Source organism: Equus asinus, chromosome 12, assembly GCF_041296235.1.
Source record: "Equus asinus isolate D_3611 breed Donkey chromosome 12, EquAss-T2T_v2, whole genome shotgun sequence".
NCBI lineage: Eukaryota > Metazoa > Chordata > Mammalia > Perissodactyla > Equidae > Equus > Equus asinus.
Window position 1 is genome coordinate 582,601 of NC_091801.1, and position 288,358 is coordinate 870,958.

Sequence of the window (288,358 nt, forward strand, 5' to 3'; positions counted from 1 at the left end):
TTTTTTATGTGTGCTCTCCTCTTGTCGTTCCTCTTCTTGAAACCCTTCAGCCATTTCCACAGGCAGGCTCTGAGTCCTCTATGTCTCTACCTGTGACCACTCTCTGAAGCCCACCCCATAACAGAATACTATCAGGATCTCAGACCTCTGGATTACTTCATGATTTGAAATTTTACAGATATTGTGTTCACCTGAAATGTGCTTAGCCCCTGTTATTCTTTAAGACTTGGTTTCAGTATCAAATTATGAAGCTTTTTTAAAATATCCAGGGAAGACCAATGATCCAGTCTTCCTTGGCGTCATTGTAGGCACAGATTTCTCTTGTTATATTTTTCAAATTCATTCACAGTTATTTTTCTATTTGTTCAATCATGTCAACAAATTTGTATGGGGCATCTAATATGTTCACAGCACTGTGCTGAGCACCGAGGTTGTAATTTGTTTGTGTCCCCCATTTGGACTCCACAGGGACACGGTTCACACACGTATTTTGTGTGAGGTCCCCACAGACACTTTGAGGGTACATCATATGATGTTCTAATAATATAGTTTTAGGAGATAGGAGTCTGATAATGCTGAGACTGGGGCAGAATGGACAAATTGGTGACAGATAGTAGAAGGAAAAGAACATCAAAGATGTCTTCAAAATTTGTAGTTTGGTGTATTCATGGAAAAAGTGAAGGTGGAAAATAAAGTATTTTGAGGAAGACGACGAGATTATTTGAAGAATTTGGAGTAAATTCATCTGGAACTGCCCAGTGAAGATGTGAGATGGGCAATGTAAGGGACGGGTCAGATTGGAGAGGTGAATTTACTGAACACACGGTCGTCATGTACTTGGTGTCTTAAGAACACGTGGAGGGAGACGTGTTCCATCATACGCCTGCACGACAGATCGGTCCACATGCAAACCTGAGCTTAAATTCATTATTTTCAGGTTTGATTTAAAAGCTCTTCCTCTTGACTCTGACACACTGTACTGTGGCTTAAATATTTAAGCACAGGCTCTTTTTAAGATTGAGAGGGAAAACAGGCACACGTCAACAGTCCCTAATGTTTAGTTCAGTGAGGGAGCTTTCTCAGACTCTGACGCTCATGTGGAGCCATGTGGAATTCCTTCCAGGTTCTTTCATTTGCAAATCAAAATAGAAATTAGAAAGAAAAAACCCACATAATTCTCGAAATCAGAAATAACTCCTGTCAGAGAGTTCTTTGGTTTCTGACTTGAAAAAATGAATAAATGACAATTGTTTGTTTATTGCTACATGAACACAACATGTTCACATTCCAAAAGGTTTAGACAATTTTTCTTACATCTTATGTGAAGATTTAGAGGACTCATTATTCAAGCCAACTAAGATTTCTGCTAGAATAAGAAAGCAAATTTTTCTTTCTTACTTTGAAAACTGCGGAATACTCTGTAGATTGTGATTCTTAATGGGTAAATAGATAAATACCCCTAAACCCACACGTAAACAATAATGTAAAAAATTAAGTTTTTCTAAAAGAAAGATCCTTGGGAAAGGAAAATAGCCTCAGTATATAAAATCTTCTAACTTTTGATTTTTTTCTTCCTTTTTCATGTTGATTGCCAGAGAGGAGTCTTCCCAGGCCCTCAGACTGAACACATACTGAACACACGCTAAGACATTCCTCACACTTTCTTAAGCCCCAGCCCTGTTTCCTGTCCTTGCACACCCTCATCTATTTTTTCCATCCAGACCTATAATAATTAAAGCTTATGATAATATCTTTCTCTACAACATTCTTTCTAGTCTGTATATTTTCTCATCTCTTCACTTCATCAATGTGCCTGTGATCAGATCTTCTAGAATACTCTTCTGATAACTTTTGGGATGGCTAGCTTTTTTTTCACCTTTCCTACAATAAATACTGCCTCCTCTTATGGCCCTATTCTCACCCTCCAATATAAAGCAACCCCCTCACAGACTAGGCAATTGTATCCTGTGTGTTATTAGCACTTATCACAGGTTATTTGTTGGCCATCTCAGGAACAATTGGCACTGTTTCTAAAAAGTAGTAAATACTCAGTGTAATTAGTACTTTTAAAAAATGTGGGGCCAGCCCCGTGGCTGAGTGGTTAAGTTTGTCCACTCCGCTTCGGTGGCCCAGGGTTTTGCTGGTTTGGATCCTGGGCGTGGACATGGCATCAGGCCATGCTGAGGCGATGTCCCACATAGCACCACCAGAGGTGCTCACACTAGAATCTACGACTGTGTACTGGGGGCTTTGGGAGAAGAAGAAGAAGAAAAAAGAGAGATTGGCACAGATGTTAGCTCAGGTGCCAATCTTGAAAAAAAATTTAAATGTTACAACATTCGTGTGGAAATGCTCAGGGACCATAAGATTGCATGTGTCACTGTGACACTGAGGATGCAATTACCACATAGCTGTTAATGCTTTCCAACAAATTGATTATTAATGGACCTATATATCAGCAATTTTTTGGCAATAACTTGAGGGATAAAAACAGTTTCATTTTTGAGCAATGTGGGCAAGATAAAAATAAGTTAGTATATTAACTAAATTGCCTCTAAACGACTCTCCAACGTGAATAAGTTGGACATTAGATGAGCAGCCCAGCAGTCTAACACACTTCCTGATGTGATTATTTCACACATTGGAAACGGCCAATGGGCTCTGTGTTATAATCTGCTATTTGATCACATTGTATGGAATAGGGAACACAGCAGGGTTTTTGGTTTTGGTTTTGGTTTTGGTTTTTGCTTAGCTAGGACTTAGATGATAAATACTTCTCGTTACAATGTGGCATTTAATTCTGAGTTCTAACCCTCTGCTGTTCACCTGCTAAGAGAATGGTAGCAAAGATTCATTTAATTTCAAAGTAGAGTTTGATAATGACTTAGACATTCTTCTAAAACTTAGGTTATAGGGTTTATGCATTACTCCGTATGAAAATAGAGATGCATTTTTCCTGTTATCTCACTTCTGTATATGAGAGATTTAAGGGGAACAATTCACATTCTAACTTTTTAATTAACTTTTTGGGGATTAATTTTAGACTTGGAGAAAACATGCAAAGATTGCACAAAGAGTTCTTGTAGTCCTTTCCTCCAGTGTCTCTTAACGTTAACATTTTACATAACTCTAGCTTTTTTTGTCAAATTAGTAAATTAACATGTTACAGTACTATTAGCTAAATTCCAGACTTTACTTGGATTTCACTAGTGTCCTTTTTCTCTTCCAAGTTCCAACCCAGGACAACACATTAACTGTAGAAATTCTGTCTCCTTGGTCTCCTCTGGTGCTGGGTGGGGGTCATTCAACCGCAGGATCTTGTTGCCTGGACCAAGGAGAGCGGTGACAAGGTCAAGTCCTTGTAATGTGACTACAGTAACTTAATTTTTTTTCTAGCCCCACTAAGACAGGAAGCTGGGGTTGATTGACAGGGGTTTTCCAGCTTCTGACCATGTATTTGAAATCATTCAAGAATAGTTTTCTTACCAGTTAAGGACTAAGAAACCAGTGTTGGTCATATCAAATTTTTATGTAATATTATCTTTAGTCGAAAAGAAAAGGTGTTTTTTTAAAAATAAACCCTTCAAACCAATATCTCTCCAGGTGGTATGAATCTTTTCTTTACTGCCTTAAAAAAAGGAAGTTGCTAATTAATGTGGGGCTGTGAGGAAAAGGAATTTACCCTGACTTTTAGCAAAGAGTTTCTCGTAAAACCACGTGCCTGTGGTTTCTTCCTTTAAGTGCAGCTGGGCCAGCCAGCTCCGTGTTTCTCCAGTCGCCCCTCCACACTGCTCACTCTCCTTAAACCCAGAACAACAGCCCCTGATCCCCTGCTGGGAGACATCTGACACCTTTTTTCCCCATAGAGTTAAGAGAGAAGAGAGAAGGGAGCTCAGCTTTCGGAGTATTTTACCTCCATCTGCGCCATTCCCTCTCTTCTTTCCTGCAGTCACAGGAGAAAATACCCCTTCTAGCTTATGAGGAGTCTTTATTAAAGACACCACAGGGTGCTCACTCAAAGATTACTAATTCTAGAGTAATGCCTGCACTACTGGCTCCTTCTCATAAATGGTTTGTCTCTTTTATTCCATCTAACAATCACACCAAAAGCCAAAAAGAAAAGAAGAGAAACCTCCCTCAGATCCACAATCTCTTTCCACTGCTTTCTCTGTAAATATCGTGACTCAGCATTTGACAGCTGTTGTCACTGCCTCTGCACCTGTTCTTACAGGGGTTGCTAAGGATGTGCATGTTGCTGATTGTGATGAGCACATTTCAGAGGTGGAAGAGCATCCTGGCTGTGTGCACAGGCTCAGCAACCGGAGGGCTTGCATTTGAATCCTGATTTCACATCTTGATCTGTGAGCTATGCAAACTTGGGCAAATTGTCAACCTCTCTGATGCAGATTGCCTAACTGTAAAATGGGGAAAATTATAGTACCTTTAGTATGGTGTTGCTACAAAGCTGACAGGTATGCAAAGCATTCAGTCCATTGTTTTCCACACTGTGGGCATCATGTGTAAGTTCGAGCAAGTTATTTAAACTTTCCATGTGCCTGCATTTCTAAGATGGAGATGATAATAACAACACCTAGAGTTGTGGTGTCAAGGGAGCTAACATATGTAACTGTGCTTAGAACAGTGCTTGGGCTCAAGTGCTATGTTAGTTTTACCTCTTGCGCTCTCTTGAATCTTCCAAAAGCTTCAAAGTCAGCATAACCCAGATTGCAGTCGTCTAGCTTCCAGCCAGCCCCAACTTCTCCCGTGTCAAGGAATAGCACACTATCTCCCCAGCTGGCCAACCAACATCTAGCTTTTCCCTTTTCCTCAACTTCATATCACGTCACTTGCCAAAAAAGCCACCAATAGTATCACCCTTAGACCAAGAAAACCGGGAGCTCTGCCCTGGGTCCCGTGCTTTAGAAGACCTGCTCTGGGCTCCCTCTAGCTTTGCTCCTCCACACCAGTGAGAGTCCTTAGGGACAGGCAGTTACGCCATCCTGGGGCTGAAGACCTCCGCTCTTCCCCCCCAGGACTTTGTCTGGGTAGCTATCACCCAAGAATTCTCTACCCAAATGGCATCTGACCTGCTCAGTAGAAGTTTCCACCATATTATAAGGTACCTAGCTACATTCTGGTGGGGTGGGGACAAGACAGGAGGAAGAAACAAGAGGTTGGAACATCTTAAAGCTTTGAACAGGGGATTACAAAATTTAATATTTCATCCCTGATATTAGCAATTCATGTCTTTCCTCCTTGTTTGTCAGTCTTGCTACAGGATTGTCAATTTTACTGATTTATTCAAAGAACCAGCTCTTTATTTCATTGTTCTGTTGTTTTTCTGTTTTGAATTTCATTTACTTTTGCTCTCTATCATCACCTTCATTCTACTTGCTTTGGGTTAATTTTGCTTATATTTTTTTAGTTTCTAGGGCTAGGAGCTTAGATCATTGATTTGAGATTTTTCTTCTTTTCTAATGTAAGCATTTAACGCTATAGATTTCCCCATCTCTAATACTTTTGCCATATCCCACATATTCTGATATGTTGTATTTTCATTTCATTCAATTATACGTATGTTTAAAATTCCCTTTGAGACTTCCTCTTTGACCTACAGGTCAGTAAGAAGTGCGTAGTTCTGTTTTCAACTGTTTAGAAAATGTCCTATTATCTTTCAGCTGTTGATTTCTAGCTTGATTCCATTGTGGTCAGAGATCACACACACAAGATTTAAATTTGTTTAAATGTTCAGAGGCTTGCTTTATATTGTCAAATGTGGTCTATCTTGGTGTGTCTTCCGTGTGAGATTAAAAAGAATGTGTATTTTGCTGTTGTTAAGTAGAGTGTTCTATAACTTTCAGATAGGGCTGTTTGGTGGTGTTACTGAGTTGTCCATCCTTGCTGACCTTCAGCCTGCATGCACTGTGGAGAGACCAGTGTTACAGTCTCCAACTACAAGTGTTGATTTCTATATTTCTCCTCCTTTTGTTGTATCAGTTTTTGCATCCCATATTTTGCAATTCTGTTGTTTGGTGGAATACATTTAGAATTGCTGTGTCTTTATGGATTGACCTTTTCAACATTAGATAATGTTCTTCTTTTCTTTGCTCTGGAGTCTATTTCATCTGGTATAAATATAGCCACCCCTGATTTTTCAAAATTAATGTTTCAGAGTATGTCTGTCTCATCCTTTTACTTTCAGCCTAGCTGTGTCATTGAATTTGAAATGTTTCTTGTAAACAGGATATAATTGGTTCATATTTTTATCCATTCTGTCAACCTCTGTCTTTTAACTGGTACACTGAGACCACTAACATTTAATATAATTATTCATATATTAGGGCTTAAATATTCTTTTATTTTTTGTTTTCTGTTTGTTATTTCTATTTTTCATTTTTCTGATACCTTTTTCCTGCCCTTCTTTTGGTTACTCGGACATAGTTTAGAATTCTATTTTGATTATTTGTGGTGTCATGAGTGTTTCTCTTTATGTGAGTTTTCATAGTGGTTGTCTAGGTAATCCATTATATGAACATAACTTACTACAATATATCAGAAGCAGTATTTTACCACTTCAAGTGGAGTTTAGAAAACTTAGCTCCCTTTACGTCCCTTTGTCCTTTCACTTATAATCTACTTGTCTTAAACATTTACTCTGTGTATATTGAGAACCACATCAAATAGTGTTATAATTTTCACTTCAACTGCCAAACACAGTTGATAAAACTCAAGAGGAAAAGCATAGTCTATTGTGTTTATCCATGTGTTTGCTCTTTTTATTTTTCTTCCTTCCTGATGTTCCAAGATTTCCACTTTTATCTCTTCCCTTCTGTTTAGAGGACTTCCTTTAGCTATGATTTTCAGATGGTTATGCAGGTAATAAATTCTGTTAATTTTCCTTCATCAAAGAATGGTTTGATTGCTCCTCCATTTCTGAAGGATAGCTCTGCTCAATATACATATTTGGATTTACATTGCTTTTCTTTCCAAGTGATAATAACTCATTTCTCTCTGGCTGCTTTCACTATGTTTTGTCTTGAAGGTTCGACTATGTTGTGTCTCGGCACTGACATCTTTAGATTGATCCTGTTTTGGAGTCTGTCAGCTTCTTCAATCTCTGGCTTTATGACTTTTGTAAACCTTGGGATATTTTCAGCCACTATGCCTTGAGTACTTTTTCAGCCCTGCCCTGTTATTCCCTGTCCTTTTGGGACGCTGATGAAATGAATGTTAGATCTTCTGTGATAGTATTAGAAGTAATTGAGGTTCTGTTCATTTTTTTTTTTTTTTTGGTCTCTTTCTCTCTGTCTTTTAAGTTGAGTAATCCTATTCTATTTTTAAGTTCACTTATACATTCTTCTGTCCTTTCCATTCTGCTATTGATCCCATTCACTGAACATTTTATTTCATTTATTATATTTTTTAGTTCTAAAATTTCCATTTGGTTCTTCTTTATATCTTCTTTTTTTCTTTCTTTTTCTTTTTTTTTTTTTGGCTGATTCTTTCTATTTCATTGTTGAGAGTCCCCATACTTTCATTTGTTTAAGTGTGTTAGTAGTACTTGCTCTTTGAAACATTTTTATAATGACTACTTTAAAATCCTTGTCAGGTAATTTTAACACTTGTATCTTCTCACTGTTGGCGTCTGTGAATTCACATATTGAAGTCTTAACCCCTAGTATTTCAGAATGTGACTTTATTTAGAAATAGGGTTGTTACAGATGCAGTTGCTTGAGACAAAGCCATTGTGGAATAGGATCCAATATGCCTGCTGTCCTTATAAAAAGGAGACACTCGGGTGGAGGCATTCACCAGGGACAACGTCAGGTGAGGATGAAGGCAGAGATGAGGGAGATGCAACGGAAGCCAGGGAATACCAAAGACATGCAGCAAGTTACCAGCAGTGAGGGGAGAGGCAGGAACAGATCTCTGCTCACAGCCCTCAGAAGGAACAAACCTGGCCGATGGCTTGATCGTGGATCCGTCGTCCGGAATCGTGAGACAATGCATTTCTATTCTTTAAGCCCCCAGGTTGTGGTGCTTTGTTACTGCAGCCCCAGGAAACTAACACAATAGGTTAAAAAATCTCTTTAATTCATATATTCCTATAAGTAATTAATGGAGCTTGCCTTGAAATGTTGCTGTAAATATTTCTTCTATGAATTACCCATTCATGTCATTTCCACTGATGTGTGTCTTGACACTTCAGTGAACTCTGTTCTTAGTTTTAAGAGGTGATCCGAGTCTCTTGAATTTTGAGACAGAGTTGTTGGACTTTTTAGGATAAAAAAATCATTCATTTCCGTTTTTGCCTCCTCCTTTCAAACATGGATACCCCACACTTTCATTCTGGTAGCGCTTGCCACAGTGGTGGTTATCTGTGTCTTGATCCCTCTGTGCATCAGCTTCATGGTGGCAGCAACTGGTCTTTCTTAGTTAGCACTATATTCACAGCACATAACACATTGTGTGACACATGGCAGGTGCTCAAAGATAATTTGTTGAACCTAATATACTAAGAAAGAAACCATTTAATCTCCTATCAGGAGCATCAGCAAATTGCAGAGCAAAGACTTATGTGACTGGAGCCCAGGTTTTACTCTAGTTAGTCCAGAATTTGTAGACTGAAGATGAAGTCTAAAATATATATAACGGCTGACTGAGAATATAAATCTCAACCCTTACTGATAATATTCTTAGTTTTCTGAGTAAATGGAAGAGCAGGAAATGAATCCTCACCTGTATTTTATATAATATTAAACTTCTACCATAAAATATAAAGGGTTACCAAGCAAAAAACACAAAATCCAAATATATCTACTTTTTCTTTTTTAATTAAACATTACAGGTTTATCTTTTGCATTTGCTGCTATTACAATATTCTAAGGGATCGTGAACTAATTGTTTCTCTACCTTAAAAAGGATGTTTGAAAGCAGTGACCTTAGCGTATATTTCCCTTGGGGTAAATAACACGCCGTTCAGAATTAGTTTTGCTCATTCCACAGTGTTTAGCTCAGTGCCATGCCTACCACAGTATTCAATATCACGAGCTAATGGCAAGAGACTGCTGGGAAGTGATACAAAGATCAGATGAAATCACCTAGGAGTGTGACAAAGCATAGCATATGTTACGATTTCCGTTAGCTCATTGAAAATACCAAGAACATGAAGCCAGAGTGAGGTTGCCAGGCCTTCAGTTTTGCCAATTCTTGGAATATAAATTAAGGGTGGGGTGCAGATGAGGAAGAATACTTGTCTATCAAAATAATTATTTCAAAATGACTGCAAAGTCATCATGAGGAAAACAGCAATACTAATGACCCTACCATCTGAAGGCTTCCTTCTCAGACGACGGAAATAGTGCTTTTAATATTTACGGCAGAATATCATCCCCTTTTTGTTTTAAAGTCACGTAGTAAAAGATTATTTTCTTGGGCACAGAGTATTTTTCAGAAAGACTCTCAAAGCGCAGTGATATTTTTGCAGAAGGAAATTACCCTCTGTTTGTCTAATGTCTGTTTTTCACATTTATATTTTGTTATAAAAAGAATACTTCTGCAATGATTTGGTAACAAATAACAGGCATATTGGTGGAGAAAAGATACTCAGGCCCAAGTTTCACCAGATAATTGAAGGGCTGATTATTCTGGAGGATAGGTAATGTTTACGGCCTACAGATGGCTGCTTGCAGCTCATTTTCCATGTGAACATCCTTAATTGTGGCAGAATTTGTCCTGCTGTTGATCTGTCAAATGATTTAAAATAATGCCAGAGAGGTTTTTCTTTTTTTTCAGCCAGAGGATCAAAATGCTCCTCTAAAATGCTTTGAAAGCAATAGGATTTGAATCCAACCCAATATATTCAAATTATGGTAGAATTTTAAGAAAGGAATACGTAAAATAGTCATGTTCACTTACTCAAGTGAGCTGGTATCCATATAATGACACAATGCATTTAGGGAAGAAACAGATGCAAGTAATATTTCTTAGTGGTAACAATATTCTAGTTGGGCCAGATGTAAAAACAAATCCTCCTCTTGGAATCTGATTGTTTTAAATATTGTAGGGAACAACTATTGGTGAAATTATGACTATTCAAAGCAACCATGGTTGTCTGCGGGGTCGCTGTTTCAATCCTGATTTTTCACACACCTTGGAATAGATGGATGGAACATTTAACGATAACCTGGCCTTGGGCCACGTGCAATAAGGATCAAAGCTGCAGGCTGTAGACAGTGCAGAACTTACAGCATGAGTTTTAAGAAGTGAAATCAAAAAAAGAGATGGAACTGTTAATTTTCCTTGCTATCGTTAAAAAGAGCTTCCTAGTATATTAGAGTAATGAGTGAGGTAAATAACCAGTAAAAGTAGGAATACAGGAGTTGACGTGGAAGTGAAAGATAAAACAGAGGGAAAACAACAGTTACTTTTAGCTGCTATATAATGGGTAAAACAAAGGTTATTTTCAAATTCTAAGTAACCTTAAGTAAATGTATTTTGTAAAATCTTTAAAAAGGATGGCAGAAAAAAAAAGCCATATTTCCTCTGCAGAAATGGTGAAGACAGAGTCTATAAAACTGATGGTTATGAATAACTGTGACAGTTTAATGAATGATTTTCTTAAAATCTCTGTAGAAAAGAAAACTAGCAGTTTTAGTGTTATTCATATTCCAAATTCAGGACTATACTTGTTTTATTTGCTTTCACCGAACTTACAAATCAGGAAAGGTAAGGCATGTCTTTGTCTGATATCATTAAGTACATAATATGATAAGATTATATCTTATTAGAAGGGAAATTTTTAAGTGAAAATTAAATTCAGAACAAAAAAAGAAATCAACACAATTTGGTGTAAATCAACTCACAATGCTTTGTGGTACCGTCGCCCATGGTCATTTTTGGATCCCTGCTTCCTTTCCTCAGCGGGCTATGTGGTCATATTGACAATGAGGTCTATATCCATGGATTTCGTGAGGTTTTTAATAAATCCTTAAGTAAGGATGCTACTGTTTTATAAGGGCTAACTAAAGTTTTGGGAGAAACTTCTGAAAGAATATTCATGGAAAATGAAGAGTTTCTTTGGTGACTATAGACATGGTAAATGCATTCTGATACAAGATCAAGACCAAATGAAATGCAACAGCTCCAGTTACTAAGTCCTTCTGAAGGATGTGGGTCAAAACAACTCCGCTGAACATCCGTTGTTGCCATAGTTCCCAGCGGGTAACTGGCAGAGCCCACAAATAGGGCTTTATAGATTTATCTTCCTTAGGGTTTCCAGACTGCTCTCAAGGTCACAGGGATTCTTATTTTTATCAAATACTCAAGAAGGAGGCGTTTGTCTGAGAGTATATAGAAAGATGGTATGAATGAATATTTTTCCTTACAAAGCCTATATTATTCATTTTTTAATTGGATAGATGCATTTTTAATAATAGATGGGCATATACTAGCTTTTCTTTTAATGCAGCTTAATGCTAAGTTCTGTTTGTTGTTATTTAGATGTAATAAAGATTGCTGTTATTTTTATTTATGGTTTGTTTTGTCGGAGAACATAGCAGGTTGAAAGTAAAGAAAATCACAAGTTTTATTTGGAGGAAAATCTTCTTCCTTTCAATTATCATTTCCTTCTATTTTATATTTTTTGTTAATACATAGTGAAGAAACATTTTCTTTTTTGTTTTTTTTTGCTAAGGAAGATTCGTCTGAGCTAAAATCTGTTGCCAATCTTCCTCTATTTTGTATGTGGGATGCCACCACAGCATGGTTTGATGAGTGGCATGTAGGTCCGAGCCTGGGATCCAAATCCGTGAACCCCAGGCAGCCAAAATGGAGCACACGGACTTAACCACTATGCCACTAGGCCAGCCCTGCCTGTTTTTTAAACTTGTAGTCACAAGGCTAGAATCTTAGTAAAACCCTGAACAATATTTTCTAAGTTCTACTTTATCCTATTTTTAATCACGAAATTCCAAAAACATGTGGAAATTTCCTTTGCAAATTGAAAACTTCCATCTAGAATATAGCCTTTCAAAAGCATCATTTTAATCAATTGGTGGGACTGTGTAGTGCAATTATTGTTTTATGCTGAGAAAACAATTACTGATTTAAATAAAATTGAGTCTGTAAAATCATGCCAAAGAATTTTTAAAAGAAATGATGCACAATTAATTCTGTGACTAAAGAAATTGGAAATTGATTCTAACGTTCTCTCTTCAATATAGTGCTTGTCCTATTAATTATGGGGTTAGAGAATCTTGAGGGTTGGACATTTTCTTGTTGACATTTGAAAAGTTATAAATATTAAAATTCTGACAACTTAGTAATCAGAAATGGTAAGTAGTAAAAAGAAAAAGAAAAAAACAAACAAGAAATATTTTCCTCATTAAACAAAGAGCTTTCGTTCTGAATTCAGGTCCTGACCACATGCTCAGAAAACATACTTGAGTTCCTGAAATTGTTTGTGACTTTTTAATAGTTAGTTATCGGGGTGTCTTCGTGCCTTTATGTAACAATAGCTATTATTTATAAGGGACTTACTGTGTCTCAAGTTTGTATGAGGTAAATATTGTTATTTTGGTCTTATGGTAAAAACTAAAACAAAAAACAAAAAAGAGGCTTAGAAACAAGAAAATCTTGTTTTCTTAATTTTCTCTTGGAAAATGTCTAGTGAATTTTAATTAAATTTAATTGGTTATAAGCTTAGGCATTTTAATCTTTTCTATAATCACAAAATTAAAATATATATCAATTTTAAGCATTAATTTAAAAGTACAAGATACCTAATCATTCATAGGGGAAGGGATTTTCCTAAAATTTGACAAATACCGATGTTTCAAATCTTTTATTTCTCACATAGGGTTTTTCTGACACCAACCACCACTCTCCTCCTCCAATCTCCATATTGCAAGGATTTTGTTCCTTTTCTTCTTTCAGTAGAAAGAGAGCTTCACATAGGTGCAAATCTATCTTTAAGACTTTTCTTTTTTGCATAATAGTTAATGACAATCGTAATAATATCACATGCTTACTGAGTACTTAAATTGTGCCAGGTACTGTGCTTTCTGTTTGAAGATGTAAACCCTTATAACCATCGTTCTATGGCTGCTACTAATAATTTCATTTTACGGATGAAGAAAATAAGGCACAAATAAGGTAGGTAACAGCTGTATTTAACCAGCTACTAGTGTGTGCTGGAGCTTGAGGGTAACTTCACTTACAGGAGTGTAACTCTGTAGGCTCTTACCCTACCCCCATTCCCAACCAAGTGCACATTCCACCATCAAGAAAACAGAAATAAGAGGAAACACACACTGGCCTTGCAAACAGGAAGGATATTTGAGGGGTCTTAGTTAAACGCTGTTGTAATATCGATTGGGGCACCAGGATGGAGGAAGTCATGGAAAAATGGCATGTAGCCCACTCCTAAGGAGCGTGTGCTCAGGTATTCCAGGTGAATGACACTGAGGAAGAAGCTGCAAAGAACATATAGGTGCAAACAGCTTTACTAAGAAGTGGGAAACAGGGTCGACTGTCTCTCGCGTTGATGAATGTGTCTGTCTCTCTAATCTTCTAAGCTACTTGATTCCAGAGATGAATCATTGCCGTATTTTTTCCTTTAATCCTTTTATTTGAATGTGAAGTCTCCCTAAGAACTAGTGAAGTTACAAAAGATAAATCTATATTAAATGGTAAACAGTGATAAAACTTTAATCCTGATCAACAGAATATCACAATATATAAATAAAAAAACACTGGACATGTAAGGAGAAATTGGTAGAAATGCAAAGTAGGAAACTTCTACAAATGGTAATAGGTAAATTGCAAATCAACTATGTCTCTAATAATAATTAGGATAAAAAAGTGAAAAATACAGTTTAAAATTAAACAAATAACATCATAGAAATAGAAAGCAAGCATACTCTTTACATTCTAAAAACAAGCAAAAACTAATAAATTTATAAAATTATGAACTAAGAAATACATAATTGAATAATAAATTATGCCTATAATAAAGATCTAAAGTACTACATAAAGCTGAAACTGGACTGCCATTTTCACAAAATAATTATGGAGAAGGCTGATATCCACACCTAACCAACAACAAACAGAACACGAGCTATTTTGAGATGAGAATTAAAAGCACTTTACTAAATCCATGCATAGAACAAACTGGGCATTTAAAACTGTAAAACCAAGAAGTATGAAAGACCTGGATTTACCCTTCCACTTGAAACAACCAAGAAACAAGACAAAGTATATTAACCAATGGCTTTCAAAACACTGGATATTAGGCAACAAAGGACAGTGATCCTTGAAAAGGAAGAAACAAATGCCCCAGATTACTTCATTGAGAGAGTTTCCAGACCAGAGTAAAGGGAGGTGGAGCCTAAGAGAAACTCGCTGGACTTGCCAAGATGAGGAGATGAAGCTCACGGTTCAGGAGGCCAAGGTGACTAAGTTCACAGGACAGAGTGCCAGGAAGTAAGAGCTGCACACAGAGAGAATTGTGGAGATCTGCAGAGGACCTCCCTTGAGTATTCAATGAAATACCAAAAAGTGCATGAACTTAAGGAAATTGTCTGAAGCCAGGGAAAAAGCCCTCCAAAAGAATTAGAGAAAGCAGTATCTGACACTCACACAGGGCAGAGAATACCAACTGCCTCCATCAGCCAGACTGGAAAACCTCAAAATTCATGGGCATGGGGTAGAAAGCGCAGAAGGGTATTATCCCAGTTACCGAGAATAATTAGCCATAGACTAAATGTTTACTCGTGAACCTACTAAAACATCATAAAAGGAAGATCCTAGAAAATAAAAATGTTCCAAGAAACTTGACTTGAATCCCAGAACAAAGTTCTTGAATATTTATAGGAACATAAATTATCTGTCACCCAAAAAGATAAAAATCACAATGTATATCATTCAGTCTGAGATTATCTGGCATGCAAAGAAACAAAAAAACAAGACTTGTAATGAGGCAAAGAACTAAAACTAAATCAGAACAGGTTCAGATGTCAGAATACCAGACAAATATACGTTGAAAAAGTTATGTAGAGACATGGAAGATATAAAATGATTGAAATCAAACTTCTAGAATTTGAAAATGAATATGTTTTAGAAGAGAAATGCACTGGATGTTGAGAACAAGAGAGTAAACATTTCAGAAGAAAATACTAGTGAACTATAAAACATAACAATGGAAAATATCCAAAATGAGACAGAGGAAAAAAAGAGAAAAAACCTTGAGTGAAATTTGTCATAATGTTAAGCAAACAAATAACAGGAGTAATTGAAGTAATAAAACAAGAGAAAAGAGAAAGAGGGACAGAAAAAATATATAATGAAATAATGGCCAAATGTTTTAAATTTGATAAAAATTATAAACTGACAGATCCAACAAGCTTGATGAATCCCATGCAAAAGGAAATGAAGAAAATTATGCCAGAGCAAATTATAATAAAATGGCAAAATTAATTGAACAACTGCAGTAAAAAGAAAATCTAGAAAAGTAGCCAGGGATAAAAAGATGCATTACATACATAGGAATAAATTTAAGAATAGCAACAACTATCTCATGGAAAAGACCCACATAAGTGGACAGCGAAGAAACATCTTCAAACTATTGGAGAAAAACTGTCGATGCAGAATTCTTAAGCAAGAGAAGTATCTTTCAAAAATGTAGCTTGAATACATTTTGAGCATAAGGAACCTGAAAAGATTTGTGACCAGGAGACCTACACTGCAAGAAATGTTGAAAGAGGTCTTTCAGGCGAGGAAAATGAAGCTGGTTGGAAGGTGTTAGATTTTGTCAAATGCTTTTTCTGTGGCTATTGATATGATGATATGGTAGTTTTCATTTGTTGAGCCAAACTTGCATTTCCGGGGTAAACCACACTTGATCATAGTATAAAATTCTTTCTACATATTGCTTGATTTGACTTGCTAGTGTTTTGTAGGGAATATTTCTTATTCTCTACAAAATTGTGGCTATATTCTAAAGGGACATTGGTCTGCAGTTTCTTTTCTTGTGATAATTTTGCCTGGTTTTGATATCAGAGTATTCCGGCCTCATAGAACATGTGAGGAAGTGTTTCCTTCTCTAAGAGTTTTTGGACGAATTTGCAAAGGACTGGTGTTAATTCTTCTTTAAACGTTTTGCAGAATTTATCAGTTAAATCACATGGGCCTGGATTTTTTGTGGGAAGTTGCATTCCTAACTCACTCTCTTTACTTGTAGGTCTATTCGCATGTGCGTGTCTTCGTGAGCCAGTGTATAGTTCGTGTCTTTCTATGAATTTTGTCTGTTTTACCCAGGTTATCTAATATGTTGACACAAAATTTTTCACAGTGTTTCTTTATAATCATTTTTATTTCTATAAATTTGGTAATAATGTCCACTGTTTTCCCATTTTAGTAATTTGGAAATTCTCTTATATATTCTTTAGCTAAAAGTTTATCAATCTTATTGTTTTATTTTCCCAAAGAATTAATTTTTTGTTTCATTTATTTTCTCTATTGGTTTTCTAATCTGTATTTCATTTATTTCTGCTCTAATCTTTATTCTTCCCTTCTACTTGCTTTGTGTCTACTTTGTTCTTTTTCCAGTTTCTTAAAGTTTAAATTACTGATTTGGGATCTGTCTTCTTTTTCAATACAGGTATTTACAACCATAAATTTGCCCTGGCAAATTTGTAGCACTGCTTTCACTGTATCTTATAAATTACGTCACAGTGTGTTTCCATATTTATTAGTCTCACAGTACTTTCTAATTTCCATTTTGATTTCTTCTTTCACTTATTGGTTGTTTAGGAGTATGATGTTTAATTTATACATATTCATAAATTTCCCAGTGTCCTTTTGTTATTGATTTCTAAATTTCATTCCATTGTGGTTAGAGAACATACAACGTATGATTTCACTTTGTTCCTCAAGTTTTCCTCAAGTTTTTTATTTATTTGTTTATTTTTTGGTCAGCTTCTTGTTTGCCCCAATTCTTATCACTGCTTTAGGTAGCTGAGACTTTAAACAGTTGCCAGTTATTGTTTTTGACACCCTTCCCACTTTAGGGAGAAGGCTGTTTTTACTGAGCAAGCCCTGGGTCGGGGCAAGTAAAGACAGTTCCTGTGGGGAGGATTTCTGGGGAACTTCCAGAGAGTCCCAGCAATGGCTGTTCTCTGGGAATGTTTGTTTGGGGAGCACGCCAAACCCTTTTTTTCTCATCCTCTCCAGAGGTTCCCAGACTGATGGTTTTCATCATGATCATGAGGCTTTTTGTTTTCAAGTCTACTGAAAAGCTGGGCAAGGTTGCAGGAAATAAGGGAAGCTAAAATGCCACAGATCTCACCATTATCACCAAATTTCAGCTATTTTTCTTGATACAATAGTCCCCAATTTATTCCAAACCTGTAATTAATTTCCAGAGTTTTGATATTATTGATTTTCACAATGTTTTGCCAGTGTTCTTGTTGCTTCCATGCAGGAGTAGATTTTCAGAGTTCCATAATATCACCATTCCTGGTACATACTATTGTAACATTCTTATGGAATGTGTAAAGTGATATAATAATACTTCGAGGTAAGGAGGTAAGTTGTGATAAGAAAAATTGTGTATTATAAACATTGAAGTAACCACTAACATAACTGAACATAGGGTTCTAGCTAATAAACCAAAAAAGGAGAAAAAAATTAAGCATAGAGTATTCTTAATTAATTGAAAAAGAGCAGAAAATAATAAAAGAGAACAAAGAACAAGCGGCACAAATAGAGGCAAGCAAGAAGATGATTGACTTAATTCCAACCCTATAAATAATCGCATTAAATGCAAATAACCCAGTTAAAAGGCAGAGATTGTTAAATTATATTAAAAAAATGAAGACCCAACTTTATACCACCTACAAGAACTACATTTTAAATAGAAAGACACAAAGAAGTTAAAAGTAAAATGATAGATAAATATATACCATGTAAAAAATATTCAAAGACATTTGGAGTAGTTACATTAATATCAGATAAGTAGAATTCCCGGCCAAGAAATCCTAAGGTTTAATTAAGGTCATTTCTCAATGAGTTATGAGTCATTTCATCTAAAGGATGTAAAAATCCTAAATATTTACTTACTTAATGCTACAACTTCAAATCTGTGAAGTAGATATATTACCTATCAATAGAGAAACATCAAACTAACTAAATAAAAGGCATTTAATATAGTATTTAAATTAAAATTAAATTAAAAATGCATTCAATATATTAGTCAATATAATATTCAATATGTTCAACATAATATTTGACATCTTGTAGTCCAATTGGAAAAAATAAAATAAAATCCTTACAGCATATAAAGAAAAATTTTCATTTATATTAAGATCTAATTATGAAGTTTAAAATTTTAAAACACTTGGAAGGACATGCAGGGGAATATGTACATAATGTTGAAGTAGGGAATACAGTCATAAGCAGGAGAATAAGACTTCAAACCAAAGGGAACAAGACTGATCACTTTCACTATATTTATTCATTTATTTTTTCTTTGTTGGGGGGGAAGATTAGCCCTGAGCTAACATCTGCTACCAATCCTCCTCTTTTTCACTGAGGAAGACTGGCCCTGAACTAACATCCATGCCCATCTTCTTCTACTTTATATGTGGGATGCCTGCCACAGCATGGCTTCACAAGCGGTGCCATGTCCGCACCTGGGATCCAAACAGGTGAATCCTGAGCTGCCGAAGTGGAATGTGCGAACTTGACCACTGCACCAACAGGCCGGCCCCTAATTTTGCTATATTTAAAATGAAAACCTGGTTTACATATAAAGAAAGCATATTTTTTTCAAAAGTTAAATAGTAAATCCCGTATTTAGAGAAGATATTTGTGATGCATATAAATGATAAATCAAATCCAAGATATATAATGGAATATCTATAAAATAATAAAAAATTCAAAATAGAATATAGTCAACATTGGAAAAAATGCTCATCTTGACAGTTTATCTGGGAAATGCAAATTAGGCCAACAATTTATTATCAGTATGCCCACTGGCTTTGTAAAACCTGAGAACAAGTTGTTGTAGACAGTACAGTCTGGACACAGGTGTTCGGTGCAGGTGCAATGACTCCAGCTGCTTCTGCTCCTTCCTGTCGTTCTGGTCGGCCTGTCTGCAGAGTCACCTTGTCCTCGAGCTTGTTAGAACAAGATCACAAGATGACGACACAATGACTACCATTGTCAGACACGTGACTGTGCACTTAGCAGGGCGGGAGAAGGGGCACCCAAATGACCGCACTTCTTTATCAGGAAGTTGGAAAATGTCCAGGAAGCACCACTCAGACAATGTCTGATTCAAGTTTGTTAGTACTAAGGAGGAGGGCTTGGAACATCGAAGAGGCCACCACAGTGCTTTCTCTCTTTTTATTGATTGATCTTGCTGGATACTTTTCTCTTTATCTGACTTATGCATGATTGAAAAATCTTCTGACTTGTAAAGTCTAAATACTTTTCCCTCTTCTTTGCATAGTAACTGTTTATATTTTCAATATTTACTTTTAATCGTATTTATTTATTTGAATAGGTAATGCATGCATATATGAAAAACAAATGCAAAATTTGCCCAAGTTATATAATGCAAGGTATGTTGACAAGGCTTTAGGGCAAGGGAAGCTCTCAGACACATCTGCAGAGAGTGAGTAGTTATATACACATAGTGGGCCGAAGTAGAAATAATTGTTCAATTTAAGGCTTCACATATTTCTCAAGCAATCAGTCCTTTCTAGTCTGAATTAGTCAGTGGAGGCTAATTTGTTAAGGACAGAGCCACATGTATATAGCAGCTTAAACGCAATGAAAGTTCGTTCTCACTCATGCAATTTTTGAAAACAGGTCTTTGTCCTCAGCGGGTCCTTCTCCTCTGCATGGTGATTTGGTGACCCAGGCTCACCATAAAAGGAAACAATTATAATTTCTGGTTTAACATGTATAAAACTTTAAAAAAACATTGTCAAGTGCAAAGAGAACAGATTCGTGGTTACCAGAGGAAAGGGGGGTCTAGGGGTGGGCACAAAGCGTGACATGGTGCACCTACAACACGACTGATAAACAATAATGTACAACTGAAATTTCACAACGTTTACTTAATACGAAGTAAAAAAATAAAGGTTTACTTAATACAAAGTAAAAAAAATACCTCTTCATATAATCTCTTTGTGAGAATGATTAGCTTAGAAGATTAAAGATGAGGAATGGGATTAAAGAGTATTTAGAGATGGCCTTAAGTGTGCATAAAATATATCACTTTGTTAAAATAAAATATGTAAATAAAATGCTAAACATATATTAAAGTCATACTATTTCTTCATATTTTGCGAGCAGTTCATTAGCTGTCCACCAAAAGCCACATGCTCCCTTACAAAAAATAATCACTGAGAAGCAGCTCCCTAGTCAAAAAACTAACTATAATTGCAATCCTCCCTCGAATGTGGATGTGCTGAGAGGGCTGATGAGTTTATACACTGAAGCTGGAGCAGCGGGCTGTCCGCACCTTCCAGAACTGGCTCCACGCCCTGCCCCCTCCGGCTGACTGGAGTGGACACCATCTCCAGTGAGACCTGGGGACGTGCAGACGGCAGATTCCCCATGAATCCACGACCCTCAGAGACGACCTGGGAGAGGCTGGCGTGAGGACATCCTCACTCTACAGCCCTGCCAGGGAAGCAGGATGCTCCCACACTTCTGTGGTGGCTGGGACATCATGCACGCCAGGTCTTTCTGCACCATTACTCTATCCAACACGTGCTACAGTGACTCTCCCAATGACTGAAGTAGATGTTAGAAACACTTGTTGTTTTAGGTAATTTGAAGTGGTTGAAACTTTTTTGAATAATGAATGAATGCCAAATTGTAGTGACAATGTTTTCAAGATAACAATTTCATGAACGTAATTTGAAAAATGCCATGCTACTTTCTGACACGAAAGGCGAGCTGAGGCACAGCTAGGATATTTAAATATTTTTTTACAAAAAGGGACAAAGCTGAAATCTGGAGCACTGCCCCTCACAATGTGCAAAGGAAGAAGACAGACTACGTTTAAGTAGTTTAAATCTAGTGTAAGAACTTACTTTCATGATTATTGCCACTTCTCTCACTTTCTACAATTTGCATTTAGATTAATATTAATCATAAAATTATAAAGTTTTCCATTTGTGATGTTTATATTCATCCTCATTTAAAAAAATTGTGTGGCTTAAGTTTCTGAGCTGCCTTATTTCCAAAGCCATTAGTTCTCAAACTTTTCACACATTTTAGTCTTTTCACTTCCATGTGCTATGTTTTGGAAGCTTTGTGGATATATACATTCACAAACAGATTTAGACTGCCATAATCATCTGACTAATATAACCATATTAAATTTTATATGTTCTAGCCAAAAGTCCAGATGCTTTGTGATGAAATTAGCCTGTCAGGCCTTATCAAGCCTCCTTAAAGTGTTAAAATGATTAAAAGTTTACATGATCATCTTATTAACGGCTAGAAATATAGAAGTCTCTGGTTGGCAAACAAGCCTAGATGTTTGACATCTTGGTGGCAGGCAATACCCTGGTATCTGGTATCTCCATGGTAACCAATTATTTTTCCATTCTCCCTGAAATACGGTTTTGCTACTCAGCCTAGAGTAACGGGACTGACGGCAGAACCACCTGCAGTGTAGAAGCAGGTAGGAAGTTTACTGATGCTTCTGCAGCTCCTCTCCCTCTGCATCGGAGAAAATGAATCTGTTGCTGCAAAATTAGTTTTCTAAATTATATTCTCTAAGAGCTAATCCTACCTAAAAATTGTAACTCAAGCTAGTCTCGTTAAAAGCAATTATTTGTGCTGCACTGAAAGGACTGTTGTCTTCTGCTATAATTTTTCTCTATGTGTGTTTGCAATTAGTTGATTCACTGTACACATAAGCTTCTAGTTTATGACGCATGTTGGCAGACACACACACACAAATGGTTTCCATCTCTGTAAATTAGTTATTCCTTGCTCAGCAAAGGGAACAACACAGGTGTAAGCATACCAAAATATTTATAATTCTTACAGTAAAATCAGATAATTATGGGAACTACCTTAAAATGTAAATTATTAAGCAATTGGTCACATTAATAAAATTTATCAGTTCCCTAGACACTTGTCTTTGGTCATTTTTGCTTTATTTCTAAACAATGTTGCATTGCTTTTTGTCTAATACATCTGTGTTAGCAATATAAATTTGAACTATGGTAAACCCATGTCATAATTTTGTGAAGGATTATTAGGTTAATGGTGTATTATTGTTTAGAAATTATAGGTATACAATTTGTTTAGGACTGCCCATGGTTCAATTTTCTGTCCTTTTGCTTTTAAAGAATTATTGAAACATCCCAGATGTTTCTCAGTTTGTCTTTCACATAAGGAAGTAGTGTGACTTTATTTTTCACCTTGTAGTCCTCAAAATTTTATTTTTAAACTTTACCATCATATTTGGTCCATTTGTTCATTCATTCATCCATCCATCCATTCATTTATTCATTCATGCCTTCCTCAGAAAACTTTAAAGCATTTTTATTCTGTGCCATAAATACTGCTGCTTTCTGATTATACATTCATGAATATGGCAGACAAAGTCCTTGTCTTTTTCAGGTTTTAGGGAATGGAGTGATAAATATAAAGAAAACAAAATAACATTTTTACTTACAGAATGGATACGTGTTTTCAAGACTACCCACTTTACATTAGGAGATCAGCGAAATTCTCTCTCTGATGCTGATACTCAAGCTGAGCCCTAACCTAGGAGATGTGGTAGGCACCATACAGGAACTTATGCTGGCCAGATAATTAGAATATCTTTTAAAGTACTCAGTATAAAAAGCATGGACTTCAGTGAGTTTTTTGGAAGACTCATAAAACCTCAGAGAATGAATGATTTCTTCCCTCCATGTGAAGATGCTAAACTCTTTCTCACTCTCTTCTGTTTATAGCTGTGGCAATATTGAGTAGAGGCTAAAAATCAATGCAGGTAAAAATTCCAGCTCTGTCAATTATGAGCTCAGTGAACTTGGGTGGCTCTGAATCTTTCCGTATCTCTGTTTTTGAAACTGAAACACTGCATCTCTGTTATTTGTTATTTCTTATGAGGTTCGAATGAAGCTCTGCATTCCTCAGTTATTTGTTGTTACCTATAAGGGTTAATATGAGTACAGATATATTACTTACAAATATAAATTACTTAGAAATGACAGATTGTATGAGCTCCATACGTCTTAGCTACTATTAACATTTTACGTATCTACTCTTAACCTTCTTGCCTCTTTGAGTCACGATGATGTTTTTTGAGTTATCTGCATTTTTATATGTGCTCTAAGAAATTCACTGCCATTAACTCTTAAGTGCCCTCATCCGTCACAGCCTGAAATAGTTCTCTTTAATAACTGTGCCATCTTTTCTGATCTTACTCCTGGTGACATTTGACACTAGTAACCATACTACATTTCTTGAAGGTCTATTGCCTTCCATGACGTCATCTTATACTGTTGTCCTTCTAAATTCCTAGCCATTTCTTCTTGGTATTCTTAATGAATTCTTTATTATACACTCTACCACTGATATATGAGTATCATTTAGCATTCTACACAAAGCTTTCTGCTTTCTTTATAATCTGATGGTGGATGTATTTACATCCATGGCTTCATATGATGATTCCCAGGATTTATATCTTTAGTGTGGACTTCTTTCTTCCATGCTCCAGATGGTGTTTCTGATTTCCTGTGGAATAGTCACCATCTGTGTGATTCCTAGTTATGGTTGAAACATATCTTTACTCATCGTAGGATTCTCCTCCTTGTGAATTCCCTATATCTACCCTACCACTTACTCAGTTATCCAAGATGAAAGTTTGTTAGAACACTCCCTCGTCTTCAAACTTTAAGTAATCTGTAACCGAGTCCTAACATTCTATTTCCTCCATGTTCCTCCAGGCCCATTCTCTCTGTGTCTACTGAACCAAGGTTACTCAACCTTAACTCTCACTTTAGCCATCCCATCTGGACTTTTTTCAACTACCTCCTCATTAGGTTCCTTCCCTCCATCCTCGCTGCTCTATAGAGCATTTTCCTGTAATTCATGTTAATCAAGGTTGGAGAGTATAAATGGGGTCTTGGATGCAGTAAACAATATATTTCTAGGTATTTTTGTATCTTCTTGCCATCAAAGGATGTCTAGACTTCAAAATATAAGTGATCCCTAGAAGTGATTCCCATGTGCTATGAATGATTCTCTTGCTCACTTTCAAGTCATTTCTCTTTATTTACTTCTTCCTTTGGATGACTTTTCTGAGGCCGTTCCAGCTGACCGAGAAGCCATGTGTCAGCTTTCCTGCCTTTTTCTGTCTCCCTGTGTCTGCTTGGGACCCAAAGCTGAATTATTTCTATAATCACGTCTTAGAAAATTCTTTCTATCTGCACATCCTTAAGCTACTGCCTGCAGCTTCAATCTCTCTAAGGCTCAGATCTAGTCAAGTTGCCCAGAAATAGAGGCAGACATACCCTTTGCAGGCATCTGAACATACACCACTGTGTTCAAAGATTCTTAACATTCACGCTAGATAATACGTGAACTCAGGGATGATTTGAACCTAGCAGTTCAGCAGACACACCTAATCAATGAATTTCACTTCAGGTTTAGCTGGATACTCAGCTCTAAAAATATGCCACTTAAAATATTACTCCCCACTTTGGAAGTAAGAATACTTAAGCATGGGTATGGATATAACATATAGAAAGGTAAAACAGTGAAGTGAATATAACTTTTATCTGTTTTAGTATTTTTTGTTTCTCTTATGGATGGTACACAGAAGCAATTTGGGCTTGCCATGAATGAGATGGATGTAAGCTCAAAGCTAGTACATAGGAAGGTGATTAAAAATACTGCCCAAGGGGCCGGCCCTATGGCTGAATGGTTAAAGTTCCATGCACTCTGCTTTGGAGGCCCGAGTTTGTGGGTTCAGATCCTGTGCACAGACTCACTGTTCATCAAGCCATGCTGTGGCAGGCGTCCCACATAGAAGAACTAGAAGGACTTATAACGAGGATATACAGCTATGTACTAGGGCTTTGGGGAGAGAAAAAAAGAGGAAGATTGGCAACAGATGTTAGCTCTGGGCCAATCTTCCAAAAACAAAAGAAATAGTGCCTGATTCTCCACAAATATTTGTTGAATCACTAAACAGATGACTAAATGCCAAATGGTGCACTGTGTCAATTGGCCAAGCAAATCCATCTGAAATAGTATTAAAAGGGCAAGGATAATTGCTATTGGCTCAGTAGCGTGTCTTTTCAGACATTTAAAAAAAAAAAAAAACAAAGGGGCAAAGTTATTTCCTGTGGCAACAAGATCCAAGATAACAAAGTCTCTCACTTCAGCAAATGCTCATTAAACCGCTGTTCTCCTTGGTCCCCCATGCACACCTTTATACCTGGTCTTCGCATATTCACGAGGAATTACATTCATTATTTACTGCTTGCCAACGTCTTCCAGGTTAATGAAATCCAACAGTTCTTGATTTGTGTATTAAAAACCAGTTCTATTTTACTTTTTATTTCATGAATAAATGTAATATCCTTTGGTTCCTTCAACCTTTAATGTTACTCTAAGGACCTCAATTTCAGATAGTTTTCAGCCTAACGTTGACTCATATTCAAGTTAATCTAGAAGTTATATCATTGTTCTCCTATAGACCTTATGTTTTCATGTTTACATCCAATTCTAACTGCGTTTTTTCATTATACAGATAATTTACGTCGTGTCTAAAACCATACTTGATACAGGTATTCAGAAAGAGGTAGTTACTTTCTTCTCTCATAAGGTTCTGCTCTGGTCTCATTAATTCTGTTTCTTCCCTCATACTTTGAAATATTTTTACCATTTTTATTTTAAAGCCCCTTTTATATTGCTTTATTATCTACAAATCGTGAGTTTTGGCCAATGTTTTTATTTAATTTAATTTAACCAATTCCCCCATTTGTCAGGGGTGGGAAAGGAGGGCCTGATAAAGTCTTCATTGTGCTTCTTGGTAGACAGATGTTTTAGTTGGTCCGAATGGTCCCCACCTTCTGGTGCCACAGCCTCGTGCAGTCCCGTTCCCTGGAGAGTGGGCAGGATCTAGCTTCTGCTTCTTACGAATGGAATACAGAAAACATGATGGAATATCACAAAGGACTGTGGCTCCTATCATGATGGCTCACTCCTTTTCTTGCCAGCTTTGATGAAGCCGCTGTCACAAGCTGGTATAGACTGAGGACAACCTCCAGCCACCAGCGGGTAGGTAACTGAGACCCTCGGTCCACTCAACAGCCACTGGGAGCTGAGTATTGCCAAAAGCCACACGACTCAGCTTTAAGTCTGACACAGAGCGACTGCAAGATAAAAACCTGTGGTGTTTTAAGCTGCTAAATTTTGAGGTAATTTGTTATGTAACAATAGATAATGAATACATCTTTATCTTAGAAGACTGTTTTTGCTGAATATAGAATTCTAACTTGGCAACCACCACCACTGCCACCCCATAGCTTTGAAGATCTTTGTCCATTGCTCTGGATTCTGTGTTTCTGTTGTTCCTCCTGCATAGATGTAAATAATTGTGGTATTTTTTTTCTGACTGCTCAAGATTTTCTCTTTTACCTTTATTTTGAGTAGAAGGCTTATGAAATTCTTAGGCATGGTTTTCTTTGTATTTATCCAACCCAAAGTCACTGATCTTACTGAATTTGTAGATTGACATCCTGGTTCATATTTTTAAAACTAAACTTTTTTTAATGTCAATAGTTCTCTGTCCCGGTCTCTCTTTCCTCTGGGAAGTGAGTGATGTTAACTTTGCACTTGTTAAAGGATGTCTCACATATCTCTATGCGTCATTCTGTGAGGTATTTTTTTTTTAATGCTTTTATTTCTATCTGTATTTCAGTTTGGATATTTTCTATTGAATTCTTGAATTCACACCCACACACTGAGTTCTGAATTTTGTAATGTATTTTCCAGCACCAGCCCCAATCGCCTATAGGTTAAGTTCAGTGCACTCTGCTTTGGAGGCCTGGGTTCAGTTCCCCGGGCATGGCCCTACACCACTCGTCTGCGGCCATGCTGTGGTGGCAGCTCACATAGAAAAAGAGGAAGATTGGCATGGGTGTTAGCTCAGGGTGAATTTTCCTTGGCAAAATAAGCATATATATATATATGTATGCATTTTCCAATTTTAGACCCTCCATTGGTTTTTCTGACGATTGTATTTATCTTTTTGAAATACTCTAATTTTTATGTCTCCTATTATTTCCTCTAATATATTAATCTTAGTGTTTTTAATTCTTGGTTGCCTAAGTCTAATGTCTAATTCATCTCTGCTTCTACTGCTGCTTATTGTTTTTCTTTCTTAGTTATCAGTCACTTTTTCTTGCTCTTTCGTGTATCTAATACATACTTTAAATTTTATGCTAGAAATGATTAATTAAAAATGTAAATTTCTTCGTTATGTGACTTTTCTCTAAAGGATGCTGCACTTTGATCTGGCAGTTAGTTAAATAGCCTCAGAGTTGTTTCCATTATGTTGGAGTTTATTTATAGGCTTCATTAGGAAGGTTTCTTTCATTATATGTGTTAGTCCCAAATAGGTATGTGACCCTCACAGCTGCGTATGCCTGTCTTGGGGTCTCAAGTGAATGCATGAGTCACTGAAATCTCCCACCTAGGCTGGCCGGGATTCCTGTCTCTCCAGTTCTCTGCTACTTCTGCAATCTCCGTTCTAAGTCTCCAAGAGTCTTGCACTACACGTTTGAATCTTTAGTATTCAGCTAAGATTACAAGGACATTTTATACAGATTTTGTTACTCCTTCTTTGTCATTTACTTCTATGAACCCATGTCACCACATCTGAGTTGTTTTAGAAAACTCAAAACTCTAATATCTAATATTATCTGTCCTATAAGACTGCTCCTTTCTACTTGGACTCTATTTCTTTGCACCATGTTTTCAAAGTGCTCAGAGGGAAATTTCTGTTAATTTTGGTTCACAGTGTGGGCTTATCTTCTCTCAAGAAGAGTAGTTTTCATACTTTGTCCAGATTTTATGGTTCTGTGAGAGAATGAACTCTGAGGACCCTCGAATCCATTGTCCTGGGCAGGACTCAGGTTTCTTCTTAAGGTTGTTGCAGCAGAAGCAGAGGCAAGAACTTACCTTCAAGTGGTGCATGGATAATGGACATCACCAACGAGGCTGGAATGGACCTGAGCACTTTCTGAGACAACTTTAGATAGATGATAGATAGCAACAACATCTTTATATATGATTTTTTTCATTCCAAATATATCAACAAGCTAATGAGGCCTCTGGAAAATACCAGTTACATCATCATTGCTAACAGGCTCTTAAAAGTACTATATTTCATATTCTAACCAAATTTTCCAGTATTTGTCAAATATTACTAGCTAAGCAATTCAAAAGTTACCCCACCAGGACCTAAGAGGCTAGTTATAGATTATAAATAGACACCATTAAATTAATAACACAAATATAGAGAGATAACTAAGAACTACACTGAGTGTGTGTCTTTTCAGGAAAAATAATTCTAAAGCATTTATCTACTGCCTCTGCTTCATATGGCACGTTGGACACTGGAAGAGAAGAGCATTTAGGACCTAGTTTACAAAGTGTTAATGCCTTTTCTTTTTGAAACAGAAACAACGAGACCAGTGCAAATCCTGGTAAAAATGACTGTCAATTCATCTTTCAGTGAATTAAACATTTATAGAATATCTAAGCTTCCACAAACACCAGCTTCCCAGACACTAAAACTGCTAGTATTCTGTAACTATCTTTGAAAAGAAAAAGAGCTGAGTCAACTCTGTGGGGATTAAAACTATGGCTCCAAGGAGTCTGAGTATTTTGAACATAGAGCAGAAGGCTGGGTGGTTCCCAAAGCTTCATTTATGACATTAAACTCTATGCTACACTACGGGTGTGTTTATTTGCATTGACTGTTGTTTGGATCTTGATGACCAGTTAAAAATGTATTTATCATGGGAGGAAAATAAAATTTCAGGTTCCCACAATAAAGGAAATCCAAAACATATAAAATCTTAATCATTTACTTGGATCATTTCAGTTCCTTAAAATTATGTTAATAAAATATCTTTTTCTGCGCATAAGTATTTTTTCCATCCATGTTTAATTCTTTCCTAGAAGGAAGGAGTTATATAAATCTCAGCTTTGAATTTCACCCATAAAATATCTTTCCAGCAGTAAGCAGATGGGTTTTACCTTTGCAAAGTTTTATACAGCAATTGTAAGTATCCCCTTCCTCTTTTTTTCCACATTATTAAGCTTAGATGGGTATGCTATTGTCACAATCCAAAAACGGTCTTACTTGGGATATTTGATTATGCCAAAAAGGAAAGACAAAATGAACTTGTGTCTGTAAAAGGCCCTGGACATGAAATATTAAATACCAAAAATTCTTCAACTGTTTACAAAAGGCACAGCTTAAGAGAGCTAATTAAAGACATTTTGGAAATTTTTTATTCCCATTCTTACCCTTCTCAGATGCATTTGACCCAGCAGATCACACACTGCCTTTGAAAGAATCACTTCTTGTGGCTTTTGTGAAACCCTTCTCCTTTGATGGACTCTTCTCCTCGACCTGACTCCTGGGTGTTAGCATCTCTCAAGGATTGGTCCAGGCCCTGTCATTTCCTTTCTCTCTGTTCTCACCTTAAGCTCTTTCTGATGCTTTGTGTGCCAGCTGCACACTAAAGTTTAGAGAGAGGGTTTAGGAAAGTATTTGCTGGAGAGAAAATATTTACATAAGTCCTAAAGCGTAAGCAGGAGTTAGATAGACTAAGGAAGTAAAAGTGGAATTTGAGAAAAGGAATCAAACATCAGATAGTGACGAGAAAGTGTTAAAGGCCTGCAGGAGAAGGAAAGGCTCAGAAGGTCCTTGGTTGTAGATGCCAGCTGTTCTCTGAATTTCTCAGAGGTAAATATCAAGGTCAGACCACTTGTCTCAGCTCCAGAGTCATTTCTCCGACTTTTCAGTTGACTGTTTCTCTTGAATCTTCATGAGTATCTAAGATTTATCATATCTAACAAATTGAATTTACTCCAGGTCTTCACTTCAGTAAGTGACTCTCCACTCACAGCCAGGACATGGAAGTCACCAAAGGACCTTCCCAGAGCCCGAAAGTCTTGATTAACAATTCTTTGTCTCTCATGTTCTGAATCTGGAAGTACTAGCATGCTTACCTACAAATATACCTAAAGTGATTCCTAAAACAGGAGAAAATCACTTCTCACCTGGAATAAAAGTCTCCAGGGGCCGTCCCCATCCATTTTGCTCCATCCAAATCATTCTTCACACATTTATCACATTAGCATAATAATGAAGGAAACCATATAACCATCTAAATGAATGCTGGAAAAGCATTTAGAAAATTCAACAAGTATTCACAAGAAAATTACCAGAAAAACAGTGATAGAAGAGAATTTCTTCAACGTGTTAAAGAATACCTATGAAAAACCTACAGCCAAAATCATAGTTAACAGAGAAAGACTGAATGCTTTCCTCCTAAAAGTAGAAAAAAGGCAAGGAGGTTTGCATTCACAACTTGTAGTCCGTGGTTAACCGGACTAGGGCAATAAAGCAAAAAGGAAAGAAAGTCAAAGATGGGAAAGAAAAAAATAAAATAAATTTATTTGCAGGTGACATGGTTGTCTACAGATAAAATTCCAAACATCATTAAAATGACACAAAATTGTTAATCTGGTAAGGTTGTAAAGTACAAGGTCAATACATATAAGTCAACTGTATTTCTGTGTACTGGCAGGGAATAACAGAAAAATGAAATTTTTAAATGCCATTTAAAATAGCACTAAAAACATGACGAATTGAGCAAAATATATGCAAGACCAGCATAATGAAAAACACAAAATTCTGCTGTGAAAAATTGAAGAATATGGGAATAAATGGTGAGATATACCAGGTTTATAAATTAGAAAACACAATATTTTTTAAGATTATTCTCAAATTGGTCCAAAGAGTTAACACAATGCCCGTCAAAATCTCCATAGGTTTCTTGGTTTTTTGCTTTAATACGCTTTTTGTAGAAGTTGTCATATTGATTGTAAAGTTTTAGTAAAGAATCTGGAAGAGCCAAATAATTTTGAAAATGAAGAAAAAGGTTTGAGGACTTTATTTCAAGACTGTTGACTCTAAAATAGTGAATAGAATGTGATACTAGTATACGAACAGACATAGGGATCAATCAAATATAAATGCTAAAAATCTATTATTCTTGAAGGAACATGGAGGAAAACCCTCTGCTACTTCTGGATGTTATTAGCTTTGTTGCTGTCGTTGCTTTTTAGACAGGAAGGCCCAAAAGCATGAACCATATAAAAAAATAAAAATAAATAATTTTATCTTTATAAAAATTTTAAAATTTTTCTCTTTGAAAGAGATCCCAAAGAAAATGAAAATTCCCAGGACAAAGTGGGAAAAATGTACACATACATGAAAAAGAACTGGTATTTAGAATAAATAATAAATTCTTACAACTCAGTAATAAAAAGATAATCAACCCAAAAAACACGGACAAAGGATTTAAACAGACATTTCACACAGAAGGTGTCAATACGATCAATAAGCACATAAAAAGATGCTCAATAACAGGAAAGTGCTACAATAATAAGTTTAATAAGCCACAATGAGATACTACTATATAACCAAGAGGATGCCTGAGAATGAAGAGACTGGCAATAGTAAGTGTTGTAAAGAAGGTGCAGCAAGTGGAAATCTCATCCGTTGTGGGTGGGCATGTAAAACTGTAGAGTCACTTCAGAAAACTGGCAGTTTCCTATGAAGTTAAACATACACCTCCCATATGACACGGAAATTCTACTTCTAAGTAGTTGCCAAGGGGAAATGGAAACACTTACACAAAAAGACTTGTGTGAGAATGTCCATAACACCTTTATTTACAATAGCCAAAAACTGGCGGGTGAACGGATAAGGAACCGTGGTGTATGAAAACATGGAAAATCACTCAGCAATAAAAGGAACAAATTACTGATACACAAAATACCATAAATAGATTTCAAAACACACTGAGTGAAAGAAGACAAACAAAAAAAGCACTATTGTATAATTCCATTTGAATGAGATTCTAGAATAGGCAAAACTAAACTATATTTCTTAAAGTCGATCAATGGCTCCCTGAGGCTGAAAAGGAGCAGAAGGGAACTTCAGAGTGATGGAAATGTTCTTTCCTTTTACTGTGGTGATGGGGGTTGCACAGAGGTACACAGTTGTCAAATTCATCCTGCTGTACACTTGAACTGGGGTCTGCGTACATAAGAAAGCAATGTTCCTTTTAAAGTCGAAAGTGAGAAAAACGGAAGACAACTAAGCTTCCTGATGTATAACAAAAATAACTTCCATTTATTAAGTACATAGCATGAGCCAGGCTTCGTCTAAGCACTTTAAATGCACTGTAACACTTAATCTCCACAACGTCCCCAACGGGCAGAGGCTGTCACTGTCCCCGTCTCAGAGGTGAGGGAGGTGACGTTTAGGAAGAAACAGAGCTAAATTTTTTCTTGGGTTTAAGCACTCAAGGATTATTTGCCATTTTCTTAGAGTTTCTAGAAAGCAAAAGAATTTCCTGATTCTACTTTTTAAATTGCTTTCCCTTGGCATTAAGATTTAGTCTAGTTCCTGTGGAGTGAAACCTTGAAAATCAATGCATCTGTTTAGCAGTTTGCAATCTCTGGAATTCTCATTGAGGCTTTCTTCCCATATAAAAAACAGGCCAAAATGATGACTTCAACCATTATCAAATGTAAGATGAAACCAACAAATGGGAAAAGTAGTCTAGTTTTGAATGTAAGTTGTACATAAATGTCTATGCTATTGTGCATGCAGTTTCTTTCAAAATGCTAGGCAATTTTCCCATATTTAAATTTTCTTTCTTAAGGATAAACTGAAAAAAATACTTTTAATGTGTAGATAATATTCTAAAATAATATTTGAAATAGACTTTCTGAGGACAGGAAAGTTAACAAAATTGGCATTAAAGATTATATTTTGCTAAAGGGGTAGCATTTTGATGGCAGGACTATTAGATTTTACACAGATCATATGTTATCAAAAAGGAGCTTTCAGAGTGAATATTTGATCTTCCTTGGGCATACGCCCTGCGTGTGACAGGAGAGAGTCAGAACGTCATTTTTCAGTAGCGCCCTCGGAGTTTTCCAAAGGTTCCTTCCTCTGCGTGCTTTATGTACTCCTTCACAATTATCAGAAGCAGACGTCAAGCATGTAAATGAAAACAGAATTTATTTACTATAACAGGTTACGATAGTACATAATATCTGTAAAAAGAATAATGTGGACCTCGTTTAGGGCTGACCTCACAATCAGAAGTTCTGTGCCCAAATTCAGAACAAAAGAGGTATGCTCATCATGGTTTTTTATCTCTATGGTCTTAGTTTTCTCTCTGCAAAATTAGGGAAACTGTGTTCTAGATACTTTATTCAGAAATAAATAAATAGATATAAATAGATATACACACATATATATACGCCTGTACTTATATTTGATGTTTCGAACAAGATTCTAAATAAGAAAAGTACAGTAGGAGCAATGACCTAGGTTGTCCCCTGAAGTTTATTATAATCATGCCTAACAGGTCCTACCTTGAGAGCTTACTACTTACACAGCGAATGCTGTGTTTCTAAGAAGTAAGGAAGCATTTCATGCAGAGAGTTTTATGAAAATCCAGGGTAGGGGTATACTTTTCATCGTGTGCAATGAGTTTTATACAAAGAATAATTATGAACATTTTGTCCCAGCTGCTCGACTGTAGAAGCTGCCTTCTGATTACACAGTAGCCACAGGTCTGTGTTCAGGCCCACAGCAAACACACTCTCACCAAACAAAACTAAATAAATGGAAGCCCCCAAGATGCTGATGTTTCCACAGCTGGAAGAGAACAGTTGCGACCTTTTGTGCCTAGACATCAAAGAGCCATTTCTCGTAGTCTTCCTTTTCTCTTCAACAAGGGTGACAGCACCAATTCAATATTCATCTGAAGTCCCAAATCCTCTGGTAATCACAGAAAACTAAATTCTACAAGTTTTGCGATTCAGAGGGGGAGAAAAAGCATAATATGGTGAAAGCCACCTTTTTGTGTGTGTGCCTGTGTGTGAAATTCAATAAATTCAATACCATTTATTGAACAAGCGCTGTGTGTGAGGTAAGCAGGGCCTGGGGAGAGAGAATGAGTCCGACCTTGTGCGTGCATTTGGGAAGCCTACAGCCCACGACCCGAAGTGCTGGGTTGTTATTGTCTATTCACAACCACACTTGGTGAGTAACACTGATGATCCGTGCTAACTTCTGGGAGAAGAGTGATGAGTGTCTTCAGGGATGAATAGACGAGTAGACGGTCACAGGGCTCAGCACTGGGATGTGAGCGATGCCTGAGGATGTAGGATAACATAGTATGCCACGAGAGAATGTGAGAAGGGCACCACCACACAATTCCCTGTGGAGGCCACAATCAGCACAAGTTCTTCCGGATTTGTATAAACAGTATTGACCCTCTAGCAAAATAATCCGTCTAGGATAAATTCATGGTAACATGCCTTTAGTAATAGTTTCAACTCAACTAACATGGATAACTAACATGGAGAGTGGGAAGTTCTCTGCCAAGACTCATTAGCACTTTTAACAAATTTTAAGACAACCAGATGCTTCAATTACTAGGTTACACTGTTCAATTTACAGGCAAAGAATCGGAAATCTTTTTTTTTTTTTTCAACACAGACTTGACAGCTAAGTGGCTGTGATTCTGACAGGTCACTTAAACTCTGCTTACATTACCCCAATGTTGAAAAGAGTAACATTTATCTTCCCATCTATTTTACAAAGCATGCACAGTGATGGATGGGGCACATGATCAAGGAGCAACACGGTTAGGTTCCACAGACAAAAATGGCATGTAAGAACAAAACGCTCTAATGCCATCATTTGGCATTACAGAGGGAGAGTAGCAATAAATTTCAGCATTTTTACCTTTCAAAGGACCTTTGGTTTCATTAAGCTGTCAGTGACAACGGAGGAGGCTGTTCCACGGCTATAATGAGGACAGGTGGGAGTAAATTCCCTCCAGTTCCAGATTGGATTTCAACTTTCATTTGGAAAAATGAAAGGACTCTAAACTCTGAGAGATGGTCAGGAAAAAATTTAGCTGATATTCTTCTTACAAGCAGTTACTGAGCATTTTAACCACAGGGAAACTCATTAGTCCAACTCATTACAGCTCAACTCTGCATCAAGCTGGCAACAAATGCACCATTGACAGTGACCTCCCGTGTTCCTTGCACATTCTTGTAAAAGAATATTTTATGATGGCAACTTACTGCCTGTGCTTTAATAACAATTATAGGACCACCAATGAATGTGTATACAAAGGAGTGTGCAACACACACGGAAGGTTCATATTTGCATGATCAAGTGTGAAGTGGTAAGTTAAAAGGAAATACCTTAAGATCATATCAGAAATCCTTGAGTTCCGCTTCGGCGGCCTGGAGTTCACCGGTTTGGATCCTGGGTGCGGACATGACACCACTTGGCAAGCCATGCTGTGGTAGGCGTCCCACATATAAAGTAGAGGAAGATGGGCACGGATGTGAGCTCGGGGCCAGTATTCCTCAGCAGAAAGAGGAGGATTAGCAGCAGTTAGCTCAGGGCTAATCTTCCTCAAAAAAAAAAAAGAAAGAAAGAAAGAAAGAAAGAAATCCTTGAAAGAAAAAGAGGAGAGAGAACATCAAACTACTTCTATAGATATATAAAAGAATGCAGAATTCAGCCCAGCTGGTTTCACGTGTATGTCACAAAAGTAGTTTTGGTCTTTCACAAGAATGGTTCGATGAAATCTAAATTTAATACGTCTGCCAAGCTAAGTAAGCAAATGAGGGTTACCCCTTGGTAAGTGGGCTGCTATTCAGTCTGTGAAAAATCAAACCAGCAGTGGATTTAATAATTAAAAGGCAGTTCTAGCCAAGCCACCTAAGTGTTTACAGACATTGATGCTGATGTTCATTCTGTGGAATTTCACAAAAGCACTGAGAATGAGAGCCAGAGAGAAAGAATGAGGGTTAGACAATTAATATAGATAAAATTAAACGACTTAAACGTTCCCTCCTCACTCTTTTCTACTCATTTCACAACTCTAGCACACATAGGGTGAATTTTTAGACATCCAGTCAACCCGAGTTCTCTCCATCACTTTATCAAAAGCTGCCCCCCCTAAAGCTCTGGAATAATAAATTAGAAAGGACATAATCCACGTGTCACCCGTCCCAGGGGATAAGTGTGTCATCGCAGAAGACTTTGAACCCCATGGGAAGAGTTCTTGGCACCAGATGAGGGAGACTAAGGGGAAAGAAATCAGGGCAGGTACCAGATGTAATTTGTTGCATTTAAAACAGAGAGCGCACCTTCTAGGCATGGCTGGTATGTGGTGTGCAGATTGACTTTATAGTCCGCAAACATCTATAAATCTCATTTAACAGCTATGTTCATAACAGCATCCAGGTGGTTTGGAAAGAATAAGGAGGCAAAGACGTGACCCTTTTCCTTTAAATGTGACTGAGACAATCAAACAGGTACACATAAATATTTTAAACCTCTAAGAAATGCATAACAAGGAATTGTTGATTTATTACTGAATTTCTCTTTTTACCTCACATGTGCAATTTTCCCTGTGATAGAATGTCTACTTTTTTTTAATGTTTATACTTGTAAGATCTTTATACACTATTTTTCTACTTACTATGGTAAAAGTAGAAAACTTCTTGGTGATTAATGGTGATAAGAAAAAGTAATGATTTTATCCAGCAATGATTTTATTCTAGCAACATAATGAAATCCTAATGTGGACAAATAAAAACACAAAAACATGTTTTCCTCTAGTGGAAAATGACAGATTAAACAGTTTATATTATGAAATCACAAGCAGAAACAACCCAACCACTTTTTATTTTGCATCATTGCATGAAAGCTGGTAAGTAAACAAATGCACTAAATTAAGAATCTAAGGAACTAGTTTCTAATTTAACCTTTATGACTTATTAAATATGAACTTTTTGAGCTTTAGCTTCCTGGTTTATGTAATTGGTAAGCATCAGTGCACTTAGGAGCAATTAAGATAATCTATGCTAAACTGCTGCACTTGTTTTCATTTTATTCCAAGTATATGCTTAGGTCCTAGGAATGTATTTGTAACACAAAAAGTCCTTTTGAAAAGAATTTTGTTTGGGCTATGAGATTGTTTTAATATCAACTTTTGGTATATGGTGGATGAAATCAAACCTCCTGGATATTTGGATTTGAATGGAAAAGTAAAGAAACAAAGTTTTATTTTAAATAGGAGTTAAAAATCACCCTCAAAAGCAAATTCTTAGTGGATCTTATCTCTTGAATTCTTCTCCTAAAGCTCTCAGCGTGTCTTCTAGGTTAGAAGGACTGAAGGATGAATGTGACCTAGGAACTCTGCGTATTTTCTATGGCCAAGAATCGTACAAGCTTTGCTGTGGGTGTTGGTGGCGTTGGTAGAGGTTGTATGTAGGCAAGTGTACAAGAAGGAAGAATCTGTAAAGGAGGGGCTTATGGTCCTCAGTTTCCTTTTCTGAATCCTATGATGTCAGAGACTTGTGTGAATGAGTCAAGGATAGAAAATCCTTTTACAAGTAACTACACATTCTATATCCTCAGTGTTCCCCAAAATGCACAACAGTAATTGACTTCCTTTCCAATAATCTTCAAAAACATTTTTCATATGTGTTTCTCTTAGGTAGTAACGATTTATTGCTCCCTTCCTCCCCCTTACCCATTTATTTTCTCCTATTTTCAAAGTATGTGGAAGAGTGAATACAATTTGAATTTCTATCTTGTGCTCCAAGAATTTGTCATCAATCAAAACACAGTACAATTCTAATTAGACTCTAGTGTGCTTCTAACATCTGATTAACCCTCAAAATCTCAGTGTCACATAATATGGAACATTTAAAACTGTGTCAGACTGTTTGAGGAATCCAAAGCTTTCATATTCTTTTCTTTTAGCTAAAACATGGTGGTAGGTTTGCCCCAAAGAGGTTTGCAGCTTCCAAGAAAATACTTGGGGGAGATGGGGAAACCAGTAGGAGCAATTTCCTTGCTGGGCTGACCTCCTGGAATTGCGCATGGCCAAAGGGCTCCAAAAAATCTCATGGATACAAGTCATGGAGGTCCTCAAAGCATCTGGTCTACCCCTCACGGCAGTGAGCTGGAAATCCCCCCAAGGGAGAAAACAAGGACAAGGCTGACATGGGCTGAGGCCTGGATGAGACCACCAGAATTGGTGGGTCCAAGGCACTGAAGGAGGACTTAAAATTTTTCAAGGAAGGCATTCCAAGACATGGGACCAGGGTAGGGGTTCTACTTGTCCATATGTGAGAGTGATACTGCCTGATGGGAAGCCTGCTCAAAATTCAGATGTGTGTCTGTGTTGTCCTGATATGTGAGTATATAAAAAACCTCACACATACAAAAGACATGCAGAGAACAAGAATTCAACAGAGACAGGAAGTCTGAGGAAAAGGAGTCCCTGAAAACTCTAGAGCCCTTCTGGCATTCTTGGAAATCTTTTTTTTTTTGTTTTTTTCTTTAGTACAACAGAGAAAGGGAGGTTCCAGTCTCACTTACTTAGATCTCAAGGGATGGAGTAAACTCTGCTAATGGCCAGACTTCAAGTGTGTCTGCCAGGCCTGCCTTAGCTCCTAATTAGCATTCAAGTTGGATTTGGCATGCAGATTAGGTTTGACAGATAAAACACAGAAATCCCAGTTAAATTTGAATTTCCGAAGTAAAAAATGATTTTTAAATATAAGTATGTCCTGAATAATACATGGAACATACTTATACTAAAAAATATTATTCATTGCTTATCTGAAATTCAAATTTGACTGGGCGTCCTGTATTTTATGTGCTAAATCTGACAACCGTAATATAGATATAATTTTTCTTATTTACTTAAGCTTAATTTTTGCTTGCTCAATTTGTCTCATTAGTAGTGTCATCCATCCCCCAACCGCCTCTGCCAGAATCACTTTCATCCTATCCATCAACTTGATGCTAATATTTCTATGAGTGAACTACATTACTGAATGTCATTTAACATGATAATTAACTTAGAGTTGCCTCCTGTCTCTGATTGACTGAATATATATGGGTTCCTCTTCATCAGGGAATAACTTTTTACCGTAAAATATGATACTGAGATCCAGTGATGAAACTAGACATTCCAATTATTATAGTTATGGTGGATACCATTTTGATTCATCTTTTCATTTAATAAATACACCAAGACCAAGCACTATCCTAGGTAAAGGGAATAAAAAGTAGAAGAATAAGACAAAATTCTTAAAGGTCTCGCATTGCTTTTGGAGAAAAGATGAATAAAAAAGTAATTGCAATATTAATTGCAACAATAGAGGTTTGGACAAGAAGTGGCAGCTAAATGAAGGTATTCCTGCCTAAAGATCAAGGAAGATGTCCTTTCTGAGATTGTGGTATTAAAAGATAATTAGGAGAAGCTCATTAAAAAAAAGAGTTTTCCAGGGAACAGGATGAGCAAGGACAAGAAAATGTGAAAAGGTTTGGCATGTTCTGAGATATGGAAGTAGCTCAATATTTCTAGACCAATAGAATGCATGTCATTAGTAATATAAACTGAGTGATAAATCCTGAAAGAATTTTGTATACATTTCTAAAGATTCTAGGCTTTATTTTGTATAAATTGGCAAGGGTTAAAGTCTCTTGAGGAAGGGTTCACATTATTAGGCACTCCATGTGGGTCAGAGAGAACTCTAGTAGTAAAGTCAGAAGGTAGAGGTTACAGGGCAAAGAAACTGGAGCGAGGGAGCTTTGTGAATGTGCCATTTCCTAGTGTGAGACCAAAGGAAACTAGGGCATAAACTAAGTCAGGAAGAGTAAGTAGAGTTGAGGAATGTGATGGATTGAAGAGATATTTAGTGGGCTGCATTAGTAAAATTTACTGATCAGTTTATGGAATGACAGGGAGAAACTAAGAGGCAGATAAGAGCCTTAAATAATTCCATTGTTTTTTTTTTTTTTTTGTGGTCAATGGTAAATCCATCTAATGAGATTAGAAGGAAGGATGAGCTATCTGGGTAAGAAGACTCATTTAATTGGCTGACTCATTCACAGGGCCAGGGCTGTGGGGAGACAAGTGAGACCCCTCAGGCACAAAATTTAACTGATCTCAAATCTATTTGTCTCTGTTGCTTGGCCTCCATTACGAATAACCAATACAGTATTTCTGACTATTTACTCATAGACTTTTTTCTCAAGTCCATTGACACTCACTTATTACTGGAAAGAAATTTTGTTAAACTGATCTCTGATTTCAACGCAATATTGATCAAATCCCAACAAGATTTTCCTTAGAACTTGACAAACCAACCCTAAAATTGATATAGACATCACTAGCTGAACAATGAGCAATATACTCCCGATGAAAGTGAAGGAGGTAGTAGAAATTGCAGTATTAGATATTAATACTTACTACAATACTATAGTAATATTAGCATTGGTACTTGAACAAACAGATCAATCAAGCTGAATAGAGAGCCAGGAAGCGTAGCCACACATATATGAAATATTGATTCCTACTGAGCGAGCATTAGAGATCAGTGGGGAAAGAATTGATTATTCAGCAAGTAGTGCTGAATCACCTGATTATTCATGTAGAAAACACGAATTGAACACAATACAGAAAAAACAATCAGTTTCAGGTAGAATGAAGACTTATGCATGAAACACAATGCTACAAATCTTTTAGAATACAATAAAGGAGATTATCTTTAATTTTGAAGTAGGTAATATTTCTTAAAGAAGATGCAAGAAAGTTTTTTCACCTGAAGATATTAAACTGAGAGCAAAAAAACAAACCACAAATTAACAAAGCACAAGCCAAACAATTGATACTGGATCAATATTGAGTTACATGAATGAGTCCTACAATCAATAAGAAAAATATTATCAACACCAAAAAAATTGTCAAAAAATGTAAACAATTCAGAGAAGAAGAACGAATAATGGCAAAACTCTATTAAAAGGATACTGAATATCATTATAAACAGATCAATAAAAAAATAATACACAATAAGAAAAAGTTTTATTTCCCTGAAAGGCAAAAATTAAAATGTTTGACAATACCAGGTGTTGTGGGTATGCACATGCTTTATGATTATTCATATCCTGCTTGTTAGAGCATGACTTGGAACAATTTTTGAAAATATTTTGGCAATATGTAGTAAAGTTTCACAGGCACAGACTCTATGATCCAGTAATTCCACTCCAAGACATATCCTCTGAAGAAATCTTACGCTTTAGTCCAAAAAAGCTCAAAGTAGCAACATTTATGATATTATTTTAAGAAAATCCAGAAAAATGTCAATTACCAGTAAGATGAATGGATAAACTGTAGTTTATGCATTTAATCAAACACACAGCAGTGAAAATGAATGAAAGGCAGTTGCACAGATCATCAAAGATGAATCCGAAAATCATATTTAACAAAAAACGTAATGAAAAATGCATACTATTTTACTCCATTAATGGACAGTGCAGAACAGACGAAAATACAACAGTTATCTTGAAAAAGAGATGGATGCAATTAGAGTGAAATCCAGAGAACTTTCAACGTACAGACAATGTTTTATTATTTTTAAACTAAATAATCCACTAGTGAATGTTCATTTAATTTTAAACTGTTCATACGTTACATGTATTGTTTTTAGAATGCTTCTTTGTGTAAATACAATAACTGATGCCTCAGTTGCCATGTCGGTTGTGTCTTGGGTGAACATTTTGGTAGACATCATGATATTCTTCTGGACATTCTGCCTAATTGTTAGCACCCATTTCAGATCCATTTGTTTCTGGCTTCTTTTATGAATGACCCAACAACTCTGTTGGAGACCCTCTTTAGAAATATTGTGAATTGTCTACTAGATGTATTACTTTCTGATTATAGATGTCTCTTGTAGTACTTAGTGTTATCATCGCTGCGTGATTGGCTTCTTTGTAAGTGGCAGGTTAGTTGTTATCTGGGCAAAAAGTTTGTGGTTTGCATTTCTGAGATCATAAAGTTATTATCTTTCCCCACAAGCCGTCAGAACACCCTGGGCTGACATATTTGTTGGTATTTACCTGCAACCAATTGCCCTTTGCCCAGCTTTTACTTTTCCTTCATCAAAATCTCTTCTCTTTCTGCTTGCTTGAAAGCTACGCCAATAGTAGTCATGAAATTCCTTTTGTTTCAGCTCATCTTATTAAAACAATTGGGGTGGTCTGAACCTAGATCATGTTTCCAATCCTTAAAAAGTTTTTGCTTCAAAAATGTCATTCAGTTTCTTACCATAAGCCTAATAATCAAGTTGCTAATGTTCTTTCTCCAACTGAGGCCAGTTTAATGATAACTCAATGCATTTCCTCATTGACCTTTACTGTAGTTCAACACACACAGGTTTTTTTAGGCTAATGAACATTCTTACCTCTTCTAGATAATGGTGGAGATATTCTTCTATCTAACAATAATATTGAAGGCAATCTAGACTTGACCTCTGCAGAGAGCCAGAAGGAAGGGGTTTTGATAATGTAGGTCGAGCAATTTCCTGCCAAGTAAGGGGGCTGTGGGAGCATCTGAGTGAGAGGGGCGGAGTTTCTCCCATTTAGACTTTCACTTCCCAGCAAAAGACGCTCTCATCTTGGCTCTCAAGAGAAGAGCCTGTGGAGCTAGTAGCTTTTACAACCAGATTCTGCAGAGCCCCTGGATCCCAAGGTTCAATCTGTAGTACACTCCCAGCCATCACCCTGTTCCCCCGCAATTGTTCTTCAACGTTTAATTTCTATACTTCATTACTGATAAGGAGAAAATTATGTTCACTAATCATTCCTTGAGGTCTTTTTTTGGATTCGTTGAAAATATGGATGAAACAAACACCAGGTAAATTAATTCCGAAAACAAAAACACACACATACAACCACGTACACACAAGCAAACTATCACTACCACCACAAACATTGCCACTATTGACAACAACCAGTAGTCCTCAAATTAGTGTAATAGGAGGAGAATAAATCCAGAAAGTGGGGGCATTTCCAAAGCTGAATAAAAATGATTAAATATTTGAGAATTAGGTTTCTCTTTCTTCATGTAGCTACCACCAGCAACACTGTCATAATTAGTTGAAACTCTCGAGGAAAAGAAAATATAAAATACTATTTTTTTGTTGTGTATATTTTATAGTCAGTTTGTAAATAAAGAATGTAATAGAATCTCATGCACCAAGCTTTTTTTTTTTTTTAATTTGGCATGCTCAGAATAAATGCTATTTATTGCGGTTAACCAAGCTCACACAAAAGCTCTTTCAATCCAGGGTTTAACAGTGTAAACTCAGAGGCATTACCTTGTGGATTGACCTTACATCCCTGAGTGGAATATATTTGCAGCAGGCTTTGATCAAAACTGAACTGGAGGCAAATCTCCCTCCCCTGCCTAATGAGTATCAGGTTGAACCGGAGCAGAGTGTTGCTAAATCTACAAGGTCCTGACTGAATCTAGGCTTAATGAGATAAAATGTCCACATGATTGCCATTTTTAATTTCAGTGCATGAGCGGCCCATCTCTACTTGTATACCCATGTTATTAAATATTACTATAACATAAAGGTCTGAAGAATTTCTCAAAGCTAAATTATTCAAGAGGGAAAAAAATACTAGAAAGAGCAGTGGCTTGGAATTTAAACAGATTCAGCTTCAAATTCTTCCTACAATTTACCATTTGTGTTATCTGAGGCAAGGTACTCAAATTTTCTGTGTTTATTTCCTAAGCCTTAAAATGAGGACAATGTTAGTTATATTAGTGTTTTGCAAATTTTTCGAAGTATGACACAGGATTAAACTGGAGTCAATGCATATATGTTTCCATGGGGCTTGGCAAAAAATTATATATTATATATTCATTAGAATAATACAGTAAAAGTATTAGATAAGTTACTAATATTAGTTTGCATAAGATTTCCAAATAATTTTAAAAGCAATTTGAACTTGATCTATTAACATAGGGTTTTTTTTTTCCCAAGTCTTTAGCTTAATTAAATTTTTCATGATAATCTCTTCAAAATTATTGTTAGCTGTCAGCAACATTGAACTTTGCACAAATAGGTAAAAAAATGTAAACCCTTTTAGAACCACTTGAAAATGTACAAATGAATTATATTTAAAGAGTTGAACAACTCCTTTTTACTTTTATTGATGAATATATTATGAAATTTTTTGGTACAATGTGAATGTATTTTGGATATTACTGAACTTTTCATATAAATGATTTCAAAATAAGATAAAGCTTTTGTTTGCAGAATTTTCTGCACTTTCTGAGCAATTAATTACTCTGGAGTAAGTTTAGAGAACACCATTAGTTCCAGTTATCCATTGCTACATAACAAGCCACCCTTAAATTTTATGACTTAAGGCAGCACTGTTTAGATTTCTCATGAGTCTGCAATTTGGGCAGGGCTCCACAGGGAGGCCTCATCTTTTCTCCAAGTAGTGTCAGCTGGCATAGGTTGACTGGGGTAGAGGGTCCATTTCCAAGGATGATTCATATGGGCTGATAAGTTGGTGCTGGCTGCTAGGTGGGAGCCCATCCATGTCCTGGGAGCCAGGGGCCTCGGTTTAATTCCACATGGACTTCTTCATAGGGTACCTTGGGCTTCCCATTCCATTGATGACTGGATTCCAAGAGCTAGTGTTTCAAGAGACAGAAACTGGAAGCTGTTAGTCTTTTATTTCCTGGGCTCAGAAACTGGGTATTACTTCTGTTCCAGTCTCTTTATGAAGCAGTTACAGAGCCATCGGGATTCAAGGGGAGGGAGTGTAGACCCCACATCTCAAAAGGAGGAGTGTCAAAGAATTTACAGCTATCCTCAGTCTACCGCGATATCTGAAGAGAGATTTGAAGGTGCCACCCATAGCTGTGTCTGTCCTGAGACAGCTCTCTTGCTCATTCATTCGCCCCACCACGGCTCTTCTTTGGGCTGTCCTCTGTGCTCTATGGGACCCTGAAAGCCAAACCTCTCCAGCAGGGTCACCAGTTCCTTTTGGGCCATTAGCAGTAGTGAATTCTGCATCTAACTGTTGAAGGAGATATCTATGTAATAGAGCGTCTTCTTGGCCATGTTCAGGGCATTAAGCATGGCCAGCAAGTATTTATCTTGCTCACTGTCTGGGAAGATTATGGAGCATCCATTTGCCTGCGCTATGCTCTGCCTTCCATGGAGTACTTCTCACCTACTGAAGACAGGTCCAGTGGTTCTGGCAAATCTAGATGCCTTCAAGTTTGCCTGAGGGTGGAGAGGTTGCATCCTGCTGTTCATCTATAACCAATTGGGGCATATCAGGTGTGAAACTGATTTACCTCCGTAGAAGGATCAGTCATAATTCATAGTAAGCATCTAGTAGATCACAGAAGGTATGTAAATAGTGGTCGAATATATGGGCTCTGTATTCAGACCATCAGAATTCAAATTCAAGATCTATCTTTTTCTAGTTGTGTGATTTCATGAGTACAACAGAGATTAAAATAGATTTTACTTAGGGTTGCTATTAGGAATAGATAGGGTATATAAAGACTGTAGCACCATGCCCAGCATATAGTCCAAGTACAGTAAATATAAGCTTATTAGTCTAATTATAATAAAAATTGTAAATCACATCACACATCTATCTGTATGCCATCTCCAATCCTTCGCTTTTCAGTAGTGCTTACTTTTATATTCTTCTTTAAACAATAGTTTATGGCTTTTTACCCAATTTTATCAGTTTCTTATTTTTACCCATTTTGCTTTACACTTCACATCCCCTAACTCTTTCCTCTCATTTACATAGTCTGAAACACCTTCCACTTCACTATCGCCTGTGGTATATGATAATGTGCTACAAACCTCATATACTAAAATGTCAATGAAGAGGCTAAGGAAAAACCATGGATTTGCTAGATCTGTAAACCAAGGCTTCAAATGCATCATTTTATTTTGTTTATAGTTGTGATGCCAATTTTCAATCTACAGGACTCAATTTTTAGGCAAGATCAAATTTACAAAAAAATTTAGGAAGCTCTATGGTAACAGAGAATTAAATTTCACAATTCAAAATTTCATGCAATCCAATTCTAATTGTGTAAGTTAAGCTTGCCTAAGGGAAAGGTTTTAATTCAAATAACGGAGGGAATCGATAAAGATAGAGCCCTCCCCTGCTCTTCCCCCCATAGACTTCTGCTAAGATTGGCATCCAGCAAAGGACCAGCATGAGATCAGTGTGTAGTGACATCACCCTCTTGGTGTGCTGAGTGTCACTGAGGGACAGAGCCAAGTGGAGCAGGGAGGGAAAAGGAGCCGACTCAGGAAATTGGGGCAGAGCAATGTCCTCAGGAGGGCACTAAGCATGAGTCCAAACAGGGACATAGATACATCCAACCCACTTGAGTGAAGTCAGGTTTAAGAAACAAAGGGCATCTGTTCTGGTGTAAGCAGAATAGATTGCACATCTACAGAGGTCACAGCATCATTGGAGAGGCATAAAAATCCAGTCATTTCAGGAACTTTGCCAAGGAAGACAATGGAGACAGAAGAAAAGGTCAGTTCCCCTGGAAATGGGGGTTGGCAGGAAAAGAGAATAAATGGGCCAGATGGCTGGGGTCCTTGGCAGTATTGCATTCTCACAGTATCAGTAATCTGGAGGGGGTTATCAAACCAACCCCACTTCATCAAGGGCCCACGTCAGAGGTGAATCTAAGAGACACTCTGAGATCTGACCAGAGAATTCAGAGAGTAAGCCATCTCAAGGGTTCACTGAGACTCTTTGGATGCATCTCCTACTTGAGGAGGAGTGACAGTTTGTGAATGGTGATTGTAGTGAGTCAGTATTTACCACCCCGATTAGTCTCCAAGCTAAAAACCTTAATTCCTCTTAAATATGACAGGGAAGGACTGAGGCTCTGACTCTTGCTTCTGTAGAAGGAGCCCTGCACTACCTCTAACAAATCTTCATTGGAATATAGGAAGGTAATTCCCAGAAGGGACATTTGGGCACCATTACAAAGGGCATTGGATGAAAGGCAGCCAAAATATACCAGCATCTACCATGCTGCTACCTAAAACCTTTCATCAAGGTTTGATACTTAGGTATTTAGTATTTGATATTTCTTCCTGGTTCTTCCATCTTTCAAGAGGATTGCCCACTTAAATACTCTTTTCAAAGAGAGAGCTTTTGTTTTTATTGATAGGTTAGAGTTTTGGATTTTTCTTGTGTTGAAGAATATGTAATATTTAGATCTTCGATATCCTTACCTATCCTCCTTGTGGTTTCCATTAATACCTGGAAGGTCTGTGAACACTCTTCAAGTTAATTAAGGATGTATCAGTTTTTCCTTACATATTTCAAAGTTATGTTGTATTTATCTTGGATTAGTTTCAAAGCTTTGTGCACAACTCTGAAGGCCGGCCTTCATTGTATTCTCGTATCTAGTCTCACAGCTGGTGATTCCTCGTTCCTTAGAGCAAGTGGGCACATTTCCCCACGAAGAGTCAGATGAGATAGCAAACGTGTAGGGCTGGCAGATTGGGTGGTCTTGGTCGCTGCTGCTCGACTCCATCTTTGCAGTGTGAAGGCAGCCGTGGGCAATGTGTGGATGAGTGGGTGTGCCTGCTCCCAGTGAAGCTTAATTTTCAAAAACAGGCAGCCTAGGGGCCACCATTGTAGTTGGCTGCCTGTTGGCTTTAGGCTATAAACTCTCCTGTTCCTCCTGAAAGAATCCAGGATTGTTGTTTGTTTGTTTTGCAGTTACAGCAGGATAAGTCCACAGGAACCATTCTGTTTTCTTTCATTAATCCAGAATGTCCCTCGAGGAGACTTTTCAATGCAAAGACTTGAGCTTTCTTTCTGGAAAATTTTCTATCATTAGACTGGATGGGTTTCTCCATCCATTCTCTCAGTTTTGTTCTTTTGTTATGCCAACAAAGAGTAGTTGGAATTCTTGAGGCTATCCATTATATTGTATAACTTTTCTGTTTTCTACTTATTTTTTCTTCTGTGATCAGAAAAAACAACTGAGTCCTTTCTTCCATCTCACTAATTTTTTATTTAGCTGGGTCAAATCTGCTCTTCACTCCTTTATTTATTTATTTATTTTACTTAAGATTTGTTGGCATTTCTTTTTCACAGTAACATGTTAAAAATAGTTCTATTTTCTCCATTTTTGTCTCTTTGAGTACATTTCTGTTTCTTGTGTTTGGTGTCTCACGTTCTTTGTGATGGTTCTACTAAAATGCTTATTCTTAATTTTCTGTCTGTAAATTATTGTATAGGCAGAACAGTATTTGTGGCTGGAGGGTACGACTGAGATCAGACAGAGGGGGAATCCCTACCCGCCAGGCAGCACAGTTCCGCTGTTCAGGACAGAGGACTCGCTCTGAGGGCTCTGATGGTGGGGGAGGCGTGTGCACCTGGGGCAAGGTCTGCAGGCAGTTTTCCTTCTGGGCGATGGGGATTCCTTCCCCTCTTGGCAGTCCTAAATTACTTGGTGTTCTATCACGTGCCCCTCTCGCAACGCACCAGTCAGGGTGTATCTTGTGTCAGAATTCTCACTTCAGAGAACTATACCTGTGGTTTAATTTCAAATCACATCAAAATATCAGGAGCAACACTAACACCATACTTACCACATTCCTAGTAGCATTCCAAGCACTTTACGCACATTATCACCTGCAAAACTCACAATAGCTCTATAAGAACAATTATCCCTGATACAGCAAAGGGGACATTGAAATTTGCAGAGGTTACAAAACTTGCCCAAGTTTACCAGTGGAAGAGTTGGTACTAATCCCACATTTTGGCTACAGAGCCAGTGTTCTTCCCACCATCACGCCCTTCCTGTTTACTGGCTGACCAATACCAGAGTCATCCTCTTACATTAATTCTGGTTGGCCTCATTCCATCTACCACAAATGGCCCACTCTTTCTCTAATACTTGATCTTGAAATTCCAGAGTTCTGGAAAATTGTAATTGTTTTAGATGTCTGTTCTATTGCCAATACAGGATTAATTCCTCAGTTCCAATGAGTTTCACTGTCAATTCGTATGACTCATATTTAGCAGAAATTCCTCAGTATTCCCTTCTCCTTCTGGCTTCCTTTTACTTTTCCAATGTTTCAATGTTTTTATGCTTCTTTTTTAGTACTTACTCTCTTATTTTAGTGAGATTTGGGATAAAAGGAGAAGTGAATGAGTTTAAGCAGTCATCTTGAACCAGAAAACTCCAGCTGAGCTTTACAACAATATGAAGTTCCAAAAGAGTTGCTTTGGATTAATTATGCATTAATTAATTGTCACTAATCATATATTTACTAGGGATCTATGACACTCTCACAAAATTTTTCTTTAAAGAAATGTGTGCATGTGTGTGTGCATGTGCATATCTGTCTGGATATCCAATTTTTTATATTCTTTTATGAAATTTAAATAAATTTCTGATTTATTTTTTAAAGAAGCAGCATGACATTTTACTTCTAAATATACATATATTTAGGTCTTTGTTGTTTTGCAACCTGCTCAGGAGCTTCCTGGGTGTTATCTAGAAGCACCTCCCATATTTGGAGGCCAAGGAGGCAGAAGTCTCCAGATTGGTAGGTGGCAGGTTTAGTAAGCGAGGGAACTGACAGACGAGGCTTGTCTTGGGTGGCCAGAATCACAAAAATTTATATAGAGGCCTTACCTGGCTTCCACCACGTACACAGTCCAGATGATCTTATGATCACTTTGCTCTCCTGAGGCTGTATCCTTGGGGCAGCTTCTGGGAGTGGGGAAGGCAACTGGAATGCACATTCCAAGGGCAGGAAGGGGCAGAGCCTCCAGCTGTCTTGGTCCAGCTCACGGGTCAAACCTGCGGTTGCGTTGTCTTGACCTTCCCCAACAGTCTTTCATTAAACAAATATTGCACACCTGCTAAGTTCAAGATTTTCTGCGTGCTGGACACACAGCAGTGAAAATGAAAGAAGGAACTCACTGCCATTATGTAGCTCACTTCTAGTGGGGAAATTCCACAACCCAAATTCATAAAAAAGAAAAGAAATTTTTGAATATGTAGATTAAGCAATTAATGCATCTTGTCCTTTAAAAATCTTTGACAAGTAAAATGTTTCCTCATTATTTAAAAATAAACTCCAGATTAGCCCTTTCCAGGTCTATGTAACCTTAATATTTTCTTGCGTGCTTGGAGAGTGGGGATTTCTTGTAAGTATTCTGGTAAATAGTTAGCAGGTGAATTCAAATCAGCAACTATTTACTGCTTAACAATGACATAGTCAGCACCAGGACACAGAACCACCATGCTAGTGGATGCATTAACGAGCAGACAAGGAATATAAAGACTTAGACCAGTTATCAAGACCAGAGTATAAGTAATTAAGATGCAAATGTAACGTATGGATAAGAACTCCTACAATAGTTCAGAAATTACATAAAGTTGTACATTAAATATAATTATCATTAGCATTACACTGAAACAAATCTAATTTTCATTTAGCAACTCAATAGGAAATTCAGCATATTTCCTCTTCCTCAAGATCATATTATGAACATCAAAATATGGCATAGTGCATGGAAGGATAAATAAAGGTATTTTTAATTCAATGTGTGTAGAATAAGCTAAAGTTTAAATAGAACACTTTTTTAACAATAACAGTTATATCTTCTCTTGTTTACTTATCCAAATATTTGATGTCTTTTTCTACTTTAACATAAAGTTTATAGGATATTTTATTCTACTTTGCAAAATGTCATGTTTTGTTAAAATAATGAAATTTACAATTCTTGTATTTTAAAGCTTATAATGCCTACATGATGTCTTCCTTCGTCGTCTATGATGATCTTTAGAAGATGGTATGGCTTTCTAAATGGGAAGATTTTGGAAACACATACATACATAGTTAGAGCATGGTATCTATACACAGCTTATGTAGTCTTGAGCTATCTTATTAGCATCATTTTATGCCATTCAGTGTTAGCAAAACATAAAGATAGTCTTATGTTGAACTTCCAAGGCCTGGAAAACTGTCCCTTAGATATTAAGAAAATGAATGTGCCTCAAATTAAAGTGTTACTATGAAATTATAGATTGTGTTACTATCAGGCTATTTTATGAGTTTTTCCCACCAAAGTTAGTAATAGGGGTGATCCTGGATAATTGACAGGAAAATTACTAATTTAAGTGTGAGTGACTTTTGTGAAACTATTTTCTGACAGTATAAGAAAATTTAGCTTTGGGCACAATATGTAGTTAAATATCTTTTCTTTCAGTGTCAGAGGTTTTGATCAGACGTGACAAAGATAAAGATCCTATAGGGCAATACACCCAAGATAGATTGTCATCCAATTAAAGATTTGATGGGGAAAGGTAGTCAAAATAGGAATGAGCTCAATAGTCTGAGACACAAATGAATTTCCCTCTGCCACCTCCTACTTACAACCGTCTTCTCAAAAGTAGGGAACTGAAGTAGGAAAAGACGCAGAGACTGATTGCACAGCAGAGAAGGCGAATCTGTTGTTAACTGGGTTGAGGAAAGAAACTCAAGCCAAATTTTGCTTGTGTATAATTATTTTCCCCATTGGACTGGAGGCTTCCTGAAGGCAAGGATAAAGTGGAAGGAAACCTTGATGCTATCTGAGTTCCATAGTCAGTGAGAGGTGAGCTCCCCAAATTGTTTTCTCACAGATTTATGCAGCGGTGACGTATTTTTTATTGTGGTAAAGTATACATAACATGATACTTATAATTTTAGCCATTTGTTAAGTATACAATTCAATGGTATTCAATATGTTTACAGTGTTGTATACCCATCACCATTGTCTGTATCCAAAACCTTTGCATCATCCCCAGCATAAATTCTGTACGTATTAAACAGTAACTTCTCCTCCCCTCCCTTCTGTCTCCAGTTTAGCCCCTGGTAACCTCTGTCCTACTTTCTGTCCTTGTGAAATTGCCTGTTAGAGACACCTCATATACATGGACTCCACAGTATTCATCCTCTGTGCCCAGCTTATTTCACACAATGATTTTAAGGTCCGTCCGTATTGTAGAATATATAAAAATTTCATTCTTTTTTCTGGCTGATTAGTATTCCATTGTATATATATCACATTTTGTTTATCCATTTATCTGTTGATGGACATTTGGGTTGTTTCAACCTTACAGCTATTATGAATAATGCTGCTATGATCATTGGTGCATAGATGTCTGTTTCCTGTTCTGTTTAGTAGTGGAATTTCTGGATCATATGATAGTTCTATGTTTAACTTCTTGAGAAACCACCAACCTGTTTTCCACAGTGACTGCATCATTTTCCATTTCCCCAGCAATGCACAAGGGTTCCAAATTCTCCACATCCTTACCAATATTTATTTTGTTTTGTTTTGTCTCATTTTTATAATCGCCTTTCCAGTAAGTGTGGAGTTTTATCTCACCATGGTTTTGATTTGCATTCCCTAATAGCTAGTGATGCTGAGCATCTTTCTAAGTGCTTATTGGCTATTTGTTTATCTTCACTGGAAAAATGTTTGTTCAACTCTTTTGCTCATTTTTGAATTCTTTTGTTGTAGATGTTCCGTATATATTCTAAATATTAATCTATTAGTTATATGATTTAAAAATAATTTTCTTGCTCTGTAGGTTGTCTTTTTACTTTCTTGATAGTGTCCTTTGATGTGCAAAACCTCTTAATTTTGTTGAAGTTCACTCTATTTTTTTTTTCTTGCCTGTACTTTTGGTGTCAGATCCATGATATCTTCACCAAAATCAATAGCATGGAGATTTTCCCCTATGTTTTCCTTTCAGACTTTTATAGTTTTGGCCCTTAAGTTTAGGTCTTTGATCAATTTTGAGTTAATTTTCCTGTATGGTATAAAGTAAGGATCCAATTTCATTCTTTTGCGTGTGGAGATCCAGTTTTTCCCATCCCATTTGTTGGAAAGACTGCCCTTTCCCCCATTGAATAGTGTTAGCATCCTTGTAGAAAATCAGTTGGCTGTATATGTGAGAGCTTATTTCTGGGCTTTCTATTCTATTCCATTGGTCTATATATCAGTCCTTATGCCAGTACCATACTATTTTAAGTATTATAGCCTTGTGGTAAGTTGCAAAGTCAGGAAATGTGAGTCCACCAACTTTATTCTTCTTTTGCAAGATTGTTGGCTATTTGGGGCCCCTTAAAATTCCCTTTGAATTTTAGAATTTGTTTTCTATTTCTGTGAAAAAAAAGCTGTTGGAATTTTCATAGAAATGGTAATAAATCTGTAGATCACTTTGGGTGATATTGACATCTTAACAATGTTAAGTCTTGCTATCCATGAACACGAATGTCTTTCGATTTATTTAGAACTTCTTTATTTTATTTCAGCAATATTTGTAGTTTTCAGCACACAAGTCTTTCACTTACTTAGATTTATTCCTAAGTATTTAATTATTTTAGATGCTATTTTAAATGAAACTTCTTTCTTAATTTGCTTTGGATTCTTTATGGTGATGCATAGGAATGATTTACTTTTCCTTGTTATTTTATGCTGCAACTTTTCTGAATTCTTTATTAGCTCTGGTAGCTTCCTTCTGGATTCTTTGGAATTTTCTATGTACAGGATCATAACATCTGTGAAGAGAAATGGTTTTGCCTTTCTGATCTGCATGCATTTTATTTACTGATTCATTTTTGAAGCTCTGACTTGAACTTCCAGGACCATGTTGAACAACAGTGGTGAGAATAGGCATTCTTGTTGTGTGCCTTCTCTTACGGGAAAATCTTTCAGTCTTTCACCATTAAGCACAATGTTTGCTGTGAATTTTTCATAAATACGCTTTATCATGTTGAGGAATTTTCCATCACTTTCTAGTTTTCTGAAAGTTTTTGTCAAGAAGGTTGTTGGATTTGGTAAAATGCCTTTTCAGCATCAGTCAAGATGTTCCTGTGTTTTTTTCACTCTTTGTTCTATTAATGTGATGTATTTCATGAATTTATTTTCTCATAGTGAACTAGTCTTGTATTCTTGGAATAAATCCACTTGGTCATACTGAATAATCTTTTAATATGTTATTGGATTTGATTTGCTAACATTTTATTGAGAATTTTTGCATTTATGTTCACAAGACATATTGATCTGCAATTTTCTTTTCTCATGATGTTATTTTCTGGCTTTGATATCATAGAATGAGTTAGAAAGTGTTCCTTCCTCTTCTATTTTTTGGAAGAATTTGAGAAGGATTTGTGTTAATTCTTCTTCAAATGCTTGATAGAATTCACTTGTGAAGACATGTGGTCCAGGACCTTTCTTTCTTGGGAGGTTCTTGTTATAGGTCTATTGAGATTTTCCATTTCTCCTTGAGTCAGTTTAGATCATTTATGTGTTTCAAGAAATATGTCTATTTATTCTGTATTATCTAATTTGTTGGTATTTGTTGACATGTACTTGTTCAATAACAAGAGTTGGCATACAATTATTCGTTTAATCCTTTTCATTTCTGTAAAGTTGGTAGTAATGTCCCCAATTTCATTTATGATTTTGGTTATTTGTATCTTTTTTCTTTTGTTCTTTGTCAGTCTAGCTAACAATTTATTAATGTTGTTGATTTTTTTCAAAGAACTGACTTTTGGTTTCATTGATTTTTCTCCATTGTGTTTCTATTCTCCATTTTGTTTATCTCCACACTAGTTTATTATTTCTTTCCTTTTGCTGGCTTTGGGTCTATTTTACTCTTCTTTTTCTAGTTCGTGAAGGTATAAATTTAGGTTATTGTTTTGAGATTTTTTTTAATGTAGGCAGAAACAGCTAAGTCAATCTTCTTTGAGTAGGCTATGATAGCAGAAATAAAACAAAATAAGATTTCAAAAATTTTAAAGGAAAATCCTTTGGAGAGATTCCTCAAAGAAGACTGTGTAATATCAATCTATTTGTTATAAGATATTTAGAAAAGTTGCTTTCCTGCTTGAATTTTCTATAAATACGTAAGTTGAATGCACTTTCATGATTATTGAACTATGGTTGACATACTCATTGTATTCATTTCAGATGCGCAACATGGTGATTTGACATTTCTTTACATGACAAAATCATCACACTGATGAGACTAATAACCATCTTTCATCATACACAGTTATTGCAATATTGTTGTCCATATTCCCTGTGCTGTACATTACGTCCCCATGACTTATTTATTTCGTGACTGGACATTTGCACCTCTTATCTCCTTCACCTATTTCACGTTCCCTGCAACCCCTCCTCCTCCAGCAACTGCCGCTTTGTTCTCTGTATCTATAAGTCTGTTTCTGTTTTGTTTCATTTATTCATTGGTTTTGTTTTTTTGGTTCTATGTATCCAAAAAATTATTGCTAAGACTTGTGTCAATGGGTTTACTACCTATGTTTTCTTCATAAAACTGGGGTTTTGTGGTTTCAGGTCGTACATTTAAGTCTTTAATCCATTTTGAGTTAATTTTTGGTATGGTGTAAGAAAGTGGTCCAGTTTCCTTCTTTTGCACGTGGCTGTCAAGTTTTCTCAACACCACTTGTTGATGAGATTGTCTTTTCCCCATTGTGTACTCTTGCCTCCTTTGTTGTAGATGAATGGAGCATTTAGGTGTGGATTTATTTTTCCAGTCTCTATTCTGTTCTGTTGATCTATGTGTCTGTTTTTATGCTAGTACCATACTGTTTTGATTACTACAGCTTTGCAGCACAGTTTGAAATCAGGGAGTGTGATACATCCAGCTTTGTCCTTCTTAATATTGCTTTGGTTATTTGGAGTCTTTTGTGGTTCCCTACAAATTTGGGGATTATTTGTTCTCATTCTGTGAAAAATGCCATTGGTATTTTAATAGGGACTGCATTGAATCTGTAGATTCCATTGAGTAGTGTGGATATTTTAACTATTTTCATTCTTTCAATCCATGAATGCAGTTTATCTTTCCATTTATGTTTCTTTCATCAGTGTCTTATAGTTCTCAGAGTACAGGCCTTTCGCTTCCTTTGTTAAATTTATTCCTAGGTATTTTATGGTTTTTGATATAAATGTAAATGGGATTGTCTTAATTTTCTTTCTGATAGTTCATTGGTAGTGTACAGAAACACAACTTATTTCTGTATATTTATTTTGTCTGTAACTTTATTGAATTTGTTTGTTCTCATAGTTTTTTGGTGGAGTTTTTAGGGTTTTCTATATATAGTATATTGTCTGCAAACAGTGACAGGTGACAATTTCACTCTTCCTTCTTCTTTTACAATTTGGATGACTTTTATTTTTTTAATTTTTCTTGTCTGAAACTATGTATGAATAAGAGTGGTAAGAGGGGCATCCTTGTCTTGTTCCTGATCTTAGAGGAAAAACTTTCAGCTTTTCATCATTGAGTATGAGTATTCATCATTGAGTATTTTTATCCTTTGTTTTGTTAATGTGGTGTATCACATTGATTTATTTGCCAATGTTGAACCATTCTTGCATCCCCAGAATAAATCCCAATTGATCACAGTGTATGATCCTTTTGATGTGTCATTGAATTCAGTTTGTTAATATTTTGTTGAGAACTTTTGCATCTATCTTCAACAGAGACATTGACTTGTAACTATCTTTTTTTTGATGTCTTTGGTTTTGGTATCAGGGTAATGCTGGCCTTGTGGAATAAGTTTGAGAGCGATCCTTCCTCTTCAATTTTTCAGGAGAGTTTAAGAAGGATCAGTATTAACTCTCCTTTAAATGTTTGTGGAATTCAGCAGTGAAGATGTCTGCTCCTGGAGTTTTGTTAATTGGGAATTTTTTGATTACTGATTCAATTTCATTACTAGTAAACAGTGTGTTCAGATATTTTACTTTTTCCTGATTCAGTCTTGGAAGATGTGCGACTCTAGGAATTTATCTACTTGTTCTAGGTTGTTCAATTTGTTGGCTTATAACTGTTTCTAATAATCTCTTATACTACTGTGTATTTCTGTGGTGTCATTTTTAACTTCTCCTCTTTCATTTCTGATTTTATTTATTTGAGCCCTCTCCCTTGTTTTCCAGATAAGTCTGGCTAATGGTTTATCAACTTTTTTTATCTCTTCAAAGAAGAAGCTCTTAGTTTCATTGATCTTTTCTATTGTTGTTTTCTCGTTTCTATTTCATTTATTTCTGCTGTGATCTTTATTATCTTTTTCCTTCTGCTAAGTTTGGGCTTGGTTTGTTCTTTTTCTGGTTTCTTTTGGTGTACATTTAAATTATTTAATTGAGATTTGTCTGATTCTTTGAGATAGGCCTGTATTGCTATAAACTTCCCTCTTAGTATTGCTTTTGCTGCATCCCATAGATTTTGGACCATTATGTTTATCATTTTCATTTTTCTCAAGGTATTTTTTGATTTGTTACAAGGTTGAGTGGTGTGCAACTGCTGCAAGCTCTCTAGAGGATGAAGAAGGCTCCCAGTGTGGCTGATTGCAAGGCCCATGGTGTATGCCACTTGTGAGCTCACTGGTGGACTGGGAAGGCCCCTGGTGTGGATGGTTGTGCTACCTAGTGGCTGCTACCTTGTGACATGTGACTGCTGCTGGCTTACTAGTGGGCAGGGAAGGCCCCTGGTGCAGCTGGCCATGTGGCCTGGCTGTGCATGAGTGCTGGCTTAGTGACTGGTGGGGCAGTTCCCAGGCTGGCTGGCCATGCAGCCTGGCAGTGCACAACTGCTGCTGGCTCACTGGTGGGTGGCGCAGACTCCTGGTGTGGCTGTTCCAAGTCCTGGAGGCACACGACTTCTGTGGGCTTGCTTGTGGGCAGAGCAGGACCCAGATACAGGTTGGCTGTGCAACCTGGCTGTGCAGAACAGCTGCAGGTGTGCTGGTGGGCAAGGTGGACCCCCAGCTTGGGCAGCCTGTGCTGCCCTGCTGTGCATGACTGCCTTGGGTGTGCCAATGGGTGGGGAAGGCTCCCACACTAATAGCCTCGAGGAGGATTCCAGAATGCTGCCTGCCAGTGCTGGTGTCAGCACCGCTGCCTGAGGTCACAAAAATGACTGCCACAAGTGTCTCAGTCCCTGGGGGCCCCAGCTGCCTCCTTTATCTCCACTCCAAGCTTTGTAAGTGAGTCTCTTGCCTACGGACTATGCCCTCTTCCGTCTGGTCTGTTTCACTGGTTCCGGGCCCAGTGAGTCTGAGCAAGATCCCTTCAAGAGCAGGTGTTCCTTACCCTATAGTTTTGTATTTTCCCTCGGTGTAAAAGTCCACTGATTTTCACAGCCAGGTGTTTTGAGGTCTCGTCCTCCACCGCTGGATTTCAGGGTCAGGTGCCTAACGTGGAGCTCCATTTCCTCACTCCTCCGGGAAAAGCCCGGAACCTTTGAGAACACCCCTGGCCCTCAAGCACCCCGCTAGTTTGGGGTGTTCTCCTCAGTGGGACCGTGTGTCTCACTCTCCCCCATCTCAGTGTTCTTCCTTGTTGTAGAGGAGTTTTTCATCCCGTTTCCAGATCTCTCTCAGAGGAAATTATTCCACATGTAATTACAGATTTGTTGTGTCCATGGGAGGAAGCGAGCTCTGAATCATACACCACCACCTTCCCCTCTCTCTCTCTTGTGAAGTTATTTGGAAAATAAAAATTTAGATCATTCTTAAAGAAAACTGAGGAATATATAATTATTCTTATCATTGTCATTATCTTTATCCATTTAGTCAATGTATCAAAAGATGCACCCACTTTGGCCTGGGCCTGCTGTAGAAACTTATCAAAGAGAGTCAATGAAAATTAAGTTACAGATGTGCAAATCACGGAAGTTAGAGTCTGAATGGGTTGAACTGTCACTGTGTGGTGGCATCGAGAAAAAACACTGATGACAGGCTTAGATTCAGTTGTTGAAGAATGCCAAGTTAGGGACTGACTAATAGACCCATATTCTAGCATGTCATCTCAAGATAAACTTGAATATATTTATATTTAGAACTAAAATTGGTTCCTTAAACTATTTGCCTGTGTTGAAAGGGTTCATGCTCTACTGAGGCTCTGATGCCATATTGCAAAAAGGCTTTGGGGCCCTGTCAGAGATTGGCCATTTGACCCCAAACGAAAAGTAAATCCAGAAATTAATTAATGCCAAGTTGTTCTCCTCTATCACTGCAGTCACTCATCTCACCTGTGTTTTCTTTTTCTTTGTCAGTGATTACACCTTTTGCAAATCATTTTATGAGTCAGTCATAAGTGGTTTATGACACAGTGAAAAAGTCAGCTATTCTTAGCTATAATCACTGTTCAAAGAACTTTTACCTAAGTTTTCAAGATTAATGGCATGATGCCCAGTTATGATTGCCTAGGTTAGACAGGATGTGTCATCACCAAGAATTCTGATGTCTGGTAGGCATGCTAAGTCAGAGAAGCCATCAGCATTATCCTATTACCTTCCTCATCCATGGCTACGCAGTGACCTCTGGTACTGGAGAGTCAATGTCAAAAATCACTACTCATTCTTTCCACTTGCCAAGTGCCTGTCTACAAAAGCTGGTCATTTGTAAGCTAGTCATCTGTTTGTGATTTTCTTACTCAATATGGCAAAGTGCCATGCTGACTCAGAGCCAATTCAGTAGCTAAGCTTGAGAGAGCCACTTGACATGAGAACACATTCAAATCTTCTCATCTTTGAAAACTCTACATTTTAGGGAGCAACTTTGTATACTCCTGCTACTTTGTGACCTTCAAGCAATCACATGATTAATTGTTCCTCAGTTCCCTCGTCTTTAAAATGAAGGGTTCAGACTGTATAGCATGCCAGACCCCTTTAGGCCCTATATGTTGATGGTTCTTCTCTTTTCCAGTTTTACTGAAGTTTTATTGTTGGCTTTGTCATCGAAGGAAACCCATTAGGGATCTGGGCAGTTACCATAGTTGGTCATGTTCACTGAACAAACCAGTTTCCATAGGTACGTTTAGTATAGTTTAGACTTCTGCCTTTCCAATGTTGGTTGAAAAATATTGTATACTTAGATGTAATATCTTCCCAAGGCATCAAACTTACTGATCATGATTCTTTCTTGTTGCCAAAATAAGTGTTACATGGTTATTTAAAAAGAAAATGCTATGTAATATTATTTAGACCCTAATTTTAGGAGAAATAAAAATACTACTTTTAATTAGAAGACTAGCAATTCAACCATGTCATTGACAGAGAACAGAAGCATGGCCTATTGGAATGAGTGGGGATTTAGATTTAATACTGAATCTGAAACTCATCTTTGCCTCTCAACAGCTATATTGTTGTTGGTGGTGCCGTTGAGGTCAACTTAATTCCAACTTGTAGGAACCTTGTGTACAGCAAAGCAAAACCCTGCCTTGTCTTTTCTCCACTGCCATTCATAGGGTTTTCATGGCCAATTTCTTGAAAGTGGGTAGCCTGGTCCTTCTTTCATGTCTGTCTTGTCTGGAAGCTCCGCTGACACCTATCCACCAAGGGAGAACCTGCTAGTATTTGAAATACTGATGGCATAGCTTTCAGCATCACAGCAACACACAGCTGCCACAGTATGACAACTGACAGATGGGTGACATAGTTCCCTGACCAGGAGATGAACCCAGGCTGTGGGAGTGACAGTATCTAATCTTAACCACTAGACCACCAAGGCTGGATAACAACTATATAACCTTGAAATTTTTTTTTATTTACCCTCTCTAAGCCTCAGATAAGTCATCTGTAAAAATATATGTAACAATAGATAGCTCATGATGTCACACAGTTTAAATCAAATAATGTATGTTTATCCATGAGTCTTTGGTGCAAAGTCCCAAACAACTTAGGCTTAGAAAAAGAGATATATCTTGCTCACGTTACATGAAGGATGCAGATCAACTGTGGGTCCTCTGGGCGTTGCTGGGCTTCATATGTCTCCTCAATCCTGGCCCCAGACTGAATGAGTAATCACTGACTGGGGCTTGTTTTTCTCATGGTGAGGGCAGAAGCGAGGGAAATGGAGTCAACCACATGCACTCCTGCTGGAAGCTGGCATACATCCTAACTGCTCACATTTATTGGCCAAAGTGAGTTCCATGGCCAAGCTCAATGGAGAAGGGAGGAGTGAGTCCACCTTCAGAGAAGCACGGCAAAGGTAGGGAAGGATTTATTAACAAATAGTAAATTCTACTACAGGCTACACTTTTGTTTGCAGATATTGACTTCCCTCCTACACACACACAAATATATTCACCCTCTTCACAAGACACCTCAAAAGTGTTATCCAACCACTGCTTCAGCCTCAAAGTCTAGAATCTTGATCTAAACAATATTCATAAGATTCAGATCCTTTTAGTTTATGGTGCCCTATACACCCAACATGCAATAGTACAACAGTGATGTAAAAAACAGCAAGCACTCTTACTTGCAAGGGTAAGTAATTATTGGTCCTCAGGCATTCCGAAATCCTACAGCACTGGTTAAAATGACTCCAAACCTTGGGGTAAGGAGTGATCCTTGATTACCCCTTTGAGAATAATGCCCCAGTTCATTGTTCTCTATGGATCTTGTCCTTTCTCTGGGACATCCTTCCTTTTCCACTAGCCTCTGTGTCTACTTACTTTTGAAGAGATCTCTGGAGAATATGCCCTCCCCAGACACTGCATGGATGGACTTCTCCAGCCTGCTTCCTGCCCTCAAAAAGTTGGATGTTCAAAGGTTATTTTGAATCTCAGTCACCATCTCTTCACATCCAGGCTGGCAGCACTTAGGCACTTTTGTGATTTTAACCTCTTTAATTCCAGTCACCCCCAGGTGCCAATAGCCACACCAATAGTTTCTGAGTCACGTTTGTCTTTCTGGATTAAGGTATACGCCTTTGAAACTTGCCAAGCTTCCATGAGACAGCAGTATTATTCTTTTCTACCATGAGCCACTTTTTTTCAATTAAAATTATTTTCTGGAGCCACATGAATTCAATTACAGGCCTTAATAAAGGGTTTGGAGGTCACAGCCGTGCTTGAATCTTTGTCCTCCACACATGCCCATGGTTTCGATTTTGTCCTGAGACTATATTACTGAATATTTTTGCTAATTGTATAGGCAAAATAGAAGCATCTTTCAAGTCTGAAAAGCCCCATAAATTCTAGATTTTCCTTTTGTGCTTCTATTCCTGCTTGTAAAGAAGCCAATTCTTTTCTTACTAATCTCTTGTAGAAGCATATCAAATGCAGTTAATGATAACTAACTCATTCCAACATTTTTTTTCAAGAAAACTCTATTTCCAAGGCTTCAATTTTATTAGGTATATTTTCTATCTTTCCAGCTATTAGAATTTTATCAGCCTTGTACAACATTTACCTCAAAGTTCAGACCAAATCTAGAGACACATATTTTAGATATTTTTGTTACATCATCATCCAACTTCCAGTGTAAATTTCTGTTATTTAGCTTTTCCTGGAGCAACAATCAATCCAAATACCAGAGACTTAAAATAACAAATATTTATTTCTGGGTCAGTTTAGATGAGGGCTATAACTCAGCTGGACTCCATTCATCTTCTTCCTTGGAACCCAGGCTTAATGAATAGTCACCATCTGGGACATAATGTTCTCATGGTGGAGAGCAGGAGTGAGAGAGCTGAAGAAAAACAACACAAATGCATTTAATGCTTCTGCTGGGACATGGCATATTGACATGTCTGCACACATTCAATTAGCCAAAGCAGGTCACATGGCCAAGCCCAAATCAGCGGGTCAGAAGGTAGACTTCACCTACAGGAAAGCGTACCAACAAAGGAAAGGGATTAATAATTGTAAGCAACCAAAACAATCTATGACAAGGTGCATTGTAAACCATTTCATTGAAGGGCACAGACTAAGTGTCTAATAAAGGTAGCTATTAGTACGTTGTTTTGTTTATTGGTGCAGACGTGGTTTGTATACCAAATTCTCAAAAATTGCATGGTAGTCTTCAGTCTATTATGTAGAAATAATTAGTAAAATAATTTGGCATTTAGTAAAATATGATTTGGAATGGCTTATTTATCAGTCTTAAGTACCATACTTTTCTGTAAATGAATTAATCTTTAAAGGTGTGGAGCATAAGAAGTAATACCTGCACTTTCTAATTTAAAGACAAGCACTCTGGTAATGGTTGGTAATACTTTATTTAGAGAGAATGCTATATAAAGAAGACAGTAATAACTATAGAGTTTTACATAAGGAATTGGCACCTCTTTCCTCAAATGCATCAGTGGTCCCCAAGTTATATTTGTGTTTGAGTGATAAGCCAAATGCCATTACTCTGACCTATAGTGGTTTGTATTTTTAGAAAAGATGAAATAACCAACACTCGCATTTTTGCATCTGTGATATGAACCAATAACCCCATGAAATTGGATGAGCACTAACCTTCTGTAAAAAACGATTAGTCCCATGTTCTAAGATAAAAAAATAGCAAAATATGAAAATATTTGAAGGAAAATATTTCCTTCTTCTAAGCTGTGAAATACATTTCTTTGAGAAAATGTTGAATGCCACACATTTCCACGGAAGATGAAAAACTAAGTTGTACTATTTATTGTTTAGAACTTAGTAAAGAGAGTGCTAAAAAATATTACAGATTTCCCCCTAAAAACAATTTACTCCCTAGCAGGTTATCCCAACCCCTTTCATTTCTATGCACAAAGAGCTACGGTGCAGAGGCTGTGTGCCAATGGTGATGTCAGCCTCACGGGAATGAAGCTCCCAGGCTGATTTAGAAGTGTAGCCGGCAAACAGGTCAATGCATTCTAAGGATTGTTGAAGCCCAAATCAAATCTGATTTTTCTGAAGCGATGTGTTCCTTTGCTTGAGGCACCAAACACATTACAGTATCATGCTATTTTCCAAAAAGAGTATTTGGAGAAAAATATTCTTGAACTTCAATAATGAATGTATGCTCAGAAATTTTAATATAAAATTTCTAATCCTCTTTTGTCACTATATGTAGATATACTTCATAATTTAGATTTTTCATTATCATCAGAAATACTAATGAATGCTATGATAACTCATGTTTACTAAGTTAATTATGTATTGAAAAATATGAGACATATGTTCATTAAAAATCAAAGAAATTTGTTTACCTATGCAATCCTACCTCCTCTGTTCTACAGTAGTAACTGATAATTACAATGACAATGAGGAATGATGCAATAGCCATTAAAATTTTAGAAAGTCTCATTTCTAGAATTTATTTGGCCTCTTGGCTCATGCAGAAAAATTACTGAAAAGAATGTAAAGAAACAAAACTGCAAATGAAGATTATGTAAATTACCCCTAGACTCAATAAACTCAGTAACTGTTTAATAAAATTGTGAATAATACAGCAATGTGTTTTATATATTGGCTTTTTCTTAAGAGCCAAAGTATAATTTAGACAAATTATAGTTTAGTGAAACATTTTAAATTTCCAATTAAATAGACTAAATACATTTACTTTATTTATCATGATATAACTATATGCTTAAATGACAAGGATGCTTCTTGAGGAGCCAGCAAAGTAATTTAAGTCTATCAACTCCAAAATATTGGTCTAGTGAGAGCTTAGGGCTTTATTTTCTCTGCTTTACATCAGCTCAAAGGTATTGTTGAAGGCTGAGGCCAGTATTTGATCAGAGGGTTGGGAATGAGTCATTTGTATGAGGAGCAAAGAGATCAAAAGCTGTTGTGTTTGTGGGGTGGCCCTTCACAAGGCTTGCCGCCATGGATTGTATCTTCATGTTGAAGTTTCCGTGTGATTATTGGCACAGATCTTGTCATGTGCTTTCACTTGGTTGGACACTGTGTTCTGGGAAAACCAAAGAGGAACCAGAATGGAGCCAAGAGAAAGGAGGTCTTGAGGGCATCTTTAGCATGTTGCTCTAAAATTTGTGAAGAAAATGCATTTTCGCTTGGTGTATTTCTTCTTCTTTGCCCCTGAAATCATAAGATGATAAGAGCCCACAGAAAGGAGTTGAGGAAGCCAACAGAAATTCTCTAATTTCACGTGGTTCAAACAGATTCACCCAAGTAGGAGACTGCACAGGGCTTTGTGGGTGGATGCTGAAGAATGCCTTGCAGTTCCTCTGGAAGCTAACATCCTCCCAAATGCTGTTCTTCTAGTGACTTCATGTTTCTTTCAGGCAAAAGGTGAAGAATGATAATACAGATTAAGTCCAAGGATGCTGCAGGGCCTCAGAGCTAGGAGTAGAGCTGTAGGCATAGAGTTTTAAAAAGTTGAGGACTGGTTATGAGAGGAGAGCTCTATTTTTGGATTGTCTTCTTTGCGTCATCTTCACTCTGTATGTAACACAGTGTGGAAAGAATATATGAGATCTTAGGGAGAAATCTGGTCTTCCGGGCCCACACTGGAGCTTTCCTTCTTATCTATAGCTGACAGGTGGAGTCAGGTGACACAGCTTTATCATCTACATTGAATTGCTCCTTATTTGAATTACTTTTCTAAGGTTTTGTTCTCTCGGTTGTCTTAATTAATTTTTTTAAGCACTCCTGCTGTTTTTCTTCTATTCTTTTTGTTTTTAAGTCTTCCTCATTTTATATTTTTTTAAATAATTGATTTTAGTTTTTAGAGCAGTTTTAAGTTGACAGCAAAATTGAGCGGAAAGTACAGAAAGTTTTCATACGTCTCCCACCCCTGGAATGCACAGCCTCCCCTGCTATCAATGTCCCACACTAGAGTGACACATTTGCTACAATCGATGAACCTACACTGACAGGTCATCATCACCCAAAGTCCATAGTTTACATTAGGGTTCACTCTGGGTGTTGTACATTCTATGGGTTTTGACATATGTCAAATGTTACTTTTTGTAGTAACCTAACCACACTGCATCATATGATGTAGGTATATTAATATTCAAAGTATGACCTTGAAGGTGGTGAGGACAAAAATCATGGCATATTACGGTAACTTGACATGCTCTTCGTGGAGAGCCTCCCCTCTTGTCCTTTTTGAGGGGCTATTCCCAGGATGAGGCATAAGGGAAAGAACTGGGTAGATTCTAGCAAAGATAATACAAACTTTCTGTGAAAATTTCCTTTTCTGAGTCAGGCTTCAACTGTGGCATTGTCTGGCCCCACAGCCCTATCACTGTGGTGGGTACCACGTAACATATAGAAAGTCTAAGATGATGTTGTAAACCAAAGACTTTTGAATCCTTGGTTTGGTGACACACCCTGTCTTATATTCCCTCCCTACCTTTGCTTTATTCTCCTAAAATATTTCTATTTACTTTACAAAGTTCAGCACATACATCACCCTGCTGAGGAAGCCTCCTCTTATTACTGCACCACGACAGAGTTAATCCCTCCTTGTTCTCTGCTTTATACATAGTTCTATGAGAGCACCGCATAGATATTTCTTTGTTTATCTGTGCATCTCTTGTAATAGATTTCCTTAGTGGAAAGCAGGAGGTCTCATTCATCTCTGTATTACAACACCAAGCACAATGTCCTATCTACTGTATGTACTCAGTAAATAATTTTTTATTTGAATTAACTAATTGTTCCACCACAGCTTGCTTTTTCATTTCCTTTAGTTGAGACTTATCTTTATTTCCCCATATGGTTTTTCTATTAGAGTGAATTGAATTACAAAATCATTCACTGTTCAAATATACAAAGAAAATATGGCTTTTTAATTTTTATATAATTGATCTAATATTTATCATAAGTACTCAACCAACTGGATAACTCAAGAAAATTACATCTGGCCCAACTCAGTCATCTTAGTCCAATTCATTAATTTAATCAGTTTATTTTGATAACCCAGAACTATTTCCATGGCTTCACCAAATGTTAAGTCTTTGAGATTTTTACTAAGTGCTTATTTTCAAGATAGCATTTGGTAGGGATGTCTGGTGGGGCTTGGGCTCTCAAGATATCATGTTAATATGACCCCACTAGTTTCTGCTGCAAATGCAATAATCGGGCCTTCTCCTTAGACTAGTGACCAGTCTAAGCTAGTCCTATCAGGGTTTTGGGGAGAAAATGAGATAGAATCCACAAACCTAATCTCTATTTCTAACCATTGGTCCCCATCCTTGAATTCTTCACTCATTTAAGCCTCATCAGTGTGGTCTAAGCCCTTTGTCAGTAAAATAAAAATATAATTTTCAATGAGTTAAAAATGATGATTCTCCAAAACACACCACAAATATACCTTAAACGTGTTCAAAATGTCTTTAAGATACTAAATGAAAGAAACAGCAGAATAGTAAACACTGTTGAAAGGATAATTCAAGGAATGAAAATTTATATAGACATTCACTAAAAAAATGCTGAAATAGATTTTCTAATAGATAAAAATTGTTCAACATCCTTCCAAAAAGTGACGTTATTGCCTTTGAGATCATCTTTTCTACTGATGAGTAATCTACAATTGAACATATGACTTTGCAGAGCCTGGATCCTGATTAAGATTAAATAATGTAACAAAAATGCTAACACCCTTAGAGAATTAAGTAATCTTTGGGTGGGAATGTTAAACAATACTTCAGTATTACATGGAAAGTTATACAGTCATCCTCTTGACTTATTTCCAAATTTCAGATCATTTTTCTGAATACTGCTCAAGCCCTCTAAGCACTTTTGATTCTATTCACCGGATCACAACTGATTTTTTCTGGATTTTCACCATGCCGTGTGTAGGATACAGGAAATAAGAAGGTATACAAGAAACATTTTCCCAAACTCATCTAAAAGCTCCCTGACGTGACTGCTACTGCTCCGTTGCTTCTTAATGTATTAAAAGTGGTTGTTTGCAGGATTTGTCTGAAAAGATTATAGCCTTCCTCTTTTAGATCTTATGGAGGATACCGTTAATCTCATTGGGATCTCTGACTCCCACTATATCTACCTGAATGTTTCTACCGTGCCTCTTTGTGATAAAAACTTGATTGATTGAGGGAAAGATGAGAAAGAAAACTCATTTAAGTAGTCTCTCCATTTTTCTTTATCCTGAGGCCAAGATGATATAGCTTTCATGTTCCTCTTTGTTTCTGGATAGGATGTTCTCTATGTGAAATCTATGATCGTGTTCACCAAGCTTGGCTATTGGTATATCAGTGTGGGAGATTTAGAAATTATTATCCCTTAATTCTCATTCTCTTCCCAAACTCTGACTTCCAAAAATTTAGTCTCATTAAATAGAACAGAAAACAGCCGTGAGTCCTAAATATTTCCTTGTTTGATGTATCCACAGTCTATAAAACTTTAAACCATTAACCATATTTTTTGATGCCTCTGAAATTCCCAGCTTCTTATTTAGACAAACAAAAAGGATATGTCATACTCTGGTCTCTCTCTAGACTCATCTCTTACCACTTTTTTCATCATATTCTATTTTCTAATCAAAATGAGTTCTTTCATTTCTCTCTATGTGCTTCTGAGTTTAGCATGCCAATCTTTTTGCCTGAAACACTCTTCCCCAGTCCTTGTGGCCAAATCTTAGTGATCTTTCTTGTCTCTGCTTAAGAATGCTCCCGGAATGCCTCTTGTATGACTCTATAGCACTGTGTGCTTTATGCAGTATAGCCATAGTCCATTCTTCTGATTGTCTATTTCTATGTAACAAATCACCTTCACATTGAGTGTCTTAAAAGAACAAAAGTTACATATATGGCTCATGAGTCTGCAATTTGCACAGAGCTTTGTGAAATTGGTTGGATTTGCTGACCTGGGGCTAAAGTATCCACTTCTAAGAAGGCTCAGTTATGTGCCCAGTGAGTTGATCCTGGCTGTTGCCTGGGAGCTGAGCCTGGCTCATTGTCTGGGGGCTTTAGTTCCTCTCTACATGCGTCTTGTCATGAGGCTGCTTGAGCTTCCTCCCATAGTGCAGCTGGATTCTAAGGGGGATATTCCAAGAGAAAGTAAATGGAAGCTTCTTGTTGTTTAATATCTGGACCCAGACACTGGCAAAGCATGACTTCTACCTGGAAAAGGTAGAATTGAATAAATTGATCAGGCAGTCACATAGCTCACCAAGATTCAGGAGGAAGGACATAGACCCCACCTCTTGATGGGAGGAATATGAAGAATTTGTAGTTATCTCTAATCAACCACAACCATATTATGTCACTTGCCTATTTACTTCTTTTGTATCTTCCACCAGAATATACTGTTTTAGAGCTCTTTGTTTTTTAGATTGGAAAGTTTCTGTTGATCTGTCTTGAAGCTCACTGACTTTTTCCTGGTCCACGTTCAGTCCACTCATGAGCCCATCAGAGGCATTCTGCATTTCTGCTACAGTGATTTTGATTGCTAGCATTTCTTTTTGATTCTTTCTTAGAGTTTTTATCTCTTTTTTTATATTGCCCATCTGTTTTTGCATGTTGCCTACTTTTACCGTTAGAACCCTTATTACGTTAATCATAGTTATTTAAAATTCTCTAATAATTCTAACATCTGATGCTTGTTCTGATGCTTGCTGTGTCTCTTAGGTTCTGATCTTGCTAGTCCTGAGCCTTGCTTTGTCTCTTCAGACTATGCTTGTTCCTGCTCCTTAGTGAGCCTTGTAATTTTGTTGTTGTTGAAAGCTAGACATGACGTATCAGGTAATAGAACTGAAGGAAAATAATGCCTTAGGCATGAGGATATATATTCATTTGGCTAGTAGTTGAATTGTATTTCATTTTTTCTGATGTCAGGGTCTTGAAATTTCTGTAGTGCCATTTCTGTTACCTCCCTTGACTTTGGACTTTTCTAAGTCCACCTCTTCAGAGAAAGTCTGTGTCTTTGAGCCCTTTTGCTGTAATCCACTCTCATTTTACTGGAACCCTGTAGGTGTGGTGAGAAGGTATGAGGAGAAGGGACATTCTACAGTCTCCCTATTAAATCTCAGTCTTTTACTGGGCCAAGTTCTTTGGCCAGTGAGTTTCCCAACTGTTCCTTCTTGTATAGAATCATTTCTTGAGTAAAGGCTAGAAGAAACAGGAAGGCTAGAAAGGGCTGGAGTAAGAGGAAGGCCCTTTCCTCACAGCTCTGAGACAAGGCTCTGGTGGTCTCCTTCCCTGAACATTCGGCTGTTGTTATGGCGAATGCTGTGTGTGTTTTGTAAGGATTACCCGTGTCCTCCCCAAGGCAGAGGTCAAAGAGCTCTTTCCTGGATCTTCACCTTGAGGATCTGTTAGCGATTCCTGGAGGTGAAGGACATGAAACTGTGCCTCCCTCAAGACTGCAGTGTCCAGGAGTTTCTCTCTCACACGAGCCCAACCTAACACCCAGCAACGCATCAAAATTATGGTAAAAGTGTTCCTGCGAGTTATGGCCACCGTGGCTTCTGCTCCAGGAAAGCAGACCTTTGCTGTGATTCTCTGGACTCATTTGTCCCTTCAGATTTTGAGATGCTGGTTTGCCCTGCAAACCCAGTTCTCTGAGGCATCCAAGAAAAATCATTGCCTTTTCTTTTTGTAAGGATGGAAGTGCCGATGTCTCAGCTCTTTACATATCAGAACTGAAACCAGGAGTCAGCTCAAAATGTCATTTTGAAAATTAAAAATAACACTTTATTTGTTTTTAGTAATACACATGTCTCAAATAACGCCGGAAGAACAATTGAAGAATATACATTAACTGCACTATGGTGCACACAATTGGGGTGAGGAAAACAGATTTGAACTACTTAGTAGGAAGAGGAACAATAATAAAATATGTTAAACTTTTTTTCAACTATGGGTTTTAAATAGAAAAATTATTATTAGCTTACCAGGATACCTTCGGGTTTGTTGCTACACAAATTTCAATGAAGTTGTTAAAGACTTGGCATCTTTAGTTCTCTCTTCTCTGCCATACATAGTTCTGGCTTCATACAAAGGCTGGTTTGATCACTTTATTTACATACAATTTTGCCATTATCAGTCAACACAACACATTTTCTTGGAAACATCAGAAAACTTCCCATTGGTTTTATTGGCCAGCTTTGGATCCTGTGGAAATACGTGATATTAAGTGATGCAGGAAGGAAAAAGAAATTTTGCATCGACTATTCATCATAATTAACCTCAATAATTCCCTTAGCATGTACCAAACAAAATAAATGCATACATAAAAACCCAGGGAATTTATGTATCATGTGCTTACCTGCATGCTCCCCTATAAAGTCAAAGTCAGCCTGTCAAGTCTGAGCTCATCATCTGATTCATTAACATGGCCCCATGACCAGTATCTATTTCTGGCACTAGTACTACCTATTTTACAATCTTTCATATTATAGAGTTGGGTCATTCTCTACTGTTTCCACTTTTTCTCATCTCCTATACCCAAAATATATATATTTTTAATGTTTCTCTCAGAGTTTTTTCCTGCTTTCCCCTTCTCATTGTCTTCACTCCCGATCACGTCTGCTTTATCTCAGTCACAGACAACCATCACAATCTTCTAGTAGGTCTTGCTTTAAATACATTTTATCCTACAATTTCCTCTCACCCTATCATTTCCTCTTTAATTTATCATTCCCTTCTCAAGAGCCTAAAACAACTTCTGATTGTCCCAGTAACTGGCACGAGGTCCTTTCCTAGCTTTCAAACTAACTTTCCACCTTTTTCAACATGCTGGAGCTCCATTCACGTGACTCCTCCCACTGCACCTGAAGACAACTTGCTCATTTCTACATTCTGTTCTAGGGTCTTCTTGAATGCTTCATCCTCAGAGCTGGAATAGTCGTGTTTTCCCTTTCAACAAAAGCCTAGTTGTGTTGCAAGAAAAATCTAAATCTTACCTGTTGATAAAGATATTTTTGATAGTTGGTTTTCCTTGTCTGCATTCCTATATTCTCTTTGTTTAAATTTGATTGTACTTACTTATTGTCAGAGTGAAGGACTGAGGGGGAGGGGACCAATTTTTACGGATTGCAGTGCTAGAATTTACATGTTATCTTAGTTTGTCTTAAAAATAGCCTTATGTAATACTATGATTATTTTTTATATGAACAAACTATAGCAAGTAAATAGCAGAGCCAGAATTCAAATCACAGTCTGTCAGGTTCTAAGATTTTTCCCTTTCCTCAGAAAAAGTCACCTCTCAGCATATCTTTCTCTCAATGAAACATGGTTTCACTCTTAAGTGGTCTCAGATCGTTTCTTTGTGTTTTATTTCCTCAATTAGGCTGAGAGGAAGGGCAGGAAGAGCAGCCTTGTGCATATGTGATCAACCTTCACCCCTCTATCTGACAACTAGTTACTCAAAAGTCTGCCTCTTCTTGATGGTGATTCCCTTCAGATGATGAACCATAAATGACTATTTTTGTTGTGTGAATGTGTGGATGTAGTAATCAAATAATTAATTAAAGGATATATTCTTAGCAAAGCAGGTGGCTTTAGAAATGTGATATTGACCCCATATTAGTCAATACATATCAGTTGATAATGACTTGGTAAACAAAAAGGTACAAGTAAAATTAGATCATCTAAGCTAGATGTATTTTTTTTAGACTTCAAAGAGGGGCAGTAACATTTTGAGACAAAATTCCCATTTTTAATGTGTCTGTGCATTTACTTCATTCACTTTTCTAACTCCTTTTGAATTTTGCTCTGGGAGAATATCTGCCTGATGAACAAAAAATAAATCATTTGATATATCTGATGTCTTAAAGCTGTACTGAATTTATCAGCATCTCCCTTAAGAATAGGAGCTGATCTTTATCACTGCCTACACATAAAGTAACAGGTGTGAGTACTCAGTGCTTTTAAGCCAGGTCTCACAAAGGTAGCCCTGAGCTCATCAGCTGATAAAGGTGTAACATAATATTTCTCACCCAAACATCTAGAAATAAAACCTTATGTCTCCCTGATTTTGTTTTCAGAGAAAGTGGCAGCCTAAAATTATGGTAAACTCCTCTCAGCCTTGGGATTTTGTTTTTAAATTCTATATTTAATGAATGGCTAAGGTGAGTTTTAGAGGATGTTTCTCTGTATGAGTCAAATCTGTCAGGGAAATATGGTGTTGCAAAATTTTAAGACTATACAGAAAAAGATTAATTCTCTAAAATGAATGTACTTTCATTACTAACAGTAATGTAATAAAACAAGGTTTATTGCAATATCATTGATATAATTGCATACCAAGGAAAATTAAAAACTAATTTACAAAATGTTTTGTTTTTATTAACATAAAGAAGATCTCAAGTTGTTCTTGACTTTAAGTACCACTTATGAAGCTGAGTGATAAAATAGTGAAATTATAAATGTATATGATCCTATTACGTCTTCTTGAGGCTTAAGGTGACTGCCAACCAGCTGTAATTTTGAAAGGAAGAGACAAACTACTACACAATAAAAACAAAAACATGGACTTTGCTTCATGTTGGAGGACGTATCTAAGCTGCCTTTTGTGGAGACGGAATTAAGGAAACAAAATGTACTGTGCGTATAATATCTAAAGGCCAAAATAAATTTTATCATGTACCCTAGAGATACAAAACTATGTGTTTTCAGTCTTATAAAGTCAACTTTCTTTTGGATTTGGGTAACTTGCAAAATGAGAAAATATTCTTGAATCCTTAATGTTGCTTGTTGACATTTAAAGAGTTGATATTAGTGAAGATGATAAGGTATATGTATATGTTAAAGGGAGAATGTGACTCCAGGTAGCATCTTAGCATCTTATCAGTATTAGAAAATAAAAAGTAAAAATTAACCTGTGTGAGACTTCTGGCATTCCACTCTTTCCAAGGAAAGAGCATTGTTCTGACCTAATAAGGAAAATAGCAAATATCCTACAAAAGTAGATCTTTTCCTGAACCCATTACAGGGCAAGAAACTGGAATTTTGACCAAAAAGTTTTCAAGTAAATGTGACAATATTTGTCAAACTGGGAAGTAGGAACATGAATATCTGTTCAAATATTTGCTGTTCTTTTTGTATGTTTAAACTTTTTTGTGAATAGAATAAAAGTCCTGGGGAGAGAGAACACTAGACCCAGAGTTGGGAGGTTTGGTCTAGAGTCTGCTATGGGGTGACCTTCGGCATCCTACTTCATTTGTACCAGCTTTAAAGCATTTCTCTGTGTTTTTAGGCAAGTTTCCCATGCTTTCTCTAACTATTCCCATTGTTTTAAGACACCTTTATCAGAAGTAATATTACCCTGGAATTTAGTTTTTACCTTCTTTTTGTACATGTCAATAGAATCCTAATTGATGCTTGCATCTGGGTGCAATATATTCCAATTTGAGTAATTCTTGAATAAAAGGGTTTGGATTTTGTAACATTGTGTTGTATTTGTAGCTTATTTAGAAAAACGGACAGCTATCTATCTTTGTTCAAGTCACATTGACTGCATACCATATGACAAGGATATCACAGTCAGTATTTAACCTGGTAAGATCAACCACATATGGATATACATTTTAGCTTATTCTTGTGATGACTCCTTACTGATTTTCACAAAACACTGTACATTTAGAATGTCCCATTGCGTGCAATTTTTAAAAGGATGCAAAGGAAAAAAGGAATGTGAGTAAAAGTATTGAGCACTTCCTCATGAGGAGCAAGAAAATAGCAATCTGATTAGAAACTATGATGTGGTAACAGCTGCTGGGTAATCTGACTGCCTTAGACTACTTTGAAAGCTCTCGTGAACATTCCTATAATTGAGACACTAGTTTTAGCAACCTAAATATTTCTTAAAGTGTGCAGGCAGTTTTCATCAATAGGCAAAAATTTCAACAATCCTATTTTCCTAAATTCTGGGCTTGCTTCGTACAAATGGCATTTCTTCAAAACTTGTTTCCTTCTAATAGCTACAAAATATTTGTAGCATTTCAAAGTTCATTCTCTATTTGTTCAATGGCATTAACCAAAAAGAAGGGAAGTGAAACAAGTGCAGACCCTAAAGGCTGTTTTTATGTCTGTGGCCGACATTTGGAATGCTACTGAAAATCGCAATTCTAACAAACAGAGTTTTTTAAGAATAATTCTGCACACCACTGGGACAATTGCTGCTTTTATATAGGGTAAATGGGTAGTAACTCTAGTTATTTGGGAGTTTTCATATTAGAAAATAGGACAGAGGCTGAAATTATTCCAAAAGGTAACTTCTACAAAAAGTTGATAAAACCCTGTACTTTTCCGTGTTCTTCCAGCCAGTCAGCTATTTCCTGAAGAAAGAATATTCTATAAAAGCTTGGTCAAATGTTCAGTCAGTTCCCAGTTGTTTCATATTTCAAATATTGCCAAATTGGTGGACTGTTGAGAACTCTGAAAATCACCTTTGCCCCCACCAACAGTTTGACTTTTTAGCCATTATTTTCCTCAGAGATTTTATATGCAATTGGGTTCGTTTGTTTCTATGTGTAAAATATATTGTAATAGGAAAGATTTCTAAAACAAAACCCAAAAAGCACAAATTATAAAAAAAATCCTTGAAAAAAATCAGAATTTTTGGTATAATAATAAAGCCACGTTGAAGGAGAACACACTTGCAATACGTGTAAGTGGCAGGTCATTCATCTGTTTTAGAATTTCATGCCAAGCCTCACCCCTCCCTTTCCAGCATTTTCATAGACGGCTTTGTCTGGCACCTCAGCCCACCCACTGCAGCATCTCCGTGGTAAAGCCTGGTCTGAAACCAGCAATTCACAGCCCCTTTCCCGTGCTTATATTAAGGCATCACATTCTCACGCCCATAACTGGCTTAGCCCCTTCCTGGCTTCAAAGATGCGTTTGGTCCTTGCAACCCATGACTGTCGATCATTGGGAACAGCTTTTAGACCCACCCAAGCTCCCAGGTGGCAGCATGGAGCCTGGTTCCAGCCCCCTGCTTTGAGAGGGGTGTGTCAGTGTCTGGTCTGTGTGTGTGGATCAGTCAGGTCAATTTTAATTCCCATTACCTCTACAGAAGTTGAACTCCACGGTGAGATTAGACTCCACAGTGTTCAACTTTTGATGGAGATACTTATCTAGTTGTTGAGTGTGGTTATGTCACTTACTTTTTAACTTTCACTTTTTAATATTTTACCTGTCATTTCTATACGTCTTCACTATAACTTTCTCAAAGCATGAATTTACCACTTACGTCGTCTTTACTAAAAGTTCAGCCCTCAGCTTTTTCCCAAACCATTTCGCGTCTTACAAAAAAATCCTGTCACTACTATTTAAAACATAAAAGATTTTAGTAAAGAGACTAACGCTTAATTACAATATTCAATCTAATATTGAAATAGAAAATTTCGATAGTTTTATGCTCCTTCATTGCCTTCCTTTTTTGAATATGCAATAATGGTGCTCAGCAAGAGCTGGTATTTAACGCAAATGATTATACCGGATGTTATGATTCTACTGCTATTTAAAGTAAATGAGTCTTTGCAATTTCGGTGACAGTTGTGTTAATGGAATGCATGGGGCCAGAATCCCGTTTGATATTTCTAGCAGGAGGCTCTATAAGAAATTTAACATAAAATAATGGAGTAGTTTCAAAAACAAAACAGGTTTAAGAAACAAAAAGATGTGGGCTTATTGAATCAGCCTTTTCTCCCGTTATACTGTACCAGTAATTATCATAATTGTATATTTGACTTTGTAGCATTTACAGGAAAAATATTTTAAAATATGCTCATATTCATCGCTATTTGGAATCAATGTCATCTTTCGATAGTCCTACTACTAATTTCTGCAGGTGCATTGGAAAGTTTAGTTCCTACCAATAGAGGATGTGACATTAAGCTCCCTATACATAGTGTCATAGGCAACATAACACACTGGGGAAAACTCAGCGTCCAAATCCTGCCTCTGTCAACGAGCAGCAAATAATGAGTCTCCCAAGAACTGTGAGAGGAGCATGTGTGAGAGAGGAATGTAAAGCACTAGAAATGCATCTTGCACATTGTAGCTGCTTTACGGATAATAGCCATGATCTTTATGGGGATTAATCTTTTTTATCTCTAAATCCACGCATGATCTATTGCACTCCCTTACATGTTATAGTTGCTGACTAGATTTTATCTCGTTATTTAGCTGTTTGCTAACAGACTTTACAACCTTAGAAATTTTCATTTTTTCATTCTCAAGAGTATTTCAAATGCACACTGATGTAAGCCACATTAATCATTAAAGTGATATAATACAAAGGACACGAGTTGTGTTGGCAGAGTCTCTCTTTAAAGATGATGATCTGGCTGTGACATGAGGTGTATAAGCAACAATGGTTACAACATCCGAAGTGCGAGCTGCAAACCTCTCTTTTGCGTTGTATGCATAGGAAACTTCTGGTGGTGTTGATTCTGAAACAAATTGAGGGATTTCTTTGTTGGTTTGCTTGTTTCTAAGACTCAATATTAGCTGAGATGAGTCTTTTTTTTTTTTTTGCAAGGAAGTATTGCCCCTGAGCTCACATCTGTTGCCCATCTTCCCCTTTTTTCTCCCCAGAGCCATAGTGCATGGTTGTGTATCATAGTTGTAAGTCCTTCCAGTTCTTCTCTGTGAGCTGCTGTCACAGCACGGCTACTGACAGATGGGGGGTGTTGTCCATGCCCGGGAAGCGAACTCTGGCTGCTTTAGTGGATGGTGCCAAACCTTAACCAGTAGGCTCTTTTTTGTTCTAAGTAGTGAAATAAGATGAATGTGTCTATTCAGTTCACTCTTTAAGGAAATCATTCAGCTTCAGAACAGGACACAGAGGAACAGAGAGTTTGGGTGACTTGACAGCCAGCCCACTGTGTTGTCTTCTGAACATTACTGCCCCTGTTCCCCGGTGTGAATGCAGAAATGTCCAATCTCTCTGCAGAAGAAAATGGTTTCTGTTTAACATAAATAGATGAAAGAGCCCAAGAACAGTGGAATCAGTGTCTCTACTTTGCTCTTGCTTATTTACTTCACTTGAAATTTCAACATTTTAAAAGGACGTTAACTGAGATCTTTTATTTTCCTGTGTTCCTTATTATCCTTTGTGTAGCTATTCTCAGTGACAACTCATTACTTCTTAAAATCAGCTTGATTCCTTGGGAGTTAACTTACTCCCATCTCTCGGGGAGTGATTTTCCAGAGAGTACACAGTCATGGTGATTTTAAAGATCAGCCTTCCAAATACCCACTGACTGTGTGCATTCCTTCCTGAAACCATTCCCTCCAAAAATGCACCTGCAGTCTGTTTACTTTGAACGCCTCCGTTCTTCATCGCCTTCCTTTACCTCACTTTACCAAAGCAGTGTATGTCTCCCCCCCTGAAACCTGAGGATAGCCTACTCTTCTGTTCAGTATGTACAGTTCAGTGGCACCAACCAAAGGCACAGACAGAGAATGTGTCGTTGCTGAGAGAGTACAACAGAGACTCCAAAAGGACAGCTTCATCCTGAAACAATAATATCCATCTGAGGCTAGTCTCTAATCCATCCATTTATCTGTCTGTCTGTATTTCTATTGATGTATCTCAGTGCATCTGTTAGAATTAGACTTCAGAAGTGAGATATTTATCATGGTGACTCATAAGCATGCTTATTTGAATAAAAAATAGTAAGTAAGCCTGATTTTCCTGAATATTCTGACAATAATAAATAACCTTGCCTATTGGCAATGTGGTTGCCTTTTCTTTGAATAGAATGAGTTAAATCCAGTTACAAGGTCCTAAGGAATATATATTAAAATGTACATACATATATATTTGCATATAGTTTATCACTTATATGTTGATATATATTTATTTCAATCCTTTTAAGGTGCTATATATTAGAAAAATATATTTATTCCTTCACTTATTTATAGTCATTTAAGCTGTTTCTTTTTTTCTTTTTTCTGAGACTATAAAAAAGACACAGTAAGCATGCTGCATATATCTCCTGTGCACAAATTGAACACAGGGCGCACACTCAGAATTGTGCTTCCTCATAGTGTTTGCACTTTTCCGACTTTACGCTGGTTACTTCAACATGGTACACAAGCGTTGTTATTATTAACTTATACTGCCATTCCGGTAGGATTTCAGAGTTTCCATTTATCCTCATCCTGTCCAATAATTGTTATCAGCATGGTGTTCGTTTTTTCCCATGTGATGTTCAGTAATGCTGGTGGTCTCTTAGCTCCAAATCCGCCTTGTGATGCTGTGGCTGAGACTGCATTTCTGCTTTGTTTGATGGAGCTCTGCTAGGCCATGCTAATGGAAGACGCCAGAAGTGAATGCAAGGATGGAGGAGACAGGGATCTTGCTCCTTGAGTGCTGCTGGTTTCCATCAGCATCAGGAAACTGTTTGCCCTGGTGGCAGTAGTTGGTTCCCATTTAATGTTTGTATCGCAGCCCCCAAACCCGCCACATCCCACTCCCTCAGTAATAACAGTGCAACAGGGGGCCTAGTCCCGGCTGCACGGAGCTCCCCTCTGAGTTCCTGAGGTCCAGCCTCAGCCAGCTCCTCCCCAGGAGCACAGAGACCCGCTCTGAGGTCCAGCACCAGACAGGAGGCGAGCCCTCCTCAGAGATTATCCCCAGTTGTCTGAAGCTGCCTGCTTCAAATATCCAGGTTCTAATACCCAAAGTGTGCTGTCTGTTTCTCCAGCCCTGGCACAGCAACCGCTTCCAGAAGTCGCTACCTCTATGAAAACCCAATGTTTCCCTCTTGCCTTTACGTCCTCCAACTCTTTTAAACTGTCTCTGTTAGAAATAACCAATGCATTTTTCTGGATTTATGACTGGACTGACTGATAGAAATGATGTATTAAAAAGTACACTAATTTGGTTTTTAATTGTACCTGTTAAATAATGTGGTTGAAGAACTTTTCATATGAGAATTGCCTAATCTAGTTTCCTTTTCTATGAATCTCTTGACTATTGATTTGTTGATCATCTTTATTTGTTGGATTCTTTATATCGTGTGAATCCTAATTCTTTTTCTTTTAGAAGTGCTTCAACTGCTGCTTGTGTTTTGAGCATTGTGGAAGGGGGAATTCTCTGTTTTACTTTTGATGTATTCAAATTATTTCTTTCCTTTACAATTTCTGCTTCTTCTTACGTCTTTCAATCTCCTTCCTGAAAATAAACGGTTCCAGTGAGACGGCAGACCAAGACAATGTGAAAATTCTGGTAGTATAAACATACGGGTGCTGAATAATATATAACAAAAATTACTTTAATGCCTAGCTGAGTCCACAAGAAAGGAAGAAAAACCTCCAAGAGGCAGAAACATAAAAGGAACAGAAGGCAGAGAGCTAAGCGTATGAGTTGAAGCTTTGTCTTAAATTAGGCAGTGGTGGTTGAGCCCGAAGAGACTGTTTTTATATTTCCTTTACAAAACTTTATAAAATATTTAAATATGCTAGAAGTAGAAAGAAGAACAAAATTAATCCCTATGTTTCTCTCCTATAGATGAAGAATTATTAAGTTTTTGCCATCTTTATTTAATCTTTTCTCTTTTTCTTTCATAGCAAGCCCCAAGACATAATATCACTTCACCCCTCATTTCTTCAGTAATACATCTCCAAAAACCAGGACAAACTTCTTGGCAGCAAGAGCAGAGGAAACACAATGGAACAATACTTTGCAATTCCTGAGAGAATGTAATTATCAGTCTAGAATTTTATGATCAGATTAGCAATTATTCAAGAAAGAGAGAAAAATAAAGACATTTCTCAGACAGATTTAACACTAAACTACTAACAGATCCTCACTAAAAGAAGCCCTATTAAATAACATGCTTTGGGAAGGAAATAGAGAGGTTTCTTGTTATTGGTGGTAGTTATATCCTATAAAGTTAGCAGGATCTCTGAATTGGTGAACACTGAGCTCTTGCTCCAGAGGGAAAGGCAGACTTAGGTTCCCATGAGCCTCTGGGCACATTGTTTTCATGAATCAAAGCACGTATCTATTATGAGGGTTTGTTAGTCAACGTCCTTGTAAAACAAGCACGTCATTAGCGTTGGAAACCTACTCTTCCACAGAACCCTTTTCTATAGAACGTTTTGCAAGTATTTTTAAAATTCTTCTGCAGCCTCTTGATCTGTAGAACCTGACTTGACTTGCCTGCAAGCTTAACATTTTTTATGCTTTACCACCTTTTGAAACAAGAAAGGTTTAACGTTTTTTGACCCTGTGTAACGTGACTATAAGCTTCTTTGTCTGTTTGAGCCTCATAGCAGTGCTGTGTGCATTGTGCTTTTTCTACCAGTTATCATCTCATGAAACCACACATTGAGTTGCTTTTGCATCTTTTCAGGAGCTTTATCATGCACCATAGAGGTTACTCCAGTGGCCTCACATACAGGCATCATAGAGGTTACACCAGCACTTTCCACAGTGGCCTCACATGCAGATGAGCAAATGCCCTCTTCTTTTTTCTGGATGGACAGTATTGCTGATTCATTAACATGGAACTCACAGCCAACAGCATGATAACTCACGCCTGGAGGAAGCTCACCTAACACAAGTTTTTTACCCATAAGCACATCACAACCTTCTGATGCTTAGGAACATCATATAGCACATCAGCACTACTCTTAGGGGCTGTTTCAGAGAGCGAAATCACCAAAATAATTGTAAGAAAAGGCAAAAAGTAGACCACAAAAAGGACAGTATGAGAGCAGAACCCAAAGGCAGACGTTGCCTTGTTCAGCTTCAGCTGGGGGCGTGTGTGCTGAGTGACTCAATATTCTTTTACACTCTGTGTAAGTCCGTGAATGGATGGGAAAATGCGGTGGGTATTAATTTTGGTATTACAACTAAATTTTAAAAAGTGATCAAGTTGTCAGAAGGAAGAAGGGAGATACAAAACAATGGTAACAGAAATGTCTTGGGTAAGTCTACCAAAGCATTGCCTGTATTAAACCCTAGCAATTGGGGGTAGTTTTATATTAAAAAGAAAAACAATTGTAATTAAAATACTGCACAATAGCATATACATGTAATGAGGAAATCAAAATTAATATTTAATATGTATGCCAGTAGGGTAGTGACATTTAAATCAAATAAAAATGTTGAAATATTAATTGTAATTACTAAAAGATACAGAAGACAAAAAGCATAGTAAAAAGAATTCATAAATAAAAGGAAAAAATAAATGTAAACATAAATATGTCAAAAATACAAATCTAATATCATATGATAAAAGACAGTTGTAAAAATCTACCTATGTGGTATTTATAAATATAATAACATTTGTTTCTCACAGTTCTGGAGACTAGGAGTCTGAGGTCAGGGTGCCAGCATGGCAACGTGAGAGCCATCTTCTGGATGTCGACTTCTCATTGGATCCACACATGGCAGAAGGGGCTCGGGAGTTCTGTGGGATTTCTGAGAGCACAAATCCCATTCATGAAGGCTCCAACATCATGATTTAAGTGCCTCCCAAAGTCCCACACCCTAACATCATCATATTAGGATTAGGATGGATTTCAAAATGTGGAGTGAAGGGGGGGACACAAACATTCATAAGATAGTAGTAGTTCTATTTTTAATTTTCTGAGGAGCCTCCATACCGTCTCCCATAACGCCTGTACCAATTCACGTTCCCACCAACTGTGTACAAGGATTCCCTTTTCTCCACATCCTTGCCAACATTTGTCATCTGTTGCCTTTTTGATAAGTCATCATAATTGTGTGTCAGATGATATCTCATTGTGGTTTTGATTTGCATTTCCCTGATGATTAATGATGTTGAGCACCTTTTCGTGTACCTGTTGACCATTTGTGCGTCTTCTTTAGAAAAATGTCTATTTAGGTTCTCTGACAATTTTTTAATCAGATTATTTTTTTCTTGCTATTGTGTTGTATGAGTTGCTTATATATTTTGGGTAATAAACCCTTATCAGATACGTGGTTTGAAAATATTTTCTCCCACTACATAGGTGGCCTTTACACTCTGTTGATTGTTTCCTTTGCTGTGCAGAAGTTTCTTAGTTTTATGTAGTCCCACTTGTCTATTTTTGCTTTTGTTGCCCCTCTTTTGGGTTTCATATTCAGAATATCACTGTGAAACAAACATCAATGAGTTTTTTTTCCTCTATGTCTTCCTCTAGTGGCTTTATGGTTTCAGGTCTTACATGTAAGCCTTTAATCCATTTTGAGTTAATTTTTGTGAATGGTGTCAAGACAGGGGTCCAGGTTCACTGTTTTGCATGTGGATATCTAATTTTCCCAACACCACTTATTGAAGAGACTATCCTTTCTCCAGTGTGTGTTCTTTACACTCTTTTTTTCCCCCGTCTCTTTTTTTTTCCACTGCAGTAACATTGGTTTATAAACTTGTATAAATTTCAGGTATACATCATTATATTTCGATTTCTGCATAGATTACATCATGCTCACCACCCAAAGATCAATTACCATCCATCACCACACACAATGTCCCTAACCACCCCTTTCACCTTCCTCTCCCTGCCCTCCCTTGTAACCACCAATCCAATTTCTGTTTCTATGTGTTTGTTTGTTGTTTTTGCCTTCTATTTATGAGTGAGATCATATGGTATTTGACTTTCTCCCTCAGACTTATTTCACTCAGCATAATACCCTCAAGGTCCATCCATGTTGTTCCAAATGGCCAGATTTCATCCTTCTTTATGGCTCAGTAGTATTCCATTGTGTGTATATTCCACGTCATTTTATACATTCGTCCCTTGATGGGCATCTACGTTGCTTCCAAGTTTTGGCTATTGTGAATAATGCTGTGATGAACATAAGGACATGAGTATCTTTATGCATTCATGGTTTCACATTCTTTGGATAAATACCCAGCAGTGGAATAGCTGGATCAAACAGTAGTTCTATTCTTAATTTTTTGAGGAATTTCCATAGTGATGGCACCGGTTTGTGCTCCCACCAGGCGTATACAAGGATCCCCTTCTCTCCACATCCTCTCCAACACATAGACACAAAGCTGATAGCTTTATGGAGTTTCCTTTGTGTGTAACTTGTTGCCTTTCTCTTGCAGCTTTTAGGATTCTCTCTTTAATTCTTGACATTTTAATTATAATGTGTCTTGTTGTGGGCCTCTTTGGGTTTATCTTGTTTGGTGTTCTCTGTGCTTTCTGTCCCTGGATGTCTGTTTCCTTCCTTAGGTTAAGAAATAGGTTTCACCTGTTACTTCTTCAGACAAATTTTCTGCCCCTTTCTCTCTCTCTTCTCCTTCTGGGACACCTATAATATGAATGTTAGTGCACTTGTTACCCCAGAGGTTCCTTAGACTGTTCTTGTTCTTTTTAATTATTTTCTCTTTTATCTCTTCAGCTTGAGTGACTTCCTCTTGTCTTTTTCCCAGGTAGCTGATCTGTTATTCTGTATCATCTGCTCTGCTATTGAGTACCTCTAGTGAATTCTTCATTTCCAGTATTGTATTATTCATTTGTGATTTTTTTTTTTATGTTTTCCAATTCTTTGTTGAACTTCTTGCTGGGTTCATCCATTCTTCTCCCAAGATCAGTGAGCATCTTTATGATTGTTAGTTGGTACTTTTTGTCAGGTAGCTTGTTTATCTCTCTTTTGTTTAGTTCTTTTTCTGAGGTTTTGTCCTGTTCCCTTACATGGAACGTTTTCCTTTGTCTCCTCTTTTTGCCTCTTTCTCTTTGCTTATACCTATGTATTAGGTGGGTCAGCTACATCTCCCCATCTTGGAGAGGTGGTCTTAGGTAAGAGATGCCTTATGAGGCCCAGCAGTGTGCTTCCCTCTCATCACCAGTCCAAACATCCTAGGAGCGACCCCTGTGTGGGCTACATGTGTCCTTCTCTTGTGGTAGAGTTGCTCTTGCTGTAGGTTCTTGGAGAGGTAGGCTGTCCCCTGGCCAGCTGGTTGTAATGCTCAACTTTATGTGGCAGCTATGGACCCTTCACTCACTGTATTGGGTGTGGGGAGCCCCAGCACAGTTGGCTGCAAGGTCTAATAGCACATTCCTATTGCAGTTTTCCTATTAAGTGGGTAGGGCCCCAGTGTGGCTGGTTGCCAGGTTCAGGGGCTTACAATTGCTGAAGGCCTCTGGCCTGCAAGGCTATTGTCAGCTCTTTCAGGATTGAAACTGAGTGGGGCCAGCCCCAGGCATGGCAGCACCCAGTTGTTTCAGGCTTTGTAAGGTGGGGCTGATCCCCTATGCTACAGCTGACAAGCCCCACCATCTGCAGGGCCACACACCCTGTCAACACAGTCCTGCCCTGTGCATACTCCCAACCCACTGAAGTGAACCTAGTCACCCCACAGCAGAGACCCCACAATCCACAAATGAAGGCTCACCCCTCATGCATGCCCTGCCCTGCAGAGGTGGGCCCCGTCACCCAGTTGCAAGGTCCCAGGCACTCTGCCTATGCAGGCACAAGTTGCCAAAGGGCTTACTGGTGGGTGGGGCCAGTGCCTATGGTGGGCTGCCTGCCCTGGCTGAGGTGGATTAAATCAGTGGTCTAGTGGGTGGGGCAGACCCTGGGCTAACAGGCCAGGGAAAGAACTCCAATGTCATCTTCCAGCATCATTGTTGGCACACCTGTACTCAGTCATAGTAATGGCTGCCACCAATGTCTCCATCCTTGGGGTGTTCTCACCTCTCACCAAGATGCACCCAGAGCCTATCAGTGGGTCTCTTTTCACCAAAGGACTATGCACCTTTCTTTCTGGTGATTTTAGGTTGCTTTCAAAGCAGTGCATTTGTGTGTGGGCCCTTTAAGAACAGGCTTTTTCCCCCTTATGACCAATAGCTTTTATGGGGGTGTTCCCCTTGTTGTTAGTAGCCAGCAAAGCCAGATATTATGAGATTCGTTTTGGTTGTGCTGAGTCCAAAGGATGCTCATAGCAGTAACGCTCCCCTGCTCATGTACCCCGCTCCTCCAGGGAAGGCTGCGTACCTTAGGATTGCTTCCACCTGGCTGTGAGGCACCATGGCTGGAAGGCAGCTATTGTTCTTTCCAGAAAGGAACTTCTGCCTCTTCTGCTTCAGTCGGCACTGTCCCTTCTTGTGGGGGTTCTTTTCATCCAGTTTTCAATTCCTTCTCAGGGGTCATTGTTCCAAGAGTAGTTGTGAATTCATTGTGTCCATGGGAGGAGGTGAGTTCAGAGTCTGCCTAGGCTACCATCTTGACACTTGTTCTTGACACTCTTGTCAAAGAATGGTTCACCACATATGCATGGCTTTATTCTGGGCTCTCTGTTCTGTTTTATTGATCTACATGTTTCTTTTCATGCCAGTACCATACTGTTATGATTGATTACTAGAGTTATGTAGCACAATTTGAAATCAGGGAGCATCATACCTCCAGCTTTGTTCTTCTTTCTCAAGATTGCTTTGGATATTTAGGGTCTTTTTATTGAGGAAACATTGGTTTAAAACATTATATAAATTTCAAGTGTACATCATTAGATTTCAGTTTCTGTATACACAACATTGTATTCACCACTGAAAGTCTAGTTTCTATTCATCACTGTACAAATGTCCTCCTCTGCCCCTTTTGCTCTCACCCCCTCCTTCCCCTCTGGTAACCACCAGTCTGCTCTCCATATCTATGTGTTTGTTTGTTGCTGTTGTTTGTTTTTTTTCTATCTTTCACACATGAGCAAAACCATATGGTATTTGATTTTCTCCTTCTGAACTATTTCACTTAACATGATATCCTGAAGACCCTTCCATGTTGTGCAAATGGCAAAGTTTCATCTTTTTTATGTCTAAGTAGTATTCCATTGCATATATACATATATACTACATCTTCTTTATCTAGTCATCTGTTGATGGGCACTTAGGTTGTTTCCATGTTTTGGCTATCATAAATAATGCTGCAGTAAAAACATATGTGTGTGGATATCTTTTCAAATTAGTGTTTTAATGTTCTTTGGGTAATACCCAGAAGTAATACCTGAATCATATGGTAGTTCTATTTTTAATTTTTTGAAGAATTCCATAGTGTTTTCCATAGTGACTCCATCATATTTTCTTGGCTCCTTTGTCAAAAATTAACTCCATATATGTTTGAGTTTATTTCTGGGCTCTCAATTCTGTTCCATTGATAGACGTATCTGTATTTCTGCCAGTACCATGGTGTTTTGATTACTATAGGTTTGAAGTAAATTTTAAAATCAGGGAATGTGATACCTCCAGCTTTGTTCTTTTTTCTCAGGATTACATTGTCTATTTGAAGCCATTTGTTGCTACATTTAAATTTTAGGATTCTTTGTTTTATTTATGTGAAAAATGTTGTTGGGATTTTGATAGGGATTGCATTGAATCTGTCAGTTGCTTTGGGTAGTATGGACATTTTAACAATATTACTTCTTCCAGTCCATGAGCACAGTTATATTTTGATTTATTTGTGTCCTCGTCAATTTCTTTCCTCAATGTCTTTTAGTTTTCAGTACACAGATCTTTTATCTACTTGGTTAAATTTATCCCTAGGTATTTTAATCTTTTTGATGGAATTATAAATGGGATTGTTTTCTTAATTTCTCTGTTAGTTCATTATTTGTATACAGGAATGCAATCAATTGCTGTACATTAATTTTGTATCCTGAAACTTTATTGAATTCATTTCTTAGTTCTACTAGTTTTTTTTATTTTGGTGGAGTCTTAAGGGTTTTCTATATGTAGTACTATGTCATCAGCAAATGATGACAGTTTTAGTCCTTCCTTTACAATTTTTATTTCTTTTTCTTTCCTCATTCCTCTTCCTAGGACTTCTAATACTATGTTGATAAAAATGGCAAGAGTGGACATCCCTGTCTTGTTCCCAATCTTATAGGAAAAGCTTTCTGCTTTTCACCATTGAGTATTATTTTAGGTGTGGACTTGTCACGTAAGGCCTATATTATGTTGAGGTATATTCCTTCCATACCCACTTTGTTGATAGTTTTTATCATAAATGGATTTTGAATTTTGTCAAATGCTTTTTCTGCATATATTGAGATGATCATATGATTTTTAAGCCTTGTTTCACAATGTGGTTTATGACATTGATTGATCTGTGGATGCTGAACTATCCCTGCATCTCTGGAAAAAATCCCACTTGATCGTGGTGTATAATCCTTTTAATTTATTGTTGGAATTGATTTGCTAATATTTTGTTGAGAATTTTTGCATCTATATTCCTCAGGGCTACTGACACGTAACTTTCATATTTTCAGGTATCTTTGTCTGGTTTTGGTATCAGGGTAATGCCAGCCTTGTAAAATGAATTTAGAAGTGCTCCTCCTTCTTCAATTTTTTTTGGACTAAATTGAGGGTAGGTATTAACTGTTCTTTAAATGTTTTGTAGAATTCACCTGTGAAGCCATCTGGTACTAGACTTTGAGAGTTTTTAAATTACTGATTAAATTTTATTACTTGCAATTGATCTATTCGGATATTCTATTTCTTCATGAGTCAGTTTTCAAAGGTTTTGTGTCCTAGGAACTTACCCATTGTTGGTGTATAATTGCTTGTAATAGTCTCTTACAATCCTTTGTATTTTTCTGGTGTCCATTGTAATTTCTCCTTTTTCATGTCTGTGTTTATTTACTTGAGCTCTCTTTTTTTCTTCATGAGTCTGACTAAAGTTTATTGATTCTGCTTGTTTTCAAAGAATCAGCTTTTATTTTCATTGATATTTCTATTTTTTTAATGTCTATTTCATTATTTCCACTTTGTTGTTTATTATTTCCCATCTTCTACTAACTTTGGGCTTTGCTTGCTCTTCTTTTTCTAGTTTCTTTAGGTGTAAAGTTAGATTGTTTGAGATTTTTCTTGTTTCTTGTGGGAGGCCTGTTATTGCTTTGAACTTTCCTATTAGAAGTTTTTTTGCTGCATCCCATAGATTTTGGACCATTGTGTTTCCATTTTCGTTTGTCTCAGGTATTTTTTAATTTCTTCTTTGATTTCTTCATTGACCCATTGGCTGTTTAGTAGTATGTTGTTTAGTCTCCATATGTTTGCGTTTTTTTCAGTTTTCTTCTTGTAGTTGATTTCTAGTTTCATACCATTGTGATGAGAAAAGAAGCTTGATATGATTTCAATCTTTTTAAATTCATTGAGACTATTTGTGGCCTAACATGTGATCTGTCTTGAAGAATGTTCCACGTGCAGTTGAAAAGAATGTGTATTCTGCAGTTTTTGGATGGAATGTTCTGTATATACTATATACCATCTGGTCTATTATGTCATTTAAGACCAATATTTCCTCAGTGATTTTCTGTCTGGATGATCTATCCATTGATGTAAGTGGAGCATTACAATTCATTATTATTTTTTACTGTCAATTTCTCAAATTATGTCTGTTAATATTTGCTTTGTATATTTAGATGCTCCTATATTGGGTGCATAAATATTTAAAAATGTTATATCCTCTTGGATGTTTCCCTTTATCATTATGTAATGCCCTTCTTTGTCTTTTGTCACAGTCTTTGTTATAAAGTCTATTCTGTCAGATATGAGCATTTCTACCCAGCTTTCTTTTGGTTTTCACTTGCATGGAGTATCATTTTCCATCCCTTCCCTTTCAGTGTGTGTGTATTTAGATCTGGTGTGTCTTTTGTAGGCAGCATATATGTGGGTCTTGTGTTTTAATCCACTAAGTCACCTTAATAAATAGACTGTTTGTTAGTCTATTTATTAAAGTAACTATGAATAGCTATGTACTTATTGCCATTTTGCTCATTCTTTTCTGGTTGTCCTATTAGTGTTTCTTGTAAAACCCTTCTACTGATTGTGAACTCTCTCAGCTTTTGTTTGTCTGGAAGCGTTTCTCTCTCCTTCATTTCTGAAGGACAGCTTTGCAGTCAATTATTCTTGGTGGGCAGGGTTTTTTTTCAGCACTTTGAATATTTCATCTCACTCTCTCCTGGCCTGCAAGGTTTCTGCTGAGAAATCCACTTATAACCTGAGGAGGGTTCTCTCACATGAGATGAACTTCTTTTCCCTTGTTGCTTTCAAAATTTTCTCATTGATTTTGGCAGTTTTATTATAACGTGTCTTAGAGAAATTCTCTTGTATTGAATGTGTTTGGAGACTTATGAACTTCATAGACCTGGATGACCATAATTTCTCCCCAGATTTGAAAGGTTTTAAGCCGTTATTTCTTCAAATAACCTTTCTGCCCCTTTCTCTTTCTCTTCTCCTTTTGGAACTCCCATAATGCACATATTATATCGTTTGAGCTGACCCATAATCCACCTAGGCTTTCTTTGCTCATTTTTATTTTTTCTCCTTTGACTGGATAATTTCAAATGGCTTATCTTTGAGTTTATAAATTCTTTTTTACTGCTTGATCAAGTCTGTTGTTGATGCTTTCTATTGCATTTTTAATTTTATTCATTGCATTCTTCAGCTCCAGAATTCCTTTTGGATTATTTTTTATGATTTCTCTCTGTTGAGCCTCTGTTTGGTTCATATTCTCCTGATTTCATTGAGTTTCCTGTGTTCTCTTGTAGTTTGCTGAGCTTCGTTATAACAATCATTTTTTTTTTTTTTTTTTGAATTCTTTGTCAGGCAATTCATAGCTCTCCAATTTGGGGGCTAGTTACTAAAAAAATATTGTGTTGCCCTGGTGGTATTGTTTCTTTGATTTTTCTTGTTCCTTAAAGTCTTGCATTGCCATATTTACATTTGAACAAACTGTCACTGCCTCCAATCTTTACTGACCAGGTTTGAGAGAAATAACTTCACCAATCAGTTTCACTAGGTATTTTTCTATGGATACTTTTCAGACCTTTTCTATGGATACACTCACTCTGTTTGTGTTCCCTGGTGTTGTGCCCTGAAACATTCAAATTTGTGAGCTTTCTCTTAAAACGTTCAAGTTTGTGAGGTTTATATTGATTTTGCAGATTCAGGACAGTTTTCTGCTCATGCTCACTAGCCATTTGCAAAGGCTTTCTCTTGCTATTCGAAGAATTGGCTGGGGGTGGCGATCGATGCACATGGAATATTAGGTGGGCCCAAGGGCCAGGTGAGGGGTCCAGAGGCAAGTATCCCCAGCAGTTTGTGGGCAGGCTTCCTGATGGAGTCCATGAAGCAGTTAGTAATATGAACTGCAAAGCACTTAGTAGCATCCTTTTGATGAATTCTGAGACTTGGCTACTGTGTTCCCAACTTCTGCCAACCCCTCACCCAGGCATAGAACCTTGCTATCCTGGGTAGGGCAAGAAAGAAGTGGACGCCTTGCACAGCATCCCACATAGCTCAGGAATTGGGATACTCACTCACATGCTCTTTTCCTCTGTGGGAGACATTGTGGGCCTCGGGAGTCTCTCTTAGTACAGAGCCGTGCTGCTTTGAGGGAGGAACGACACAGATAAAGTGACACTGTTCTTCCTCCCCTCTTTAATGCAGCTATTCTCAGAAGTTTTGCTCCAATGCTGTGCTAGAATTCTCAGCTGAACTCTCAGACTCCTGTAAAAGTAATCTCATTCATGGTTGATGGTCAAAATTCATATTCTGTGGGAGATGGTGGTGGAAAACTTGTATTTTAGCATCTTGCTGACATTACTTACAGTTTAGTTCTGACAAATCATCAAAATCCCTATCATAAAAAAAATCTATATAAAAGAAAGCTCTCTAACTTATTTTGTGAGGCAGATAAGTTAAAGAAGAAAAGGATAGTAAAAATAATATTAGCTATTGAAGGAGATGCACAAATTGGAGAATTCACACTAGCTAACTTCAAGACTTCATATATAGAGAGCTAGTTTTTGACAAGGAAGCCAAGAACATACAATGGAGAAGGAAAAGTCTCTTCAATAAATGGTGTTGGAAAAACTGGACAGCCACACGCAAAAGAATGAAAGTAGACCATTATCTTACACGATGCACAAAAACTAACTCAGAATGGATTAAAGACTTGAATGTAAGACCTGCAACCATTAAACTTCTAGAAGAAAACATAGGCAGTACCCTCTTTGACATCGGTCTTAGCAGCATATTTTCAAGTACTGTGTCTGAACAGGCAAGGGAAACAATAGAAAACATAAACAAATGGGACTACATCAAACTAAACACTTTCTGCACAGCAAAGGAAACCATCAACAAAATGAAAAGAAAACCTAAAAATTTGGAGAAGATATTTGCAAACCATATATCTGATAAGGTGTTAAGATCCAAAATATAGAAAGAATTCATACATCTCAACACCAAAAATCTAATCACCCAATTGAAAAAATGGGCAAAAAAATAAAAATAAATCTAGACACAGACCTTACACCTTTCATAAAAAGTAACTCAAATTTGATCATAGACCTAGATTTAAAAAGGAAAATTGTAAAACTTCTAGAAGATAACAGGAGAAAACTTAGATGATGGGTATTGGTGATCACTTTTTACGTGTAGTACCAAAGGCACAATCCATGAAAGAAAGAATTGATAAACTGGACTTCATTAAAATTAAAAATTTTTGCTCTGTAAAAGACAATGACAAGAGAATGAGAAGACAAACCACCGACTGGGAGAAAATACTTTCAAAAGACACCTGATAAAAGACTGTTATCCAAAATATGCAAAAACTCTTAAAACTCAATGATAAAAAAAATGAACAATCAAAAATGAGTCAAAGACTTTGATACCACCCAAGAAGATATACAGATGGTAAATATGCATGTGAAAAGATGTTCCACTGAAATGCACATTAAAACAACGAGATACCAGAATGGCCAGAATCTGGAACCCTGACAGCATCAAATACTTGTGGACCAACAGGGACTCCAATTCATTTCTGGTGGGAATGCAAAGTGGAACAGCCACTTTGGAAGACAATTCAGCAGTTTCTTACAAAACTAAACGTACTCTTACCATACAATACTCTTGATATTTACTCAAAGAAGTTAAAAATTTTTTCCACACAAAAACCTGCATATATGTATTTATAGCAGCTTTATTCTTAATGGCTAAAAGTTGGAAGCAATCAAGATGTAGGTGAATGGATAAATAAGCTATTGTATATCCAGACTGTGGAATATTATTCAGCATTACAACAAATAAACTGTCAAACCATGAAAGCTACGGAAAAATCTTACATGCATATTATTAAGACAAAGAAGTCAATCTGAAAAGGCCGCACACTGTATGATTCCACTAGATGACATTCTGGAAAAGGCAAAACTATGGAGATAGTGCAAAGACTAGTGGTTGCCAGGGGTTGGTGAGGGAAGAAAACATGTCACTTTTCATTTCTCCAAACCCTAGAATTACAACACGTAAACTATGGACTTTGAGTGTTTATAATGTTTCAAAGTAGGTTCATCAATCATAACAAATGTACCTCTCTAGTGGGAGACGTTGATAATGTGGGAGGCTATGCACATGTGGGGTCAGGGGGTATATGGGAAATCTCTGTACCTTTCTCTTAAAACTCCTCTGAAAAAAATAGTCTTTAAAAAATACTATCAAACCAAATTTGGTTTTGAGTTCGTGTATATATATGCACACATATACACATGTACCTCTGCATATAGACATGCACACGTATTGTGTGCCAGAACTATTCATGTGTGTGTTGTGTATGTGTAAGTTTCTTCCAAGAATCCAAAGACGTTTTTATATGGGATGTCCCTTTCAAAAATTTCTCTATAGTAACGATTTAAAAGAGAAATATTTTCATCTCAGGAAAGGCATTTGATAAAACTAGACACACCATTGTTTGAAAAGAAAAGTCTCATAGGCAACAAGACATAGAAGATTGTACTGGTAACTTGATAGGGTGTCCTTTACAACAACATAATGCCATATTAATGACAAAAAGTAGGGAACATTCTCTAAATTTCAGGAATAACATGTGAATGCATGTTTTTCCTGATTTTATTCATCATTGGACAAGGTAACAAATTCAGTAGAGAAATAAAATTATATAAGTTGGAAAATATAAGCAAAAACTGCCATCATTTTAATATATGATTTTCCATAAAGAATAGTCCAAAGATCTGTGGAAAACTGTAAAACCAACAGAAAATTTCAAGTGGTTCTAAAATAATACTTACCTTATATTTTAACAAGATAAGGACAAGGATACCCTTTACAGCACCAAAAAAATAGACACAACAAAGATCCGAAGAAATATAAAATACAAGGTAATCTAACTTTTCAATATATTAACAATGGAAATTATTTTCCATTTAATCAGTAAAATGTTAGGGCAATTCCTATTAAATCTCAATCGGAATTTTCATTGAACTTGATGAAGTTAAATTGAATGAAATGTAACAAGGAAGTGCAACAGGCCAAGGAATGCTGGGACATTTATACTATTTTTATTCCTTTATCTTTTATAATTTCTAAGGGTTCACCCATTTCACTAGTTCCTAAAAACGTGGTCAAATTTATCAGCGTACCGTTGTTTATGATAGTCTCTTATTTTCCTTTTAAGGCAGGTAGAATGCTCAGGGATGTCCCCTCTTTTGTTCCTGATGTGAATCCTTTGTGTCTTCTCCATTTTTGTTTTTTTGTTTTCCCCTTGATCAGACTCTCTAGAGGCTTATTTATTTTCTTGATCTTTGAAAGAAGTTGGCTTTGGTTTAGTTAATTTTCTCTACTGTTTTTCTGTTTCTCTTTCATTGGTTCCTGGTCTTTATTTCTTCTTCCTTCTGGTTACTTTGGGTTAACTTTCTCTTCTTTCTCTAATTTCTAAAGTTGGAAACCTGAATATTGCTTTTGTATCTCTTTTTTTCTACTGTAAGCACTGATTTGGCAGTATTCCACAAAACTCTTACAGGTTAGATTTTTATTGTTGGTCAGTTTGAACTATTTTCCAATTTCTCTTGCGATTTCTTCTGTGATCTGTGAATTATTTATATCATTTAATTTACAACTGTACTGAGTTTTTCTAGTCACTTCAGCATTTTTTTGCTTCCCTAGGGCATGGCATAGTGGTTTTGTAGGGTTGCCGAAACAAAACACCACAGACCCGGGGCTTAAGCAACAAACATTTCTTTACCACAGCTCTTGAGTCTGGACATCCAAGACTAAGCCATAGGCAGGGGTGATTTCCTCCAAGCCCTCCCTCCTGGGCTTGCAGGTGGCCGCTCTCTTACCTCCTCTCCTCTCGGTCTTTACTCCTGCATTTCCCTGAAGTCTCTTCCTCTTCTTATAAGGACACTCATCACACTGGATTAAGGCCCTACCCTAACAACCTCATTTTAATTTAATCGCCACTCTATAGACCTTGTCTCCAAATAGGGTTACAGTTGAGGTGCTGAAAGTTAGAACTTTAATACAGGAACTTGAAGGGGATACGACTGAGTGATAACACATTGTATACTTTTCCTGTACATTTACTTTGAACCTAACTATGTCTATATATTAAGGGCATCTCTTACAAGCAGCACATACTTTTGTCTTGTTTGTTTTTAATCCACTCTTTTTTTTTTTTTTTTTTTTGGTGAGGAAGATTCACCCTGAGTTAACATCTGTGCCCAATCTTCCTCTATTTTCTATGTAGGTCACCACCACAGCGTGGCTGATGAGTGGAGTAGGTCCACACCCAGGATCCAAACCGCAAACCCAGGCCACTGAAGTGGAATGTACCAAACTTAACCACTATGCCACAGGGCCAGCCCCAAATCCACTCTATTTTTGTCTTTTAATTTAAGTGTTTGCTTTATTCTCAATTAACGTAGTCAATGATGGTTGGATTTGTCTCCAATTTTATTATGGTTTTCCACTTGTTTCCTCTATTATTTGATCCTCTATTTCATCATTTCTGCTCCCTTTTGTATTATTTCTAGAATTCTAGTTTTAATTTTCCTATTTTACATTATTATGTTGTTTTTTGTTTGTTTAGTGATTGTCTTTGGGAATACAATATACATCTTTAACTTTTAAGAATTTATTTGTGATTCATATTGTATTGCTTCACATGAATTATAGAAATCTCACAAAAGTTTAAGTATAGGTTCATATCTTCCTTATAAAGTAATGAGGAGAAAAAAATGAAAAATAGTCTTTTACATTAACTGGACATTTACTATTTCTGATGTTCTTTACTATTTTGAGAGAATCCAAGTTTCCATTTTTGTCATTTCCCTAAGCCTGAAGAATCATCATTCTTGTTACATGTGTAGGTCTAATCACGAGGAATTCTCCTAGTTTTCTTTTACCTGAAAATGTCTTTATTACACTTTCATTTTTGAAGGATACTTTTGCTGGATATCAAACTCTGGTTTGACAGTTTTGTGTTTTCTTTCAACACTGGAAGGATGACAAATTTTTTTGTGGTCTCTGGTTTCTGGTGAAAATTCCAGACATTAATTCGATCACTGTTTTCCTGTCTGTAATATTTCACTTTCTCTTGCAGCTCCAAGATAAGCTCATAATGTTCAGCTTTCAATAATTTGACTTGATGCAAGATATTTTTTGTTTTTATTCTTCCTGTGTTCATTAAATATCTAGTATCTGTAAGTTTCTATTTTTCATCAAATTTAGATTTTTCAAGTGTTATGACTTCAAATATTTTCTTTCCTGTTCTTTCTATGACTCCTAGGATCCAATTACATGTGTGTTGGACCATGTGATATTATCTAACAGATCCATGAGTCTCTGTTCACTTTCTAAAAATCGTTTTCTCTCTTTTCTCCACCTTGGATTACTGCTACTGATCATTGTTCAAGGTCACCAACTCTTCTTCTATTTTGCAGTTAAGCTAAAACAGTTCACTTTTCATTATTTTAGTGAATATGTATTCTGGTTCTAATATTCAATGTAGATCTTTTTACTTGTTTACAACTCTACTGAAATTTCCTATATTTTCGTTTACTGTGAGTGTATTTTTAGCTAACTTTATTAAAGGAGTTGTGATAGTCTCTGGAATGTCCTCTTCTTGAGGGCCGTAATCTAACTGATATCAGCGTTGATTCCATTGATTTTCTGTTTATTTACTTTTGAGAATGTGAGCCATTCAGAATATTCCAATGTTGTGTATATGTGGATTAAGTCCTGGACATTATAAATATTAAGTGTGGATAGTTGAATTGTTACTTTCTTTAATTTTAAGTTGGCTGAGTTTGAATTGCAAAACTGCTTCATTGACAGCAATTCTGTTCTCAGATCAGACCCTTCATCTTCAGCTGTGTTTCTCTGCATCTGTTTGGCTTGTGCCTGGTTCAGAGGTGAATCAGAGATGTAGACAGACATAATCCAGAGATGTCCTCTCTGTCTCCATCACTCCTGGACTACTACTTCTCTCTTCAGCAGGCATGGTTTCCCTGGCTTCAGTTTTCTGGTTGCCCAGAAGGGAAAGATGAGCATTTACCTACCACCATTACCAACATGTTTCTCATCAACACCACCGCTGTCACTGTCCTGCCACACCAACTAGGAGTAGCTCAGGCCAAAATCTCCCAAGATGAGAACTTGTTTCTCCTTCCTCCAATAGTCCGCACTTCCCACCAGAATCTGTTTCTATTAACTCCCTGGTACCTTCATATTTATATTATATTTAAGTCTTATAGTTTTTTGTGCAGGCTGAATGGTTACTTTTAAGGTCTGAGTCCATCATGCTCAAGAGTAGATGGGCTTATCTTATTTTGATCTTGTTTTTCTTTTTACCATGCTTTTTGTTAGGCTCTTGGTTATTTTCCATTCTCCTTTCTTATTTCTCCCTTATTCTCCTCTTTTAATTAGAAGGTACAAATTATTATTTGTATTTTTTTAGTGGTAATGAAATATATATATATATTTAAACATATAGTTTTCTAATAGTTATTATCTGTATTCTGCTCCTGAATATGACAAGAATCTTTGGATGTTTTAATCATTTACTGAACTACAGAATCACACATTCCTGATTACTGATGTCTAGAATTTTAGTTTCATGGTTTAAAAATAGATTTTATTATTATTTGATAGGTATTGAGATTTACCAAAACTTTTACTCTCTTTTTTTGTTGTTGTTGTCTTATTCTCTTTTCACCTGTGTTCATTTTCTCCTAGTGGAAGTGTATTCTTTAGGGATTATTTCATTGAGGTGGTAAATTCCCTTAGCTTTTGTTTATTTGTTTTATTTCCTCATAAATACATACATAATATTGATGATAGTTTAAGTGACTATAGAAGTCTAGAGTGAGAAGTATTTCCCATAAGCTCTTCAATGATGTCAGACACTTTTTGGACTCTCTTAATTGGAAGGAGTTGAATACCTATTTCTGAATTTATACCATGTTTCAGCCCCTGCTCAGGACTGTAAGTTTTGATTTCCAGAGTATCTGTTTCATATAGATATTTATTTTATTTTCAGTAGAGCTCTACTGAAAATATCTTAAAACTGAGAACGGAGTTTGAAGCATGACTCCATAGTGCCTTCTTGACTCAAAATGATCTGTGCAAATCTGCTTCAATCACAGCATGCAGGATGACCATCTCCAAGTTTATTGAATTTACTTTCTTTCAATGGTTTTCAGCTCCTCTATCTCAGGAATGCCCTAACATTGTGGTCACTTGGTTTCTTAATGGATCTTCTCTGGTCCAGTAGATAATAAATTGTCTCCGCACTCTCCTGCCCTTATTATGCCCGTTACCCAGCATGACCCATGGGACAGGGTGGGGAATGATATGGAGAAAAGAAGGAACATACATATTCATGGGCCCTCTCCTAAGCCCCAAAATAGCTAATTGGCAGGGCTTTCACCCACAGCTCCCAAACAAGATTATTCAATCCTGCAGGCCCAAGAGTCACCATCCAAGAAGTAAATTCCTTTAGCTCTAATATGTAATGTGTCCTCAGCTGAAATGAGATGACATAGCTATAATGGCCTGATACATTTTATAAAATCAAATAGATGCTTTTTGAAGTATAAACAATTAAACTTAAGATATTAGCACAGTTGTAAATGCTATATTCCACACAATCAAAAAGTCCTTTATCACCCAACATTTACAGAACAATATTATTACATGGAGCAAGTTTAAATTACTGTACTTAACAAAGACACTTTAATGAAGGTTAATAATCAGTAATATTTCTTATTTGTAATTATAGTATCTATTATTTTATGAACAATATCTTCCTATGATGTGATAGAAATATCCACAGAAAAAGGAAACGTTGTGTCTCTTATTTTACCATGAAGAGCGACACCCACGTCGTACTCAACGTGTACATTAACACCTGCATTGGCAAAAGCCTAAAAAATAAAATATTTGCTTAGCAAAGAAACATATTTGCAAGAGTCTTACTTTCCCAAATATTATTTTATTTGAAGACACTTGTTTTGGTGTCTAACTCCACCTAAATTAAAATGTTTATTTCAATCATTATGACAAAACAAATGTTTGTTTTTGGCCCCGTCTAAATGCACAAATGTTCTTGCAAATGTTCCACAGGCCAGCTGCTACTCATACTCCTTTATAAACTTTCTCCACCAGGAATTTTGTTTCTATTGGTTGCCTATTTGAAGACATTTGTAAAATGTTTATCAGGTAGAATATAATACCTGGATTTCAAATGTATAATATTATTTATATTATATTTTGATTTATATGCATAAAAACATTTTTATATGTATGATTCCTGTTTATTAGTTCCTGTTTATTAGTGGGTGAAATTAAAAGTAAAATGCAAGGAAGATATCATGCTTACCAGTTCCTTAAAAAGGAATGAAAATGAAACAATAAAATTATTTACTTGCTAGAGAACAGTAAGATGGCTGGCATTTAAAATCATATCATTTTCTGTAGTAGTTGGTAATCTAAATAGCTCTATCAGAATTTATTTACATATATGAGAAACTACTAAACACAACATAAGAGGAAAGAGATTTAATATACACAGTCAGATTCCTACCCTTTGGAACAGCTGGGGATGAAGCCTCCAGACTAAGCTTCCTGGACAGACGCCCAGAATAACACCACAGAACTAACCTAAGGAAAAGTCCATCTCTGCTTCAACTCAAAAGCCAGGAATACAGATGCTGTGACACCAGCTACTCATTCCAGCTCTACCAGGATCCAGGGATTAGAAAATCCAATGATAGGGCCACACCTGGTTGCCTAGTGGTTAAAGTTCGTCACTCTCACCACTTCAGTGGCCCAGGTTCAATGCCTGGTCGCGGAACCACACCACTCATCTGTCAGTAGCCATGCTGTGGTGGTGGCTCACATAGAAGAACTAGAAGGACTTACAACTAGGATATTTAACCATGCACTGGGGGACTTTGGGGAGAAAAAAAGGAGGAAGATAGATTGGCAACAAATGTTAGCTCAGGGTGAATCTTTCCCTGCAAAAAAAGAAAAAAGAGAAACCCCAACCGTAGTTTACTCAGGATCCCAATATCTCAGTCTTGGTATTGCCAATAAAATTTACATATGATGCCCACTAATCTAGGGATTGAACACTGGATCCCCCATTCCCACAGCCAGTGAAATATTGCATGCACCCATGACAATGCTTGAAAGTGGAAACAATGAAAGCTCCGTCTCACTTCCACCCTTTACATCTCAAGGACTATCAGCCTGCAAGAGCTTGGATACACACAGAACATGAACTGTAAGGAGGTCCAGGAATTTCAGTTTGTAGTCTCTAGAATGTTGTAAGCTCCAAAATTAAGGGGTTGGAATTGAGTTGATTGATTGAGAGGATTCATATTTTGTTGTTAAGTGCAAATCTATCAGTTAATGAGAAAATGTAAATTTTGAATCACCAAGTGAGACTGCCCAAAAATTCCAGCAAAATACATTAGTGAGCCACTTTACCACGTTGACTTCAATGGTCTTTCCTCCAATGAGAACAACTTAAGTTGTTGCCTTTGCACTAGATCATCTTTAATTATTTTAATAAATACTTGATTTGGTGTTAATTATAAAATTTTGCAAGAATGTAAATTCAGTCAGGAAGCATGCACCACTGTAACTACGATTCTTTACGTGGGTTCTACTGGAATAGAGTTATACTGCTTCTGCTACCTGGTATATTACTAAGAAACTGGCCAGAAACTGGTTGTTTATTTATTTTTTACCTTTATAAAAATTAGCTGCATACATTATTTCACCTGACCACTTTGAATTAGGGTCACATAAATTCTTCAGCTGTGTGTCAAACAACAGCCCCCTGATTCACAGCAGTGATTACCCCATGCAGATATCCTTGTACAGCAGGAAATGGTAGATACCCTACACAGTATGAAGTGTGCATACCAGAGTGGGGCCATGAGACTCACAGCATCAGGGGTGCTCCCTCACTGAAGTGTTTCGGGATTCCAGCTGCCTGGAGCATGCTGTGTATTCTCTTCAAAGTGAAAAGCCAGTTGTTGTCACTCATAGCCACTTCCAGTAAAGCACAGCTAATTCGCAGGAGGCCTTGTATATTTGGTGTGTTGATGAGGTCTGTTTATTTATTATTTATCATCTATCATCTTTGAGTCTGACCCAGAGCCTGAGATTTTTTACCTGGTTCAGCCCGCTATGCAAAAAGTTCTGTCTCTGCCTTTAAGACCCAGGTGATGGAATGGTACTTGTTGAGTCTGTGGCAGATCAGGATGCTCTATGGAGCTTGTTTAAGGGCCTATAGAAGAATCACAACTTTGCTACTTTAAAGCAAAAAATTGTCCTTTCTGGCAAATTTCTCATGTTAAAAACTATTCCTGGTTTGCTACTGGGTAGTGATAGAACCTGAAAAACCCACCCAGTATTCCATGTGACCAAAATCCCTGAGCTTCTACTTAAAAAATGAATTCTAGGGACCAGCCTGGTTGAGTTCGCATGCTCTGCTTTGGTAGCCTGGGGGTCATGGGTTCAGATCCCAGGTGTGCACTTGGCACCACTCATCAAGCCATGCTGTATCGTCATCCCACATACAAAATAGAGATTGGCACAGATGTCAGCTCAGCAAAAATCTTCCTCAAGCAAAAAGGGGAAGATTGGCAACAGATGTTAGCTCAGAGCCAATCTTCCTCACCAAAAAAAAAAAAAAAAAACACCACCCCAAAGTCTGATCTATCCATGTTTATTTTTGGGTGTACCAGCAGGATTTCAGCATCTAGTGGAAGAATATATATGAGATGGATTAGAGTAGCTACAGCAGGCTCAATTAAGTTGCTAAAGCTACTGGCTCACGCTCCCGATGCACCTAAGTCTGCTGCCTGCCACCTCTTCTTCAGCCATCCTTCCTAGGAAATCCTTATGGACCAGTTAAGGCAGATTTATACATCTTCCTATATGATTGGCTCACACCTGTCATAAATGGTACTGTTGTGTCATTTAAAATGACTTACTCATTTGAGGCCCTGAGGTCATCAGGGAATAAGAAACCTCCAACTTTCAAATTTTGTATCCAATCGTCTACTTTGCCGGAAAGGACAAAGGCAGTAAGCCGTGAATCAATTGGCATCCATGAGCAGAGGCTAATAGCTCAGCCAGTAGTGAGAGCCTTTGAAGGAAAAGTTCAGAAAACTGGTACCAAGAAGGTTTGGGGCAGTTACGTGAATGAACCTCTAAAGTCCCGAATGTGAGAATACTATGTGCCACATGAATAATCACCAGAGGGCCCCACCGTGGAGGAGTTCCTCTACAGTAAGGCGGGCAAGACGTCTCAGCCACTAGCATTTGCTCAATGAGCTAATGGACAAGATTAACTTCTTTTCATCTGAGTGGCATGCAGCCAGAAAACTGAGTGTGATCAATAAAACTCTCATCAGACATCAGATGGTGGTAACTCCAGATCAGTTTCCCTATCTGGCATTAAATTATACTTTGAACTGACAATCATTTATATTGATACACACTATACAATTTTATAGCCTCCAAGGACAATGTATTGCACAAAAGAAACATTTACTAATATTGAATAGTAATAAATACTACTTAGTAAATTCTCTACATTTTAAGGATCTAAAATTATTATAAATTCTGACCTTGGCTTAAGACAATTGAAACTACAAAAATAAGGATAAAAAAATGACTTGTGAGGGGGCCAGTTAAAGATGGTCACATAGGTAGACCCTAAACTCACTTCCTCCAGCAGGCACACAGATCTCCAGCTACATTTGAAACAATTTCCTCTTAAAAAAAAAACCCAAAAAGTGGGCTGGACAATTCCTACATATTGGGTGAAAGAGTAAACGCAACATCAATGCAGGTGGGAGAGGCCAAGACACAATCTCCCTGTGAACCACAATAGGGAGGGGACCCTGAAGCCAGTACCAGAGGATTACTGTAAATACTTAATAAGAACATGATTACCCTTTGACCTTGTTCCCAACTCAGACTCAGATGAAAAGAAGTTCATCTTGTCAATTTGCTGTTTTCTTGTTTAATGTGAGGGGTGACTCAAGGGTCACAAGGATTTACGAGCTTGTTTTGCAGAAGAAAAGAATGCCTTTAAGGAAGTTAGATTAACCAGATAACCCACCCCCTGCTGCCATTGATGCCCAGAAGTCTGGTTGCCTGAGGACTTATCGGGGTGAAAGAAACAGGATTCCCCTTTGTTTCTCTGAAAATCCTCCTGTCAAGCCCCCAGCTCTATAAAATCCCCTGCTTTCTGCTCTTGTTAAGGTGGATTTGAGAGAACCCATCCTTCCGCCTCCTTGTTTTGGCCAATTTGAATAAAACTTTCTCCATCCCCAAGCACCCATGTCTCAGTGATCAGCTTATTGGACATCAGACACACGAACTTTAGATTAAGAGATTTTGTATCAACACAAAACTCCGAGTTTCTCCCTAAGGATAGAAGGGTTTTATCTCCACATTGGGCTCTCCAACTTTTAAGATCTGCAATGGAGAGAGGAGCCCTCAGAACATCTAGCTTGTAAAGCCAAAGGGGTTCATGTCCATGAGACCCACAAGACTACAGCAAACTGAGAAAGGGATCATAAACAGCCCTGTGCTCACCCTCATCCACCCGAGGGCCCAGTGCAGGGCGGCTGCTTGGAAAACATCCAGACTCTCTGTGAAAGAGGCGTGTCTGCTCATCTTAGAGCATCAGCCGGAGGGACAGGATCTAATGTAACACACACCCAGCAGCCTGCTGAGGTGATCTCAGGGAATGAGGATGGTGGATGCTGTCTTCGAGCTCTCCCGCCGCCTCACTATTGCTCACTGTTATCTCTCAGAAAGGAGCTGGTACCCTCATCTGGAGCCCTGGGTTTCTTGACTGTTTCCCAGGGACACTTAGTGGCCAGTGGGGCATATGGGTCCCACAGGACTGTATATATTTGCATAATTTAAAACCTGCTGCCTGAGGGTCTGGCTTCCAATCAGACTGAACCTAGGAGCTGACTGAGCTCTTCCCTCTGGGGACGCTGACAGGTCTTGGCACATGCTCAACTCCTGGGAGCCACCAAGAGTAAAGTAGGTGCTTGGACAATCACAAAAGTTTGAGAGACAACCAAGAGCTAGGGCAAGGTTGAACAATAGGGTTCATCTCCTACACAAGGCCACCCTTTCAGGGCTGGTAGAGGTGGCTGTTTTATGTTATGCATAGAAACCAACACCACAGCAAAGCACATCAGAATTAAAGTGTCAAAAGTTAAAGAAAAGGAGCAGCAAGAGAAAAGCAACTTATTTTGTGCTAGGAAAACCCCATAAGACTATCACCAGATTTTTCAGCAGAAACTTTTCAAGCCAGATGGGAATGGGATGAAAGGAAGAAATAAAACTGTCACTGTTTGCAGGTGACATGATATGATACCTAAAAACCTAAAGACTCCACTAAAAAGCAGAACTAATCAATGAATTAAGTAAATTTGCAGGATACAAAATCAATATGCAAAAATCTATTGTGTTTCTATACACTAATAATGGACTACCAGAAAGAGAAATTAAGAGAGCAATCTCATTTGCATTTGCATCAAAAAGAATAAGATGCCCAGAAATAAACCAAGGAGGTGAAAGACCTGTGCATTGAAATCCATAAGACCTTCATGAAAGAAATTGAAGATACAAATAAATGGAAAGATTGTCCATGATTGTGTATTGGAAGAAATAATATTGTCAAATTGTGCATAATACCCAGAGCAGTCTACAGATTCAATGCCATCTGTATCAAAATTCCAATGGGATTTTCTGCAGAAATAGAAACAACAACCCTCAAATTTCTATGGAACCACAAAAGATCCTGAATAGCCAAAGCAACATTGAGACAGAAGAACAAAGCTAGGGGCATCATGTTCCCTGACTTCAAACTATATCACAAAGCTATGCAATCAAAACTGTATCGTATTGGAATAAAAACAGGCATATGCAGTCAATTAACTTATAAATGGTGGTAGGAAAACTGGACAGCCACATGCAAAAGAATGAAACTGGACCACTACCTTACACCACACACAGAAATCAATTCAAAATGGATTAAAGACTTGAATGTAAGACCTGAAACCATAAAATTCCCAGAGGAAACATAGTGGTAAGCTCCTTGACATCAGTCTTGGTGATGAGTTTTTGGATTGACACTGAAAGCAAAGGCAAAACTAAACAAGTGGGACTTCATCAAACTAAAAATCTTCTGCAATAGAAAAGGAAACCATCAATAAAATGAAAAGGCAACCTACCGAATAGAATATTTACAAATAATATATCTGTTAAGGGGTTAATATCCAAAATATACAGAGAACTTATACAACTCAATAGCAAATAACATACAAACAAATAATCCAATTAAAGAATAGATGAAGGAACTAAACAGACATTTTTCCAAAGAAGACACACAGATGGCCAACAGGTACATAGAAAGGTGCTCAACATCACTAACCATCAGGGAAATGCAAATCAAAACCACAATGAGACATCACCTCACAGTTATCAGAATGGCTATTACCAAAAAGACAAATGATAACAAATGTTGGCAAGGATGTGAGAGAAGGGAACACTTGTGCACTGTTGGTGGGAATGTAAACTGGTGCAGCTGCTATGGGAAAAATTATGGAGGTTCCTCAAATAATTAGAAATAGAACTACCATACGATCTAGCAATTTCACTCCTGGACATTTATCTGAAGAAAACAAAAAAACCCAGCTCAAATAGACGTAGGCACCCTTATGTTCACTGCAGAATTATTTTTTACAATAGCCAACATATGGAAGCAACCTGTGAGTCCATTGATAGAAGAATGGATCAAGAAGACATGGTATATATACAATGGAATACTGCTCAGCCATAAAAATGATGAACTCTTGTCATTTGCAATAACATGGATGGGCCTCGTGGGTATTACACCAAGTAAAAAGTCAGAGAGAGACAAGTACAGTATGACCTCACTTGTATGTGGAATCTAAAAAATAATAACAGCAACAACAAAAAACAAGCTCATGGACACAGAAAACTGATTAGTGGTGTCCAGAGGCAGGCGTGCGGGGTTGGGGGTGGAGTGGGCAAAATGGATGAAGGGAGTAAAGAAGTACAAACTTCCAGCTGTAAGATAATAAGTCATGGGGATGCAACATCCTGCATGGTGACTGTCGTTGGCAGCACTGTATTGTTTATTTGAAAGCTGGTTAGAGGATAGATCTTAAAAGTTCTCATCACAGGGAAAAAAATGTTTTGTAACTATACACGGTGATGGATGTTAAATAGACTTATTGTGATCATTTAGAATATATACAAAAATCACATCATGATGCCGAACACTTGAAACTAATATGGCAATTATATCTCAATAAAAAAATGAATTGTGTGTTTGCCTACTGCTCTAAAATGTGCCTTTGTCATCGTGTGTATTATTACTGAGAGGCATTTAATCCACGTTAAATGAATGCAGTTTGCGATGGCTGAGGTCCGAGCACTGGGTTTGAGTTTGGATTTGTTGCAGTTTATTCTTGGGCAGAGAAACCTCAGTTTCATCCTCATATAACGGAGATAACAGTAGCTGTCTCAGATTTTTTTAGAGGGTTATCCAGATAGAAAAGTTTCTAAAGTGTTTCCTTCCACATGGTAGTCCTCGATAAGGGAGAATTTCTTCTAACTGTATGAGTGATTCTTTCCGGCTTACCATAGTTTAACCTCGTTTGGAAATAAAAGGTTATATTTAGGGCATTGGGAGGACTGCAGGGCTCCTGGATCTGCTCTGTAGGCTCCTCACATGAGCTTTCCAACAACCTCCACCAGCAGCGTCACCCCTCTGTGCTGCGGGCTCCCTTCTTCATGTAGCAAACGGCTTCCCACCAACTACAGGTTGGCAGCTGCCTCTAAGAACTATCCAGTTTAAATTTCACTTCAATCCCCAACCACTGTGAAAAAAAATACTTAGAGGGTGTGCCCAGTTTCCTAACCTTCTGATGCATTGTTACCCACATTTGAATTATGTTCAAAAGGCTGTCACACCTCGCTATTTTTCTTGAACAATTTTACATTTCTCTTTTTGCTGGGGAACAATTTCAGTCAATTAAACTTGCCAGCAACTCTAGCTCAGACTTTCCTGTGACTGTCATAAATGAGAAATGTTTTAAAAAATGGATAGACGTGAGGATTGAGTCTTCTGATGGGAGCTGTCTATGACCTGCCTGACATTTGTGGAGACCTGCTTAACTACCCCAGTTCATCTGAGACGACTAAGCAGAAAGCCCTGAGCTGTTTTTTTCACTTACTAAATGAACTTAAGTCACTCTATGACTGGGTCCTAATCACATACGGCATTTCTGAGTTTGTTGCAAATGACTCAAAAGTGTCTTGAAAGTGGCAATATCCGTGACATGAATTGAAAAGCAGCCTTTAATAATTTTTCTAGTGTCCTGGGAATTAGATGCAACTTTTATTTTCACACTTTAAGTGTGAAGTAGGCCACATCAATGGATTATTTCTCCTCTCTGTTTTTTCATTTCCCTAATCCCTAAAGTATTTGCCTCACATTTCACAAAGTTCTAGAATAGTTTTTATAGCTAGGAATATAAGGTTTTTTAAAATAACTTTGACAACACGTCTGTGGTGAGGTTATAAAACTTATCCTATAGAAACTTGCATGCAGAATTACTTATAAACAGGAGTATTCAAAAAAGCAGATTGATAATATCGGAATATTAAAAATGAGCTAAATTTATAGCAGTAAGGCATGGACTCAGTAACTTACTCTGTATGTATTTAGTGGAGTATTAGAGAGCAGATAAAAGTAATATATTTCTATGAAATGCTGTCCAAATCTATCAAGTACAAAAAGTATACTATAAAAGACTGTATCTAGATGTCCTGGTACAGGGATGTACATATCTTTTATTCCTATTACCCCTACCCTGCTGTATCTACACACATTCTTAGAGTAGGTTTTTGTACTTAATATTCTCAACATATAAATACTCCCTTTACCTATTAACTTATTAATATTTTTGTAGTATTATATTCTTATAAGTGCACTCTGACGATACATAAAGACTTCATCTCTAGTTTGCTTCTGTGAAGAAGAACTGAGTGACTTTGGAGCAGATGCCAGAGCAGTCTGGTTGAAACAGGAAGCTAACAAACTTGCCTAGTTCACTATTTTTACTTAATCATTCACTAATTCAGGGTATGGACTGAAATACGTTACAGGATGTTAAAAGTCCTTTGTCAAGCTTTCCCTTGATGCTTTGAACGTGGCAGAGGTATTTTTATTTTGTTCCCCTCCCTTAGTACTCACTGATAACAACCCAAAACAACAAAAATAGAGAAGAAAACACCATCAACTGCTAATTCCAGTCAATAAACAATATCTGCCAAATAAAATAAAATTTGTGTCAAAATCAGGATGTTTATAGAGAACTGATACATGCCTTCCTGGCCTCAGGCAGGAGGCAGAGTTTTCTAAGCTCAGGCTTGAAAGGCTCAGCATACATACCTTTGATCCAAATGCTATGAAAAAAGCCAGGCAAGAACACCCTTCTACGGCCTCCATTCAACACAGCAAGAAGTGAAGGAGAGCAAGGGAGACCTGCCACCTGCTCGTCAGTGCCGACCAGAGACAGCCGAGAAGCACAGAGAACAAGTCTGCACGTGTAGATTAAGGACAGGCTGCCCGTGAGCCACACCAATCTCTTACTGCCCCACTGGGGCTGAGTCTGGACAATGGAGGATTTGACACACCTGTGGCGGTGTTGTCAGAGAAAAGAGCTGCCAACTAAAGCTTCCAACTCGTGCCTCAGCCTGCATCCCATTCTCAAATCTTCTGCAAAGCGTTGGCTTGGACGGACCTGCCCATTAAAGAGAAATGATGGCCCGCAAGGGACCAGCATTACTCCAACCCCAAAATACGTCTCAACTGATTTATAAACATTAGTAGTGGATTTAACTCTCCAAAATCTTCAGACATATAGTTCTCCATACGCTCAAAGAAATTAATGAGAACAGATTTGTGAAAAAATCTCTTTTCAAAGTCACAGTGCAGGATATTAAAGAGGAAATGATAAAATAAGAATATTAGCTGTGATCTGACAGAGAAAATAACTAGAAAGAAAACTAAAATCATCAGTAAAGTCAAGATAAAAGCAATATCACCAAAGGCATTCAGACAGTCTTTTAAAAAGTTCGACAAAACAGAATGGAATTTAAGCAAGAGATAAAGGGGATGAGAAAAATGATGTTAGATATAGGACAAAAAGGAGATCCAAATAAGTATAGTTTATATTCTTGAGAAACAAAAACAAAGCAACCAAAAACAAATAGAAAGATGAAAAATATCATTTAAACACATATATAAACACATGTAAATAAATAACTGATGCTACAGATTAAAAGCACTGGTGTCTCAAGAAAAACTGAAGCAAAATGATTCACTACTACCCATATCTTGAAACAGCTACCAAACCTCACATGTAATTAAGGAATCCTGTGAAAAGCTAAGTCACCTACTCAGAGGGAAAAAATCAGTTCAAAGTCAGACTTTTCAGTATCCAAAATTCAATGTCAAAAATAAAGTCAATCCTTGTACAAAAATTTCTGAATGTCACGGCGTGTGATCAACAAAATTGTCACTCATATATAAAAAAAACCAGACAGGTAATCTCAAATATGAAAGAATTGAGATAAAATATGAGATGACTCTATGTCTGTTTGCCAAGACCCATTTATGCCTGTCGTTTGACATTGGCATTAAGAGATGCATTTCTCAGTTTTAGATACATCCTGATTAGGACAATAAATTTTATAGCCATACTAATAATAAACAAATAAAGAATTCAGAAATGGCAACACAGAGCTTCAGTCTCAGCTCTGACGTGTAAAGAGCTTGGGAGTCATCACTTGTGTCCTAAGAAGATAAAAGCTGGGCAAACTGGAAACCAGTGACTTTTCTTGGACCCGTCGGAGAACTGTGGTGACAAGGCAGGTGAAGGCAGTGAGTCAAGCTCAGCAGCTGATCTGGGGCAGAAGCTGCCGGAGCTGTAAACAGGTGCCACGTTCACATAATTAACTTGGACGAATTGCTCGAGGCCACGTGTGGATCAGCCCAAGAGGGAGAAATTGTGGGGGCTGCAGTTTTAGGGGGCCCCCTTGCTTTCACAGGATTTGCCTCCAGGAAAGCCCACCAGGTTCCCAATGTGGAAAGTCAAGAGAAATCCTCTTGTTTTGGAAGAGGGAGGGGAAAAGTAATTTTTTACAAATAATCCCAGAATGTGCTCCAAAACGAAGGCCTACTCAGAGGAGAAGACCTTAACACGGCTCTATCCAAAACAGGGAAGGGAAATCATCCAACTTGGTTTCTCTCTCCCCTTTCTGTCTCATCTAAGAGAGGAAGAAAAGCTAAGAAGCTGTCTCGAAGGTCGCAGTCCAGGGACAGGGCCGCTGAAGGACTGAAATTCAATCATGGAATCAGAGATCTCGTCCACCTGTCACAACATCACGGCCTCCAGCATGACAGTGGGTTACAGCTGACAGGCTTGCAAGTGCACTTCCACTTAAGAAGGAGCTTTTAGGGAAACTTAAAGACAAGAGGGGAGAAAAATCTAAGGACACGAGAGAAAATTGAGGACTGAATCTCCAGCAAACACTACGCAGGCCCAGCGCCTGGTCAGATTAATGTAAAACTACACACTGAAGGCCTGTTTGCCACATTTCCTATTACCTGATATATCATGCCCAGCTTTCAACAAAAAAATCGCAAGGCATGCTAAAAGGCAAAATAACCCACAATCCGAAGAGGTAAAGTAAGCATTAGAATGAGACACAGATATGGAATTATCAGGGAATTTTAAATAACTATGACTACATTTTTAAGAACTCTGACTGAAAAAGTAAGAAACACGCAAGAACAAATGGGGAATATAAGCAAAGAGATGGAAATTCTAAGAAACAATGAAAAAGAAATGCTAAATCTAAAGCTATCAGAAATGAAGAATGGCATTGATGGGCTCATCAGTAAACCAGACACAGCTGAGGAAAAAAACAGCTTGAAGATAGGTCAACAAAACTTAAATGGAAATGAAAATTGAAAAAAGAATGTAAAAAACAAAACAGAATATAAAAGACCCGTGTTATAATTTCAAAGAGGTGTAACATACACAGAATTGAAATATCAGAACGAGAAGACTACAGAAGGGAGTAGAAGAAATATTTCAAGTAATAATGGCTGAGAATTTTTCAAAATTCATGACAGACACCAAACCACAAACCCACAAAGCTCAGTGAACACAGAAGATACATATCAAAATATCTTCACTGAGGCATATCCTACTCAAAATGAAGAAAATAAAAGACAAGAAGAAAATCTTGAAAGAAGCTGGAGAAAAATAATCACTTTATGTACAGAGGAAAAAGGATTTCTTATCATCAATCATGCAAGCAAGAAGAGAATAGAGTAAAATAATTAAAATGATGAAAGAAAGCCGATCTAGAATTCTATATCCAGTAAATTATCCTTCAAAAGTGAAAGAAAATACGGACTTTCTCAAAGAAACAAAAAATGAGGGAATTCCTTGCCAATAGACCCGACTTGAAAGAAATGTTAAAAGAAGTTCCTCAGGGAGAAGAAAAATAATATAGATCAGAAACTCAGATCTGCAGAAACACGCGTGTCAAAGAAGGAATAAATGGAGGTAAAATAAAATCATTTTTTTCTTAATTGACCTAACAGATAATGTCCAAATAATGATAATACTAACACTGTATTGGGTGATTAAAGTAAATGCATAAAGGAATGGATGGCAGCCATCTTATAAGAAATGCGAGAGAGGAACTGGGACGTGTTACATGCTCGCTGTACGCCCCGTGAAGCAGCACAGAGTTATCTGCAAGTGGATTAGCTGTAAATGTATGTTGTAAAATCTAAAGCAATGACTAAATTTTTAAAAGCATAATTGATATCCTAAGATAGGAGATAAAGTTGAATCATATAAAATGCTCCATTAAGATGCACAAAGAGAGTACAAGAACAGAAGAAAAAAGAAGGAAAGAAATCCTAACATAACGACACAAGCCTGTCAGACAGGTCCTAGATTTGTCTCCCACAAGACGGAAGTCTACTTTCTCTTTCATACTTAGTGGGAAATTATTTGAAAAAGAAAACCCAGTCCAGCTACATGAGGTGAATAACAACGTCCATAATTTCAAATTCAGTGATGGTGATTGTGGTGTGACCTTACTATTTGTTGTCCACTTTTTCCAACCCATGAAAAGTGACTTGATTTCATGGAATTAAGAATACACATAAACAGTGATATTCTAGGGATATATAATGAAACAAATGGAAATGAACCACCATATTCAGACTGCCCTGAGAATTTCTATTTTGCATAGTTTATATCTTCTCAAAAAAGACAAATATTTTTTCCATTGCAAAAAAATCACATATTTTCACTTATACATGATTAATTCTGATCATCTAGAAACCATTCATTACTGAATCAACGTATTTCATAAATTTTTGAGGTATCTAAATGCACTAAACCTAGCAATTTGTGTATACATAAAATCTCTTTATATATTATTTATAATAAATCTTTTGTACACTTTATAAATAGATGAACAAGAATAAGAATTAGTGGGTTTCTCATCAGAAATCATATATGCTATATCTCTATATCTATGGAGAGAGATTGATTTGTTATAAAAATTGGCTCACACATGATTACAGAGGCTAGAAAGTCCACGATTTTCAGAGCAAATGTTCCAGTTTGAATCTAAAGGTCAGCCAGCCACTGTAGAGGCAGGAAGTTCAAAGGCCATTAGGAAGGGGAATTCTCCCTTATTTGGGGGAGGATTAGCCTTTTGTTCCAGTCAGGCCTTCAACTGATTAGATGAGGCCCTTCTGAATCATGGAGGGCAATCTGCTTTATTCAGCCTACCAATTTAAATCTTATCCAGAGCAGCCTCACAGAAATACCCAGAATAATGTATGAACAAATATCTGGGCAACAGGTGGTCCAGTCAAGTCGACATGTAAAATTAACCATCACACATAAATACCATTTCTCCAAAGAATTTTGTTAATAATATTGAGTTAATAGCTAAATGATTTGTGCTACTCTGGAAAGATTTTCATACCATTTGTAGGATTATTATTGCATATCCCTCAGGATTTAGCTACATGTGTGACTCATGAAGCACATTATCACTCTACTGAAAAAGTTCCTAAGCCACTTAAACGTCAAAATTAAGCTGTCTATACAGAGTTAGATATAGAACTCCTTCAAATGTTTCAATCAAGGTAAGACAGTTTGTTATGTGTGGATTTTATTTTCTTATCTATATCAGAAGCCAATATGTGGTATATATCACAAAAGGAAAGAAAAGAGTTTGACATTCCCTATGGAAATTTGATAACCATTAGCAAGATTTACAATAATAAATAAATAATGTTTTTTTCAAATTTAGTCCTTCTGTTATCTCCGATAAGGCTGTCACATTTTATACACTGTAAACTAATTATAAGGACAACAATGGAGATAACACGAAACAAAGCATTCTGGAAAAAATGTCAGAAGAATTCATACACTTTCTTGTAGCCGTGCTTCCTATAGGACACAGCAAAATAAAGAATCAGAAATAAATGCCTAGGAGAGTGATTATTCATTTTTCATGCTATCACAAAACAGTTAACAGACGCTTGAATATGGAAGTGATATGTGGTCCTCTCTATAAGGTAATGCCCATTGAGTGCCAATGGATGTCACACTGTTTAATCTTCCTAGAAACTTTCTGAGGTAGTTATCCCTGGTTCTATTTACTGATGAGGAAACAGGCTAGAGAAAGGACATGCCACAGCTACCACCAGCAGGAGATGCAGCCAGAACTTAATACATGGGTGTCCGTTTTTGAAGCCTCTTATTCCCAGTTGACAATAATCCTCCTCTCATAAGAAGAGCTCTACTAGGAAAGAAATAAATAAATAAAAGTGAATCACATCGGTTCATCTGCAATTGGCATCAAATATATTTTGTAAGAGATTACACTAAAAATCTCGACGTCAGTGTTCCTGAAGTTCAAAGTTGGGCTTTATAGGTAATGCTCCCATAAAATTAGCTAAATTTACATTGAACTTACTCAATTTTCAACTAAATATCCCAGGTTTCTTAACATATATTGGATATCAAATCTCATTAGATCTCTTCTTAGAATTAGTTTGGAAGTATAAAGCTTGTTCGTTTCTACTCTTTGAAGACTATTCGTTCACAGCAGCAGCATGGGTGTGTTGATACAATATCTGCTGATACTCCTTTGGAAGGAAATAAAACCCTGAACCAGTCCCGGCTCAAAGTACCACGGAATTGTGTTGTGTGCTATTATATATTTTATCTCAGCAGAATTTGACATCACACGCCACAGAGAGTCATCCTGTAGCCGCCTCTGCCAAGGATTAGCCATGAGAACCCAGCACCAGAGGTCTGTGAGGTGTCCCTGCCTGTCTGAGTGTAGACGATGATCTCATTTTATGCACTATTCTAGTACCTTTGTTTTCTTGTTGTTCAGCAGTGAAGACTGTGGAGAACTGGAAAGCAGTGTTGTCTCCTGCAGTTCACCATCTGTGGACCAAGCTTTTGTTTTTCCCTGTGATGCAACGCAACGCCTACGATACCCTACCGCAGCCTGCACCCTGCACCAAGTGTTTTGTTTCATCTTTAATCTGTAATTTGTTCAGTATACAGGTGCAGACAAATGCAAATTTAATTCACAAATGTGCAGAAAGTCATAAGAATATCAAATGTATGCTAAAGTTGTTCAGCTGCTGAAGTAAAACGATCATAAGGCTTTCGTCTGTGGGTCAAAGTGTGGAACAACAATGGAGACAACAGGGTACACGATAGAGATTCACATGGGCGTTTAGCAGCATGTAGGAATATCACGTGAGTTGTTATTTCATATTCACATTGAGAGAGTGCCAGTCAAAAGATCTAAAGTGACCAAAAGGGACTTAAAAAAATAAACAAACACAGAACAGGAAAGGCCAAAGCAAGAATTGGTTTTGTCACCTGAAGCCACCTGGGGAACAGCATTTCGGTGCATGTCACATGGCTGCACACGCTGTGCCAAGAAGGACTTCATGTCAGAAGCTGTCTGTCCAGAGTAGAGCATGCGGCTGGCCCTGGGAGCCACTGTGGGTTTTATAGTATGCCAACCTGTGCGTTTACCTTGTAGCACTTATCCATGTTATATCATTTGCAAAAAATGCCCCATGTTGCAAAATCCTGTCTGATTCTGGGACCATACAGAAAAGGTTAAAAACTTTGCTGCCTATATACAGAAAGAGTACTTGGCGGAATTAATATTTAATGAGTCGTTTTCATATCACATGTACAACTGATGCTCAGCTTTGTCAACACCCAGACTCCATTTGCTGTAAATTTCCAAGCACATTTTATAACCTATTTACACGAAACCCGAGTCAGGGGAATATGATGCCATACTAACTCTTAATGTCGATAAGTGCTCACTTAAATTAGAACAAATAGTTGTACTAAAAATCCACAAACTTTAAAATACATTTTGAAACTCTGCTATATTTTACTTAATGAATGTGAGTTTACATGACATTTTTTTGATCCATGGAAATTTCCTTTAAAGTAAGCAGCTCTAATTTTATTTAACAAAACAAAAACTTGAATTGCCTTATTTAACCTGCTAGGAGTTCCCTGTGCAATTAGCCTGCATGGAACATAGAATGACCTTAGTGAATGAGCAAATAAACCTATGAATCTATAAAGAAAAAGAAAAAGTGTCAAAACTTGCTGTTTTGACAAGTATTGAAAAAAGTAGGAAAGTTCTAAGATACATATAACATGTTTCATGTGGATATTTAGATTCTTACTAATTAAAGTTTACACATGTGAATACAGATATATACATACACAAATCATTGAGATGGAAAAAAACACGACTAAATTGAATATATGTAAGCCAAAGCTAATTTTTATCTTAGATTTCATCAGAAAATGTTATTTCCACTCCAAAGCATGTTGCTAAAAAAGTCCGCCGGGGTAAAATACCTCAAATGCTGGATGTCGTAGAGGATCAGTGTATACACACAAGTGAGCTCGTGCAAAGGAGAAATCCTTGAGAAGAGAAGGTGGGACCACAGAGGTATGATGAGGCTGAGGCTGCAGGTAAACCTGAGTCTTCGCAGATCTTGGTAACCAAGGACCATGCACATGAAAAGAGATTCAGGGAGGGAGAGTCCATCTTTGAGGCTCCCTTGAATTTGTCCCAATGACAGTCCAGGGAAACCTCAAATTGGGAAACGGACCTGGCTTGACCCTCTTCCACAGACCCTGACAGAGTGAAAGGGTATCAACACAGAAGGGTGTTCACCCTGGAGCCAGGTGCCTCTGAACGACTTTGGAAAAAGCTCTACCAATCATAAGTTCACGATTCAAAATTACACGGAGAATAAGGCCTCATAAAAGACAACAAGGGAAAAAGCCACAGAACTAAACTTTCCATTGACTTCAGTCGTGTAGAACTCTTCTAGCATGGAACACAAAATAACCATGTTTGTAATGTTTAAAGGATAAAAGAGGCTATTTAGAAGTCATAGAAGAAAGATTATGTTGTAAAAACAAGAGAACAAGCAAATTTGAAAGACAACCAAACAGACATACTCTAGGTATAAACACTGAAATTAAGATCTCAATGTCAAATAATGCACAGATAAATTAGAAAACTGAAGATGAAGCTCAGGATGTGTCACAGAGCTGGAAAATATGTTGGAGAAGCTAAGAAGGATGGGATGGAAATAAAAGACTTACCGTATATTTCACTTGATTTTCAGACTGAAGAAAATAAAGGAGGTAGAATATTAGAAAAAGAAATGGCTGAGAAATTTCTAGACTTGAGGAAATACATGAACCTTAGACTTAGGAATAACAGCAAATCCTAAGAAGAATCGATTAAACAAAAAGAAAAGAAAAGGAAAAGTAAGCATGTTATTGATATCAAAACTCCAAAACATGGGTGGTTTAAACAAGCCCAAATCTGCTTCTGCACAAAGGTCTTTGTATCTTGTTTGACCTCCCCACGGTGACACCCTCATTCGTCTACATGACTTACAATGACTCAGTTGTCTACATCCCAACCCGTTACAAAGAGGGAAAGGAAAGAAGAAGAAAGAATACACCCTCCTTTAAAGGGCGCTATCTGGAAGTTGAATACATTGGGTTTTTTTGATTTGTTTTTTGTTTTTACATCTTTTTAGCAAATCTTACTCCACTTGGCCACAGCCAAACCTAGCACAAGGGTATCTTAAAATAGTAGTCTTGAGGCCGGCCCAGTGCTGCAGTGGTTAAATGCACATGTTCTGCTTTGGCAGCCCGGCATTCACCAGTTTGGATCCCAGGTGCGGACATGGCACTACTTGGCACACCATGCTGTGGTAGGCATCCCACATATAAAGTGGAGGAAGATGGGCACGGATGTTAGCTCAGGGCCAGTCTTCCTCAACAAAAAGAGGAGGATTGGCAGCAGTTAGCTCAGGGCTAATCTTCCTCAAAAAAACAAAAAAATAGTAGTCTTTCACTGAGTAACCATGTGCCCAGTTAAAAAAAAATCCATTACTATAAAACTGTGCTAATACTATAGCCACTAGTCACATTTAATTAAAATTAAATAAAATTAAACATTCCCCTTAGCCACACTCCAAGTGTTCAATGGCCACGTGTGGTCAGCGTTGGAAAGCACAGCTTAAGAATTTTGTCATGACTCCAGGCACAACACCTACTCAGGTCTAGAGTGAGGGCAGAACAGGATGGAAGAAGTTTGGCATCCGTATCATCAGCTTCTCCTTCTGCCACACAGATACTAATGCGGACCCTTCCTCCCACACTTGAAACGCATTCTCCCTTCAAGAAGACAGTCCCCAGCTCATGGTCTTTGGGTGCAGTCCCCTCCAACAGCCTCAGATGTGACAATTTATTCTAGAGATCTAATAATAAAAGCTCATTTCTCTACGACCATTCCATATACAGTGGTAAAGCAGGAACAGAACAACTACATCCAAAGGACATACTCACGTAAGTGAGGGGAGGAAGGGACACACACAGCAGGCCCCAAAATCACCAGATTCCCTGACAGGAGCTGTGAGAGACTCAAGCTGGATTCAGCATTGCTGAGCCCATCAGCAGTCCTGATTCTGCTTTCTGGGATTAACTCCCTCGTCCACGGTTGTCGTTGCTGATCTGGAAGTGTCTTCCTTTGGGGCCACTTCTGAAGTGAGCATTGGAGAATGCCCATCCTGAGGATTCTGGTGAAAATTTGTGGATTCCTTTAGAAGTTGAAGAGTCCCAAGCTTTTGCATTCCTTAAGGTCATATGAAATAAAGATTTTGCATGGGAAGACGTGATTCTTAATTCCTTGCCACTGGGCTGATTCCTAGTTCTCTGGCCTAAAACTTTTAACAGTAAATACTTGAGAATTACATGGTACCAGAGTTGAATCTCCTGCTAAGGCCGCCTCTTCCAAGATACTTGCTAAAATTGCTTCTATTGGGGCACAGAAATGAGTGGATTTGTAAAAACTCTCTATCAACTTATACTGCAGGCCACAGGCATAGAGGGCTGGACTTTTTAATTACCGTTTCACAATAGCAATATTCAAAATGTTTTGCATGGTCCTCCTCTAACCTTGCTAGCCAGCACATATTTAGGAAATGGCAGGCATTAGGAAAACAAAAGCAATGGGAGATGGATGAACAGAAGTCCAGGATATTTTCTGTGGTGCGATGTGTAAGTGAGAGTTGGGTCTGTTTAGAAAATTTGAGGAGACACTCTCCGTTCGTGTCCTCTGGCGTTTCTGTCAGGTTTGATTGAACTTGCGCAAACAGCTTTAATACTGTCAAGCGAAGGGCACATTTAGAGGTAGACTGAGTGATTTATAGCAGAAAGACTTTCACTATCTAGACTATTAATCACTCGCTTCTCTTGAAAAAGTTTCAGCTAAGTTTCTCAAACGAAATGACAGACAGCAGCTTGTGGGTGTGACCCAGCCCGTGCTGCCCTAGTTTGTTGCTTTCTTTGCCGTGTCGGGTCACACTCGTGTTTCTTAGCGGTAAGACAGCGCGTGTATTTCAGCTCTGTTGTGTGGAATTAAGCCGACGACACGGCTTATGTGACGTGCTTTGAGCTGGGAAATCTACAAGTAATATTGAATTCTGTTTCTCAAGGCCGGGAAGAATGATTTCGTTCAAGGCGATGGAGGAAAGCCTAGCCAAGGGCACCCAGGCGAGAACTAAGAACAGAAAGGGTCTCACAGCGAGAATAAGGGACTCCGACTGCCTCGTTTGTTTCTCTAGATGTAAAGATAACCGTGGCAGCATTTCGATATCCCACCCTCAGTGTGGGCTTTATAACCCAGGCTGTTTTGTGTTAAACAATCTGAAGCACCCTCAGCAGAAGCTTTACCTCGAAACTTTCCTCCAAGTGCACGTCCGAAGGGCATAAATGACAAGAGCAGAGGATGCTTCCTCTGCCTTTTCAAGGTTTATGAAAAGCTCTTTAAAAGTGAAGACTTTTAATTGTATACAGAGCTGCACACTTAAAAGTGTTTAAAATGGTGAGTTTTATGTTATGTACGTGTTGTTATAATTTTTTAAACAGGAAATTCGCCATATTTCCCTTCTCAGAGAGGACGCTTGGAGAATGAGATGGAAAGTAGCGTTTCTTGTGAGTACCTCCTTTAAGTCAGGGGCTTCCTATTTGTGGTCACAGTTACTTTTCACAAGAGCTCTCACAGCTACGGTTCACGTTCACAAATGAGCAACTGAAGCTCAGAAAGAGCAAGGAGTTGGGCCAGCTCAGCGGCACAGTGGTTAAGTTCGCGCACTCTGCCTCAGTAGCCTGGGGATCATGGGCTCGGATCCTGGGTGCAGACCCACAGACCGCTCATCAAGTTATGTTGTGGAGCTATCCCACATACGAAATAGAGGAAGATGGGCACAGATGTTAGCTTGGGGCCAATCTTCCTTACCTAAAGAAAAAAAGAAGAAAGCACATACACTGGGGTTGTAATAATAGTAAGTGGAAGGATTCAAACCCATTCCGTTGGCCTGCAAAATCAGGGTGAAGGAATCTGTCTTTGGAAGCAGAAGCAAAAGAGAGTGAGGTGGAGAAAGTTCCTGGATTCCATGGACTGTGGAAAAAATGAATAGAATGTCGCTGACGGTTTCCAGCCACCCTGAGGGCGTTACTGTGTTTCTTGCCTGAGCAATTTCACGAGTGAGCATCAGGACGGTAAGCCCGGATCCAGCAACCAATGCAAGTGAAGGGAATATAAATCCCTGATTATTTATTTGTGTAATGCCAGTGAGCGCCTCATGCCCCCCAGAGGGGTAACATTTTTGTTTAGCATTGGATATGACATCCTCTCCAAAATGTGTTTTGAACTGGATCTCTCCCGATTTTTCTCTCAGGGAGAAGTAACTTTAAAAATGAAATTTCAGGGGCCGACCCAGTGGCACAGCAGTTAAGTTCGCATGTTCTGCTTCAGTGGCCCAGGATTTGCCGGTTCGGATCCTGGGTGTGGACATGGCACCGCTTGTCAAGCCATGCTGTGGTAGCCATCCCACGTATAAAGTAGAGGAAGATGGGCACGGATGTTAGCTCAGGGCCAGTCTTCCTCAGCAAGAGGAGGAGGATTGGCAGCAGATGTTAGCTCAGGGCTAATCTTCCTCAAAAAAAACAAAATGAAATTTCAAACTTGTATTTCATCAGAGATGTAGCTTTCATTCCAACAATCATTGAAAAACAAACCAAAAACATACTGCCAGTACAAAAGGGTAAAGACTGAAGATAAGTTATAAAAATAGTTCCAAATACATAGGGAAAAGGTATTTTTAAAAGTAGATGCGACCAGTGAATGGTTTCCCTGTTCTTTGCAGTCCTCCCCTCGGTTCACTGTCTCTCAACTTCGTAGTCAGCAGCACACAGGAAACAGGAACTCTGAGAACCTTAATCTTGAAACCAGATTAGCTGAAACCCTGAAAATAAATCAGCAGCGAAAGTCTGTCTGTGGCACTGACTGCTTTTTATAGGAACAGTAAAAACTATTCATCACGTATGATGAAGCTCCTTTGACACTTAGGTTTAGAGCTGAAGTCTCATCTATGATCTTTTTTTTTTGTCAACAGAAGCTCCTGAGAAGCTAGTACCGTTTTCCTAACTTTAGTGGGATCCAGAGGAAGAGGAAAAGAATGGACCACGATAGCCTTTGAGTGGCTATAGTTTTGCTAATAAAATTGAGAACTACACTTCTCACCTCCTTCGAGGAAGGGCACCATGAACTCATCAGAGGAGTATTTTGTTTGTTTTTTGAAACAATGCTAATCATCTTCCAAGAAGAATTCATAAATAGATTGATAAATAAATGAAGGTATCCAGGTCACTAAACAACTAACAATTCTGTTTTGCCATAGTCTGCTGCGGAAGTTCCCCACTTCGAGTTAGAGGAGCTGCCCCTCAAGAGATCCCGGGCCACACAAGACACCCCCACGTTTGACACTGACTGCAAGTTCAAGGGTTTCTCTAAACTACCCTAGTATTGATACTTTTCTGGAAGGACTCACAGAACATACTGAAAGCTATTACTGTCACGGTTATGTTTCACTGCAGGGAACGGATACAGAATAAAATCAGCCACAAGAAAAACGCACAGTGCAGAGTCCAGGGACGTGCCAAATACGGAGCGCTCCTGCTCCTCTCCCTGCAGAGTCAGGACACATCTCTCTCCTGACATCAATATGTGACAGCACCCATGGAGTATGGCCAGGTAGGGAAGCTCACTCGAGCCCTAGAGTCCAGGGTTTTTAATGGGACACTGTCACACAAGTGTGACTGACGAATTGATTGTCCATGTGGTTAGTCTCCAGGTCAGCTGATATGCGTGACTCCAAGTGCCCTGCTAAATCCTGTCATGTGTCTTTCTGGTGTGGCCAGCCCCACCCTAAATCATGTGTTACCTCCCAGAAGAGATTATCTCAGAAGCCTAGGGAAACAACAGAAATTTATTTCCTCACAGTTCTGGAGGCTGAAGTCCAGGATGAAGGTGCCAGCAGGGGGATTCCCAGAGACCTCGTGCTCTGGTTGCAAAGGGCTGCCTTCTTGCTGCCTTTACGCTATGTGTGCCTCTCCCTGGGGTCTCTTCTTATGTCCTCATCTCCTCTTTTTATAAAAGCCCTAGTCAGATTAGGTTAGGGCTCTCCCTCATGGCCTCATTTTAGCTTACTCACCTCTTTAAAGGCCCTATCTCCAAATACAGTCACATTCTTAGTTACTGGGGTGAGGCCTTCAACAAGAACTTTGGAGGGACGCCATCTGGTCCATGACATCACCTAAACTCTGAGGCAAGGTCAATAGCTCTTATCTTATCTTCTTCCATCACTTAGTTATTGAATGCATGGCTTATATTATTCTAAGTCACCAAGGGATACTTAATTCACTGATTAAAATCATTCTGTTTTCCTGGCGTTCACATTTCACTTAAGTAAGTAGGGGAAAGTTTCTGTGTTTACTCGTTTGAGTCGGCATCTGAGTTTCAGTGTTTTTGTTCCCACGCCAAACAGACAGAATCGGGTACTGAGACAAACCTGGAAGTGAATGATAACCTTGAGCCTCTCTATTCCTGCATCCATGAATTTAGTGTGTAAATACTTGACCTGGGGTGAAGAGAATTTTGTTGAGGTTATAAGAGAAACTGTGAAGGTGAGACCCAGCACGCTGTGTATTCAGTACACTGAAATAGAGTGTCCAGTGAAACAGATTTCCGGGGTGCTGGTTTTGGAAAGCCATCTTGTGTCCTTCTGTGTGTTACTGCCTCTAACACTCAGTGTTGTAATTCAAGTGGCTTCCTACATTTTAAAGCATAATTTCAAGAATATTCGTGTGATGCATGTGAAAGAAAGTTTAGCGTCGTTATCAGTCCCCAGTTTTTAAAAATAGATTTTACTTTTTAGTACTGCTTTCGATTTAGATAAAAATGGAAAAGATGTTACAGAGAGTTCCTATATACCTGACAGCCAGTTCCCCATGTTGGTAACATCTTATATTAGTATGGCACATTTGTTATAACCAATGAACAGATATTGATACATTATTATTAACTAAAACCAGTAGTTTATTCAGATATTTTTTGTTTTTTACCTAAAGTCCTTTTTCTGTTCCAGGATCCCATCCAGTGTACCACACACATAAAGATGCCATGTTTCCTCAGGCTCCTCTTCACTGTGACAGTTTCTCAGACTTTCCATGCTTTCGATGACCTTGACAGTCTGAGGAGCCAGGAATTCACAGGGCGCCCACCCACTGGAATCCGTCTCAGGTTTTTCCCAATAACACGGGCGTTATGGATTTGGGGAGGAAGATCACACGGGTAAAGCACTATTTCATCATGGCATATCAAAGGTACATACTATCAATATCGTTCGTGACTGTCAATGTTGATTTTAATCACCTGGCTGAGGTGTGTTTTTCAGGTTTGTCCAACGTAAAGTCACTCTTGTTTCCCCTCTTTTGGTGCTGGAGTCTTCAGAAAGAAGTTACTATGCACAGCCCACAGTTAAGACACGGAAAGTTATATTGCCCCTACTGGGTGGCAGAGTATCTACATAAATTATATCAAATTCGTCTGTACATAACATTTGTCTCTTCTCTCCTATTTATTAATTTATTCAGTCATTTATTTATATTAGTATGACTCATTAATATTTATTTAGGCGTTATAAATTAACACTGCTTTATTTTGTTGCTTGTATTATTCCAGCTTTGGCATTGAGAACTCCTTTGGTTGAGTTCGATGCTCCTTTAAGTGACTCCATTTTTAAGACACATGTGAAATGGCATAATGAATCCCCCCATATAAAATAATGAACCCAAGAAAATGCTAGAGATTGTCTTCAAAGAGCAATATAGATCTCCCTGTGCTCTCCTTCTCTGGCTGTGTGTTTTCTTATTTTCTTTATAACCATTACTTCTCTCGTTGTCGGGCTCATGACCAAATAACCCAACAAGAACAAAAGAACTTCAATATAATATAAAACGTTGTCTCTCCACCTGGTCTCAGCGGTCCCCTCCGACTCTGCCTGTCACTCGGCTGGGGAGATCATTGTGGCATAACTAAGCTTTCTAATTCCATGCCAGGGGCAAACGGAAAACACTAAAGAGAAAAGACGTCTTCTACCTGCTCTGCTATAAGGACAAATAATGATGTCAGCTTCTATTTAGCTCCATACAGTGATCTGAGTAAACTCTTCTGTCTTGCTGGAACTTGTAAACATTTTGGCACAAGCACTCTGTAAGCTGGGGTCGGCTGCCATGGGGCTAGCGAGCGTTTAGTGAAGTTGGCAGATGGTCCAGTGGGAAAATCAACAGTAAATGTGACGTTGGCATCTCAGACTCGTGTTTCCCTTGAGTCCTGAGAGTATACATCGTTTCTGAAGAAAAATATTTGAATGATGTACAGAGTATTACGAGGGAATTTAGAATAAGTACACAGATAGGATCCGCATTGGCAAAGAACTGCCCTTATAAACCTCAACCTCGTTTTAAATGTTAGCAGTTCAATCACATACTGCTCAGCCTTTGAAAACGAATAAACAAGCATAATTTCAGATATCTTGTTGTTAAAATAAAAAGGATGAAACTTAAAAGTAAGATTTTTTTGCTTCTATGTAACAGAAGACGTAAATCAGTGACCTCTCCGTTTTGTGCTCTATGTCAGCCTCAGTCTGGAGTATTTTCTATTTTCCCTGATTTCCCCAATTTGTTTAGTCAGAGTTCAGTGATGTTTTATCAGTCGGTAGTTGCACATTCTGTTACTTTATGCTAGCCAGGAAAGAAAGATTAATTGCAGATATCCTTAAAGACATTTCTTTAGTTAATGATAACATAATATGTAGCATTTTAGTAGGACCTAATTCTTATTAATATTTTAATTAATTTTATTTATTCGTATGTTTAAATTCATGTAAGTTACCAATCCAACTGCATTTCTCCAATGTACTTAGCTCATATCTCACCTCTCTTGTAGAGCCAATCTAATTATAGGTGTTTCCACATTGACTATAGTTCCTTGTTGATTGACAACCAGTACTTACACCTGACATGTCCTCTGGTATCTCACTCGCCATTTCCAAGTTTTTCTCTCTCTCTTATGTCTGTTGGATGCAGAGGAGGTTCTTTCTGCCTCTTCTGTTTGGTCACTCTAAAGTCTCTTCTACCACTTCTTAAAGTTCCAATAGTTCAGCCATATTTATATTTTTAGAAACTTTTAAACATGATCAAAAACACACATTTTTTTATTGAGCACTAAAAACATTTATAATTCTCATAAAAGCTCTTATGAACTATTAAAATGTATCATAATAGCTATTATCTCAGAAACATAAGCAACTCTTATACCCAACATTTACCTTTATTTTGGGTCAATATTTAGAAATTCAAATTTATTGCTTTCTTCCAGTAACTACTGATCAATCCAGAATCTTTCAGGATTTCAGAAAGTGATCAAGTGATGACTACGTCTTTGTGAACCCTGAGGTATGACACTTGGAAGTGATAAAAAAAAACCCAGAAATAATAAAAGAAATTTCTGCCTCTCCTGTATTTCATTGCCTGGTCCTTTCTTCAACTGCACAGCAGTAAGTTCAACTCACTGCCTTCAGAAAAGTTATATAAGTAAAAATGTAAACACAAGGAAAACAATTTCTTTAAACCAAGTTAGGAAACAGCATTTCAAAATAGATTTTTGGAAGATGCAATTGGCTTGAGAGTGAGAGAGAATGAAAAAAAATATTTTGGAGAAGATGGTGTTACAATCTCAAAATTAGAGACTTGATGGTCTCTGACTCCCAACTTTATATATAAACAACAGATTTGAAAAAAATAGAAAAGCGAGACTAATCAAGCTCTTGCTCCCATGATTGGAGGAGGGGAGAGTAACTGTTGTGAAATACGCCCAGAGCCTTCTCTATAATCAAGTCCTACTCTCGGGAGGGGTTAGGGAAAACTTGGCAGTAGCCTTATCCCACCAGCCAGGGGAGGGGCCTTCCTCCCACTCCAGCCCCCTCTATTCTTCCTGTGTCTCTTGAGGAGAAAAACAAGTACAAAGTCAACAGGGATCAGGCCTTCCAGGAACTAGACTGGGAACACTGCAGGTGGGGAAGGTTGTAAGAGGCACAAGGTAGGAGGAGTACTCACACCAATGGAGAAACATTTGTGAAAGTCATCGTCCCAAGACACAGGCCATGAAAACCCTGGAATTTAATGGGAATGTTAGAGACTGGTCCTCTCCCTCGCATCTTGCCGCCACACCACCATGACTCTAGTATAGCGACAGAGGATTACAGCTGAGAGAGCTGCGAGACACAGACCCTGCTGAGGAGGAGCACTCAGGGAAGCCCAAAGCTAAGAGTGGAGACAGGATGTCTCTAGAAGAAGGTAAAGTCCTGAACACCTACAGCAAACACTGAACACAGCGCAATTTCTAGCCATAATAATTTAAATCTGTGCACTAAATGTCTATCTACTTCAATCTTTATAATCCCATTCATGTCCTGCATTCAATAAAAGATACAAGCATTCCAAAAATCTGAAGAAAAAAAGCAGTCCTACAACTAGGCTCAGATATGACAGGTGTTGGATGAAACAGACAGGGAATTTAAAATAACTGTGATTAGTATGTTAAAGGTTCTAATGACAAGTTAAATAATATGCAAGATAAGATAGGCCATTTCATCAGAGAAATGAAAAATAGGCCATAATAGCAGGCCTCACCTGTCCAAAGACAGTGCCAGCAGACACATCCAGAAACCCAAAATGAGTTGACTGGTAAAGAGCTCTCTGTCAAAGCAAACCCACAGAGCCCTGGAGAGGAGGCCGCTTACTCGGATGTGCAGATAACAATGTAAGGAAGCAAGGATCTTGACAAATCAGGTGAATATGACCCACCAAAGGAAACTAAAATAAACTAAACTAAACTTAAGCCCCAATAACTGACCCTAAATAAATGGAGAGCTATGAACTGTTAGACAAAGAACTCAGAAAACTCTTCTTAAGGAAGTTTAGTGAACTACAAGGAAACACAGACAACTAAATAAAATTAGAAAAATAATGCATGAACGAAATGAGAAGTTCTACAAGGAAATTGCAGTTGTCAAAAAAAAAACCCCAAACCCAGAAATCCTAAAGTTGAAAAATATAATAACCAAAATGAAGAATTCAATAGAGAATTTCAAAAGTAGACTCAACCAGGCAGAATAAAGAAATCAGTGGCCTGAAGGATAAGACATTGGAAATGACACAGTCGGAGGAAGAAAAAGAATAAAAAAGAGTGAAGAAAGCCCATGGGAATAAGGAGACACAATGAAAAGAAAGAATATTTGCATTTTGAAAATTCCAGAACAAGAAGAGAAAGTGAAAGGGATAGAAAATACATTTAAAGCAGTGATGGCTGAAAACATACCAAACCTAGGGAGAAAAATGGACATCCAGATCCATGAGGCCCAAAAGAGCCCAAATAAGTTGAACTCAAGAAAGGCTACACTGAGCCACATTATAATTAAGTTGTCAAAAGTCAAAGACAAGGAATTTTAAGAGCAGCAAGAGAAAAGAGAAAAGTTACATACAAGGGAACCCTTATAAGACTATCAGCAGATTTCTTAGCAGAAACTTTTCAGCCAGGGAAGGAGTGGGATGACATACTCAAAACGCTAAAAGAAAATAACTTAACCATGAATTCTGTAACTGGCAAAGCTGTTCTTCAGAAACGAAGGGAGGATGAAAAGACTTTCCCAAACAAAAGCTGAGGGAGTTCGTTGCCACCAGACCTGCCTTACAAGAAATGCTAAAGGACATTCTTTGAGGGGAAGTGAAAGAATGCTAATTAACATCATGAAAACACAAAAAGGCAGTGTAAATCTCACTGGTAATGATAAAGGCATAGTTGTAGTTAGATTCTGCAATACGGTAATAGTGGTGCATAACTTGCAGCTCTTGTTTAAAACATAAAAAGATAAAAAGACAAGTGTAGCAAAAGTAATCATAGATACAATAATCTACTAGTACACAATAAAAATATGTAAATTGTAATAGCAATAATCTAAAAATGAGAGGAGACTCAAATAAATAAAATCATAAGTAAAAGAGGAGACATTACAATGGACAACTCAGAAATAAAAAATGATTGTAAGGAAGTATTATGAACATTTATATGCCCCAAAAACCAGATAACCTAGAAGAAACGGTTAAATTCATAAAAAACACACAACCTACAAAACAATGAATGAATTAAGAATAAATAAAAAGCCTGAAAAGACCAATAACAAATGAGGAGATTAAATCATTGATTAAAAACCTCTGGGCGGAATTTGACCTGAGGATTTAACAAGTAAATTTTACCAAACAAATGTTTGGTAAACTAATACCAGTTCTTCTTAAACTCTTTGCAAAAATTTAAGGAGAGGAAACGCTTCCAAACTCACTCTTATGAAGCCAGCATTGTCCCAATACCAAGACCAGACAAGGACACTACAAGGAAAGAAAACTGTAGGCCAATATCCCTGATAAACGTAGATGCAAAAATCTTCAATAAAATACTAGCAAACCAAATCCAACAGCACATTAAAAGGATCATAAACCATGATCAAGTGGGATTTATCCCAGGGATGCAAGGATGGTTCAACATGCAAATCAATCAATGCCGGACAATACATTAACAAAATAAAAGAAACAAACCCACATGATCATCCCAATAGATGCAGAAAAAGCATCTAAGGTCAACATCCATTCATGACTAAAACTCTCAACAAAATAGAATAGATATACAAGGAACTTGACCTCAATACAATAAAAGTCATATATGGCGAGCCCACAGCTAACATAATCGATGGGGAAAATGGAAAGTGCTCTCTCTAAGACCCAGTACAAGGCAAGGATGTCCACTCTGGCCTCATCTTCTCAATATAGTACTGAAAGACTTGGGGCAATTAAACAAGAAAAAGAAATAAAAGGCACCCAAATCCAAAAGGAAAAAGTAAAATTACCTCTATTAGCAAGGGATGTGATCACGTATGTTAAAAACCCTAAAGATTCCTCAAAATAACTGTTAGAACTAATAAGCAAATTTAGTAAAGTTGCAGGATACCACATCAACAGACAAAAACCTGTTGTGTTTTTATACATGAATAATGAACTATCTGAAAAGGAAATTTTTAAAAAATCCCATTCAAAATACCAAAAAAATGAATAAAATCCTTAGGAGTAAACTTAACCAAAGAGTTGAAAGACTTGTACACTAAAAATTATAAAATATTGATGAAAGAAATTTAAAAAGATCAATGGAAAGACATACCATGTTTATGAATTGTGTGAATGAATATGCTGAAATGCCGATACTACCCAACGTGGTCTACAGAGTCAATACACTCTCCTTCAAAGTCTCAATGGCATTCTTTACAGAAGTATTTTTTAAAATCCTAAAATTCATATGAAACCACTATACAACCTGAATAGCCAAAGGAATTGATCAAGAAGAATGAAGCTAGAGGCATCACACTTCTTGATTTCAAAATATATTACAAAGCTATAGTAATCAAAACAGCATGGTACTGACATAAAAACAAGCATATAGACCAATAGAACAGAATAGAAAGCCCAGAAATAAACCAATACATTTACAATCAACTGATCTTCCGCAACAATGACAAAACACACAATGGGAAAGAAAAGCTTCTTCAACAAACGGCACTGGGAAAACTGGATCTCTACAGGCAAAAGAAAGAAACAGGACTCCTATCTTACACCACTCACAAAAATTAGCTTGAAGTATATTAAATAAAACCATAGATTTTAAATCATAATCTCTGAAACCATAAACTAATAGAAGAAAATAGGGAAAAGTTTCCTTAACATTTTTGTGGGCAATGATTTGTTTGATATAGCACCAAAACTATGGGCAACAAAACCAAAAACAGACAAGTGAGACTACATCAAACTAAAAAGCTTCTGGATAGCAAAGGAAACAATCAAGAGTGTAAAGGCAACCTACAGAATGGAAGAAAATGTTTTCAAACCATATATCTGATAAGAGGTTAATATCAAAAAAAATATATGAACTCAAATAACCCAATAGCAAAAAAAAAAAAAATCCCCATTAAAAAATCTGAAGACACCTCAAAAGAAGAAACACAAATGGCCAACAGGCACATGCAAATGTGCTCACCATCACTCATCATCAGGGAAATGCAAATCAAAACCACAATAAAATATTTCACACCTCTTAGAATGACTATTATCAGAAAGACGAAAGATAACAAGTGTTAGGGCCGGCCCTGTGGGCTAGTGGTTAAGTTCGATGTGCTCCACATTGATGGCCCAGGTTCCGTTCCCAAGCATGGACCTACACCACTTGTCACAAGCCATGCTGTTGCAGTGACCCACATACAAAATAGAGGAAGATTGGCACAGATGTTGGCTTAGGGTGAATGTTCCTCAGCAAAAAGAAATAAATAAAAATAAAAGATAAGTGTGGGCAAGGTTGTGGTGAAATTGGAACCCTTATATACAGTTAGTGTGAATCTTAATTGGTACAGCCATTATGGAAAACAGTATGGAGGTTTCCCAAAAAATTAAAAATAGAACTACGAATACACTAACAATGAACTAACAGAAAAAGAACTCAAGAACTCAATCCCATTCACAATCGCAATGAAAAGAATAAAATAACTTAGGATAAACTTAACCAAGGGAGTGAAGGATCTATACAATGAAAACTACAAGACTTTCTTGAAAGAAATTGACGATGACATAAAGAGATGGAAAGACATTCCATGCACATGGATTGGAAGAATAAGCATAGTTAAAATGTCCATACTACCTAAAGCAATCTACAGATTCAATGCTATCCCAATCAGAATCCCAAGAACATTCTTCACAGAAATTGAACAAAGAATCCTAAAATTCATATAGGGCAACAAAAGACTGCGAATTGCTAAAGCAATCCTGAGCAAGAAAAACAAAGCCGGCGGAATCACAATCCCCAATTTCAAAACATACTACAAAGCTACAGTGATCAAAACAGCATGGTACTGGTACAAAAACAGGTCCACAGATCAATGGAACAGAATTGAAAGCCCAGAGATAAAACCACACATCTATGGACAGCTAATCTTCGACAAAGGAGCAGAGGGCCTACAATGGAGAAAAGAAAGTCTCTTCAACAAATGGTGCTGGGAAAAATGGACAGCCACATGCAAAAGATTGAAAATTGACCATTCTTTTTCACCACACACCAAAATAAACTCAAAATGGATCAAAGACCTAAAGATTAGGCCTGAAACAATAAGTCTTCTAGAAGAGAATATAGGCAGTACACTCTTTGACATCAGTTTCAAAAGAATCTTTTCGGACCCTATAACTCCTCAGGTGAGGGAAACAATAGAAAGAATAAACAAATAGGAGTTCATCAGACTAAAGAGCTTCTTCAAGGCAAGGGAAAACAGGATTGAAACAAAATAACAGCTCACTAATTGGGAAAAAATATTTACAAGCCACTTATCTGACAAAGGGTTAATCTCCATAATATACAAAGAACTCACACGGCTTAACAACAAAAAAACAAACAACCTGATCAAAAAATGGGCAGAGGACATGAACAGACATTTCTCAAAAGAAGATATAAATATGGCCAATAGACACATGAAAAGATGTTCATCATCGCTAATCATCAGGGAAATGCAAATCAAAACTACACTAAGATATCACCTTACACCCGTTAGATTGGCAAAAACATCCAAAACCAAGAGCGACAAATGTTGGAGAGGTTGTGGAGAAAAAGGAACCTTCATACACTGTTGGTGGGAATGCAAACTGGTACAGCCACTATGGAAAACAGTATGGAGATTTATCAAAAAGTTAAAAATAGAAATGCCCTATGACCCAGCCATCCCATTACTGAGTATCTATCTTAAGAACCTGAAATCAGAAATCCCAAGAGTGCCTTGCACCCCTATTTTCATCGCAGCATTATTTACACTAGCCGAGACGTGGAACCAATCTACATGCCCAGAAACTGATGATTGGATAAAGAAGATATGGTATATATACACAATGGAATACTACTCAGCCATAAAAAAGACAAAATTGGCCCATTTGCAGCAACGTGGATGGACCTCGAGGGTATTATGTTAAGCGAAATAAGCCAGTCAGAGAAAGACGAACTCTATATGACTCCACTCATAGGTGGAAGTTAACATATTGACAAGGAGATCTGTTTGGTGCTTACCAGGGAAAAGGGGGGGTGGGGGAAGGGCACAAAGGGGGAAGAGGTGTACCCACAACATGACGAACAATAATGTACAACTGAAATCTCACAAGGTTGTAATCTATCATAACATTAATAAAAAATAAAAATAAATAAAATAAAACCTCAGAAATTAAAAAAAAAAATAGAACTACGATATGATCCAGCAGTCCCACTTGTGGGTATATAGCTGAAGGAAACAAAATCAGTATCCTGAAGAGATATCTTCACTCCTGTGTTCATTTCAGGATTATTCACAGTAGCCAAACATGAAAATAACCTAAATGCCCATCATTGGATGAATGGATAATGAAAATGAGGTATATACACACATACATGTACAAACAGAGAATGAAATATTATTCAGTCTCTAAAAAGGAGGGAAATTCTGCCATTTGTGACAATATACAGGAAGCTGGAGGATATTACCTTATGTGAAATAAGGTAGATGCAGAAAGACAAAAGTTTACTCAAAAAATGTAATTTGGTTTGTGCTCCTTATGACCAAGAGCTATCAGACACATACACTGCTGTTTTAGTGTGAAATCAAAGGATAATGTATGAAAGAATAAATATACAGTCATGTGTTGCTTACGACAGGAATATGATCTGAGAAATGTGTTGTCCGGCAATTTCATCACTGTTGGAACATCATAGAATGTGCTTACACAAACACACCTATGCTATATGGTAGTATTCTTATGGGACCACCATCGTATATGCAGTCCATTGTTGACCAAAACATTATTCTGTGGCGCATGACTTTAGTTATAAGGGAAATGAGGATATTTGCAATATTTATTAGGAAAGTAGAAGAAAGAAGTTGGGATGTTGAGACAGGATGTGGAGTAAAATAAAACAGAATTTAAAGTTTTTGTCTTATGACATTGGAAGAGAAGAGAGGCACGATCAACAGAAATATTTTTAAAATCCAGGAAGAGGAATAAATTTGAGAATATATCTGAGTGCTCCAGTTTCGTAAATGTCAAGTTTGACTTCTGCTCCTGGACATCCAAGTACAAAGGTCAACGAAGCCATTATTAGGACATAACAGTCAGAAGATATGTTGGGTCTGAGATAAAGATCTTGTACTAACACACAGAAAGACAGTAGCTAAAATCCTAACTGTAAAATGCCACGGTAGAGTTTTTTGAAAAAAGCTAAGCTAATGAAAGAGAATGAGAAAAGATAGAGAGGAAGTAAGGGAGTTCTAAAAGACAGACGTTTCTGAAAAATCTGCATTAAGAGTTCAGGAAGTGCTTCTAAAATGAAAAACAGAAACAGTAAAAGCAATGTCTGATTAAATAAAAAGAAGAGAGGATGGCTGGAATCAGACCTGTTCAGTAGGGTCCAGTACTAAAGAGACAGACATCTATGTTAGCGGGATGGACACCATAAGGTTTGGACACACTGAGAAGTGATTGATTATCCAAGGAGATTGGTCTCAATAGATCAGCAGGGAACAAAAGTGGAAGTGGTAGAAGATGATACGTTGTGTTCAATTTCATGACATGAATAGGGTAAAAAATTACAAAATGAAAGCAGAAGTGGAAGATTGGGGTTTTGTTTGAAGACCTAGATAAATTTCTATATTCGAACAATTATAAGCTCCTTGAATCAGGTAAGTCACTTAAGCTACTTTGTTATCCAAACTTCACGTGTTAAATGCATATACAACATTTGTAATACCTCACAGGGAAATCATTGTTTGATTTTTGTCAGATTTTTTTGTTACATAGAATTGTATCTATAACTAAAGATGATATCTCATAGAATTGGTTTGAAAAATAATGTACTTGGGAGCTTTGTAACTGAGGAATGTTACATCAACCTAGAGTTAGTAAAGGCAAGGAAAAAATGTAACATAGCTTGAGTGAGGAAAGGATCTTTTTTCTTGAATGCAAGAAACAGTACATGTTTTTTAAAAGCAAGGAAAAAATAATGGGGAAGATGCAAAAAAATGAAAAGGATTGATGAAACAACAAAATGGCAAGTGATGAGTTAAATGCTATTGAAAGAAGAAAGGAGGAATTCTACCATTCAACAAATATCTGAGCATTTATTATGAAACAGGCATTGATCACATAGTGGGAATAAAGTGGTAAAAATGTACAGGTTTCCTGATTTGGGGTAGTTACATTCTTGATGGTTCACAGGTTTGTTTCTTTGGCACTTTAAATATGTCATCCCTTGCCTTCTGGCCTCCATGTTTTCTCATGGGAAAAATGCTATTAATCTTATAGAAGATCTCTTGTGTATGAGAATTTTATTGTCTCTTTGTCTTTGTTTTTTGATGGTTTGATCACAATGTGTCTCTGTATCTCATGAGTTTATCCTATTTGGAGGATGTGCAGCTTCCTGGATGTGTAAATTCAAGTGTTTTATTAAACTTGGCGAGTGATCAATTATTATTCCTTCAAATATTCCTCCTGCCCTTTCTCTTTCTCCTCTAAATGGGACTCCCACAGTGCATTTGTTGGTGTGTGTGATGATGCTCCACAGGTTGCTTAAACTGTGTCAATTTTTCTTCATTCTTTTTTCCTTCTGCTTCTCAGACTGAATAATTTCAATCACATCTTCAAGTAGCTGATTCTTCTACAGGCTCAAATCTGCTGTTGAATTTATCTGGTGAATTTTTCATTCAGCTATTTAATCTTTAGCTCCAGAATTTCTATTTGGGTTTGTAATGTCTATCCTTTTTTTAATATTCTCTATTTTTTTGGACATTACTCTCCTAGTTTTCTTTAGTCCTATGTTCATAATTCCCTTTAGCTCTTTGAGAATACTTAAGATGGTTGATTTAAAGTCCTTTTTTAGTAAATCCAATGTCTGGTCTTCCTCAGGGATGGTTTCTGTCAATTTCTTTTTATCTGGTGAATAGGCCATGCTTTTCTGTTTATTTACATGCCATGTAATTTTTTATTGAGAACTAAACATTTAGATTATTATAATGTGGTAACTATGGACATGAAATTCTCCACCTTCCCCAGGGTTTGCTCTTGTTGTTGGTTAGTGCTGAAGTCATCTATTTGTTAACTGACTTTTCCAAATTACTTTTGCAATGATTGTATTCCTTGTTTCATGTAATTATTGGCATTTCTATTCCATTATCTAAGTGGTCAGCCAGTAACCTGACAGAGATTTCCTTCAATGCTAAAATTTAACATCCTTTCTTCATTAAACACTTCTTTGATTGTTGTTAGCATTTTTTGTGTTTTTTCTAATTTATTTTTTCTGAGAAAGATTAGCCCTGAGCTAACATCTGTGCCCATCTTCCTCCACTTTATGTGTTGATCACCACCACAGCATGGCATTGCCCCTGTGCCACCTGGCCAGCCCCTGTTAGTTTTTGATGTGATTCTGGAGTTCTGAACTGTTGATTCTGACAGTGTTTGCCAGATTTATGGATGATTTGGTGGAAGGATGGATCTTTCAAGCTCCCTAGTCCTCCACTGTCAGTGACATCACTCTTATTTTTCTAAGAGAAAGTCACGTCTCTCTCTCCTCTAAGGGGATTACTCCAGCTGACTACCCCACACCTTTGAAGAGCTCAGAGATAAATGTCAGCTCAATGTGTATTCTTTTTTATGCTGTGGCAAATTGATTTTATTGCAACAAGAGGGGATGTAATTACTTAGCCCTGAAAACTGAAATCTAAAAATCAACCATGGAGCCAAGGCTACAATTACATTTAATAATTGTATTCATGGAATGGTCAGTTAATGAGCAAATACTGTACTGCTGCACACTGAGTAGCTGGGAAGATACAATAGTAAATGAACTGCACTAGACTTCTTCAAAGATAGCAAAATCTAATTAGTGGGATATTTATGACACAGTTAAACATCATTTCTGAGGCAACAACTTAGAAATTGAAACCAAGGGTCTCAATCTAGCTGTCAGCAGACAAAAGGCAGCCCCAAAGCATGCTGTCATCCTGGCCATCACGTTGGCTTTTGTTTCATTTGCTTGTGGTCTGGTTTTCGTGTTATTTGACTACTTTTGGTTGAGGCATGCACTCTCCATGTCAGCATATTTGCTACGATTCTTTAGTATCTCACATCCAGCTCATACATTTGTTGTCCTTTACTGGCCCTTGAAGGTGGCTCAGTTCGTGACGCTTTCTTCATATTATATGCTACGATTTTGTATAACCAAGGGAGGGAGCAATCTTAGCTCTTATCGTCAAGAGATTAAACATTATGAACATTTTTAAGTGGAACTGTGTAGCACTGATTTACTCTAGATTCCGCCATTTCTCTTTTGCTGGATTAGTGTGCAAAATCTCACTTTAGAAATCCCAGTTGGGCTCTCTGCCTTCTTTGGATTTAGAAAGAGACAGACAGAAATGCAATAGAAATTTATTATGCTGAATCTATATGCATGGACAAAAGTTCTAACAGCCTGGATAACAATGCAACGATCTTTATACCTGGATTTACAAATATGGAGATTTGGAAGCAAAACCATTGATAGACAATTTTCAAAATAGCTCTAGGCTCATTATCAACCTGCATTTATGTGTCTTACAAGTAAAAGCAAACCGTGAAATTTGGAAATTGGTCAATCACTGTTTATTGAGTGCTTCCTCTGTGCTCTGTTCTGTTCACGTGGCTTACAGCTGTAGCTTCATTGACTGAAGTGAGTCACTGCACGATCAATATGGCTGGGGCAATTTTATCAGTCATAAAATCTGACTGGGACAAAGAAATAGACATTTGTGTTTATCCTGCAGTTCATGTTACCAATTACATCACTTCTATATGGGCTGTTTAAATAATTAAGAAACAGATAACAGTTCTCCTAATAACTCAGATTGTTTAGATAAAGCCCCAAAAGCTATCCTTTCTGCCGTATCCATTGTGTGTAAACACAACTTTATCAGGATGTTCCTAAATATTTCTATGTAAATCAATTTCATTTTAAAAACCTCTTTTCCATCTTATATTAATTTCATTTTTTATTTTAATATTTTCTAATATAAACAAGGATAGCACATCTTTAAGTTACTGAAAATAGATGTCAACAGAATAGAGAATGGCAAGAGACCTGGGAAATATTTTGAAGGAACAAAATAAAATCATTCTTCCACTTAATCTTTGATTAATGGCACAAGAAAGAAGACTGAAAATTGGCTTTCTGAAGAGTCTCACAGAACTCCGAACTCCCACCAACCACGCTTGACCTCAACCTGATATTATTTAGTTCCGTAGGTGGGATGGAGGAGAGAGGATGAGAGACCAGAGGGCTCGCAGGAGTTGCTGTTGCTCTAACAGCACAGAACCAGCATTGACAAAACCCTTCCCAGGAAGCTTTTGCCAGAGGTCACACTTCAGCTGTTTGATGGTTTCTTTCTTCTTTGTACGGAGCAAGCAAAGGAGAGCAAAGATCTTGACAGAAGCATAACCGGCTGTTCACACTGTTCTCTCACTCCCTTCTCCTTGACATTATAAGGTAGCTAGAAACATGAAAAGCTCATGGATTAAGAAAAATCCTCCTCTTCAAAGAGAGAGTATAGAATAAATTTGCCTTCTTGTCAAACATTTGGTAGAAAATACATAACATGCATTTTGTTTTCAGTCTAAGTGTTTTAAATACACAAATAAAAGAGGATCCAGAAATAGTCTAACATTCCAAAGACATGTTTTATTTGTTTGTTTTTCTTTTTGGAATATTTATTTGAAAACAGTCTTTGTTCCATTTCCAAAGTTTTAATATAGAGAATTGGAATATTTTAACGAAGGCTGAGGTTATTATTTGATAAGTATGATTGCTTGTTCATATGTATTGGGGGTAATGTCCTATATTAATTATGTAATTTCATTTTAGCAATGGCTTTTTTCCTTAAAGCCCAGAATACTTCTTTAAGGGGAATCCCAAATGAGCATAAACTGACATTCAGAGTCTATTTCCAAAAAGCTGGGTATAGACAGCCCCCCGGGGGTTTAGTGGCCAAGGTACAGGTGTGGGTATTTTCAGGGAGTTGAGAAAACCTGTTAAAAAAGAACATTTATGGGCACAGGCCTGGTGCCATAGTGGTTAAGTTTGTGTGCTCTGCTTCAGCGGCCCGGGGTTCATGGGTTTAGATCCTGGGCACAGACCTAAGCACCAATCATCAAGCCATGCTTTGGCAGCATCCCACATACGAAAAATAGAGGAAGATTGCCACAAATATTAGCTCAGCAACAATCTTCCTCAAGCAAAAAAGAGGAAGATTGGCAACTGATGTTAGCTCAGGGCCAGTCTTCCTCACCAAAAAAACAGAAAGAAAGAAAAAACAGCTATGAAATTCCATGAGTGAATAAAGATTAAGGAAAAATAAGGTAATCAACAGGATGAGGAATAATGATGACAGCATGACTATCCCCAGTCTGACCTCATGAAAAGGAAACGCTATTTTTAATATTCTCCAATTTTTTTTAAGACTTCCTACCAGGTAGCACTTCATGAATACAAATATTCTGTTAATAGGCTTTCTGCACCCACAGAAACAGTGGTAAATTATCAACTGTTTTTTTTTTTTTTTTTTTTTTAAAGATTTTATTTTTTCCTTTTTCTCCCCAAAGCCCCCCAGTACATAGTTGTATATTTCTTGTTGTGAGTTCCTCCAGTTGTGGTATGTGGGACGCTGCCTCAGCGTGGCTTGATGAGCAGTGCCATGTCCACGCCCAGGATTCGAACCAACGAAACACTGGGCCGCCTGCAGCGGAGCACGCGAACTTAACCACTCGGCCACGGGGCCAGCCCCAATTATCAACTGTTTTTCAGCAGACATGGCAAGGTAGGACCTGGCAGGAAGTCAGTATGGACTGGAGCAATAAGAACTGTGTAGGATTCTAGCTTTGGAGCCTCAGAACTACTTTAGGAACTCTGCAGGAAGCTAACATCCTACATAAGGAAAGAGTTCCATGCCAGTTGAATTTAAGGATTAAAGTTAAAATGACCTCCTGTTATTTACACTGAAAGCAGTGCTGAGAAGCTTTGGGTCCTTCCTTTTAAAGGTATAGAAGACCTTGCAGTGGTGTGGCTCCCGCCTACTCTGAAGAACTCCAGAATCAGCCCCTGAGGAGACACGAGAGGGTCCTCAGACTCACGTCGTTCTTCATGTGGCATGCAACATAGTCTCCAAACCGTCTCAGTTCCATTTCCTCCTCATTGTGCAATGCCCCAATTTACCTTTATCTGGGGAAATTATTCCTTGTCCCTATATTTTGAAGCGTTTATGGCTTTAACATTATCAAATGCTATCTTACCTACACTGGATATTATCTGTGCAGCAATGTCTATTAAAGTTTCTTTTAATTGTAGTAAAATATACATGACATAAAATTTATGATTTTAACAATTTTCAGGCATACAGTTCAATGGCATTAAGTGCATTCACATCACTGTGAAATCATCACCACCATCAGCCTCCAGAACTTTTTCGTCTTCTCAAACTGAAACTTTTTTCCCATTAAACAAGAGCTCGTCATCTACCCCTGTGCCCAGCCCCTGGCAACCACCATTCTACTTCTGATTCCTATAAATTTGACGATTCTAGGTCCCAAGTGTAAGTGGAATCATAGCAGTAATCATCCTTTGGAGTCTGGCTTATTTCACTTAGCGCAATGTCTTCACAGTTCATTCTTTTTAAGGTTGAATAATATTCCATTGTATGTATGTACCACATTTTGCTTACCATGGATGCACATTTGGGTTGTTTCTACCATGTGACTATTGTGAGTAATGCTGCTATAGGCATTGATACACAAATTTCTGTTGGACCCTCTACTTTCAATTCTTTTGTGAATATGCCCAGAAGTGGAATTGTTGAATTAAGTGGCAATTTTGGGGCTAATTTTTTGAGGAATCTCCGTAAAGTTTTTCACAGTGGCTATACCATTTTAGATTCCCAACAGTAATGCAGAAGGGTTGCAATTTCTCTACATCCTTATCGAGAATTATTTTTCATTATTTGTTTTCGTGTTTTTTTATAATAGCCAACTTAAAGAGTGTGAAATGATATCTCATTGTGGATTTTATTTGCATTTCCATAATGATTAGTAACATTGAGTATCTTTTCATATACCTGTCAGCCGTTGTAAGTCTCCTTTGAAGAAATGTCTGTACAAGTCCTGCCTGACTAGCAATGATAAAAGCAGTTCTTCAGGGTTAAACAAGAAGATTCTAAAAGCAACATGAAAACGTACAAACATATGAGACTCATTAGTAAAGGTACATATATAGACAAATACAGGATACTGTAATACCATAATGGGCTTTATAAGTCACTTTTCAGTCTAACATAAAAATTAAAAACAATAGTATATAGAATAACTATCAATTTAAAAATTGTTAATGGATGCACAATATAAAAGATACAAAGTGTGACATCGATAATACACGATGTAGGGGAAAGGCGAAAATGTAGTTTTTGTATGTGATTGAGATTAAGTGGTTATCAGCTTAAAATAGAGAGTTATAACTTTAACCTGTTTTATGTAAGCACAGTGGTGAACAAAAAGAAAATACATGCAGTAGATACACAAAATTAAAATATGAAGTGGTCAAAGTATATAAATTAAATATAAATATAAATAAACTATAAAAGAAATCAAATCACATAGGAAGATGCTAAAAGAGGCACTTAAGAATCAAAAGAACCACAATCAGACAGAAAACAATGAACAAAATGACAATAGTAAGTCCTTACCTACTAATAATTACTTTATACATGAAGGATTAAATTGCCAATCAAAAGACATAGAGTGGCTGAATGGATTAAAAAAACAAGATCCACAAAATTTACTGTCTACAAAATACTCATTTTAAAATTAAAGAAACATAGGCTGAAAGTGAAGGGATAAAAAAAAAAATATTCCATACAAAGGATAAACTAAAGAGAGAAGGGTTGTCTGTACTCACGTCAGACAAAATAGACCTTAAGTGAAAAATTATTACAAGAGACAAAGAAGGTCCTTATATAGTGATAGAAGGATCAATTCATCAGGAAGATAGAGCAATTATAAATAAATATGAACCCAACATCCAAACATACAAATATAAATTAAATATTTAAAGATTTGAAGGGAGAAATGGATATTAATAAAATAATATTAGGAGACTTCAATACTCCACTTTCATCAGTGGATAGATCATCCAGATGAAAATTAATAAGGAAACAGCAGACTTGACTAACAATATAGACAAAATGGACTGAACAGACATATACGAAACATTCCATCCAAAAGTAAGAGAATACAGGCACACCTCAGAGGTGTGGTGAGTTTCATTCCAGACCACTGCAATAAAGTGAATATTGCAATAAAGTGAGTCACATGAATTTTTTGGTTTCCCAGTGCACATAAAAGTTATGTTTACACTATTCTGTAGTCTATCAAGTGTGCAATAGCATTGTGTCTAAAAATCAATGTACATACCTCAATTAAAAAATACTTTATTGCTCAAGTCTGCTAAACATCATCTGAGCCTTCAATGGGTCATAATCTTTTTGCTGGTGGAAGGTCGTCTTGTAAAAGTAGCAATATATCCAAAATACAATAAAGCAAAGTGCTACAAAACAGGGTATGCCAGTACATATTCTTCTCAAGCACACATGGAACATTCTCTAGAATAAATCATAGATTGGGCCACAAAATAAATCTCAACAAATTTAAGAAGACTGAAACAATATCACGTATCTTTTCTGAATATAATAGTAAACAACTAGAAAGCAATAACAGAAAAAAAATGGGAAAATTCACAAACGTGTAGAAATGAAACAACACACTCCTGAACCACCAATGGGTCAAAGAAGAAATCAAAAGGGAAAGTAGAAAATACTTTTAGCCAAAGAAAAATGAAAATATGCCTACCAAAAATTATGGGATGCAGCAAAAGAGAGAAAGTTAGAGAAAAGTTTATATTGATAAATGCCCACATTAAAAATAAGAAAGATCTCAAATAAAAAAGCTAATTTTACATCTCAAGAAAGGAGAAAAAGGACAAACTAAACCCATAGTTAACAAGAGGAAGAAAATAAAGATTAGAGTAGAAATAAATGAAATAGAGAATTGAAAACAATGGGGAAAACAATCAAGAAAATTGAGTTGGTTTTTTGAAAAGATAAATAAATCAACCAATACTTAGTTAGACTTATTTTTTAAAAAAAGAGAGGACTCAAATAAATAACATTGAAAATGAAGAGGAGACATTATCACTGATACCACAGAAATAAAAAGGATGGTGAAACTATTATGAACAGTTATACACCAATAAATTGGATAACCTAGGAGAAAATGGATAAATTCCTAGAAACATATAAGCTACCAATACTGAATCATGAAGAAATACAAAACTTGACCAGACTAATAACAAAGAAGAAGATTAAATTAGTTATCAAAAATCTCCCAACAAAGAATAGCTCAGGACCAGATTGTCTTCACTGGTGAATTCTATCAAACATTTAAAGAAGAGTTAATGACAATCCCCCTTAAACTCCTTCAAAAAGTGAAGAAAAAGGAGTACTTCCAAACTCACTTTATGGGGCCAGTATTTCTCTGATACTAAAGTCAGACAAAGATATTACAAGGAAAGAAAACTACAGGCCAATAAAATATGCCCGGAATGCGAGGACAGTTCAACATATGCATATCAGTTAGTGAGATATACCACATTAAAAAAGGATAATAATCATGATTAGCTGAATAGATGCAGAAAAAGCACTTGACAAAATTCAATACACTATCATGATAAAAGCTCAACAAATTAGGGGTAGAAAGAATGTATCTCAACATAATAAAAGACATATATAACAAACCCACAACTCACATCACACTCAACAGTGAGAAACTAAACACTTTCTCTAAGCCCAGTAATAAGACAAGAATGCCCACTCTTGCCACTTCTATTCAGCATTGTATTGGAAGTCATAGCCAGAGCAACTAGGCAAGAAAAAGAAAGGAAAGGCATCCAATTTGGGAAGGAAGTACAATTACCTACGTTTGCATGTGACGTGATCTTATATGTACAAAATCCTAAAGACGCCATTAAAAAAAAAAACTATTAGAACTAGTAAACGAATTCAGTAAAGTTGCAGGATACAAAATCAACACAAAAAATTGACTGTGTTTGTATAAATTAATAATGAACTATCCAAAAAGGAAATTAAGGAACACACATTTACAACAGCGTCAAAAAGAATAAAATACTTAGGAATAAACTTAACCAATGAGGTGAAATTCTCCCCAGAGACCAAGACAGACCACAGCAGATGGGTAAGAGGAGTGACTACGTGCTGGCCACATTGCTTCTCCTTCAAGCCAGTGCAGAACCACAAAGAGAGAGCTCCCCTGAGTCTACATTTCCACCAGTGGGAAAAGAGAGCCCAGGGCATATTCAGCTCCCCCAGCACTGTGGGTCGCTTCTTGCGAGGACCCACTCCAGCCTTGCCCCAGAGGGACTGCAGAGCAGTCTGCAAGGTTTGACCACCGGGAATCTGGTTGTGATGGAGAAGGGGGAGGACATTGCAACAACCAGCACCTAGATCTAGGCAGATTGAGTTTATACTTGCAGAGCCCAAGGGGTAGTCTCAACTAGCAGCTTCGCACATCTGCAGAGCCAAGTCGATGATGCAGTCTGACCAGGGAACAATAGCCCGGCCCACTGCTAAATGCAACCCCATGACTCCATCTGACCAGCAAGGCTGGCAACAACATCTGAAAGTTGCATGACACCTGGAAGTTGCATAGCCAAGCTATGCTCTAACAGAGAGGCTGGCAGGCAGAGCTGATCACCCACAGAGCAATTCCAGTACTGGGAATGGAGTTTCCCCTGCTCCACCAAGGGGAGTTAAGTCATAGCTCCAGCCACTGGTGAGTGTAGTTCCTGGCCCCTTCTGACCAGAAAACCTGATAGATAAATTGGGGAAGAGGCTTGGAGCTGGCCCTCACCTCCTGCCCAGGCAGGATTGCTGAGTCATAGGCCCGCCCACTGCTGATTGAAACTCCCAGCGATGCCCAAACGGAAACGTTGGCTAGATCACCTGGAAAGCCATGTAGCCCGGCAACCTTTGAGCAGAGGCTCCAGTAGGCGCAGCAGATAGTTTTCTGAACCAAGCCAGCATCCTGTTTGGCCAGGGAACATGGGGCACAGGTCAGCATGGTGAAGAACATGAAGAGTCTTACTCTGGGGCTCATTCTTGCGTTGAACCTGGGCAGGGAAACTAATCTGTAGCCCCACTCATTGCCGACTACAGTCTTAAGCCCATCCAGCCAGGGAAGCTGACCAAAGCACATGGGAAGCCGAGTAGCACAGCCAATGGCTCTGATTACAGTGGCATTTGTAACAAGAGTACAGCTCATGGATTTCCTTATCTGCAGAGCAAAATTGTTGTCCTGGCAATTCAGTTGGCCAGACAATTCAGTGCACACACTTGCCTGATTCAGTTCCTCAGATATGAGCTGCGCAGCCCCTGGGGCCTGAACTCCTGCCCTACCAGGGCAGGAAATGAATTCTGAACTCCATTTCGGCTGAGCACAATACCCAGTTCCAACCATCTAAGAAGCCTGGCCAGAGAACCCAGGCAAATGTGGAGCCTCCCTCACAGTCTTGCCAGGGCAGGGAACCAAGCCTGCAGTTGGCACTCACCCCCACACCCTCAGAGCTCAGGCAGTGGCTTCATCCAAAAACAGACTCTGATAGCAAGGTATACCTGCCCAAAGATGTCCAGAAAATGTCAAACACATCCAGAAACCCAAACTGAGCTGACTGGTGAAGAACTGTCTCTGCCAAGGTGAATTTGTACAGCCCAGAATAGGGGACCGCCTACTCAAATGTGCAGATACCCATGCAAGGAATCAAAGGTCATGACAAGGAAGGTACATGTGACACTACCAAAGGAAACTAATGAAGCTCCAATAACTGACCCCAAAGAAATGGAGATCTACAAACTGCCAGACGAGGAATTCAGAATAGTCTTCTTAAAGAAGTTTAGTGAACTGAAAGAACACACAGATGGACAACTAAACAAATTTAGAAAACAACACACGAACAAAATGAAGAGTTCAACAAAGAAATAGAAAACAAAAAAACCCCCAGAAATCCTGGAGCTGAAAAATACAATTATAGGTCTGAAGAATTCAATAGTGAGCTTCAAAAACAGACTCAACCATGCAGAAGAAAAAAGCAGTGATCTAGAAGACAGGACATTTGAAAATATCCAGTCAGAGGGAGGAAAAAAAAGAAAGAAAAAGAGTGAAAAAATCCCAAGGTTCTTATGGGAAACATTCAAAAGAAAGAATATCCACATTATGGAAATTCCAGAAGAGAAAGAGAAGGAGCAGAAAATATATTTAAAACAATACAGGCTGAAAACTTCCCAAAGCTGTAGAGAGAAATTGACATCCAGATGCATGAGGCCCAAAGAACCTCAAATAGGTTGAACTTGAATAGGGCTACTCTGAGACACATCATCATTAAATTGGCAAAATCAAAGACAAAGTAAGAATTTTGAAAGCACCAAGAGAAAAAAGAGAAGTTACATACAAGTGAAGCCCATAAGATTGTTGGTGGAGTTCTCAACAGAAACTGTTCAGGCCAGGACAGAATGGAATGGTATACTCAAAATATTGAAAGAAAAAACTGTCAACCAAGAATTCTATATCGAAAAAAGCTGTCCTTGAGAAAGGAAGGAGGGATAAAGACTTTCCTGAACAAACAAAAGCTAGAGAGTTCATCATCACTAGAGCTGTCTTAGAAGACATGCTAAAGGGAGTTCTTAGAGTGGAAGTGAAAGAACATTAATTAACATCATAAAAGCATAGGAAAGGAGCATAAAACTCACTGATAATAGTAAACAAATACTCAAAGTTATATAATAAGGTAATAGTGGTACATAATTCACTTACAACTCTAGTTTAAAGGTTGAAAAACAAATGTACTAAAAATAACCATAACTACAATAATCTGTTATTAGTAACACAAAATGAAAAAAAATTTAATCTGTAACATCAATAACCCAAATTTTGAGGGGGAGGATAAGTAAAAGTGTAAAGTTTAGGCATTCTGACAACGTTAAGTTGTTATCAGTTTAAAATAGTGTGTTATAATTTTAAGATATCTTATGTGAGCCTCATGGTAACCACACGGGAAAAACTTGCAGAAATTACACAAAAGAACATGATAAAGAAGTCAAAGCATACTGACACGAAAAAGACATCAAAACACAAAGAAAAACAGCAGGACAGAACAAAGGAACAATGGATCTACAAAAAAGCCAGAAAACAATTAACAAAATGGCAATAGTAAGTCTTTACCTATCAATAATTACTTCAAACATAAATGGATTACATTCTCCAATCAAAGGCAGAATTGCTGAATGTATAAAAAAGCAACATCCAATGATATGTTGCCTACAAGAGAGTCACTTTAGCCTTGAAGACACTCAGAGACCAAGAATGAAAGCATGGAATGAGATATTTAAGCAAATTGCAAACAAAAAAAAGCAAGAATAGCTATACTTATATCAGAAAAAATAGACTTTAAACTAAAAATGGTAAAAAGAGAAAAAGAAGATCATTATATAAAGATAAAGTGTCCAATCCATCAAGAAGATATACAATTGTAAATATTTATGCACCCAACAGCAGAGCAGTTAAATATATGAAGCAAAGACTAAGAGAGCTAAAAGGAGAAATAAATAGCAATACAATAATAGTTCGGGACATTAATACCCCACTTTCAACAAGGGATAGATCATCCAGACGGAGAATCAATAAGGAAACACTGTATTTGAACAACACTATAGACTAAATGGACCTAACAGACATATAAAGAACATTCTATCTGACAACAGCAGAGTACATTTTTCTCAAGTGCACATGGAACATTTTCTAGGACAGACCCTATGTTAGGCCACAAAACAAGACTTAAATTCAAGAAGATCAAAGTCATACCAAATATCTTCTCTGACCAAAATGATATGAAACTAGAAATCAAAGCAAGAGGAAAATTTGAAAATGCACAGATGTGTTGAAATTAAACAACACTCTCCCCAACAACAAATAGATCAAAGAAGAAAATAAATGAGAAATAAAAAAGTATCTTGAAATGAACAAAAATGGAAATACAACATGCCAAAACTTAGGGGATGCAGCAAAAGCAGTTATAATCGGGATGTTGATACCAATAAACCCCTACATAAAGAAGCAAAAAAAAATCTCAAATAAGCAGCCTAACTCTATACCTTAAGGAACTGGAAAAAGAAGAAAAAACTGAACCCAAAGTTAACACAAGGAAAATAATAATTAAGATTTGAGCAGAAATAAATGAAATAGAGAATTGTTTTCAAACTAAGAGTTCATTCTTCAAAAAGATAAACAAAATTAACAAACCTTTAGCTGGACTAACAAAGGAAGAAAGAGGACTCAAATCAACAAAATTATAAATGAAAAAGGAAACCTTGCAACTGACACCACAGAAATACAAAGGATCGTAAGAGGCTACTACAAACAACTATATGCCAACAAACTGGGCAACCAAGAAGTGGAAAAATTCTGACAAACATACAATCTGCCAAGACTGAATCAGGATGAAAGAGAAAATCTGAAATGCCTAAGTCCTAGTAAGGAGATGGAATCTATAATCAGAAATCTCCCAATGAAGAAAAGCCCAGGTCCAGAGAACTTCACTGGTGAATTTTCCCAAACATTCAAAAAAAAATTAATACTAATTCTTCTCAAACTCTTTCAAAAAATTGAAGGGGGAACACTACCAGACTCATTTTACAGGGCCAGCATTACTCTGATACCAAAGCCTGAAAAGGACACTATCAAAAAATAAAACTACGGGACAATATCCCTAATGAATATAAAGACAAAAATTCTCAGTAAAATACTAGCAAAACAAATTCAGCAGTACAATGAAATGTTCATTCACCATGACCAACTGGGATATATGACTGGTATGCAAAGTTGGTTCAATATAGGCAAATCAATCAATGTGACACATCACATTAATAGAATTAAAGAAAAGATTATATGATCATCTTAATAGGTGCAAAAAAGTATTTAACAAAATTCAATATCTGTTCATGATAAAATCTCTTAAGAAATTAGGTTTAGAAGGAATGAACCTCAACATAATAGAGGCCATATATGATAAGCCAACAGCTGACTTGATAATGGTGAAAGATTGAAAACTTTTCCGTTCAATCTAATACTGGCAGTCTTAGAACAATCAGGAAAGGAAAAAATAAATGGATCATAATTGGAAGAAAGAAGTAAAATTGTCTTTATATGCAGATGACATAATTTCATACACAGAAAATCTTAAGGACTCCATCAAAAACCTGTTAGATCTAATCAACAAATTCAGTAGAGTTGCAGGATACAAAATTAACATACAAAAATCAGTAATGTTTCTTTACAACAACAATGAACTACCTAAAAAAGAAATTTTTAAAAATCCTATTTAAAATAGTATCAAAAACAATAAAATACTTAGGAATATACTTCACCCAGGAGGTGAAAGATCTCTACTCTGAAAACTACAAGACATTGATGAAAGAAATAGAAAAAGACACAAATAAATGGAAAAGTATCCTGTATGCATGGATTAGAAGAATCGATATCGTTAAAATGTCAATACCAGCGAAAACTATCTATAGACTCAAATTTCTATCAAGATTCTAATGCTATTTTTTTACAGAAGTGGTCCTAAAATTTATATGGAACCATGAAAGACACCAAGTAGCCAAAGCAATCCTAGAAAGAATAAAGCGGGAGGTAGGCCACTTCCTGATTTCAAGCCATATTATAAAGTGATAGTAATTCGAACATGGTACTATCATAAAAACAGATGCATAGAATTGACAGCCCAGAAATATTTGAGAAGGGAGCCAAGAATACTCAATGGAGAAGAGACAGTCTCTTCAATAAATGGTGCTGAGAACATTGGATATTCACATATAATAGAATGAAACCAGACTTTTATCTTACAGCACTCAAAAAAATTAATTTGAAATGGATTAAAGATTAAATATAAGACCTGAAACCATAAATGTCCTAGAAGAAAATATAGAAAAGAACTCCTTGGCATGGGTCTTGGCAACAATTTTTTGGATATGGCATGTAAAGCACAAGCAACAAAATAGAAAATAAACAAGTAGGACTACATCAAACTGAAAAGCTTCTGTATAGCAAAAGAAAAAATCAACAAAATAAAAAAAACCCTATGGAATGGGGAAAAAATAGTTGTAAACCATGTATTTCATAAAGGACTAATATCCAAAATATACAGGAAACCCATACAGCTCAATAGAAAAAAAGAACAAATAACTCAGCTGAAAAATGGGCAAAGGACCTGAACAGACAATTTTCCAAAGATATACAAATGGCCAACATGTACATGAAAAGATGCTCAACGTCACAAATCATCAGGAAAATGTAAATCAAACCCACAAATCACCTTATACCTCTCAGAATGGCTACGTCAAAAAGATAAGAGATAATAAATGCTGGCAAGGACATGGAGAAAAGGAAACCCTTGTGCACTGTTGGTGGTAATGCAAACTGGTGCAGCCACTATGGAAAACAGTATGAAGTTTCCTCAAAAAATTAAAAATAGAACTACCATATGATCCAGCTGAAGGAAACAAAAACACTGTGAAGAAATATCTGCACCCCGTGTTCACGGCAGCATTATTTACAACAGCCAAGACACAGAAACAACCTTAATGTCTATCAGTGGATAAGTGGATAAAGCTGTAGTATATGTGTACAATGCAGTATTATTCAGCCATAATAAAGAAGGTAATTCTGCCACTTGTGACAACATGGATGGTCCTTGAGGGCATTATGCTAACTGAAATAAGTCAGACAGAGGAAGATAAATACCATATGGTCTCACTTATATGTGGAATCTGAAAAAAAAAAAAAAATTGAAAGAGATCAGATTTGTGGTTACCAGAGGCAGGAGGTGAAGGGAGGTAGAATTCTATGGAAGTAGTCACAAGGCACAAACTCCTAGTTATAAGATAAATAGTTATACTAGGGATGTAATGTACAACATGAAGATTACAGTTAACACTGCTTCAAGACATATATGAAAGTTGTTAAGAGTGTAAATCCTAAGGGTTCTTATTACTAGGAAAAAAATGGTATGCAAATATACAGATTTTTGTATCTGTATGAGATGATGAATGTTGAACCTATGGTAATCATTTCACAATATATGTAAGTCCATTTAGTATGCTGTACACCCTAAGCTTATACAATGCTGTACGTCAATTATACATCAATAACACTGGGAAAATGCAAAAACATGAGTTTATCATATTTATTTGTGATAATTTTAACAATTCTTAAATTAGCTATCTCAACATTTATTACAAAATGGTAACAATAATGCCTTTAAATTCATATATGTCAAATTTAATTAAGAATCTAAGAATATGATACAACATATACAACTCTTTCCTACGAAGCTTATAATACCTGAGATTCTCAAGATAATAGAATGAAAAAATGCTTTTGAGAAAATCGCATAATCTTCTAGTGTCTCTACGGAGTCTATGTAAAGCGTTCCAGCATATTCTGATTGGTTTTGTTACTTTTAAACCTCTCTTGGCAAGGAGGTTTCACAAATTTCTTTAGTAATCTTGTCTAGTGTCTACTTAGCTGTTGGGTCCGAAATTTCCTTACGATTCCTAATTCTAATCTGTAAGCATTCTTCTGTAGCTTTTGCTGTGTTCCTCCACGTAATTGATTGAAAATGTCAACCTGTGAAGTGAACAAATAATTGATGATATTACAGGATCTCCAATAGAAGATTCTTTGGCCTGTAATAAATGCAGATTTGCTGCATTTTTAAAGAGTATTACCTGCTTGTGGAAATAAATCATCTTTTTAAGATGGGTTAACTGGAGATTAAGCACTTCCTATTCATTATTCCTCTCCACAGTTCAAACTTCAACTATATCGTTAAAAAGTATGAAGACTTTACGTTGAAATATACATGAGTTTGAGCCTAGGTTCTGTTTACCAGTTTAGTTAAGCTTGACTGCAATACGTATAAAACAGAGTTACACCTATCTCCCAAGACAGTTATAAATGAGTTGATCCTAGAAAAAGTGCCCAGGATATTACCCGATACATAATAAATGCTCAGGACATTTAATTTTTCTTCCTTCTTGAACTGTCAGAAGTGGGATAGAGACAGTCATATCAAAATCAGGCACCCTTCTCAGCTAGAATTACTCCTTTTTCAAAGAAAAATGACATTGATTCAATTGCCCAGCTCTTCCTTTTGGGTGCCCCAGAGTGTGATTGTTAGCCTGCCTGCTGTCTGACCTGAGCACACACACACATCTTCCAGGTAGGCCCAGCTCATGTAGCACACACCACAGGACTCCCATGCTGCTGTCACCATCGATTGTGAAGTGGCTCTGTGAGCCCCCTGACAGGACCCAGAAAGTGCATCCGCACGCTCTCCTCCCTCAGGGAAATTCTCGGTTGGAGACTCCCAAGTGCTCACCCTTGTTTTGTAACACACAGGCCTCTTGCCCTCAGTCATCTGGACACTGCAGGCTGCCTGTGAAGAACAGCTTGATGTAAAATGCAGCTCAAGTGTTTTGGCAAATGTCTTTTCTTTCTCAGTGAACTTCCTCATGGAGAAGAAAAGGAGAAACTTAAAGCGAATAATTCTACTAGTAACCATGTCTGTGAGTTCGACTGGTCTAGAGTAATTCTAGAATAAATATCACATCTTAAAGGCATAGTTGGTATTTTATTGCTCTTTATTTGGAATTTTTAAACTACGGTTCTCTTTGAACTTGATTATATTTTACTTTACTATGATATGACATGCTTTCGAGGGCGGCTTTGAATCTTCCTCAACTTTGTGTCCTTGGAATCCATTGAGACTTTGGGTGATTGAACAAATTTTTTTTTTTTTTTTTAAAGATTGGCACTTGGGCTAACAACTGTTGCCAATCTTTTTTTTTTTTCTGCTTTATCTCCCCAAACGCCCCTGGTACATAGTTGTATATCTTAGTTGCAGGTTCTTCTAGTTGTGGGATGTGGGATACCGCCTCAACGTGGCCTGACGAGTGGTGCCATGTCCACGCCCAGGAGCCAAACCCTGGGCCGCCACAGCCGAACACGTGAACTTAGCCAATCGGCCACAGAGCTGGCCCTGAATGAATTATTGAAGCATAGAATCCAGAAGAATTAAGATCAAATAAATTCAGATATGAATGTTCTTATTTCTCACTCAACTGTATCCTTAACAATAGTCTACAATCTTGAACCGCTTTTGAATTTTCTTTTAGTTCATTCAAGCTGAAGTTTATATAATGTTTCCACAGCCTACCTTTCCTGAGACACAGGTGCATAAATAGTAAAATGGCTCTAGAAGAACTAGATAATTGAAAAAGAAAACCAAGAACACAATTCACGATAACACCAACCTTTGTGGGGTGGGTAACAGGGAAGAAGCCAGCATCGACTAACAAGGAGAGGCAAGGGAAATCAAAGGAGACGCAGCATAGATTGGAGGAAAGGAGCTAAGGAAGGATCAATGGCTCTGACTTAAAGGTCAGATTCCAAACAAAGATGGGAAGAGACCCTTGAGGCCCATTTCACTGACGTTCTTTGGTGTTTCACTGACCATATTGTTGCTAAGAGATGAATGTGAAGATATAACCGGAGACAATAGAATGAGCGCTGGCTTAGGAATCAACAAATTACAACCAGCTGTTTCACTTGAAACAATCATTTTAACTTCTCTCATCCTTAATTTCCTCATCTGTAACAGTAGGATGATAATCATTCCTCTCATCAGTCTTATCAGGGTAAAAGTCAGATAAAATATGCTGATATACTCTGTAAGTGAAAAAGGACTATAGATTCCAAGATCTTAATGATGTCACAAATAAAAGTGTAATCGATGTTAAAATAAAATGCTACATATCCCAAGACATTTTTTAGTGTACCTTTAATTCATAACTGAGAACAAATGTCATCAGTTGGTCCAATTCAGACTATTTTGCTAACTCTCTCTTCTCGCCCTGGCCCTGGGATAGGTCTGTACCCATGCTTGCTCTTTGTGTTATGCTGACGCAACATATTAAGAGTAGTTGAGGAGCCAGTTGCTTTGAATAGGTGATCCAAGAATCATTTAAAAATTCCCAAAAGATGGTTTATAAAATTTGAATCTAAACACAAATATTTAGACCAAATAGGGTGGGGGAAAAAAAGCATTTATTTTCACACACACTTTAGAATCACTTTTCAAGTTCCAGAACATTTCATTAGGAATTTTAGAGGAATTAAATCAAACCATCGATTAACTGGCATATGGACAATATTTAGTCTTGCCATTCAGGAATATCTTCTATCTCACACATTATTTTCATCTTCTCTTTATTTCTTAATCTAGTTTCAAATTTTCTTCTCAATAGTTTTAGTACTTTTATGAAAGAAGTCTTGTTTCCATCAGATTTCCAAATGATTACTGTTGATATATAGAAAGCTATTGATTTTTCTGTATCCATATGGTATACAAACATATTTATGAGCTCTTTTTTTTTTCAAATGAATTTTCGTTTTATTCCCTGAGTTTTCTGTTTGGGTCATCACAACATCCTCAAGTAAAGATGACTGTTTTCTTGTCACCAAAGTTTTAATTCTCATAAATATTTCTTGACTTACTGCAATAGCTAAAACTTCTAGGACAATATGAAGTAATTATGATGATAATAGTCATGTTATTTTCTTAACTTTAACAGGATCAAAATATGTCAGCTTCTGAATTTGAAACTGTTAAGGATTTATAGCAAATTAATAACAGCCACGTATAAGATTATTTCAATGTAAATGATAATTCGAAAGTGGAATTAAGTGTGCAAGCTTTGATCCAGAATATTTAATAGTGTCTTCCAAATTGCAAGGTTAATATAAAAATCGTCATATTTTTGGTGGCTGTGTCACCTGGGAAGCCCCAAATGACAGTTAACCTAAATGATATACGAATTCACAGCTCTCTGAGGTAGCCTGAGCTTCCGCACTGTGGAGCTGACAGGGCCGCTCCTTCCTCCAGGCCGAGCGGACCGCCCTACTCCACAGGCCCGAGGTGGATTTCCGCTGTGGACCATGATGTAGAAAAAGGAGCAGGAGGAGAGCATCCCTTCCTCTTAAGCACTTGACCTGGCAAGGGAATTTATCATTTTGTACACCTCACACAATTGACGGAACTTAATTCCGTGGTCAGCTGGGCTGAAAAAGGGCTGGAAAATGTATTATTTAGCTAGGCAGCCAGACTCCCAGCTTAAAATTCTACCAAATTCTGTCACAATACGGAAGTGGGGGAGAATGGGTATCGAGGCTCCTGGAAGCCAGCTGACGGTCTCTGCCACCATCCGACAGTGTTCTGAGATACTAACCCGCGCTGATCTCCTCTCACGTTTTCTTGTACATTGGCTCTCCACAAACTTCGCCCCCAATTTAGTCTGTGGCAATCACTGCCTCGGAGAAGAGGTGATACTGCCCAAGGCAGGAGAAAATTCATGAGCTTGATTTTTGAATTTTAAAACTTAAACATTGAACGACACCGTGCATAAAGCTTTCTCCATAAATAACATGTGTAGCGTGCATAAATATTTATGAAACTAAGGGCGGAAGTCAAGAGAGGTGAGGGAGAAAATAACACTGCTCCCTAACTGACCGCTCGAGGTGGGGGTACAGGAGCGGGCAGGTTGACAGATGTTCATGTCGCCTGCTTCTCCCAAAGTCTGGAGGAAAAGGCATAGACTCCGTGGCTGTTCCAGTCAACTGCTGGCACAGCACAGAAATGTTTACAGGTCTGAAAAGTCTAGTCATGCCTGATATCAAATCTCCAGCTTCACATTGTGAACAAAGCCTGCCTCCCCCACCCCAGCTTCCTTCTAATTCAGCTTCGGAATCCACAAGTGGGGAAGCCGAGTGCGTTTGGTTTCTGTCCTCCCCACTTTCTCTCTGACTCCTCCTGCGTTAACTCCACTGCCTCCGGTCACTGCGCGGCTGGAGTCAGGGAAACAGAAGAGCAAAGGCAGAAAAGATCCCATGAGACTGGAATCAATACTCCCATGTTGCAACACATGCCCATGTGCTGACATCACCTCTTAGGGGCTTGTTTGTTGTGTTCCTCCAAGTTCCTCCCTTGGCTCCTGGATTCCAGTGGGATCTTCTCCACTGGACCTGGTGATTTTCTTTCAAGATAATCTACATCCAGCTCCCTTCCTGGGGGTCCAACTCTGGAACGTGAGAAATATGCCCTTTGCCTCTGATTGGCAGGAGTGAAGCTTAAACCCCTAGTGGCTCTCTCCTGACTCCAGCCAGCAGATCTATGGGGCGCCTTCCTGGTGTGACCCCTTCTTCACATCCAGTGGACGCGTGTTGAGCTGGATTTGTGTTCTTTTAGGAGATTCTCCTGTTGCCTAGGGCGGGAGGACCACTCACGGGGAGAAAAGCAGAAATGCTCAGAGGATCGAGCTCTGCTGTTTCCATCACACGAGCCTGCCCTCATAAGGCCTAGACGTGACAGCGAGAGGACCCCAAACCAGAACTGCGATTTCTTCACAGGCCCTGCTGAGCTGACGCGGCTCTCCTTGGCCTCTGGGATCACTACATAATCTGAAACCACGGAGAAAGTTCCATTTGATACTCTGTCACAGCAATAAGGATTAGATTATATAAGGCTTCGAGTACCAGCAGGAGCTGGACCATGCGCCTTGGACAATAATAAATTTTTTAAATTTCAAATAGAGCAGAGTCATGAGAAAGCTTGAGAAAAATGTCTCGATTAGCAGAAAATAGGAAAAACTAGCAAATGGGAGTTCAACAAGATGAAAAACTAGGGAGTTAGAGGCTGTATCAATAAATGACCCTCTTACATATCTCACTTTATACTTAACTTGAGCAAAGAAGAAAAATGAAGCAACAAACCAGCCAAAGCTCTCAGGTTTATCTGTACCATCTTGAAATTGTGTTGAGCAAAAATTTTGAAAAGCTAGCTCTGGCACTTATACTGGAAAATAGTTATTTAGGGTTTAGTAAAGTGTAAGCTACTGCAGATAGGTATTGGGATGGCTTGGAGGGGCAAAAAAGGAAAAATAACTAACTTGAAAGTATGAAGTCTCATTTACCAGAATGACAAATAGAAATGGCAAGCAATAGGATCTATTGGAGTAGATGAGGAAGCCATTTGGTATAAACCTAATTTGGCCTGACTGTTTTTTCCAAAAAGGCCTGACCATGGCCATTGTATTTGGGCTTTAAACATTTCCTATGGCAAAAACAAATGGCTTTAAGATAAAGGTGCAACTTCTCCCCACATTGGCATTTCCTTAAGGATAAGCATCTTTCCTTAGGCTAGGAACTGATTGCTGCACTAACCTTTGACCAGCCAGCTCACCTGTGATCACCCACCTCCAGACAACAGACCTGCCACCCTGCTGTGGTCACTGAGACAGCAGACCTCCCTGCTGTGTCCATCAATCACTGTGCCGACAGAGCAGTCTCACGACTATTGTAAAAGGGACATTTCAATCATATGTGAAACACCCTGTTTGGGGGTATATAACCACTCTGTTCGGGAAGAAAGGCCCCGGGCCATGGTCGTCAGATTACAGCTCAGAATAAACTCTCCCAAATTTTCATTTATAGATGGTTATGGATTATTTTCGTCAACAAGAGAGAAAACACAACCACAACAAAACTTCACAAGTTGCCCACAAAGTGTGTGATGATGGCAGAGGCTAACACTGTTCAGGGTAAGTAAAACCAGAATCGTCGCCCCATGCATGCTAATCCACTGTTCTTTTTGCCTTAGCTAATTTCTTATTTATGACAAAATCTGTATTGCCTTGGCAGTTACTTAAAAGCTCATTATAGTGAATACTTGGATGTTTTAGAAACAAAATAGGAGCGTTAACCATAAATATTGATTGCAGCCCTAAGTGAATGTGTGTGAACTCCTTTGCCTTATAAAAAAAGAAAAAGGGAGAGAGAAAAAGATCTACTCCAACAGGTCAGATAGGAATTACACAGGTGTGAAAGGTGTTTATTTGGCATTGGATTAGAGTGGTATGACATTATTTGTTTATCATTCTTCATCTAGTTCCAACGCAAATTTTAATATGTATCTAAGGGCCAGTCATTTTTCAGTCACGCTTTGTTAGGAATTACAGTTGCTAATATACCATTCCTTTAAGCGGTCTATGATTTCAAGCATTTTTTTCTGCATATATTGTTGAATGTTAAAGAGAAAAATCACTCACACAATTAGAACAAAGCTCGTTCAGAAGATCGCATTGTATGTAACATTGCACCTTGTTGTCAAGTCTCTTAGAAACTATGATACACTGTAAAAAATAAACTTTATTTTATCATAATTTATTTGCTAAAGTTTGGTCAACTATTAAGAAAAATACTTTGTGAAAATAAATCGTCAGGTGAACCTGCAGGAGTGCTGTTGAGTTCATCGTATCCGTCTACCACAGCAGAGTGTATGTCACAGGACCAGTAAAGACACCTCTTTTGTTTCATTTTATTTTATTCACGTTATTTTTTTCGTCTCTTTCTTCCCTGAACCCCACTCCCAGACTACTTCCCCATAGGTATCCATGCTAATACATTTAATATATATTCTCACGTATGAATATATAATATATATAGTGTTTGGGGGAAAAGGAAATATGGTTTTAAATTTACATAAATGTTAATGTTTTATAAATGTTTCTGTTACCTGCTTTTCTCACTCAATAGCATTTCAGAGATTTATGCTGCTCCACGAATAATTAGATTTTTGCTCCCTACTGCGGCTAAGTGTTCATTATTACAGCTTCTCAGTACCTGACTGATCCTTACTGTAGAGTTGATGCCTGGTGGTGTTCCCAACTCCCAGACAATGCTACTGTGGACATGCGTGTCCATGCCACTCTACAGCGTTTGTGGGGACGTTTCTGAACTAAACGCCCAGGAGTGGAGCTCTGGGCGTCAGAGGACACAAAATACATGATCTCATGAGTTCAGTCAGACGGACTCAGAAAAGTCTCAACTGTTCGCGTTGCTCGTCTAGAAGTCCCCATCCACCTACCACCACAGGAGCACCTGACATCATTAACCTTTCCAATACTTACCAGATTGTGAAGTAATGTTCACGTTGTTGAATTTGTTTACTCTGCGTTTCTCTCATTTCACTTTGCACTTCTCTGAGGAGAAAAAGCGGTTCTTGATACTAGCCCGTTAGACTCCCCTGTCCCCTTCCTCTGAACTCTGATTCACCTGCTTTGCCCATTTTCTCTTGGATCTCCACCCTTTTTGATGGTGAGTCAGAGATCTGTTCATGGTCTCACATATTAATACCTTGTCAGTTTCAGATACGGCAAATGTCTTCTCTCTCAATCTGTCAAATCTGTCTATGGAATTCTTTGTTCAATAGATATCATTGGTATTGATGATAGTCAAATCCATCCATTTTTAGCCTTATAAACTTGTACTTTTAAATCTTGTTTTAGAAGTCTCTCCCCACGTTTAGGCATCAAGATTATTTTCTCATACCTAAGAGAACATATTTTGCAAAGAGTCCAAGGTGACCATGTGGCAGTTTAAGTCTGTTTTCGGTTTCCATTTATTTATATTATAAAGGTAAGTTCACAATATTTATAAATACAATTTAAATTGTATTCATAAAATAATGCAATTAACTAGGTAGTACAAAATAACTCAATGAGAATAGCCATTAACATATATGAAATAAAGAACATGATTTTGTTTAGCTTCAATGGTAGTTACAGAAAGAAAAGGATGGGGAGAGACGAAAGTCCAGCAGTAATTGCTGAGCACTCCCCCACGTACTTTGAAGCATTTGAGTCGTACCTTATGAGTTCAAAATTAGCATAAAACCTAAAATGAACAATTGGAATACAAGGAAATACTATGAGGGATATTTCAGACCCTTTTCATGAGTAGGTTGAAGAAAGAGTAGGAGACATTCATTTGTAAAGAGAACATACTCTTTCTGTCTTTGCCAGTTGCCAAAATGTCTTCTTTTAAGATGTTGTGTACTTGTATGCAAATACACAAAACTACTATCAACATATAGTGCTAGTTACCTTCCTACACGGCTGTTTTCTGTCTTTAGGTTGAGATTAAGCTCTTATTATTTAGAGCTTCTTGTTTTGAGATTTGTGAACAAAACTTGTTCCTGCATTTTTCCCGTTCTCATTCCATACACTCTCCTCGATGAGCTCACCCACGCCCACCACATCAGCAATCTTCTAAGCCCAGTTTCCCAGTTGTTTAAATTCTTCAGAATCACACATCCAACGTAGGTGCTATTTCTCTTGAAAAATCTTTTTAAATCTCTCTTACTTTCATTCTTGCTCTTTCTCTAACCTACACACACACATGCACACTTCTTCCTTTCCTCTTTTGCCCTAACCACAAACTCATCATAGTCTAGCTGCAAAGCCCCTTATAACCCATCATTTACTTCAAGAAAAATACTTAGGAAAGTGAATTTGTAAGAGTTTTCTCCCTCAAATCCTAAATAGGCATTAAAAATATCACACAGATACTAGATACATTTTGACAGTCAAGGATTTTTTGTGTCAGTTGGAAGACTGAGATAGGAAGCGATACAAAGGGATATGAAGAGACAGAGAGGAATGTAAGAAAATTCCAGATTTTCAACTTTGTCTATTACACCAGAAGCGACATAACTTAACCCCAAGTTTATTAATAATACATTATTAAAAATCTGTAGTATTTTGAAAGATTGTATCCTTTCAAATACAAATTTTCATCAGAAGCCTTATTTAGTGCCTAAAGATTTTTTAAACTTAATTTTCTTAACCTACAGTATTCAAATTTGGGGGAAAAGAAGAAAGACAAAAGAAGGAAAAAAGGCCCCAAATTATGATGCTGTATTTCTTGATACTTTTCTCAATTTTTCTTGCGTGATAGTGATTAATGGTCCCTGACTTTGGCTGTCTCTTATCAAGTTCCTTCAGGTCCCGATTTAGAAAATGAAGCTTAACCTTTCTGCTGTTGATCAAGGGTATGGGGAGCCTTCTGGATAATGACAGACTACAAATGAGGACTCCTTTAACTGGAAAGATAAAGGCTGAGAAGTGAAATAAAGACTTTCAAAACCATGAAGTTTATGGATAGGGTAGACATGAACTTATTCCCAAGATTTTAGTCTGCTAAAATCCGAAGGACTTCTTCAGAAGTACTTTAAAATAACATTAGAACTGTTAAATTGAAAATCATCTATTTATATGGAGCAATAAATAGGCATTCATGCATGTAAATAAATTCAAGCCATTTTAGCTATATTCATAGATGATTAGTCTATATTCAATTATCAAGGTAAATGAGAATATTTAGAAATATATGTCTAATGTAAAGATTAATAAAGGAATTTTTACTTTGTCTATATAAAATATCTGACTCTACAGAACATTTTGTTGATCCTAAAAGCATACATTTTATAAAAGATATCTTCTATAAAATGATTATCTGTGTGCTCTGGATGTTCCACTGAGACCTAGAGATCTGAATGCTCTAGACTTTTCCATCAGGCCTTCACACATCCGCAGCGGAACCCTGACTGTTCCTGGCAAGACCCCCTCCCCACCCCAACATCCTCCATCCCCTCCCCACTTCCACCTACAACACTCGCCATGTCACCACCAGCAATTGCTCTGTGACCCCCAGGATTTATCTCATGAGGCTCCTATCAAAAAATAAACACAAGTCTTAGAGCTATCAAAATATAAAAAGAAAGGGTCCAGCCTGGTGGGCTAGTGGTAAAGTTCACACACTCTGCTTCCGTAGCCAGGGATTCATGGGTTCGGATCCCTGGTGCGGATCTACACATGCTCATCAAGCCATGCTGCGGTGTCCCACATACAAGATAGAGGAAGATGGGCACAGATGTTAGCTCAGGGACAATCTTCCTCACCAAAAATAAATGAATAAATCAAAAGACAAAGCTGAGTTTACTTGCTTATTGGTCAAGTGAACACATGCTTAGAGGAAGAAATGCCCTGAATAATTCTCCCGGGGGGAAAATGTGAGGTTTTGAGTGCCAGAATAGTGGGGAGTCCATGGTAGTTTGCTTATTAAGGAATTGAAACCAGCACTCTGGCCAGGAACGGGGGTTAAAGATCTACACACAGTAGGATTCCACAACATTTGTTACTTGTCATGAGAAGTCTTCATCTAGGTCCACTAAGAGTCTGATTCCATTTGTCTGGTCCTGTAATGATTTTATCCGGTAAAACCAATTACGGCAAAAACAATATCCCATTTTGATTATCTCCTCAGCAAGGCTACTGTAAGTGAAAACCTTCCATTTTACACATTTGTCCCTTTTTTGTTGCTCTCCAGAATAACCCCCAAACTCCCTTATCACTTGGCCTTTAATCTCCTAATCTGATCTCTTTCTCAACTCCTGAATCCCTCAGGAAATCAGTGTCATTCCTTATCGAAATTACCTTTTCCCTCAATTTCCTCTTGTCCACCAGTTTGGAAACTTCCCTTTTCCTTCTTGCTCATAGTAGAACCTGACTCTCCCCTATGACGCTGTAGTGCCGTAGCCCCATTAGAGGGTAGCTGTTTTTCTCTCATACAACCTTAGGCCATTGGGCTTCTGGGTGTCCTCTGTGCTCACATGGTCTCTTTTAGTCCATTCTGCTTGTCCTCCCTAAGAGCCCCCAGCTCTGAATCTCGTGTCAACAGACTATGCAGTAAATTGAGTAGTCCACCCTCACATTGGCTCTGGGTTTGCCCAGGTGACTTGCTTTAGCCCATAGGAGAATCGCAAACAAGATGCCAGCAGAGACTTGCAAATTGCCTGCACACAGGACTTGCTCTATCTTGCTGCTTAGGGGAATCCCACTACCACTCATACGTGTGGGAGCCTAAGGCAGTCATGTTGCAAAACGAAAGACCCTTGGGCAAGTCATGCCCATTGCCACATGCCTCTCTCCAACTTCTAGACACGTGATCGAGTTCCCCTTAGATCAGCTGCCCCTGGCCAAGCCATACAGACCAGAAGAGTCTCCTGGCCACCCCACAGAATCCATGAGAATTGTAACTGCTTATTGTCTTGAAACACTAATTGTGGTGTGGTTTGGCATATGATGAAATCTAACTGATATAGGTATATATCTCCCAATCTCAATGCTAGACTGTAAACTCCACGTTGATAGATTTTTTTCAGATTTTAGATTTTTCGATTTTAGATTTTCAATAATTTCTTCTTGAATACATAAAAATGTTAAATGTATTTTTAAATATATATTGCTCTGAATTAAATATAAGGAGGAAACATGTTTTTCATTTATAGTTCACAGTTCCTGGGAATTTTAATATGTATATTGTTTAGACAATCATTTTGATAAACCTATGAGAAACATAATTTTTTAAGTCTATTTTTAAATTAAGGTAGTGAAATGATGATGATATGGTAATGGTTAATGATAAATATCATAGTATTAGCATAATGTAATAATATTTATTTTTATTGAAAAACTCTTTATTCCTGGCATTGTGCCATTTAATCTTCAAGTGAAACATAAGATAGACAATGTTATTACTCTTATTTTATTAAGCAGAAGACCTGATATTTAATGAAATTGGCCATTGATCCAAAGTCTTACAGATAGTGATAAATTTTATATTCAATTCTAGAGCTGTCTTATTCTAGGACGTTAGTTATATTCCTTCTCTAATGTCAATCTTCTTTATATGCCTATATTTAAAGGAGTTTCTAAGATTGGAGGAAACTTAGGATGTACCTGATTCAATTTCTTACTTCGTAGGTGAGGAAACGGAGGGCAAAGAGGTCAACTAATGTATCTAAGAGAACATAGAGAATAATTCATTCAGTAAATGTACCAGGAACTTAGAGACTAGAAGTAAGTAGATTCACAAGTGGAAGGAGAAAAGGTATTTTCATTTCCTGAGAGTCTATCATCCACTGGGCACTGAGTAGGAACAGGCATAGACATAACCTGGCTTATTCCTCATAGGACACCAGGAAGGCAAGTAGATCATTTCTACCGGTAAGGAACCTGGGGTTCACATTTGACTTGTAGCTAAATGACTTGTCTGAAATCTAAACTCACTTCTGTCTGAATTCAAATAGCATGCTTTGTCAATAAATACACAGTGATTTTAGGTTACATTCTCCTAAAGGACTTTTTAACAGTGACTTAGGAAGAAAGGCTATTTATCTGAGAAAGAACGTAGTCTCTATTAAAAAAGAAATCTCCGTGTAAGAAAAATAGTATTCTCTAATATTTTGAGTCAAACTGATGGACAAGAGGAACAGTATTTAGGGTAAATTTCCATCAGAGGGGAAACATGTTCTTTTAAAAAAAAGGATTCAAAACACAAGTTTTGTTTCCAAAATAGAGGATCAGTGAGCTTTACTCAGCTGATGAATATATAAATACTATGATACAGCTCACTCTTTTTCCTTTTGCAATTAAAATTACCACAAATTAATAACCTGAAAATTAAATCAAGATTCTGTTTATGTAGTACCAATAAAATACTTACGAATGTCTTGTGGGACATCAGGAGGCACTTGTCCTTAGGAGTGTACGGTAAGGGATGGTTCATTTAATAAACCTGGCTTCACAGGCCAGGCCACCCCTCCGTGCAAGTGGAGGTCAGTTCACAGAGAAGGCAGCCGTGGGAGCAGCAATTTCTTCAGAAGGTGATTACAGTATTTTATTTGTCCACTTGTCCACCTCCTGACCCAGAATTGAATTCTTTAAGTGATAATAATTAATGATGGATGAATGAATGAATGAGGCCAGAGACGGCATAAAGTTACCAGATAGAAAGTTCAGCCAACTGGAAAGATATGACATAACTTGGTCAGAGATAGATCAGAAAGATACATTGCAGATAAAACTTGCAAAACTGCATCAATATGTAACATTAAAATACATATTTCACACCCAGTGAATCTTTGTTCTAGGTACTACAAAGGAGATCATAGATTATTTTAAACTTTTTATGTATTAAGATATTATTAAAAATATTATCAAAGTTCAGACTTTCTCCTATTTATATGGATTTAGATTAGTGAAATGTTAAAACTCATTTTAACACACGGATTAAAACAGCCCCAAACTAGACGAGAGTTACCGTTTTACATTAACATAATGTCAATATAATTTTAATTTAAATATATTTCCTATCTTTTGATCAAAATCTTGTTAACATTCAAGTTCATTACCTCTTACTAAAGACTCACTTTATTTAGAGGTCATATGAATATGCTGGTTGTTAAGCATGCTTACAACAGTTGAAATTTCTTAATTAAACTTTTTAATTGAAATATAAAATGCACAATGTGCCAGTGGGCAAACCAAGCCAGTTACAATTCATGTGTGTGTCTTTGGAGACTACTGTCTGTCTTCCGATTACACTTCAGAACCTAGGAAGACAAGTTAATATCCTCTTCAGTTCAATTTCATTTACTTCTACAATTGTAAATGATATTTGGAAATGCTACCTTACCTGGGCTCAGATCTAAAAACCTCTTCTCTGCACCCAAGAAGCTTATCTTCCACGCTGAGAAATAGTAAGTGTTTTAATGGGGCCCCCCTCCTAATTCTTGGAAGTGATTTCCTGCACTGCTTGGCTGTTATGAATCAGTATTCATGTCATGAAAAACATTTATTAAGCTCTTTTGGGGGAAATAACTCTATGATTTAGGTTACTAACTGTATGCAATTAATGGCATATACCAAGTATCCAGGAGTTTAAAACTTTATCTTTTGGGGCATACTGACAGGTAGTCAGGAAAAAATTTTCCAGTTAGAATGTGACCACAAATACTGTCTTATTGACGGACAGTTCCATTATGAATTTAAGCCCAGGATATAAAAACAGTCAATTGAGCTACACATCTATCACCACCTGCAGTTGTGGATGAGAAGGGAAGAGCTTGTTAACATGGGTAGGTTGAGGTTATAGTTTCCAGGAGTTATTGATCTAGTTCTGTCTGCAAGTCAATTACAATTGAGGTGTGCGGAGGAGAGGGAGTTTGGGAAACTAAGACAAAAACTAAATGTAGGTGATTCTTAAAAATATAGAAAGTTATGGGCTAAATATATGGCATTTGGGAGCCTAGATTTAGTCCAAAGTGGAGCTACAAAGACCTAGAGCTGGTGTTAACACTAACAGACATGTGACCAGTGACAAGAAATTTAAATGCCTAAGCTTCAATTTCTTCATCTGGAAAAAGTGAGGGGTTTTTAATGGTTTTAGTAACAGCATAAGTCAACACTCTTGGTGCAAACCTAAGGGCTTTAATATAACACCTTGGCAAAATTGTGTTTGACATAGGAAAGCATCAGTGTCATTGTCATTGATTCTGGCAATTAATAACAGAATAGTGGTGCCCCCGAACTGCACTGGAAGATGTATTAGTTTTCACGAGCACCAGGAGCATTTTCAGAGAGTATGATACTATCAGAAGCCTTTTTTTGTGGTGGTAACAGCAGGAGACCTCACTAAAGAGGGCCAAAGAAATGGAAGAAAAAACATTACCACTACCAGGATCATTTCCATCCACCCACCATTTCTAATACCGCATCTTCTTTGGAGACCTAACCTGACTAGAATCCTGAGCTAATGAAGAGAGAACAGAGAACACCATGGCTCTCAGATTATAAGGAAAATTCACTGACCCTTATTATAGTAACAGATGATACGGTGTCTCAAATCCAATGCAAAAAGGTAAACCTTGATAACACTTTATATAAGTGATGTCTTTTTTCCATTTGCCCTAAGCCTTTGCTATTCAACTTCCTCTTTCAATATCCACAACTGTCCATATTTTGTAAGTAGCACGTTATTAGATGAGGCGGGAAAAATAATCAGGAAAATGCAAACGTTACCTCCAGTGTAGAAATGTGGGTCCCTTCCAGGGTCTTAGTTGGTAGACTCATTTTCTTGTGGGCTTTTACTATCTCATAATACAAAGCTCCCACCCTTGAAAAAGCCCTAGGTTGAATCTGGACGTGAACGACATCTTTGAATAATATACATATCTTAGAAATGACATCAATAAATAAGATTCAAAACCTATATAATTAACACATATCAAATAGAGAATAAAATCTCACTGTTGAAAATCATGGCTCAAAATTCAGTCAGAAAATGGAATGTAGGATACAAAAAAATCATTGGATGAGGATCCAATCTATTGCTGATAAAATGTAAATGAGAAAAGTTTAAGTTTTCAGATCTTCCAAAGACACAATAGGAAAAGGAATATGTGCTAATACAGGCTCTCTCCCCTGCCCTTTAGGCTTAGTGAATATCATTCAGCACAGTTCCATTTAGGTAGGCTTCTTAAACCCCAACAGGAAGTAGAAACTGCCGAGAGATATTCATCAGAATTATATCATGAGAGGAAAGTGACATCACCAAGATGGCAACATAGGTCATTTCTGACTTTGCTCCCCCTCATGAGGGGAACAATTAACTATTCATGGACAAGCACCACTGAGAGAATTCTAGAACACAAGGGAGAGGCTGAAACACTCTCCTGCACCACAGAGACCAACACAGACCACACCAGATGGGTAAGAGAGGCAACCACATGCTGACCACATTATCCCTCTCCCAGGCCAGCCCAGCACCATGCTAAGGGGTCTCCTCTGAGCCCACAGTACATCCAGTGGGAAAAGAGAGACCAGGGTAGACATCCAGCTCCTCCATCATTGTGGGTCACTTCCTGCAAGCCTCTACTCCAGTCTCCCCTGCACTGGGATTGTGGAGAACTCTACAGGGCTTGACCACTGGTAATCTGATTGTGGCAGAGAAGGGAGGAGTGTCTTGCAACAACCACCCGTTGGACATTGGCAGATTGAGTTACAACCTGCAGCACCCAAGGAGTAGTCCCAAACAGTGGCTTTATTCATCTGCAAAGCCAAGACAGTGGTAAGTCTCACTAAGGAACTCAGCAGGGTACAGGTCTGCCTGACTCAGGTTTTCAAACAAAGCGCTTTGCCATCCCTGCAACCAGGCGTGCCCTGCCCAGGGAGGGGAACTGAGTCATTGCCTGACACACTGCAGAGTGTAGCTCCTGGACCCTTCTGACCAGAAAGCCTGATATGGATCAGCTGTGGATGGTTGGAGCTGGTCCTACAGTCTCTCCCAAGCAGGAGAGCTGAGTAATAGCCTAATCCACTGCTGAGGGTATCTGTCAGCCCCATCTGACCAGAAAGGCTGACCAGAATGCCTGGATGCTGTGTTGCCCAACAACACTCAAGTAGAGTGTGACAGGCAGAGCTCATCATCTGCAGAGCACAGTCAGTGGCCCTGTTTGGCTAGGAAACTTGAGGGTATGGGTCAGCTTGAGTTAATACCTCAAACAAAGAGCCTTGCTGGATTTGGCCTGGTTCTCCCACTTTGGCTTGGCAGGAAACTAATTCATAGCCCTGCCCCTTGCCCTTTCCCATTCCTTGGCCATTTGACCAGGGATCCTAACAAGCGCACATGGGAAGCTGTGTAGCCCACCTAACAGCCCTGCTCACAGCGGCACTTGAACAGAAAGCACAGCCTTGTGGCTCTCTGTCTGCAGAGCAAAACCAGTGGCCTCATCTGGTGAAGGAATTCGGTGCACAGTCTTGCCTAATTCAGGTTCCCAAACAGTGAGCTCTGCAGCCCATGCTGAGCCTGTGCTGCTGCCTCACCAGGGCAGGGAAACTAATTTACAGAGCCATCTACTGCTGAATATAGTAATATTCCCAGCTCTCCAGGAATCCTGACCAGAGAAGTCAGGCAAATGCAGAGCCCATTCTCCAGCCTTACTTAGACAGGGAACCAAGTCAACATCCAACTGTTGCTAGCCAGCGGCACCCTCCCCCTGACCTCAGAGCTCAGGCAGTGGCCTTTTCCCAAAACAGACCCTGATAGCAAGTGCCACCTGCTCAAGGAAGTTACCAGCAGACATGTCCAGAAACCCAAATTGAGCTGATTGGTTATGAACTGTCTCTGCCAAAGTGAACCTGCAAAGTCTGGAAGGGGAGACAGCTTATTCTAATGTACAGAAGTCAATATAAGGAGTCAAGGATCATGAAAGTCAGGTAAACATGACACCACTAAAGGAAATTAATAGAGCTGTAATAACAGATTCTAGAGAAAGCAAAATCCATGAATGGTCAGACAAAAAGTTCAGAATAGTCCTCATAAGGAAGTTTAGTGAACCAGAAGGACACGCAGATGACTAAACAAAATTAGGAAAACAATGTGTGAACAAAATGAGAAGTTCAACAAAGAAATATAAAGCATCAAAACAAACAAACAAGCAGAAATCCTAGAGCTGAAAAATACAATGACTGACCTGAAGAATTCAACAAAGAGCTTCAAAAGGAGACTTGACAATTCAGGAGAAAGAATCAGTGATCTAGAAGGCAGGATATTTGAAATTATTCGGTCAGAGAGGCAAAAATAAAAAGCGTAAGATGTCTCAGAGACACATAACATACAATCAAAAGAAACAGCATCCACATTGTGGGAAGTCCAGAAGGAGAAGAGAAAGAGAAGGACACAGAAAGAAAATTTAAAGCAATGATAGCTGAAACTTTCAGAAACCTGTGGGTAGAAATGGACATCCAGATGAATGAGGTCCAAAGGACCCAGAATACGTTGAGCCTAAACAGAGCGACACTGAGACACATTCTAATTAAAGTCTCAAAAGTCGAAGACAAAGAAAGATTTCTGAAGGTAGCAAGAGAAAAGAGAGAAGTTACATACAAAGGAACCCCCGTAACATTATTGAGAGATTTCACAAAGAAATTTTCCAGGCCAGGAGAGAATAGGATGACATATTCAAAATATTTACAGAAAAAACTGTCAACGAAGAATTCTATATCCAGCAAAGCTGTCCTTCAGAAATGAAGAAGAGCTAAAGACTTTCCCAAACAATGAGAGCTGAGGGAGTTTATCACCATTAGACTGTCTTATAAGAAATGCTAAAGGGAGTTCTTTGAGTGGAAGTAAAAGTTTTTAAAGTTTATAAATTATAAAAATTTTTATAATTAACATTATACAAACATAAGAAAGTAGCATAAAACTCACTGGTATGGTAAATATATAGTCAAAATTACATTCTGTAATACAGTAATGGAGGTGAATAATTTATATACAATCCTAGTTGAAAAGATCAAAAACAAATACGGTAAAAATAACCATAGCTACAATAATCTGTAATTGATTACACCATATAAAAACGTATGTAAACTGTAATGTCAATAACATAAATTATGAGGGGGAGGATAAGTAAAAGTGTAGAATTTAGAATGCTATCAAATTTAAGTTGCTATCAGCATAAAATAGGACATTATAATTTAAGATACTTTATGTGAGCCTCATGGTAACAGGGGAAAAACCTGTAGTAATTACAAAAAAGAATGTGATGAAGTCAAAGCACACTGATATCAAAAGACATCAAAGCACAAAAAAGACAGAAAGGTAAGAAACAAAGAACAATGGGTCTACAAAACAGCCAGAAAATAATGAACAAAATGACAATAGTAAGTCCTTACCTATCAATAATTCCCTTAAATGTAAAAGGATTAAATTTTGCAATAAAAAAATGTGGAATGGGTGTATGGATCATAAAATAAGACCCAATGATATGCTGCCTACAAGAGACTCACTTTGACCTTAGAGACACATAGACTGAGAGTGAAGGGACAGAAAAAAGTATTTCAAGGAAATGATAACCAAAATAACAGGGATAGCTATATTTATATCAGAAAAAAATCGACTTTAAACTAAAATTGTAAAAAGAGATAAACACTATCATTATATAATGGTAAAGGTGTCAATCCATCAAGAAGTAATAACAATTGTAAATATTTATACACCCAATATTGGAACACCTAAATATGTAAAGCAAAAATTAACAGAGCTAAAGGAGAAATAAACAGCAAAATAATAATATTTGGGGACTTTGATATCCTCCTCTTAACAATGAATAGATCATCCAGATGGAGAATCAATAAGGAAATAGCAAAACTGAACTATACTATAGACCAAATGGACCTAAGACACATAAAGAGCATTCTATCTGTCAAAAGCAAAATACACATGCTTCTCAAGTGCACGTGGAACATTTTCTAGGGTAGACCATACGTTATGTTAGGCCACAAAATAAGTCTTAACAAATTCAAGAAGATTAAAATCATATCAAGCATCTTCTCTGATCACAATGGCAGGAAACTAGAAATGAATAAGAGGAGGAAAACTGAAAAATTCATGAATACATAAAACTTAACACTGTCAACAAAAACTGATGGATCAAAGAAACTAATGGAGAAATAAAAAAGTATCTTGAGACAAACAAAAATGGAAATATAACATACCAAAACTTATGGGATGTAGCACAAGAAGTTTTAAAAGGGAAGTTCAAAGAAATAATGTGTAACGTTAAGAAACAAGAAAAATCTCAAATAAACAACCTACCTTTATGTTCTAAGGAACTAGAAAAAGAACAAACTGAGCCCAAAGTTAGCAGAAGGAAAGAAATACTAAGTATTACAGCAGAAATAAATGCATAGAAAGCAGAAAAACAATAGAAGAGATTAACAAAACTAAGAGTTGGTTCTTTGAAAAGATAAATGAAATTGACAAATCTTTAGTTACACTAACCAATGGAAAAAGAGAAAGGACCCAAATCAACAAAATTATAAATGAGAAAAAAAAATCCATTACAGGTGATACCACAGAAATGCATAAGATTCCCAATGAAGAAAATTCCAGGACCAGATGGGTTCCTGGCAAATTTTACCAAATATTTAAAGAAGAATTAATGTCAATCATTCTCAAACTCTTCCAAAAAATTGGAAATGAGGCAACACTCTGGAACTCGTTTTATGAGGCCAGCATTGCTCTGATACCAAAGCCAGAAAAGGACACAATCAGAAAATAAAACTACAAGCCAATACCCCTTATAAATATAGATGCAAAAATTCTCAATAAAATACTAGCAGACCCAATCCAGCAGCACATTAATGAGATCATTCACCATAATGTAGTGGGATTTATCCCTGGAATGCAAGGATGGTTCAATATATGCAAATAAATGTGATACATCACTTTCATAGAATGAAAGAAAAAATTATATGATTATCTCAGTGGAGGCAGAAAAAACATTTGACAAAATTCAACATCTTTTAATGATAAAACACTTAAGAAATTTGGTACAGAAGGAACAGAATGATAAAGGCCATGTATGATAAGCCCAGAGCTAACATCAGACTCAAAGGTGAAAGGATGAAACTTTTCCTTCCAATATCAGAAGTAAGACAAGGGTGCTCACTCTCACCAATCCTTTCAACATAGTACTGGAAGTCCCAGCCAAAGCAGTTAGGCAGAAAAACAGAAATAAACGGGATCGTAATTGAAAAAAAGAAATAAAATTGTCGCTATTTGTACATAACGTGATTTTATATACATAAGATCTTAAAGACTCCATCAAAAACCTGTTAGATCTTGATCAACAAATTCAGTAAAGTTGCAGGATACAAAATTAACATACAAAAATCAGTAGTGTTTCTATACACCAACAATGGATTACCTGAAAAGAAATTTTTAAAAATCCCATTTACAGTAGTATCAAAACAATAAAATAATTGGGAATAAACTTAACCTAGAAGGTGAAAGATCTCTACTGTGAAAACTACAAGGCATTAATGAAAGAAATCCAAGAAGACCCAAATAAATGGAAAGGTATCCTGAGTTCATGGATTGGAATAATTAATGTGGTAAAAATGTCAATACTACCAAAAACCATCTGTATATTCAACGTTACATCCATCAAGATTCCAATGGCAGTTTTTACAGAAGTAGAAAAAAATAATCCTAAAATTTATATGGAAGGTCAAAAGATCTCAAATATCAAAACAATCCTGAGAAACAAGATAAAAACTGGAGGCATCACACTTCCTGATTTCAAGCTATACTGCAAAGCTATAGTCATCACAACAGTGTGGTACGGGCATAAAAAGAAACACACATGGACCAACGATACAGATTCAAGAGCCCAGAAATAAAGCCAAGCATATATGGCCAACTAACATTTGACAAGAGAGCTAAGAATATTCAAGGAAGAAAAGACAATCTCTTTAACAAACGGTGCTGGGAAAATTTGAAATCCACATGTGAAACAATGAAACTAGATCCCTGTCTTACACCTCTTACAAAACTTAAAATGGATTAAAGACTTAAATGTAAGACCTGAAACCATAAACCTCCTAGAAGAAAACAGAGGAAAAACCTCCTTGACATTGGTCTTGGCAATGATTTTTTGGATATGACACCTAAGTCACAAGCAACAAAATAAAGATAAACACATGGGACTACTTCAAACTGAAAAGCTTTTGCACAGAAAAAGAAGCAATCAAGAAAATGAAAAGACGACCTATGGAATGGAAAAAAAATATTTGCAAACCATATATCTGAAAAGGGGTTAATATTCAAAATATACAGGGAACTCGTACAACTCAATAGCAAAAAACTAAATAATCCAATTAAAAAATTGACACAGTCCTAGATATACATTTGTCCAAAGAAGATATACGAATGGCCAACAGGTACATGAAAAGGTGTTCAAGATCACCAGTCATCAGGGAAACGCAAGTCAAAACTGCAGTGAGATATTGCCTCATGCTCGTTAGAATGGCTAGCACCAAAAAGACAAGCGATGGCAAACAAGAATATGGAGAAAAGGGAACCGCTGTGCACTGTTGGTGAGAGTGTAAAACGGTGCAGCCACTATGGAAAACAGTATGGAGTTTCCTCAAAAAGTTAAAAATAGAAATGCCATATGACCCAGGAATCTCACTTCTGGAAATACATCAAAAGGAAACAAAAACAGTATGTTGACGAGACATGTGGACCCCCTGATCCTGGCAGCATTATTTACAACAGCCAAGATGTGGAGACAACCTATGTCCAACAGTGGGTGAATGGATAAAGAAGTTGTGGGATATGTATGTATATATATATTTAACATATATATACATTTACACACACACACAATGGAACATTTTTCAGCCATAAAAAACAAAGAAATTCTGCCGTTTGTGACAACATGGATGGACTTTGAAGGCATTATGCTAAGTGAAGTGTCAGACACAGATCTCACTTTTATGAAAAATATTTTAAAAATCCCAAAAACTCATAGAAAACGAGATTATATTTGTGGTTAACAGAGGCAGGAGTTGGGTCGGGGGAGGAGGAATTGGATGAAAGAGGTCAAGGGTACAAACATCCAGTTTAAGATAACTAAGTAAATAGGGACGTAACGTACAGCATGATGACTGCACTTAGTACTGCCGTGCGATATGGAGGAGAGTTGTTAAGAGAGTAGACCCCAAGAGTGCTAATTACAAGGAAAAGCATAATTTTTTTCTTTTATTTTGTGTCTATATGAGATGACAGATATTAACTAAAGTTATTGTGGCAATCATTTCACAATAGAGGTAAGTCAAATCATTATACTACACACGCTAAACTTATATAGTGTTGTATGTCAATTACATCTCAGTAAAATTGGGGAAAAAAAGAATTACATCATGAAACACATATAATACCTTACATATTTTCCAGAATTCTCTAGAAAAAATTAATTGGAATTCCAAGTGTTGTGCTTTTATTCTTGCCATTGTTACTTGATATTAGTTATACTATGAATACACGGCCTGCGGACCACCTGTTATAACTACAAGACACGAAAGAATAGCATATATTATCCCCTCTTTCTTTTTTCACTTTTTTAATTAATCACATTATTCGCTACATTGTTTATAAGCCCAAAATCAGAAAACAAGAGAAGAGTCAGGATGGAAGTGTAGGACAGATGAAAGGAAAGGGGAGCAAAGGACAAAAATTGTCCTCTATAAAGCCTGGACAACTGATGAAGTAAAACTTGTGCCAGATGTGTCATGTGATTATCTCATTTTTTTTATCATCAAAAAAGTCAAATAACATGACTGTTAGCAGGGGAGAAAAAAAATTCATCTTTAGGAGTTCACAAAGAGAGAAAAGACATGTTTGTACTAAACTATCTGATTGATTATTTTTCAAGGACTTGAGCTTGTGGAGTGAAATGAAAACTGATTCTATTCATCCAAAAAAAGGTTATTTTGAGATAGTGTGGAGCATAGGAAAGTTAAGTGGTGTGTTTTAAAGGCTTACAAACATTTTGTCCCTTAAGTGAACAATAACAAATAAAATCACCATTTTTATTAGGATGGCCAACTCTTAAAACACAAAATAATCTCCAAGATAATATTCCAAATTTTCAGAGGGACTTTTTTATGAGTATGGATATGATATGATATACATATAAGGAGGTGCTGCAATTTTGTTCTGGACTTGCCTAAAGAAATTATATTTGGGCCAAGGAGTTCATGGTACAAGTTTCTACTGAGCCCCAAGGTTGTACACCTTAGTAGCAAGAAATAGGCAGCTATATAGAAATTGCAGGCACTAAGACCAACCAACAGTGTGACGTCTGCTGTCCTGTCTAGGGATAATATTGAAAGTTCCCAAGACACTGGGAAAGTTATATCTATATCAAAGTTAAAAACATATTTTTGTCAAATCCTTCACGCTTAGTGTCATATTTAGGCTTATATTTATTGTCATATTTAGTTGGCTTCATTACAAAACTTTCCAAATCCTGGAAAATTGTGGTACAGGATAAACCCCATTACATCAGGCAAAGCGCTTGTGAATTCTAGCCCCCAAATTTGCTTGCTTTGTGACCGTAGGTAAATCATTTAACCTCTCTGAGTCTCATTTTAATTATCTGCAAAACTAGAATAATGATAGTCCCTCCCTTGTGGGTTGATGTAAAATAACAACTCTTCAGCATCCCGTGGCTCACTAAGGATGCTAAAGTTCCTCAAAAGACTCATGATTTAGGTATCAGATGAGTGTTAGGAAAAGCCTAACAATCAGGGGGTTTTTTTACTTCTTTAAATAAAACCTAAGCTTGTAGTCTTAACAGACACAACGTATTAGTCAGACTCGATAGCTGCTGGGGGGCCATGAAACAGTGTAGTGTTGCCATTAACAGTATAACTGTGATCGGGCTGACCTGGGTTCAGATTAAACTTCATTTTTCTTGTCCTCAAAATGGAAATAATAATAGTGCCTACTCCATAAAGTTGTTATAAGTACTAGATTCTGCTAATAAAATTCTAAACAAAGGGTGTGATCTATAATAAGGAATTATAGTAAAGTTGTTTCTAACTATTTTTGGAGGGAACATATGAAGACATCAAAGCACAACCCTGAAACCCCTCGGTGCTGACATTTCCTCCTGTTTTTGAGTACCAGCTTCCCAACTGATTTTAATAAGTCTTCTAGCCTCCAGCAAAGCTAGCTCACACCATTTGGTTGAGCACGATAGTCATGCTGATAGAAAAAGGCATACTGAGAATGTTTTTGACTTTATTCCGTTTACAAGACTGGTGATTTACCAACCATGGATACAGTAACATAACTGTGTATTTGTATTTTGGAAATATTTACTCCTCTATATTACAAAGAAGGCTCATTTTATATTAAAATTATTAGTCATGGGTGATGCTTCAAAAGAACAAAAGATCTAAATTTATTTTCTTGATACTTAGAAATGTAATTTAAAGTTCTTTGATACATTATTTTTTTCTCTCATTTATATCCAAAATGCCTGCGAGCAACTTAGACAATCATGATAAAATATTTTGGATTTATATCAGCATGGTAGCAAGCAAGACTGCCTTCTTACCACGATGGATTTCTTCCACCTGGGTATGTCTCGTAAAATGACTATTACTTTCTCGTCCTTATGTTAATATTTTTCTGCATATATAATTCTCTCCCTTTGGTAGATTTTATGCAACATTTTCAACTCATGCTTTAAGTAAAGGTGACCTTTAAAATACATAAGTTTCCGTAATAGGAAATGCAATCTTAACAGAGAACATCTGCATGAACTAAAATTTCCCAAGGACATGCAGATCGCTGCACTTCACTTGTGTAGGGCATTTTGAAATACAGCGAAGTAGAAATGTGAATTAATTAAACACCATTTCTTATGCTGTGCTCACATAAATAATTAAACTAACCAATACAACTGTTCTTAAACTGTAGTAACCTGATTAACTATCCCTGTAACTGTTGCACATCCTTTGCACAATGCTATAAATTTCCATCATGCATTATTTATAATTTTTGACTTCACCCTTGTTTAAATGCTAACCTTTAAAATGAACAGATGAAACAATGAAAAAACAACAACCATACATTGTCCTTAAAGGAATATAGGGGGTCTGGATTGTTAATTTATTAATGTGGGGTTTAATACTTAATGAACTTTTAAATATCAACCACTATATTTTTAATAATGCAAAAAACATGTCAACCACCTCAGCCACAATTGCGATACAGAACGTCATCTATTTCAAAGTCCAGTTTGATATCAAGTTTTGATCTCACTCTTTGTTCATATTTCTATAAAGTTCATTGATGCAATCACTTTTTTTAATAATAAATGTGCATAGTGATAATTGATGCTTGAGAATATCTTATACAAAGTTCTAAGCTACTTGGTAGCAACTTTCCACTTACAGAAGAACTTCAACTGCCTCCATCCTGTAATACAACTGTCTGAACATGCCTTCCATGGTCCTGACATGATGGGGAGATTGTAGGAGGCACAAGAGCTTTTAATCGACTTGGCTGGAAGTGACCCACGTTACATCTGGTCACGGATTGTTAGCCAAAACTAGGCACTGTGCCCCATCCTACCCGCAAGGGAGTCTGAGAAATGTTACAACATGATGAGCACTGGCCCCCGTCACTATTATTAACAACTTGCTACGACGTACCGTGATGCATAGTAGAAACTCAGAGCACTTAAATTTCACCCAGGAGATGACATTTAATGTGGACTGTAAAGCCTGAGGAGGATTTGGCTGGGTGGAGAAGTGATGGAAGGACGTTTTAAGTAGAAAGAGTACTGTGTGCTCTGACTCAGTTCAAAGCAAGTTCTTGTAACAGGAGTCAATCCAGCTGCCTGGATTTTGGCAACCTGCTGGAAATACTGGAGATGAATGTGGTCACAGAGGCAAAAGGGCTTGAAGTCATTTCAGTGTACCTTTATCAATATCAATTACTACATGCCAAACAATGGGGATGTAATAACTCACAATCAAGTGGCATGTAAATCAATAATTGTAACAAGATGGGACAAATATACTCATAAAAACTTAAAAGACTGGGGGAAGAAAGAAGAATAACTATGTTGTGAATAAGAAGGGAAATAGGAATTTTAAAAAAAAAATTGCAGTAAAAGTCATCCCAAATAGGCAAACAAGTCAAGGTGGCCAGACAGAGGGAGCCTCAGGTGCAAATACACGGACAGGAAATCAGGCTACACTCAGAGAATGACAAATAGTTTGGTAATGCTGGAGCTGGAAAGGAACAGAGTCCATGAAGTCACAGTTTTAGGAACAATCCCTCTGGCAGCAGGTGGAGAGTGGATGGGAGAGGAAAGTGGACAAGATGAGAAGCTTTGCTCTATAGTCTCAGAGAGAGACTCTGAGAGAGTCTCAGCCCCTCCTGAGGCTACTGCAGGAGGAGTGGGTTTTGGGGAGGTGGTTTCAGCGAGTTTTGGTAATTGATACCTTGAGGGGAGGGAGGAAGAGGGTAGAGTCTAGGATTACTCCTAGATTTCTGAACTGAACACCCAAATGAAAGGAATGCTGACAAATCACAATTTCACTCACGGACTCACTCCTCCTTCCCCAACAAGCTTTCAGAGCTCTGATCTTGTCCACCTTTGTTAAGAAGCTACCTCTGCCAAGACCTCCACGTGTGAGGTTGGAGTAGATGAATTTGGCCCGTTCTCTCAGATTGTTTACCTCCTTTCTGATAAGGATGTTATGACTACAAAGCTAAGAGAGAAAAAAAGCTTTTAAGAAAGAGGGAGTATCCATGCAGATACATTTTTAAGTAAAGTAGGAAAATTTTCCACTGAGAGTGGCAGTTCAAAACTCTGCAAGATATTTTAAGAAAAGTTTTAGTGAAATCATTAGGAAATGGAAAATGAAAGAGCATAGAAAATCACCTAAAAGTTGATGCCCTAGTCCTGTACCATGACCCACAAACACCCACGAGGCCGTGATTCCTTTCTCCTATTAGTCTTCTCAATTCTTGATGTACCAGAAGTACTGCCCTGCTTGTAATTCTCTGCACTCGACATGTTGCAGTCGTCCTTTTGTTTTTATCAATGCCGTGCCATTCAACCAGAACATCCTCACCCTTCTCCTTGGCTGGATAACTCTGACTTATTACTTACAGCCCAGCTCATTGACCACCACTTCCAGTTCCCCACCTGCGGGATTCCTTTGTCATTCTCCTGACTGCCCCCTAGCGCTCCAATTCATACCATCCACTTCTCTATATTTTGCTGAACACACTGTTATTTTTGCACCTCTTCATGAAGGCTGTTTTCCTCTTTCCAAGGCTACTTGGACCATCTAGATAACAGCAATTCTTTCCTTTGTCTTGGCAGAATAAAGGATTACAGGTGACTTGTACACTAGACTTTCAGATATTGACTGGTTAATCAAGCAATGTAAACGGCATCTGTATGTCCTTCATCACATCTCTTATTTCCTATATTCCTCCTCAAACATGCACAGCTGAATCGCCTGCTTTGCTGTCTCAAGGCTTTTTCCAAATGATTAGAAGGCAACTTAACTCACGTACAGTGCTACCTAGAAATGCAGGAGTGGTTAGCTTCTCTCCACCCCAAGGAAATCCTCAACCAAGAAGGGACAGAGTTGATGAGTAAACACCACAGTCTCTTTTCTGTTAGGGACAAATTCAGATGCACAATCTGTGTGTTTCCTCCCAGGGTGCCCAGTGGGAGTGAGCCCACTGTTCCAGGCTGACACTGTGTAGTAGAAATTCTCAACATTCTGCCTAGGATAGCATCCCACATGCAATAACCTCAGAATGATCGAAGAATTTGAGCTGGTATTTGGAATTGATCTCACCCACATCCCTGATCTATAGAGATGAAAAGTGGATCACACAGCAACTAAATGATTCATTAAAGACTAGTGGCAGATTTCCGGACCAAGCAGGAGTTATTTTCATTATAAGAAACAGAAATGTTTAGAAAAAAATAATAAAAATCAAACACAAAATAGTTGCATTGGGCAGGCGATCATCGACTTTATAATGGAATTCTTCTTTTAAAATACAAGAAATACTCATCTACCCAAATTTACATTATAAAGGAACATACATGTCTTTTGCTCATTGATCCAATATTGGTATTTCCCTCATCTTTCTGGCAAGAAATTATAATCAAATACACAAAAGTGTATATTTATTATAATCACCTGTTAGAGTGGGTATTATCAAAAAGACTAGCAATAACAAATGTTGGCGAGGATGTGGAGGACAGGGAACTCTCAAGCACTGTTGGTAGGGATCTAAATTGATGTAGCCACTAGAAAAAACAATGTGGACTTCCCTCAAAAAATTAAAAATAGAACTACGTTATGATCCAGCAATTTTAGTTCTGGGTATTTATCTGAAAAAAATGAAAACACTAATTTCAAAATATATATGCACCCCTATATTCATTTCAGCAGTATTTACAATAGCCAACGTGGAAACTACCTAAGTGTCCATTGATGGATGAATGGATAAAGAAATTGTGGCATATATATTTATATATATATATAATTTTTACACACATGCTGGAGTATTACTCAGCTGTAAAAAGAATGAAATCTTGCCAATTGTGACAACATGGATGGACCCTGAGGGCATTATGCTAAGCGAAATAAGTCAGAAAAAGACAAATACTGTACGGTCTCTCTCAAATGTGGAATCTGAAATATAAATAAAGAAAGAAAAACGAAGCACAAAAAATATATACAATTTTGGCATTATGTGGTTAATGTAGTAGCTGCATTTAGTCCTACTGAAACAAGGTGGTTTGTAAGAAATTCACAGAGAGTAAAGATCTTGTGAAGATCATGCTTATGCATGATAATCGAAGAGAGAAGACAGTGAAGGGGTACGTAGGTGGTCCCTGATTTGGGACCAGTCAGTTGAGGGGGGGAGGGTGTTGTGAAAACTCTGTTAAAACAAACTTGTAAGGCTTATGAAAATTTGAGATTTTGTTTTAACCTGTATGTGAAGAGTTTAATAAAAGACAGCAAGTTTGTAAATATGTTTATTTTTACAAAATATGCTTAGACTTTTTTTATTAAGATTTGGTGACAGAAAAACATTTCTAAGCCATTCCAGGTGATTCATCTCTGTCTCACCAACAATTTTTAAGGAGAAATTTTATAGTACTGGGTAAACGTTAGATACTCAAGAACTGCTTGTACAGTAAGTAGCAATATTCATTCTCCAAAGGAGTAAATAAAATAATCATATATTCATTTTAACTCATCTGTTACGTATTTATTCTCTAATCACCCACTAAACTACTTTAAAATGTGTTTTTGGATGCAGGCATTGAAAGAAATGTGTGACCTTTCAAATAGAAATAAATGGACTTTGATTTACTCAATTGTAGTAAACAGCATTGTACACTTAAGAACAAAGTTCATGCAGTTTTCCACAGGCCTATTAACATTATGAAAATAATAAAGGAATGTATTTTATTATCAAGTTCTAGGCTGGGGTCAAACTCATCTGTGGCTCCAGAAAGTCAGAACTTCCAGTGGACCCCTCTGACCAGCTCCCACAGCCCTGAAAGTCACAGCACCCTTATTAAGAAAACCAGCTTTCAGAAGATGAGGTCTTCCCTTCCAACACAGTGATGGAAATCTCATATGGGGTGAAAACTCCCTGGCTGTTTACAGAGTTTTGCAAAGATAAAAGGTGGAAAATCACTTTCATAAAACTAAAGTATTTAGGAGCAAGGCCTGAGCTGACAGAGTAAGCCGAAGGCTTAAGAATGAAAGTTCTCAGATGAGCCGTAGCTCCAGCAGAGCGATCTCCTCCCCAGGTCACAGAAGACTCTGGGTGACACTATTTCTGAGACAGTAGGACAGAATCTTCCATCTCCTTGCCTGAGCGGCTTAATTCTGTCATCTTCTGGGAAAAGTGTCTATCCAGAACAGGGGCGCTCCAGTCTCCCTCAGAATCATCCGGTTAAGTCTGCTTAATTCAGATACTCTTTCAATGCTATTTTAGAGATTCTGGATACAGACATAAATAAAAGAGTGATGACTTCCCTTGAGGCCTTTGGGCAAGTTGAGGGAACAGATATGATTTCAAATAAGTCTCACACGATGGAAAATACACAGGGGCCAGACCTAAAAGGATTGATGGAGGGGACATCGTGTCACCTCTCACAGCAAGTCTGCTCTCACCAACTTCTGCCGACGCTCTGCTTTAACCTATGCATAGCCCCGATGCTACAGTCCTTGTTTCCTGCCCAACGCCGGAACACAGTGCTTTGGATAAGTCAGAAATGCTTATTCTCACATAGAGAGATTCTTTAAAATGTTAAGTCAGAGAAACTTGGCAAAACTGTATTTTATGATTCCAACCCGTTCAATCTCTTTAGTAAGCCTGAGACTTCACATAAATACTTAATGGAAATGAGAAAAAATGAAGTACCATAAGCCAAATATGGGAAGTCACCTAAGACACAGAACACTGCATATTGATTTGCATTGACTTTCTGCTGCAGGTCACGAGTATATCATCACAGAATCATCTAGTTTCCTGGAATAAAGAACAATCTTTCTACTTAATCATTTTATTCAATAGTTGGTACCTTTTGCTCCTAGTTCTAGAACTTCTGCGGACAATTATTTCTCTTAAGGCTTCTCTCACTTTCGGTTTGAAATGTCATTAATTTTCTGCAAGGGAATCTGGGCAAAATTAGTAAATATTCTTCATTCCTCCTCTGTATTTGAACAAACCATGTTCCACTTGTATCATTTCACACTGGATTTAATTCAGGCTTTTAAAAAATATTTGTTGAACAATTCATCTAAGTGCATATAACAATGTTTCTATCCACACTCATCTTTCCTGTACTTATTATTATCTTCTCCTATTTTAACCCCATAATCACAGTTTGATCTTTCTTGACATTTCACTACATATAATTTCTATAATAGTCTTTTTTGAGATTTCCAAACCAATACGTATCTTTTCCTTACAGCTAGCACAACTTTCTCTTCTATATATTGTATGTTTTCTTTTGTTACTTTATATATAACTAGCAATTTATTTTCCTTTTGAATTATTTGATTCTTGTAGTAAAACTTATACCCTCAACTATGTTATTTTTTCAGGTGCTAAAAGCTTTTGATTCCACCACATTGCACAGCTGCGGGTGGAAAGATGCCGGCAGAAGTTGTGCAAGGCGGCTATGCTGCTGTTAATAGTAAAGTTTTTCCAGTTAGATCTCTTATTTTTGGTCTTTTTAGGAGACACTATTTTTGAATGTTCTTATTTTTCATTTTTTGTAAATATTCAAGTTTTACATAATCCATTTTTAAAAAATAATTTATTAATACAATTTTTTAAAGCAGTTTCCAGTTCACAACAAAACTGAAGGGGAGGCAGAGAGATTTCCCGCATACCCCCTGCCCTGACACATGCATAGCCTCTGCCACTGTTAATATCTCCCTCCAGAGTGGTACACTTGTTACCATTGATGAACATACATAGAAACATAATAATCACCCAAAGTCCATAGTTTACATTACATTTCACTCTTGGTGTTGTACATTCTAGGGGCTTGGACAAATATAATGACATGTATCCACCATCTCCACTGACCTAAAAATCCTCTGTACTCTGCCTATTCATGACTCTCCCACCCTCAACTGCTGGTACCACACTTTTTTTATTGTCTCCATGCTTTTACCTTTTCCAAAATATCATATAGTTGAAATCATATGGTAGGTAGCCTTTTGAGATTGGCTTCTTTCACTTAATAATACACATTTTTCTCCACGTCTTTTCATGGCTTGACAGCTCATTTGTTTTTAGTGCTGAATAATATTCCGTTGTCTGGATGTACAATAGTTTACTTATCCATTCACATACAAGACATCTTGGTTTCTCCCAAGTTTTGACAATTAGGAATAAAGCTGCTATAAACACTGTATGTAGGTTTTTGTGTAGAGAAACTTTCAACTCCCTTGAGTAAATACCAAGGAGTATGACTGCGGAATTGTACGGCAAGAATACATGTAGTTTCGTAAAAAGCCACCAAACTGTCTTGCAAGTAGCTGCACCGTTTGGCATCTCCACCAGCAATGAATAAAAGTTCTGTTGTTTCCCATCCTCACCAGCATTTGCTGTTGTCAATGTTCCAGATTCAGGCCATTCTCATAGGAATATAGTAGTAGCTCATTGTTTTAATTTGCATTTCTCTGATGACATGTGATGCAGAGCATCTTTTCGTCTGCTTATTTGCCATCTGTATATCTTTGACAAGGTGTCTGTTCAGATCTTTGGCCCATTGTTTAATTAAGTTGTCTCATTATTGTAAAATTTTAAAAGTTCTTTGTATATTTTAGATTACAGTCCTTTATCACACGTATATTTTGCAGATATTTTCTCCCAATCTATGGTTCGTCTTCTCATTCTTTTGACCTTGTCCTTCACAGAGAGAGCAGAAGTTTTTAATCTCAATGAAGTTCAGCTTGTCACTGATTTCTTTCATGCATCGTGCCTTTGGTGTTGTATCTCAAAATCGTTGCCATACCCTAGGCTTACTCCTGTTGTCTTCTAGGAGTTTGGTAGTTCTGCATTTTACATTTAGGTCTGTGATCCACTTTGAGTTAATTTTTACAAAGGGTGTAGGTTTTTGTCTACATTCATTTTATTGCATGTGGATGTCCAGTTGTTCTGGCACCACTGGATGAAAATACTCTCTTTCCTCCCATATTGTCTTTGCATCTTTGTCAAGGATCAGTTGTCTATATTTATTTTGTCTATTTCTGGGTTCCTTATTCTGTTCCACTCATCTATTTGTCTGCTCTTTGCTGGTACTACACTGTCTTAATTACTGTAGTTTTATATTGGATCTTGAAGTTGGGTAGCACCAGTCTTCCAACTTTGTCCTTCTCCTTCAATATTGAGTTGGATATTCTGGATATTTTGCCTGTCCATATAAACTTTAGAAGAAGTTTGCCTATATTCATGAAATAAGTTGCTGGGGTTTTTGTTGGGGTTGCATTGAATCTATAGACTGAGTTGGCAAGAACTGACATCTTGATAATATTGGGTCATCCTATACATGAACATGGAACATCTCTCCGTTTATTTATTTCTTCTTTGATTTTGTTCATCAGAGTTTTGTAGTTTTACTCAAATAGAGCTTGTACATATTTTGTTAAATCTATATCTAAGTATTTCATTTTTGGGATGCTAACATAAATAGTATTGGGGTTTTAATTTCAAATTTCACTTGTTCCTTATTGGTATGTAAGAACATAGCCCGTTTTTTTCCACAAAGATTCTTCCTAATTTTTTGCCATCTCTATATATTATATATACAGATGCTTATGCCTGCCCCTCAGTCTGTCTTAAACTTTTCCTTTATCTTCCCTGGCATGTATCAATTGCCTTTCTCATTGCTGGTTTCTTTTTCATCTCAAGCATTTTTCCTAGTTTCTATAAAAAGCCTCTGATTTTTGTTGTATTCTGGAATATGATTTTATATTCAGAAAATGGATTTCATGATTCTCACTGCAAAACTTTTGTTTAGATACAGGAATTGCTTCAACATGGAAGAAAGGCATTTAGGTTTTTTTTTAATCTCGCAATATTATATATTTTCTATCTAAGATTAACCCAGATCTTTCATCTTTCACATCTTCTTAACTATACTTGTTCTAGAGTCAGATTGCCTCGGTTTAAGTTTAAATTTATGAGCTGTGCAACTTTAATCACCTAGCCTAACCTTCTGAGCTACAGTTCCAACAACTTTAGAGTGGAATCGTAAGAGAATTTATGATATAAAATGAGTATGAGCATTTATCGATATTTTATTTTAAAAGTACTTGGCATAGTCCCTGGCACATAATGTATACTCAGCAAATTAGAGCTGTTTATATTCTAGAATTATCACACTTTACATGACAAATATATGAAAATGAATACATATATAAACATTTACCATATTGACTGAAGTGTTGTAAACAATACATTCTGTGAATACATGATTTGGGACAAAATCGTGTTGTTCTAAAGGCAAGTTAGTGACCCAGTAAATTTGAGCAACTTTACATAAAATAAAATAAATTTCTTCACTGTAAGCCTTCTCACACTCTAAGATGTGAGAGACTATATAGAGACGTGGAAATACAGCCTAAGTAATTAAATATAAAACCCAGAAATGTTCCCAAAAGTATATAGTTTAAAGATCAAACAAATGAGATAACTTACCACCAAGTGATATATTCCATTTAAATTTATTTAAAAATATGGTTCGAATTATATTTTGAAAACTATTTCTATTATCTGTAGGTTGTACGAACATGTTCACCAGGTCCTAACAGTATCTGGCACTTTGTGGCTGTTCAAATACCTATTTATTGAATGAAAGAATAAACGAAGCACACATAAAACTAGAGAATATTAGCTTTGTCTCAAGATATATCAAGCCCACAGCTAGCATCATACTGAACAGTTAAAAGTTGAAAGTATTTCCTCCAAGATCAGAAACAGGACAAGGATACCCACTCTCACCACTTCTATTCAACACAATATTGGAAGTCCTAGAAATATAGGAATCTAACTTGGAAAGGAAGAAGCAAAATTTTCTCTGCAGGTGGCATGATCTTATATTTAAAAACTCTAAAGACTCCACACACACACACACAAAAAAACCCTATAGAACTGATAAATTCAGTAAAGTTGCAAGATGTAAAATCAAAATACAAAATCAATTGTTTCTGTACACTAACAAAGAACAATTTAAAAAAGAAACTAAGAAAACAGTGTCATTTACAATGTCACCAAGAAGAATAAAATACTTAAGAATAAACCTAACAAAGGACTTCAAAGACTTGAACAAAACAGTGATGAAAGAAATTAAAGGAGACACAAATAAATGGAAAGAAACCCCTATGTTTATAGAGTAGAAGACTTAATTTTGTTAAAATGTCCATATTACCCCAAAGTAATCTACAATTCAATTTAATTCCCATAAAAATCTCAATGGATTTTTTGCAGGAATAGAGAAACATCCTAAAATTCATAGGAAACCACAAAAGACCCAGAATAGCCCAAGCAATCTTGAAGAACAAAGCTGGAAGTATCACACTTTCTAAATATTTCCTAAAGCTACAGTATCTAAAATAGCATGGTACTGGCATGAAGACAGACAAAGAGATGAATGGAACAGAATGGAGAGCCTATAATTAAACCCACACATATATGGTTAACTGATCTTTGACAAGGGTGCCAAGAATCTACCGGGGGGAAGGATCATCTCTTCAAGAAATTGTGTTGGCAAAACTGGATATTCAGATGCAAAAAGGGGAAACTAGACTCTTACCTTATATGAACACAAAAATCTACTCAAAATGGATTAAAGCCTTAAACATAAGACCCAAAACTACAAAACTCCTTGAAGAAAACATAAGGAAAATTTTCTTAACATTGGTCCTAGCAATAATTTCTTTGATATGACGCAAAAGGCACGGGCAATGAAAGCAAAAATCGACAAGTGGGACTACAACAAACTAAAAAGCTTATGCACAGCAAAGGAAACAATCAACAGAAGGAAGAGGCAACCTACAGAATGGGAGAAAATATTTTCAAACCATATATCTGATAAGGGGTTAATTTCCACAAAATATAAGGAACTCTCCAAAAAAAGAACAAACCACCTGATTAAATTTGAGCAAAGGACTTGAACAGACATTTCCCCAAAAACATTCACATTGTCAATAGGTATATGAAAAGATGCTCAACATCACTAATTATCAAGGTAATGCAAATCAAAATTACAATGAGATATCACCTCACATTGTTAGGATGGCTTTTATTAAAAAATAAAAATAAAAGTAAGTGTTAGAGAGGAGGTGGAGAAATTGAAACCTTCATATACTTTTGGTGGGACTGTAAATTGGTACAGCCACTATGGAAAACGTGGATGTTCCTCAAAAAATTAAGAATAGAACTACTAAATGATCCAGCAATCCCACTCCTGGAATATATCTAAAATAATTGAATCAGGATCTTGAAGAGATGTCTGTACTCCCGTGTTCATTGCAGCATTATTCACAACAGTCAAGATCTGGAAGCAACCCAAGTATCCATCAATGGACGAACAGATAAAGAAAATGTGGTATATCCATACAAAGAAATATTATTCTGCCATAAAGAAGAGTGATATCCTACCTTTTGCAACAACATGGATGGAACTCAAGGACATTGTGCTAAATGAAATGTCACAGTGAGAAAGACAAACACTGTATGTTCTCACTTAAATGTGTAACCTAAAAGAGGAGCACTCATAGAATAGAAAGTAAAATGGTGGTTGACAGGGGCTGGGGGTTGGGGAAAACGGGGTGATGCTGGTCAAAGCACACAAACTTCCAGCTACAAGATTAATAAAGTCAGGGAATCTGATGTACAGCATGCTGACTATAATTAACAGTGCTATGTTATATACTTGAAAGTTGTTAAGAGACTGGATCTTAAATGTTATCACCACAGAAAAATGGAAATTATGTGAAGGGATGGAAGTGTTGGCTAACCTTGTTGTGAAATCATTTCACAATGTACACACTTATCAAATCATCATGTTCTATGCCTTAAGCTTACATATATGTCAATAATATCTCAATAACGCTGGGGAAAAAAGTTCTATATCATTGTCATCAGCCATCAGGGAAATGTAAATTAAAACCAAAATGAGACATCAATACATACTTATCAGAATGGCTAAAATAAAAAGCTTGAGACAACTCCAAATGCTGGCAAAGCAGAAAAAGTTGATCACTCATACATTGCTGGTGAGAGTGTAAAGTGGTACAGCCCCTCTGGAAAGTAGTTTGTCAGTTTATTTTAAAACAAAAATGATCCTAACATAAGACCCAGCAGCTACACTCTTGGGCATTTATCCTAGAAAAATGAAACTTAGGCCCACGCAGAAACTTGTAGATGAATGTTCCTATGTGTAATAGCCCAAATTGGAAAAAACTCAGATGTCCATGAGTGGTTATATAAATTGCAGTTCATCCGAATTGTGGAATACTACTCAGCAATAAAAAGAGCTGCAGTGGGAGCCCTGACAGTAGCTTTTCTTTTTTGTAATCTAAGTGCCTGACTTCAACTTTGATTGTATAGGCATCCATTTCAAAGACAGCTAATCCCAAAAAAACACAAGGACAGCCACAGGGTGGATAAGGAGCTAGACCCCCAGCTCCTTCAGGCTCCTGTGTTTTAGAGATAGTGGATGACAATGAGAACCACAAGGGCCAGAGCAGCCACAACACTAGTTATCCACAGACTGAGGCTGGCACACAACAAGAATAGACTCTTGATACGTAAAGCTACTTGGATGAACCTGAAGGCGGTCATGCTGAGCGGGAAAAGCCAGTGCCGAGTGGCTGCACACTGTATGACTCCATTTATATAGTTTTCTTGAACTGACAAAATTATAGAAATGGAAAACAGGCTGGTGGTCCCAGGGTGAGGATGCGGGTCAATGGAGCAGCTGTTATCGGGTAGAGCAAAGGAAGCTTGTGGCTATGGCACAGTCTATGTCTTGATTAGGGCAGTGGTTATGATGAGCTACATATGTGACAAAATTTCAAAGAAATATACACATTGTCTATGTCCATTTTGGCTGCTATAACAAAAACACCATAGATTGGGTGGCTTAAACAACACAAATTTATTTGTCACATCTCTGGAGGCTAGGAAGTCCAAGATCCAGGCACCTGCAGATTCGGTGTCTAGTGAGAGTGTGTTTCGTGGTTCACAGACACTCTCTTTTTGCCCCTTCAGCAGAAGGGGCAAGAGGGTTCTTTGGGGTCTCTACCAACCAGTTCTATTCCTAATCATCTAATCACCTACCAAAGGCCATACCTCCAACCACCACCACCTTGGAGATTAGGTTTCAACATATGAATTTTGAGGGGTCACAATCCTTCAGTCTATGGCATACACAGACTCAGGTTAATCAGTGTATGCCTAGCCTGTGAAATATGAAGTTCTGTGGACTGTACCAATGTCAGTTTTCTGGTCCTGATGTTGTCCCGTGGTTATGCAAGACGTTAACATTGGGGAAGGCTGGTGAAGGATGCCTGGAACCTCTCTGTATGTTTCCTTGTAGCTTCCTGTGACTCTCTATTTCCAGATGAAAAGTTAAAAAAATTCACTCAAGAGAATATAAGCCAGGCATTCTTTATAGGACAGCAACATCGTCTGTTGTCTGAAGCGCTCAGTGCCCAGTATATATAGGCACTCAAGAAATAGTTCTTGAATTAATTACAAAAAGTCCATCAACATTAAAAGCAAATAATATATCTTTAAGTTTTTTTCTGACAATTAATATATATCTAACATGTTCGGGATGGTGTTCATATTTATTGTCCATCTCTAACTTGAAATAGAGATGCAATCAATGCTCCTTGCAGTTTGGCAAATGGGTTTCAAGCCATTAATACGACAGACGCATTGAAGTCTTAATTCTTAGAGTACCAAAGTACAACATATGGTAAGGATATAAAAGTGAATTTCATTTGTATCAAAGTGCAGCAGCAGAAGAAAGTCTTGATTACATTAACACAGAGGAAAAGACTCAAATCCCTCATGTTGCCCCAATTTTCAAGCTTAGATGTGATATTGATTTTTGTACCTTGTTAAACTAAAACTTACTGTCAGAGACCATTTTTTTATTTTGGGAGACCTTTTAAGATAAGAAAATTGGGCTTCATTTTATCTTAATTCACCTGACGAAAGCTTTCTCATTCTCTTTCTCGTTTTACTCCCTCCCCACCACCTCTTTACTCTTCAATAGACAAGGTTTCACTTCAGGCACAGAAGAATCAATACAAAACTAAATACAGTGTGTGGCCACCCATCAAGGACTAAATGAAGAAGTATACGAAAAGTCTACTTTGAGTAAAATCAGTAAAACCTGCCCTTTCGTTACTTAACCTTTTAGCTAGTCAAAGGCTCAAATATCAGAAATAAAAGAGGATAGTATTGGATACACTTTCTCAGATGCTGACTCAGTTATAAAAGTAATAAAGACTCCCCAAAACAGTGGCTTAAATATGACTAGAATTTCTTTCCTTTTGACGTGAAAGAAGTCTGAAGTAAGCTTTGCAGACTGTCTTGGTATTTCCATGAAGACATCAGGAAGCAGGCTGCCTTCTAGTTCATCTCTCTGTAAACTCTAGACTGTGGCTTTGACTCATGTGGCATAAGGAGGCTGCCAGAGTTCCAACTATCTCAATTGCATTCCAGGCAGGGTGGAGGAGGGTATACCACATCATGTGACTTCCCCTAGAAGTCACACATGGTATTTTCGTTCATATCTTAATGAGATGTTAGTCAAGTAGTTATTGCCAGGGAAGCTGGAAATGTTTCTTTTTGGAAGGAAGGTATGTGCCCATTAAAAGTTGTAGTTTTCTGAATTTCAGAGAAGAAAACATAGAATGGCTCTTAGGAAGCAAATAAACAGCACTGCCATAGTTGCCGTGGGTTTATGTTGGCTTGTGAATTCCTTACTGAATAGGGGGTGTATTGAGCATCAATTAAAAAAATAATTATTATACATCTGTTGTATGCTTATTGTCAAATGCTTGGGGCACCTACAAATTTGGAGAAAATATTTGCAAATCAAATATTGGATAAGGGACTTATATCCAAAATATATAAAGAACTGTTACAACTCAACAATAAAATGACAACACAATTTAAAAATAGGCAAAGGATATGAATAGACATTTCTCTGAAGAAGATATACAAATGGCCAATAAACACATGAAAAGATGTTCAAAAATTTTAGTCATTAGGGGAATGGAAATTAAAACCACAGTGTGATCCCACCTCATACTGACCAGGACGACTATAATCCAGACAGACAGCAGTAAGTGTTGGTGAGAATGTGGAGAAATTGGAGCTCTCATACATTGCCGGAGGGATTGTAAAATGGTGCGACCATTTTGGAAACCAGTCTGACAGTTCCTCAAAATGTTAAACATAGAATTACTATATGACTCAGCAATTCCACTCCTAGGTATTATACCAAAGAGAAATTAAAACATATATCCGCAGAAAAATTTGTACATGAATATTCATGCCAGTGTTATTCATGATAGCTGAAAAGTTGAAACAACCCACATGTGCATCAACTGAAGAATGGATAAACAAAATATGGTATATCTATATAATGGAATATTATTTGGCCATAAAAGGGAATGAAATACTAATATGTGCTACAACATCGATAAACCTTGAAAGCATTATGCTAAGTGAAAGAAGCAAGTCACAAAAAAGCCCACGTCATATTATTCCAGTTATATGAAATGACCAGAATAGGCAAATCTACAGATACAGAAAGTAGATTGGTGGTTGCCAGAAGCTGAGGGGAGAAGGAAGAAGGGAGTGGCTGCTAAAGGGTATGCGGTTTGTTTCTGGGATGATGAAAATATTCTGGAATCAGAGAGTGATGATAGTTGCACAACACTGTGAATACGCTGAATTATACAATTTAAATGGTTGGGTTTTCTGGTATGTAAATTATACCTTACTAAATCTGGACTAAAAAATAATAAAATGCTCAGCATTTTATTAAATAAAAGCAGTAAAACAAACCATCATACCCTGTCCTCAAGAATATTGTAATTCAATGTGAACTACATAGAGAAGTAAATAAATAACTATGTTTTATGCTCTAAAACTATTACTGCAAGTATTATGGAACCATAATATCACACGAAAACATGCTGAAGAAACATATGAGACTAAGGTATTGCCACATGTAGCCGTCAGGAGCTCACGCATATTGGAACACACTAACAGAAAGAGCTCCCATTAGTCACACAGTCAGAGAGAAGATGTGGGTCTTTGTCCTTTCCTGTCGCCCTGACCTCAGGCAGGTACCACAGGGTCCATTTTAATACCTGGGAAATCGTCTAATCTCGAATATTTTCCTGCACTCTCCAGCACGGTATTCATCAGGTACTTTAGTCCAACCTACACTTTATGGCATTCTGAGACGATGGAGAACATTTGTTTACTGCTCTTCACAAAAGAACTTTTTATACACAAAAAGGGGACAGAGTCCACCTTATATTTCTGTTTTTACATAGAAAGTCGACCTGCCTCTATTGCTAAGTTTAGATTCCTGGAGAAAACAAAAAGAAGGAAAGAAATTAAAGACTGATGATTTCAGAGCTTATTTTTTTTTAAGAAACAAAACAAAAACTTTAAGGAGAGTAAGACCCAAAGTCAACCTGTCAAGACATTTATGAACATCTTCCATTCATTGAAATGAAATAGCCTAAAGAATATTATTGTTATTTTTATTATTATTAATCCTTTCTAACATCTGACACTTTGCTAAATTCTTTGGGTAGATTATGTCATTAAACCAGGTAAATACTAATATTTATTGTTTCCATTTTGCAGGTGAGGGATATAAGATTAACAGGCATCAAGTAATTTGTCCAAAGTTACAGGCAGGATTCAGAGCTCAGGGAGTCAGAATCCTAGCTTGTAAACATTACCTATTCCATTTTCTACTGAAGCATATATACTGTATTATATTTACTTTATTACACCACTCGAAAAAAACTAAAAAAGTAAAAGTTTCTTTCTTTTCGTTATTTGTTTTAAATCTACGTAGTAACAGACAGGGCCAATAAGTTTACAGCATCATTTAATTGAACTGAATAAGGAGAATGTCATATTTAATACGACTTAGATTAATATTAATGCCTGTTGTAAAATTAAATCCTATTACTAATGACGGCATCATGATGATGATAATAAAGTTGAAGGAAAAGGATGTGTCCATATGGGAGGAGGACTTGAGGTCTGATTCCAAAAGTTCAACTGCTAAGTTAAGGACTTAGTAGGGAGCTTACTGTCTGTCAAGCACGTTTTAATGGAAATACAGCACAGGGTCTTCCTCCAACTGTTTGAAGAAAGACACAGTGCAGGCTGAGTGGCCTTTTTGAAAAGGTTTCTTTTCACCAGTTTACATCTTGTGGAAAATCATTTAAGCCTTGTCTGAAGATAGAGCTTTATTCGAAGAAGAGATCAATTTCCATTTCTCCCAGGTTATCAGAGAGGTTTAAGAATAGATTAAGAAATCACTCAAGTATTTTAAGTCATTTTCATTGTAGGCCCTATGTTCTCCTGTTTCTCTTTGTCATGACTTAAGTTAATAATTGGATATTTAAGATTCATTTCAGATACCTCATTAAGGTGAAACCCTCTAATGACTTGACTTTGGTCAACAATATTGGGTTCTATTCTCAACTGTCTTACAGACGTTACAATTTTGTTTGTTTATTCGTTTCTTTGTCTAATTTCTTTGCTTATACATACTAAGACAATTACCTGTGGTTTCATTCTGTAGTTCGTTCCATGTTGCATATCATTAATTGACATTTTTTACAGTTCAATCATGAGCAAAGATAAGTGTTTCTATACTTCATTTAATGCAACCGTAGAAATGATTTGATAGATTTTGCAATATGATGGGACATGCAACTGGTGTAATTGCTCTTGAGAGTTTTGATTATATTTGAATCATGTTGGTAAGTAAATGAAGTAAATAAAGCTTGGAGTGGGAGAAGGGGATTGAGACTAACATTACAATAAGCACAGATTAATTGCACCAAGTGATCTGTTTGGTTGAGATATTCTCTTCTTACTAAATATTATTCAACTTCATAGGTAATATATTATAAAGGGAAGTAGCCATCACCCCGTGTATTCTTTTATAGTCAGAACCAAGAAAGAGCGTCATGGGAGAAATAGATGAGAATAAGGGGCCTTTCTCCTTTGAGAGTATGAAGGTTTAAAACGCCATAGTCTATCGGGGATTTCTCCATGAAGTCGTCTGTATTGGTTCAGTGACTTCCTTATAGAAAGAACGGCAACTCAGCTCAAACTGGCTTACACAAAGAAGTAAACATTTGGTTTATATTTTCTAATTTCAGGCATGGCTAGATCTTGCTGCTTATACTATGTCAGCCCATAAATCGAATCTCATAAATTCTGAATCTCGTAATGCTATCTTCCACCCATGTTTGATCCAATAACAATGGCTAAAAGAATGAAATATTCTAATTAGCCAGGCCTGGATCCTGCAATGGTCCCTGCAACCAATGTCACCTGAACCTCATGGACCAACAGTGGATGAGATCTGGATCCTCAAGAAAGACTGGAGTGCCCTTACTAGCAGGAAGATGAATGAATGCTGGACAGACGAAATAACAGATGTCTACTAAACTATATGAAAAATAAGAGCACTAATTTATTTTAAGCTTTCTTAAATATTACACCTTTTTTGTCATTGATAGAGAGAGTGGGCAAGACATGCTACTGCAAATCCAGCTAGTGCCATTTTAGTTAAAAATGTACTCAGGTGAATAAACCTCTTTTTGCTAGCTTCTAAGATGCTCAGTAACAGCAACATGTCTGGATGACCCTTCTTTCCTGACACGTATCACATTGCACAGTGCTCTTTATTTCATCAATTGATCAAACTATTTTTTGATCTTACTGTCACAAAATAATTTTGTTAACTATCACATATTAAAATAACCTGGCTAATTTATTGCTTTTCTGTCAGTTTTATTTTCTTTCATTTCTTTACATGAAGCAATACACTTTGAAAGCAGAAAAGGAACAAAACGATTGTGCTGAAACACGTGGTTCTAATACAGTGTTTCCTAATTCTTTTATGTAGTCAATTATTTTCATTTCAAATGGAATACAATTTAAAAGTTGCTTTGAGAAGCCTTATTAAAAGGAATTACTAAATAGCAGTGCAGGCCTTGGTAACAGAGCATTAACAAAAGGAGAAATAATTAAGCATTAAAAAAAGGTATTCATGAAGCCCTGTTCCAAAGCACAGAAGCTTTCATGTTCACCTGCTCTGCTACCATTTAACAGTTGAAAAATCACTCCCTAATCCCTTTCTATTCAAAGTCCCATCAACACCCTGCTGGCAGGAGCCCTGTGCTAACATTCAGCTTGTAATCTCCTCTCAGCCTCTCATTTTCTTAATTTGTTCCATTTACAAAGTAAGTCTGCAAACTGACCTTTAAAATGAATAACTACTCTGAAATGCCTTCAGATAATATAACTGCTAAATTACCTCCCTTTTTTCCTTCCCTTTCTCTTTGTAAACTGATAAATTTTTGTCCTGACATCCCCCAATGTTCCCTGTTACTAAAATGCCCATGCTGTTAATTCAATATTCTTTGCATCTGTATAAATTTACTTTACTCATAAGGATAGCTGGAAGTCCAAAAGGATAATATTTATCTTTGTGAAGGGTGTGTATGGTGAAAACATCAAGTCGAAATGTGCTGTATTCACATCCAACCTCTTCTGCTGCCAGATGGTCCCACGTAAATCATACTCCAGTCATGCATGACTCTTGTCATGACTTCCTGCCTACCATATCCTTTGGGCACAGGCCAGAATTTCCTCAGGTGAGCATTCCTTGAATTCTGGTGGGATCCCTTTTCTAAAGCTTCTCACTTTAGAAAACTGAATAATTTTTACTCTTGAAAGTATCAGTGTTTCTCATACAGTCTTATGCCAGGGCATGCTAAGGCGAGAAGTAGGACAGTTGAGTAGAGCAATGGAGAATTTGACAAGGTTTGGAATAAATACTTTGGAGAGTGAGAGAGGAAGCTAGCCAAAACTTCAGAAAATATTTGATTACCCAGAGTCAGGGACAGTGATGGCTAAAGTAGATTTGAGATGACGAATTGGTGTTGTCACCACTTTATAAGCTGTTATTGTTTCCTCAAGCAGTATTCAGCTGCATATGATTTGATAAGTCAGCTGGAGAAATGCATCTATTTTTGATTTTAGAGATTAAGAGAGAAAAAATGGAAGAGTCCCTGGTGCTCCTGAGTTCCAAGGTATGTCTATGAAGTAGACTGTTGAAATAGAGTCTGGGGCTAGCCTTGAGCTTGAGTAGGCCTTCACAGCTCTGACGGTGGACGTTCCCCACATGGATGAACAGTTTCCCTGATGACAGTATGAATCGGCATCAGGGAGTTTGTAAGTGAAGACTCAGTTCCCTCTCCAGTACATGGAAAAATGAGAATCAGGAGACTAGACATGACAGGAAAAGAAGTTTTAGAATTCACTAAAGCTGTATTTCATGAATCTCAATAAAGGGGTACTCTTCAAATTAGGAAGAAAAACGATGTTGATTTAATGCCAGCAATACCAGTAATTCTCCATGGCCCTGTGGTATATTAGAGTGGGAGACTGACTCATTTCCACTCTAGAAGGCAGAGCTAGTGGTACTCATGAGAGAGAACTGCATCTTGGTTAAGGCAAAGGATGAAGGAAATTGTTTAGATCCCAAAGATATAGAAGAGTTTGTTCAAAATAGAAGGGTTTTGGAGTATAGTAGGTGAGAAAATCCAGGTGGGAAGTACAGGTAGGGAAATGGTGAGCAAGCCTGAATGGGTACTTGTTACATTAGTTTGCATGGATCAGAGATGACAGAGGTGGAAAATATTGACAGCCTGATAAGGAAAATAGTTTTTGCTCATTTTCAAAGTGTTTATTGCTAAGATTTTTTTCTGAAGAGATTTCTCTGAAGGAATCTCTTCCAAAAAGTTAGTTGGGGAGACTTGTTAGATTCCAATACACCCACCTTCTGAAAGAAAACATTAGTTGAAATTCCTAGAAGGACCCAGGCTTCAGAAGATGGTGAAAATGAAGACCACTTTGGTGGATTGATCGGAAACATCTTTGATCAGAATTTCCCAGGTGATTTCCATATTCATACCCTCGCTTCCTGATGAAAATGCAGTATCTCTCTGTGGCTGTGAAGATTCAGCATTACTGGAAAAGCTGTGTGGCCACTGAGGAAATGGCCCTCAGTTGGAATTCTCCCCAGGGCAAGTGGAAGCAACTAGATGGTTGTCCAATATGTCTACTGCCAAGAGAATCACAGCCAGTGGCATTTGACCCTTACCGGGTAGTTCATTTCATTTTCTCACCATGTATATATCATTAATTCAGTCATCTCCTAATTTTTAATTTTTTTTTATTGCATTTTTCAATGTCTGGTATAGCATGCCCCTTTATAAAAATATTTTCCACATTCAAGACTTCTATACTCAGTGCATTTATCTTACTAGAAATAAGATGACTAAGAAAGCACACTTGAGTAAGAATATGATGGGTTGAAAAAATATCTCCTATCGTAGTACAGTCTTTTACTTTTATGGTTCTGTGTGTTCTTTTTTTTATTCAAAGTGAATTCCATTTGTGTACTGGGAACAGTATCTGGCATTTTCCATTTTTGGTATCAGTGAGTTGACTGCCCTTCAGATAGATCATTTGACTTTCTGTATGCAGATAAATAAAAATAATTGCAATAGGAAAACAGATGGGATGGTAAGAGGAACACATGTTCTAGTGCCACTATGCTAATGACTCCAAGACTGTTCCATATATGGCTGGTATGAGGCTCCCGTGAATTATAGACTCAAAGGATCTGACTGATGGAAGGCACCTGAGAGGTCATCCTGGCTGGTCTCCTTCCCTATAGAGGAGTGTTTTCTACTAGATTCCTGACACATAGCCATCTGTTTAAACATTTCTAGTGAAGAGATTACTATTATTTTTGTTCTTTCTTTCTAAATTATTTTACTACTTAAGGCTATAGATTTCCCTTCAAAAAAGTATTAGTAATGCCCATCATAACCTATTAAGAATTTTATATTTACTGTCATCATTTAATACAGCTATTATTCTTTGAGTTAAGCACACATTTGTTAAACACGTCTTCTACATCCCCTTCCCTTCAGGGTATCTATTTAGCAAATCACTCTGGTACAGCTGCAAAACCAGCTACATACACCCCTAACTTTATTTTTATTAAGCCCAGATTTGCCCAGCTAATTCAGCTCTGACAAACTGTCAACTGAAGTATATAAAAAGAGGCTGCAATATATTCAAAACTTTTGTGTAATATCAGATAAGTATGGCAGAAGATAATTTAATTGCTCAGGTAAATAGATCACCAAAGTCAAGGAAGTTCATTAATCAATGCCAAGGGCAGGCATGCCAGCAGACTGGTAGATTCAGACAGCAATGGGGCCATATTTAGCAGTTTTAACAATTATATCTAAATTAGCAAGGTATCTAAAATACCAATTGTATCTAAATGGAACAATTTAGCTATATATATCTAAACTCTGGAAGAAAGTTTTAGGAACCAGAATTCAGGGGAAGGAGTCCTTCACCCATGAAGGCCTAGCAAGAAGAAAGTTTTGGAATTTAGTGACAGGTATCAGAACCCAGCAGAAAATTTGCCAGAGGATAGATTCACTACAAATATTGATTGAAATGATTTAGTAAAAATAGGGAAACTAACTTAACTGGAGTTTAAGGTCAGAGCCAAACCAGGAATAAAGATATAGTTATGCTAAATTGTTATATTGCTGAATTTGCTAGGTTGTTTTGTTTTTCACTCCTTTTGTAAGAAATGATATTGAATCCATAGCCGGGGCCAAATCTGTCTGCCTTCATTTAGGGCTTAATTTGATGGAGTCTGAATGAGGAATCAGATACATCATTATACCGGAATTTAATTTACTGACTTTGAAGAACTAGTTTATAAGATGTTTCTTTGGATCGCTGAAGAGTTTACCTACAGTAAAATTTTACTTTTAATTACCTCTCTATACTAGTCCATAAAACAGCAGGTCAAAATAGGCCCTTCATTTAATACTTAACAGTGTAGAATTCTGGTTCTCCAACTCCAGTGTTGCAAAGGAGTGCTCCTTTATTTTCTGCGTCAAGAATAACAACTGCCCAATAATTCCAAAAATGCTGGCTAGTTATATTTCACATTTAAATCTATTACATTCTGCACTTGAGTCTTGTGATTAAGTGAACTATACTGTGAGCTCCAAACACTGATTTTGAAATCTGAGTTTGCCAAGAAGTAGCTTAAAGACATAATTCACATCATAGTCTCTCTGAGTCCCAGTTCTCTGTTAAAAGGAAGTTACAGTCACTGGCCCACCCGCTTCCTATAACCTTGTAAGAATTACGATACATGACTTATGTGAAAATGAAGCGTGCATGACCCAAGAGACTTTGTTCAGTCTCTAGTCAATGTCAAACATTAGTAACTGAGCAGCAGGCACCAGGAGCACAATGTTTGTGATTATAAATATTATTTGGATCCATCCAGTTCAGAAATTCCTCCTAAACAGTAGCTGGTAATTTGCTTTTTATTTCCCATCATTTTACAAGGACAATATAACTTATTAGTTGAGAAGAATATAACTTCTACTTGGAATTAACTATATACAGAATAGTAAATATGTAGCCTGAGTATAAAAATAGTTATAAAAATGAGGATGACAAGGGCACTTACTAATTTTAAAGTGAAATACTTATTGTCCATTAAACACTGTGATAGAACACTAGTATAGATTCTTTATGAAGTTATTTTCTACAACGCTGTGCTTGAGGTATTCCAACCACCATTTTACTGATGCAGAACAAAACAAAACAGGAAACCCTGTAGTTCAGAAAAGCTAAGTAGCACCCTCAAAATGAAAGAATTGGGAGTTGGATTCATGCTAACTTGTCTTTACACCATTAATAGCTACCATGTGTTAGACCAAATACATGGGAGTGAGATGACTAGATAGGCATATTTCTGCATAAACTATCATAATCATATAGAGCTTCAAAACTAGTGGTAAGAGTTATGAGCTATTCGTACCTGAATCACTTGGCTCACAGCTTGGTACATTGCTAAATCTTGTTTCAGTATCAAAGATTACTCTCTCTTCAAGAAGATCTTTATTAGGTAATCCCCAGACAGAAATGGCTAAAACAATGCCTTTGTGCTAGCCTTATACGAACCTTAGCAATTCATAAAACAGTTTAAATGCTTATCTTTTTCCTAGATACTATTCAATAAAATGAGCATATAACTAAGAATAATGCTTTCTGTACTTCAGAAGAGCTAAATTTTTCCCACTCCCATTTAATGTATTATTTTTGTACTACCATGTTTTTTATTGTGCTTTTTTCTTTATCTGTACTCCTTCTACAACATCTATCCATATAATGCCAGTATAAGTTTTGTGCTGATTGACGTTTATTCAAATAAAACTATTCATCCAGAATTCAAGGATTCTTAAAAATGATACTTGCACTGGAACAGATCTTTGTGCTCCTTCTCAAATTCCCTTAATTGCCTTCTTCTCTATATCTCTTGGTTGAAGCTCCACTTTTGCTGCATTGCCTCATCACTTCTAGGCTTGGAAGAAATGCCAGGGAAAATACCCTGTGCTCATGGATTGTAACAATTAATACTGCTAAAATGTCCATACTACCTAAGGCAATCTATAGATTCAATGTAATCCTTTTCAAAATTCCAGTGGCATTTTCCACAGATGTAGAACAAACAATCCTAAAGTTTATATGGAACCACAAAAGACCCCAAATAGCGAAAACAATGTTGAGAAAGAAGAATAAAGCTGAAGGCATCACACTCTTTCATTTAAAACAATAGTAATCAAAATAGTATGGTATTGGCATAAAAACTTCACGTAGATCAATGGAACAGAAAAGAGAGCACACAAATAAACCCACACATAAATGGTCAATTAATTTATCACATAGGAGCCAAGAATACACAATGGGGAAAGGACAGTCTCTTGAATAAAAGGTTTTGGGAAAACTGGACAGCCACATGCAAAAGAATGAAAGTAGACCACTATCTTACAACAAAATGAATACACAAAAATGAACTCAAAATGGATTAAAAACTTGAACGTGTGACCTGAAATCATAAAACTCCTAGAATAAAACATAGGTGGTAAATTCCTTGACATCAATCTTGGTGATGACTTTTTTGGATCTGACACCAAAGCAAAGTCAACAAAAACAAAATAAACAAGTGGGACCCCCATCAAACTAAGAAGCTTCTGCATAGCAAAGGAAACCGTCAACAAAATGAAAAGGCAACCTACTGAATGGGAGAAAATATTTGCAAATCATATATCTGATAAAGTGTTAATATCCAAAATATATAAAGAACTCATACTCAATAGCAAATAATATAATAATAATTCAATTGAAAAATGGGCAGAGGATCTTAAGAGACATTTTTCCCAAAGAAGACACACATTTGGCCAACAGTACATGGAGAGGTGCCCAACATCAACTTCACTAATCAACAGAGAAATACAAATCAAAACCACATTGAGATATCACCTCACATCTGTTAGACTGGCAATTATCAAAAAGACAAGAAATAATTGTTGGTGAGGATATGGTGAAAACGGAACCCTTGTGCACTGTTGGTGGGAATGTAAATTGGTGCAGCCACTATGGGACACATTATCGAACTTCATCAACAAATTAAGAATTGAACTACCATATGATCCAGCAATTTCATTTCTGTGTATTTACCCAAAGAAAATGAAAACACTAATTCAAAAAGATATATGCACCCTCATGTTCATTCATTGCAGCACTATTCACAATAGCCAAGACATGGAAACAACCCAAATGCCATCAATGAGTGAATGGATAAAGAAATGTCACATAGATTTACAAGGGAATATTATTCAGCCATATAAAGAAGGAAATCTTGCCCTTTGTGACAAGATGAATGGATGTTGTGGGCATTATCCTAAGTGAATAAGTCAGACAGGAAAAGATAAATACCATATGAACTCATTCTAAAAACAAAAACAAAACAAAATGAGCTCACAGATATAGAGAACAGATTGGTGGTTGCCTGAGGTGGGGGTGGATGAAATGGGTAAAGGGGGCCAAAGGTGTAAATGTCCAGCTATAAAATGAATAAGTCGTGGGGATGTAATGTACAGCATAGTGACTATAGTTAATGATACTGTATTGCATATTGCATAGAAGAGTGGATATTTAAAGTTCTTATCATGAGAAAAAAAATTTGTAATTATGTAGGATGATGGAAAATAACTGGATTAATTGTGGTGATCATTTTGCAATATATAGTCATCCCTCAATATCCACAGGGGATTGGTTCCCGGACCCCCACAGATACCAAAACCTGCAGATGCTTGAATCCCTTATATAAAATGGTGTAGTATTTGCATATAACCTACCCACATCCTCTAATACACTTTAAATCACCTATAGGTAACCTATAACACCTAATACAATGTAAATGCTATGTAAATAGTTGTTATACTATAATATTTAGGGAATAATGGCAGGGAAAAAATGCCCGTACATGTTCAGTACAGACACCTGTTGATCTGTGATTGTTGAATCCACAGATGCAGAACCCAAGAACACAGAGGGTCAACTGTATATAACTTTCCAGTCATTATATTGTACACCTGAAACTAATGTAATATTACATCAATCATCGTTCAATTAAAAAATGCCCACTGTGGGCATGGGTACCACGTTTCTGAGTGGTCACCAAGGGACCACATGGTGCAACCTGGAGGTACAGTGAGTAAGCTCCCTGTGGGATGAAAGTTAATAAATAAAATACATGTGAAGGGAGAGAGAGAGCAGGTGAATTCTCACACCTTTTGCTCTTCCGCATATCTTCCAGGATCAAAGCAAACAAATGGTAACCCCCTCAGGGACCTGCTGTGTCTCTTTGTGGCTCCTTGTGAAGCAAGAGTCACAATTCTCGTTCTTTTGCATCTTTCCTAGTTTCGCTTTCCTTTTATTTCCCTCAACATTCTCCCTAATAAAGCTTCAGAGTGTTCATCTTTGCCTGAGCTTTGCTTTCTAGAAAGCTACAACAATTCTTTGAATTACTTAAGAATTTGTTAATTTTATTTCTATTGCCCTTAGGTCCGTGGCTTTCAAAACTGTGCGTTTTAGTCTAGGAATTATTTCTTCAAATATATTTTAAGGAGGAAACCAACATACTTAGATCTGCCAAGTTTGAAGTAGAGAGGTGTGTGTGTGAGAGAGAGAGAGAGAGAGACCTGGAAATATACCCTTTTGTCTCCCTTTCCCTGGGGAAATGCTGAAGCATATCTCATGAACCCTTCGAGCTTACTTTGCAGAAGATGATTTGGAAATAAGTGCTCCATTTTGTTGTTCCTTGTTACTTCACACCACCGTTACAATGCAGAGACCTCTGAAGTGCAGTTCTCCTCTAACGTACCCTCAGGAATGCTTGTTAAGGTCAATCGAAACGGGAACACTGTCTCCTCTTTGCTATTGTAAGATCTCTCTCCTTCTCTCCCTGAGATTTTCCAGATATTCGTCAGGAAGAGAGCAAGTTATATTCTGAGTACTCCCTGAAAAACAATATTCCTCCCTTTCTTAGATGATTTCTACTTGCTGTTTCCTTCCCCGGTCACATCGCACATCACTCACCCTAGCGTTAGCAGCTCTTTTTTTGTTTTTTAGTGGACTCTTGCATTTGCACATACATATTTCTTATAGAAGTATTTTTAAACTATCAAGGGGTAATCAAATGTAAGTTTCATAAGAATTGTAAGAGCTCTACTTGTTTTTGAAACTGAACTCCCTGAATACAGTTACACAAAAGCTTTACTGGAACTTGCATTTCTTGAATATCTAAAATTCATCCCCATCAGCATTTATAGAGATCATACTGTATTGAAGATCCTTTACTAAGAAATAGAGTCACACAAACAGAAATATGATATCAGAGTCTACTGGAAAATACAAATATACAGGAATGGCAGGATTCAGGTTGGATGCCCGACATTAACAAATAAAAACAAAGTGCTGTGGAGTACAGAGGTGGTAAATGATTAATATCAACTGAGAGGATCCTGGAAGGCTTCCTGGAGTAGAGGACATTTGAGCTGAAACTTAACACTATTTAAACAGCCTAAGAAGGTATAAGGTACAGAGAAAGGAGCATGGGCAAAGATGTGGAGACGGGATATGCTTGGATCACAGCAAGTATTCTGAGAACTGAGGAGCCCAGTTTTCACTTGTAACGCAGTTACCACCAGCAGTCCAAACATTTTGGGAGGCAGAATGCTCTAGTATAAAGCAGGCTGGCGTGCCACTCCACACTTGCAGAGTTTTTAAGTGCTTAACACATGTTCGGTACACTTTGCACTTATAAACATTGTGCGATATCCAACATAGCTTATAGGGTGTCTTGGCTAAGATCTGGAGGAGGAGTGTGAATGAAGTCCAGTGTCTGATTTGTGCCCCAGACATTTCAATTTTCCAACCAAAAAACACCATTCCTACTGTGCAAATAATTCTAGGATCCAAAAATATCAAGTGAAAACAGCTAGAGCATCGCAGGAATGTTAGGAGCGTGTCTATCGCAGCTATGGGAACAAAGTGGGCCCTAATTACTTTGTACCTTTAGGACGTCTTGGATCATTGAGAGTCCACAGACCCTTCCCAAGGCCTCCACCTCCCATCAGTGCTGAAGGGAGAATGTGCAAAGGAGGCCAGCTGCTTCCTGCCAGCCTCTGGTCCCTTACCACATCTCCAGCCTCCTCCCAGCAGTGTCAGTTCTGTTCAGAATCTGGGTCTGTTTAGACTCAGAGTCTCTGCTTCTGTGCTACCCTGAAAGTCAAAGGAGAGATTTCCCAATTAGACCAGAACATGTGCAGCTCTGCTTGCAAATGTGTCACATTAGCTTGGATTCAAGTGTAAGTCAGAAAACCTGTAGTCAACCTCCTACTTACATCTGTGCATAAGCACACAAGCAACCGCAGGGTTGTTCGGGCTAAACAGATGGATGGTCCTGTCAGGAACAGATTGCGCCAGAGCTGGGATGTAGGATGTAATGCCAACCCCTCTGAACCGAGAAGCACATTCAGTAGCAGAAAAGACGTCCTTTTTAATGTAGATATTCTTTTTTAATTCTCTACATTCAACTGTTTCTAAGGAAAGGTTAAATCCTTTTGTCCCCCATAAGTTTTTCTATTAGTTTTATTTATTTCATTCTGTTGGATTCAACTCATATTATAACCACTTAATAATCACCGTTATTCATGCCTTAACGCTGTGCAAACATCAAACATCATTAGCTTAGTTGATTAACAGAAAGATTGTCCATAGAACATACAATATATTTTACATTGAACAAACCAAGCAAATGACACTATATTCTGATACTGTCATAAATAACCTGAAAACTACTTTTACTTAAAATGTATTTACTTTGTATATCTGAAATATCTAAAATACTATTCTTTTATGTGAACACATGCATAACATTTTCAAATAAATAAAGTCTTAATAGTAAATATAAAATTATAATCCAGGATTGTGCATAAAATTAGCGTTAATGTATTGCAAAGATATTGTATTACTGAAAATGAAAGCTTTATGATAGTTCATTTTAATAATTTTGTCTTTCTACTTTGAGGTAAAGAAAATTTATTTTAAATGAAGACTGTATTTAAAACTCCATCTCTAACAGTTGTACATATCAAATGAGTTGATAGGAAGGAAAATTTTTAAATGCAACAAAAATCTGATTGCATTATTTGCTGTTAGGTAGGTATGTGCTAAATTATCTTACATGTCTCATAAGCTATTAATTTTGTTGAGTCACGTGGCTCCTCTGTCCAGATAGTCAGCAGTTCAGTGGCTTAAAGAATTTTGGAAGAGATTTATGTTTATATGATTTTTTTCCTTAGCACTCAAGTTAATAAATATCAACATTAGTCTTTCTGAACAGTTATGACTTTTACATATAAAACATATATTACATGCAAAAATTTAGTGCTAGTGTTTTAGAAGTTATATCGTTAAAAATGGCACAATTACCTTTAACAAGATGACTTCGTTCTACATGTTATATAGAAATCATCATCTGAGGGATAAAAGAGTCTCAGAGAATTGTTACAAAGAAAGTTTTATTTTATAGTGAAAAAAAGGATAATTCAACTGACCAAAGCTGCTTCATTGTCTACTTTTCCTATTCTGTTTTGAATATTGAAATTCTTTTTAAAATGATGTTAAAAAAAGAATAACCCTATTTAGAAATCCATCATTTAATGTGGAGGCAGCACAATATGGTTGTATAGATCTAAAGGTTTGTTTAAAGTGAATATGTAGCATTTTCAAGGAAAGGAATTTCAATTTTCACACACATTTACATCAGTTGAATAAAACAATTATATAGACTGTTTTGATTGTAACTTCAAGTTCATCATATTTATAATTACCTCTCCAATTAGAGAGATCATGCTTAAAACTACCCACAATTGAAACATTTGCCTATTATTATAGCCAATGAGAGAATGGAAGTGGAGAAGAGGTTGTTGAATAAATTATTTGCATTCGTTTAACAAGTGTTTATTAAAGAGGGTTCTATTAAAAGTGTTTATTAAGCAATGATATGTGCTGGAAACACAAAGATTTCTGGGACTTGTCTGTTCACAGGGAGCTCACAGTCTAATGGGAGATGTAAACGTAGAAACATAGTGAGTGCTAGAGGTGAGGAAATTTCCAAGAAAAGTGTTGAAGGTGCAGCCTGGTTTCTTCTTACTGCTTAAAACAAAATGTGAAAGGAGAAAGATAAGATGAGGGAATAATTATCAAACAAAAAGAAAACAAGATGAAAACTTAGGAAGTTTTCAGCCTATCCAGAAGGCCAAAGACTCTAAAATTAAGAGATTCACTATCTGGAAAGCGTACCTTAGAGAAAAACTTGAGAGTGTGGCTATACAACCTTTTACTAGTGCCTCGAAAGATCAGAGTATTCAGCAACAGAAAAGTTTCTTTGAAGAGACTGAAGGTGTGACTCAGATCTCTTCAATCAAATAAGAGAGTGTCTTGGAAGCTTAAAATTTGTCTCTCAGAGATCTCAGAGAAAGCCAAAAATAGGAAGGGAATTATCTGGGAAAGATCTGTGGACCAATCTCTTGGCCAGTGGAGTGAATACACGGGATATACACAGGAAATCCACTAAGTTCTTGAAACTGTTACATCAGCAGAAGTGCACCTGGAGTGGACTGAGACAGAGAGAATTTAAAGAAAAAAGAGTGTCAGAATCCCAGAATTCTACAAACAGGAGACAGGCTGATAACTAACTCACTGAAAATACATGGTACCTGTCATGATAAAGGAAGGATAGCTAAGAGGGTGGATCTGTGAGCCCAAAGGGCAGACCCAGAAACCATAGAAAATTATCCCCACGGCTTGTTACCCAGTGGAGTTTGCTTGAATGTATTTTGGAATTGCTTGGGACTATAACTCCTTTCTTCTTTCCATTTTCTCCCTTTTTGAACCGGGATGTCCATAAATGTTATCCTATGCCTGTCTCATCACTGGGAGTGAATACCTGGTTTCTTTAGTTTCACAGGGCCACAGATGAAGATTAATTGTGCTCCAATTAGAACCAGAGCTTCACCAAACTAAATTTGTATGATATACACGATGAGGTTTGGAATTTTTGAGCTAATATGACTTAGAGGAGATTTTGGACCTTGAGTTGGTGATATCATGGGTTAAGACCTTAGGTGACTTCAGGATGAGGTAAATATATTTGAGGTGGGTATAAAGCTTTGGGAACTAGAGGGCAGACTACGGTAGGCAGAATAATGGACCCCCCCAAAGATGTCCTTGCCCTAACTCCTGGCATCTGTGACTACGTTCCTTCACATGGGAAAAGAGAACTTCCAAAGGTGACTAAGGGTAGAACCTCAAGGATCAGGAGATTTTCCTTGCTTGTCAGGGTGAGCCCAATCTGATCACTCTAATGAGTCGTTTGGAGTGAAGAACCTTTCTGGGCTGAGTCAGAGAGATGATAGGATGAGATAGATTTGATGCCTCATTGCTGTTTCTAAGATGTAGGGGCTACAAACATGGACTAGACAGAGGTCTCTGGGAGCTACAAGCAGACCTCAGATGACAGCCAACAAGGAAATTGAGAACTCACTTCCATGACTGCATGGGAATGAATTCTACCAACAACTCAAATGAGCAAGAAAACAGGTCTTTCCCAGAGCCTCCAGAAAGAAACGCAGCCACCAACGCCTTGACGTTAGCCCGGGGAGACCAGTGTCAGATTTCTGACCGACAGAACTGTTAGATGGTAAATTCTTGTTATTTAAGCCACTAACTTTGTAGTAATTTGTTATGGTAGTTATAGAATCTTAATACAGGTGCCATGAAACAGGTGAAAGTTAAGCAAAGTCTTAAAGGAAATGAGTAAAAGTCTGCCGTGAAAGAGCAAGATAAAGATGCTTAAATGGCATGGTTTCCCATGTGGAACTGTAGGTGTCATCAGACAGAAACACGGGAGACAGATGCTGCTATGAGCGTAATAAGTAAAACAACTTCCAGGTAATAATTTCTTATAGTGCATCAAGCACAGTGCTAAGTAGAGTTTTCTCTTTTCATGTGGAAGGTGGAATAGTATAATACTTAAGAAAGAAATATATAAAGGTATTATAAACATTTGAAGTGCATAGGTATATCCAGATTCAGATACCTAAAGTAGGTTGGATAAATGAATTTTTATCACAAAAAATATTTGAGAATAATCACATATATATTTAGATGATATCATGGATACAAATAAATGTATCCAAGGACACTAAGTGAGAAGAGAGTTAAGGATGGTAACAAGGAAATATTGTGTCTTAAGAGTTGACTGAGGAAGAGAAGCTGGTGATGTAATCTAATGAGACATTTCAAAAATATGAGCATTACACTTATGTTGACCAAGAAAGTAAAAGAGGAATTTCAAGAACAGATTTCTCAACAGTCAAATGCAGCAGAGATGTCAAGTAGACAAAAACTGAAAAGTAACCAGTGGCTTCAGCAAGTAGAAGATAATAGCAACCTTAGAAACAGCCGTTCGCATTAAGAGGTAAAGTTAGAAGCCAAATTCTCCACACAGTAAAAGGCTCATGGGAGGCAAGGAAGTGGAAAGAATAAAGTGATCTACAATTTCAAGATGCTTAGCTAAGAAGGCAAGAAGGGAAGAGTCAATGGTGATGTGGGATGGAACGAGAGTTGTTTTCTATGCAATTTAATATGGCAGAAAAGAAAAACATGGCAGGGAGGGAGATTTTTGAATATGACTGAAGAAGGAGGGAAATTGAAAAAAATACGATCATGAGGAAGGGAATGAGTTCAAGGGACAGGCTGAAGACATAATCTTGATTGAGGAAGAGCCTTACCATTTCCTATGAGATCAGAGGTAAAAATGAGCAATGATGCAGTGGAGTTTATTAGGGAGTAGAGTGGAAGAGAAGTCAAGGTCATCTGTACCTGAGAGCTTCTGCAATATCTGTATAATGACACATGTTTGTCTACTGGGAGGAGCATGAGGACAGAGTGAGGACTATTGAGCAAATTGAGAATAAGGCTATAATGCCTTCTACAAGGAATGAGAGAGGCGCTGACCAGGAAGACTTTAAAGACCCAAGAATCAAGCAATGATTTGATTGTGCTAATGAGAGTGAAAGTGAAGCTAAAACCATAAGATCCAGAACATTTAATAAAGACAGGGAAGCCAGCAGAAAGCTAATACAGCTTGAAAAAAAGTGAAGGGTCAAAGACTACATTTGGAAAATTGTCATTGTTATTATAAAACATGTAATTCCTAAGAATACACGGACTATCAAAGGAATCGTGTCAATAACCCATCTGATTTAACTCCTGCTTCTAAATTTTGTAGTCTCAGTGATCTGGTGCTCTAAATTAGCAGAATTGTATAGGGTACAGCAGGGGTTTTAAAGCATTATTTCCTGGAACCCAGTTCTATTTGTGTAATCATTAAATACATAGGTTGCTCATTATATAAGCATATAAAATATGCTTATATAATGAGCAGATGTGACAAGTAGCATAATTAATCTATGTTTCAGTTTCCTGTGTAAGATAGCTATAAAATATGTAAATAATAATGCATACTTCACAAATAGGATTTTTGTGAAGATTGATGAAATACGTATACTAGAATTTAGAGCAGTGCCAAGCACATACTAAGTGCTTAATAAATTTTACCTATAATTATTGTTGCTGATGTACTGTCAGTAGTACAGTGTTAGGGTTTTGTCAAACATTAGATGAGGTGTCTTATTGCCAAGTGAGGGATGATAGCAGGAACAGTGCTGGTCTTTCAAAATGGAAAGTGGGATGTTGGGAGGAAAGAAAGGATGCTGCGAGTCTAAGAGTGATGGGGTTGGGGACATTTTCATTAACTCTCTACTTGAGTTATAGATCATATGTCTTGTTTGCATAATGGAGGCAATGAAATTTCACAATTGCTTAAGTTAGCAGCTGTTCCTTGAAATAATCTCTGACTAAACTTATTTCCTCCATCACCTACCGTAGCCCCTGAAATTGCGTCATTGGGCTTACTCCTTAAGGACTAGGTGCAGACATGTGAGGTCTACTTTGCTTACAGTGGTCTATTATGTATCACATCAGGATAGTTTAGTTCATGTGATTATGTTATCATTCTAGTTAGCAGGAGATAGTATATTCCCTGTCACAGAATATGATAAGATAGAAGGACTTTCCTAGAGAAGAAGTGGAAGAAGATATTGCAAGCAAGAGCTGCCTCGATAGGGTCCCACAGAGGATGGAGAAGAGCTTGAGGACTACTAAAAGACGGCAACAAATATGTAGAAACTGTTCAGAGTCAATGGGCTTCCGGATGAGACCTACCTACAGACATTCTGCTGAGGGACAGGATTGAAAGCATATCATGTGGAAATCCTTTAAAAAGAAATGAGATGATGAGAGATATAACTTAAAAGAAAGTGACTTAGATGATATTAATTATGACAAGTGCTGATCCAATATGTGATCCTGAACACAGTGAACACACTGGATATTTCTAACAATTGCAGCCGCCTGATGGCTAATCCAGAAACCTGTCTACTTAGTGAGTACTTATTCAATGATCACTGTATGTCAGTCACTTTGTCGTGCACTTTTTAGGAAGACAAAATATGTACCCCCCAAAGTTTACAAACTCATTTTGATCTTATGATTAGAAGGGTCTCACAGAGGTTGGAGTAAGTCATCCCGTGGGCAGCAAGTTGAGCAGGAAAGTATTTAACTCTGTTCAACTCTAGAAATGTTATTTGCTAAATTAGAGACAATGAAAGGAGCCACACGGATTGTCATTTCCTCAAGGACTTTAAAGTTTAATACAAAGGAGAGATATTGCAGAGCTGTGAACTTGGGAAAAAAGTATGCTCATCACACCAGTTGCAACAGAAAGGGGTGCTAACAAAATTTGTTGGGTAAAATCACGGTGTTTTAAGAGAAAAAGCAAAAGGAAATTGTTCCATCTTCTCTCCTGGGGAAGATCCATGTTACATCTATGCTGGTTCTTTCTTTCTTTTACCTAGGGTTTTTGTCATTAGCCATGTTACATTGAAAATACTCATAACATTTTTCATTCAATAGTTAGTATTGAAATAAAAAATAATTGGCATTTTACTAAGCCTTCTAACTCTAAAAGTATGTTTTATAGTGTATACATAGTATTCATGTAGAAAGAGAAATGTTAATTACCATTCCATTATCGTCTCAATTCTGTGATATTACACATCAACACTTACTAATTTTCTGTTTTGATTATTCTCTTTTCCTACACAGAAAAAAAATTAATAAAGAAAGAAGACAGATAACCTCAGAAATATTTAATATGTAATACTTTTGCTTTTCCTTGATAAAAATTTGGGCCAATATGTTAATCTTATGTAGCAGGAAAAGAATGTCAAACCTGAAGGTTCAAGACATGCTGGTATATAAAGAGACAAGGATATATTTTAGCTTTGAGCTGTCCATATATGCATTTAGCTCTCTTTCTATAAAATTTTGTTCTCTAAACCTACCTCTTAGAACAAATCCTTAGGGGCAAGGAAATGACCAATACATAAACTCACAAGAGCTCAGGAAAACATGAGGTCAGTAGATGACGTAGTCTCCAAAATGAATCTAATAACTTTTTCTACTGTGTCATCCAGATAGCTGACTAGAAACTTTAAATACACAAAGCTTAATAACATCTATCATTTTCTAGAAATGAGCACCAAACTAAAATATTACAACAAGCATTTCTTTTTTTCTTTTTTTACATTCTAATTCTTTTTACTTTTACATATGAATATAGGCAGAAAAAAAGACTATGGATTTATAAGCTGAGTTTATCTGCTACTCTAACAAAATTCCCAATATTTTCCTGATATACTACCTGTATGGATCAGAGTTACGTGGAAAAAAATAGCTTACACAGAAAAGTGAAAATATCAACTTTCACTTCTGGTTATTTTCTTAGCATTCTGGAGAAAAACAGACTGTGGGTTATTTCAGTACCATATTTTTGAAATAATTTATGCACAGAAAAATAATGCTTTCTTCCAAAAAACTCAAAAATATTATATCTTTATAAAACCACTTGCTAGAATTTTTTTTATTTTAGGCTTTTCTCCTTCTGACATACTTTCTCTTGATCTTTAGCATTTTCCAAAGATCATATTTGAAACCAAATAAATCAAGATGAAATGGGGAACTTCAGTAAGTCACAACTATTTCAGGACTCTAAGGAAAAATCAAACACTGAAGATCTAATGTTTGAGGCAAACAACTATTAAATAGGCACAGCTCAGACTCTGAAAAAGTGAAGCACAAGAAACATGAGAAAATTGGAAAGAAAAAGTTGATGAACATATTATGACTTCGAATTGAAGATAATGTCACACTCATTCACTGGTTTTGAAGGCAATTCTTAAAACTTTCAAAAAAATGACAGAAAATGTACTCTTTTTTTTTTTTTATCTTACTGCTAGACAATATGACTATGATGTTAATTTTGCAGACAATAGTTTTCTCGTTGCTCTTGATCTTTTCATGGATCCCCTGGGAATATCAATGACTTCTAGATGTGGTGTAACTAATTCTCATTAAGAAAATGACACTCGTCATATTATTTGCATTTTTGAAATGCCATAATATTTTTCTATTATTATGAGTTATAGTAAGTTGACAAACTAATCATAGCAAATGTCAGTTTTTGGATGAAAACTTGTATATATCCCAATGATATGCATGTCACATAAAACCTCAGTGTCTTGCACTAATAGTGTGCCAGATGGTACCATCTTGCTGTTAGAAAACCATGGATCTGGTGTTATATTTCAAATTAGAATAGGTTGATCTTATTATAGACTGTGAAATAGCACTAAAGTTCAGAGATGCTACTGCAATTTAGTTCGCTTACGATATTACAAAATGAAAATTTATGAGATATCTCAGAAAACTTCTGAGGCTGAAGAGGATACTTTAAGATCTCCATGGAGTTAGAGAGTAATTCAAACTCCAACAAGCACAAGGAAGGGTAGGGCTCAGAAGTTTAAGCCATAGATATGACAACCTAAGCAGAAAAATTTCAGAGGTAAGATAAGAAAAATAGAGCATGAAGAAGTGGGGGACAAGTCATCAACAGGATTTTGTAGATTCTTAGGTCTGGAAATGGTCAATGAATAAGCAGCAAAAAATGTATAGCAGGTTTTATTCTTAAAAAGAAGTAGGCTAGGATGCTTTAAGCATCAAGACACAAGGGTATTACAAAGGGCAAAACAGTTGCACAATCCTGAGACTCCTCCTGAAGGAGGAAAGGAGAGAAGTGGAGCCTGCACCCAGGTTGCCAGAACTCCAGTGCCCTCCCCCAAGGAAAAGGGGTAAGCAGCCCTCAGCAGTCATGCTGACACTGTGGCACTGAGAGGAGGCACACAATGCTGAGGCTCCTCCTTCAGTGGGGAGGGGGAGAAGTGGAGCTTGTATCCAATGTCCTGGGATTTCAGTGTACTGTCCTAGGGAAAAGGGGCAGGTGGCTCTCAGAAGGTGGCACAGATCTGTGGAATAGGAAGAAGGCATAAAACACAGTACCTTCTCCTTCAAGAGGAAAGGAGAGAAATGTAACTTGCCCTCCATGTCCCACATTTATGTCCGCTGCTCTAGAGAAAAGGGGTGGGAGGTTTAAGGCAGCCTCCATGGCTCTGTGGGATTGGGAAAGTGCACACGACCTTGAAACTCCTCCTGCAGCAAGGAGATGGATTGTGCACACCCACAGAAAATGTGTGAGAGGTTCCCAGAATCTCTAGCTGGGCTGATTGGTGAAAGTCTTTCCCAATCAAAACCAGTCCAAAAAGACTTGAAGAAGTGGCTGCTTCTTCAAATGTGCGGACCAATGCAAAACCACAAGGGACATGAAGAATCTGGGAAATATGATACTACAAAAGGGACAAAATAAATCTTCAGCAAACAACCCTAAATAAATTCACTGAAAAAGAATTCAAAATAATCATCTAAAAGAAGCTCAGTAAGCTACAAGAGAACACACATAGACAACTCAACAAAATCAAGAAATGATACATGTGGAAAATGGGAATATCAACAGAGAGAGAGAGAAACTGTGAAAAAGAAACAAACAGAAATTCTGGAGCGGAAGAGTACAACAACTGAACTAAAAAGTTCAATAGAGAGCTTGAACAATAGATTTAGTAAAGAAGAAGAGAGAAATCAGTGAACTCCAGCAAAATGAAAGAAGTGAAGAGAGCCTGCAGGCTTATGGAATATAAATAAATGAACTAATATATGCCTCTTGGGACTCCCAGAAGCAGAAAAGAGAGAAAGAGGCAGAAAAATTATTTAAAGAAATAACGGCTGAAAATATCTCAAATCTGGGAAGGGAAATGGACATCCATATTTATAAAGCCAAAAGAAACCTAATATGATGGATCCAAAGAAGTCTACACCAAGGCACAGTATGATTAAACTGTCAAAATTGAAAGACAAAGGGAGAATTTTGAAAGCAACAAGAAAAAGGTGACTCATCGCATCCAAAGAGGCTTTATAACCATCAGTGGGTTTTCTAAGCAAACACTTACATGTCAGAAGGGAATGGAATGCTCTCTTCAAAGTGCTGAAAGAAAAAAAACTACCAACCAGGAATGCTATCTCCCACAAAACCATTCCTCGTAAATGAAGTAGAGGTAAATTCTCCTCCAGACAAACAAAAGCAGAAGGAGTTTGTTACCACAGGACCTGCATTACAAGAAATGCCAAAGGGAGGCCTTCAAGTTGAAACGAAAGGACACAAACCAGCAAGACGAAAGGACGTGAAATCATAAAACTCACTGGTAAAGGTAATATACAAATAAGTACAGAATACTGTAACGGTGGGGTGTAAATCACTTTTAATTTTAGTATAAAAATTAAAAGACAAAAATATTGAAACTAACTAAAAAACTCACTAATAAGTTTCCAAAAGGCAATGATACAAATTGTGACAAAAATAACAAGTATGAGGGACTAGAAGTATAAGTGCGGAGTTTTTGTATGTTATCAGTTTAAAATGGATGGTAAAAAATATGATACTTATGGAAGCTTCATGGTAACCACAAAACAATACATACAGAAGGTCCTCAAAAGAAAAAGAGAAAGGAATCAAAGATTATCACAACAAAAAATCAACAAAAGACAAAAGTAAACAGCTAGGGAGGAAAATTTGAACAAAAGAACTAAAAACCAGACAAAAACCAATGAACAAAATGACAATAGTGTTTCCCTATGAATAATTATTTTAAATGTAAATGAATTAAAGAACGCCAATCAAAAGACATGGAGTAAATGAATGGATAGTGGATGGAGACCCAACTACATGCTGCCCACAGGAGGCCACTTTAGTTTAGTCACACACATGGGTTGAAAGTGAAGGATAAAAGAAGATATTCCATGCAAAGGGTAAACAGAAGAGAGCAGGGTAGCTATACTTATATCAGGAAAAATAGAATTTAGGTAAAAACTTATCACATGGGACAATGAAGAAAATTAGGTAACAATTAAAGGATCCGTTCATAAGGAAAAAATAACAATTATAAACATATATGTATCCAACTTAAGAGTGGTTAGATACACAAAATCATTATTAACAGAACTGAAGACAGAAATAGCAATATGAGAATGGTAGGAGGCTTCATAATCCACTTTCAACAGTGGATGGAACACCTAGATTGAAAATCAATGAGGAAGCAGGACATAAACAACACAATAGACAAAACGGATGTAACAAACATGCAAATCATTTCGCCCAATAACAAAATGTACATTTTTCTCAAGCACACAGAATAGTCTCCAGGATAGATCATATCAGGTCACAAAACAGGTCTTAACAAATTTAAGAACATTGAAATCATACAAAGTATCTCTTCCTACCACAATGTTATGAAACTAGAAATCAATAAGAATAAAACTAGGAAAATTTAAAAATATGTGGAAATTAAATAATACACTCCTAAATAACAAATGTGTCAATTGAAAATTAATATGGACCATAGAAAAATTTGGGGATGCAACAAAAGCAGTACTAAGAGGGAGGTTTGTAGCAATAAACCCCTATAATAAAAGGAAGAAAGATCTCGAAAAAGCAATGCAATTTTATACATCAAAGAACTAGCAAAATAAGGACAAGATAAGCTCAAAAATATCAGAAAGAAGGAAATAATAAAGATTAGAGCAGGGATAAATAAAATAGAGACTAGGAAAACAAACAGAAAAAAATCAACAAAACCGAGAGTTGGTTATTTTGAAAATATCAACAAACTGATAAATGTCTACCTAGACTAAGAAAAAAAAGAGAAAACTCAATAAAATCAGAAAAGAAAAATTAGACATTAGAACTGATGCCACAAAAATGAAAAGTATCGTATGAGACTTTTACGAGCAATTATACACCAAAAAAATTGAAAAGCCTAGAAGAAATTGACAAGTTCCTAAAACATATAATCTACAAAGACTGAATCAGGAAGAAATAGAAAATTTGAACAGACTAGAGATTGAATCAGTAATGAAAAACATCTCAACAAATAAACACCCAGGGCAAGTTGGTTGTGCTGGTGAATTCCACCAAACAAAGCAGAATTAATGCCAATTCTTTTCAAATTCTTCCAAAAGACTGAAGAGGAGGGAACATCCCCAAACTTATTTTATGAGGTCAATGTTATTCTGATATTAAAGGAAGACAAGGACACTACAAGAAAAGAAAATTACAGGCCAATATCTTTGATGAACATAGATGCAAAAATCCTCAAAAAAAAAATACTAGTAAACCAAATTCAACAGCACATTAAAAGAATCATACACTATTACATAGTGGGATCTAGCTCTGAGAGGCAACAATTGTTCAACATAAGCAAGTCAGTAAACGTGATATACCACACTAACAGGATGAAGGACAAAAGTCATATGACCATCTCAATGCATTCAGAAAGAGCATTTGGCAATATTCAACACAGTTTCCTGATAAAAACACTCAAAAAACTAGTTACAGAAGGAATGAAACTCATAATAATAAATGCAGTATATGAAAACCCACAGCTAACATCATACTCAACAGTGAAAAATTGAAAGCTTTCCTCTAAGATAAGGGACAAGACAAGGATGCCAAGTCTTATCACATCTATTGTACATAGTGCTGGAAGTCTTAGCCAAGTAAATTACATAAGAATAAGAAAAGAAATCAAAATCAGAAAGGATGCAGTAAAATTATCTGTTTGCAAATGATAGGATCTTCTTTGTAGAAATCCTAAACAGTCCACAAAAAACCTGTTAAAACTAATAAATGATTTAGCGAAGTTGCAGAACACAAAATCAACATACAAAATTCAGTTGTATTTCTATACGCAAACAAAGATACAACTGTAAAGGAAATTAAGAAAGCAGTCCAACTTACAATAGCATCAAAATTAATGAAATACTTAGGAATAAACTTACTCAATGAGGTGAAAGCCTTTTACAGACATGCATTGCTTAACGATGGGGATATATTCTGAGAAACGTGTCGTTAGGCGATTGTTCCTCGTGTGAACGTCATAGAGTGACTTGCACAAACCTAGATGGCATAGCCTGCTGCACACCCAGGCTGTATGATATAGCCTCTTGCTCCTGGGCTACAAACCTGTACAGTATGTTACTGTCTGAATACTGTAGGCAATTGTATTGACGTATCTAAACATATCTAAACATAGAACAGGTACAGTAAAAATACGGTATAAAAGATAAAAAGTAGTACACTTGTATAGGGCACTTACCATGAATGGAGCCTAAAGGACTGGAAGTTGCTCTGGGTGAGTCAGTGAGTGAGTAGTGAGTGAACCTGAAGGCCTAGGACATCACTGTATCTAACTGTTGACTTTATAAACACTGTACACTTTGGCTACACTAAATTTATTTTAAAAGTATTTTCCTTTCTTCAATAATAAATTAAACTTAGCTTACTATAACTTTTTTACTTTATAAAGTTTTTAATTTTTTTAAACTTTTTGACACTTTCGTAACAACGCCACCTAGCTTAAAATACAAACACATGGGGCCGGCCCCATGGCCACGTGGTTAAGTTTGTGCGCTCCGCTTTGGCGCTGCAGGTTACTCTGGTTCAGATCCTGGGCGCAGACATGGCACTGCACATGAGGCCATGCTGAGGCAGCCTCCCACATAGCACAACCAGAAGCACTCACAACTAGAATATACAACTATGTACCAGAGGGCTTTGAGAAGAAGAAGAAAAGAAAAAAAAAGAAGATCAGCAACAGATGTTAGCCCAGGTGCCAATCTTTAAAAAAAAAAAAAATAATAAACTACAGCTCTGCTTTAAAAAAAAAGAAAAAAAACACACATTGTACAGCTGTACAAAAATATTTTCTTTCTCTATATCCTTATTCTATAAGCTTTCTCTATTTTAAAATTTTAATTTTTTTTTTTTTGCTTCTTACATTTTTTTTTGTTAAAAACTAAGCCACAAACACACATTAACCTGGACCTACACGGAGTCAGGATAATCAATACCACTGTCTTCCACCTCCACATCTGTCCCACTGGGAGGTCTTCAGGGAAATAAGATGCATGGAGCCTTCATCGCCTATGATAACAGTGCCTTCTTCTGGAACACGTCCTGAGGGACCTGCCTGAGGCTCTTCTTGAGAAGGGGTCACTCTTTTCAGAAATATGTCCATGGTGGTTTGCTTGGTTTGCTTCTTTTTTCCATCATAGATTTGCTTGTAAGCACACAATGCACCATGAACATTCCTCTCTATTAAGGAAAACCTTTTGGTGTTGGGGTCCATGTTTTCAAACTTTTTAAGGAGCTTGTTGGGGCCTGCAAAAGATTCTTCTAAAGCTTCACTGTGAATTTTCTTGGGGTTCTTCTTTTTCTTTTCCTGCCGTTTCCTTCTCTCTTGCCTCTTCTTCAGCCATGTGTTCCTGCTTTGGTTCCAACAACTCCTCATCAGTCAACTCCTCAGGAACCACCTGCAGGAGCTCCTCACCAGCGTCCTTATCCACACCCAGGTGAAAGTTGTTTGCCATCTCAGCCACAGCCTTGTTTATTTTTGCAGCCTCCTCAACCTTGGCAAATCCTTTAGAGTCATGGACAAACCTCTTGAGTGTCTTCTTCCAGATGTGATTCATATGCTCCTTGGTGACATCACCCCAAACCCAAGCAAGGTTGTGATGCAGTCACAGATGTTGTAATCCTTCCAGAATTACATCAGTGTCTTCTCGGTTGCAGCAATAGCGTGGGAAAGACTCAGGTCGTAGGCCTTAAAAGCTGCTATAACTCCTTCAACCAATGGTTGGATCAAACAGGGGATGTTTGCAGGGAGAAACACCACTTTGCTATTGGGATGAAGGTCACCAATAATGAAGAATGTCTGGGAGCATTATCAACAATAAGCAAAATCTCAAAAGGTCTTATTCTCTAAAGAGTACTTCTCCATTTTGCTGGCGTGGCAATTCGGGTGGGCATCCTGGAAGAGGAGCTGAGTCATCCATGATGCAACTTATTGCTCCTGTAGTGCACTGGCAGTGTGTGCTCATTGATATGCTTGAAAGTCCTGGGGTTCTCACTGTAGCAAATCACAAAGGGCTTCCATTTTGTTTGTGTCTACAGCATTGTCCCCAAACGAGACTGTTATCCTATCCTTAAAAGACTTGAAACCTGGCATTGATGTGGCCTCCTTATGGATGAAAGTCCTTTCAGGCATCTGTTTCCAGAATAGGGAGGTTTCATTCATACTGAATATTTGCTCTGGCAAGTAATTTTCCTCCACAATCAGCTTATCTAGAGTTTCCAAAAATTCTTAAGCTGCCTTCACATCAACACCCACAGCCTCACCCCTCACTTTCACATTATGTAATGAATAAAGATTCTTGAATCTTTTAAACCACCCAGAGCGAGCAGTAAATTCAACGTCGGAGTTGGGTCCAGCCTTTTCCGTCATCATCACAAACAAAGTCTTGCTTTGGCCTTGATCATCATGGTGCTGAGACGGATGTGCTTCTGTTTCTTGTCTTCAGTCCAGGTCACTAGAAGTTTCTGCATGTCTGACATAGGCTCTTCTTGAATTTTTGTTAGTCTCACTGCCTACGATGAAGCAGATGCTTTAACAGCTTCCATCACTTTGTTCTTGTTTTTCAAGAGCATATGTGTGGTGGAATGGGACATGCCTGACTGGCGAGCAATAACCATCACTGATTTTCCACCTTCATAGTCTTTAATCACTTTTTGTTTTGTTTCCAGTTCAATCACTTGATGTGACTCTCACTGGCAACATTAGCAGTGGATTTTGGATGCTTAGGGGCCATAATAAACAAAATAACACAAGATTAAATCAAGCACAAGAGAGAATGATGCAATCAAGAGATGGTAAACACAAGGTGTGTGAGGCTGCTGTCAGTGTAACATGGCACACTGCTTTACGGTAAACTTTTTCTATATAAGTGTAAAGAGTACACCCTAAAATAACAATAAAAAGTATCACATAGTGAATACATAAGCCAGTAACATAGTCATTTACTTTCATTACCAAGTACTATGTACATAATTTTATGTGCTATACTTGTTTTTTTTCTTGAGGAAGATTAGCCCTGAACTAACATCTGCTGCCAATCATCCTCTTTTTGTTGAGGAAGACTTGCCATGAGCTAACATCTGTGCCCATCTTCCTCCACTTTATATGTTGGACGCCTGCCACAGCTTGGCTTGATAAGCAGTGGATGGGTCCCCACCAAGGATCCGAACCTGTGAACTTCAGGCTGCCAAAGTGAAACACATGAACTTAACTGCTGTGCCACCTTGCCAGACCCCGTGCTATACTTTTATACAACTGGCCACACTGTAGGTTTATTTACACCAGCATCACACAAACACGTGAGTAATGCATCGCACTATGACGTTACAGTGGCTATGGCGTCACTAGGCGATAGGAATTTTTCAACTCCATTATAATCTTATGGTCCCACCATCGTATATGCAGTCTGTCATTGACCAAAACATAATTATGTTGTATTTTGCTGTACTCTGAAAACTCCAAAACGTTGATGAAAGAAACTAAAGGAGACAAATAAATAGAGAGCCATGTTGTGTTAATGGATCAGAAGATTTAGTATTGTTAAAATGTCCATACTACACAAAGTGATCTACAGATCCGATGCAGTCCCCATGAAAATCTTCATGGCATTTTTTACAAAGGTTGATAAAACATCCTTAAATGTGTATGGAGCCACAAAAGATCTAGTGTAACCAAAGTGATTTTTAGAAACAAGAACAAAACTGGAGGCATCACATTTTCTGGTTTAAAAACATATTATACAGCTACAGTCATTAAAACAGTATGGTACTATGTACTAGCGTAAAGACAGATATATAGACAAATGGCACAGAATAGTGAGCCAAAAAGTAAATCCACACATACACATTTTTTTGACAAGGGTTCCAAGAATGTACAATAGGGAAAGATAATCTCTTCAACAAATGGTGCTGTGTAAACTGGGTGACCACGTGCCAAAGAATGAAATTGGACCTCTATCTCACTCCATACACAAAAACCAACTCAAAATGGATTAAAGACTTAAACATGAGACCTGGAACTGGAAAAATCCTCAAAGAAAACATTGGGGAAAATCTTCTTTATATTAGCCTTGGCAATGATTTCTTGGATGAAAACCTAAAAGCATAGGCAACAAAAGCAAAAACAGACAAGTGGGATTGCATCAAACTAAAAAGCTGCACAGCAAAGGAAACAATTAACAGAGTGAGAAGGCAACCTATGAAAAAAAGAGAAAATATTTGCAAAGTGTATATCCGATAAGGATTTATTTTCCAAAATATATAAGGAGCTCCTACAACTCAATGGCAAGAAAAAAAAAACCTGATTAAAAAAATAGACAAGTTGAACAGACATTTTCTCCAAAGACATTCAAATGACCAACAGGTATATTAAAAGATGTTCAACATCACTAGTTATCAGGGAAATGCAAATCAAAACCACAATGAGACATCGCCTCCTGTTGTTAGGATAGCTTTGCACCCCCCCCCCCAAAAAAGATAACAAGTATTAGAAAGGATTTAGAGAAATTGGAACTTTTATATACTGTTGATGGGAATATAAAATGATGTAGCCACTGTGGGAAACAGAACGAAGGTCCCACAAAAAATTAAAAATAGAACTACCCTATGACCCAGCAATCCCACTTTTGGTATATATACAAAATAATTTAAATTCAGACCTCGAAGAGATAGCTGTACTCCCATGTTCATTGCAGCATTGTTCACAATAGTCAAGATAAGAGAACAACCCAAGTCTTCATAGACAGTTGATGGATAGAGAAAAGGTAGTGTGTATACACATACATATATATATATATATATAAAATGGAATTTTATTCATCTTTAAAGAAAAAGGAAATTCCACCTTTTGTGCCAACGTGGATGCACCGGGAGGACATTATGCTGAGTGAAATAAGCCAGTCACAGAAGGACAATTGCTGCACAATTCCACTTATATGAGGTATCTAAAGTAGTCAAACTCATGGAAGCAGAGAATACAATGGTGGTGGCCAGGGGCCTGGTTTGGGGAAACATGGCATTGTTTTTCAATGGGTATAAAGTTTCTGTTATGCTGAGTGAGTAAATTCTAGAGATCTGCTGTACAACATGGGCCTTATAGTTAACATACAGCATTGTGCACTTCGAAATTTGTTAAGAGGGTAGATGTCAGGTTAAGTATTCTTTTTTTTTTTTTTCTGGAGAGGAAGATTGGCTCTGAGCTAATATCTGTTGCTAATCTTCCTCTTTCTTTGCTTGAGGAAGATTGTCCCTGAGCTAACATCTGTTCCAATCTTCCTCTATTTCAAATGTGGGTCACCACCACAGTGTGGCTGACAAGTGGCATAGGTCTGTGCCTGGGATCCAAATCCATGGACCCCGGGCCAACAAAGCAGAACACACTGGACTTAACCACTACGCCAGGGGGCTGGTCCCTCAAGTTAAGTGTTCTTACCACAAAAAAACAAAAACAAAGGAACACAAGGAAACTTTGGGAGTGTTGGTTTTGCCTGTTGCCTTTATTGTGGTGATGGTGTCATGGGTGCATGCATTTGTCTAAAATAATCAAACTGCACAGGTTAAACATGTGTATTTCTTTGTGTGTTGATTGTACCTCAATGTTGGTGTTAAAAGAAATGCATACCAACCGACTTTCCAACTCACTTGCAATAAAATCCAAAGTCCATACCAGCTTGTTAGCCTCTGCCTGTCTGGCTCCTCATCATCTTTCTGATCACCTCTCTACCCAGCCAGGTCTCCACGACGCAGGCGCACAGCCTCTGTGATCTTACGCCAACCTCCCATACGTGCTCATCTACCAGGGCTGCTGTAACTAATTGCCAGAAACTTGGTGGCTTAAAACACAAAACTCCATTCTTTCAGAGCTCTGGAGACGGGAAGCCTGAGACCACAGTGTGGGCAGCAGGTGCCCCTCCAAAGGCTCAGGACAGACCCCTTTCTTACCCATCCAACTCTAGGTGTCTCCAGGTTTACGGGTTTGTGGCTGCGAGGTCCAATCTCTGCCTCCCCCTCCACATGACCTTCCCCTCTGTCTTTGTTTCATTGGATTTAAGCTCCACTGGATAATTCAATACTATCTCAGCTCAAGTTCCTTAACTGAATCACAGCTACAAAGAAGCTTTTTCCAAATAAGGTCCGAGTCATAGGTCCTGGGGATTAGGACGTGGACAGATTTTTTCTGGGGCCACCAGTCACCCCCCACCTCCCCATCACACGTGCTTTCACCTCACGGAGAACATTGCTCTCGGCTTCCTCTGCCTGAAGCACTTTGTTCCCTCTCCTTGTGCAAGTCTTTGCTCTCATTTCCCCTTCCCTGGGAAAAACGTCCTGTAACATCTTGTTTAGAATTGCAATATTCTCCCCCAATTGCTGATGCACGAGAGCCTCCCTCTTGGTTATTTTTTCTGTGTATCACTTACTACCACTTACTACCAGGTAACATGATAATTTCACTATTTCTGTCTATATTTGCGAAAATGTAAGTTCCACAAGAGCAAAGATTGTTATCAGTTGTTCAATATTTTATTTCCAGCACCCAGAAGAGTGACTAGACTGGAACATAGATGGCACTTGATAATTAGTTTTTGAATGAGTTAAAAAACATGAGCATTGATTATGTAAACAATGGTTGAAAGTGTGATGGCATCAGAGTGTAAGAGAGATGTCGGCTATGTCCAACGCGGGGAGTAAATGGTGGCCTTTCCAACAAATCACATCTAGTACATCAGATATCCAGTTAGATTTTCAAAAAATGAGTCTTGACTCCTAACTCACACTATACACAAATATCAATTCCAGATGAGCTGCAGATCTAAATGAGAAAGTTGTAACAATAAAGCTTTTGGAAGAAAATACAGGAAACTATCTCCTTAAACTTCAGACAGGCAAAGATTTCTTAAAATGCGCTATGCCATAAAGGGAAAATTTGATAAAGAAGACTACAGTTAAGAACTTTTAATATTCATTAAATCTTCCTTAAAAAGACATTGTTAATGGAGTTCAAAGGCAAGCTATGGACTTAAAGTTATTTGCAACTCTTATTTCCAACAAATGACTGTATCCAGAATATATGAGTGCATACAAATCAATAACAAAGCAAGAGAGCCCCAGCGGATAAAACTAAATTTGCAAAGGCACATCACAAAAAATATTTTCAAATGCCAGTAGAGTTATGAAAAGATGTTCATCTTTATAAGTTATCAAAATTGTAAAAATAAAACCACAATGTGATACCAATACATAACTCACTAGAAAAACCAACATGAAAAAGATAAGCAATAATACATTTTTTCAAGAACATGGAACAGGAACCATAATACAGTGCTATTTGGAATGTAAATTCAGACAAACACTTCGGAAAACTGGCAGTATTTACAAAAGATGATCATATGCATGCTCAGTAACTCCAATACTATATTCTATACCCAACAGAAATGTGTAAATATTCTCACTAAAGACATGTACAATAGCGTTCGTAATAGAACTATTTGTAATATTAGCCATAAATTGGGAACAACTCAAATGCCCATGAGTAGAATACTATAAAGCAATAAGAATAAACAAATCCTAATACATGTAACAACACTGAGGAATTTCACAAATATAACTTGAGGTGAAAAAGCCAGACACTAAGTACATTCTATACGAACTCATGTATCTAAAGTTCAGAAACAGGCAAAGCCAGCATATGCTGTTAGAAGTCAGGATAATGGTTCACTTTGGAAGTGAAATGACTAAAAGGACCCTGGAGGGCATTTCTGGATAATGTTCAACTTCTTTATTTGGTTTCAAGATAAGCAAGCACCTTAACTTCATGACATTCATCAAGCAGTACCCTAATAGATTTTAAACTTTTCTGATTAATATTGTTATACCTTATTTAAAAGTTTTTTTAAAATGCCCACCAATCTTGACACTACTATTCCAGAAGTCCTTTATCTGTGCCCCCATCATGTGTGTGATAGAGTCCTTCTCTCTGGAAATGCCACATGTTCTCGAAGGGGTTAGGAGGGAAAATTCAGGAATTCAGAGAAGCCATGAATCAGGCTAGGTTTTGCCAAAGTTTTTGCCGCATGTCTAGCAGTGTTCCAGCTGTCTACACGCATCTCTCTGTACCCTGCACATGGGGAAACGAAGGGATTTAATACTGTTTCAAAACTGAAGCTGCTGAGGAGCACCTGTCCCATGAGCTGGAAGTGTATGTTGAGAGGCCAAACTGGTGATCGATACCTTGTTATCTGTATATTTCCCACAGTGCCCTTCTGTGCAAAATGAGCCACAAGTCTGAAATACTCCAAATTTAAGCTCTCGTGTTTCTCCTATAATTAGGTTTCTCTTCCCACATTGTCAGTGGATTGCCAATCTCCCTTTCCAGAGCTATCTCTTCTGTCAATTACCTTTTCCATTCTTGAGACCATTATCTGTTTGCTGTTCTCATTACTATCTATCATTTCCCTGAGCAGGAGATGCCTCAGGACGATGCAGGGGTCAGCCTGATCTGCAGCTTCCTTCCATGCTCACCTGCCGGTGTAGTGTACCAGGCAGGACAGTGTTGAATGAGACTCTTCTTCTGGTGTTAATGGGTCTGAGGAGGACATTAAAATCCCCCTTATTTCTCTCTTATCTTTTTTGTCCAAAAAAGAATCTTGATATTCATGAAACTGAACATTAACTCAATTTTCAGTAAGTGGTGGGTACTCGCTGTTGAGGAGTCTTTGATTATCATTAATCTGCTTGATTTATAAGGGTTTTGAGACCAGAAATCATGACTCAAGTAAAAGCCATAATCCCAGAAAAAGAGCTTAAAAGTTCTGAGTCATTTTTATTTTTTCAGAAATTACTGATAAGAATAAATTCCAGAGCATGCCTTGAACTATCATCAAAGTAAGAATGGACAATAATGATAGTGATGGTGGCAATAATAATAATACATTAGTTAATTTCTTTATATTATTAGCACTTTGATGCTCATTCATGAATAAGCCCTATGAAGTAGGCACTACAGTCTGAGTGCTTGTGTCCTCCTGAAATTTATGTGTTAAAATCCTTATGCCCAAGGTGATGGAGCTAGGAGGTGGGGCCTTGGGAGGTGCTTAGTCATGAGGTTGGAGCTCTCATGAGCAGAATTAGCATTCCTATAAAAGAGACCCCACAGAGATCCCTCACTCCTTCCACCACATAAGGATCCAGAGAAAAGATGGTGTCTGTGAACACGCAAGAGTGCCCTCACTAGAATACGACTGTGCTGTGGCCTTGATCCTGGGCTCCCAACCTCCAGAACTGAGAAATAAGTGTCTGTGTTTACAAGCCACCCAGTCTTTGGTATTTTGTTATAGCAGCTCAAAAGGACTAAGACAGTAGGTATTATTATTAGCCTTATTCTCTTGTAAAGAAAACTGAGGCACAGTGGCCAGACCGGTGGTATAGTGGTTAAGTTCTCATGTTCTGCTTCAGTGGCCTGCGGTTCACCAGTTTGGATCCCAGGTGCAGACATGGCACGGCTTGTCAAACCATGCCATGGTAGGTGTCCCACATATAAAGTAGAGGAAGATGGGCATGCATGTTAGCTCAGGGCCAGTCTTCCTCAGCAAAAAGAGGAGGATTGGTGGCAGATGTTAGCTCAGGTCTAATCTTCCTCAAAAGAAAAAAAGAAAAGAAAACTGAGGCACAGAGATTTCAAGTAACTACCCATAAGGTCACACAGCTAGCAAATGTTGGAGCTAATACTTAACCAAATGCTGGCGTGAATCTTAACATCCAGGATGTTTAAAGAAAGCAGGCAGCTGTCCAGGAAAGCAAATTTCAATTGAAATCCATAGTATGAAATGTAGTTAAAAACCCTACAATAATACTGAATTTTATCTTCAAAATGGCAGATGTATTTTCAAGGAAATAGCAGCATATAACATTACAAGACTTTTATGAGAATTCTGTGAAACAATGGAAAATAATTTGATACTAAAGGATTTATTTTATTCTGCTCTTAAAAATATATCATAATGACCATTGAAATTAGTGTTAAACATCCACATAAATAGCAGAGTTTGTGATATTAAGAGAAAGATCCAAATATGAACATGAAAAGAAACATGATTGATTCTTTGTGTTCTGTAGTGGATAAAACCTAGGCCCTAATGACCTAACCCTAACCAGATTTGGTAAGAATTTAAAGACCTGTCTAGGTAATCTCAGGACAAGAGCTTCCATTCAAGATGACTAAGAAGATGACTCAGGAGCTACTGACAAGGATATTGGAAAATGAAGACGCACCAGTGGCTGGCACTGACTGACCAACACAGCTTTAAGGTTGGAACTATGTCAGCAGCCTGCATAATGCATGAGTCACAACAGTGTCTGAGAAGGACTGAAGATGTTGGAGTTCTGTGTCACAAGACATATTACTAGGTATTTCAACGTGCAAAAGGAATATTTTGTAGGCTCAGGTTTCAGCCAAGCATTTGAACAAATTGGAAAATATATGCATACATTCTGTAAAGTAAGCAAAAGAAAAAATTTTAACAATACCTCATAATAGTTCCAAAGTCATTGACAATTCCTGTTGGATTGCCTTTCCTAACAACACCAAAAACGAAAACAAAAACCCTCTACAGTTTATAAGGTTATTCCCCATGTACCTTATTTGATACTGTCAAAATTCTTTTAAGACTTAGTATTATTTTTTTTTTTAAGTAAAGACACTGAAGCTCCCAGGCTCAGATCATACAGGAACAGCTGCTGAATTGGTTGCTCCACTATCATCACATTTGAACCTTTAGCAGGTGTACGCAGTTCCTTTGAGTTTCCTGGGCTGGTACCTTGATTGCAGAACTCCTTGTCCACTGGAGCAATGTTCCCAGTGACTGAGGTGCCTGTGTTTGGCCAGATGAGAACCTAGAAACTCCTCTCCTGATGTTGCAAGTTTCCAAGTTCCCACAGCAAATTATCTTGTACTTATTTTAAGTTCATCAGAAAGTTTATCCATGTGAGGTTTCTTCCTGTTGTTAAGAGCCTAATGCATCTCATTTGGCCTCCAAAATTGTTGCCTAGTTTATTTCTCAGTGGGTACAAGTCACCTAATGGCAAATAGCCTAAAAATACAGTTTCTGCTACACTGTTCATGTATATAAAATATCTTCACAACACACTTGAATATTGTCAGTCCTGCAACTGTGGCAGTAAAGACTAGAATACTAAACTATTAGAGCAGAGATGATTAATTTTATTCAACAAAATTTTAGTCAGCATCTACTGTGCATTAGGCACTATGTCAGACTCACTCATCTAAAACTCACAGACTAGTAAGTGAGCCAACAACCACAATTTAACGCAACTAAATCCACAGTAGAATATGCAAGTATTCCCTTCGTCCAGCCCATTGTCCATTACTTCCTCTTTAATGTGAACCAAACTCTTATTCCATATGTGGTGTTTCTTAGCTAGGAAACCAATCTGATTGGATGAATCCATCGGCAAGTAGTTGGCTCTCATTGCCAGCCCCTCCCAGGTATATCCGTTAACATAAAGCAATTCAAAATTTATAAAATTTAAAGCAGTGCAAAGGTTGCATTTGGGGCAAAAAGCACTCTTCTTTCACACACAAAAGAGAGTTATAAATAGTGTCAAGTGTGAGGAGAGGCCAAGCAGAATTATAAATGAGAATAGATTTTTTTTTTTTAGATTAAAACAATCAGTAATTCAGTTTATCAAGTCAACTTAAGAGGAAATAGGATGAAGGTAAGGTAATCAAATAATAGCATATTATGATTCAGTTACTATTTTCTCATGAAAGAGATAATAATAAAATGTATACTCACTATGATAATGTGATAAAGAATGATTTTTATAATATTCTTGTTGAGGATATTTATAATATCTAGGGTAAAATATCCTTTGTATATGAGATGAAAAATATCTTGTTTTTAAATTACAAACTAGCTTTTTCTTAGCTAGTTTAAATGAGATAAATGTAATTTAGTTTACAGGTTAAGAAAACATGAAGCCAACAAGACATTATCAACAGAGTTTTTGGTAAATACTGATAGGCGGTTAACTGCACGTGTTTCAAGTCTGTGAATTTTGTTCAAAAGTTTAAAGGAGCTAAAAGGAGTTAAATTTTCTTTATAGCTGAGTAATGCTTTTGGAAGGTATTAAATACTAAGAATTGTGATCAGGATAATTAACAAAAAAATACAAGTTACATGAAAATCTCATTTTAATAAATAGTATCCCAATGTCTGTTTTAATATAATAAGGTTGTTTTCTCAACTGAAAGCTTGTATTACCTCAAATAGTTACAGTAAGCTCTAACAGAATCTTATTTAACAGGCAGGAGTAACAACAGGAATGATATTTTGTTTGTATACTATTTTATGACTAAGATTTTGCATATGCCTGGTCTCATTGTCTTGGCCTGACATTTCTCTAATGAGGAAGGCATTATGCATGGTTGCAGTTTTGGAAATGAGAATTCAATTATCCTAGCTTGTCCAGGTTACCCAAGTATCTGGTCATCCAGATGAGCTAGATCAAGATTTGACAAGAAGAATATTCATTCATTCAACCATTTAAAAAATCTGTGTCTAATTCCCAGTTGTCTTCTAGGTGCAGCTGATAAATGATGAAAAAGACAGTCCTCTTGACCTTAGAGAGCTTAAAATAAAATTAGTAATTTTTTTTTTTTACTATTTCTCCTTTTAAGCTATAAATTGTCTATAAAAGAGCAATGCCAATAACATTTATTTACATATACCTAGAATCTAAAACAGCACCTGACACATCATTGATGCTCAAACATTATACTCATTTCTTCAAAAATATGTATTGAGTGTCTATAATGCGTGAGACACTCTTTGAGGCAACATCACACCAACAAACCAAATGGGCAAAACCACCGTCATCATTAAATGTGTGTTGGGAAAAAGATGAGTAATAATTTAACAAATAAGTAAATATTTATAGTATGTTAAATGGTTGCAAGTGTTAAGGAGACAAAAAATAAAGCTTATAAGAGTTCAGAAATATTTGTGATTTTTAATAGAATGGTCACAAAAGGCCTCTGTGAGAATGTCACATTGAGAAACAGCCTGTAGGATGGAGAGAATAAATGATGTGGTTATTTGGCAAAAGTATATTTGTTTCTCCAGGAAAAGGAAAAGAATTACAAAGGGCCAGAAGTGCTGCAGCCTCCCCTGTTGAAGGAACAGCAAGGAGGCCAGTGTGGTTGGAAAAGAGTGAGCAAGAAGAGGAGCCAGCAGAGAAGTCAGCAAGTGTGACAACTGCTTTGACACGGGCAGAGTGGAGGGTCTTCGGAACAGAGAACAGCCCTGGATGATACACTCCAGCAAAACTGGGGCAGGACTCTGTCATTAATCTTTCTATTCCAGTGACAGAGAACCCAATTCCAACATATTAAAGCAAAAAGAAATACGTTAGCTCATGTACATGGAATATCTACAGAAGAGGCATGAATCATTTATAGTCGACTCTGGGCTTAGCTGCACATGACCATCCCAGGTCTTCAGGCTTGCTGCATCACATGGAGCCCAGCTGAAGTCAGACAGCTCCAGCAGAGCGTGCCATATGCTCTGATTGGACTGGCTTGGGTCCTCTGTTCATCATAAACAATCATGAGGGCCAGGGTAGTGAGATATTCTGGATGACCCAGGGCTGAGTCATGGGCCTCACCCCAAAAATAGCACATGAACTGAGAGGGAGGAATATTTCAGTCCTGTCAAGGATGGTAAAATGGATGCTGAGAAGCCGATAAACAATAAACACCCAGAACAGGCTCCCAAGGGGAATACTATCTAAGCTGGAACCCTACAGAGATGATACTGGACATGAGATGGAGCCAGGGAATAAAGGAAGGGCTTTGTAAACCTGTAAGCCACAATGAGGAGTTTTAACTTGATTAAAAAGGCAATAGGGAGCCACTGAAGACTTTTAAAAGGAAAACAATATAGATACATTTCAGTTTTTGGAAAAGGTCACTCAGCAGCGTTAAGAATGGACTGGAGTGGGGCCCTGGTAGACATGGAAAGACCAGGTTTTAGGCTCCTGATACAGTGGATTGAAACAGATGATTGAAACCTGGAGTGAGAAGTAGCAGTGGGGATGAAGAAGTGGTCAGACTGTGGGACATTTGGAAGCCGAAATCAACAGGCTCGAAGCTCAGCAAGAAAGTGAGGGGAGAGAGAGGGTGGGATTGTGGAGGGTCATACAAGGGGCTTCAAAATTTTTGGTGATGTTACATTTCTTAAAGTGGATGGAGGGAAAATGAGCAATCATTTATTACTCCTAATGGCTTCTAAACGTATCCTACAATGTTTTATTTTATTATGTTACATCATATAATACAGTATGTGTGGCGCTGAGGCTCAGGCCCCCGTTGTGGTCCCCAGGGAGACCACCTTTCATCCTAAAGCTCTAGATTAATCTGAATTTGCCTCAAAGGCAGTACCATCTTCTCCTCATGGGCTTGTTTCAATGGTTTCAGATGAATCTTTGTTTTTGTTTGATTTGAGGGGATGGGTGGATCTTGAGGGTAATGCTTTCTTTCTTGAATTCTCAGAAGTTTTTAAAAATATGCTTATTATGAGGCCAGCCTGGTGGTGCAGCAGTTAAGTTCGCACATTCCCCTTTGGTCGCTTGGGGTTCGCTGGTTCAGATCCCGGGTGCTGACATGGCACCACTTGTCAAGCTATACTGTGGCGGGTGTGCCACATATACAATAGAGGAATATGGGCATGGATGTTAGCTCAGGGCTAATCTTTCTCAAAAAAAATAAAATTAAAATTAAAAAATTAAAAAATATGCTTATTATGATTTAATCCACATCTTCTGAATGATTCAGAATTTGTAGCTCAATTTTCTTCTAGAAATCCATTGCTATACCTACTTTACAAAGACAGTAGTGACAAGGGTTTTGACAGCATGGTTAATTGTTCAGCATCCATGGTGTTAGTGGTGCCTGTGGTTTTATCTGAGCCAGCTGAAGTAACATTTGTCTTCACAGGACTGGGTCTACAGCATGACTTTGAACATTTCTTACGGCCAAGAATTAAGGTCTTCCTGGAGATTAAGTGATCCACTCAATATCCTTTAGTGTATTCCTGTACTGTTTCAGTCACTCAGAGCTGGGTTCCGGTATTTTCAACTAGGAACCCAATTGACATGAACACCAATGCACATTTCATAATTTTCCTCAGTTCTGCTCAACAACTCAAGCCTAGGAATGGAGAAAGCTACCTTGATCTTGGGTTAATGCAGGGTTAGGCACACTAAAATGATGATGAACATAGATAGAAGGAGATGAGGAGAGAGAAAGGAGAGGTGTCTAGACAGATAAAGTGGAAAAATTTAAAGAGGGATTAGGCAAGATAGGATGTTTTCCTGAGATAAGAAATCATCTGACTTCAGAGACAAAGTAATGCTGATGATGACAAGGCTCAGAATGTTGTCAGGAAAGACACTCCAAGAAAGCAAAAGGGAGGTCTCTGAAAACGTGAACACTAAGATCTGAGAGTCCAGTAAGTTAAACAAATGGTGCTCATATTGAGTCAAAAGGAGGATGAGGTAGAGAGTCTGGTGCCAAAGTTCCCAACGAGTGTAGGTAAGAAACCAGGATTCCTATGATGTTGAGGATGGAGAGCAGACTGTAGCTGAATGATGTGGGCATCAATGTAAGTGGGTTTTTAGTAGAAGAGTGGAGGAGCACTGGTCTGGGAACGGCAGTAGAGAGAGTGCTGCCACCGTGTCTGACCCTGCAGACAGGTCTGGATATCCTCCTAGCCACTCCCAGCTTTCTGCATAACACGCTCTGAATTACTGTCTACAACACCAGAGGGCACAGTTAGCATTGCTGAGTACAACCAGAAAGAGCCAAAATCAGCAAGGTACTGAAATCTCTGGATATATGGCAACAAAAAGCTTCCATTTTAACTAGGATGCAGAAATGTTGGTTTTTTTTAAGTTAACAAGAATAGTATTCTGCCTAATTTTTATTTTGGCAAACAATTTTGGCAAGACATTTAAAAATATCACTTACTTCCTGGTAAAACTGTAAAATATAAGCCATATTACAGTAGACTGCTTTAGGGGTTTCACATACTCATTGAAAGGAACATAATTCAGGGATTGGTGAAGGCATTGTCATCCTTGAAGATAAGCTCTCAACCATTTAGTACGTTATTTTTGCAATGTCATTCAGAGGGGAGAGAGCTGTACATGCTTAGGGGGAAAGCATCTTGAGTTCACATTGGAATCCCCTTATGAAAGAAAAGAAGGAGAACAATCAAGTGAGCAAGGCCACAGCATTGCTATATTATGCGAATTTCTTTCATTTCTAAGGAGGTTAAACATTATTGTCCAAATATTTCATGGAAAATTATATTTTATTTAAAATGAAAATCAATTGCCCATTTGCGTCCTTTGACCATTTTTCTGTGTTCGGTGTTCAGCATAGTTGACCTTTTATCTCTCATGTATATTCCAGTTGTTTTCATTGGTATTTATTTTCCTACTTTCTTTCATTTATGCTATCTGATAAATGCTAGCAGCGTCTAAGTTTCCCTGTAATGTTTTGTTTTTAAAATTTTTTATTGTACAATTTAAAAGGCTTCGTCTACTATGAGATTAGATATTTATTTTTATATATTTCTGTTGATTTTTAAAATTTATTTTATTTTGTGTGTGTGTGAGGAAGATCGTCCCTGAGCTAACATTTGTGCCCATCTTCCTCCATTTTATGTGGGATGCTGCCATAGTGTGGCTTGGTGAGTGGTGCTGGTTCTGCGCCCAGGATCTGAACCTATGAACCCCAGGCCATGGCAGCAGAGCATGTGAACTTCACCACTGCACCACCAGGCAGGCCCCTATTGCTGTTGTTTTTAAGATGCAATTTGTTACAAGTATTTCTAAATCTAGAAATTATGTTGGTCTATGGTGTGAGATGCTGTTCTAAACTCTATTTCCAAGTACTTGTCATAACACTAACAGATTAGCACATCATTTCTTGCACCGATTTGAAATGATGTTTTCAGATAAACTAAAGTTTTTATATGTCTTGCAGTTGTTTGCTAGACTCCTCACTCTGTTCCAAGCACCTATTTCTGTGCCAGTACCACAATGTTTTATTCTTTTAGTTTTATATTAGTTTTGATATTTGGAGGAAAATGTTTATGACTTAGCTATTCTCATTTCTATTTCATTCTAAAAGAACATTTTTGAATCACTTGCTGAGTAAAATGTGGTTTTACTTTGATTGCAATTGCATTAAAAATAAAAACCAGATAGGAGTTGACTTCTTAGAATTATTGAATCTTCCCTTCGAGAACTATAAAGGCAGAAAGATGCCAAGTCCTCATTTATGCCAGTCATTTCAATTTTTAGATCTACATAGACACTGAACAGTTCTTTTTAAGATATTATATGCAATCGTGTTTGTCCATCATATTTTCTAAATTGTTCTGGGTGGTATTAGGGGAAGCTATTGAATTCTTTATATCGTTCATTTTACCCAGTACTTTTAGTAGTCCTAGTATTTTCCAAAGATTCTCTACTTTTAAACACATGGAGTTGAAATCATTTTAATTTTTGTTTACGATATTTGCCCCTCTTCCTTGTGTGTGCGTTACATTAGAGAATGTTTCCAGAGCAAAGTCAATCACTGTGCAGAATGTAAATGTCCTTGTGTATTCTCAGTCATAATGGTGGTATGCCTAGTGTTTCACTAGTAATTAAGGTATTAATGTGGGGAAAGAAAAGATCTCTTCCTCAACCCATCGTAGTTCTCCAAGGACCCTGTGAACTAGACAGGGGAAAGACAGATAACAAGAGAAAAACAGCAAGTCATGAGCATGTGCATCACTGTTATACACAGAAGTACCCAGAGATGAGGAACTCAAAGGGATGCTTGAAACTTGGGTTTCTATATAATCCTAGGCTAAAACAAAGGAAAAGTGTGTGGGGGCTCCTGGGGGGCAAGCAAGTTGTGGGAAGATGACTGGAGACAGGAACAGTGTGATAAATAAGAGTTGTGTATTAAGGTCTGCTGTGCAGACTTTGGTCTGTGCCCTCTCCATTGGTAAGAGATGTTGAGTCCTCTTTTCCTGGTACTGAAGAGGGAGAGACCTTCCACAAATGTAAATTTCCCTATAAATTTTCTTTACAAAAGGGAAACTTGTGCCCTCCTTTTAGAGCTTTTCCTGCTGGTTTTCAATGGCCTTTTGTTCAAAATAATCCATAAACCAAAGAGGCACATTTTGGGGTGGCATATTCTGGTCACCTTACTAGCTATTGTTTTGAAATGAATCTCTCTAACTATACTAAGGAAGCGACTTTTTTACTATTTCACTTAGATTTTTGGTTTTAATTTAGAAGCAATATTGTACTTACCAAATGTCTTCTTGGCATCTATTGATATAACCTTGATTTCACTCTGAATTTATTGATGTGATGAAATATGCTGATGTCTCTCTTGATATTAAGCCTTCCTTGCATGCAGGATCCTACCTAATCCCTGTATTTTATGCCTTATCTGATCCTATACATTCTTCTAGTTCACATTAACATGAGGAATCTGTGAAACATAGCCTTTATCTTTCAGTCAGATTTTCTATGAAACTCCAAACCAGTTTTAAAGAATTGCTTTGAATTTATGCATTTTCTGTCTTTTTCTTTTGTTTTAATGAAAACCTACACCATTTGCCTTTAAACTTAGAGAACTGCCTCTGAATTTTCAAATTAAACCTAGAATTATAAGGACAATTTAGGATATACAGCATTTTTTTTTTTTTTGGTGCTGAGGGGAGCTTATTCACCATATAATACCTCAAGACTCAAGTATATATTCTGTTTTTCCACAATTAATGAGAAAAAAGGATGAGCAGTGAGCTCTAAGAATGCCAACAAAACCAAAAAGAAAGTGGGTTCTTTTGAATGACCTTGTTGAATATCTCAGTGACATGAGACTCACAAGCAATGGTGAATATGCCTATTCTCATAAGAAATGCTGCTTCAATAAATGAATTTAACATTGAAACACGTTGACTTTGTGGAGACTGACTGTATGTGTCAAGGACATTGATGAAAAGAGACTTGTCAGATGTGCTGATAGATTCTAAATGCCAGATCTCTCATTATTTCCCAAGTAATGTTATTCATATGGTAACCTTTATTTAGCAGTTGTTATTACTCCATCACCCACTAATTATAATATTCTTCCTTTTTTTCCTTCATAACCAGTGTGTGATCAACTCCTCAAATACAGTCATGAGCATCCACATGTTTTATGAGGAAGTCCGTTATCTCACTCTTGAGGTTTTTCCACCATTTTTAATATCCAGGAGCCCCAACCCGAGGGGCTTAGTTCTCACGTGGCTGCACCATAAACTATTCAGTCAAATATAGACGCTCTTCCCTCTGCCACACGGAATTCCTCCTGAAGACTCATCCTCACAAGTCTGACATGTCTCACACTTGTGCTCTGATTTATCACTCTTTCAGCTCTTCTTCAGTCAAGTCAATCACTTTTCCCCAAAGAGCATACTCTGTACCAAAGTGGAACAGTCACTTGGAGTGAGGAAAGAAGCTCACGACCACCACACCATCTCCCTTGACCCCCTCCCCCACTCACAGGTTCTTAGACTCCTTCCTGGATCTCTGAGTCTTATTTTATTTCCAGGGAATCACTGTCATTCGATTCCACTCTGATCGACCTCAAAAGACCTCTCAAGCAGAAGAGGGAAGAGGATTGGTCCCTCTCAGATGTGTGCGCAGCCTCCCCTGTGATCACAAGACAGGGTGAGGAAGCTTGTGCCGAGCGACTAAAAAATACACGTGTGCACATACACATGTGTATGTTATTGTACTCCTACCCTGAGAAAATGAGTGTTTTTCAACTTACTTTTGCATAATTAAGAGAGACCATTCAAGTGACCACTCTAAACAAGTAGGTCTATTCCAGTTTGCCATTGATTTGCACACTTGGGGGTCTCCAGACTTAGTCAAAAGGGAGATTTCTATTTAATCTCTACCAAGACAGGAATCTTGATATAAGTGATTCCAAATTATTCTTCTTAGTTATACATACATAACTAAGCACGCATACACATACTTATATATTCTTGTCACTATTTGTGATGAGGTAAAAAATGCAGTTAAATACGTTTTCTCACAATGGAAAGCTTTCCTCCTGTTTTTCAAAATTTGTCAATCACAGCCTATTAGTGCAATGTGAACATTTCATTTTTCCTGATTCCTGTATTAGCTCTCTTTCCTAAATCAACAGGGCAATTTTATTCTAGATCACACCCCTGATAAAAGAACAGAGGAATAGCCTTGTAAGTATTGATGATAAGATAGTATTTTCTTTATATTTGAAATATTTCATACTTAAAACCATTAAAACTGATGTAAAAAGGCTTTTTATGTGTAATAAAGATTGCTTGTGTCTGATGGATGGTTAACATATCATATGTACTATATAAAATGTCCTTTTTGTATCCACTATGACCTAAAGACAATAAACACTAGACAAAAACAAAATCAACTACAACAGTATTGCTGGTTTAATGTTACCTACTTAAAGAATGTCAAGTTAAGCAATAGGAAGCGACTATTCTTTACTGATGAAAATTCTGGCACAGTGACAACCAGGTAAGAAACTTACTCAGAATTACAATTCTAAGGATAGCCTCTCTACGATAGTTTCCACATATTTAGGTCAAAACCTATACAAATACCTTTGTTCCCATCAGAGAATTTCCTTGTACCTTGTCCAATTAATAACGAGATAGCTCAAGGATTCTTATCACAGCAAGATAGTTTACCAACTTGAATTTTAAGGGGCACAACTCCAAGTTTACAAGAAGTATTTTCACACCTAGGACTATTTAGAAAGAGAGAAAGGTAATTAAGTGGTAGAAAGGAATTGCTTTTTGGAATGGTATATTTTTCTGCCATACGTATACCACAATGCTTTTTCCAATTATTTATATTTGTCAATTAGAAATAACGTTGAAATCTAATTAAAAACAACTCTTTGCTCTGCATTGCAGGTAACAAAGCACAGGAAGGGAGGGAGGGAGGGAGGGAGGGAGGGAGGGAGGAAGGAAGGAAGGAAAGAAAAGAAAATGAAAATGATTTTACTTAAATACCAAAAAACACATTGATATTTCTTTCTAAAAGGTCACCTTACATTTATCAGGGTAGGTTGTACCAAATAACCTTTGTATAAAATACCATAAATCATTTACCCTTAAAATTTTAACCACGTTTATCATTTTTTTATTGGGAATCCAGGCCTACCTTAATAACATTCTTTGCTAGCGAGAGTGCAGACATACAAACATTCTAGGGTGAAATTGAGGAGGTATACCAAAAGTCATAAAACTCTTGCATAGCTTTTAACCTGATGATTCCACTTTAAGAAAAATATTTTAAGATAGTATTTGTAAATCTATACTAAATGATGTATATCGAAGAAATATTTATAATAGTGAAGCAATGGGAACAATCTGAGTTTCAAATGAAATATAAATATCTAAATAAATCAAGACACATCCATGCAATGGGAGTTAATGGAGCCACTAAAAATTATGTGCTAAATGAAAATTGATTGACATAGAAAGATACTCATGCTAAATAGCAAAGTATGTCTTAAAGAGACATGATGATATTTTTATTTAGTGATGGCGGTATTTTTATTTAAAATATATATAAACAGGGGCCAGCCCGGTGGTGCATTGGTTAAGTTCTCACGTTCTGATTCTCAGGGGCCCGGGGTTCGCTGGTTCGGATCCCTGGTGCGGACATGGCACTGCTTGGCAAAAGCCATGCTGTGGTAGGGGTCCCACGTATAAAGTAGAAGAAGATAGGCATGGATGTTAGCTCAGGGCCAGTCTTCCTCAAAAAAAAAAATAAACAAAAATATCTTCTATAAAAAGTGGGTTTAGAAAATATATTCATTGTTTTCAGGAAATAAATAATAGGAAATATATGAAATATTTTTTATGAAGCACACACATAATAAAAAAATTGTATATTTGTGTAAATATCAAAAAATATGGAAGGATTGATATGAAGGATTTAACCCTTGTCTCTGTGTTGTAAGATTAGCCTATCAGCAGTTTGCTAAAATTTCAACAAAGAATAAATATCACCTTGCAAAAGAAAAATACACTACTCTAATTTAAAAAATTAAAAACAGAAATTCTACAGAGAGAGAATCTGCAGCGCAACCTTTAATAACACATGAGAAAGCATCTCTAAAGATCTTAACACACTCCCAATAGTCATATTCATGGCTGGGAACTTGTGCTTGCCATGGTGATTTCAATGCACTTGTTCTGATTAGCAAAATGAAAACAGGGATGGAACTAAACATGCCCAGAAATAGTAAATGCAGTGGCGAGCTCTGCTCAGGTGGCGTTTGCTGGTACCAATTATTCAATCAACACATTTTGTGTCTTCCAAAAAGACAGCATTTATAGATGTAAAAGTGAAGTAGGGTGGCTTTCCATGGGTTTCAAACTTTTTTCTCTTTAACAGCACAACACTGTTTCCAAAAGAATTCTTATATGGAGTATAAAACATAGAAGAAGTATTTAAACTTATAAAATAGATCAAAACAGAACTGCTTTCTCTGGATGAGGGCTAGAGGACGTGAAGTACCAGCTGTGATGGTCCCCTGCCATCCTCAGCTCCCTCTCCCCAGCGCCCACCCATGGGCACCTCCACAGACCCCTCAGGCTCTGGAGAACTAAGTCGGAAATTGCTGATTTGCAGCCTCGTTCAAAATAAATTCTGGAACTATGTCTACACTTCTGCAGCAAGATATGAACAAATATTATACAGAATCATCCCACAATGGTACCAAACTCACAACAGGCATGTAGCTAAAAAATCATTAAATGACATTTAGTCCATATAGGTGGGTAACATGACAGGATCATAAGCCTGAGATGAAAACACCCATCATGCTGGTGCTCAAATCTTAGTGTGTAAAGAATCATTTGTGTTTCTTATTGAAAATGAAGATTCCTGGGCCCACAAAGTTTCCAGTTTCAAGTGATTCTGATCCATGTGGACCTTTCGAAAAAAAAACAGCTACCTTGGTCTCACCTGCAGATCTAGACCAAAATCTAAATCACTATACTGAAATGGGACTTTCTCACTTGGTTCAAGAGAAGTTTATTATGAGGTGGCTCTCTTCTACTGGTTATTAAAGAAGAAGAGATAAAATAAGGCAGAACCCTAAGAAAAGGGAAGAGAATAAATGACTCAGAGAGTCACTGGAGGAGTGAATATGTGTAAATGTGTACATGACGTCTGTCTATATATAGTTGGAAATCAAGCAAATAGCACTTAGTAAGAATTTAGTACTTTTGCGATCTGAGCATAGAGAGCAATGGTATTGTGGCATAGACTGTCATTAAAATAAGTCAGAATACAAAGCATAAATCCATTAAACTTAATATTAAAACTGAATTAGTATGACTGAATTTATGTTAACGACCGCTGTTCAGAGAATGATGTCCTATCATGTAATTTAAGCCAAAAAGTAAACAATTTCAGACTTTGATATTGCAGGTATAAAACACTTCCATCTTGATATATTTTTCCTATAGTAAAAACACTGAATGAATCAAGTAATCAAAACTGATAGATAAAATTGAAGAAACACTCACAGAAGCAATGTAGGTGAACATATGAATAGGAACTGGAATTGAGAAACGTGCTATAGGGTTTAACTTGAAAATAACTCAGAGGATAAACAAAAACTGATGACTTTTGATCTAAACTTGAAAAGAAAATACTTATTTTGGAAAATAAGTAAAAATTCCCCTAGTTTTTCTATAAATAGAATAGTTGAACACATCAAGAAATCAAGCAGAGATGGTTTATAAGCAACACAGAGTCATATAAATTCTACTGCCTCTCTGCAATTACGTGGCCTATTGCTTGAAAATAGCACCCAGATCTTGGCATGCCTTTCTAGAAGAACAATGGTAACGCTCTGCCAATTTCTTGTTTTATTGGGGCAAGAAAAATATGTTTCCAGGTCGCTTACCAGGTGGCCTCAGATCCCTCAAAGGAAAAGTTCTTAGTAGTTTGCAATATCCAGGTGTTCACCATAGCTTTTTTCATAATAGTTAAAAATTGGAAACATTCTGAATTTTCAAAAATAAGGAATTGAAACAGCTAGATAGTATAAATAGAATAGAGCACAGATACTTATGTAATTATAAAAATATATCTATTGTCTTTGGAAATTATTCACTCACTTCTGGTTGCAGAAATCTGTATGGAAGGCTGACAAAACCTGAAGACCTTCTCCTAGTGGCACCTAGAAAGTCTGGATGAAATACACGTTTTTTTCAAATATTTTAAGGACGGAATCAAGTTCACAAGAAGAAAGATTTGTGCTCCAAAATTAAGGAGGTTACTTAAAACCAGAGCAATTAACATATGGGCTGATATTTTATGTGCCTGAGAAGGGGGTTTATTGATCTGGATACCTGAGGGCCTGGGTGTTATCACTGACTGAGTACAGGGATGCGAAAAGAAATAAATGAAATAACTATATATCTTACAATCACTTTCAGTTTGTTTTCGTTTTCTTTTTTAGACAGTGACTCAAGTAGCACGCTCTGTACTGAGTCAGTCTCCCATACGGCATGGATTTCAGCTGTCTGTCAACAACCCCCCAGCCGCGCTGAAGCATTTCCTCTCTTCTTTCTGCACTTCACACTATATTCTTGCCCTGGCGTTGTCTCTGTAATAATCAAATGAATTCTCCTTCCTCAACTCTCGAAAGTCTGTTTCTACAGCCCACTGTTGGCTATTACAGCCCTGCACAAAAATGCTCCCAATATGTGGTTTATAGTTCTTATGAAGAGAGATAACCTTTCACTCACAATATTCTAAGCTGATTAAGAAACCTCAAACTCTTCAAAATCGTCCCAAACTGCAACAAGGAGGAAGCACATTTAAATTTCTTTCACAGCCTTCACTACTATTCTATTCTTCCATATTGAATACTCCCAACAAGTTGTCGCTACTTATGGGGTCTAAGAAAGGCTTCTCATCTCGCCTTTGCACATTTTTTTCCTTACGACAAAATACATAATAAGATTGACCTGACTTACAAAAATGGACTAATTAATGATTAATTTGGAAATGTTCACAAAGCATTAAATATCCGCTAATTATCAAGATGAAAGGGCCTAATAGCTTCAAATTATGATTTGTCCTTATAAAACTCCTATAATCATAGGCTTTCAACCAGCTTCTCTTTGTTTTTGCCAAAAGCTAGAGCACAGAATTACAGAGCAATTCTAACAGGATAAAGTATGTTTTCCTCCATTCAAGTTAGACTCCATTAAAGATAGGGAAATAAATATGTGTTTTACTAGTTATGATTTTAAATGAAATATCATGTATCATTCAACCTAATAATAATTGACGGAAATTTCCTAACCAGAAAATATTCAGAGACTTCAAATATATTAGCTGAAATTTAAATGTGTAGTAGATATATGGAAAAATAAAATTGTTTCGATAACAATTATTTCTATTCTTGTCTTTGCTCTTTTGTTAGTTTAATTGGGATAATGATTATGTATACAGAATTTCCTGGAGTTCATAATAGACTAGTTAAAAATATCGATGGATTGATAAACCAATGGCCGTGTCACCCATTACAAATATCTTCCTGCTGTCTCTATGTCCACTCTGTTTCACATGAGGTTCATTTGCTTTATCTACCTTCTCATCTCCCAGCCTCCTACAGTTTCCACCTTTATCCCCATTCCCTAAGTCCCACTATATTGAAATTTTTCTTGATAGGTTGGTAAGTTCAATGGATACTTTGTGGTCCCTTTGTTAGTCTGTCTTCTCTGTAGCCTTTGATACTTTTGATCCTTTGTCATTAAATTACTTACCTCTCCCTGACTTGGTGACCCTCTCTTGATTTTTCTCATGTTCAAAGTCTCTTTATCTCAGTCATCATGAAAACTTTTCCACTGTCATAGCTTCTTCTGTGCTAGTGTCTCTCTAGAATTCTTTCTTTTGCTTTCTTCTTTTATCTCTCTGTATATTTTCCCTAAGAAATCTCAATCTACTGTTATGGTTTCAAATGCCAACTGCCTGCCAAAAACTTCAAAACCTAAACCTGCCCTCTCTTTATCTCCAGAAACCGACATCCAACTGTTTTGCAATACTTACAGCAAAGAAAAAAGGCAACTTTCAGTATTAGCTTAGATTGTTACAAAAATATATATTTAAGAAATTAGTAGTTACATATAAATTTCTAAAAAAATTTAAAAATATATATGAGGAGTGAAAATTAAAAATAAAACATGCTGCAATTTAACAATGGGTGTCTACGAGGTTGCACAGCAGTTTTTAAATTTACTTCCTTAAGCTTTCAGAAGTTTTCTAAATTTTCTACAATGGACATTACTACAAAGCCTTGCTTGATATCACTTTTATTTATTGAATAAGATGCAGTGTTCATGTAAAAGCATAAAATTCACAGAGCATGAATTTAAGAAATACGATTAGGCTGAGAACCTGTACCATCATCCTTCTTATGAAGTAGCTTACATCTTTGACAGACACTTACCATTGAGAGAACCTATTCTCTCTGTTTGATTCTTCTTTCATGTCAGCCAAGGTCATCATTTTAAACCATTCCTTATCTGTTATACTATTTACATAACCTCTCTCTCTACCACTTCCCAGCTATGTGACCTTGACATATTTCTTAGGCTTTTTCTGCCTCAGTTGCCTCATTTATAAAATGGGAATTAAAATATCACCTGCCTCATGGAGTCATGGGGAACATTAAACATATTATTTGCTACAAACATTATTTCTAGCATTATTATTGTTATTATTACTATCATTATATCTTAAGAAGATGTACCAGTTTTGTTAATATATTATCTACAAATATATATACTTACACAAATATATGTAGTCTATCCAATCCAATGCTTATATTATCTATCTAAAAATTGAGCATTATATTTATATAGTCCCCATCAATGCAAATAATAGAGGTGGCACCACAAAAGCACACGAATACAGCAGAAAAATGTGTTAAGCAAAATACAATACCAAAAGGAAGAGATCTTTGTTTCCTATACTTGCTCACTGTTTTTTTTCTAATTAGATTAAATTTTTCAAAATAACTATTTAAAGTTGTTTTTGCTTTTAAATTTCAGTGCCTTGGGGCAAAACTATGAGCATCCTGCTCTAGAATTATTGTCCCTTGGCTTTAAAGATATATACTCATTATCTTGTCTTCAGTCATCAAGATTCAATGTTTGTCAGCATTCACAGTAAAGGCAGGAATATCATTTCTATTATATATTCTTCATTTGATATCATGTAATACATGATCAACTAATCTGAAGATTTGATTTGCTATGTGAAGTAAGGAGAAATTTCTGAAGAGGAAAGAAATATGTGTGGTCATTCTTTGAACAATTTAACATAGAAACAGAATGGTATTTTCTGGGAAAGTACATGTGAACTTCTTATGAACATGAAAATTTTCAATTATTTGAACTCAGTTATCATAAAGAAAACAATTATGAAACTTTGTCACAATAATGAATTTAAAATTTAGTAATTAACCAGATAATTTGCAAAATATCATGGTAATAAACACAAAGTTTCTATTCTAAGAATTTTATTATTTTTATTTCCTGAGAGGAAAATGAATAACGTCACTGCTCCACCTTGCCTTGATTGACATTTACCCCAAGCAACAATCCTCATCAAAACAGACACTATCAGTGTTAAAGGAGGGGAATGCAGGTAAAATTTAACTCTTAATTGTAATGATTAAGTCATGGGTTTCACCTTCCAAAAACGTGTTTCAGTATTGGGCATTTGACAACTTGATATTTAACTTCAGAGAGAAGCATATTTCATGCTTCTTTAACAGAGAGAAGTTCTTGTTGTGCTCAAAGTATTGCCTTTAATTTTCTGCAAATTAGGTGTTGGTGAAATGCAAGTACAGCACTAATTTCTGGTAACTGTTAAAAATCTAGAAGTTTTACAACTTGTATTCAGCAAGACTCACTTCTTGAGAGCTATTTTCTATTTCACCTAATTAAATTAGGATGGGAAATAAAATTTAATTTATTTTATACAGAGACTAAATGTGCTCTAATAATGAAAAAGGGAGAACATCATTTTAATGCAGCAATAAAATAATTGTCTTCTCTTACCACATCATCACAATACAGCCGAAACAGCAGAAAATGCTCTAAAAGTACTTACTCAACTTTATTGTTTGAATCCTTCACTTAAATAACAAATCCTTTTTTTCTAAGTGAACATCTTTAATGAGTTTTTTTAATTGAGGTAACATTGGTTTATAGCATTATATTTATTTCAGGTGTACATCATTATACAACCATATCTATCGCCCATTACGTTGTATTCCACAAATAAACTAGTTTTCTAGTAAGGTGTAAATGGAATTCACAATCTAGAAAACTGAAATACTATTTCAAACTATATAAAGTTGGCTTTAGAATTCTCATGAGTATACTTTCTGAACTCATTAATGGTATAAAATTATCTTTCTAAAACAGAGTGCTTTTGTGTTTAGTAAAGTTCCTACTGTGAGGGGAATTTATTAGTTTTTAAATTATTTGTGGTCATACCCTGGCTACTCTTTCAGGGGTGCTTTTTAAGCATCATAATATCGTCCTGATTACTGTCTTATGACATGTGTGTCTGGTGTATAATTGAAAAGTTGATCTCATAAGATCTCATATGTCAAAAATCAAGAAACTTAACTTTACAATTATTTTGATGTTTTTAGCAGTTATAATGGAATTGTCAAAAAATCTGATAATAATCTAGCAGCATAATTATCTCATTCAGTAAGGCTGCATTTTCATTTTCTTCATCTTAAATAAAAGAAATTTGGTTTGCTGATAGATGAGCTCAGCTACCTGCCTGCATCTGATTTTGTTCAATTTCTTCACCATCACTACATTTATGTCTTGAATTTAATTGTGTGTGTCACTTTTTTCAGACCTTTCTTTTTCACCTCATTGTTGTTTTGTTCCATGGCAGAGCCAATTATCTCTCCTTTAGAAATAGCTATAAAAATCGTAACAAGTTGTTACATCAAAGATGGAAACTAAGTTCTCAAATTCTTCTATTGGGCATTTTTCTTATTAAATAAAAGAATGTATAGTGTTTTCTAACAAGAGTGATTAAAACTTATCCAAATTTTTAAATGATATAATACGTTTAAAATCACTGACACTCTTAAGCTAAATAAAAACACATTTAAATGATAGGAAATCTATCAAAATAAGGAAAACAAGCTACTGGAAGGATTTATACACCTCACTATCTTTAAGTCCTGTCTATTTCATGCAAGCGCATCCAAGAACATATTTGGACCATAGTGATTTTATTAAATTCTTTTGTCTCTTCATGATTCATAGTTAAATATTATAAGGAAGCATTTCTTCCAAAAATTATATGACAGAGAGAACAACCCTTTGTGAGAGCAGAGTTCTTGGATCACCCAATAATTAAACCACTATGAGGTTATCACAAACCATAATTACATCCTTATTATTGTGTGGGGCTGGGGAAGAACAGAGATACCTAACGTGTCCCCATACCACCAATTTTATAATTGTGATCAAATAAGTTTTAACGGACTGACAGAGTCAAACAGAGTACAGACAAGTATGGTAGCTCGTGTGATGAAGTACTCTAGATGGAAAGCTCTTCACCAGGTATGTACTAGCCTAACATAAATATAGCAAAAAATATGACTCAGACAAAACTAGTTTTGCAGTCAAAGATTTCTACCTATATTCATGAGCTCTAACAGGACAGCATGAATCTTAATTTAGGGTTATGAGTATGTGTGCAATTTTTCCAACTCTAAATTGGAGTTGCTTTTTCTCCTTCTTTAAGTATTATCATTCAGAATATCTCATTCAGAATATGTACACCTCATCTACGTATGAGAGACTGAATCAAAATTACAGAATTGACCTGAGTTCTGTCTTATCACCACATTTTTATACTAAAGTTATCTTATTCTTTGACTTTCATGTCTGCTCCAAGAAGCTTAAAATATATTTATTTGTAAAGATGTAGAACTGACTTCTCACCAGTCCTTTTGAAACTTCACTTAATATTCCATCAAAGTAGAGAAATATTTACTGACTAATATTGTCCTTTAAACCTGACACTTTAGGCATTTTTATAATAAAGTTACTAGACGTTCTGAGGAAGTATACCACATTTTGTGCTCTTGACGCGAAAAGCCTTGAACTACGACATGGATGAAGGCGTGGCAAATTCAGAACTCCTTCCTTTTTCCTAAGGGAACTAACGGGCAAATTACCTACAGCATGACAATCTGGGGAAGACTGTTGCAGAGCAAACCGGAAACGACAGAGTATGCTCCCAGGATTTGCAATTTTATGTACCCATTCATTCTGAGATTACACTAGTACCTGCAAAAATTGTGTCTGAATTGAGTCCTTACCAATAAGCTCTATGATTAGAAGGATTAACATTTGCCACAATATGCCATGCAGAAGTTTATCCCTCTGTGTGTTATTTTATACTGGTGTGAGCTTCATAATTCTCATTATAATAAAACATTTATTGAACACAATTCCACCTACGGTACTATATAGAACAATATAATAATTCATTTCAGAGCAATAGACTGAATTCATAGCAAATGCTCAGGATTTTGTTCTACCAGAAAAAGGAACGTTATTTGTATTACACCACTTAAAATTCTCACCAGTGTTGACACTGTAGTTCTCTTTATCAATTGGTAGACTATGTTGCTACAGCAAATTTATCCAATTAAAATCTGTAAAGACAAGGCAATAGTTTTACCTACTTATGTGGCTGGCTTTTTCTGATGGTCAGTAAACATAAATCTTGGGCAGGAGAGAATAAATTTGAGATACATCTCCAACCAACAGCATTATTCTTTTGAAGGACCCAGTAACAGGGGATCACTGCCTTCCCACTGAGAGAAAATGCATTTTATTGTATCACTCATTTTCATTTGTTCCAAACATGGGTGATAAAGCAGAATCTTGTTCAATTTCCTCATTTCTTTAAGTAATGATACAGAAGGGTAATTTCATAGAACACAGAATGTTCTGTGGCATGTCAAGGAGCCACTGTCCATAAAAGGAATTTTTGGCAAAAACCCACAACAATCACCCTAAAGCTTGCAGACGTCCTTTTCCAGATGGTATACCTGAAAACTGCAAATTATTTACTTAAAATATAATGTACACACAAGATTTTAACATTTCAACACATTATGTTAACAGGATGTTATATTGTATGAAAAAGTTAAGCAAGAGTAGAGCTTTCTTTTTAAGGAAGAGCATTGGAGAACTGCTGAAAATGCCCGGTGAGCACATTCTTTCATTCTTTTGGATACCATATGAAACGCTTTAACATTCTGAATACAGCCTTAGCTTTGTCTTATTAAGAAAGTACAAAGATTGACATAGTATAGACATCATTTCTTTTTCATCTACTGATAATATTCTTTTTAAATTGTTTTTATTTTTAAATATAATAATGAATACTTCTTGAAAAAGATTTAGAAAATTCAAAAATATGCATTGATATCATTCTTCCATGATTTTAAGTACAAAACTAACAAAAATATAACTTTTCTGAGAATATTTATTCCCTACTTGTTTTTACTAGTACTCTCTTTTTCTTAAATAAGTCCTTTTTTGCTAAAATGAAAAAATATAGGTTATATATCACATATATAGTCTACTCCAACATGAATTGATAAAACTAATGGAATTTTAGATTCTTCAGTTTATGAATGAAATTATTTTCATGAAAGGCATATTTTGCAAACTTGTACTGTACACATGCCAATTTAAAGCAAAGATTCAGAGTTCATTTTTCTAAGAGAAATTTTAACGACTCTTTGAACTAAAGTTCATTGAAAAGAATGTGTCTTTTTAATTATTCTTTTTGGAAACATGAAAGATTACCATATATGCAAACATAAGTAGCAAGAATTAGGAAATAGATTCTTCATTGTTACTTTAGAACAGACAATGAAGGTAAAAGAAATGACTTTATTTGAATCTTAAAAACTTCCATGTTCCCCAAATTGGAACATCAAACTTAGTTATCTTACCTGTGTACTTGCCAGGCAACCAACAAAGTAATCTTTAAACCTAGCATAAGTAGTAATTTTAGCCAAATACTGAATAGCTGGGTATGAAAATCAATAACACTTGATGGAAGGAAAGACTAAATTCTACTTATGGAATAAAGCTAACATAAGAATAAACCTGAAATCTTCTGCAGACAATTATTATAATTTATTAACTAAAATATTTTAATGGCCAAGTTTTAGAGGTATGAACTTATATTGTAGAAACAACAGTTTCTTTGCACTGTCAGCTGCTAGTTTGTTCCTGAATTTACAATAGGACACAACACATGTACATAATAAAAATACATTTTCAGCTATGATTGGTCCAGGAACAATTTATTTTCTGGGTACTTAATTTTTCTTTAACTCTCTTTGCCACTCTCCATAAATCTTTACATTTTCATTAGGATGTAATGAATCAAAGATGGATTCACATGCTGGATCAAAGATGATTTATCGTGGAAATCATTTAACATGGTTTTGAAGTTTTTCATTTTCAAGAAATTGATATTGTACTTTTAATTTAACTACATTGGAAGAAAGGAATTTAAAATTACAAATTTATTTTTTTTTAAATTCTAGTGGCCTAAATGGAATTACACAACTAAAATAGAATTCTTAAAGTTTATTTTATTTAACATTACAATTAGCCGACACTACGTAATTCTACAATTATTAAACTATGATATAACCTAATATTATTATTCTCTCATTAAAATTTTTCTAAGCATTTGTATATTTTAAAAGATGTATTTTTCTAAAGCTCTAACACATGTTCTTAATGTTTGCATTAACTCTCAATCTATTTTCCTATTTAGTTAATTATTTTAAGCTTCTTCACAATTGTTAAGAATTATTTTAACATTTTTTTTCTTGTAAAACCAAATTAGATTAATAAATTTCAACATATAAAACACCTAACAAGGTAAGGTTCTTTTTCACTTGGAGTTACAACTAAAATACTTGCTTTTGATAGTGAATATCCAGATATTAGCAATAAACCCAAATATCACACAATATCTATAACACTAACATTGTAATGGTGATTGATAAAATGGCCACACACTCATCGATAAGCATTACCCTAAGTTCTGAAACAGCAGAGATGTACTTAAACAGACATACAATTACTCATCCTTCTAAAGGTCACATCTGTAGCTAACACCAAAGAAGATTTGGGCAAAATTCAAGGGTCAAGGATGGGCTTTAGAATATCTCTAGTACGTATTCTTATTGCTTTATTACAGACGGAGAAATTGAAGTTGAGTGAATGTAAGCCCTAGAGTAAAATTAAGGAATTTTTCTTTACTCTACATAAATCTAATGAGCATGGATAATTTTACCCTGCCCAAAATCCCTTTTCCTCTATGTAGTTAGGCAGTGAGGTCTGAACTTCTCACCTTCAATTCTTTCAGGGCAAAATATCTCATGTCGTTCTTTCATTCAGTAAAATTTGTTGCACATCTTTTTCAGATCAGCCACTATTTATGGTACTAGGAATCCTGCAGTGAACAATGTGCCCACTTTCAGGAAACATATATTTTGTTGAGTGACAAGCAATAAGAAATGAGCCAATAAATATGTAATATAAAATGGGTTAAGAAAAGAGTATAAAACAATGGGTCACAGGGTGAGAAAGAGCACTATTTTCAATTAATGGTCACAAAATTCTCTTTGATAAAGTGACGTATGAACAGAGACCTCAATGAAACAAGGGATAATTTTTAAATCTTTAATGCAAAGGTGGTCTGTAAAGGTGAAAATGGAATATATTCATCAGAGTTCTTCAGCTTTACCCATGAGGTTCATACTTCCATATGTTTCCATGTTACTAATTAGCGTCCTTTCATTTCAGCTTAAATAACTCCCTTGAAGATTTCTTGTGAGGCCTGTCCAGTGGTGATGGACTCCAGTTCTTGCTTGTCAGGGAAACTCTTCATCTCTCCTTCAGTGCTGAAGAACAACTTTGCCAGGTAGAACATTCTTGTTTGGAAGTTTTCTTCCTTTTGGCACTTTGAATATATCATGCCTCTCCCTTCTGGTTTGCAAGGTTTCTGCTGAAAAATTGGCTGACGTCTGAAGGGAGCTCCCTTGTATGTAGCAAGTTTCTTTTCTCTTGCTGCTTCTGACGGTCTCTCTTTGTCTGCAACTTTTGACAATGTAATTATAATGTATCTTGGTGTGGGACTTTTTAGATCCTTCCTATTTGGTGCTTTTTGGGCTTACTGGATCTGGATGTCTGTTTCTGTCCCCAGGTTAGGGAAGTTTTCAGCCATTATTTCTTCACATAAGCTTTCTGCCCCTTTCTCTCTTCTCCTTCTGGGGCCCCTATAATGTGTATACTGGTCCACTTGATGGTGTCCCTTAGTCCCTTAAGCTATCTTCACTCTTTATACTTTTTCCTTTTTGCTCCTTAGTGGAAGACTTCCACTGCCCTGTCTGAGCTTGCTGATCTTTTCTTCCACTTCATCTAGTCTGCTGTTAAAGCCCTCAATCGAATTTTTCAGTTCAATTACTGTATTCTTCAGCTCTATAATTTCTGTTTGGCACTTCTTTTTATATTTTCTGTCTCTTTGGTGAAATGTTTCGTTCATGCATTGTTCTCCTGACCTCAGTGAGCATCTTTATAACCATTATTTTGAACTCTCTAGCAGGTAACTTACTTATCTCTGTTTCATTAAGGCTTGTTTCTAGAGACTTATCTTGTCCTTTTGTTTGGAACATATGCCTTTGTTTCTTAATTTCCTTGACTCTCTGTGCTGGTTTCTGAGCACTGGGCAAAACAGCCACCTCTCCCAGTGGTAACAGACTGGCCTCGCGGAGGAGATGAACCTTGTCAACAAGCCTAGCCCAAGCTCCTGATTGCCTCTTGAACCTTCATGATTGTCTAAGCCTCGATGTTTGTTCTTAGTCCAATATATAGAAACGTGATAATGCAACGACTGAAAAAGTGAGAGAGATTGTAACAGGGCTAGAGTAGCCCAGAGAGGAGACTTTTTAACTCTCCATGGAGGAGGATTTCCAGAGGAGCTCATACTTAAATTAAGCCTTGAGGATTACTTTAGGTAGATAAAAATAGGAGTGGAGACAGTAGCAGAGAGAAGATTGCCCAGGTATGGAGACAAGAAAGAGTACTTCAACTGAAGGTGACTGTGTATGCAGAGTAATAGCCGGCCAGAGCCAAAGGCAAACTGATTTGCCTACCATATTTGAATTTTATCCTAAAAGTGATGGGAAGATATTTAAGTATTTTAAGCAACTAAAGTATCATGCTGGCACATCCTTGTCTACACTTGGTAATGTCAGTCATTTTTTTTTAAGAGCTTTAGCCTTTCTAATGGATGTATAGTGGTATTTAATTATGGTCTCCATTTGTATTTCTCTAGTGACAGATTTTAAGCAATTTTTCGTGTGTGCATTGACATATCACTTTCTTTTGTGAATTTTCTATTTTGAAAATTTGTTTGTCATCTTCTTATTAAGTTACAGGAATTCTTTATAAATTCTAGACACAAGTTCCATGTATGTTACATATGTTACAAAAATTTTCTCCCCACTGGTGCCTTTTCTTTTTTGCAACAGTGTTGTTCTTAGGGCAAATGTTTTTGATTCTGATAAAGCCCAATTTACCAATATCTTATGGTTTGTGCTTTCTGCATGCAATTTAAGAAATGTTTCCATACCTCAATGTGACAGAGATTGTTTTTCTGTTTCCTCCTAGAAGTTTCACAGTTTGGGATTTTCCATTCAAGACTATTATCCATTTTGGGTAGCTTTGGTCTGAGGTAAGTTTCAATGTGCAGATCCATACAGATATCAACTTGTTTCAGCATCATTTGTTGCAAAGACTTTTTTTTCCAATTGAATGAGATTGGCACTTTTGTGAAAAATCAAGTGGCTAAATGTATATGGGACTATTTCTGGACTCCTTATTCTGTTCCCTGATCTGTTTCAGATGTCTATCTTTTTGTCAATTCCAAATGATCTTGATTATTCTACATTTTAAAAAATTGTTCTCCTTACTCAAAGTCTCTGGAATTTCATAAAAATTTAAGAATCACCATGTTGATTTCTACTAAAAAGACTGCTAGAATGTTATTAATATCTATAGATTAATTTGAAGATAATTGGATCTTCCAATCCGTGAACATAGTTAATTGCTCCATTTCTCTAGATTTTTAATTTCTGTGAGCAGTGATTTGCAATTTTCAGTGTAGAGGTCTTAGATACCTCTTATTAAATTTCTTATTAGTAGTATATGATTTGGGGTGACATTGTAGATGAAACTGGTTTTATAATTTGTTTTTTTTCTTTTTTTTTTGCAGATTAGCCCTGAGCTAACTACTGCCAATCCTCCTCTTTTTGCTGATGAAGACTGGCCCTGAGCTAACACCCATGCCCATCTTCCTCTACTTTATACATGGGATGCCTGCCACAGCATGGCTTTTCCCAAACAGTGCCATGTCCACACCCGAGATCCGAACCAGCGAACCCCGGGCCACCCAGAAGAGGAACGTGCGAACTTAACCACCGCGCCACCAGGCCGGCCCCTCATTTTTTATTATTAGTAAATAAGAGTGCAATTGATTTTTGCATACTGACCTTACATCCTCAACTTCCATAAATTGACATATTAGTTACAGTCATTTTTTTGTGGATTTTTTTGATTTGCTAAGTAGAAAATATTATCTGAAATCAAATTACAGTTTTACTTCTCCTTTTCCAATCTGTACACATTTTGTCTGTTTGCCTTGCCATAATGGCAAAGATCTTCAGTTCAATGTTCAAAGGATGTTTGAAAGGAAGCATCCTTGCCTGTAATTGACCTTTCATTCTGAAGAAATTCTTTTACAATTTATTATAGAGGAGGTCATATGGTAACAAATTTTCTTCATTTTTATTACCTAAATATATTTTTTTAACTTTTACTTTATTCCTTAAACATATATTTGCTGTATATATTGGCAGAGTTTTATTTTTCCAAGCTTTCTAAAAATCTGCCATCATCTTTTTTGAGGTTTCTGATGAGAAATATGTAGACTTTCAATAATCATTTCTGTATTATGTAATGCGCCATTTTTCTTTGCTTCAAAGATTTTTTCTTTATCTCTGGTTTTCAGCGGCTCAATTATGCTGTATCCATATGTGGTTTTATTTTAATTATATCCTTTCCTGGGTTTGCTGAACTTCTTAAATTTGTATATTTATGTCTTTGACAAAATATGGGAAGTTTTTGACCGTTATTTCTTCAATTATTTCTCATGTCCTATTGTTTCCCTCATCTCCATTGTAAAATTACTATTTTTTCCCATGTAGTTAATAAGTATGTTGCAGGAATATATTTTGAGACTACTTAAATATCTTGCGTCTCCCCATACTTCATTAATTTTAGCACCTCTTAATGATTCTTGCTTGCAATAGATATTAGTGAATTGTCAGCCAAATGGTGATTTTCTTTTTCCATTATTTTCCCACAGTTATTAATTGGACTTTTATTATAAAGAGGAACTTTTCTTTCTCTCGAACTGTTCATTTTTTAGTTACATATACATTGACATGTACTCATAGATATTTATTTTATTCTGTGTATTTTAATCCATTACTATCTCAGATGTGGCCATTGGGAGCTCCTTCTAATTGAGTCCTGTATCCTTCTGACATGTCTCTATCATTTAATTTTTCAGCTCTTCCATTCCTTCTGGCACCATAAGATGGTTCAGTTTCATCTTGGTCTTTCTCTTCCCCAACAGTGAAATAGTCATTTCTCCAAGTAGCATTGATTCCTTTTACTGGAGAATGAGATTTAGAAACCAAGGTCTTGGCACTGAGTATTCTCCTGGATACTGAGGGGTCCTGGTTTCCAGGCCCCCGTCAGTATACAGTATCTATATCTGTTTCTGTCACTTTCCAAACTACATGCCTCTCTCTCTTGCCTTATTGAGCTTATTGCACTAGTTAGAACTTTTGGTACAATTAAAAAGGAGTACTGAGCAGCGATTATCAACCAGGGTTCATTCTGCTACAAATCCCAGGAGATATTTGAAAACTCCAGAGGCTGTTTTGGTTGATACAAATTAGGGAAATGGGGGCACAACTGGCATCTAGGGGACAGAGGCCGAGAGCCCACTGAACATCCTACAGACACAGGACAGCCCAACACACGAAGAATTATCTGACTCAGAACACCAGTAGTGCTCAAGTTGAGAAACCCTGTCATAGAGGAGAAACATTTACTCTTCACCTAGACTATGATGTTAACTGTACACCCAAAACCTAGGGGAAAGAGCAAACAAAATCTTAACACATTGCCATCCAGGCTTATCCCAAAGTAGATCTTAGTGTAATTAAGATGACTATTTCCCAAACTTTATGTCTAGTTGAGGCAACTCAAAACCTCTAAAGTGGCAGAAAACAATAGCATCTTTTATACACCGTGTTTCACATTCAGCCCCAGCTATCCAAATAGCCTAGACAATATATCTGATAAACATGAAGCAAAACAAACAGATTAGGGGAAAGACGCACAGGCATTCAAAATATTGGAGTTAGTATGGAAGAAATCAAAAAGATATAATTTATAGGTTCAAGACAAAAGAAAAATATGGATAGTGAAGTGAACTTCTCATAGAATTAGAATAGAGAATGGGAATCCAATGAAAAATTTTGGAATGAATTATAGAAAAAATAAAATTAAGAACTCTAATAGCCTATTAGACAAAGCAAAATAGAAGAACATTAAATTGAAATACAGGTCAACAAAATTATCCAAAGCACAGAGCTGGAAAAATATATACATGAGAGACATGTGGGACATAATAAAAAGAGAATATACATGGAATTACAATCCCAGAAAGAAACGAGAGAAATGTAACCAGAAAAATATGGAGAGAATGGCCACCGTATGCCAAATAAGGGTAAAATATTTAAGTCTCAAATTACACTCAACAAATCAGCGCGATAGAGCCCTGGATAACTGAGACGTGCGCACCGTGGCAATCCTGCACGTAGGCCGAGCATAGGCAGCACGTGGCGCGCTGAGCTCGCGTATAGACCGAGACACGTCAGAGAAAAAGTAGGGAGAAAAAAATCACCCACACCTCTGTTCTGTTCTATCTACATTTTTAAGGAAATAATTTATGAGGCAAATGGTGATCTAAGGCATCAATAACGAATGGGACATCATTACACAGTGTACGCTTGTCGTCACATAAAAAATTTTGGAGGAAATTTATTTATTTCCTTAATAATGGTGAAACCAACATTAAGTGGTAAGAAATGTAAAATACATAACCTATTTCAGAAGCCGAAAGCATCTTTTCATCTTTCTCATCCACAAAATGATATCTGACTCATTTTCTTACTAGTTAATTTAAACAAATATTTTTGTAAACAAAATTTAGTCTATTACATTTTATCCAATATAATGATTACACCCAAGACAATCTGAGTTTCCTAAATCCTTTTTTGTGCGTGTTAGATTTAACTTTCTCCCACAGAGATCAAGTAAAACATAAATTTAATTCGATGAACAAGTAGTTTTTTAATCTCCTTGTACCAAGCAAGGAGGTTAATTTGAGTTGCAATTTCTCTTGGGAAAATAGGAATTCCATTGAAAAAATATATTCAATGACCTTTTGGTGAAGTACTGCCACATTCTGCCAAAAGCTCACATTTCTGTGAAATGTAAAAAGTTCCCTCACAGCAAAGAGTATCAAAGCAGAATGACAAACTAAAATTTATATGGCACACACTAAATGGTATTAAACCCAATAAAGGTCTATTCAAGGATAGAAATATAAATTGCTTCACCCCTACATTCTTTTAGAAATTATTTTCTATTGAGATATTTTTTCTAGGATTTTAAGAAATAGGTGAGTACCTTCAAACTTCACTCAATTTTGGAGAAAATGTTACTGGAAGCAATTGTGTCTAAGTCATTGGACATTACTACTTTCTCAAGATTCTCCAAACTTACCATTTTACTTTCTGTTGACTAATAAATTGCAAGCACATTGACTTGATAAGTGTTAATTTTACACAGAACTGTTTGATTTTTTTTAAATATCAAATGGCAGCTACAATGAAATTCATTTTTTACCCATGACTTTGACACATTGATAATACGTTTGTAAGTTCATCTTTGTTCCCATTTGCCACAAATTTCTATTATGTAGTTAGCATCAAGAGTACAGTAATAAATACGTAAAAGTGAAAATTGGTAATGACGTATGGGCTCAGAATCTGTAATTAAAAAGGAATCTGAGTGGCCTGAATAACAGTCACTACAGTGCAATAAGACGTGAGCTTAGCGATAAGTTTGCAAATATTTTCTGTGTAGTTTTCATGGTAATGCATATTGATATGTTCAGAGGGCGTTTCCTCTAGGCAGATGCATAGTGATATGGGGCCCAAGAAAGTTAGGGAAGAAAACAAATATGTTCATTTTTGAACATTTTGAATGATGATTTGTCCATTCAGTAGGTAAATATTTACTGAGAGATGACCACTCATATTTATTATGGATACATTGATGGCCAGACCAACGAGGGAAACAGACTCCCATTATAAGAACAATTAAAAGGGCAAATATAAAGATATGCACATGGTACCTATCACAGTTCAGTGATGGGGAGTTAGGGAGGTGGCCTCTTAGGAGCCTAGTTACAATAGTCAATGCCTGAGCTAAGTAGTTACTATATGCTAGACACTAACATATGTGATGTGATGCAAACTTCACAATAACCTTACGAATAAACTACTATTCCCATTTTATAAATGAAGACATAGTGCTTGAATGAGGCCAAGAAAAGTGCCCGTTTACACTGCTAGATCTGGCAGGCCATCCACGTCTAAAGCCTTTGTTACTTCTGGTAGGCTATGACTGCAGTCTTATCATTGTCTTGTGATTACTAGCTTGTGAGTATCTGCTCCACTAAACTGTAAGAAACATGAGAGTAAGAGATATTACTCTAAGCCTAGCATCTAGCACAGAGTGTGTGTGCCAGTTGAGATGGAGTTAGAAGTGCAACTGATTGTTTAGGCATTAAGCCAGTGAAAGGTGTAATGGAGAGGAAGCAGAATTGGGCAGAGAAATCCTTCAGAAGGTGATGCAGACCTGATGCCTGGGCAAGGAAAGGGAAGAGAGAAGCATGTTTGAGCAGGGAAAGCCTCAGACTGCAAGGCATATCTGAGAATATTTTGAGCTCATTGACCAGGAGCTTCAGAGGGAAGATTTCCTAAAATAGGAGGCCCACATTGGTGTAAGTAGCCGGGTCCTAGCATCCCCATGATGCTCCGTTTCAGTAGGGGGCTGCCTAGGGAGCGTGCTGCCTCAGCTCCCAGCTGATTCCGATCCGCCACAGGCTGTCACTCAAGCACAGTCCATGTTCTTCCCTAAATAAGATCTGAGCAGCACCCCTCCGTGGCTGTCACGGCAGCTACTTAACATCAATCTGCCGAAGGAACTAATGAAGTTCTAGAAGGAATGATGAATAAAAGCTCATAAAAGAAATTTTAAAGAAAACACTCTGTGTAGAATTTTTTTTCAAGAAGGTGAGAGAGAAGAGACTGATACAAAGAAATTTGTAAAACAATTATCTTACTAGATAAGAATATAACAAGCATATGGAGTGGAAAGAATGCATCAGAGACACTAAACAGAAAATAGAAACAAAAATACTAAGAAAGGCATCAAGTAATCCAAATAACTTTGCTAACATGAAGTGACTATCATCTGTTAAAAAGAAGACTCATTTAACATAAAAAGTAATAGAAATTAATGTTACAAAACTGCCCTAGATTGGCAGAGAATATTTGTTAGAAACCACCAACAAATATTGCATAAAATGCTGAATCATTCCTATTTTAGAGAAAAGAAGGAAAGGATACTTATTGTTATTGCTCTTACTTTGTATCATTCTGGACGTTCCGGTCAACATAATTAAGAAAAAAATGGGATAAGGGAAACAAATGCCAGAAAGGAACAGTCAAATCATGATTACTTACAAATAATATGAACGAATACCTAGAAAACTGAAGTCAAATAAAAATTACACAACCAATGCGAGTATATAAAAGGTGAAAAGATACTAGATTTTTAAAAATATATGTCAGCTAAATTCTACAAGATATGAGAAAATTAAATGGAGAAAAATTGGGATTTCACTATTAATAGAAATAGTTTGCAGAAGAACTATGAAATTACAAGCTTAAACTTTATAAAAATATTAATGTATGTGAATCAAATCATAAAACTTTCTTGAGGCATATAAAAGAAATATTATTGACATATTTAATGTATTCTCAACCAAAATGTTAACTATTTTAAAGGGGTCTTGATATCTTGATAAATTAACATTAATAACCTAGAAAAATTCATAAGAAAATTAATAAGTATAATAGTTTATTGTTCTATAAGATATTAAACACAATCTACTATAGTAACTGAAATTGTATTTATTGTATAGTAACAGAAAATTAAGGGAAAATAATTACATCTGAGCAGAAATTTAGTACATGATTTAGTATAGGCAGCATTTCAAATTGGGAGGGGGAAGAATTTTTCTGTTAGGGAGTGTGTGTTGTATCATTGCTCCAACTGAGAGTGATCAACAGCTAATTGCCTTTAGTGTTACCTGGGTGTGGATGTGGAGGACATTTTTTCCACACAACTATCACCCCACAGAGGTTCAAGGACCCGCTGTGTCTCTAAAGAGGCTTGTTAGTGCCCTGAGACATTACAAGGAAGATTTCCCTTAGGCTAAGCTGTATGAGCACCAAACAAAATTTCAGAAGACACACTAGTCGATAGTTGATGCTCCTATACCATTAACAGAAAGTTTTCCTGGACCCTACTGAGATGATCAGACCAGATGCTCAACACAGACGATGCATGATGCAGCCTCCAGTGACAGCTGGGCATCTCGGGATGTTCATCATTCTTGCTGTGGGTTGAGCTGGTTTAGTTCCACTGAGATCTTCCCCTGTGACTGTCCCCAGGCTCCCCACGCTCCCAAGTAAAAGTACATATGTTTGGTCTTGGGGAAAAGTTACTCTGGTTCATACTTTTTTCTTCTCTAATCTATGTCACTTTGGTTATAAAAAATCAAAATCTTTCTTTCAGTTTCTTTTGTTTTTTCACTAAGAACACATTTTAACACATATCAAAAGTTGTTACAGTTTTATTCAGAAAAATTCCAAGTATAATTAAAGAGGCATATTATTTTCACTATTTAGTTTTAAAAACATTAAAATAATAATATCCAACACTGAAAAGGATGCAGAAAAATATAAAATCTCATACACGTTTGGTGAAAGTTTGGAGTTCAAAAATTTGATGGATAACTTGCCACATACTCCCTACTGAAAAATTCTTCCCCCTCCCATTTTGAAATGCTGCCTTTGTCATGTACTAAATTTCTGCCCATACATAACCTTTTGACAGTACCACTCAAAAGGTTATAAAATGTTGCACAAATAGAGAAAAAAGTGTCCGGGAGAAGAGCAGCTGAGTCTGTATGTCCCAAGTCAAGCATTGGGAAAAAGAATTGAGTATAGACAAAGAAAGTTGTTTCATTATACACTGACTAAAAACCAAGGGAAACAGGGTTTAAAGCTTTAAAAAAATGCCAAGAAAAGCAAATTATTAGGCCTTTTTAAATTTATTTGTTTCAAATTTGGTTCTTTAGACAACAGTAGTTTTGCTCTCAAGAAAAAGAGAGAAGAGGAATCCTTGTTCAGCTTCCTGTCGAGATGGAGTAACAAGGACAAGATGCACCCCGCAGCTAGCACAATTGAAAGATGGACCAGCAAATGAAACAGTCGTACTCAAGGCATTGGACCTCAGGCAATGGAGTTAGCGATCCTTGGATTACAACAGACAGATGAGGAGATTCCTGTGATTGCTCCTACTTATGGCCTAGAGGAAGTTTCCAAGTCATGACGCTGGGAGAAGGAACCCGGGCAGTGTTTCTGAGTTGAGAGATGGAACTCCAAGTCCAGAGAGACAAGATGAGAAGACTTCCCAGGCCAGGGTGCTGAAAAGGGAAGATCTGCAGAGAAGCAGCCCAGGACTGTCCAGAGGCTCTACCTCAAGGACTCAGCTGAATACTGATTAGTGCATGTGGGCAAGGAACATGCCCCAAGACCAAGGAAAGAACAGCCAGAGAGATGAGAAGCAGCAATGTGTGGAGCATGCAGGAGCAGAGAATAGCACCTTGTCCTAATACCCAGAGGGAGAAACTCACAAGTGAGTGGGGTTTATGCATGGTTGGTTTAACATATAAAAATCAATTAATATAATTCATCATGGTAACAGAGAATATCATATGATAATCTAGCTATATATAAAGTATGTGATAAAATTCAACTCCATTCCTATTTTAAAAAAAAATCTCATTAAATGAGGAATAGAAAGGAATTTTTTCAACTTGGTAAATAGCATCCAAAATTCTGCTCTCATAAATTCTATTCAACGTTTTACTAAAGGCTCTAGGCAGTTCAATGGTGCAATAAAAAAAATAAATACATAAAAGACATCCAAGTTGGAAACAGTAAAAGTGTCTTTATTCACAGATGACATGATCATCTATGCAGAAATTCTGATGGTTTCTAGTTTTTCTGGGGGTTTTTTTGGTAGGAAATACTAGCTAATTCTAAAATTCACTTGAAATTGCATATAACCTAGAATATTATAAAATTACCTAGGAAAATTAGAACAAATTCAGGGGATTAACACTACCTAATTTAAATGTATATTACAAAGCTACAACGACCAAGAGAGTATAAAATTGGCAAAATAGATAGAGAAATAGATTGATGGAACAGAATAGAGAATCCAGAAATACATCCATGTATATAAGGACAACTAATTTTCAACAAAGTTGCAACAGAAATTCCACAGAGAAAGGATAATCTTATCAACAAATGGAGTTGGAACAATTATATATCAACATTAAAAAAAAAAAAAATAGAACTTTGAACCATGCCATGCACCATAAACAAAAATCCACTCAAAATGGAATATAGGTCTAAATATAAACATGAAATTATAAACATTTTAGAAGAAAATATTGAAGAAAATCTTTGTGACATTAGTTTAAGTAAAAATTTCTTAGGTGAGACACCAAATGCATGGTCCATTAAAAAAAAATTGGTAAGTTGGACTTCATCAAAACAAAAAACTACTGCTCTTCAAAATAACTGTTAAGACAATTAAAAAGGAAATAAACTGGAAGGAAATATTTGCAAATCACATATCTGGTAAAGAACTTTTATGCAGAATATATAAAGAATTCTCAAAACTTAATCATAACAAAACAGCAATCTAATTTTAAAAATGGCCCGAAATTTTAATAGACACCTCACCGAAGAGGATATACAGATGCTAAATAATCATGGGAAAGATGCTCAACATCATTAGTCATTAGGGAAATGCAAATTAAAATTACAATGACCCTACTACACATCTATTAGAATGAATGAATTTTAAAAGCTTGACTATAACAATTTGCCAATGATATGGGGAAACGAGTCCTCTTATACACTGCTGGTGGGAATGTAAAATGGCACAACCAATTTGGAAAACAAAGAATATTTTTAAAAGTTAATCATACAGCTTCCATGTAACCCTATTCTACTCATTGGTATTTATCCAAGAGAAATGAGAGCATATATTCATACAAAGACTTGTACATGGATATTTTAGCAGCTTTATTTTTAATAGCCCAAAACCGGGACATTTGGAGGGATGTCCATCAACTGGAAAATGGATAAATATAGTATTTCCATACCATGGAATACTATTCAACAATACAAAGAATGAACTATAGATAAATGCAATAACACGGATGAATCTAAAAAGAATTTTGTAGAGTAAAAGAAGACAAACGAAAAAAAAGAGTACATATTGTACGATTCTGGTTATAGAAAATTGTAGAAATGCAAACTCATCTATTGTGACAGAAAGCAGATCAGTTGTTTCAAGAAAAATAAGGATGCAGAGGGACAGGACTGTCAAGAAGCACAAACAATGTTATGGAAGAGACAAGTGTGTTCATTATCTTGATCGTGGTGATGGTTTCCTGGGTTAATGCATATGTCACAAGTTATTGAATTGTACACTGCAAATATCTGGCTTATTGTATACTAATTATACCTATATAAATGTGATAAAAAATCAAACTGGATCCTTCATATACCATGTCTTGTCCTTTACACAGTCCTGGTTCACAGAAATTGTTTTTTTCAGAAAGCTTCATTTTATCAAAATTACATTAAGTGATCACTATTTTATGATATAATTTCATAAGACAATAGGATAACAATTGCCATCATTTTGGGAGGACTAAATGAGGGTACAAAAGGGAAAAAAGTAGAAAGAAATCTGTTATTAAAATAGGGATTTCAGTGGAGCAAGATCTAAAAGCGAATTTTGTTATTTGAGAGATTGTGCCTTTTGGTTTTGTATTTGAACATGCACAATCCTAGGAGGAAAAGGTGGAATGAGGCAAGGGAGATCAGAAAACTGGGTTCTCAGCTTGAAGGTAACAAAAATTAATTGTTCATCATTAAAGCCCATTAATTTTAGGCCCTCTATAAAGTGAGATTTAATATATTGCTCTCAAAATTTGTTTTTGTTTCCTTGCTGTAAGATTGTGTGATCTGTGACTCTTGAATAGAATTCGTAATGGCCAGGAGTTCAAAAGCAATTCCACGGCCCTCTAACATAAACACTGTATTTGTGTCCAGCCAATTAAATTGCAAAACTCTTTGTGAACACCACGTTGAAGAAAATGACTTACTGGCTCATTGCAATGAATAATAGCTTATCTTAAAAGTGTGCTACTAAAAATAAAACATATATTGTAAAAGAATGATAAATTTCAATTGCTCTAAATTGTGAATAGAAAATCTTTCACTGAGGATGACTTTTAATTTATCAACTTGGTCATATTAAATATTCACATATGTGAAAGGAAAATAATCCTTTTCAATTTGTAAAAAGTATCATACAACATAAAAGATGCGTTATAATATCTTGAAGCAGATCAGTATATTTTTAATTTTAGAAGATTGCTATGAAATGAAATATGAATTTTGAACACTGAAAAGGACACATGGAAAAACTTAATATAAGTGTCTTTGTTTCTTCCGCTAGGAATCATATTGTGAAGTGTTGTGAAAGCATGTGTGAAAAGAAATGAGATCAAACTGATAGAAAAATCTCTAAAGCTCACATCTTAGTAATGGAAGCACCATCAGAATGATGACCTTAAGCAATTTTTTTGTGGAATCATTTTGAAATACCTAAGTTTGATTTAGGAAATGATTCATTACCATTATTTAAGAAAAAAAAATCTTCAAAATGAGGCCGTGTTAAGCAGCTAAAAAGTAATCGTTGCATGCAGGCTGTGCACAGCTTGCACTTTCGCAAATTTGTAAGAATTAAATGCTAGACTGTTCAACTACTTCCAAAATTCAATGTGAAAGGGGGTCAAGGAAGAGCACAGCAATTCTTGTGCATGGATGGACAATTATAAGCTAAAGGAAATGTTTAAATGTTCCAGTCTCCTCGGGGAAATCTCTGTCTCAGAATTGTCACTACTTTTAAAAGAAAATCATTTCCTTTGAGAGAGAACACTTTCCAAGACTTTCAAGACTGTGAACTGGCATCAGAAGAAACCAGCTTCATTCTATGGCTATTTACATAACACTTACCACACAATAGGAAAATAAACATGGTAAACCAGAGGAGGGGAAGGAAGTGAAAGATAAGGAAGAGACAACACAGAAAGGAAAAACAAATGGCAGAACAGAAAAAAGAAGAATTCAGGCTTATGAAGAACTATTTGTTTCAGACAAACACTTTTGAAATGTAAATGATTCAATAATAAGTATTTTATTATACAATATCCAATTCTCAGTTATCCCACAGATAATTATGCATTTCATAGATAAACCAGTAGAAAAACAGATAAATCCCTGTTTTTCATATCAATTAACAAAATGATGAGAAGAGTAAATTAGATATTTTATAGAAACTTTGCCAAATCTAGTTAGAAACATCTTTGCCAAGAATTAGCTCAATTAATCAATTAAGCTATAAATGCCTAAACCTGAATTGTTACAGTTTTGCTATCAATAATGTTAGTCATTGTGGAGTGTCTCAGAATGTTTACCAAGTGGAGGAAATCTAGAACAGAACCTCAAATTAGTCAATTCTATTTTGCTTAGCAGCTCTGGACAAAATGGCTCAGAAGATGGAGGAAGATTATAAATTAAAATTGGACTTTCTTAAGTTTTTCTGGAATTTTAGAATGGGTACTGCCTTTTTACTCCATAGCTAGAGATAATTTGTAGTTAAAGTGGTCACAATAGCCGTGATCAACATGCGTGTGTTATTTTACTTATATACCTGATCAGAATAAAACTTCATTTGAATTTTTGAATAACCTAACTTTTCTAACTCCAAGACCTGTTCTAGTCTTCTCCACATAGCACCATTGCATCCATAATATGTGTGGAACAGATAATGTTCATAATATCTAAAACTGAGACGGGAACCAGCCTAATGAGACAGGGCCATCGGCAAGGCCCAATTGCCAGGCTGGGAGAATCAGATAGAGGACACCAAGATCCATGTTCCCCAGTTTCAGGACATTCCTGGGTTTACTCGTGCACCCTGGCACCCAGGAGTCCACTGAAGGTGACCCTGGTCCCATTAGCTTAGCAAAGATCACAGACAGGGGTGGAGAGCTAGCATGCTAACCCCACAAGTGTCGCATGTAGTAGCATGCTACGTGACAGCCCAGGTGCAAGCATAACCCCCGCCCCCACATGCCATGACAGGCCCTCCTCCCCAGCCTTTGATAATAAAAGCCCCACAATCCCACTCCCTAACGAGCCAGCCACCTGCCTCTTTCCTTTCTGCACCGGCTGCCTTGTGCCTCCCTATTACGCAAGCTAATAAACTTTTATCTTCTACTCCTGTCTGTTGTCTCTCTCGATTTCCATCCAGGGGAACAAGAAGCACCCGTGTGCCAGTAACAAAACCATTTATTGCATTTCCAGAATCACGTTTTGTAATATCCATCAGTCTAGATGAGAACCAAAATGAAAAAAACATTGATCAGTTCTGTCATGACTGTTAAACGTCCTGGTCCTTTTCACGATCATTCCACACCTCACCCTGCATACCTACCCCCATGCGTTTTTGAATAACCCAACTTTTCTAACCCCATGACCCCTTCTAGTCTTCTCCACAGTCCCCCACGAAGTATGTCAGCACAGTTCCTCCTCTTAACAAATTCCAGAGCATGCCTGTCACTGCAATTAGTCAGCAAAATGTTCACTGAGTGGCCACCCACTGGGCAGAATTGATTCTCCCAGAACTCAGTGATGGTTGGTCCCACTACAAGAAAAAGATTTTCTTTTTTACTTTACTTCTCAATTTTACACTTTGTCTCTTGAGCATTCAAAACATGAAATAACAAGCTGCCGGCCCAGTGGTGTAATGGTTAAGTTCACACATGCCGCTCTGTAGCCAAGGGTTTGCGGGTTCGGATCCCAGGTGCAGACCTGCACACCACTCATCAAGCCATGCTGTGGCAGTGTCCCACATGCAAAATAGAGGAAGATATGGGCACAGATGTTAGCTCAGTGACAATCTTGCTCAAGTGAAAAAAAATAAAAACAAAAAAATGTGAAATAACAAGACACCAGATGTATGTAAATATAGCTCAAAATGAATGATCCTGTGAACTATAGTGGTTAAAGAGGCAAAGTGAAACATACCTTTCAAATGTGGAAACCCATTCAAATAGGCCTATTGTATTCAACAACCACTCTATGATATAGAAACATTGTTGGGACTTTTTATTAAAACTAATACTTCCCAAGGTTTTATGATAACTATACAAAAAAGAAATAGAGTTACCATGTACATGATAATTATTGATGAATATATATATATGTTCACTTTCTATGATGGGAAAACAAAAGGAAAATAATTAGATTACGCAGATTTGAGGTACATACATCTTTTTCTGGACACAGCCTCAGATTGTGAGAATAGATTTGGGGGCCTCTTAAATATGAAACACAATGGGAGAATTGTTGCTTTTATTCCTTAAAAACATTCTCATGCTATATTTCCCAAAGAAGAAAAGCAATCTAGCACAAACTTAAAGAAACACAACACACAGCAAAATGCTCTAAGGGGAAGCTACTAGAGAGAGCTTACGTTCTCAAGCAGCCATAGGGGTAGCAAGAGCACATCCTGTCCCGAAGGTCAAGTGGGGCTTTGGCAGAGGGGTGGCAAGACTTGGACTGCTGACCTGCCACTCAGAGTTGAGTGCGCTTGATAACAAACTGCTAGTGTTTCAGGATCCCATCAGCAGTGGTTTTTGCCTAGATAACATGTAATGCGTATTACACAAAGTTAACTGTGTAGTTACATGTCCCACGTGTATTGGTTTACTAAGGTTGTCACAACAAAATACCACAAACCAAGTGGCTCAAAACAGCAGAAATTTATAGTTTCGCAATCCTGGAGTCTTGAGGTTCCAGATCAAGGTGTGGCAAGGCCATCCTCCCCCTGAAGGACCTGGGGAAGGGTCTGTCCCAGGCCACTCTCCTGGCTGTTGGTAGTTCCCCGGTTTGTGGCAGCATGACTTCAGTCTTCACATAGTGTTCTTGTCTGTGCGTGTCTTTGTCCAAATTTCCCTTTTTAATGAGTGTACCAGACTCCAGTGTGACCTCATCTTAAGCAACTGCATCTGTAATGACCCCACTTCCAAAGAAGGTCACATTCTGAGGTACCAGGGGGCTAGGACTTCAATATATAAGACTTCAGTGGACACAGTTCAACCACAACAACATATAAATGTCTTTCTACAAGCAAAAAGTTAACACATTCTCACACTCAGACTTCAGAATGATATCTGTAACTCTCATATTATTCGTGCATAAATCAAATTGTTCTGAAGTGGTCAGCAAAATGAAGCCCCTTTGTTTGGCTCTAACAAAGTTCCATTTCAGAGGAAAACAGTCATGACTTGTAGATAAGCAGCAAGAATGATTTCAAAAGCTGCTTTTATAAGATTTTCAAGGTTTCAAATCCAATGCCTTATCTATTAAGAAACATTTGACCTTGAAATGTGCCTGAGAATTGATGGAATATATGTTTACTGGACGGGTTATTTGATTTTTTTTTTAGGGCACAAGGAAAGCCAATCTGAAATTGGCTGAAAGCTAATTCTTTTAGAACAAAAATGATATAATTAACTCATTTTTACTTTATCTGATGATTTCCTAACTGACAAATCTCTGTGAAACCACTTCTAACAAGAAGTAAAAAAAAGAGAGAGAAAAACCCTTTTTCTTTTATAAAAAAATGTTGGCAAACAATTATGGTTAGGCTTTAAAGTTTACAGCTGTGATGCATATTTTATACTCAGTCAACATCAAAGAGAAAACGCAGGGCTACTGATTTTCAATTTCATTGTACCTGTATATTTCTTCCTATGTCTTTAGTTTCAAAAGGCTAAGTGAGCAGAGTGACCAGCTCTGTAGATTAAGGAGGCTCGCACCTCTTAAAAAATGTATGATCAGATTTTCAACAAACTTAAGCTGTCATAGACTCTGAATTCATTTTAAAACAACAAATATTTGCGGATTGCCAACCATATGAAACACATTATAGCAAGTGCTATGGGAAGTAGAAAGGGGAATAAGATACGGTCACTCGCCCTTGAAGAGGCCATAGTCCATTTAGACAAACCGAAACAATCACCCAAAGTATGCAACTAAAGACAGGAGGTCTCACTATAGAATTAATTTTGAAGTCTAGTAATTATTACAATAGCAATAATAGTATAATACTTTACAATGATATGGCGCTTCTCATATGCCAGGTGCTGTTCTAAATGCTTTATGTATACTTATTCAATCAGCAACAATATTATAATGCAGATATTCTTTTTATCCCTGTTGTACAGATAAAAAGAAACTGAGGCAAAGAAAGATTATGTAAGTTGATTTCTGAGGCTGCACAGTTAATGAGTTGAAGCCATGATTCACACTCCGCCAGTCTGTCTCCAGAATTTTCCTTCTTGGCTGTTAGCTTATACTGCCTTCTACTGTTAGAATCCCTGGTACCAGATGGCATGTTAGGGTATTTTCAGTCTACACACTAATTCAACCCACCAAATACAATAAAAGTATCCAAAAAGATAAGAATGAGGAAGGATTCTTGTCGCCAAATCAAAAACTATGAAAAAAGTCTTTTAAACTCTGCCAACCTTGGACCAGATTAGGAGAATGTTGGGAAAAATATCAGATGCTGTAGATACAGAGTACAGGAGGCACTGGCAGTCTTGCCTCTAACAAATACCTCCCTGGACCTCATTTAAGGGACAGATTTCATCAAGAGTAAGAGAAAAGTGCAAGGAATGCTCCCTACTTGGAATAATGATTCTGAGGGAATGGTTACATTGCAGGAGAAGCCAAGGACATCCTTGAAAAGACCCAGATCCAGCCGCAGAGGCACAAGGCTAAAGGAGAAATGTCATATATGCTCTCTCCACTTCCTACAGTCCATCCTCCTGACCTGGAGAAGTGTCGATGCAAATAATCCATAACCAGTCTAGAAACCAAAATTGGGGTGAGTTTACTCTAGGCTAGATCTGAGGGCTAGCTTAGCCAAGGGCCTTCCTTCCCCAAGGAGGGAAGGGCACCGAAGAAGTGGGGTGTACAGAGTGGTTATATACCCTCAAAGAGCATGTTTCACGTATGATTGAAATGTCTCTTTTACAATAGTCAAGAGACTGTTTTGTTGGAAGAGCGATTGGTGGACATGGCAGGTAGTAGGTTTGCTGTCTCAGTGAACACAGCAGGGTGGCAGGTCTGTTGTCTCAAGCTGGGTGGTCACAGGTGAGCTGAGTGGTCACAGGTGAGCACAGCAATCAGCTCCTAGTCTAGGGAAAGATGCTTATCCTTAAGGAAATGCCAATGTGGGGGGAAGCTACATCTTTATTTTAAGGGCATTTGTTCTTACCATAGCAAATGCTTAAAGCATATATATAATGCATGTTCAATGGCCATGTCAGGCCCTTTTGAAAAAACAAGGTCAGGCCAAATTAGGTTTACACCAAATGGCTTCCTCATATACTCCAATATCCCATTGCTTTCCATTTATTTGTCAAGAACTAAAGGAAAAAGCTGGGTAAAGGGGCCAAAGAAGGAGCCATTGCCCAGGCAGCTGCTGGCTAGAATCAGGTGAGCAGAAGCAACTACAAGGAGAGTCTGGCCCACGGGTATTCACTCACTGATTTTTTTCTGAAGGAGGAAATGCCAATAATTATGGGAGATTGTTTAGAAATAATTTTACTCTAGATTTACAAATTGGAATTGCTGATTGCCCTGGCTTAGTTCCACATCCCATTTCAGAAATGGGTAATAAACAGAAAGGAAAAAGCATGAGGCCTATGCCAAGACATAGTTTTTAAAATCAGGAAAAGGATACAACAAGCAAAAAATGACCCCCACCACCAAGACCAACTCTACCGAAGCGTTGTGAGAAACAGGGAGAACACTCCATTTTTTATGCTTTTTAAATAGCATTACTACTCCCAAATGGCCACGCTATTGAGACCCAAAGGACAGAGCAGTCCCTTCCAGATAGCCAATTATAAGGAGACCCTTTTAACCAAGCTACTTATTAACATAGGTTGAATAAGCCACACCCTTACCTGACTAGTCAGGATGAATGCTGGTGTCCATGTTTACTTCTGGCAAGGTCAGCTGGCATCCATGTTTACTTCTGGAAGGGTCAGAAGCCTCAGGTCCCCCTCGATATCCACTCTCACCAGGACTTCCGTTATCAATCAGTCTGTCCATCCTTTAATCTGACATATTCCCCTAACCTTCCCTGTCTTTCCCTGCAGCCCTCAGGTACTGTGTGTCTGAGCCAGCAAACTCCTTTAGATCCACAACTTTTATTTGAACTCTTCCCATCCTTGCATCTAGGCTGAAATGGATTTACCCCAAGGGCACCCTTTCCCTTCTGGAGGGGAGTCTATTTATCTCTCACTGCCCTGGCTTGTGAGGCGCTTTCTGTCTCCCCTCACCCTGCCCCTTAGATTCTGACTAGAGCAGCCGGAAGATGGGGCAGGAAAAAGCAAACATTCCTTAAAATGCAGTGATGAATGCAAGGCAAACCAAAATCAGTCAACTAAACTTGAATAACTAGAAGGAACGAATGAATTTGGTAAACTGGCCATTGGAGATAGTGCCTTGAGGATTGGCCTGCTCCCCAGTTTGACTTACTTCAAGAGCTGATCCTGAGCCTTGTCTTCTGTTTCCCCTCTCTTCGTAGATGAGCTCATCTATTCTGAGGATTTAAATACAATTTCTAGCTCAAATATTCATGTCTCAAGCCCAAATTATTCCCTTACAAGCTAACATAACACAACTGCCTACCTCATATTTCCGCCTCAAGGCCTTATGCACATATGTCCGGATCAAAACTCTTGGTTTCTCTTTACTCCTCGGAACAAACCAGGCCCTCTCCCAGCTGTCTCCTGTTAATAAATAGATGGTGTCGGGACCTGCCTGGGCGTATAGTGGTTAAGTTCCCGTGCTCCATTTCATCAGCCCAGAGTTCACGGGTTCAGCTCGTGGGCACTGACCTACACACCAATTATCAAGTCATGCTGTGGCAGCACCCCATGTGGAAGAAATAGAAGGATGTACAATTAATTGGGATATGCAACTATGTGCTGGAGCTTTGGGGAGGAAAAAAAAGAAAGAGGTAGATTGGCAACAGATGTTAGCTCAGGGCCAACGTTCCTCACCTAAATAAATGGTGCCACTATTCCCTTGGTTACTCTAACCCAAATCAAGGTTCATTTGTGATTCCTCCCATTCTCTCCTCTTCCTACACTGAGTCTATCTTCAGTCTCAAGGGTTCTATCTCCTGCACATCTGAGATCTCTCTGTCTGCTTCCATGCGGCTCCCCTTCCACATCCTTTGCATAAGTCACTATCATCCCTCACTTGGATGACTGCCTTACTGCATTAGTCCCTAATTAGTCTCCCTGCACCTCCTTTCTCCAATTTGCCCAACTGTAATCCATTTTGCACATGAGCAAATCAGATTGCTGTTTCCCTGCTTAAAAGCCTCAAAAATTTCCCATCAAATTTAACATTAAATCCACTCTCCCTATGGACCTGAGAGTGCCCTAAATGAAGGGGCAGCAAATCATTTTCTGTAAAGAGCCAAAGAGGAAAAATTTAAGCTTTGCAGTCTCTATGGCCGTGCCATTGTAGCCTAAGAGCAGCCACAGGCAATGTGTAAACAGATGAGCATGGCTGTGTTCCAGTAAAATTTCGTTGATGACACTGAAATTTGAAATTCATGTAATTTTCATATCATATTATTCTTTTTATTCTTCCCCAACAATTTGAAAATATAAAAAAACATTCTTAACTCACAGACATACAAATCAGGCCAGATTTGGCCTGTGGGCTGTAGTTTGCCAACACATCCTAAACAATTACCCCAGACTACCCTTCTACATCTCTTTATGCCTCTTTTCCCCTAGATCAGTGTGCCCAGCCATACCAGCCTTCCCTCTGCTTTAATATACTCCAATCTTTTCTTGACCCAGACCCTGTGCATTCGTTATTCTCTTGACTTAGAATATGACTTGCCTTGTGGTGTGAATGGCTTGTTACTTATCCTTTATCCCTCCACAAGAATACCATCACCTCCTAACATTGTCTCGTATTTTCCCTCTCTAGAGTAGCATTTTTACCCCACTCTAATATCCTTTTCTCACAGCACTATCACTCGGAGAAATTACCTACACAATGCCAAGCATATGGCAGTTATTCAATAAAAGGATGACTGAAATAAAATAATAATTCTCCATATTGAAATATAAATCAATAGGAACATGCAATTTTTGAAAGAAAGAAAGAAAGTGACACATCTTGTTCAATATATATACTGTGCAATGATCGCCCTTACATTCGGCAAAGTTAATACATTTCAAGGAAAAGAAAGGAATTTATAAGCATCCAGATAACAGAAAAGTTCACATACAAAAGAGAAAGTAGCAGTCCCAAATTGGTTTCTTAACTCATTGCAACTTTCAGGATTAGAAACAAGAGACCAATGTTAAATTTTGGGAGAAAGAAAGCTTAAATCGAGAAATCATTCAAGAGTATAGGAGATTATGAGACAGGACTGGTAGTGTGAGGGCCTCCGTAGACCCAACCCCCAGCAAAACTGTGAAAATTATTTAAAAAAGTAAAAAATCCTTTGGAAATTTTCCTAAGGGAAGACAGTTAATGAAGAAACACTCAAGAAAATCTACTAAATCTCAGTAAGAACAGTAAGAGTCTAAGGCATCTGAGCAATGACTCACTTCCCCCTCCCCACCCCCAGCTCAGCATGATAGAAACCACTCCTGGTGGATGTGGACAAGAAGATGGGGCTCCCTTGTGCCCCAGCTCCCAGTCAAGGGCTCATTATCTCTCCAGGAGGGAAAAGCTGCTAATATTTCTCACCAGCCAAGCTCCACGATGCACAAGTTAAGTTTTGCATGGTTGAGGAGTCCCTTCCACCACCCAGCCCAACTTGTAGGGTGAAAATTCTATCCCAGGCACCTCAGATCAAGAATACTGACTCCAAACACCCTCCATCAGCTCGGTCACAGGTCAGAAGTTCAACACTGGGAAAGGAAAGTCAGAAAGGTCAGAGGCTGCCACCCTCCCAACGCCCAACTCATAAAGCAGGAGAGTTGCTTTAACACAAGTGGGCCAAAATATTACTCGTTCCTTAAACTCACCTTGCTATAAATGTAAAAATCAAAGATGTGGCTATCAATTTATAAATTCTTAACCACATTTCCAAAGGCATATAACCAAGAAAATTTGATTTTACTCCAAGTCTTATAAGTGAAGAGGAAAATCTTTTCAATCAAAACAATTGTACGTTCTTAATCATCTCATTGTGCATTGTGGATACAGCCGATATTCAAATGTGCTTCTTCTGAAATCTATTTCTATGGATAAAATAAGTGTCAACTGCTAGGTCAGGAGGATATCAAGACTAGACATCCTCAAGTTCAACACACACGGATTTACAAATGTGGCACAGGGTCTCAGCTACAGGATCAGCCACCGGGGCATCGCCTGTGGCCAGGTGACTATTCCCAAAGGGAAGTGCCTCTCTATTCTTGATGACCCCCCTTCTTATGTATTGCTGCACTTGGTTTGCCAGTTGTTTTAAGGATTTTTGTGTCTTGATATTAGCCTAGCATTTTTTCCAATAATGTTTTTGTCAGATTTGGTATCAGACTTATGTTGACTTCCTGAAACACGCTGGGAAACTGTTGTTCCTCCTCTATTTTTTGAAAGAGTTTGTGTCAGTTTGGCATTATTTCTTCCTTAAGTGTTTGCTAACAGAATTCACCTGTGAAACCATCTGGACCTGGAAGTGTCTTTATTCAGAGATTTTTCTTAACAAATTCAATCACTTTGATAGATATAGGGCTATTTTGAATTTTTTATTGTGTGTGTGCCCATTGGGATATGTTGTGTATTTTAAGAAATTTGTCCATTTAACCCAAGTTATTGGATTTATTGCCATTATGTCTAAATATTATCTACTACTTTGATGTTTAAAGGATCTGAGGTGACAGTTGCTCAGTCATTTCAAATGTTAGTAATTACTGGTGCTCTCTCTCTTTCTCTATCTCCAATTCTCCTCAGTTTGGAATACCCTATTTAAAAAAAGTCATCTTTTATACAGTTTTGGCCTATTTTCCAGAATCCTAAGTATTTAATTGTGTCTCATCTCTCTGCACTGCCACTCATCTTCCATTCTTAAATCTATACTTTAATTTCTAGAGATTAGTCTCATCCAGCAGTTTCCTTAAAAATATTGAGAACCCTCCCCCAAGTTTTATTTATTTTAATTGACACCATAGTAGCTAAAACTGAGGAATTATTAAAGTGCACAAATATACAAGGCCACATACCATCAGATATCCGAGCAGCTGTGTCATCATAAGGTGCAGTGGCCTCCAGAGAACTCCACAGCAACTCTCGAGAGGATAAAAGTGAAAAAGACAAGAAGCATCTTAGTATTATTATGAAAATGGTTTTGATATTGTGGATCTCTTGAAAAGGTCTCCAGAACAAACAAGAGTTCCCAGACCGTACTTTAAGAACCACAAGGCTAAGTCACAAGGGTTCTTCTGAAGTAGCTTCATGGGAGAACCAGATTTTCTTAAGTTTTATCCAAACAGACATCCCATCCTTAGTGTACACATTCTTTATTTAAATTTGTAACTACAAAATAGTTTCAAGTTGACCCACCATCTAGAGAGATACTAATCATTTGACAATATCTGATGCATTGTTTATTTTTTATCGCTATTGTGTATGTCTTGTTTCTTCAAATATAATTCATCATTGGCTATACAACAGCATCTTACATCTTCTTAATAAAAAGCTCTTGTAGGTCATATGTACTCCAATACTTAACAATTTATGGACAGATTTGTTTCCTGGGCTATATTCTCTGGGGGCACCTAATAATCATTGTAGAAGTGTATATTAGTTCTTTTCATAAAGATCCATGAATTCTAAAAAATTTTCTGAAAAGAAACAGTGAAATATAAAACTATGTTTTACAGTATTGTTCTCTGTTCTTCTTGCCTATATTACTTTAATAACACCATTTGCAGTCCTTGTAATTTTATGAGACAAAAAATTCATGCCATATGTGGTTTGTTGATTTTTTTAGAAAATTGGTGGTATGATTTTCTGCTTAATAGTACCAATACCTTTAACCAGACCATAAAGACAGATTAGTGCCCCAGTAACAACAAGCACAGCCAGTACCCAGATCTTGGTTTCAGATACCATTTCTTTGGCAAAAACAATCAGATTTCCTTGGAGGAACTGCTGATTCTATGGCCAGAGCGTGGAATATCCTAGATGAGGCTGGAGTATCTCATAGTATCAGAAAGTGAGGACATGCTAAACCGCACATACACACTCACACAAATGGGGGTGAGTCAAAGTGACACGCTGAGAAAAAGCTCCCTTTTGCCAAAGCTGGAACAGTCTGAGCAACAAAATAAATAATGTAGTGTTAAATTATAACCCAAGATGTATATTATTAATGAATACATACACAAATAAATAAATGATTAAATAAATAGTAAATGGCAGAGAATGGACAAATCTCCCATATGGAGGAATTCCAAATAACTTGTGTAGATACTTCCACCCTCAAAACAATGCACTTAACTCTATTCCCCTTAAGAGAGGGCTTCACATAGTTATTTCTTTCCAAAAAGTACAGCATGAAAATGGGGAAAAAGAGTAACGTTAGAGTAGAGGAAGCTAAAAAACACTACTTCAGCCAGGCTATTGAGATTAACATCAAGAGTGACAAGTCGTGTTGATACTGTGTACCCTTGATATGAGGTGAGGGAAATGGCACATTCCCTCTGTAGTCTTCTTCCTCAAAACTTATAAAACCTGTGGAACCATGAGAACAACATCACACAAACCTGAGCTGAAAGATTATAAAATACCCAGGAGCACACCTCAGAAGTTTCAGGTCATTGAAAAGAAGGATAACCTGAGAAACTGCCACAGTCTACAGAAGCCTAACAAGACGTGATGGCCATATATAATTGGGTATCCTGCATGGGATGCTGGAACAGAAAAAGAAAGGACATTATGAAAGAACTGAAGAAATACGAATAAAGTATGGTCTATAGTTAATAATTATGCATCAATATTGGTTTATTAGTTGTGACAAATATACTATGTAAGACGTTAACAGTAGAGAAACTGGAGTGGGTATATTGGAACTCTATAATTTTTGCAAGGTTTCTGTAAATCTAAAACTATCCTAAAATATTCTGCCCAATTTCATATTGTTTATGACCTTTATTATCAACCAGTTAGATTCATTTTTATCTGTGGTTATTTAGAAAATTAAGTCCTATGCAAAACACCTTGAACTCTTTAAATGACATTGAACATGTAATTCAAGGAACATACTCAAAATTTTAATGTCATTTCCTCTGGAGAAGAATTATACACAGGGTACTTTGTAAAGGTCACTTAGTATAGTTGAGCATTTATGACATTATTTCTCTTCTCTTGGAATTTGTTTTTATTCTCGTGCTTTTAAAACTTCCCTGTGCCACAGTCTTACTTTTGTACATGCAAAGCAACATATGCAGGTTCCTGTGCAATGGGTGGAAGCGGTACTTTTCTATTCATCTTTTTCAAAAGCAAACAGAAAACAAGGCATTTGGCTGAGCCCTAGTTCTTGTTTTTTATTTCCATTTCACCTTAGTTTTATTCATGAGTTGCCAGACTTTGCAATTTTTTCATTTCAAAGTGAATTCTGCATTTTACTCATACTTAGGATTCAAGGAGTACAAACACTAACCATTTCTGTACATTGCAAATGGGGCTTTATGATGAGGATCAAATCTTTTCAGCCAGGAACATTTTAAATTTGTGTGAAATCTGACAAACAGCCAAAATGTGTTTACAGAAGTCTCCACTGGAGGAGCTCTCACATGGAGATAGAGGAATGGCTGAAAATAGCAACATCACAATAATAATATCTTCCTCATAGAATTCCTGTGAGAGTTAAATATGACAAATTTCATAATGTGCTTAGAATGGTGATGGCACATAGACCTTAGCTAATATCCTCATTAGGATCCTTTAGCAAAGTCATCATTTCCTTCTGGGCATAGATGTATTATACGAACCAGTCCAAGGACCAGTCTTTCCAAAAAATACAAAGAAATTGAAAATGTCATCAAACACTGTTAATATTCCCCACCTGATTTACATATTTAGAAGTTAAGAAAATAGTCCTCTAATAAATGGATTTTTAGTTGCATTAGTGAATGTTGAACAAGTGTTTTTTAACCAAAAAATTAAAAAAAAACACTTATTTATTTTTGAAAGTTTATTAATTCTTTATTAACATTGACTCATTCTTTTAATTAGGTCAATTATTATTTGTCTACCATGTATCTTCCATTATTTCAGAAATCGTATTCTGTGCCAGTATTCAAAGTTTAAAAAGAGAGATGTTGTGGACTGACATCAGCATCGTGGTAGAGTGAGTTGTTCCCTTTGTCTCTCTTGTCTAAGTTACAACTAAATAGAGATTCATTAACCAAGAGAGGGTTCCCTCCATGGCACAACAGGACTCCTGAGAGACCCACATGGCCACACTTCTGAAGGTGGGTGGACTGGATCCCTGGGCAGCAGTAGAACTGTGTCCCCCTCCCCAGTGACTGTGATCCAGGTCACGGGTCCTCATGGTGGCTGGCGTGACTGTAAGAGGGGGCAGAGGTTGCCCAGCCTGCATGCAAACACTTCTCGAGTGGTGGCCTGGCCCGAAGGAGCACCCACCATGCTGCAGTGGCCCCACCTGTGGGAACGCTTTCCACTGAGTGTCAGTGGCTCAGCCCCCGTGAGCGAGCCCCACCCATAAAGTGCAGCAGAGCTGCAGGCAAGTGCAGAGCCAGACTGCATGTGAAGGAAACCACCCCTCCCCTCCCACCTAGGGCATCAGCTCAGCCAGTCCCCTGCTGAGTGTAGTGGTCCCACCCACTCGAGAGCAACCTGCCATGGAGCACAGAGGCCCCACTTGCACATGCATTTGTGACCAGCCAAACAGCTGTGACAAGGCTGTGCAAAAGCAAAGCAGCCATACTGGCATAACTTCCAGCAGATGGAGCAGGGTCAGAAAACACAGCTCCTGTCCCCACCCCAGCAGTGGCAGATGGAAACTGATACTACCACAAATGTGATGGCAAAGGATCACGTCATCAAACACCATGAAGAACTATAGTAACACTTCAGAGCAGAAGGAAAATGACAAGTCTCCAGAAGCCAATCCTGAAATCACAGAAATTTACAGAGAATTCAAAATAGCTGTCATAAAGAAACTCAGTGAGATACAAGAAAACTCAGAAAGACAGTTCAATGAGCTCAGGATTAAAATTAATGAGCAGAAGGAATACTTCACCAAGGAGACTGAAACTATGGAAAAGAAAAAGAAAAAGAAATTCTGGAGATGAAGAGTACAATTAATGAGATAAAAAAATAATCTAGAAACCATAAAAAACACAGCCAATTTTTGGAGGATAGAATTACCGATTTAGAGGATAGAAATTTAGAAACACTTCAGGTGGAGGAGGAGAGAGAACTAAGATGTAAATAAAATGAAGAAATTCTTTGAGTAATATCTGACTCAATTAGGAAAAGTAACATAAGGATTATAGGTATTCCAGAGCAAGAGGAGAGGGAGAAAGGAGCAGAGAGCTTGTTCAAAGAAATAATAGCTGAGAACTTTCCAAACTTGGGCAAAGAACTGGATTTACAAGTACATGAATTCAATAGAATTCCTAATTACATCAAGGCAAAAAGACCTACTCCAAGGCATATAATAGTAAAACTGGCAAAAGTCAATAACAAAGAAAAAACATTAAAGGGCAGAAAGGCAGAAGAAAATAACCTACAAAGGAACTCCTATCAGGCTTCCAGTAGATTTCTCAGCAGAAACCTTACAGGGTAGGACAGAATGGAATGATATATTGAAAATACAAAAACTTTCAGCCAAGAATAGTCCATCCAGTGAAACTATCCTTCAGATATGATGGAGAAATAAAAGCTTTCCCGATAAACAAAAGCTGAGGGAGCACATCACCACTAGGCCTGCCTTACAAGAGATGTTGAAAGGAGCCCTCCCATCTGAAAATAAAAAGGAAGGGTTTACAAAACCTTGGGCAAGGAGCTAAATAGACAGAATCAGGAAATTTCAGCTCTATATCAGAATAGGTTAGTAAACATATAACATAAAAGATAAAGGAAAGGAAAACATCAAAATTAACTATAAACAATTCAATTTAGTCACAAACTGACAACACAAAACAGAATGATTTCTAACAATAACTTAGAAGGGGAAGAAGAAAAGAATGGAACCAGCTTAAGCTAATGGAAATAAGAGATTGGCAGAAAATGGACCATCTCACCTATGAGATCTTCTGTAAGAACCTCATAGTAACTGCCAAACAAAAAATCAGAGCAGAGTCACGAATCATATATAAAGGGGAAACTCTCACAGAAAACCACCAAACTGAAATGGCTGTCAGAAATATGAGGGAAAAGAAACAACGGAACTATAGAATAACCAGAAAACAAGAGATAAGAATGGCAGTATGCAGTCCTTATATATCAACAAACACTTTAAATATAAATGGATTGAATTCTCTAGCCAAAAGTCACAGAGTGGCAGCATGGATTAAAAAACAAGGCCCAACAATATGCTGCCTCTAGGAAACACATCTCAGCTCCAATGATAAACAGAGGTTCAGATTGAAGGGATGGAAGGTGATACTCCAAGCTAAAGGCAAGCAAAAGAAAGCAGGTTTTGTCACACTTATGTCAGACAAAGTAAACATCAAGATAAAAAAGATAAAGAGAGACAAATAGGGGCAGTATATAATGATAAAAGGGACATTCCACCAAAAGGACATAACACTTATGAATATATATGCATCTATCACAGGAGCACCAAAGTATATGAAGGTACTATTAACAGACCTAAAGGGAGAAATTGACACCAACACAATAATAGTAGGGTCCTCAACACCCCACTTACATCAATGGATATATCATCCAGACAGAAAGTCAACAAGGAAATACTAGAATTAAATGAAATAATAAACCAGATGGACTTAATAGATATATATAGAACATTCCATCTAAAAACAGCAAAATACACCTTCTTCTCCAGTGCACATGGAACACTCTCAAAGATAGACCATATGTTGGGAAAGAAGGCAAGCCTCAATAAATTTAAGAAGATTGAAACCATATCAAGCATCTTTTCCAACCACAATGCTATGAAACTAGAATCAGCTACAAGAAAAAGACTGGGAAAGTCACAAATATGTGGAGATTAAACAACATGTTACTGAATAACCATTGGATCAATGAAGAAATCAAAAGAGAAATAAGAAAATACCGGGAGACAAATGCAAATGAAAACACAACATACCAACTCTTATGAGATGCAGCAAAAGCAGTTCTAAGAGGGAAATTTATAGCAATACAGGCCCACCTCAACAAATAATAAATGTCTTAAATCAGTAATCTTAAACTACACCTAACAGAACTAGAAGCAGAAGAACAAACAAATCTAAAAGTCAGCAGGAGAGAAATAATAAAAATTAGAGAAGAAATAAAGGAAATAGAGACAAAAAAAAATAGAAAGAATCAGTGAAACTAAGAGGTGGTTCTTTGAGAAGATAAACAAAATTGACAAACTCTTAGCCAGACTTACTATGAACGAAAGAGAGAAGGCTCAAATAAATAAAATTAAAAATGGAACAGTAGAAATTACAACAGCTACTACAGAAATACAAAGGATTATAAGACAATACTATGAAAAGCTATATGCCAACAAATTGGATAATATAGAAGAAATGGATAAATTCTTAGACTCATACAACCTCCCAAAAGTGAATCAAGAAGAAATAGAGAATCTGAACAGACCAATCACAAGTAAAGAGATTAAAACAGTAATAAAAAACCTCCCAAAAAACAAAAGTCCAGGACCAGATGGCTTCTCTGGAGAATTCTACCAAACATTCAAAGAAGATTTAATGCCTATCCTCCTCAAATTATTCCAAAAAATTGAAGAAGATGAAATGCTTTATAACTCATTCTATGAGGCCAACATCACCATGAGACCAAAACCAGACAAGGACAGCACAAAGAAGGAAAATTACAGGCCAATGTTGCTGATGAACATAGATGCAAAAATTCTCAGCAAAATATTGGCAAGCCAAAAACAGAAATACCTTCAAAGGATCATACACCGTGATTAAGTGAGATTTATCCTGGGGATGCAGGGATGGTCCAGCATCCACAAATCAATCAACGTGATACACCAAATTAACAAAATGAGGAATAAAAATCACACAATCATCTCAATAGATGCAGAGAAAGCATTTGACAAGATCCAACATGCATTTATGATAAAAACTCTGCATAAAATGAGTATAGAAGAAAAGTACCTCAATGTCATAAATGCTATAAATGACAAACCCACAGCCAACATCATACTTAATGTGCAAAACTGAAAGCTGTGCCTCTGAGAACAGGAACAAGACAAGAGTGCCCACTCTCACCTCTCCTATTCAACATAGTACTGGAGGTTTTGGCCAGAACAATTAGGCAAATAAAAGAAATAAAAGGCATTCAGATTGGAAAGGAAGAATTGAAACTCTCACTCTTTGTGGATGAAGTGATCCTATATAGAGAAAACCCTGAAGAATCCACCAGAAAACTGTAAGAAATAACCAACAACTACAGCAAAGTTGCAGGGTACAAAATTAACTTACAAAATTCAGCAGCATTTCCACACTAATAATGAACTAGCAGAAAGACAACTCAAGGATACAATCCCATTTACAATCACAACAAAATGAATAAAATATCTAGGAATAAACTTACCCAAGGAGGGGAAGACCTATACAATGAAAACTAAAAGACATTATTGAAAAAAATTGAAGAAGACCTAAAGAAATGGAAAGACATTCCACACTCATGGATGGGAAGAATAAACATAGTTAAAATGTCCATATTAATTAAAGCAATCTACAGATTCAATGCAGTTCCAAGCAGAACCCCAATGACATTCTTCAAGGAAATAGAACAACAAATCCTAAAATTTATGTGGAACAACAAAAGACTCTGAATAGCCAAAGCAATCCTGATAAAAAAGAACAAAACTGGAGGCATCACAATCCCTGACTTCAAAATATACTACAAAGCTATAGTAACTGAAACAGCATGATACTGGCAAAAAAACAGACACACAGAAAAATGGAACAGAATCAAGAGCCCAGAAATTAACCCACACATCTATGGGCAGCTAATCTTCAACAAGGGGGCCAAGAACATACAATGGAGAAAGGAAAGTCTCTTCGATAAATGGTTCTGGGAAAATGGACAGCCACATGCAAAAGAATGAAAGTAGACCATTATCTTACACCACACACAAAAATTAACTCAAAATTGATTAAAGACTTGAAGGTAAGACATGAAACCATAAAACTTCTAGAAGAAAGTATGGTCAGTACACTCTGACATTAGTTTTAGCAGCATCTTTTTGAATACCATATCTACTTGGGCAAGCGGAACAAAAGAGAAAATAAACAAATAGGGCTATATCAGACTAAAAAGCTTCTGCAAGGCAAAGGAAAGCATGGTCAAAGCAAAAAGACAGCCCACCAATTGAGAGAAAATATTTGCAAATCATATATCCAACAAGGGGTTAATCTCCAAAATATAAAGAACTCATACAACTCAACAACAACACAAAAACCTGATCAAAAAATGGGCAGAAGATATGAACAGACATTTTTCCAAAGAAGATACACAGACGGCCAACAAGCACATGAAAAGATGTGTCCTTAATTATTAGGGAAATGCAAATCAAAACTATAATTAGATAATCACCTCACACCTGTTAGAATGTCTATAATCACCAAGACAAAAAACAAATGTTGGAGAGGATGTGGAGACAAGGGAACCCTCATACACTGCTGGTGGGAATGCAAACTGGTGCAGCCCCTGTGGAAAATGGTATGGAGATTCCTCAAAAAATTAAAAATAGAAATACCATATGATCTAGCTATCCCACTACTGAGTATCTGTCCAAAGATCTTGAAATCAACAATACAAACAGTTTATGCACTCCTATTTCATTGCAGCATTATTCACGATAGCCAAGACATAGAAGCAACCTTAGTGCCCATTGATTGGTGAATGGATAAAGAAGATGTGTATATCTACACAATGGAATACTACTCAGCCATAAAAAGATAAAATAGTCCCATTTGCAACAACATGGATGGACCTCGAGGGTATTGTGTTAAGCATAACAAGCCATACAGAGACAAACCATCTGATTTGACTCATACATGGAAGATCAACAAGTCCATGGATCATGAGAATAGATTAGTGGTTACCTGAGTAAAAGGGGTTGGTGAGGGGTGGGTGAAAGGGGTAAAGGGGTCCATATGTATGGTGACTAATAAAAACTAGACTACTGGTGGTGAGCATGATAAAGTCTATACAGAAACTGATATATAATAACATACATCTGAAACCAATATGACATCAATAAAATATCTAACAAAGACAGATGTTATCTTTTTCTTTGGTTCATTATCTAGCAAGTATCAAAGACCAGGAGCACTGAATTTTAAGTGACTATGTAAGTAGTTGGATATTTGGATCAGGAATTAAAAAGAGAATGTCATGCAAATGTAAACTGAGTTGGAATATAATTTGGCAGATGAATTGGTAATAGCTAATAAGGGAGTAGATATATTTACCCAGGGAAATAATAATTGAGAAATAAAAAAATTTATAACCAAGTCCTCACAAACTTCAATACTTAATGTTTGTGTAGAGGAAGAGATAGCAGCAGCCAGAGAAGTTATGGCTATAAACCAAGTGAATGTGGGGTGATGGAATTGAAGGAAATAACTTGTTTCAAGGAGAAAGTGATCAACTGTGTTCAGTGTAGCTGAGAGGTAACATATCAGATTGCTAAAAGAAAGTCCACTGGGGGTCCTTAGTGACCCTAATGAAAATAGAATTGATGAAATAATGGGATCGAATCTAGCTTAGGGTTAATGACTGAGAGGGGTGAGAAATTGGAGCCCATGAATTAAGATTTTTTTACCCCCATGAATTTGGTTAGAAAGATAAAAAAGGATCGAGACAGAATTTCTGTTTTAAGGTGCAGAGACTTGAATATGCCTAATGACTTGTAAAATCTAGGAGAAGCAATTAATCAAGAGTACATATTTCTAAGCATTTAGGAGGTTGCATCTAGAGCAAAACTGATCTAAGATGAGCAAAGTAGTTCTAGGTTTCAATAAGAGGCAAGATAAGGAAAACTCCAGAGGCAAGAGATTTGAAAATTTGATAACGGGAAACTGAAGGACTATTTGCCTGATGGTTTCTATTTCCTAAGTAGGAACACAGTCATGCTGAAGAGGCCAGGGACTAAGGACAGTCAGAAGTCAGAAGGAAGACTGAACCTAGACATAGACTGAGGAGAGTAAAAATGATCCCTCTAGAGAAATCTATCAGGAATGAAAATTGTGATGATGGCTCAACTGAAGTCACTCATAAGAATTTTAGTACAATCCTCCTGGCCGCATGATTTTCCCAGTAGCCCTTTGTAGTCTGGTTGTAAGAGAACAAAGGCAGAGAGTAAGTTCCAAGCTTAAATGGAATTCTGCCAAATGAATATTATAGAAGGACAAGGGGGCAAAGGAGTTGAAAAGGATATAAAAAGATTGATAAGCAATAACTTGTCCAACAAACTTTTTTGAGGGGCTACCATGGCCACACTAGGCAATGATTATACAGAGAAGTTTTAGACAGGGTTGCCGCCCTTAGCTATCCCACATCTAAATTTAATACCCAGGTACTAATAGAATTAATGGTAACACTAATGATTAAGTACTGTCATAAAAATGTGCACCAAGTACATTGCCAGCACAGAAGAGGCTTTCCTAACCAATGAGGAGGAGAGGTGTTGATTTAGGTCTTATGTGGAGTTGGCCAAAGTGTGAGGTTACATCCCCCAGCCTGCAAAGTCTGCCCAAGACTTCTGTTCCCAACTGCAAGGAATTAGAGTCCAACCACAAAGTTGGAGGGAAGAGCCCACACAAAACCACTCTGATTTCTGACACTGATACCCACTCAGCCCAAGGTTGACACAAGGGAAGCCATACTGTAGAAAAGAAACCATATCTTAACTTTGAATGACCTCTGATTAACTAACCCAGCTGGATATGCACCCCCCAGGACATGTACATGCTCTGCAGATTCTATGGCCCCTCCCAGCTGTGATAAGTGGAGAACTTTGTTCTTTTGAGTCCCTTAGGAATGTGATGACCCTGGGCAGAGAGTCTATGCTGATAGCCATCATCAATGACAACTGAAAGATCAGGGTATATGGCACTGCTCCCATCTCTGATGGATACCCAGTAAAATGAAAGATTATCAGGATTACCAGACGTCTACTCCCCCTGGAGATGAGCCCCATATATGACTGGCCTGTGGTCTTTGTTCTGTAAGATGGTTCTTTCAGACATTAGTCAGCCATCTTCCCCCTTGCTAGCAAGCTGTAATAAAACTCTTTCTCTCCTA